This window comes from Alternaria hordeiaustralica, assembly GCF_023758085.1.
Source record: "Alternaria hordeiaustralica strain BMP 2776 chromosome Unknown scaffold_31, whole genome shotgun sequence".
In the NCBI taxonomy this organism is placed as follows: Eukaryota; Fungi; Ascomycota; class Dothideomycetes; order Pleosporales; family Pleosporaceae; genus Alternaria; species Alternaria hordeiaustralica.
In genome coordinates, this window is record NW_026056803.1 from 3,054 (window position 1) to 269,977 (window position 266,924).

General features: G+C 52.8%; 97 protein-coding genes and 2 non-coding genes across 99 annotated transcripts; 49 read left to right on the forward strand and 50 right to left on the reverse strand.

Moving 5' to 3' along the window:
- Positions 1-6,082: 6,082 nt before the first annotated feature.
- On the reverse strand, positions 6,083-6,745 carry J4E84_009644 (uncharacterized protein; the record flags this gene model as incomplete). The annotated part of the gene is made up of 1 exon (XM_049392206.1): positions 6,083-6,745. The coding sequence occupies one exon, from the start codon at positions 6,743-6,745 to the stop codon at positions 6,083-6,085; it is 663 nt and encodes a 220-aa protein (XP_049239968.1).
- Positions 6,746-8,108: 1,363 nt separating this feature from the next.
- J4E84_009645 (uncharacterized protein) lies at positions 8,109-8,549 on the reverse strand (the record flags this gene model as incomplete). The annotated part of the gene is made up of 1 exon (XM_049392207.1): positions 8,109-8,549. The coding sequence occupies one exon, from the start codon at positions 8,547-8,549 to the stop codon at positions 8,109-8,111; it is 441 nt and encodes a 146-aa protein (XP_049239969.1).
- Positions 8,550-8,941: 392 nt separating this feature from the next.
- On the reverse strand, positions 8,942-9,410 carry J4E84_009646 (uncharacterized protein; the record flags this gene model as incomplete). Its single annotated transcript, XM_049392208.1, has 2 exons — positions 8,942-9,124; positions 9,321-9,410. The coding sequence occupies 2 exons, from the start codon at positions 9,408-9,410 to the stop codon at positions 8,942-8,944; spliced, it is 273 nt and encodes a 90-aa protein (XP_049239970.1).
- Positions 9,411-11,600: 2,190 nt separating this feature from the next.
- On the reverse strand, positions 11,601-12,263 carry J4E84_009647 (uncharacterized protein; the record flags this gene model as incomplete). The annotated part of the gene is made up of 1 exon (XM_049392209.1): positions 11,601-12,263. One exon carries the CDS (start codon positions 12,261-12,263, stop codon positions 11,601-11,603), a length of 663 nt encoding a protein of 220 aa, XP_049239971.1.
- A 757-nt stretch (positions 12,264-13,020) lies between these two features.
- On the reverse strand, positions 13,021-14,162 carry J4E84_009648 (uncharacterized protein; the record flags this gene model as incomplete). Its single annotated transcript, XM_049392210.1, has 2 exons — positions 13,021-14,101; positions 14,155-14,162. The coding sequence occupies 2 exons, from the start codon at positions 14,160-14,162 to the stop codon at positions 13,021-13,023; spliced, it is 1,089 nt and encodes a 362-aa protein (XP_049239972.1).
- Positions 14,163-14,776: 614 nt separating this feature from the next.
- J4E84_009649 (uncharacterized protein) lies at positions 14,777-15,532 on the forward strand (the record flags this gene model as incomplete). The annotated part of the gene is made up of 2 exons (XM_049392211.1): positions 14,777-15,357; positions 15,409-15,532. The coding sequence occupies 2 exons, from the start codon at positions 14,777-14,779 to the stop codon at positions 15,530-15,532; spliced, it is 705 nt and encodes a 234-aa protein (XP_049239973.1).
- Positions 15,533-16,069: 537 nt separating this feature from the next.
- On the forward strand, positions 16,070-18,970 carry J4E84_009650 (uncharacterized protein; the record flags this gene model as incomplete). The annotated part of the gene is made up of 2 exons (XM_049392212.1): positions 16,070-16,434; positions 16,546-18,970. The coding sequence occupies 2 exons, from the start codon at positions 16,070-16,072 to the stop codon at positions 18,968-18,970; spliced, it is 2,790 nt and encodes a 929-aa protein (XP_049239974.1).
- Positions 18,971-19,452: 482 nt separating this feature from the next.
- J4E84_009651 (uncharacterized protein) lies at positions 19,453-21,644 on the reverse strand (the record flags this gene model as incomplete). Its single annotated transcript, XM_049392213.1, has 5 exons — positions 19,453-20,238; positions 20,298-20,529; positions 20,585-20,882; positions 20,937-21,141; positions 21,198-21,644. The coding sequence occupies 5 exons, from the start codon at positions 21,642-21,644 to the stop codon at positions 19,453-19,455; spliced, it is 1,968 nt and encodes a 655-aa protein (XP_049239975.1).
- A 916-nt stretch (positions 21,645-22,560) lies between these two features.
- Positions 22,561-23,638, reverse strand: J4E84_009652 (uncharacterized protein; the record flags this gene model as incomplete). The annotated part of the gene is made up of 2 exons (XM_049392214.1): positions 22,561-23,461; positions 23,514-23,638. The coding sequence occupies 2 exons, from the start codon at positions 23,636-23,638 to the stop codon at positions 22,561-22,563; spliced, it is 1,026 nt and encodes a 341-aa protein (XP_049239976.1).
- A 593-nt stretch (positions 23,639-24,231) lies between these two features.
- J4E84_009653 (uncharacterized protein) lies at positions 24,232-24,750 on the forward strand (the record flags this gene model as incomplete). The annotated part of the gene is made up of 1 exon (XM_049392215.1): positions 24,232-24,750. One exon carries the CDS (start codon positions 24,232-24,234, stop codon positions 24,748-24,750), a length of 519 nt encoding a protein of 172 aa, XP_049239977.1.
- A 1,974-nt stretch (positions 24,751-26,724) lies between these two features.
- J4E84_009654 (uncharacterized protein) lies at positions 26,725-28,267 on the forward strand (the record flags this gene model as incomplete). Its single annotated transcript, XM_049392216.1, has 2 exons — positions 26,725-27,948; positions 28,034-28,267. The coding sequence occupies 2 exons, from the start codon at positions 26,725-26,727 to the stop codon at positions 28,265-28,267; spliced, it is 1,458 nt and encodes a 485-aa protein (XP_049239978.1).
- Positions 28,268-28,791: 524 nt separating this feature from the next.
- On the reverse strand, positions 28,792-30,514 carry J4E84_009655 (uncharacterized protein; the record flags this gene model as incomplete). Its single annotated transcript, XM_049392217.1, has 4 exons — positions 28,792-30,136; positions 30,185-30,259; positions 30,309-30,338; positions 30,384-30,514. The coding sequence occupies 4 exons, from the start codon at positions 30,512-30,514 to the stop codon at positions 28,792-28,794; spliced, it is 1,581 nt and encodes a 526-aa protein (XP_049239979.1).
- Positions 30,515-30,994: 480 nt separating this feature from the next.
- On the forward strand, positions 30,995-34,199 carry J4E84_009656 (uncharacterized protein; the record flags this gene model as incomplete). Its single annotated transcript, XM_049392218.1, has 7 exons — positions 30,995-31,225; positions 31,279-31,446; positions 31,512-32,196; positions 32,246-32,805; positions 32,853-33,355; positions 33,403-33,482; positions 33,535-34,199. The coding sequence occupies 7 exons, from the start codon at positions 30,995-30,997 to the stop codon at positions 34,197-34,199; spliced, it is 2,892 nt and encodes a 963-aa protein (XP_049239980.1).
- Positions 34,200-34,334: 135 nt separating this feature from the next.
- J4E84_009657 (uncharacterized protein) lies at positions 34,335-35,165 on the reverse strand (the record flags this gene model as incomplete). The annotated part of the gene is made up of 1 exon (XM_049392219.1): positions 34,335-35,165. The coding sequence occupies one exon, from the start codon at positions 35,163-35,165 to the stop codon at positions 34,335-34,337; it is 831 nt and encodes a 276-aa protein (XP_049239981.1).
- Positions 35,166-35,440: 275 nt separating this feature from the next.
- Positions 35,441-36,883, forward strand: J4E84_009658 (uncharacterized protein; the record flags this gene model as incomplete). The annotated part of the gene is made up of 2 exons (XM_049392220.1): positions 35,441-36,646; positions 36,722-36,883. 2 exons carry the CDS (start codon positions 35,441-35,443, stop codon positions 36,881-36,883), a joined length of 1,368 nt encoding a protein of 455 aa, XP_049239982.1.
- Positions 36,884-37,232: 349 nt separating this feature from the next.
- Positions 37,233-39,009, reverse strand: J4E84_009659 (uncharacterized protein; the record flags this gene model as incomplete). The annotated part of the gene is made up of 3 exons (XM_049392221.1): positions 37,233-37,322; positions 37,381-38,820; positions 38,887-39,009. 3 exons carry the CDS (start codon positions 39,007-39,009, stop codon positions 37,233-37,235), a joined length of 1,653 nt encoding a protein of 550 aa, XP_049239983.1.
- A 220-nt stretch (positions 39,010-39,229) lies between these two features.
- Positions 39,230-40,026, forward strand: IMP3 (Small subunit (SSU) processome component; the record flags this gene model as incomplete). Its single annotated transcript, XM_049392222.1, has 3 exons — positions 39,230-39,274; positions 39,424-39,792; positions 39,871-40,026. The coding sequence occupies 3 exons, from the start codon at positions 39,230-39,232 to the stop codon at positions 40,024-40,026; spliced, it is 570 nt and encodes a 189-aa protein (XP_049239984.1).
- A 710-nt stretch (positions 40,027-40,736) lies between these two features.
- J4E84_009661 (uncharacterized protein) lies at positions 40,737-42,634 on the forward strand (the record flags this gene model as incomplete). Its single annotated transcript, XM_049392223.1, has 3 exons — positions 40,737-40,896; positions 40,952-41,801; positions 41,848-42,634. 3 exons carry the CDS (start codon positions 40,737-40,739, stop codon positions 42,632-42,634), a joined length of 1,797 nt encoding a protein of 598 aa, XP_049239985.1.
- Positions 42,635-42,753: 119 nt separating this feature from the next.
- J4E84_009662 (uncharacterized protein) lies at positions 42,754-43,756 on the reverse strand (the record flags this gene model as incomplete). Its single annotated transcript, XM_049392224.1, has 3 exons — positions 42,754-42,924; positions 43,175-43,367; positions 43,563-43,756. The coding sequence occupies 3 exons, from the start codon at positions 43,754-43,756 to the stop codon at positions 42,754-42,756; spliced, it is 558 nt and encodes a 185-aa protein (XP_049239986.1).
- A 1,089-nt stretch (positions 43,757-44,845) lies between these two features.
- On the reverse strand, positions 44,846-46,354 carry J4E84_009663 (uncharacterized protein; the record flags this gene model as incomplete). Its single annotated transcript, XM_049392225.1, has 1 exon — positions 44,846-46,354. One exon carries the CDS (start codon positions 46,352-46,354, stop codon positions 44,846-44,848), a length of 1,509 nt encoding a protein of 502 aa, XP_049239987.1.
- A 424-nt stretch (positions 46,355-46,778) lies between these two features.
- On the reverse strand, positions 46,779-47,120 carry J4E84_009664 (uncharacterized protein; the record flags this gene model as incomplete). The annotated part of the gene is made up of 1 exon (XM_049392226.1): positions 46,779-47,120. The coding sequence occupies one exon, from the start codon at positions 47,118-47,120 to the stop codon at positions 46,779-46,781; it is 342 nt and encodes a 113-aa protein (XP_049239988.1).
- Positions 47,121-47,539: 419 nt separating this feature from the next.
- Positions 47,540-47,831, reverse strand: J4E84_009665 (uncharacterized protein; the record flags this gene model as incomplete). The annotated part of the gene is made up of 2 exons (XM_049392227.1): positions 47,540-47,634; positions 47,699-47,831. 2 exons carry the CDS (start codon positions 47,829-47,831, stop codon positions 47,540-47,542), a joined length of 228 nt encoding a protein of 75 aa, XP_049239989.1.
- Positions 47,832-48,995: 1,164 nt separating this feature from the next.
- Positions 48,996-53,730, reverse strand: J4E84_009666 (uncharacterized protein; the record flags this gene model as incomplete). The annotated part of the gene is made up of 5 exons (XM_049392228.1): positions 48,996-51,941; positions 51,993-52,253; positions 52,303-53,134; positions 53,182-53,535; positions 53,585-53,730. The coding sequence occupies 5 exons, from the start codon at positions 53,728-53,730 to the stop codon at positions 48,996-48,998; spliced, it is 4,539 nt and encodes a 1,512-aa protein (XP_049239990.1).
- Positions 53,731-54,529: 799 nt separating this feature from the next.
- J4E84_009667 (uncharacterized protein) lies at positions 54,530-56,248 on the forward strand (the record flags this gene model as incomplete). The annotated part of the gene is made up of 3 exons (XM_049392229.1): positions 54,530-54,843; positions 54,892-55,416; positions 55,465-56,248. The coding sequence occupies 3 exons, from the start codon at positions 54,530-54,532 to the stop codon at positions 56,246-56,248; spliced, it is 1,623 nt and encodes a 540-aa protein (XP_049239991.1).
- Positions 56,249-56,358: 110 nt separating this feature from the next.
- Positions 56,359-57,860, forward strand: J4E84_009668 (uncharacterized protein; the record flags this gene model as incomplete). The annotated part of the gene is given in 2 exon segments (XM_049392230.1): positions 56,359-56,367; positions 56,379-57,860. 2 exon segments carry the CDS (start codon positions 56,359-56,361, stop codon positions 57,858-57,860), a joined length of 1,491 nt encoding a protein of 496 aa, XP_049239992.1.
- An 898-nt stretch (positions 57,861-58,758) lies between these two features.
- On the forward strand, positions 58,759-64,432 carry J4E84_009669 (uncharacterized protein; the record flags this gene model as incomplete). Its single annotated transcript, XM_049392231.1, has 4 exons — positions 58,759-62,497; positions 63,019-63,176; positions 63,345-63,536; positions 63,641-64,432. 4 exons carry the CDS (start codon positions 58,759-58,761, stop codon positions 64,430-64,432), a joined length of 4,881 nt encoding a protein of 1,626 aa, XP_049239993.1.
- Positions 64,433-65,436: 1,004 nt separating this feature from the next.
- On the forward strand, positions 65,437-66,270 carry J4E84_009670 (uncharacterized protein; the record flags this gene model as incomplete). Its single annotated transcript, XM_049392232.1, has 1 exon — positions 65,437-66,270. One exon carries the CDS (start codon positions 65,437-65,439, stop codon positions 66,268-66,270), a length of 834 nt encoding a protein of 277 aa, XP_049239994.1.
- A 433-nt stretch (positions 66,271-66,703) lies between these two features.
- On the reverse strand, positions 66,704-69,532 carry J4E84_009671 (uncharacterized protein; the record flags this gene model as incomplete). Its single annotated transcript, XM_049392233.1, has 8 exons — positions 66,704-66,745; positions 66,789-66,821; positions 66,872-67,619; positions 67,687-68,090; positions 68,152-68,189; positions 68,690-68,910; positions 68,970-69,350; positions 69,408-69,532. 8 exons carry the CDS (start codon positions 69,530-69,532, stop codon positions 66,704-66,706), a joined length of 1,992 nt encoding a protein of 663 aa, XP_049239995.1.
- A 698-nt stretch (positions 69,533-70,230) lies between these two features.
- GND1 (phosphogluconate dehydrogenase (decarboxylating) gnd1) lies at positions 70,231-72,109 on the reverse strand (the record flags this gene model as incomplete). Its single annotated transcript, XM_049392234.1, has 7 exons — positions 70,231-70,245; positions 70,295-71,149; positions 71,199-71,333; positions 71,381-71,741; positions 71,792-71,830; positions 71,883-71,911; positions 72,065-72,109. The coding sequence occupies 7 exons, from the start codon at positions 72,107-72,109 to the stop codon at positions 70,231-70,233; spliced, it is 1,479 nt and encodes a 492-aa protein (XP_049239996.1).
- A 1,345-nt stretch (positions 72,110-73,454) lies between these two features.
- J4E84_009673 (uncharacterized protein) lies at positions 73,455-74,414 on the forward strand (the record flags this gene model as incomplete). The annotated part of the gene is made up of 1 exon (XM_049392235.1): positions 73,455-74,414. The coding sequence occupies one exon, from the start codon at positions 73,455-73,457 to the stop codon at positions 74,412-74,414; it is 960 nt and encodes a 319-aa protein (XP_049239997.1).
- Positions 74,415-75,174: 760 nt separating this feature from the next.
- Positions 75,175-75,708, reverse strand: J4E84_009674 (uncharacterized protein; the record flags this gene model as incomplete). Its single annotated transcript, XM_049392236.1, has 1 exon — positions 75,175-75,708. One exon carries the CDS (start codon positions 75,706-75,708, stop codon positions 75,175-75,177), a length of 534 nt encoding a protein of 177 aa, XP_049239998.1.
- Positions 75,709-76,876: 1,168 nt separating this feature from the next.
- On the forward strand, positions 76,877-77,911 carry J4E84_009675 (uncharacterized protein; the record flags this gene model as incomplete). Its single annotated transcript, XM_049392237.1, has 1 exon — positions 76,877-77,911. The coding sequence occupies one exon, from the start codon at positions 76,877-76,879 to the stop codon at positions 77,909-77,911; it is 1,035 nt and encodes a 344-aa protein (XP_049239999.1).
- Positions 77,912-77,937: 26 nt separating this feature from the next.
- On the forward strand, positions 77,938-78,896 carry J4E84_009676 (uncharacterized protein; the record flags this gene model as incomplete). Its single annotated transcript, XM_049392238.1, has 2 exons — positions 77,938-77,946; positions 78,453-78,896. 2 exons carry the CDS (start codon positions 77,938-77,940, stop codon positions 78,894-78,896), a joined length of 453 nt encoding a protein of 150 aa, XP_049240000.1.
- A 329-nt stretch (positions 78,897-79,225) lies between these two features.
- Positions 79,226-79,546, forward strand: J4E84_009677 (uncharacterized protein; the record flags this gene model as incomplete). The annotated part of the gene is made up of 2 exons (XM_049392239.1): positions 79,226-79,232; positions 79,269-79,546. The coding sequence occupies 2 exons, from the start codon at positions 79,226-79,228 to the stop codon at positions 79,544-79,546; spliced, it is 285 nt and encodes a 94-aa protein (XP_049240001.1).
- Positions 79,547-79,891: 345 nt separating this feature from the next.
- Positions 79,892-80,715, forward strand: J4E84_009678 (uncharacterized protein; the record flags this gene model as incomplete). Its single annotated transcript, XM_049392240.1, has 2 exons — positions 79,892-80,249; positions 80,366-80,715. 2 exons carry the CDS (start codon positions 79,892-79,894, stop codon positions 80,713-80,715), a joined length of 708 nt encoding a protein of 235 aa, XP_049240002.1.
- A 904-nt stretch (positions 80,716-81,619) lies between these two features.
- Positions 81,620-83,559, forward strand: J4E84_009679 (uncharacterized protein; the record flags this gene model as incomplete). The annotated part of the gene is made up of 3 exons (XM_049392241.1): positions 81,620-82,813; positions 82,864-83,093; positions 83,145-83,559. The coding sequence occupies 3 exons, from the start codon at positions 81,620-81,622 to the stop codon at positions 83,557-83,559; spliced, it is 1,839 nt and encodes a 612-aa protein (XP_049240003.1).
- A 924-nt stretch (positions 83,560-84,483) lies between these two features.
- J4E84_009680 (uncharacterized protein) lies at positions 84,484-86,867 on the forward strand (the record flags this gene model as incomplete). Its single annotated transcript, XM_049392242.1, has 2 exons — positions 84,484-84,491; positions 84,602-86,867. 2 exons carry the CDS (start codon positions 84,484-84,486, stop codon positions 86,865-86,867), a joined length of 2,274 nt encoding a protein of 757 aa, XP_049240004.1.
- Positions 86,868-91,715: 4,848 nt separating this feature from the next.
- RPL28 (60S ribosomal protein L28) lies at positions 91,716-92,267 on the reverse strand (the record flags this gene model as incomplete). The annotated part of the gene is made up of 3 exons (XM_049392243.1): positions 91,716-91,996; positions 92,051-92,165; positions 92,217-92,267. 3 exons carry the CDS (start codon positions 92,265-92,267, stop codon positions 91,716-91,718), a joined length of 447 nt encoding a protein of 148 aa, XP_049240005.1.
- A 333-nt stretch (positions 92,268-92,600) lies between these two features.
- J4E84_009682 (uncharacterized protein) lies at positions 92,601-95,719 on the reverse strand (the record flags this gene model as incomplete). The annotated part of the gene is made up of 2 exons (XM_049392244.1): positions 92,601-92,684; positions 92,738-95,719. 2 exons carry the CDS (start codon positions 95,717-95,719, stop codon positions 92,601-92,603), a joined length of 3,066 nt encoding a protein of 1,021 aa, XP_049240006.1.
- A 604-nt stretch (positions 95,720-96,323) lies between these two features.
- Positions 96,324-96,991, reverse strand: APS2 (AP-2 complex subunit sigma; the record flags this gene model as incomplete). The annotated part of the gene is made up of 4 exons (XM_049392245.1): positions 96,324-96,656; positions 96,761-96,790; positions 96,848-96,887; positions 96,957-96,991. The coding sequence occupies 4 exons, from the start codon at positions 96,989-96,991 to the stop codon at positions 96,324-96,326; spliced, it is 438 nt and encodes a 145-aa protein (XP_049240007.1).
- A 2,906-nt stretch (positions 96,992-99,897) lies between these two features.
- Positions 99,898-101,645, reverse strand: J4E84_009684 (uncharacterized protein; the record flags this gene model as incomplete). Its single annotated transcript, XM_049392246.1, has 4 exons — positions 99,898-100,466; positions 100,519-101,110; positions 101,161-101,489; positions 101,576-101,645. 4 exons carry the CDS (start codon positions 101,643-101,645, stop codon positions 99,898-99,900), a joined length of 1,560 nt encoding a protein of 519 aa, XP_049240008.1.
- A 2,731-nt stretch (positions 101,646-104,376) lies between these two features.
- J4E84_009685 (uncharacterized protein) lies at positions 104,377-106,821 on the reverse strand (the record flags this gene model as incomplete). The annotated part of the gene is made up of 4 exons (XM_049392247.1): positions 104,377-105,045; positions 105,267-105,369; positions 105,884-106,087; positions 106,139-106,821. 4 exons carry the CDS (start codon positions 106,819-106,821, stop codon positions 104,377-104,379), a joined length of 1,659 nt encoding a protein of 552 aa, XP_049240009.1.
- A 1,478-nt stretch (positions 106,822-108,299) lies between these two features.
- Positions 108,300-109,505, forward strand: J4E84_009686 (uncharacterized protein; the record flags this gene model as incomplete). The annotated part of the gene is made up of 1 exon (XM_049392248.1): positions 108,300-109,505. The coding sequence occupies one exon, from the start codon at positions 108,300-108,302 to the stop codon at positions 109,503-109,505; it is 1,206 nt and encodes a 401-aa protein (XP_049240010.1).
- A 5,326-nt stretch (positions 109,506-114,831) lies between these two features.
- J4E84_009687 (uncharacterized protein) lies at positions 114,832-116,885 on the reverse strand (the record flags this gene model as incomplete). The annotated part of the gene is made up of 2 exons (XM_049392249.1): positions 114,832-115,422; positions 115,473-116,885. The coding sequence occupies 2 exons, from the start codon at positions 116,883-116,885 to the stop codon at positions 114,832-114,834; spliced, it is 2,004 nt and encodes a 667-aa protein (XP_049240011.1).
- A 1,774-nt stretch (positions 116,886-118,659) lies between these two features.
- Positions 118,660-118,743, reverse strand: J4E84_009688. Its single transcript has one exon. It is a non-coding gene; the product is annotated as a tRNA-Thr (tRNA).
- Positions 118,744-119,686: 943 nt separating this feature from the next.
- J4E84_009689 (uncharacterized protein) lies at positions 119,687-121,264 on the forward strand (the record flags this gene model as incomplete). The annotated part of the gene is made up of 1 exon (XM_049392250.1): positions 119,687-121,264. One exon carries the CDS (start codon positions 119,687-119,689, stop codon positions 121,262-121,264), a length of 1,578 nt encoding a protein of 525 aa, XP_049240012.1.
- Positions 121,265-124,761: 3,497 nt separating this feature from the next.
- Positions 124,762-127,365, reverse strand: J4E84_009690 (uncharacterized protein; the record flags this gene model as incomplete). Its single annotated transcript, XM_049392251.1, has 4 exons — positions 124,762-125,586; positions 125,634-127,091; positions 127,141-127,256; positions 127,347-127,365. 4 exons carry the CDS (start codon positions 127,363-127,365, stop codon positions 124,762-124,764), a joined length of 2,418 nt encoding a protein of 805 aa, XP_049240013.1.
- A 552-nt stretch (positions 127,366-127,917) lies between these two features.
- J4E84_009691 (uncharacterized protein) lies at positions 127,918-130,340 on the reverse strand (the record flags this gene model as incomplete). Its single annotated transcript, XM_049392252.1, has 3 exons — positions 127,918-129,756; positions 129,805-130,026; positions 130,221-130,340. 3 exons carry the CDS (start codon positions 130,338-130,340, stop codon positions 127,918-127,920), a joined length of 2,181 nt encoding a protein of 726 aa, XP_049240014.1.
- A 570-nt stretch (positions 130,341-130,910) lies between these two features.
- J4E84_009692 (uncharacterized protein) lies at positions 130,911-132,611 on the reverse strand (the record flags this gene model as incomplete). The annotated part of the gene is made up of 1 exon (XM_049392253.1): positions 130,911-132,611. The coding sequence occupies one exon, from the start codon at positions 132,609-132,611 to the stop codon at positions 130,911-130,913; it is 1,701 nt and encodes a 566-aa protein (XP_049240015.1).
- A 1,225-nt stretch (positions 132,612-133,836) lies between these two features.
- Positions 133,837-135,882, reverse strand: J4E84_009693 (uncharacterized protein; the record flags this gene model as incomplete). The annotated part of the gene is made up of 3 exons (XM_049392254.1): positions 133,837-133,904; positions 133,961-134,734; positions 134,787-135,882. The coding sequence occupies 3 exons, from the start codon at positions 135,880-135,882 to the stop codon at positions 133,837-133,839; spliced, it is 1,938 nt and encodes a 645-aa protein (XP_049240016.1).
- Positions 135,883-136,515: 633 nt separating this feature from the next.
- On the reverse strand, positions 136,516-137,475 carry NCS1 (Neuronal calcium sensor 1; the record flags this gene model as incomplete). Its single annotated transcript, XM_049392255.1, has 3 exons — positions 136,516-136,695; positions 136,742-137,037; positions 137,088-137,475. 3 exons carry the CDS (start codon positions 137,473-137,475, stop codon positions 136,516-136,518), a joined length of 864 nt encoding a protein of 287 aa, XP_049240017.1.
- An 879-nt stretch (positions 137,476-138,354) lies between these two features.
- J4E84_009695 (uncharacterized protein) lies at positions 138,355-139,360 on the forward strand (the record flags this gene model as incomplete). Its single annotated transcript, XM_049392256.1, has 3 exons — positions 138,355-138,502; positions 138,551-139,071; positions 139,133-139,360. The coding sequence occupies 3 exons, from the start codon at positions 138,355-138,357 to the stop codon at positions 139,358-139,360; spliced, it is 897 nt and encodes a 298-aa protein (XP_049240018.1).
- Positions 139,361-139,902: 542 nt separating this feature from the next.
- On the forward strand, positions 139,903-143,089 carry J4E84_009696 (uncharacterized protein; the record flags this gene model as incomplete). Its single annotated transcript, XM_049392257.1, has 3 exons — positions 139,903-140,325; positions 140,371-141,819; positions 141,872-143,089. The coding sequence occupies 3 exons, from the start codon at positions 139,903-139,905 to the stop codon at positions 143,087-143,089; spliced, it is 3,090 nt and encodes a 1,029-aa protein (XP_049240019.1).
- A 429-nt stretch (positions 143,090-143,518) lies between these two features.
- J4E84_009697 (uncharacterized protein) lies at positions 143,519-146,027 on the forward strand (the record flags this gene model as incomplete). Its single annotated transcript, XM_049392258.1, has 3 exons — positions 143,519-143,525; positions 143,602-145,828; positions 145,883-146,027. The coding sequence occupies 3 exons, from the start codon at positions 143,519-143,521 to the stop codon at positions 146,025-146,027; spliced, it is 2,379 nt and encodes a 792-aa protein (XP_049240020.1).
- A 754-nt stretch (positions 146,028-146,781) lies between these two features.
- ISU1 (iron-binding protein) lies at positions 146,782-147,246 on the forward strand (the record flags this gene model as incomplete). The annotated part of the gene is made up of 2 exons (XM_049392259.1): positions 146,782-147,037; positions 147,095-147,246. The coding sequence occupies 2 exons, from the start codon at positions 146,782-146,784 to the stop codon at positions 147,244-147,246; spliced, it is 408 nt and encodes a 135-aa protein (XP_049240021.1).
- Positions 147,247-147,893: 647 nt separating this feature from the next.
- J4E84_009699 (uncharacterized protein) lies at positions 147,894-149,073 on the forward strand (the record flags this gene model as incomplete). The annotated part of the gene is made up of 3 exons (XM_049392260.1): positions 147,894-148,264; positions 148,338-148,756; positions 148,817-149,073. 3 exons carry the CDS (start codon positions 147,894-147,896, stop codon positions 149,071-149,073), a joined length of 1,047 nt encoding a protein of 348 aa, XP_049240022.1.
- Positions 149,074-149,598: 525 nt separating this feature from the next.
- On the reverse strand, positions 149,599-151,928 carry J4E84_009700 (uncharacterized protein; the record flags this gene model as incomplete). The annotated part of the gene is made up of 2 exons (XM_049392261.1): positions 149,599-151,588; positions 151,639-151,928. 2 exons carry the CDS (start codon positions 151,926-151,928, stop codon positions 149,599-149,601), a joined length of 2,280 nt encoding a protein of 759 aa, XP_049240023.1.
- Positions 151,929-152,420: 492 nt separating this feature from the next.
- Positions 152,421-153,132, forward strand: J4E84_009701 (uncharacterized protein; the record flags this gene model as incomplete). The annotated part of the gene is made up of 2 exons (XM_049392262.1): positions 152,421-152,647; positions 152,814-153,132. The coding sequence occupies 2 exons, from the start codon at positions 152,421-152,423 to the stop codon at positions 153,130-153,132; spliced, it is 546 nt and encodes a 181-aa protein (XP_049240024.1).
- Positions 153,133-153,652: 520 nt separating this feature from the next.
- Positions 153,653-154,563, forward strand: J4E84_009702 (uncharacterized protein; the record flags this gene model as incomplete). The annotated part of the gene is made up of 2 exons (XM_049392263.1): positions 153,653-153,797; positions 153,866-154,563. The coding sequence occupies 2 exons, from the start codon at positions 153,653-153,655 to the stop codon at positions 154,561-154,563; spliced, it is 843 nt and encodes a 280-aa protein (XP_049240025.1).
- A 1,049-nt stretch (positions 154,564-155,612) lies between these two features.
- On the forward strand, positions 155,613-157,218 carry J4E84_009703 (uncharacterized protein; the record flags this gene model as incomplete). The annotated part of the gene is made up of 3 exons (XM_049392264.1): positions 155,613-155,842; positions 155,894-156,530; positions 156,580-157,218. 3 exons carry the CDS (start codon positions 155,613-155,615, stop codon positions 157,216-157,218), a joined length of 1,506 nt encoding a protein of 501 aa, XP_049240026.1.
- Positions 157,219-157,901: 683 nt separating this feature from the next.
- On the forward strand, positions 157,902-160,524 carry J4E84_009704 (uncharacterized protein; the record flags this gene model as incomplete). Its single annotated transcript, XM_049392265.1, has 3 exons — positions 157,902-160,150; positions 160,201-160,356; positions 160,407-160,524. 3 exons carry the CDS (start codon positions 157,902-157,904, stop codon positions 160,522-160,524), a joined length of 2,523 nt encoding a protein of 840 aa, XP_049240027.1.
- A 1,903-nt stretch (positions 160,525-162,427) lies between these two features.
- Positions 162,428-164,909, forward strand: J4E84_009705 (uncharacterized protein; the record flags this gene model as incomplete). Its single annotated transcript, XM_049392266.1, has 3 exons — positions 162,428-164,357; positions 164,408-164,784; positions 164,901-164,909. The coding sequence occupies 3 exons, from the start codon at positions 162,428-162,430 to the stop codon at positions 164,907-164,909; spliced, it is 2,316 nt and encodes a 771-aa protein (XP_049240028.1).
- Positions 164,910-165,792: 883 nt separating this feature from the next.
- On the forward strand, positions 165,793-167,009 carry J4E84_009706 (uncharacterized protein; the record flags this gene model as incomplete). Its single annotated transcript, XM_049392267.1, has 5 exons — positions 165,793-165,893; positions 165,945-166,201; positions 166,259-166,664; positions 166,714-166,822; positions 166,875-167,009. 5 exons carry the CDS (start codon positions 165,793-165,795, stop codon positions 167,007-167,009), a joined length of 1,008 nt encoding a protein of 335 aa, XP_049240029.1.
- A 181-nt stretch (positions 167,010-167,190) lies between these two features.
- Positions 167,191-168,725, reverse strand: J4E84_009707 (uncharacterized protein; the record flags this gene model as incomplete). The annotated part of the gene is made up of 2 exons (XM_049392268.1): positions 167,191-167,829; positions 167,886-168,725. The coding sequence occupies 2 exons, from the start codon at positions 168,723-168,725 to the stop codon at positions 167,191-167,193; spliced, it is 1,479 nt and encodes a 492-aa protein (XP_049240030.1).
- A 1,245-nt stretch (positions 168,726-169,970) lies between these two features.
- Positions 169,971-170,961, forward strand: J4E84_009708 (uncharacterized protein; the record flags this gene model as incomplete). Its single annotated transcript, XM_049392269.1, has 3 exons — positions 169,971-170,099; positions 170,150-170,440; positions 170,491-170,961. 3 exons carry the CDS (start codon positions 169,971-169,973, stop codon positions 170,959-170,961), a joined length of 891 nt encoding a protein of 296 aa, XP_049240031.1.
- A 1,398-nt stretch (positions 170,962-172,359) lies between these two features.
- On the reverse strand, positions 172,360-173,700 carry J4E84_009709 (uncharacterized protein; the record flags this gene model as incomplete). Its single annotated transcript, XM_049392270.1, has 3 exons — positions 172,360-173,004; positions 173,254-173,571; positions 173,626-173,700. The coding sequence occupies 3 exons, from the start codon at positions 173,698-173,700 to the stop codon at positions 172,360-172,362; spliced, it is 1,038 nt and encodes a 345-aa protein (XP_049240032.1).
- A 961-nt stretch (positions 173,701-174,661) lies between these two features.
- Positions 174,662-176,201, forward strand: J4E84_009710 (uncharacterized protein; the record flags this gene model as incomplete). Its single annotated transcript, XM_049392271.1, has 3 exons — positions 174,662-174,688; positions 175,369-175,875; positions 175,920-176,201. The coding sequence occupies 3 exons, from the start codon at positions 174,662-174,664 to the stop codon at positions 176,199-176,201; spliced, it is 816 nt and encodes a 271-aa protein (XP_049240033.1).
- Positions 176,202-177,120: 919 nt separating this feature from the next.
- On the forward strand, positions 177,121-178,292 carry J4E84_009711 (uncharacterized protein; the record flags this gene model as incomplete). The annotated part of the gene is made up of 3 exons (XM_049392272.1): positions 177,121-177,319; positions 177,412-177,907; positions 177,953-178,292. 3 exons carry the CDS (start codon positions 177,121-177,123, stop codon positions 178,290-178,292), a joined length of 1,035 nt encoding a protein of 344 aa, XP_049240034.1.
- An 850-nt stretch (positions 178,293-179,142) lies between these two features.
- On the forward strand, positions 179,143-180,210 carry J4E84_009712 (uncharacterized protein; the record flags this gene model as incomplete). The annotated part of the gene is made up of 1 exon (XM_049392273.1): positions 179,143-180,210. One exon carries the CDS (start codon positions 179,143-179,145, stop codon positions 180,208-180,210), a length of 1,068 nt encoding a protein of 355 aa, XP_049240035.1.
- A 557-nt stretch (positions 180,211-180,767) lies between these two features.
- J4E84_009713 (uncharacterized protein) lies at positions 180,768-182,274 on the reverse strand (the record flags this gene model as incomplete). Its single annotated transcript, XM_049392274.1, has 2 exons — positions 180,768-181,135; positions 181,191-182,274. 2 exons carry the CDS (start codon positions 182,272-182,274, stop codon positions 180,768-180,770), a joined length of 1,452 nt encoding a protein of 483 aa, XP_049240036.1.
- Positions 182,275-187,111: 4,837 nt separating this feature from the next.
- On the reverse strand, positions 187,112-188,674 carry J4E84_009714 (uncharacterized protein; the record flags this gene model as incomplete). Its single annotated transcript, XM_049392275.1, has 1 exon — positions 187,112-188,674. The coding sequence occupies one exon, from the start codon at positions 188,672-188,674 to the stop codon at positions 187,112-187,114; it is 1,563 nt and encodes a 520-aa protein (XP_049240037.1).
- Positions 188,675-188,863: 189 nt separating this feature from the next.
- On the reverse strand, positions 188,864-189,628 carry J4E84_009715 (uncharacterized protein; the record flags this gene model as incomplete). The annotated part of the gene is made up of 1 exon (XM_049392276.1): positions 188,864-189,628. One exon carries the CDS (start codon positions 189,626-189,628, stop codon positions 188,864-188,866), a length of 765 nt encoding a protein of 254 aa, XP_049240038.1.
- Positions 189,629-189,852: 224 nt separating this feature from the next.
- J4E84_009716 (uncharacterized protein) lies at positions 189,853-192,741 on the reverse strand (the record flags this gene model as incomplete). The annotated part of the gene is made up of 1 exon (XM_049392277.1): positions 189,853-192,741. One exon carries the CDS (start codon positions 192,739-192,741, stop codon positions 189,853-189,855), a length of 2,889 nt encoding a protein of 962 aa, XP_049240039.1.
- Positions 192,742-195,411: 2,670 nt separating this feature from the next.
- Positions 195,412-196,776, forward strand: J4E84_009717 (uncharacterized protein; the record flags this gene model as incomplete). The annotated part of the gene is made up of 1 exon (XM_049392278.1): positions 195,412-196,776. One exon carries the CDS (start codon positions 195,412-195,414, stop codon positions 196,774-196,776), a length of 1,365 nt encoding a protein of 454 aa, XP_049240040.1.
- Positions 196,777-198,070: 1,294 nt separating this feature from the next.
- On the reverse strand, positions 198,071-199,672 carry J4E84_009718 (uncharacterized protein; the record flags this gene model as incomplete). The annotated part of the gene is made up of 1 exon (XM_049392279.1): positions 198,071-199,672. The coding sequence occupies one exon, from the start codon at positions 199,670-199,672 to the stop codon at positions 198,071-198,073; it is 1,602 nt and encodes a 533-aa protein (XP_049240041.1).
- A 207-nt stretch (positions 199,673-199,879) lies between these two features.
- On the reverse strand, positions 199,880-202,677 carry J4E84_009719 (uncharacterized protein; the record flags this gene model as incomplete). Its single annotated transcript, XM_049392280.1, has 6 exons — positions 199,880-200,612; positions 200,662-200,990; positions 201,040-201,228; positions 201,636-202,210; positions 202,371-202,554; positions 202,660-202,677. The coding sequence occupies 6 exons, from the start codon at positions 202,675-202,677 to the stop codon at positions 199,880-199,882; spliced, it is 2,028 nt and encodes a 675-aa protein (XP_049240042.1).
- A 996-nt stretch (positions 202,678-203,673) lies between these two features.
- J4E84_009720 (uncharacterized protein) lies at positions 203,674-204,479 on the forward strand (the record flags this gene model as incomplete). The annotated part of the gene is made up of 2 exons (XM_049392281.1): positions 203,674-204,230; positions 204,287-204,479. The coding sequence occupies 2 exons, from the start codon at positions 203,674-203,676 to the stop codon at positions 204,477-204,479; spliced, it is 750 nt and encodes a 249-aa protein (XP_049240043.1).
- Positions 204,480-207,162: 2,683 nt separating this feature from the next.
- Positions 207,163-207,688, reverse strand: J4E84_009721 (uncharacterized protein; the record flags this gene model as incomplete). The annotated part of the gene is made up of 2 exons (XM_049392282.1): positions 207,163-207,589; positions 207,636-207,688. 2 exons carry the CDS (start codon positions 207,686-207,688, stop codon positions 207,163-207,165), a joined length of 480 nt encoding a protein of 159 aa, XP_049240044.1.
- Positions 207,689-209,564: 1,876 nt separating this feature from the next.
- Positions 209,565-211,950, reverse strand: J4E84_009722 (uncharacterized protein; the record flags this gene model as incomplete). Its single annotated transcript, XM_049392283.1, has 2 exons — positions 209,565-211,829; positions 211,903-211,950. The coding sequence occupies 2 exons, from the start codon at positions 211,948-211,950 to the stop codon at positions 209,565-209,567; spliced, it is 2,313 nt and encodes a 770-aa protein (XP_049240045.1).
- Positions 211,951-214,001: 2,051 nt separating this feature from the next.
- J4E84_009723 (uncharacterized protein) lies at positions 214,002-215,392 on the forward strand (the record flags this gene model as incomplete). The annotated part of the gene is made up of 4 exons (XM_049392284.1): positions 214,002-214,042; positions 214,088-214,281; positions 214,333-214,702; positions 215,119-215,392. 4 exons carry the CDS (start codon positions 214,002-214,004, stop codon positions 215,390-215,392), a joined length of 879 nt encoding a protein of 292 aa, XP_049240046.1.
- Positions 215,393-217,484: 2,092 nt separating this feature from the next.
- Positions 217,485-220,375, forward strand: J4E84_009724 (uncharacterized protein; the record flags this gene model as incomplete). The annotated part of the gene is made up of 4 exons (XM_049392285.1): positions 217,485-217,821; positions 218,095-218,447; positions 219,204-219,359; positions 219,410-220,375. The coding sequence occupies 4 exons, from the start codon at positions 217,485-217,487 to the stop codon at positions 220,373-220,375; spliced, it is 1,812 nt and encodes a 603-aa protein (XP_049240047.1).
- A 1,409-nt stretch (positions 220,376-221,784) lies between these two features.
- On the reverse strand, positions 221,785-223,605 carry J4E84_009725 (uncharacterized protein; the record flags this gene model as incomplete). The annotated part of the gene is made up of 1 exon (XM_049392286.1): positions 221,785-223,605. The coding sequence occupies one exon, from the start codon at positions 223,603-223,605 to the stop codon at positions 221,785-221,787; it is 1,821 nt and encodes a 606-aa protein (XP_049240048.1).
- Positions 223,606-223,853: 248 nt separating this feature from the next.
- Positions 223,854-224,257, reverse strand: J4E84_009726 (uncharacterized protein; the record flags this gene model as incomplete). The annotated part of the gene is made up of 2 exons (XM_049392287.1): positions 223,854-223,955; positions 224,006-224,257. The coding sequence occupies 2 exons, from the start codon at positions 224,255-224,257 to the stop codon at positions 223,854-223,856; spliced, it is 354 nt and encodes a 117-aa protein (XP_049240049.1).
- A 1,426-nt stretch (positions 224,258-225,683) lies between these two features.
- On the reverse strand, positions 225,684-227,949 carry J4E84_009727 (uncharacterized protein; the record flags this gene model as incomplete). The annotated part of the gene is made up of 2 exons (XM_049392288.1): positions 225,684-227,156; positions 227,212-227,949. The coding sequence occupies 2 exons, from the start codon at positions 227,947-227,949 to the stop codon at positions 225,684-225,686; spliced, it is 2,211 nt and encodes a 736-aa protein (XP_049240050.1).
- A 919-nt stretch (positions 227,950-228,868) lies between these two features.
- J4E84_009728 (uncharacterized protein) lies at positions 228,869-230,993 on the forward strand (the record flags this gene model as incomplete). The annotated part of the gene is made up of 3 exons (XM_049392289.1): positions 228,869-228,902; positions 228,955-230,683; positions 230,762-230,993. 3 exons carry the CDS (start codon positions 228,869-228,871, stop codon positions 230,991-230,993), a joined length of 1,995 nt encoding a protein of 664 aa, XP_049240051.1.
- A 4,814-nt stretch (positions 230,994-235,807) lies between these two features.
- Positions 235,808-236,491, forward strand: J4E84_009729 (uncharacterized protein; the record flags this gene model as incomplete). The annotated part of the gene is made up of 1 exon (XM_049392290.1): positions 235,808-236,491. One exon carries the CDS (start codon positions 235,808-235,810, stop codon positions 236,489-236,491), a length of 684 nt encoding a protein of 227 aa, XP_049240052.1.
- Positions 236,492-238,506: 2,015 nt separating this feature from the next.
- Positions 238,507-239,112, forward strand: J4E84_009730 (uncharacterized protein; the record flags this gene model as incomplete). The annotated part of the gene is made up of 2 exons (XM_049392291.1): positions 238,507-238,646; positions 238,704-239,112. 2 exons carry the CDS (start codon positions 238,507-238,509, stop codon positions 239,110-239,112), a joined length of 549 nt encoding a protein of 182 aa, XP_049240053.1.
- A 74-nt stretch (positions 239,113-239,186) lies between these two features.
- On the reverse strand, positions 239,187-240,617 carry J4E84_009731 (uncharacterized protein; the record flags this gene model as incomplete). The annotated part of the gene is made up of 2 exons (XM_049392292.1): positions 239,187-240,324; positions 240,613-240,617. The coding sequence occupies 2 exons, from the start codon at positions 240,615-240,617 to the stop codon at positions 239,187-239,189; spliced, it is 1,143 nt and encodes a 380-aa protein (XP_049240054.1).
- Positions 240,618-240,883: 266 nt separating this feature from the next.
- On the reverse strand, positions 240,884-242,080 carry J4E84_009732 (uncharacterized protein; the record flags this gene model as incomplete). Its single annotated transcript, XM_049392293.1, has 1 exon — positions 240,884-242,080. One exon carries the CDS (start codon positions 242,078-242,080, stop codon positions 240,884-240,886), a length of 1,197 nt encoding a protein of 398 aa, XP_049240055.1.
- Positions 242,081-242,449: 369 nt separating this feature from the next.
- Positions 242,450-244,215, reverse strand: J4E84_009733 (uncharacterized protein; the record flags this gene model as incomplete). The annotated part of the gene is made up of 2 exons (XM_049392294.1): positions 242,450-244,064; positions 244,133-244,215. The coding sequence occupies 2 exons, from the start codon at positions 244,213-244,215 to the stop codon at positions 242,450-242,452; spliced, it is 1,698 nt and encodes a 565-aa protein (XP_049240056.1).
- Positions 244,216-244,641: 426 nt separating this feature from the next.
- J4E84_009734 (uncharacterized protein) lies at positions 244,642-245,888 on the reverse strand (the record flags this gene model as incomplete). The annotated part of the gene is made up of 4 exons (XM_049392295.1): positions 244,642-245,000; positions 245,048-245,521; positions 245,573-245,681; positions 245,742-245,888. 4 exons carry the CDS (start codon positions 245,886-245,888, stop codon positions 244,642-244,644), a joined length of 1,089 nt encoding a protein of 362 aa, XP_049240057.1.
- Positions 245,889-246,442: 554 nt separating this feature from the next.
- On the forward strand, positions 246,443-247,512 carry J4E84_009735 (uncharacterized protein; the record flags this gene model as incomplete). Its single annotated transcript, XM_049392296.1, has 3 exons — positions 246,443-246,729; positions 246,782-247,149; positions 247,199-247,512. 3 exons carry the CDS (start codon positions 246,443-246,445, stop codon positions 247,510-247,512), a joined length of 969 nt encoding a protein of 322 aa, XP_049240058.1.
- A 355-nt stretch (positions 247,513-247,867) lies between these two features.
- On the forward strand, positions 247,868-248,455 carry J4E84_009736 (uncharacterized protein; the record flags this gene model as incomplete). Its single annotated transcript, XM_049392297.1, has 1 exon — positions 247,868-248,455. The coding sequence occupies one exon, from the start codon at positions 247,868-247,870 to the stop codon at positions 248,453-248,455; it is 588 nt and encodes a 195-aa protein (XP_049240059.1).
- Positions 248,456-248,683: 228 nt separating this feature from the next.
- Positions 248,684-250,044, forward strand: J4E84_009737 (uncharacterized protein; the record flags this gene model as incomplete). The annotated part of the gene is made up of 2 exons (XM_049392298.1): positions 248,684-249,280; positions 249,352-250,044. The coding sequence occupies 2 exons, from the start codon at positions 248,684-248,686 to the stop codon at positions 250,042-250,044; spliced, it is 1,290 nt and encodes a 429-aa protein (XP_049240060.1).
- Positions 250,045-250,258: 214 nt separating this feature from the next.
- J4E84_009738 (uncharacterized protein) lies at positions 250,259-253,472 on the reverse strand (the record flags this gene model as incomplete). Its single annotated transcript, XM_049392299.1, has 2 exons — positions 250,259-252,931; positions 253,095-253,472. 2 exons carry the CDS (start codon positions 253,470-253,472, stop codon positions 250,259-250,261), a joined length of 3,051 nt encoding a protein of 1,016 aa, XP_049240061.1.
- Positions 253,473-254,235: 763 nt separating this feature from the next.
- J4E84_009739 (uncharacterized protein) lies at positions 254,236-256,194 on the forward strand (the record flags this gene model as incomplete). The annotated part of the gene is made up of 5 exons (XM_049392300.1): positions 254,236-254,514; positions 254,564-254,941; positions 254,997-255,039; positions 255,087-255,808; positions 255,859-256,194. The coding sequence occupies 5 exons, from the start codon at positions 254,236-254,238 to the stop codon at positions 256,192-256,194; spliced, it is 1,758 nt and encodes a 585-aa protein (XP_049240062.1).
- Positions 256,195-256,597: 403 nt separating this feature from the next.
- J4E84_009740 lies at positions 256,598-256,699 on the forward strand. Its single transcript has one exon. It is a non-coding gene; the product is annotated as a tRNA-Val (tRNA).
- Positions 256,700-258,337: 1,638 nt separating this feature from the next.
- On the reverse strand, positions 258,338-262,298 carry J4E84_009741 (uncharacterized protein; the record flags this gene model as incomplete). The annotated part of the gene is made up of 2 exons (XM_049392301.1): positions 258,338-259,203; positions 259,253-262,298. 2 exons carry the CDS (start codon positions 262,296-262,298, stop codon positions 258,338-258,340), a joined length of 3,912 nt encoding a protein of 1,303 aa, XP_049240063.1.
- Positions 262,299-265,118: 2,820 nt separating this feature from the next.
- Positions 265,119-266,376, forward strand: J4E84_009742 (uncharacterized protein; the record flags this gene model as incomplete). Its single annotated transcript, XM_049392302.1, has 2 exons — positions 265,119-265,575; positions 265,658-266,376. 2 exons carry the CDS (start codon positions 265,119-265,121, stop codon positions 266,374-266,376), a joined length of 1,176 nt encoding a protein of 391 aa, XP_049240064.1.
- Positions 266,377-266,924: the final 548 nt, after the last annotated feature.

The following is a 266,924-nucleotide window of genomic DNA, read 5'->3' on the forward strand; positions in this document are numbered from 1 at the left end:
ACTAATAAGATAGTACTAACTAGAACTAATAGTAACTATTATATTTTGTATATCTTTTCTAAGTATTAAAAGTAAGTAAAACTTACTTTTGCTTTTTACTTTAACTCTAAATTTAAAAACCTTATTAATAGAATAAAGATATTATTTTATAAGCTAGATATTAATAATATAAAGTTTTTTAGTAGTTAAAGGTTTATACATTAGTAAAGTTTTAAAAAAGCTTACTTTATATATATTAATAATTACGTTTATTTTTTAAAGTAGACATTTGTTTATATTTTTTATAATAGATATATTATTTAAATAGAAGAAAAGCTCTTCTTAAGTAGTATAGTAAAGAGCTATATATACTAGTAGTAGACTAAATTAAAAGAAAGTTTAAAAAAGAGTAATTTAAATCTAAATAAAGATTAAAAAGTACTTCTAAGCTATCTTTAGTAAATAGACATACACTATTATATAAATAGAAGTAGTATTAAAGTCTAACTAAAGCTAGTAAAAGTATAATTATAGAATAGTTAGAATCTAATATAATTCTAGATAGAGTTAAGCTACTTTATAATTCTAGCTAGCGCTAGAAAGTAGAGTAAATAAAAGTATTACTCTAGAAACTCTAAAGGTTTATACTACTTATATATTATTATAATATTACTCTTAGTATCTTCTTACTCTCTACTAGTACTAGTACTTTTTAAAGTAGTAATAGCTTTAAAATTTATACTAGCTATATACTATTTTTTAGAACTAAACAAAACTCTTATTAAGACTAGAAGAGTAATACTTAAAAATATAATATTATAGATAGATAAATATAGTAGAAGATAACTCTAATAGTAATTAATTAATAAAGCTACTTTTAAGTACTTATATACTAAAATATTATAAATATATACTATTACTATATTTAAAATTATATTAGAGAATTATTAAATATATTAAAGCTATAAGTTACTTAGATCTAATTCTAAATACTATTTTTATATATACTTTAGAGTATTAACAAAGAATTTAAGTAACTATTAGTAAAAAACTAATTTTATTATAGTTATATTACTTTATCTACTAAAGCTTTACTTAGTTATATAATATTTATTTTACTTTTTTTCTTAAAATTAGACTAGTATTAATACTTTTATAAGTTCTTTTAGAATTTTTATAAAAGATAGTATTATTATAGATTTTATAACTCTTTTTATTAGTTTTATTAACTATCTTACCTACTATATAGCTTTATCTACCTTATAGCTTTATTTTAAGACTAGCTTTAAATACTTAAGTTCTTAAGTATTTATTATCTTTTCTCTATAGTTATAGCTTTTTCTACTTTCTACTTTTATATAAAGCTTCTAAAAAGTAATAAAATATATATATAACTTCTAAATACTTTTCTAGAAGTATATAGAATATATAAAATACTTATATTCTCTCTTTTTCTATAAAATTTAAACTAAATTCTAGCTTATTACTTTTATACTTTTATATAAGGTCTAAGAGTATTAAATAGACTTTATAGCGTAGTTTTAATTTCTAGAACTTTTAAAAGAATATATATACTACTATATACTATAAAATAAAGTGTTTAAAAAATATACCTATATTATAATTATATACTATATTACTTAACTATATTATACCTATATTTCTATACTAGCATATTTAATAAAGAAATTAGTTTTATTAACTACTATATATATATAAAAAATATAATAGTAGATTATATTTAGAAAATAAATTCTAGCACTAGAATAGCATTGTACGAAGTAGCGTAACGTCTAGACACGCGTAGAGCGGTGCGATAGAAGCTACAATTAGCCGCTGTCCTAGTCCGAACACCTTGCATATCGTTCCCGAATGTAACGCGCAAGGACTAGGTGCCTCTTATGCTTATCTTGCTACAAAGTCTACTTCGCCTCAGCGCAGGACCTCTCCCAGAAAAGCTGATCCGTGCCACTTGTGGCAATGAATTCTCCCTGCTCTAGCGAATTCATAAGATACGCGCAATTTCCAAGCTTTGGGTTGAACAGATAACTCTTGCATTCTGCTTCGGCCAAACATAGCGTCGCACAAGTCGAAACATCGGTCGCATCGATCAAGTTGAACGAAGAAGCGTAGTATGCCTCAACATTGGCGAAGCCTTCGACGCCACACGTGTTGCTTGGAGTCGGGCTGGGGGAAGGAACATCGCACTTTCCGAATCCAGCTTGGCAGCCTGTTGCACAGAATGCGGCGGTGCTTCCACTGCGAGTCGATGTCAGTATGAGAGAGAGGGGGAGAGGACATTGAGAGCTTACCACCACCCGTAGGCGCTGCAACAATCGCCGAATGAAGAGCCTAGGCATGTCACTCCGCTGCCACAACTTCCGTCGACGGAGATCTTCTGAGTGGGTGCTGGTGTAGCTGCCGAGGTCGCAGTTGGAACTGTAGTCGTGGACAAGGTCGATGAAGATGCCGCCGCTCCGCAGTTTCCAAAGGCTGCATTGCAGCTAGTGCCGCAATGGGCGGTGGACGTTCCACACCATCCATACGCGCTACAGCAATTGCCAAATGGAGAGCCGACGCAGGTGAAGCCAGAAGTTCCGCCGCAAGTTCCATCAGTGGAGATCTTTCCGCCCGTAACCGGGGCCGCTGATGCTGCGGGTACTTTCGATGATACTGCGGGTGCTGCTGATGAGACTGCGGGTACTGCCGATGACACTACGACTATCGTCGATGATACTGCAAGTGTTTTCGATGTTGCCGCAGGTGCTGAGGAAACGATGACCGCGGGTGCTGAAGGTACTGGCGACTTGCAATCTCCAAATTTACCCTGGCATCCAGTTCCGCAGTGTTGTGGCGTGGAACCACAACGTCCATTCTTCGAGCAACAGTTTCCCCAAGACGAATTCTTGCAAGTAAGCGTGTTCCAGGACTGTTTACCGCAAACACTCGAGGTGCTGACGCGCAACGCATTGACATTAAGGAATAGAAGGGCCGGAACGGCTAATAACATTGAAGAACGCATCGTGTAAAAGAACCGTCGGAACGAGTGACTTGGGTTAAGAAACGGTCGGCGAATGAGGACGCATTACCAGACTAATGAGAGGGAGCGACCAGAATATATTACATCGTGGATAGGAGACTTCCAAGCATGGCCTGACTCGTGAAGCGAAAGTGGTGTTAGAGTTCTCTTGGGCTAGACCCGATGAGCCGAAAGCTAGGCTATAATTAAACCTGCCAAGGTTATTGCTTCCCCACAAGGCTGAAGATGGCGTTCATCTTGATGCGCACTAGGAGCTCAACACTCGTCGCTTTGCATCTGTCAATTGCGGAGTTGCCGTAATGATGCACTTCGCGGGGACACACGATGCTATTGGAGCATTGAACTATGTTTAGCGACTACCTAACATACAACTTGTTTTTTATCTTTTGCTTATTGCTCAAGTGAAACTCGACAGCTAATCTGTGAGAGTGTATATTTGCAGGGATTGACATTAGTTATATAGCCTTTACTAGTGTTAAGCTAGCCTTAACCTAGAGCCTCTTTTCTCTAGAGCAACACTTGCTGTCCTTGCTTTCGCTTTCATATCTGCTATCCCCTAAGGTCTTTTGTTTAGCTTGACCTCGCAGAAGAGAGCAGCAAGGAACGAGCTTTTCCAAAGCCGATCGCGCTGAGTGTCGCGGTCCTTAATCGCAACTAACAAAAGGAAAACACCGCTGAGAGTAATTATAACAGCAGGATAGGCAATCTAAGACTACTGTACGTACGCACATGTTGTGTTGAACTACATTTGCCTGTCTGCGGGAGAAGATGACGACTGAAGAGGGACTTGGAGGGGTACGGGGCTACTGTGAGTGCGAATGACAGAAGTTATTAAAGTCGCGAGGTTCTCTATACGTCTTTTAACGCTGTCGAATGTGATGTTGTCTTCCTTGAATAGTACACGCAAGTGAACTGAGCCTACTGTTCCCTTGTGAAAGCCTATTAAGAGGTATTTCTGGTCAAACGTAGCTGTGAGGCTTTCGCTTATCGTGGTCTCCGAAAATTTGTTGAGAAGCTACACGCAATTCGGTGGAAAGTACGACCACTTCTACCCCGCGCTTGGATTCGTATGACCGCTGCCGTTGATGTAAGTGGACTCGTCGCTATGTTTTATGAACCCGAACAGCCTAGTACTGGGGCGGTCGGAGCCCTCGCATGACTCTCTTATGCCGTTCCGTATAGTGTACTTGGTTGTTATCGCATGGGTCCATGTGAACACCGTGTTTGAGAAGTCAACATCTCTTACAGGCGGCTTATTGAACTGGGCTGATATGCTTTCAAGATACGTAATGTCAACCAATTGCTCTTCTAGAATCGCGTCGGTGATTCTAGCTTTATACGTGTTGATGGTTGGGAACATTGAACAATTGACAGCTCTCCAATCTTGCTTAAAATTGGAAGACCTGAAAAGAAAGTATATGGTGGTCAGGCCCGATGGAGTGAACGAGGTCCAGGAGCGAACGACAGGTTCTCCACCATTCTCTCGTGAGAACTCCAAGGTATGGCCGTCTTCATAATCCAGTGCCAAGTATGCCCTAGTCAAGTTGTCTCTCATCGAATAGGTTTCATTCACTTTGCGAATGTTTGAGGTGACGTTGGTACAGAAGTGACCGAAAGACAGGGTCGAAAATGATGCACTGCCCTCAGCTGAGAAAGTGCAGTTGCCGCTACTACAGCCGGAAGAGAGTGTATTGGTCAAATCTCCGACGGGTTGAAGTACGCCGACGCTGATCGCTGCTGCCATTGGGGCATACTCCGCGGGTACGTTGGACTGCATTGTACCTCCAATACGGTTGTAGGAGTTGGTTCTCGATATGGTGACCGAAGCGGCTGTGTCTTGCTGGAGGCAATCCTGAAATTGCACGAGCTGTTGCGAAAAGAAGCCGAGCAAAGACGACATTATCGTAATAGCGGCGCCCAGTACAGCAAGATAACTGCATGAAGTTAGTCTTGTCTAAGGCAGGGCGGATCGCAGGGCGGGTACTATATTTGCGATGGTCTCAAATGGTACAGCAGATTGATGGAGCCCCAAGAACCACGGCTCGCTGAATCAAGTCGTTCAATGTGATCCAATTTCCTGGCTTTTCGATACCAGTTCCACTTGCACTGGCTGATGCCTGTCGCTCAAGTCAGCTTGTATGCTCTTTGACGTTTAGATCTTAAGTTACCTTCTGTCAATATAACGCCCACGCATGCCCTCATGAGCAGGGAAAATAGCGATATGATAGAGTTTATCGTGACCAGCTGAGGCCATTGGGGAAGCGGTTTATTCTCATGGACCAAGAGTGTCGAAACAAGTCCGGCAAGAGTAAGGATGGAGGCGATAAGACTCGATGTCTCTAACGTCCAGCTCTTGCTCCAAGCACGGCTCACGGCCTCGACACAACGCTTCCATGCGAGGCACACGCGACCTAGCGCTGTTCGGAACATGTTCTTCGCCTGCGCGGCGACATGCCTATTCTTCTGACTCCCAGCCTTTTGAAGCTTCGGCGCTGTATTTGGTGGCGCATTGCTAGCACTCCCTGAACCATTCTGAACGGTGAAACTGGGCTTGTCGATTTTTTCGCTGACTTTGGACTCGAGAAGTGGCCGTGCCGATAGTTCGGCCAACTCGACTGACTGAGAGGTTGAAGCCATGCTGACTATGTACACACGAGTGAGACAGATGCCTTATGTACTATCACCGTTGTAAGCTGACCTCACAATGTCAGACGTGTGCGACTGGGGGCAAGGCTGACTTTGCTCGCAAATACCCTATTGGTCGCTGCAGCGCGCGATCAGAATGTAATTAATGCTGGGTAACCTCAGAGCAAGGCTGTGGTTGGTTTTCGCAGGCTCAATATATCGACTTGGAAGCACAGCCTTCGCAATGAACGCAAGCAGCATCAGTCGTGAACCCAGAATCTGCCCGTTAGCTTCTTCTCGCCCTTGTGATTGGTTGCAACTTTATCAACTCTATGGTCCCCATAGTCGAGATAGGTTTATTATACTACTACATCTGGATCACGAAAACATAACATCACGAGCACATATCCATCGCTTGGTGTCCAGGACTGGTTTCTTTCACCAGGTGGACCATCCAAGCCTGATCGCCTCCTCCCACGGTTCATTCGTGACATTGTTTGTTGCGAGAAAGGACTTGAAGTACATGTCCTCGCCAATCGACTTGACATTGTGATTTTCCAAATGGCGTATTGTTAGTGGAAAGATGGCGATAGCCGGAAGAATGTCAGGTTCATCTGCCCCGTGGTCGAGCGAACTATACACATTCTGTGGAATAGGATCGAAGGAGATGCGACGTACAAACTGTTTGTCTATAGTCCAATCAGGTCCTCGGTAGATGTAGATAAGACCATGGTAATACTCGGTGTCCGGGTCTTCGATGTAACTTGGTACCAAGCCGGGTAGACTACCGGCACCGTTCTCACTGTCCATAGTGGACGACAACCCTAGTGTTTCGACCTGACGTGTATATTCTCCCCGGCTGCGCTTTTCCTCACGATAGTGGGCGATGCAGGCCTCGTCGGAATCCTCTGCATTTGGGACATGTAGGAAAAATAGCTCGAGGCGGAAGTGACAGAAGTTCTCCAGTAGGGAGCCTTCTCTGATCGCCTTGAAGAGCTCATATGGCTGAACATTGTCCGGGTTGACGTCCGGATGGGTGAAGTATATGGTGAAATTGTAAAGCGGTGGAAGAGGACACGAATCCAGGCCCTGGAACACCATGAGCGCGTTGTGCCTGAAAGGAAGAACATGAGTTATCCTGCGTGGGTGGCGAGCCACTCTGCGGCCTCCACGGGTTACGGGCATGGAGGGATCGGGTTGGGTAGAGCTGATGGTCGTAGTCTGATGAGGGTTATACGAGGTAGTGTTGGCGTGCACATGGACAGGTCACATGTCGGCTGGTTGAGCTACGTGCGCCAAGCGCAAATGAAATTGGACTCCTTCGTCCGGACCTTCTTGATTGCAACGCCCTCTGAATTCCATCACAAATTGTGTCTAGATAACTGCTCTGTGTGATCATGTACGATCCAAGCAGGCTGTATATGGGTTGTTGCCTAGATGATGGGTGACAGGCTGCCACTGGCGGGCAATTCGGGAGTAGCATGGTCGGCGCGCACGTCCGGCTTGTCGCCCAAGGCCTCTGAACCAAGACAGAGCTTCCGCTCCCGCAGCGACTACCGCCCGGATCAATCACGAAGTCCTTCCAAACTTATGTACCATGTTTTGACATCAGCAGATTGACCGTACTGCGCTAATTATGTGGTCCACTCCGAACCAATGCGATAGGAATACCCCCCGACAGCCGCTTCCAATGAGCTACACGACCAGTCGACATTCACACTTCCTCAGCGGTCACGTCCACATGAGCACCCGTGTAGGCATCTCTGCAATCGTATCGCAGCACATTTCCACACCCAGCGCATCTACGGACAAGCTCGTGAGAACCGCTCGACCGCGCGTCGCAATCCCGTCTATCGCCATGGGACTGCCTGGATCACAACTAGGGGCGGAGACACATTATATTGATACTTGGTCGACATGATCAAGTCCACCGAGTAGGTCCCTGCGAGAGCGACGCTGCCGAATCGAGACCGCGACTTGCTTTGAGGTGCGCTCAGTACCCTGCGCCTTGGGATGAGGCTGGAAGCGAAGCTGGTCGCGGCGAGGCGCGCATACAGCACATGCACGAGCGCCTATGGCATCAGCTCATCGCAGCGGTACGCAATCGTAGGCATGAAGCTCGGTCATGTCAAGGTTGCGAGTTCCCTGGATATACATAGTTCTGGTGGCTGGCCGCACGCATAAATCGACACGAGCACTGCGCTTCTGTCACAGAGACTGAAAGTACAAGGTTTCGAGACTCATTCGACGTCGATGCGTTGTCTGAAATGGCACTCGGAAGCATTGCTCATGTCATGACTTCGAAGGCTATTGACAGCTCTAGGACTTTGAGCGAAAGTACTCTGCTTCACTTTTCGCCGACCTTCCCAGTCATCGAATATGTCGCCATATACCCTCGTGTTGGCTTTCGGCATGGGCTCTCAAGACCATACTTAATGATTGATATATACTACGCCTTGTTGAGCTACCTAGAAGAATCCTCCTTCATGATCCACTCCTCACTAGTCGCATCATTGGTGACAACACCCGGCGAATCATAACCATCGCGCAGCTTCTCATCTCTGTTCACTGAGATACCAGACCCAGACACGGTGCCGATGCTAGCTTGTGGCACCTCTTTTCCGCCTGCAGCCCAAGCGCGGGCACCTCCCGCATGTTCCGCATCCGTGAACTCGTAATCTTCACCACGATCCGACGGCTTACCCGCGCCTAGCTTGAATAGTTTGGAGTCTCCAAACTGAAAGGGAGACTTGCGCCAGGATGCTCCGCCGGAATTCGCTGCGTTGCCGCCGTGTGCCGCCGATGGTCCAGCAAAGATTCCAGGAGCCATCATCGCTAGAAATGGACGGAGACAAGGTAGACAGCCGCTCATGATACCAACGTTGAACTCGATGCACAATGCCATAGTGACGCGAGACGCAACCCCTGCGAGAAGGCTATGTTAGCACGATGACACTCTATTGTGGAACGGTACTGCTCACATGTCGTATCCCATGTCTTGAAGTAATCCTGCGACCAAACGACCTTCAAGATGCCGCCGACGCATGTCAGGACGCCGAAAGAAAAAACCGCGACCAGATGCACGCGTTGTGATAGCGGCAACTTGACCTGCCACAGTGGCGCGACTGGCCAAAGGAACACCACAAAGTCCGACACTACATTGCAGATGCCGCTCGCGGTGAGCAATTGATGCGAGTCCAAACATACTTTGTCGATAATCGTGAAATCCCAGAGTGACTGGATTGGACTGGGACAGGAAAGTCAGTCAAGATCAAACATCAGCCCTGGGGTTATGACCTACACGCATTGCAGAATGTAGAGTGCCGACGAAATGACACCCCACAGAAGCTGGTACCCAATCATGGTCCAACAGAACAATTTGTTCGTGCGCGAGGGGAAGAGCTTCAGGTACGTCATACAGACGGAAAGCTTTGTGAGTGTCATAGAAGCATTGTACATTGTGACACTCGCAACGTTGTACTAGAAGCCATCAGTATGAATATTGAAACCAATGGTAATTGCTTACTTTTGCAGAGCTCACAAACGTCATCGGGTTCACATCATAGAGATGACGCCCAAGAGAGTTGGTGGTTGTAACTAATAAGCACACAGAAATCGCTAAGGCGAAGACCTATACATGTTAGATACATAACATGAGAGCGATGGGCAAACGTACGGCCGCGCCAACCATGATCCAGTCATCGGCTCCTACACCTGACTTCTGATTCGCTCGAACGTAGATTCTGCCAGCGACAAAAAGTACCATTGGGATGGTTGTCGCGTATATTGCAGCTTCGACACTGCCCCTTTGCGAGACTGGGTCAACATAGTTGGGTATTGGCCATGTTGCGATGATGGCTGGCGTGAGCGCGGTTCCAGAAGCCATGGTTATGCCAGGATCAAGGTTCGTGATATGGGTATGTTTGGACTTGTAGTGCCAGAATGTTTGGTTTGTGTCACAAAGTCAGAGGCCACGCGCACGGCACGTACACAGGAGTGTCGAGATTCCAAGACAACCCCCGGACTGAAGAGACAGTGAAGACTAAGTATCCCGGTGCAAGGTAGGGCTGACCTTGATTTCAGAACGCTTGCGGGTTCGGGTGTGTGGCTCAACCTTGCTCGACACGTCGTGACTGACACCGGATCTGACTCCGCCGTTAGACAGCGTGCTACGAACGCCATTTCATTAGTGCACGCCATCGTGCCCAGTACGCGAAAGTAACCTTCGAGTCGCCAATCAGTTTACCGTGATAGACGATCAGGCCTCCTCTTTGCACCGATTTCAAGTTCACGGGCTTTTGCATGATTGCCATCTAACCACGTTATTAGTAGATCAGTGCGTCAGCGATCGGCTTGTGGGTAGTGTATTCACTTGCAGCAACTACTGCAACTAGTGTCCCCTTTTCAAGAACTGTTCGGAGCATTTAGTCTGTGGGGGGATGTACCTGGCAATACACGATACATTTTCATTTGTGAGAGTCGAGTCGTCGTCATATCATACGTATGCAGCAGTACAAACAACGAAGAATAGAGCGCACCAATCTCTATAACGTGACAGGTCTCATCGACAATCACAAAACAGTATAGTCAAAACATATGCATATCCCTAGGCATGCTTGCAGCCGGTTGCCCTCATCTCTCGCGCCATCTTGTACAGATATCATCGAGTTGCGGCCTCGCCAATCGGACTCGGGCCCGTGAGCGTGTGGATATGCGTGAAATCTCCGTTCCACGGTCCGGTGCACCTTAATAGCCCGCTGTCTAGGCTGGTACCTGACGCTAACTCACCTGAAACACATGCGGGTCATCTAAGCCGCCACAAGTCGAAGCACACAAACGAGCTGTATGACATGCTCTTGGGACTGTCCATCATGTTTGTCGCGTGCGAAGGAGCTCTCCGTAGTCGCATGGTTACTAAGTTCGTGCCCGTGATGGAGCACTGCGATAGGAACCTAGGTGTTATTGGCCCCTGGGTGAATTCGACTGCTCGCATTCCCTACCCAGGTGATCAAACCTAGCAACTTACAACCCACTCGCAACATCCGTCTGCGAGTCAAGAAGCGCGCGATTTCGGTATGAAAACCTGGTAACGCGCAGAATGCTTATCGCGCATAACAGCTACCTAGTGGCTAGGTGCAACGCCCCCGCTCCCGCAATCCCCGCGGCGCTCTTTCCGATTAGGTCGCATACAAGTTTGCGGTTTCCCCGATCTATACTTTTCTTTAGTCGCCGACATGCTGGATGATAATATCCCTTTGCAACCCCCGCAATCACGATATTAGGCAATGAGGTGCTGGTATGGGGGGCCTTGGGCCGTCAACTCTGCTTAGGCTATGCTGTGTGGTTGCCTCCCAAAGTTGGACCCTCGAACTGTCACTGGACACTGAGACGGGCTGATGTCCTTCCCTGACAAACACCTTGGACCTACCGTTGAGCCCGTGTAGGTCTTTTGAGAGATTTTCATACCGAGTGGCACATGGGAGGACACTAAGACGACAAAAGAACACGATGCGTTCAAGGCCGTCGAACAGCAAGCCACCGCTAGCACGACTCAACACTGCGATAGGTCGCTTGCGATCTACATACACCTTGGGTATCACCGCATGAGCAGCCGAACTTAGGACCTGCTGAGCACTCTCGCCGCAAGATACTCATTCAGGGCTACAGTAGTCTCAGGCGATCTCTGGTACACCTGATATGCACCAAGCGCAGTGTAACACTTCACCAGCTGGACTGACCATTTGCCGCTGCGGTTCACTGGAATCGATCCTTGATTTATAGTGTGTAGCAAAGTAGACTTCCAACGTACGAGCAATAGCTTCGAAGCGGTCAACCCAGATTTGAGCTACGTGAACCATGCTGCGCAGTTGAAGCTACCTGCTTGTACTTCTTCCTAGCTGCTCTTTCCTATACCATCCAAGGAAACCCTCCTATCTCCATGCCGTACATCCACCGTTCAACGAGCATCGTCATGCTCGCTTGAAACTCTCACCTTCCGTTCAAAAGCGTCCCCATTACTGATATCCTGGCCCTTCTGTTCCATCTCTTCCGCATCCTCCAGTTCCACACCCTTGAAGACATACGACCCCATACAAACAATAAAACCTGCCAATTCAAGACACACTCCCTGCACCGTGCGAAAGTGAACGTGTAGCATCGTATCCCAATCCGCAGGACCAAAATGCGCCCAATGCAGGCGCAGTGAATGTGTAAGAATGAAGATGTCGAAAACGACGAGAAACAGACCAGGTATATACGCGTAGCGCCACGGAATGAGCTTAGCGATACCTCGGAGGACTTTGTTTGTGCGCTTTGCAGAATCGGTCATGACTATGTGCTTCCCTCTCACATCTGGGAACTGCAGGTCCCTGAAGGTAAGCCAGATCACACAGAGATGGGCGCCGGCTTGAGACACCCAGAACCCAAATACGAGGACGAGCCAGATCAAGAACTTGTAGTATCCGCCTGGGTCCTGGTGCGTGAACACCGTGTGCAATGCGTGGCCGAAAGTGAAGAAACCGAGCAGCAGGATGTACAGGCCGGGTATGTAGAGGTAGCGGAAGGGAATGCGATAGAGGACTTGGAACGTTACGCTGTTTGTTGTTGAGGTGTCGTCCATCTTCTAATGCGTGTAGATGTGTTGTAGATGCGTGGTGGCCGTGTCGTGTATTCTGGTAGATAGATGGTCGCCACTCCGGATGTGACGGCACAGTGATCCGAGGAAGTCATGCGAGCTGTGCCGCATAGCCTCGTCGAAGACGATAATTAGTATGGCAAACGGCGGCCGAAGGCACGTCTTGCAAGCTAACCGGTAAGACGCTATCAATTGGTTTATTCCGCACCCGATTGTAACTGCCACCTGACAGAGTCAGTGCGACTCAGCTCACTGAACGATGTGGCGACCAGTCTCACGAACGCAAGATTGTCGGCCAGCCTGAGGTCCCTGCAGTCATCAGCAAGCAGTCTATATGAGGATTCAGAACCTGTCTCATGCGATCTTAACACCACCGCTATGCGTTGATTAACAACGGTACAAAGATGGCTGAAGTCAAGATGATGTAGCGACACTGCGCACTTGCTCTTCCTATCCAGCACAACGCGTTTGGGACTGTAGAGACAGGGGTACAATCGCGCAGCCTTGCTTCTCGAACTGGTCAGCGAATGTTCGAATTAGGAATGGATAATGGAAAGTCCAAGTTTGGTAGCGATGAAGTGCAAGATGCTCAACTAGGATGGAAATTCGATTGTTTAGAGGCCGAGCTCATTTCTGACGACACTCTCATAATCGTAGTATGTTGAGCCTAATGAATGGTAATAGGACACCAAACGAGTTGCCCGTAATGATCTGCACTCGTATGTAGTGCAGTGACTCGCTTCTAGATGAAAGCCTTCTGGAGCTCCTCGTTCCGCCGATCACGGTGTCTGTGGCGGTCTCCATCGCGTTCCCTACTCTTACTATGAGCTCGTCGCTTGTCGCTGCGATGCGAAGACCTATGCTCGTGCCTTTCACGGCTACGACTCGGGCTCCTATGGCGATGCTTCTGGCGCGAGGATGAGCAGGCCTCCTTCTTGGGCGTCTGATGCTCGTCTTCGTCCACTTCCCGCCTCTTCCTTTTAAGATGCCGACTCCTCCTCTCCTCTCGCTCCTGGGCTGACCGAAGCTCCATTAGCTCACGGTCGCGTTCTGCAGCCCATTGCTTCCTATCCTGCTTCGACTTCTTCAGCTGTGTCTGTGCTTTCTGCATGAATGCGAAGGGGTCGTTCGTGGATATGCGCGCCTGCTCCCGTTCTTTGCGACGCGGGTCCTCGTTACCCCAGACGTCTTTATTGGCGAAACCTTCATAGAGTGCCAAGTCCTGTTTGTCTCCAGTGGCGGGTGCAGGCTTTTGTACGGCAGCGTACCAGGGTCGGTCGATGCCACCCCTTCCCGCGGCATTGGAGAAGCGCATTGTGAATTGGTCTTCGATGGCCTTTTCTTTCTTGCGTTTCTCCTTCTCAGCGTCCGCATACTTCTCACGTTTGATAGCCTCCTTCATGTCCACCGGGAACAAGTCAATGTGACCGGTATGGTCCTCCAGCGGCGCATCGGATGCGGTGCTCCGTAGCTTCAGCACTTTCGCGTCTTTTGCCTCATCCTCAGGCCGAGCCGTGATAGACTTGGCCATGCGTATATCTGCATCGGTATGATCCTCACCCGCAAGCCTCCTCCTCTTTCTGTCATGGCCGCGTTCATCTGTCTTGCCTGAGCGCCTTGATGCTGGCGCCTTGTTGGGTTCTTCTGTTGGCAGTGGTGGGGGCGTCCGGCCTCGAAGGATGGCGGCACGTCGCTCAGCGTCGAGCTCTTGCTTGCGCTGGTCATCAGCGGCTTCGCGGGCGGCAGCAGCGGCTTCGTCGGCCTTGACCCGCGCGATGTTGTCCGAGTTGTAGACGTTCCATGACTTCTTGCCTAGCAGATGCCTATGAGATTGTAAGCGATTGTGGTGCAAAAAGCGTGGTGATGGGATATTTACAGAGGCATGGCGACGAATCTCAAGGATACGAAATCAGAGAGTGAAGTGCGCCGCACATGGTCGGACTCGCAGGCTTCTTAACTGTGGGCAGCGAGGTCGGGCGCGGAAACATCGCGGTACCCGTCGACGCGAACGGGAGCTGCCTTGCATTAGCGTCAAGCGGGGAGGGCAAGCGCAAACCATGGTGCCTGCCTTCATCCCAGCTCCCCCACACTGCTATTGGCATAGACCAAACAGGTAACTGGGGCTTTTTCCAGATTCATCGCGTTCACCGTGTCGATCTGGTCTCGTTCTCCTGAGCCAACGCTTGCAGCAATTGTGTCGTTGCTTCTTCCTAGCGTGCGCCCACTCGCGGAAGGTTCTCCCAACCTCTCTGGGCGCGTCGTCTAGACCTCTGCATGAGCTCCCAAGACGCGATCCCTGCCTACATAACAGGACGTGTAAGACCATGTACTACTTGCAACTAAAACTTTGCTGAAGACGCCGTCATCCACACCAATGCTTGCATCCTCGTTCGGTACATCCTAACTAATCGTTGATCGTTGCTTTTTGGCTCGACTTGATCCTACGGCACTCCTCTTCCGAAACGGAGACTTTAGACGAAAAGCACTTCACCTTCACCATGCCAACCTGGCTCGTTCACGGCTTTCGGTGGCCCCGCGCCCAAATTCGGATCCATGTCATTCTGCAGAATCTCGACGATGCTGCACCAGAATGGCTGATGGCTCCTGCCACCACGGCTTGCTTGATGCAGAACTTCAAGACTCAATGGCCCCAAGAGATGGCTGCGCTACCTGACTTACGCTTCATCGAACAGTACGATCCCGATGATGTTACCGTAAAGGATCAACCATACGCATATGTGTGCGATGTTGTGCATGAGATCAGACTCGGAGCAGATGTGGAGGAGATGAGGGGAGCGGGGCTGGGAGATGACCAGTGGGCGGCCATTGCAGACCTCCGGGACAAGGTGGCGCCAGGAGAGAAATTGGGGTGGTTCGTAGTAGTCAATGGCGATGTCGAGAGATGGGCTCCGCCGCTGGAAGAAGAAGACGACGACATAACCCCAGAAGCCAGCCATGTATCAAGTCACAGGAGCAGCATGGCACAGTCGGATTCAACCCGCAACAAGGAACAAGAACGCCCTTCTTCCAGTCGGAGTTTCAAGAAGTGGTTTGGAGGGAAGTTGAGGAAAACGAAGAGGTAAGATGAGCCATAACAAGATTGGTGCAGACGTATGCTGACCTGTTGTAGCGGAAGGAACCTGAGAGGCGATACACCAGAGGAGCCGGTTCCACCATTACCGCCAATGTCACCCCGCTATGCCCTTCAAGCTTCAAACGGAAAGGCGCCCGCACAGAAGAAGACGGCATCGTAATTGCTGATGATAGACGAGTTGATGAGCATGGTGTATCACGTGGTAACCAATAGATACGCGTGTGGTTGCTGGAATACCTAGGTACTATTTCGCGCAGCAGTTTGTAGTCAGAATACAGATAGTTCTTTTATTCTGTCTCCAACCGACGGCCTGGGCACGCAGCTAGCTGTAGCAAGGCTTACTCATAGCCATTGTGCGTGTCTCTTACTGTGTGTGCCCGTCGCAAACTCACCTTTTGGGTTAGCGTTGGCTGAGCTTCCGCGCACGTGACATGCGATTGCCTAGCTCAAATTATTATCCAAGTCGCGACCAACGACTCAGACACGCCGCCTCGGCACCACTGCCACACAATTTACTGCTGATTTTACCAGGGAATTTCTCGCTCGCGACCACCGAGTCTCCCCCTGTACCACCGCCATAGTTTCCGTTCGACCGCTGCTCCGTCCCACGTCGTAAACCTTGCGCAACTTGCGCCGCGCTCCAGCCAGAGCCTGCAACCACCGCTTCTGGTCAACACCCCCCAAAACCACCGCCAAGATGAGTCGACGCGACTTCCTGTCGATGCCCGCGCCCGAGAACTATGTGGCTGGTCTCGGAAGAGGAGCCACTGGCTTCACAACGCGAAGCGATCTCGGTCCCGCGCGGGAGGGTCCCTCGGAGGAGCAGATGAAGGAGATGCTAGCAAAGCGTGCAGCATCGCTAGGCCAGGCAGCTCCCTCGGCGTATGGTGTCACCGAAAAGAAGGAGGAAGAGAGGGATGAAGAGGAGGATCGATTTCAAGATCCCGACAATGAAGTCGGTCTCTTCTCAAGCGGCATGAACTACGACAAGGACGATGACGAGGCAGACCGCATATACCAGGAGGTGGACGAGAAGATGGACAAGCGACGCAGAGCTAGAAGGTTAGTACCCCCACTTTCATTTACCCTATGCCCCTTCCCCTCCCCTCTATCGTTATTATCGAAGTATTCATCGTGTGTTTTTCCACGAACAGATACCGATGTCCGCCCTAGGGAAGCTCGCGAGCAACAAGAACGAGACGAATACGAACGAAACAACCCCAAGATCCAGCTCCAGTTTGCCGATCTAAAACGAGCCCTCGGCGGCGTATCCGAAGAAGAATGGGCAGCGCTGCCTGAGGTGGGAGATATGACGGGTAAAGCGAAGCGTGCACGTGAAGCTCGACTGGCGAATTCGAGGTCGTACGCTGTTCCGGACAGTGTTCTTGCTGCGGCATCGAAGAGCGGAGAGCTTGATACCACGATATCGTCTGACGCTGACGGCATGACGACGAATCTCGCAAGTATCGGAGCTGCCCAACTGTCTGCCTTGACTGTACGGCTCGACACAGCAGCAAGCGCCCCTGGCACACAAACCACAACGACCTCTGGAACCTCGACGTCTGTGGACCCCAAGGGATACATGACGGCGCTCAACAAAAAGGAAGCTATGGGCGAGGAAGTTCCAGTTGAGGACATCAACCGCGCGCGCGTACTGCTAGAATCGGCTGTCAAGACTAACGTACACAATGGTCCGGGATACGTTGCGTTGGCGCGACTCGAAGAAGTGGCCGGGAAAGTTCACACAGCCAAAAAGGTCATCGCTCGCGGGTGCGAACTTTGTCCCAAATCGATAGTCGTTTGGGAGGAAGCGATCAGGCTGAACAAGGACAATCTCCACAACGCCAAGATCATTGCTGCCAATGGCATCAAACAGAATCCCAAGGCCGTGAAGTTGTGGCAAGCCGCAATCGATCTAGAACAGACTCCGGCGTCTAGGAAAAAGGTTACTCGTCAAGCTCTAGACCACAACCCTCAAAGTGTTGAGCTGTGGAAGACCCTTATCAACGACACGGAAGAGCTGGACGCGGTCCGCTTACTGTTCGCCAAAGCTACAGATACTGTACCTCTTTCTGAGGAATTGTGGATTTCATATGCCAGGGTCTCTGAGCCGGAAGATGCGCAGCAGATTCTCAACAAGGCTCGCAAAGCTATTCCCACCAGCTGGGCAATCTGGATCCATGCCTGTAGACTGCAAGAAGAGCTAGGCAAAGTGGACATGCTGGACATGATCATGACGCGAGCTGTCAAGTCCCTGATCAAGGAGAACGCTATGATCAAGCGTGAAGAGTGGCTCTCTCAAGCTGAGATATGTGAGGAACAAGGAAACACTGGCACAGCTGCTGCTATCATCAAAGCGACTGTGGGCTGGGGTCTTGACGAAGACGACGAGCGTCGAGACGTCTGGCTCGAAGATGCCAGGAGTGTCCTCAACAGGAACAAGCCGGAAACAGCCAGAGCCATTCTCGGTTTTGCTGTCGCTATCTTCCCATACAGTACGACGGTTTGGCACGCGTCCACCGATCTCGAAAAGCATCATGGTACAACAGATACCCTCCTCAGTGTCCTAGAGCGAGCAGTTAATGCCTGTCCCAACTCGGAGTCGCTGTGGCTGCAATATGCTCGAGAGATGTGGCAGTCAGGGAACCCTGAAGGTGCTCGCCAAGTTCTGGGTAGAAGTTTCGAAGCTCTACCAGGCAACGAAATGCTGTACACTCGCGCTGTTGACTTCGAGGTCGACGCTGGTAACTACGAGCAGGCACGGAGCTTCCTGCAGATCGCCCGTGAATCAGCTGCTACCGACCGCATTTACATGAAGTCCGCCGTCCTAGAACGACAACTGGAGAACTACGAGACGGCAATCGACATCTGCAATCAAGGTCTGCAGAACTGGCCCGGTAGCTGGAAACTACACGCCATAAAGGGGCAAGTCTATGAGCAGCTGTCGAAGCTTCCGGAAGCTCATGAGGCATTCAACATTGGCACACGTGCCGCACCAAAGGCACCCGTCTTGTATATCCTCCTTTCCCGGTTACAAGTAAAGCAAGGTGCAGTCGTCAAGGCCAGATCAACACTAGACCGTGGTCGCCAACAGAACCCCAAGAGCGCAGAAATTCTCCTAGAGCAAGTCCGTCTCGAGCGCCGTGCGAACAACACAAGCGCCGCCCAACAGCTCATGGCTGGCGCTTTGCAGCAATGCCCCAACTCAGGCCTCTTATGGGCCGAAAAGATCATGCACCTCGAAGGCCGCACCCAGCGTAAACCCCGCGCCCTCGAAGCCATCAAGAAGGTCGAAAAAGACCCTCTCCTCTTCGTAGTCGTCGCCCGCATCTTCTGGGGCGAGCGCCGTCTCGACAAGGCCGCAACGTGGTTCGTCAAAGCCGTCACTCTTGACAGCGACTACGGCGATGCTTGGGTCTGGTACTACAAGTTCCTGGAACAACACGGCACGGAGGAGAAGAAGGAGGAGGCGTTGAGTAAGGCTGCTATGGCGGAACCGAAGCATGGTGAGATCTGGCAGAGCGTGGCGAAGGATCCGAAGAATGCGAGGAAGAGTGTCGAGGAGATTTTGAAGATTGCGGCGGCGAAGGCGGAGTAGAATGTCGCGGTTGAGGGAATATTTTATGAGTAGGTCTGTTTTTGGAAGATTTAACGACTCAGCAATTCTGAAACTATTGAGATATTTAGCAAAAACCCCCCATTTTGCTAGGGTAGGATCGCGAGGTGTCTTGACACATGGTCCCCATCGTGGGATTCTCTCTTCTGTAGGCCTTTTGAACGCATTTGGTTCTAGTCAGCTAGTGAATTAATACAGGCAGACCCAAATCACGCATATGTCCTAATGCATTAACAAGTGCAAGCTCAGGAATTCCAATGATGAAAACGCTTACGTAGTCAAAGCAAACAAGGATATCTCATTCTTCTTATTGATACTATCATCAACACGGGTATAACGAAGTCGCGGATAAGCGCAAAAGCAAACTCATCAAAACTCAACTCAAAACCACACTACCGCACGACGACGGCAATGCGCAAAGGCAAGGCACGCGACACCTTGCCAGGCTCATATTAAGATACCACTCACGTCCTCATCACCTCATCCTTCTCCACAATCTTCTTATCCTCTACACCAGCAGCACCACCCCCACCACCAAGCGGCTCATCAACATAATCCGCATGCCCACCCTGCTCATGAAGTTCAAACAGCGGTTCCATGGGCGCGACATCCTGACGCAAGACACGCTTCTTGAGGTACCACGGCAACTTCTTCGTGTAGTAAGCCGCGAACTGGCGATTACCAACATCGAAAACAGTATCCAATTCCTCCAGCGTGAGCGCCTTAGTCTCAGGCAAGAGGAAGTAAGCGTAGAAGAAGCCGAAGAAGTTCCAAGCTGCATACCAACAGAACGCACCCGTTGGTGTGAAAGCGGCCTCAAGAGCCGGCCACGTAAGGGAGAGGATAAAGTTGAAGCCCCAGCAGGTAGCTGTAGCGAAGGACATGCCGACGTCGCGGAGGTGGAGTGGAAATGCTTCTGCGGAGTATGTAAAGGGCACGGGGCCTTCACCGGGGGAGTAGACGGCCATGAAGACGTAGATTGCGGCGGCGATGGATCCAAGACGTTGCTGGGATGGCGTGCCATCGGGGTTCTCGGGTAGGTAGAAGGATAATCCGCACCAGAGAAGACACAGACCCATAAGAGGGAAGGTCGTAAGCAAAAGGTTCCTGCGGCCGAATGTATCGATGGTGTAGATTGCTGGGATCGCGAAGAGGAAGTTCGTTACGCCCGTGCCCATGGATACGAGCAAGGCGTTCGTCTCGGAAAAACCGGCTGATTCGAAGATGGATGTACTGTAGTATGCGATGACCTGGGACTACTGTTAGCGACTGAGATGGCAAGTGGGACCGAGGGATCTGAGGTGCGTACGTTGACTCCACAGAATTGCTGCATGAACATGACGAAGAAGGCGCTCTGTGCGGCGCGACGGTTGCGGCGGACGATGAAGAACTCTTTGAACGGGTTTCGGCCCTCGCGTTCCGCGTTTTCAATCTCAAGGAGCTTATACGCGTAGTACATATCGCGTGCAGCTTGGATCTTGTGCGCGCGTAGTCGACAAAGTGAGTTGAACGCCTTGTCGTATTTGCCTTTCTCCATGTACCTTTGGTTCGAATTAGCTTGGGACAACGCCATTAAGCTGTGGGTTGAAGACTTACCAGCGCGGCGATTCTGGGCAAAAGTATACTTGGACGCAGACAATCATCGGGGGAATACTGGTGGAGGCCAGCATCCACCTCCATGGCGAGTTCGGGCCGCCAATAATTGTAACATCCTGGAATGCGACGGAGACGATGAAACCCAGCATAATTCCGAAAGCGGTCCACATTTGCCACATCATGGTGAGGGCTCCACGGATGGTCTTTGGCGCAGATTCGGCAGCGTAGACAGGCGTAGTCGAGGACTTTGCGCCGACAGCAAATCCGAGCATGAAGCGCGCGACAAGAAGGTTTGGCCCTATCGTAATCGTCAGCTCTCAGTTCATACGTCTATTGGCGAGTCTTTACTCACAGCTTTCAGCGGCCGCCATCCAGATACCGGTGATGAAAGAGATGATGCAAGAGATGAAGATGGTTCCACGGCGGCCAAAGAACTTGTTCAGAGGTGCGTTGGACCAGCATCCAATGAGACAAGAGCAAAGGTAAGGAGCCCCGTTAAGCAGACCTCGAAGCCACACCTGGTCTTCTGTGATTCCGAATTCTCTGAAGTAGAATCCCTGGACAAGATGTTAGTGGCGGGACGTGATGAGATGGGAACGGTAAAGCAACTGACCTGAGCACCGTTGACTGCCGTCTGGTCCATTCCTTGCACAATGGCAGATCCAGCGCAGAGCACAACCAAGAAATACAGCATTTTAGGTTGAGACCACCGATGGGTAACCTCGTGTCGCAGCCAGTCTTTCTCTTCCGTGGAAAGTTGATTGACGTATTCAAAACCATCGTCTCGTTGGCCTACACGAGCAATGAGGGCGCCCTTGCGGAACTCGTCCTGGTACTCCTGTAGGCCCTTCTCAACACACCATGCGTCGACATCGGCTAGGACATGTTCTTCGCTATAACCGGCTAAGGGGTTCCTGAGCTTTGCGGCGACCGAAGCCTTTCGCTGTGGAGCAGCGCCGGCATGTTCATGATGCTGTCCGGCACCAAAGTCGGACTTGTCACTACCCGATGATGAGAAGTTGGGCTCGGTAGCCTCGATGTCTGGCTTTCGACGAGACATGGTGACGACTGATCTCAAGTATCGCGTCTAGATGGGATCTCCTGGGGGAGTGGAGATGCTGATCGCAAAGTGGAGGAGTAGAAAGACACACGACCAGATGCCTGGGAACCATGACAGGTCCTGTTATATAGGGTATCCGGGGCACAGTTCACACCCACATTTTCTCCATCAAAGAGCGGGTCAAATCCTGCACCAGGGTGACAATCCCCATGTTTTCTCCACACCATCCTTCTCCGTTGCACTGGTTGGCGTATGTAACTATACATCGAGATCAGACACGGGGCGGCCGCGCCCAGACATGGAGTTGTATGTTTACCCAAGATTATCCAAGAAGACATGTCTGGGACGATGTCATTGTGGGCACACGCGCTTGTTGGTTTCTCGGCGGAAGCTAAATCTATACTTGGCAGTGGTGCGCGGCAGGGCGTTCTGGGTAGCCAAGAGAGCACGTGAAGTCTCGTCGTAGCTCGCCTGAACACTGTTGAGCATTCCGACCAATTGGGAATTCGTCGGTAAACTTTGGGGAAACAACGTTGTGGTGAACGATTACGACGCCACATGACGAGCTTGGCGTCAAGCGGAATCCGCACTTGGCGCAGACCATCTTTACCAGAAATGGCATCCCGTCTTATCGACTATCGGCACCCAGTTCCGGCCTCGACTCAAGGCTGTCAGCGCTTTGCATGTTCAGAAATAGTGAGCATGAGAAAGCAGCGTGGAAAAAGTTTCGGTGGGTGATGGAAAGGATACTATTCATTGCTGGCTCGTAGGAAAATGCGGTTGTTACACTTGAAACCTGAAAGCCTGGAAAGTGAACAAGAGGTGGTCTTGGATGGACGTGGACGAGCCGTGCGAACCGCTGAAAAGCCTGCAGAGCTTGAGCTTAGTAGAACACTTCTTTCGATAGTATGAGGCTTCAGTCCACTTGGGCGTGGGTCCACGCGCCGCGCAGCAACAGATTATCCATTTCCTTGGAAACCGTCTCGTTCGAGGCCTTGAGCTTCAAATAGTGCTGGCTGGTCCTGCGTTCGTCCTCCACCCAGACATTAGTGCCATTCGGGAACAGAAAGTTGTACCCATTTTCGTTTCCATATTCAAACCAACTGCCCAGGCCCCTGCCTGCATACACCATGGTCAAAAAGTCCCATGAGTATTCGGAGTGATTGTAAGATCCCCAGTACTCCCAAGCCGATTTAACTGGGTCGTTCGGGGGTCCGCACACAGTAAACCGTGCGCCCGACAAGACTTCGACGCCCACCTCTGCGCCAAGGAAGGTCATCGGAACACAATCGGGCCATGTGTTGATGACGTGTGGTGCGTTCTGAATCGCGAAATTGTACTCCGCATCGATGGCTGGCTCTTGCGAGTAACCCCCACCCATAACGACCAGTTCCTTGACCTTTGTCTTGACAAGCTCATATCCATTCAACACGGAGTATTCATCACTGGTCGTATTGAGGAGACCAGACAACGATCCCATGAAACCAATCGACACGACAGTCACACTATTGTTCTTCGCTTCTGCCAGCGTCTTGCGATAGAGCTCTACCGGATCCCAAGTCTTGTTAACTTGCCCATTAGGCACCGAGCCGCCGGACCATCCAGCAGCGACCTTGCTTGCATATTCTCCTCCGAATGGTTCAGGCGATGTGATGTTCGTGTAGGGTCTCGGCAGCCCAATCGGGACGGAAGAGTAGCCGTAGTGGTTCACGATTGCCGACGCAGCGAAGGCAGAGTACGTCGAATTGACGTTGATGTTTACCGCGAGGAGGTTTGTATTCGGTAAAGTGCACGCGAGGAGTAGGGCTGCGGTATCACTGTAGCACTGTCAGCTATGCGTTCAGATTTTACGTGGTACAGGACACTTACTCAATAGCTTCAAAAAGATCAGCATCCACAAACAAGTTCTTCGTCTCTGGTGTTACACTCGACGCGACTGAGATCGCAAACGACAGGACTGCCAGCCAACAGGGCAGCGCAAATCGTGGAAACATGCCGTCGCAGACTCAAGGCGATGGAATACAGAAAAAGAGCCGGAGAATACACAAAGGCTAGCAAGAGACGTAGGGTTGCGAATGTGGCGGGATCCACGGTGTACAAGGAGGAAATACTTAACCTTTTAGTCTACTTGAGTACTGCAGTGCGACGCCCCGCCATCGGATCTCCACAGTGAACGACTTCGGCGATTAACGGCGGCTTCCAATTCTTCATTGTACAGTAGTGCGCAGATCAGATCGAATGAAATGCCGCGATCGTGGTGTACAACATACGGCGTGCGATAAGGGCGCGTGTAAGGGTTTGTCGCGTTTGGGCATTTCGGTGTCGTCCTGGACGCGCAATTAAGGGAACCTGGGATGTCCTTTCCTCGTTCTCTGCATTGCGCTCTTGCTGTGGTACTGTGATGCCGTGGAGCTAATGTGGTGGTCGAGTTCAGATGACGTGACGAGATCTGTGACGATCGTATCCGCCAGCTCGGAAGCTCCGAAGGCATCAGTAATAAGCATCAGCATTCGCCGGTTCCTTCGACAAAGGACACTTTGCAGGCCATACTCCAATTGTGCGACACAACTGCAAGAAAGCTACAGATATGCACAAACTCGCAATCTACTTGGCCGCATCGCTGCTAGGGTTGACTGCCGCTTATCGCGAATGTACCGACGCGAAAGACGTCATCGCCAAGCTCCACCTCGAGCCAAACCTAGAGAAGGGCTACTTTCGACAAACCTTTCAAGATACCGGTACCATCGGCAACCGCTCATACTCAACCGCCATCTACTACCTGCTCGAAGGCCAATCTGGTCCATCTTACTGGCATCGCGTTACCGATGCTGTCGAGATATGGCACTTTTACGCTGGCGCCCCTCTGAAGCTTGAGCTATCGTGGAACAACGGCACTGCGACTCAAAAGCAGATTCTAGGTAGCGACATCTTCAGGGACCAGGCTCCGCAAGTCATCATCGCAGAAAACCAGTGGCAGCGGGCGACCAGTTTAGGCAACTGGACGCTGGTAGGCACGACGGTCGCACCTGGCTTTTCGTTCGATGGTTACGAGTTGCCGGGACCAGAGTTCACGCCAGACGACGGCCATGGATCCCACAGTCTGTAGCGAAGCAGGGACACAGATACACCCTCGAACCTACAGAGGTTTCATGACCCCTAAGCTTGCCACATTATCGACGCAAGACTACCGGTGATGCCGGAGTCCGCTAGGCTCACCGACTTATTCACCACGACTCAGTTCGACAATCGCTCGCAAGCCCAACCTCCGTAGACATTCGCAAGAAAACATCAAAACCAGTGTGAGAACGTGCATGACTGCGCACGTGGCACTTAGCTTTGAAGCCCTTTCTGGTTCGCTCCGTGTGCAACATTAATAACGTCGGACCCGAATTCCCCAGTACAACTACATTACGGCTAGTATGCTTTACGAAAACAAGAGAAGGTGTAAATGTTTCGGTTATTACTTCGTCAAGAGACAGCGGGCTGATCGGAACGCGCAGAATGTCCGTTAGATTGCCCGCTGCCGGACTTCGCTTTCTGGCGGCATCCAGACCTTGCATCACGCGACAAAATTTCCGAACACACCACTCCAGGCCCTTGCTATGTTCATGGAAGAGGAGGCTTATTCTCAAGTCTTCAGATGCATCAGCTGTGGCGCGCCTACTCACGGTCTATCTCCGATTAAGCCATGCGAGCGAGAAAGACATCGGACATAGGCACGCTGATACACCGAAACCCACCTCAATAGTATCAGATGATAGTATACAGACCACTGGTATTTCCTCGTGATGATGCAGTCTTCCCCTTACGTTCCGGTGGCACCCCCGAGGGTCGGCCGCTTTGCTCTGCTCGCGAACGCAGTCATTCTTGCTACCGATCAATCTACCATAACTCACAGACTTGATGCTACGCCCATTGGAATGTTCGTGGCGTCAGAAGCTGCTACCTGTCACCGCAACACTACCTTCTGGTATCTCTAGTCGTATGTACGATTTAAACAACATGCTTCCTAGCATGAGCGTTCACAACTCGTCATTTCCGCGCCACTTCAGCTCTTTGCAAAGCTCCTACTACAATGCGATGGTGGCTCACGGCTGAGTAAGCTATAAAGTACGGACAAGAGCAGCGGATTGGCTGCGGACTTTCCGCAAGCCACGACGTGTGATCTAAGCGTAACTCCTCGAAATCCTCTGCTGTCCAGTTGACAGTTCGAGCACTGGGTTGCCGCATCCTTCCCGCCGCCTGATGCAGATACGGTGTGCCCTAGTCAGGAGTGAGCGATCAATACCCATGCTGACTGTGTTCGTGTATGACTACGAGGTCATCCATCTCCATCACCGTTTGCCCACATTCACATTCGAGCGAGGCGTTCCAAACAATACGACATCCGAATGTCAAATCTCCGTTCTTCGCAGCTCAAAATCATACTATCAATATTCTCATTCGTGGACATGGCGAAAGGGTGGGTCCGTATTCCGCTGTGGCGTTTGCTGGAGCAGTCGAATGAGCAGAAGGGCTATTGATCATCTGTGCTGGAGCATGATGGCCATCTATCATGGAATCAGATATAAGAGCTCAAACGCTCTGCTCCATTGCTCTACAGCAGCATCTTCGGCAGCGTTCTCGCTTCGCACTGTTGTCTTCTTTTCTGTCAATCTTTATCACTCAACACTCGTTACTTCCATCGTATTAAGCTGAGATGAAGTCTTTTGCCATCCTCGGGACGGCTCTCTTGGGCCTTCTCGTTCCAGTAACTACCGCGATAGCGATTCCGTCTGAGACCACTGAGCTCGCGCCTTTTACGCCAAAACGAGATGGCCTCGAGGAACGTCAGTCATCGGCGTGTGTCAATGGTCCCACTACGAGGAATTGCTGGACCAGTGGATTCAACTCTTCTACGGACATGTACACCTCATGGCCTAATACCGGTGTGGTTCGCTCCTACAATCTACGCATCGAGAATACAACTTGCAACCCTGACGGTGCTGGGTCAAGGGTTTGCATGTTGATCAATGGAAGAACTCCGGGTCCCACCATCGTTGCCAACTGGGGTGACACCATCAGAATCACTGTTCGCAACATGCTTCAATCCAATGGCACTTCCATCCACTGGCACGGCTTCCGCATGCTCAACAAGAACATCCAGGATGGTGTCAACGGGGTCACCGAATGTGCGGTAGCACCAGGCGACCTCAAGACGTACGAGTTCCAGGCAACCGAATACGGCACGACATGGTACCACTCGCATTTCTCGCATCAGTACGGAGATGGAGTTGTCGGAACATTCATTGTCAACGGTCCTGCTACCGCAAACTATGACGAGGACCTTGGAGTTATGCCAATCACAGACTGGTTTTACAAGACCGCCTTCCAAGCAGCCTCCATAGCATTCCAGAATGGGCAAGCTGGATTGGGTCCCCCTGTGCCCGACAACATCCTGATCAACGGCACTTCTAAGAACGCAGCCGGAGGTGGTGCTTATAACCGAGTCACGATGCAAGCGGGCAAGCGCTATCGTCTGCGCCTTGTGAACACCGCAGTCGACACCAGCATGACTGTGAACCTCGACGGCCATCCCTTCCAAGTCATTGCAAACGACTTCGTCCCCGTCGTCCCATACAACACCACCCACCTCCAACTTGGTATCGGCCAACGCTACGACGTCATCATCACTGCCAACCAGACAGCTGGAAACTACTGGTTCCGTGCTGACGCGAACGGCCTTTGCCAGTCACGCTCCATTCTTCCAGGACGCGCCATCTTCACGTACCAAGGCCAGACAGTGGCCGATCCCACCACAACTGCCCCAGCCAACCCCTTCACGATCTGCGCTGATCCGATCACCACCCCAAAAGTCGCAAAGAACGTGCCCAGCACCACATTCGCCGCCCAAGCCAAGAACCTCCCCGTCGCGTTCGGCCCAGTAGCAGCAAACGGCAACACCGTCCTCTGGACCATCAACGGCACGTCCATCATCATCGACCCCGGAAAGCCGACCGTTCAATACGTCGCAGAGAACAACAACAGCATCCCGCAGTCTTACAACGTTGTGCAGGTACCATCGACCTCAGCATCCACTTGGACCTACTGGGTCATACAACAAGCTGTAGGCGCACCGCCCATCGCCCACCCCATCCATCTCCACGGCCACGACAGCTATGTCCTCGGCGGAGGTGACGGTCAATTCAGCATGGCAACGCATTTCAGCTCGCTTCGCTTCACCAACCCACCCCGTCGCGACGTTGTTCAGCTCAGGGGTAGCGGGTGGCTCGTTCTCGCATACCCGACTGATAACCCTGGTGCTGTAAGTAGACACTCTTATCTCTATCATCCCAACCATCCCTCAACATCGTTTCTGAAATAACGAAATACTAACTCCTTCTCCCCAGTGGCTCATGCACTGCCACATCGCCTTCCACGTCGGCATGGGCCTCGGCATCCAGTTCCTGGAGCGCAAATCCGAAATCAATCTTCCGGCTGCTGGCTCTGAGTGGAAGCAGAATTGCGCTAATTGGGCTGCTTATAAGGCTGGTACGACGGATGTTTGGCCTCAGGATGATTCTGGGCTTAAGAAGCGTTGGCCTCCTCTTGTTGAGGGGACATCGTCGTTTAGGATGGACTAGGCTGAGGATTGATGCGTTGACACTCGCGACGTTTTGCTGGTAGTGGCTCAGCGCTTTCTGCTTTTTTTGTTCGATTCTTACACTCCTTTGACAACACTTTGGGTTTATGCTTTCTTTCTTATCCATATCTTGTCATCGCTGCTTCTCAGCTTTTTGGAGGAGGTAGCATGTAAATATTTGGTGCGCTACTTCTTTCTTGCTTGTACATATTACAATGACATACCTTTCGCGAACATCCTCCAACTTGGTGCGCTGGTTGAAAAGGCCAGCAGAAACGACGCTTTGACCGGGTCCTTCCGTGCCATGTTCTTCGGGATCAGAGCGACGAAACAAAGTAGGGTGCGAAGCTCAAGACAGGCGGATATCTCATGTGCTCATTAATTGTTCAATAGGCGTTCATATTATTCAGCAATTCTTTAGTCGCTATATCTCATGGTATCTTGCAAATTACAATCTCCACCTCGAACCTCCCACACGTTCCCACGTCACATTCCATCACTCCTTTCACCCCACCCACTCCCATCTCACCCACCACCAGCAGAAGAAGCAACAGGCGTATTAAGCATCCCCGCACTGGCCTCATTCTCCAAACTAATCTTCATCTCCAACCAACTATAAAAACTCGCGCTCTTACAAAAACTCTCATACAACCCATCCCTTGCCCTATGTCTCTGCAGCGGGTTCGATCCGCGAAACTTGACACTCGTCCCATACTTGCTCACACTGCTCATCAGATCCGGGACATGGAAACTGGCATACCGGTTTGCGCCACCGGGCGTAACGACGTTGGAGGTAGCGAGATAACGGTTGATGGGCGCGATGAACTGGGCGGTGAGCTCCGCAAAGTGACGCCGGATTATGGGGCCTAGTTCGCGGGTTTGGTCGCCGAGCTTGAGGAGGGATTCGATTTGCGATACGACTGCAGGATCGGATTTGAGGAAGCGTTTCGAGGGCGTGTGGACTTCTATGCCGCCGCCGGGGAGGTCGAGGAGGGCGTTGCGGCTGGATTTGTGGTGGAGGGAGTGGTGACGGCGTGTTGGGACGGGGCCGTCGAAATTTTGCAGATACAAAATGTGTGGGCGCGCTTTGTGACTGGCTTCTGCGGCTGCGACGATGCGTTTTAGCAAGAAGGGATTGGTGACGCCGATGATGAAGGAGGTTGGGGTGCCGCCATCGATGCCGATGCTTTTGAAGTTTGCTTGCATGGTCATGTAAGGTTTCACTACGCCGGCATAGGGGACGGGGCAGATGAGGTCGACGAGGGAGGAGACGGCTTCGCTAGCCAATTGGGGTGACTTCGCGATGACGATGACGCTTTCGCAGAGGATGAGCTTCTCATACAAGACGTAGAGGTCTGTGATGCAGGGCATGTAGTGCATGATGTTGTCCCAGGAGCCGACGGGTTCATAGGCGTAGATGGAGAGGGGGATGTCGGAGATTAATGGCGTGGGCCCTGGGAGTCCTTGGAGAGGGAAGGCGCGATGTGGTGCGATGTCTAGGGTTAACATGCTGCCCATGAAGGGAAGGTCGTGGCGTCCCAGTGCTGGGGGCGCCCATGTGTTCATCTGTGAGAATGCAGCTTCTAGAGTCGTCGGGTCGCTGAGGGGTCCGGACTCTGTCATCTTCTGTAAGATGCGATGATGGAAGGAAGTGAAGTTGTGGTGGGAGATCATGACCAGTGTTCTTTGATTGAAGCTCCTCTTCATGGTATCGTCGAACTCTTGGCGGAAGATACATGATCCGTAGAAGGTATCTGCGCTACCATGAGGGGCATTTGGCGAAGTCAGTTTGATGTCAGGCGAGTTGTTGGTGATGGCGAAGTCGTAACAGAGGTCTTCCGCGGTCTCTGTGTTCTGTTGTTCGGGGAAACTAGATGCGACTTAGATTGCACCACTCGGAACTGGCGGACTAAGGTACCTGTTGAAGCATATAGCACTCAGGTCGGCCGTCGTAAAGGGCACATCTGGGGGGTATAGAATCTCGATTTCTGGGCTACAAACTCAACACATTAATCGAAATACATGGAGTCCGGACGACCTACCCGATATCAACATTGAAATTACAGACTATGCTGCTGATGTAAGTACTCGTCACTCGGGAGACAAACAAGACTTACAAAGCCACGGCCCAGTGCTTGAACCCGCCTGTCGCGATGGGCGAGACCTTGGGCTCCCTCAGTTTCTCCATGTCATCCTCTCGCCGCGAGCGACGGTGGGGGTTCAGGAATTTATTCTTGAACTTTTCCATCTCGACGCTGGTCGCACCTGACAGGGGCAGGTGAACCCAGGGTGATGTGAGGCGGCGACGACGGCAAAGGGTGTTGGTCAGAGCGAGCGAGTGACTTGGGAAGACTAAGCGCCTAGCGGCAAGGGGAGCTGCCAATCGCCATGACGCTGAGGGTCGTGAGAATGGGCAGAGGGCAGTCGGCGAGACATGCCTTGGGCATCTGCTCGGGGTTGCTTTTGGAAATGTCTCGTTTATCGGCGGGTGCTAGCGACAAGGATAGGCGGTTGTGTAGGAAGGCACGATGACGTGTGTGCCTTCCGTTAAAAGCGCAGATCCCTGTCGTGACCCCGTCGGCTCGAGCATCGTGGGAAACACCGTGAAGGGCTGCACGTTCCTCCTCGCTCTGCTTCACGACGCTCCCAGTACCCCGCACGCCGTTAGTTGAAGATGCGATAGGCCGGCGGCAGCACCATGTAGACTTGTCCAGCCCGCGACCTCACCATGGACGTCAATATCACTAAAGCCCTCAACGACAAGCTCTACGACAAGCGCAAGAGCGGCGCGCTCGAGCTCGAAGGCCTCATCCGCGACGCCCTCGCCGCCCAGGACCACGACAGGATAGCCCGCATCGTGCGCCAGCTGTGCCAGGAGTACGCCTATGCCGTCCACCAGCCCCACGCCCGCAACGGCGGCCTGATAGGGCTGGCTGCCGCCTCGATAGCCCTGGGCCCGGTGCGTAGACATATCTGATACACAGCTTGATGTACCTACTGACATCTCCCCAGGAAGTCGCCCGCTATCTCGAAGAAATCGTCCCCCCCGTCCTCGCGTGCTTCAGCGACCAAGATGCCCGCGTCAGGTACTATGCGTGCGAGAGCATGTACAACATCGCAAAGGTCGCCAAGGGCGAGATACTCGTCTACTTTAACCAGGTCTTCGATGCCCTGTGCAAGGTGAGAAGACCCACAATGCCTCCTGCACCTCGTGAGACAAGGCTAACACGGCCCGGACCGTCCAGATGGCGGCAGATTCGGAGCTCTCAGTCAAGAACGGCGCAGAACTGCTCGATCGCCTGATCAAGGACATCGTCTCCGAGTCGGCTGCCAGCTACGTATCCGTCCTACACGACACGCCCGACCAAGAAGACCCCGAAGACGAGCCCCACCCATTCGCTTTCAACCTCGAACGCTTCCTGCCCCTCCTCGAAGAACGCATCTATGTTCTTAACCCGTTCACACGTTCCTTCCTGGTGGCATGGATCACGCTGCTCGACTCCATACCCGATCTCGAGCTCATCGCCCACCTCCCGCGGTTCCTCGGCGGTCTCTTCAGATTCCTGAGCGACACCAACCAAGATGTATACACCATGACGCAGGCGGCATTGGACAGATTCTTAAGTGAGATTAAGAAGATCGCGCGCATCAAGAAGGGCATAGCAGAAAGCAAGAGGAGCAACAGCAAGGACGATCGCAGGAACTCTACGGGTAGTATCCATAGTGGTAGCGAAGCGACAGATAGTACCCCTCTCGAGCTGGACGATTCGATCAACGACAAGGGCGAGGCAAGCGGAGAGAGCGGCTCCATCTCTGGCGACAGCGGAAAGTCTGTCAACGGCGACGGAAACTGGATACCTGGCCAGGATGTGCACGTTGACCATCCCAAGATTCTTGAGATCCTAGTCGATTTCCTTGTGCCCCCATCAGGTATGTTTCGGGATAAATTGGGAAGAGGGACCAGAGCTAATTTGTGTAGGCACAGAAGAAGAGCAAACCGAGATACTGCTCACGGCACTCCGTTGGATAGACAACTTTTTCGACATTTGCCCAGAAGACATCATGCCGTTTGTCCCTAGTCTTCTGTCGCACGTCCTGCCGCGAATGTCGCACGACGTCGATACCGTTCGCAAAGCTGCAGTCAAGGTCAACGCCTCGTTGATGGACTACATACTGTCATTATCTGACGATAACCGCCCCCGCGATGGCGCTGCAGGTGGACAGATTCAGCTACCGCCTTCCCTATCTGAGCTAGGTAAAGAGCTCACCGGCACGCAGCGGCGCGATTCTAATCTATCTGGCCGATTGCTCAAGGCAGTCATCCGCGATCAAGCAAACAAGGCTGAATCGCCAGATGGCAAGGGTACACGATCGCCCACACCAGCAGAGGAGCGAGGCCCATCCCCGCGTCCAATACCAGAGCTGGACTACCAAGCGGCTGTCAGCGCTTTGACACTGCAGTTCTTGAATGAACACGAAGCCACTCGCGTTGCGGCCATAGCATGGCTGATAATGCTCCATAGAATGGCACCTGGCAGAGTGAGTGTGAACATGATGGCATTGAAGCAATTGCTAACAACCTCAAGATACTGACAGTGGACGACGGCACATTCCCTGCACTGCTAAAGACGCTTTCAGACCCTTCAGATGCGGTCGTTACGCGCGACTTGCTTCTTCTCTCACAGATCTCACTGCACAGCGATGATACCTACTTCACTTCATTCATGGTTAATCTCCTGAAGCTGTTCTGTACAGACCGCCGACTCCTCGAAACTCGTGGCAACCTCATCATCAGACAGCTCTGCATAACATTGAGTGCTGAGCGCATATACCGAACCATGGCCGATTGCCTTGCGAAGGACGAGGATGTCGAATTCGCCAGTATTATGGTCCAAAACCTCAACAACAATCTCATTACTGCACCAGAGCTTGCTGATCTACGAAGACGGCTCAGGAACCTCGACAACAAGGATGGCCAATCGTTCTTTGTCATTCTGTTCAAGGCGTGGTGCAACAACGCTGTCGCTACATTCTCGTTGTGTCTTCTTGCCCAAGCGTATGAGCAAGCATACCATCTGCTTCAAGTTTTGTATGTTCCTGAGCGTGGTATTGAACGGGCATTACTGACTACATTAGTGCGGACCTTGAGATGACCGTCAACATGCTCATCCAAATCGACAAGCTTGTCCAGCTACTCGAATCTCCTGTCTTCACCTGTAAGATCCTCTCCTCCTCAAACCGTGGCACCCTACTAACTGTAGTGACTAGACCTGCGCATGCAGCTCCTGGAACCAGAGCGATACCCGCACCTCTACAAGTGCATGTACGGTCTGCTCATGCTACTGCCTCAATCGTCGGCGTTTGCAGCGCTTAAAAACCGTCTCAACAGCGTCTCCGCGATTGGCTACCTGCATATTGCGCCGCAACGCAGCAGCTCGACGTATGTGCACCCTTCCTCCTCCTCCCCTACCCTAAACCACTTGCGGCAAAAAAGCTCAGAAGTTGGCTCGAACAGCAGTGCTAGCAGCGGCATTCCATCCTCTGCAGGATCCAATGTGTCGACGTTCGAACGTCCTGGCCGCTTGAAGCCCAGGGATGGTTTGGGTGGCCCCGAGGCTGGTGGAACCGTTAAGTGGTCAGAGCTGCTCGACAGGTTTAAGCAGACGCAGGAGAAGGCGAGACGCACTCAGCGGATGGCCAGCATGGGTGAAGAGGAAGAGATGCAGGAGAAGATGGGACCCAGGGCACCTACGCCAAGTGCACCTCCCAAGAGCGTTGCTGGGCTGAGACCCGGTAGTCCTGCGAACGCGATGCGACCCCCACCCCAACCTGCGCCACCGGGTCCAGTGCAGGGCCATAAGCCAAGGTCCAGTCTGAGCAACCTGGGGCGGTTTGCTGGGGGTGTAGCCGGACGAAGGAAGGACAAGAAGTAAAACTTGAGACTTATTTCTAGCTTGTAATTTGTGCTTTGGCGCGGGGGGACTTCAACCGCATTGCAGGCGTTGTTTGGGGAGCAGTAATGATGGGTATTCTTCCAAGCATGAACTGGCGTAATCTGAACCATATCTTCAACGATGCTTGCCCTTTCTGAACCTAACTCCATCCACGTCTTTCTCTTTCCACCCTGTCGTGTCACCCTCCTTGTCATCGTCCTCGCCCAACACCCATGTCTTGACTATCTCCTTGATCTCCGGTTTCTTCTTTTCTAGGCGTTTTGCTTCCCGTACTTTCCTCACGTAGCCGCTGTATACAGCTACCTCGGCAACTGCAATACCCAATGATCCTCCCATGCTCAGTCCTAGTCTACTGCCCACACTCCAGTGTCGCGCTGCTACCCATATGAACACCGCCACACAGACAACCGAGACCAAGATGTTTATAATCAAAATGATCTGCCGATGAACTTCCTCGTATGATAACTCGTCTTCCTCGCTAGTGGTTTGTGTTGCGCCTATGGAGAAAGGTTCTGGGGCGCGGGGGAAGCGCTGAGAGAAAGATTCGCGTGTTGGCGGCGGGTGTAGCATGCGTTCGTAGGAAAGGGCTTCTTGCTCGGCGCGGAGACGTCTCATTAGGGCGTGGTATTCGGGGGTTTGGGTGGGTTTGGGTGGAGGCGGTGGGATGTATATTGTTGTGTTGTGCAGGAGGGCGGCGAGGGTCGTTGGTGTGGGAGATGGGGTGTCTTCTGTGGTCTCTGAAGTGTCTTTGGTGTCTTTGTCGACATGCTTCTTCAGCAGCTTTGACAGGTCGATCAACTGGCTGTGGGAGATGGGATTCCCGACTTCTGGTTCCGCAAGCGAGGGCTCGTCGGCGTGCTGGAGTTTCTCGTAATCGTCGGCGGATAGGTCTTTGGCTTTTGCGACAGCCCGGACGATACCGGGAGTCATAGTAAGCAGGACCATGGCTCTGTGGAGTGTGTAGTGTAGACGGTAAGAAACAGCGTCACAGGCACGCGGCATAGACGACGCGACAGGGATGTGCGGCGACCGAGGGGAGCTAGCGTTCGGAACGTCATGGATATTTTGACTTCGACAAATCTAGCCGATAGCTGCGGGCGAACATATCACTAGCCCACTTCACCACCACCACCCACTCTGTGTGTTTCGAGACGCTGCTCCAACCCCTCAATTGCACCGTCTCTGCCCGTTTCAGACAAAGTTTCGAGGCCCAACCCCCCATGACGAGCCGCACACCCCGGCTCGCGACGTCCATCGCGCGACAGCAAACTTCGTCACTACCGCACATGTCAACATGTCCATACCGTAACGCCGCCGCCCTCGCCCGCTCAATACACACGCAGAAAAATGCGACACCAAGCCTCCACCACCCCTCGCGGCGGCGAAACCAGTCCTCCTGGGCCGCCGCCGCCCACGTAGCGCAAAACGTCATGTCGTCGCCGCCACCCGATGCGCCCATCAAGATGGACCCCTTCCAAACCGTCGCCCGCGAGATGAAGTTCCTCACCGGAAACATACGATCCCTCCTCGGATCCGGGCACCCGACCCTCGACACCGTCGCAAAGTACTATACCCAAAGCGAAGGAAAATACGTGCGCCCCATGCTCGTCCTGCTCATGAGCCGAGCCACAGCCCTCACACCGCGGAGTTCAAGACGAGACTTGGGAATCGGGAGCCAGAGCGCGGATATCTCGATTACGAATCCAAGGATCCTTGCAGACGAAAACCCGGATCAAAGTCCTATTAGCAGTATACGACATGACTCTGCGTATACGGCTGAAGACAGCGATATCCTCCCTTCCCAACGCCGGCTCGCGGAAATCACAGAGTTGATTCACACGGCCAGTCTACTCCACGACGATGTAATCGACCACTCCGTGTCCCGCCGCGCCGCACCCAGCGCAAACATTGAATTCGGCAATAAAATGGCCGTCCTGGCTGGCGATTTCCTGCTTGGCCGTGCCTCCGTCGCACTCGCCCGTCTACGCGACCCAGAAGTCACAGAACTCCTCGCCACCGTCATCGCAAACCTCGTCGAGGGCGAGTTCATGCAGCTCAAAAACACCGCCAGGGACGAGAAGAACCCCAGTTGGACAGAAGACACAGTGGCGTACTACCTACAAAAAACATACCTCAAATCCGCGTCCCTCATCTCGAAGAGCTGTCGCGCCGCCGCTATCCTGGGTGGCTCGAGTCCTGAGGTCGTGGAGGCGGCGTATCTGTATGGGAAGAATCTGGGTCTTGCATTCCAGCTTGTAGACGATATGCTGGATTACACGGTTAGCGAAGCGGAGCTCGGGAAGCCGGCGGGTGCGGATTTGGAATTGGGACTTGCGACTGCGCCGTTGTTGTTTGCGTGGAAGGAGGAGAGTAGTTTGGGGAAATTGGTGGGGAGGAAGTTTTCTAAGGAGGGGGATGTTCAGAGGGTGAGTCTTGAAGATGTCCATTGCCAGAGAATGTATGGGGACGAGTTTGAGTGTTATGCTAACGATATGACGCAGGCCCGCGAAATCGTCTCCCAAAGTTCTGGACTCGAACAAACCCGTGCTCTGGCACAGGATTACGTCGACAAAGCCATCGAGGCTATCTCCTTTTTCCCTGAGAGCGAAGCTAAGACCGGACTGGTGGACATGTGCACCAAGGTCATGAAGAGGAGGAAGTGAATGATACCATCATCGGACTCAAGCAAGAATATTCACTCAAAAGCAACCTTCGCGATTTAGATTTCAGAGCACCTGTACGAATACCATTTGCGGATGAATATACGGCATGGCGCTGCATTTCGCGATAAGAGGGCAACGCGTCCAGAACCTCACGTGCGATGGTTGTCATGTTTCATGTATCGGTGGGATTGGAGTGCTGCGCAACGATGCGGCAACTCACTTACACGCGTCCACTGGTTCACGATCTACACCTGACGGAGAGAAACTCTACTTCTGTATATATACATGTTTACGAAATACTAGAGCGACCCGGCCTTCCTGGTCGGGCAGACAGTCTAGATGCTAGGGCTTATATATCATCTTCGAAGGGCCGTACGATCTGTCCCTTTTCTTGCAGGTAGTCTTTAACTTGTTTGACTGTGTATTCGCCTCTGTGGAACTGCAACATGTTAGTCACTATATCCATGTTCGGAATGAAAGTAAGAATGGATACTCACCATCCCAGCACCCAACGCAGCATCCGTCTTCGTCTTGGCAAACACCTCTTCGAAATGCCCTGGGTGTCCAGCGCCACTACTCGCGATAACAGGGATCTTGATCGCGTCTTTGACGTCGTTGATGAGCTCTGTGTCGAATCCACTGTTGCTTCCGTCTTTGTCGATGCAGTTTAACAGAATCTCTCCTGCGCCCATGGCTTCGACTGCGGTGACGAGTTGGCGGACGTCGAAGTCGCGGCCCTCGCGTCCGCCCTTGATGGTGCATTGGTACCAGCAGTACTCTTCGCCGTTGGGACCTGGAGTTGTGGTCTTGATTGTGTGGTGGGGTGTTGCGTCGGGAGAAGAGACGTATACGCGCTTGGGGTCTACGCTGATGACGACGGCTTGTCTGCCGTAGGCAGATGAGATGGTTTCTATGGCTGTGGTGCCGGAGAGTTTACTGTCTCGCGCGTAGTATTCTTCCGCTGCGGTCACGGCGTCGGAGCCTATGCTTACTTTGTCTGCGCCGGACTTGAAGTACATGGTTGCGATGTCGAGGGCGGAGATCTTGCTTCCGTCTGTATCTACCGTGTCGCGTATGCCTCCGCCGATCGTCAGAGGCACGAAAACGGTTTCGCTGGTTCGGCGCAGGATCTCGAGCATGGGTGTGTCGGCTACGGGGCAGTTGCGGAAGGATGTGATGTTCAGGAAGGTGACTTCGTCGGCGCCTTGTTCGTAGTATTTCTTTGCCATTTCGACGGGCTTGCCTAGGTTGCGCACTCCGCCGCCGGCTCCTTCTTTTTCGCGGACATCGTACTGGTCGCCTTTTGTTACTACGAGGTCGCCTTGGTCGTTGGTGCGTACGTCGAGGCAGGCGATGACGCGTCTTGTTAGGCCTTCTTTTGTTTCGGCGGCAGATGGCTTTTCCGGTAGCTTCTGTGACATGTTGCCATCCAACCAAGCCTTTAGGACGCGAAGTCCTGCTGCGCCGCTCTTCTCAGGGTGGAATTGTGTGGCGAAGATGTTTCCCTTTGCGACTGCGCCGATGAACTCCTCGTCGCCGTACCGTGCTGTAGCGACTGCCCAGCCATCCTTCTCCAGCAGACCCTCCTCATATATCGCGGCGTAGGAGTGGACGTAGTAGTATTTCGACGTCGGTCGCAGCCCGTACAATGAGTCATCCGTGACTTCTCCGGTGCGCGATGTGTTTGCGCTGTTCCATCCGATGTGCGGTACGCTCTTGTCTGCGTCCTGGAACTTCCGTAGTCGCATAGGAATGACGCCCAGTCCCTTGACATCAGGACTCTCCTCCGAGCCTTCGAACAATGCCTGAACACCGACGCATATTCCCATGAAAGGTTTCCCCGCCCTGATGTGTTCGCGGATGGGTTCGACGTAGCCGGCTTTCTCTAGCTGGGACATGCAGTGGCCGAAGTGGCCGACGCCGGGAATGATGAGTTTCTAGGGGCGATGCTGCATCAGCACTTGTCAATTGTTGCGCGCGTCTTGGTGAGAGGGCGGTGGTACCTCGGCAGAGGGCACGTCCGCGGGCGTCTTGACCCATTCGACCGTGTAGCCAACCTTCTCGATGGCATTGACGAGGGAGCGGACGTTGCCGGCGACGTAGTCGAGCAAGTGAACTGTCGGCATATTCGTGGATGCGTTCAGAGGAATGATAGTAGGATGTTTGACTCGAAGAGTGAAAAGCAATTTGGATGCACCCCACGCGTCATTGGAGGGGCAGGAACGCTACCGCTAGCGCCCGCTGCACCCCTGTCAAATAATTCTTTGGATCTTCATCGTCGTCGCGAAGCCATCGCAAGCACTCACGACCCACCACCCACCACAACCTCATCACCGCCTCCTCAACATGGTGCGCAAACTTAAGCATCATGAGCAGAAGCTCTTGAAGAAGGTATGCACTCCCTGTTCCGCTCCACCACCGTTGCGCATCGCCGTCTGGATCGCCGCGCGAACAGCCGCTATTCTCGCCATGCCCAGCGGCGCTCTCTCCAGTACATGGGGAGACAAAGAGTTATTGAGAGTTACTAACGCCTTTCGCAGGTCGACTTCAACACCTACAAAAGCGACAATGACCACCGGGAAGCCGCAGTCATGCGTCGCTACGCAATCCAAGGACGCGACGACTACCGAAAATACAACCAGCTCGCCGGCTCATTGCGACAACTCGCCCACAGAATCGCCAACCTCGACCCATCGGATCCCTTCCGCGCCAAGCAAGAGGATCTGATACTGGAGAAGCTGTTCTCGATGGGCTTGCTGGGAACTGGTGGTGGCGGCCGTGGAAAACTATCCGATGTCGAGCACAAGCTTACAGTGAGCGCATTCGCACGGAGGAGATTGCCAGTCGTCATGACCCGGCTACGCATGGCAGATCACGTACAATCTGCTGTCACACTTGTGGAACAAGGGGTAAGTACACTGGATTCCTGACATAATTTCTTTAGTGGTCATCTCCCTAGATGCAGCTAGGAGCTAACAAACACACAGCACGTAAGAGTTGGAACCGATGTCATCACAGACCCAGCCTACCTGGTCTCGAGGAATATGGAAGACTTCGTCACATGGGTCGACTCCTCCAAGATTAAGCGCAATATCATGAAGTACCGCGACAAGCTGGACGACTTCGAACTCGAGGCCCTATGAGATTTCCGTTTCTTCTTTTGGGCGGCGTTTGTGGATACAGCATTTGATGGCGTTACGACATACTCGCGATATCCGGCTATGGCATAAATTGATCTTTGTTCTTCCACTCATACCTACCATCGCAGTTCAAGTACGCAGCGTATCAGACGATACCACGTCTCATCCTACAAGAACGAGCGAATGCGATCACATATCTTTTCTCAAGGGCGTTCGAATACGAGACCAGAGATCGGAAGAGATGTATTGGGTGGATGGCACACCACGTTATATAGGGACACTAAAGCTCCGACAGCGACCTCCAGGGCGTAGCCTCTGCTGACTGTTGCGCATACAGGACAACGATAGCCTACACCGGGTATGCTAAATCGGCATTGGCTATGTTTTTCCGACCGCAGGAGCCGTGACCAATCACATTTCCTGACTGACGCCACACAAAATGCAGTTCTTTACCCAAACCGGCAATGACGGTGCTTATGCTCATATCAGTACAACACCCAAGCGTACTAGAATTTTGAGTCGCTTGCATGTGCATAAGTGCCATGTCGCTATCTCCACACATGGGTGGGGATGTTCGGGGTGAATTCTGGGGTAGCTGACGGATCATACTAGGAACAGCGGGACGGTATTTATGACAGTGCTGATCCTCCAGCTTTGGATTCGGATATTTTAGGTACTTCGTAGTACTCTTCTATATCGTCGCTTGCTACGCTATGGCTGCGAAAGGAGACCGCGAGCCCTCGGTGGCACACATCGAAGCGCTCGAGCATAGCACGAATACATCGGATCACGACAACTACTTCTCCATCAATGACGCCAACGAAGAGATCGTCCGCCATCTACAAACCACCGGTGAAGATGTTGGCATGACCTGTGCGTAATGCCCAACATCCAGACTGGCCACCCAGTCATATCTAACTTATCCCAGTTCGCACATTGATGGCCGCCGTGTCCATGGCTATGTGCTACAACGCCTACCTATTCACTCTCCTCATTCCACCGGCGATCCTCACGTACATCAACGCCGATCTTGGCCCAGACCCTAGATACACATGGATCACGATATCGTGGAATCTTGGTGGCGCCATGTTTGTCACTGTTGGTGGACGACTTTCAGACATATTCGGAAGACGATGGTTCTTCATCGCTGGAGCAATCATCCTCATCATCGGCAGTATCGTTTCAGCAACCGGACAAAGCATCAACCAAATGATCGCCGGTGGTGCCTTGTTCGGCTGCGGTTCCGGATTCCTGGAGATGGCATTTGGTGCTGTCCAAGAGATCGTGCCGAGCAAATATCGTCATGTCACCATTGGATTATTTGATGCCGCCTCGATCATAGCGCAGATCATGCCGTTGGTCAGTTGGGTCATCATCAAGCAAACGGGCAACTGGCGCATTTGCTACTATGTCATGATAGGCTTCCAGGCTATCAACCTTGTCCTTCTGTTCTTCTTCTACCACCCGCCATCCTGGAAGGATAAGAAGGCTGAACATGGCAAGACTGCTGGACAACTGTTACGCGAATTCGACTGGTTGGGACTATTCCTATTCTTGGCTGGGTGTACACTTTTCATTGTTGGTGTCAGCTGGGGTGGATCTCAGGCTCCTTGGGTTTCTGCGACAGTTCTCGCACCTATCATCATCGGACTGGTGACCTTGATCGGTCTGGGATTCTACGAGGCCTACTATAATATAACAGCACCACTGTTCCCGCCACGTCTCTTCAGAGCATTACGCCACTTCACTGTTCCTATGCTGGTCATGGCCATAGGCGGGTATGTTGATCCACTCGATTATATGGCTTATGCTAATAGATTACAGAATGCAATACTACTCGAACGCAACCTTGTGGCCACGCCTATCCCAACTCATTTACGCTACCGACGAGATATCCAAAGGTTTATACGCCGAAGTTCTGCCGCTCGGAACCATCATTGGTGGCATCATCGTGGCTTTTAGCAAAGTCATCGGTCACCAACGTTGGGTCATCATGTTCGCCGTCGCGTTGCAGACAGCCTGTGTCGGTGCCATGTCTACTTCTACAATGGACAATCCGGTCAAGTCAATCATCCTGACAGTCATCATCTCGACATGTACCTCTGTCAACCTTTTGAACGGCATGGTCTTGGTAGGCTTCGGGATCGTTTACCAGGAAGATATAGGCACTGCAGCTGGTCTTGCGGGAACCTCTCGTCTTCTGGCTGGCGCTGTCGCTACCGCCATCTTTGGAAACGTTACGAACAACAAGTACGGAGACGCCTTACCTGCGCGCGTTCGTGCCAATCTTGCTCCTTTCAACCTTTCGTCGGACATTGTTACTCGGTTGATCACCGCGGCGAGAGCAAACACAGCTGCCGGGTACCAAGCTATCCCAGGTATAACTCCTGCTATTCGAGCTGCAGCCAGTTTAGGGAATAAGCAAGCATACTTGGAGGGTGCGCATTTGTCGTATCTAGTAGCCTTGGCGTTCGGTCTGCTGGGAGTGGTCGCCGCGTTCTTCATTCCGTCGGTAGACAAGAGAAAGTACACCAGTAAGACCGTTGCTGTACAGAGACGCGACAGGAAAGAGTTGCAGGAAAAGAAGGTCGCGGGGACTGTAGGACCATGAGTTCGTTTGCTCGTCGAGCTGCGTCCTTGTGAAACGTTTTACATCAGCAATTACATGCGAAGTATTACCGCACCATCTACATAACATCAGTGTCGCTTTCAAAAGACACGATCCCATGCTCAATCTTTCTTCTCGCTTGCATTCGCACCAATCTCGACATCTGTCTTCGCCCAGTATTTGCTAAGATCTCCAACAGGCGGACATACAGACCAGCGCATCTCTGCAGCCATGATGACGAAGAGCATGTACCAGCCCAGAAGGCCTACTATGAACAAGAGCGCTCCACCAGCCTGTGCGCATCAGTAATGGCACCTAAAAACTGCCAGTGTAACTCACCTTCTGCAACCTCCCCGCCCTCTCAAAATCCCCCCTACTCAACGCCCAATAAGCCCCACTCAACACCCACGCCCCGACCGTCACAAACCCGAAGATACCCGCAAAGACCATGTTGATCCGGATAGTAAACAGCCAGAACGTCGCTAGCGCAAACCCCCAAACAAGCAAATACAACGCAATCACCGCGTTCATCTCTTGGCTCACCATGCCGGCTGCGGCGTCGCCGGAAGGAGAGTAGGAGGCGGCCAGATTGAGCGTGGGCAGTTGCAACATGCCGAAGGAGAGCCAGAAGACGGCGAAGAGGCCGCAGACCATCATGGGGAAGAATTGGGATTGGATCCAGAGGAAGATTGTGGAGAGGGTTAGGAGGAGGGGGCCTGTGAAGAAGAATATGCCGCTGTGAGGGAGGTTAGCAGGGGGAGTAGGGGGGTCTGGGAGGGGTGGAGGGAGGGAAGGTGGAAAGACGTACACGACTGCTTGCATTCCGGCGGCACCGCCCCAACCCATTAGTACCATGGAGAATGTAAAGGTTGAGATTACGAATCTGCGGTCTTCAGTATCGACACCGTCCATATTGTAAAGAGTGTCTCACCCCAAGAAGCCCAAAGGTGTCGCATTAGCATATTTTCCGACATTCTCATTTGCATGTGGTGTCTTGGGCGCGAGATACAGTTTCTCGAAGAGCTCTGGGCTGATTGAGATGTTGGTAGATGTGTGTGCGAGATGGGGCTCCTTGTCGATGCGATCGGAGTCTGTGCTGTGCGAGGTCACTGTTGTTGTCGCCATGATTGGCTGTAGTAGCTGTGTCTATGGGATGACTGGTGGAGTGGAGGTAGGTAGTGTAGTCGTGTATCAATATCAACCTTGCACCTCAACCCCAGGGTACACTGTGCTTATCAACTCGACAGCTTCCCTGTCCGCCATCGCTCACCACCTCTCCTCCACATGCACATGCACGGCGGGGTACACGACCTCGAACGCCCTCTTCTTGGTCGCCCACTCATCCATCTAACTCCCCGTCTCCCAAGCCGCCCGTCTCGGTCTCCGTGTCCACAATCCTCTTCTCCCATTCGTCAATTCCCCATATCCTGTCGCCACGGCTCGGCCAATACCTCCCAACTGGCTGGATATATATCACGATTACGCCGAAAAGCCTCCTTCGCTACAGCTTGCCTTTGAGAACATAAAAACGATGGTCAGCATTTCGAGTGTAGTGGTGGAGTCTGTGGAGGTCGGGTGTTCCCCGCTCGCTACCCTTGTGCTGGGCTTACCCGGCAATTTCAGAGACGATGGTGATTGGCTGGGATGGGACGGGAGGGTCTTGGGTGTGGTCAGCGGGGACTGGGGTGTTGTGCGATGGCCGGATGGAGATTGGTGGGGTGGACTGGGGGTGGGGATCGAGTTGGGATGGGACGCGTTGTGATGCGATGGGAGGAGGATTTGGGGTTGCGATGAGCGCAGTGATGGCTACTCTACCTAGGCATACATGTGTATAGAGGTGCAGCAACAGCAGCTTGATCAGTCTTTTTTCTCTAATTCCCAAAAAACGCACCAAAACATTATCCACAAGTGTGGCCTGCGTAGCAAAAGCAAGACACAAGATGCATCCCCCCGACAATTATTGCCTTCGAGTGAGCGTAGCTGCTCGTCTTCATCCATGTAAGCCTTGTATCCTTCCAGAAATGGGTATCGACCAAAATTACTCTCTCTCAGGTACAGTGGAAAAATTTGACACTACCTAGGTAATATGCAGTGTATGTACATCTCTTGATGTCGCAAATGAAGTAACAGCCTGATTCCCCAACGCGAAGAACGAGGACCAACCGCAATCTTCGGCCTGCGATTAAGTAACACCTTGACTTATAAGTCCATAACCTATTGCGTCTGCTCTCGCGACACCATCTCCGTAAGGATGTCATCCCGCCGCCGACACATATGTTCTGTATTCGCCACATGTTTCTCCCATCCTGTCATGTAATTCCAAAATCTGTTGTTTTTCATGAGTGCCCCGGCTTGCGAGTTTGTGAGGACTGCCGACAGTCTCATGCGCTGCAGAGTAATCACGTCGTCCTTCATGACGGACCCCTTCTTCTGGAACCTTGAGTCGTAGGGCACCATAACCGCGTTCAGCATATCGACGTAACTGCCTGCGAGTGGATGGAATTCACCACCGAGGTTCGCGACCCGAACTGTTTGCCTGGGAAAAAGATCGCTGCCCCATCCCTCCTCCACGGCAAAGACTGGAAACTGGTCGACGACGGGAACGCTTCGATCCCTGACAGAATCGCCTTTCAGACGCAACCCATTTCCATGCGACGTGGAGATGATCAGACCCAACATGCAGTCGTCCAGCTTTTCCACAATGATCAGTGGATAGGACTTGGCGCAAATGTAACCGAATTCAGTATGGATGTCCTTGGAAGATGAAGACCAGGACGGACGTAGAACGGGGAACCAGCCAATGTCGCCAAGGTTGAACTGTTGCTGATGAACTGGCTTGACATCTGCATATTGTTCCAGGCGGGGAGATAGTGTGAGACTTGATAGTCTTTCGTCCAACTTGACGATAGCGGTCTTCGTTCTGGGCCTAGAGGTTACAGCACCAGAAACTGTACCCATCTGGACACCTCCGGCGGAAGCTTCAACCTGGGAATGTATATCTGAGACTCTGACTTGCGCAGCTGTGACTGTGACAGCCGTCTGTGCGGTGGCGGTAGAGACTGTGTTGCTTGCAGGGTCAGGTGTAATAGTGACTGCGACGGGCGCATGCACAGGGGCCCATCTGCCAAGCCCTGGCACTGTGAGATGACTCTTTGCTGCACGATTCGCCGCCATCATCGTATCACACACTCTTGTTACAAGATGCTCATAATCGGAAGTGATACTTTGAATCCTTTTTTTGTAGTGTAGGATGTCTTCTTGAATGTCCTCGATGTCCTGCATATCCATCGCCGCATCGCGGCTTGCGTAAGATCGGAGCTGCAAACGTCGTTTCATCGATTGCAGCTTCTCTTGAAGCTCCTGCTCGAAACCGTTTCGTTTCTTTCCGATACGTTCCAACGTCCGCATGTTGGCGAGTAGATCATCCCGAGCGTCTGCCTCTTCAGAGACGACTCGCGTCAGTTCTGCGATCGAGATTGTTGGTACATGAGGATCTTCGTGAAGACGCTGAGTATGTTGCCTCGCCGTAATACTGGTATACTGTGCTTCCAAAGCCTGTAGGCTTGTCTTGAGCCCAAGGATTACGGTGTTGAGGAATGACTTCCACTCCTCTCCAGCCGTGTCGCCTAGTCGCGCAGCCGCCTGCTCGTACAATGCCAGCGAGAACTGTTTATTTTTGATCCCCCGCTCCAGATCCAACAGTGTCGTCGATCCTGGTGACATTGCGGGATAATCTGACAAGTCGCTGTCGAAGATGGAACGCGTCGCGGAAATCGTATCGTGTAGAGGGGTTCGCTGTCGAACCGGTAAGGGAGATCTCCTGCGATGAAACAGGCGTAACACAATGGTCGACGGAAAGTTTTGCAATAGTCTGCTCAGTGTGCGAGAGTGCGTGCGCAAACGGCTGTTCGCTTGTAGAAGCCGCCTTCACTTACGTGACAGGGTACCGCAACTTGACCGCTTTTTAATGAGCATATGTAGACAACGAATCGAACATCGATAAGACGAAGGAGTTCCCTCATACCATGAACCATATCCCTTAGACATCTGGACCGACATCGCCAGCCCCTTCTCTCATCGCCGCCAGCCTCGCCTCTCACCCCACCTCCACCACTCCCCTCACTCCCCCTCTCACCACCACCCCCTCCTACAAACACCCCTCAATAGCCCTCCTAACCTCCCTCGGCCTCGCCCCGGTAACCCCCTCCATAATATCCCCATCCTTAAACACACTAAAACTCGGCATACTCCTAACCCCCAGCTCCTGCGCAATATCCTCACACTCCTCCACATCATACGTGTAAAACTTGACATTTGGGTACTCCGCCACCATCTTTGCGACTTCAGGGGCGACGATGTGGCAGTTCTTGCACCAGGTGGCTGTGCCTTGGAGGATGGTGACGCCTTCGTACATGACGGCTTTGAGGTACTCGGCTTTGGTGTGGAGGGTTGGTATGGAGGGGGTGGTGGAGGGGGTTGAGGATGTCATGATTGGGGAGTGTGAGGTGGTACCTGGGGAGGTATGAGATGGGAGGTCGAGTCAAGATGGGTGTTTCGTGTTGTTGATGGATGTTTGGTGAGGCTGCAGGGCTGGGGTGGAGATGTGTGGGGAAGGAGACGATGATGCTGATGACGTCATCGCTTTCCGCGTGGAAAGAACGCCGACGCGATGGTCCATCGTCTCGTTCTCATGCCGCTTTTCACGCATGCGATAGCCGACTATGAGCTTCGATTCCTTAGTTGCGCCTGAAAGCATACTTGTACAGCACGATGGAGCATGGGAATAAGCTGTACATCACTCATGCAGCATTCAGGCGCGCGCATCATTGACGTTGAAAGACATTATATTCTCATCTCAATATGGTATCATAACTTCATTCCCCCTTCATCAGGCAAGGATAGAATCCCCTACTCGCCCTTACCCTGCTTTCCATAGAAGGCGTCCTCACCACCAAGTGCCTTGAGTGCCTCAGCAGACTTCTTCTTGGACTCTTCGCTGGTGTCTGCATCACGCGTTAGTCTCTCATCTCATCAAACACGCAGCTAGGTATCTCAGGGAATGCGTACTGGGGTTGCTCAAGTTTGCCTTGTGACCCGAAGCCTTGTTGCTGATGTCCTCGGTGGTGTTGTTGATGTTCTGGTCCGCCTCGCTGAGACCGGGGGCGGTGATGCCCTGGTGGGAAACTCCTTGGCCAGACATGTTTGATGGGGGTGTGATGTGTAGTTTGGCTGGGTAAGTGTACAGGGAGTTGTGCTTGAGATAGATGCGAGTTGTTTTGTGATGAATGGTTGATGATGTATAGCCTTTCATAGACACCAGCACCCAGCCTTATATACCCCCCAATGACATACACACAGCCAGCCTGTTGCAGTACCTCCACATTACGTCTTCAGCGTCATCTGTCCGCTGGACCACCTATGTCATACCTGTCTTGGCACGAACCTATCTTCTCCACCCAACCCAGGTACAGCCGTGCCGGCGTAGCCACCGGTATACGCTAAGGGAGCCGAGACCCGATCGTGTGTGGTAACTGTCTCATCTCACCAACGTACCCATAGTTTCCGATATTGGATAGAGCGAAAACCTGTTATCGGTGTTTGCACTCGCTGTGCAGATGTGGGAGTGTAATGACCGCATCGCGTGGTGGTTGTCGATCATCGTAAAGGGTGGTCGGGAGAAACGGCTCTATCGGCCCTTCTCGATGGCAAGGCGCAGGTGCGTCACGATGCCACTCGGAACATCAACCATTGCCATTGCTGATTTCAAGCATGAGTTTTGGGTAGGGTATTCCTGTCGTTATTACATGCGGTACATAAGTCCGTGTTCCTATCGTCAACCTTGTCAACGTCTGGTCTCCGTTCTATTCATCTACATCAAACCTATCGCAATCATACCGTATACCAAAGTACCATCTCAATGACCTGCCCGAAGGACAAGACCGCAGTCTGGGTCGAAGGCGCACCCTATTCATTATGTCCATCTACCGGGGAAGAACAACGATTACCTAGGTATGAAGGAGCAGGGATTGCGACTTGTGCCCGACTAGCAAACATTTTACGAGGTTCATTCTGACGCCCCTTTAAAGAAAGAGATTAGGTAGAAGATGTAGCTAACAGGGTGTCGCAAACATTTTACGCAACGCAGGCTTCCAATGCCCATACCTACTCGTAACCGAATCACCTTGTCACACAGCCCCCCTCAAGGGGCTTCAATCCCGACTAGAAGAGCATCACTCAGCCTTAGCAAGTACAGAGGAACATGCGGTGAAATTTCGTGCGATTGCGGCACCTCTAATATCGTAACTTATCTCGCATCCCTCTCACACCAAGCCATTCTTCTTCTTGCGACCATCTATCCTCCATCTTACAACTCACCATGCCCCTCCCTCTCAGCATCCTTCACCACCTTCTCCCTCCTCTGCTCCTCCTCCTGCACATCCACCACCCCTCCCACCTTCCCACCCCTCTCCTCCCCCTTCACACGTCTAGCCAACCCCGCAATCTCCGCATCATAAACATTCCACTCCGGAACCTGCCTCCTTGCCCTCTCCAACTTCGGCTCCTTAGTCTGCGGATTATTACAAAGATCAATCGTCTTCGCCTTGTGCAAATCCTCATCAGCGCACCAAGTCTCGCACCACAGCCACTCCTGGGGTAAACTGTGGATGGGGAGGTTGAACTGCATGTTATTGGGTAGGTCTTGGTCGAGGTTAGAGAGGGAATTGGGGTCCGCGGAGAGGGCGTGGTATTGCTGGCGGAGGCGGTCGCCGGCGGCGAGTTGGCGGAAGCGGGTTAGGTCTACGACGTACAGCGCGGAAATATGGTAGGGCCGGCCACGCAGGAAGTTAGCCCAGTACCCTGTTTTCCAGAAACGGAAGCCTTCCATTTCGGTGCGCGAGTCGCCCATGGGTGTGAAGCCGTAGGGTGCGCCTTCTAGGTCGTGTTGCACGAGTTCGTACATGTCTGTTCGCACGATCTGGTCGGCGTCGACGAATATGACTTTTTCGAGGTCGAGGGGGAAGAGGACGTCTAGGAAGAGGATCTTGTAGCCCCAGATCTCGCGCTGCTTTTCGGTTTGGCCGCGCAGCCAGTGTGGCCATTTGTAGGTGACCATTTCGTATTCGAAACCGTACTCGGCGGCGATGTGCGGGAGGAAGGATTTGAAGCTGGGAGAGAGGAATTGCTCGATGAACCAGAATTTGACGGTGTGTTTGGTGTGCTTCATGACAGATACCATCATAATGTTCAGCATGCGCTCGTACAAGTGGCCTGAAGCGACGGAGAAGATGTTGATGTCTGCTTGCGTGCCCTTCTTCGCCGCTTTGCTTCCGGAGAATAGATCAGCGCCCTTTTGCAAGACTTTCTCGGAGTCGAAGTTGAGACCAATCTTGCCGAGGAATTTGTTGACTTTCTGTGCGCTCTTGCCAACCAGCTCAGAGGCGAGCGACTCTGCGGGAGCGAGCACATCAGTCTCTTCCTGACCTGGCTTGCGCGATAGTCGAGGGAATATTGTCGCTCCTTGGAAGCTCATGAGAGCGATCTCGGAAGTCTCGTCACCAGGCACAGGTGCCCAGCTGATAGGACCCGCACTATCAAGGCTGAAAACTTCCTGAGAGCGACCGCTCTTGAGCTGAATGTTGTAAAAGCCAGGAGTGGCCTTGAACTGGAAGTAGCCGAGATTAGCCATGATGATAGTATCCGCGAAATGAGGATCCCGCTCAGTGGCAAGAACGACTTCAGCACCACGCGGCGGCTGACCACCATTCGTAGTGTCACGAGAGTGGCCCTCGATAAGGATGTTCTCCAATTCATAGACAGCGGTGATATCGGCACCAGCAGGAATGGTACTAAGCTTGATGTTGTCGAGATCATATACAGACTCTTTCGGAGCAACTAGCCAAGAGGGTGGCACATCCATGCCAAGGTTCAGCAAAGCCTCCTTGGGGATGCCATAAAAGTGGGTTCCAAGGCTTCCGATGGATCCATCGGCGACAAAGGATGGTCGAGCTTCGAGGACGTATCTGTAGAAACGCTTGACAGGAAGCTCTTGGAGCATCTGCTTGGGGTTGAGGAAAAGCTTGAGGTGTGTGCCCTCCATGTCGCTAAGTACTTTCAGGATTGGTACCCACTTCTGTGCGAGCTCTGTCGCGGGGTCAATTGAGGCCACGATCCGGAAGACAGCGTTGTCTTCGTCACCCCGGAAGATAGCGGTGTGCTTGGCAGTCCAGTTGTTGTAAGTGCTCATCCTCAGGGTTGATGCAGTCTCGAAAATGCCTTCTGGAACGTCCGACACGGTGGAAAGTGCGACCAGCGACTGGATCTTCGCAACATCTATAGGAGATTTGATCTTTTCCATGAGTTCAAGATCGGCAAGCGCTTTGTTCAACGGCTCAACGCGTTTGACCTGCTCATAAGTGACGAACGTTTCGACGTCATCGTATGAGAATCCGTAGTCTTCTGGGATGGGTCCTACGAAGCGTCCGTTAACAAGCATGCCGTTCTGTCCCGGCTTCAGACCGAACGCGTCGTAGATCGGCTCAGCAACCTTCCAGAACAGAGTGGAGTCGGCGGGAGTTGCTCTGTAGTTGGCATCCCGGTTCATGATCTCGGAGAGGGCTCCGCTTGTAAGCTTACGGTCAGATTTGATGTAAGTCTCTAGAATGTCTTCTGAGGCGTTCGACTGCTCCGCACCGGCTTTCGGATTGTGTATAAGAACGGCCTCTACGTTGGGGTTTGCCTCACGGAAATCTGCCAGTGCTTTCAGAAGAGCAAAACCAGCCTCCGAGTTGAAATCCGCCACGAGCGTGACGTGAATCCAGTCGCTCTTGCTAGCAGACTCTGATGCATGAATACGCGGCATCTTGTTATAAGCCTCGCCATGGGTCTCTTCAAATTCAGCCATATTGATGAGCGTGATGTTCTTCTCGTTCTCCGGGATGACAAGAGGATTGCGCTTAGCAGCAGCTGAGGCCAAGAAATGTTGTGGAACCCAGCTATCGCTGTTGAAATTACCATTGAAGACTGCTTGTTGAATCTGACGAAGATCCATGCCGACTCTTTGGCTGAGTGTTCCGAGCCATTCTTCGGTCGCTGGAATGGGTACGCCGTTGACAAAGACGGGGGCTTTGGGGCCTTCTGCTGCTAGACGCTTCAGGTACTGTTTGGCACCTGTGATGCGCTGATCCAGCGTCTCTGACTTCAGTACGTCATCAAAGGCCAAAGCCTCCTTTCCTTCGAGGAGCGCGGTTTTCTTGACTGTCGCGTCGAAGGTGGCTTGATCTGCGTGTGCCAACTTCTTGCCATCCGCCAACTGTTTCGCGTCAGCGCAACGTACGACTTCGTAAGAGGTTTCAACACTTACTACTTGAAGGTATTCAATCACAGCGGGTAGTCCGTACGCGTCATGTAGATAGTAGACTACCTTGGCCTGCTCAAGAGCACCAGTTGTAGCGGTCTGAGGAACGATACCCCAGCGCAGTGGAATACCACGCCTAATGAGACTGAGTATAGTCTCAAGCATGGTCGTAACATCTTCGGACGAAGTCAAGTCGACAGCGACGATGGCGTTGTGAATGTCTCTGCGGCAAGATGGCAGTTGACCAGGGTATGTTCTTTGCAGTAACTGTGATTATGATTAGCTCACGATCAACGACATGAATGATCGTACCCACAGCCCTGAGTTCACTTGGCCACCCTTCGTACATTGGATCGTTTTCGATGTCGTTCAGCCACAAAATGACGTTGCCGCCTTCGGTAGCATCTCTGAAGTCATAACGTTGAGGTTCAGCGTCCGCCTGAGTCTGGGCGATCGAATCATGCGACAACAATGAAATGACCTCAGAACCGCTGAGACCCTGGCTGCGTATCCCATTGATCAATTTACGTTCACGGCGCAAGTGTGCCAGCAGCGAGAACGGGTTCACATCGCGGGCCGGGATCTGTACACCGTTGATCCAGATGACATTGTACCCCGTAGGGAGGAGTTGCTCGCGGTTTTTCAGATGTTCTTCCAGGAAGTCTTCCGACGCGTTGTGAGCTGCGATGATGGACGAGTACTTCGGAAAGTCTTGCACGAGCTTCATGAGGGTATCCATGGGCTGTTCGCTTTGGGTTACAAAGCTGGCAGCCTTCAGCCCTAAATCGGATACCTCGTCCTTGGACAAGGGCTTGAGGTCTGCGACATCTTCATCGTCGTCTAGGCCGGTGCCCATTGGCTTTTGAGAAGCACTCTTCTCTCCCTGTTCAGCCTGTCTGTCGTCTATGACAATGTAGTCGGTCCGCTTCAGCTGCAGCTCGACACCGTATCCGTTCACTACCAGCGGCGTTGTTGGTGCCTTTAACGAAGGCTTGTGCCGGACACGGTACGAAGTCTTTCCTTGTTTGGCTGTATCGCTCAACGTCTTGTGCCATTTCTTGAATCGAGGAGCAGTGATATCGGCGTATAGAATCGCAGGTAGAGCCGAGCTGTTTCCAAGTATGCGGTCGAAGGGTAGTTTGTATGTCCTGTTTGAGTCTCAGTGTCTGCCATAGGCCAGGCCATTTGTACGTACCGCTCGCTCTCAATGTCTCCGAACGGCTCGTCTAGGTGTACGGAGCAGTATTGTTTCCCATGAAACGATGCCCAAATCTCGCATTTCTCGTTCTGCTCCGCCTTCAGTGAAGGCTCCACCGATGTATTGTAGAACTGGTAATGTGCTTCTATCCGCGGCGCAGCCGACCGGATGGAGAGAGCGAGATCGAAGGAAGCGAGGGCTTCAGGCTGGGTGATGTGTCCATCGCTTTTCAGGAGGTCCACAAAGGCTGTATACAGCGCCTGCTCTGTGGTTTTCTCGTCGAAGTACCCCTCGGATACGCGGTCGAGGATGGGGTAGTATGCCGTCGCATTCTCTTCTGCAGCAGTTTCTCTGGGAGGAGTTAGTTGTAGCTCTTGCGTTTGGCACACCCGAAGCTTACAACAACTCTACTAGGTATGGAGCTGGATTGAAAGAAGCCAGAAGCGCGACACTGACACCTGGACGAGCCGCATGCGAGCCAACGTGCCTGAAAGCGCTGAGCACTAAGAGAGCTTTCGCGCTCAGCATAGAGGCTGAAGCTCGCATCGTGTAAACCCGCCCTAAGCCCGGCAGGAATCGTGGTGGCGTGTAGCAATGACGAGCGATAGTCGTGGTGTTTCGAAAGTTCAACTCCCGATCTCAAGAAGTTGCAACGTGTAGCATAACGTCGGATTGAAGTGGCCGGAGAACGAGGCTTGAGTTTAGCCACGTGATATGAAACAGTTCAGCGCATCGGAAATCTGCAGTGAAAACAGAAATGGCAGTTGCGTATGGTACAAAACAATTGCTCCTCTACCGCGTCCCCTCCAGCATCTCGAGCTCCAAGTGTCAGGTACCAGATCCCTGCAGCCATGACGGCGCTAACGCGATAAGGCCGCGGCTCCCTTATCGCGTCAGTCCCGCCGCCGAACCTCCGTCTGCCATCACACCCGACGGAAAGCTTCCGCTCTTCACTTGCCCGGCTGAATCTAGACGCGGCTCTTGCGCTGTGGAAGAACCATTAGCAGGAGTTTCCCAATCCATTCACCAAATCATGACATGGCTACCGCCGCATTGCTGCCTACTTACGGAGTTGCCGTGGGCTGCGCCAAACTATCTAGGTACTGAACATGTACTAATCAGCCGCTCACGCCCTACAAGGATGCAAGGCGTAGCCAAGAGCTGCAGTCAGACTCTACATCGAGGAATATGATGTCGCAGGTACTATTGTCTTCCCGGCATCGGTCTGCCCTTATATAGGAGGGGTTGCCGCATAGTATTTCCTTGCTCAAGGGATATGTAGTGCAAATCTCGACTCATCTTCCACCACCTTTTTTCCAACGACTCATTATCCCTCTTCTCCAACATGTCACAAATTGCAACATCGATTGAACTTGTGAGCTATCCTGAGACATCGATTCCAGCCCTCACAGCCAAACCATTGGGCAATGGGGGAAGCAAAGATACGCCTTCGATAGCTGAGGATTTGCGTCCTATCAATGTGGCCCAGGACTCCTTCGCTGCTGAACAACGGGATGGTCCTGGCAAGGGAACGACTGCTATCGTCTTGGTGACGGTCGTGTGTGTTACCATGGTCAGCTCTATGCTGTCGGGTGTCATGACTGTGACTCTGCCTACAGTTGCACGCGAACTAGAGCTCGCACCTAGTGTGCTCTTATGGTTTGTAGACAGATCCCATATTCCATACTCACATACTGACGACACTAGGCCAATCTCCATCTACGCTTTGACTTGCGGCTGCACTCTTCTCCTCCTCGGTTCCGTCGCCGATGTCGTCGGCTCCCGACCTATGTATTTGGTAGGATGTCTTCTCCAATCCGCCTTCACACTGGCATGTGGATTGGCGCAGACCGGAACACAGCTTATTGTTTTCCGTGCCTTCGCCGGCGTAGCAATCTCCTTCTGCCTCCCCTCGGCTGTCAGTATCATCACCAGCACCTTTCCAGAAGGCAAGAGCAGAAACATTGCATTTGCATCCATGGGCGGTGGCCAACCCATAGGTTTCTCCTTTGGACTCGTGCTCGGGGGTATCTTCGCTGATACCATTGGATGGCGGTGGGGTTTCCACCTCAGTGCGATCACTAACACGATCGTCTTCGTTCTCGGGCTGTTCGGTCTGCCAAAAGTCGACAACAAGCAGCCACACGTGTGGTCTCGCTTGAAGAGCGACATTGACTGGGTCGGCATCCTCTTTGGAAGCGCATCATTGGCGCTCCTCTCATACTGTTTCGCGTGAGTGTTGATCTCACATATCTGATGGCTCGATGCTAATGTCTTCAGTTTGATCTCCGAAGAGACTGCTAGAATCCGAGAGCCCACGACACTCGGTCTGCTCATTACTGCGATTGCTCTCATCCCGGCATTCATTTTCTGGGTTGGCAGGCAGGAACGACTGGGCCGGCCCGCTATCATCCCGAATTCACTCTGGCGCAACCGCATCTTCAGCATCATCTGCATCGGGGTCTTCATCACATGGGGAACTTTCAATGCGGTGGAGTCGTACCACACGCTCTTCTTCCAGAACGTGCAGAAGCTATCAGCAATCCAGACGTCGATCCGATTCCTGCCCGGACCAGTAGCCGGGGCTCTCGCCAATCTGGTAATGGGCCTGATTGCTCACAGGGTTCGAGCTGACTGGGCGGTAACCGTCGGATTGTTTTGCACGACTCTTGGCGGGCTGCTTATGTGCATCATACAGCCGGAATGGTCGTACTGGAGCTGCGCGTTCCTTTCTGTGTTCTTCAATCCTATTGGTGCGGATGCGTTGTTCACAGTCTCGAACCTTGTCATCACCTCTGTGTTTCCAGCGCGGACGCAGGGACTCGCAGGCGGCGTCTTCAACACGGTAGCGCAAATCGGCAAAAGTGTAGGGCTGGCAACCAGTGCTGTCATTGCGTCTAGTGTTACGGAGCATTCGGGTTATATCGAGAAGGAAAGTCCTGCAGCACTCATGGAGGGGTTCCGTGCGGCGTTCTGGTATCTGTTTGCGTTGAGCTGCGCTACGGGGCTGCTGTTGGGGTGGGGGTTGAGGGGAATTGGGCGAGTGGGCATGAAGAGGGAGTGAAAGTCAAATGAGACAGGAATAGAGTCTACTGAAATAATTCAAAGTAATGTTGCCCTGCCAAGCGTTACACCCGGGCGGGTATGGTGAAGTGTGGAAGGTAGATGTGCAGCATGTTTCACGTTGGGTCCAGGGCTGGCACATGCAGATCCCGCCTAGTGACATCTGGACGCGCAACCAGGCCCAGGTACGGGAAGATCCACCTTTGCGTCGAGGGCGAGCTGACGACAACGAGGCCGAACGCACCCCCGGCGCCGCCTGCATCCCGCGCCATGATCATCACGTAGGTCCTGGTCTCGAACACCTCTCCACAACCATCAATGAGCCCTCGCTACTAGCCGTTCCGTCACCCACCATGCTCAGCGGACCCCCGAGGGCCATCCCGCTCGTCTTCGTCTTCCTCGCCGCCGGCCTCGTGTGGTGGTATCTCCACCAAATCCCGTCAATTCCAGCATGGAACTCCGGGAGCAGCGCTGCCCACGGCTACCGGCCCTCGCTGCGCGGTGACCCACTCGACTTTGGCCTGCCGCTGCGCTTCTCCGAGGCGCAGACGAAGCCGCTGGGCAGCAACTACACGTACAAGATCATCGTGCCCAAGACGCAGAAGGAGGACATTAGCTGGATGGACAAGGAGATTCCCGATGCGCCGCTGGTAGTATACGAAGTCGACAACCCCAATGCCGAGCACAAGATCCCCAAGAACAAAGGTCGCGAGGCCATGGTACGTATGGCATATCTGTCATTGAGCCCCCAGCTAACCTCCCAGGTCTACCTCTCGTACATCATCGACCACTACGACGACCTCCCCGACACGTCCATCTTCATGCACGCCCACCGCCACGCCTGGCACAACAACCAGCTCCTCGGCCTCGACGCCGCGCAGATGATCCAGCGCCTCAACCACGAGCGCGTCGCCCGCATGGGCTACATGAACGTGCGCTGCCACCACGACCCCGGCTGCCCGGACTGGATCCACATGGACCGCCCCGGCGGCGACTTCGACTTCTTCCACAAGCCCGAGGAGATCTACTGGCGGCGCAACATCTGGGAGGAGATCCACCCGGGCGCCCCGATCCCGCCTTCCATCTCGGGAATCTGCTGCGCGCAATTCGCCGTGTCGCGCCAGCGCATCCAGGAAGTGCCTATCGAGCGCTTTATCCACTACCGCAAGTGGCTGCTTACAACGGGCATGGACGACCAGTTCTCCGGCCGCATCTTCGAATATATCTGGCACTACATCTTCACCGGCCATGAAGTCCACTGCCCGGCTATGAACACGTGTTACTGCGACGGCTACGGCATCTGCTTCGGCGGCCAGAAGAAGTACGACGAGTACTTCAAGAAGCAGGATGCGCGCAACGAGAAGTTTACCCAGCTGGATAAGTTCAACAAGCGCGAGGAGGAGGCTAAGAAGGACGGCAAGGACCCCAATTTCTCCAAGGAAGAGATTGAGACTATTAATAAACTGAGAACGGAGATTAGTGGTATGGATCGCGAGTTGGATGTGTTGAGAGAGGATGCGAAGAAGAGGGGGGATGATCCTAAGGCGAGGAAGGAGGAGACGGAGAGTTGGGATTCGTCGCATATCTGGGACTATGCTCCGAAGAACGGTTAGAAGAATATGTATTCTGGTGGTATATGTTGATGGATATCTTTGGGAATGGGTCTATATCACTGTTCGCGGAAACTGCATGCACAGGGTAGGCGTTCATGGAGGCGTTTTCGCGTAGGGCGTACGTCGGTTCGGTCCGTGTGAGCTTGCATTAGATTTCACGTCATGTTTATAGTATTTAACGATGTGTTGTTCTTCTCTGTTGAGTATGGGAATCATGATCCTGATGAGGGGTTCTCTCACCTCTTGTCAGGGCCCGTTCGTACGACCAGCACGTGCTAGGCCCATCCGCCATCCTCAGCAACCCATCCCGCCCCCATTGCTTTCTACATCTTTCCATCGCAAGCAATCATCCGTCTCCATCACAAAGCTTCTTATGTCAACAGCTCAAACAGGCAATCCTCTAACCCTCCAAACCATGTCGCACCTGCCTCTCCAAATGCCGGTGGCTGGTGCGCTTGCCCCCGGGTGAGGCTCTGCTGCTGCCTTCCCTAATCGAACGTCGCTACCACTTGGGCACAGTCCGAGCGCGATAATCTCCGTGTGCCGTCAACGGTGTCTCTCTCTTTACCGAAATGTTTGACTGCTGTCTGAGACTGCATGTTTGATTCTGGTGTTCTAGTGTCTTGTTATTGTCTTTGTGGCTGGGTGTTTGACACGCGACGCGTTGGCGGCCACTGTTGGTTGCAGTCGCTCAAAGAGGCGGAATTCACAGGCGCAAAGACTCACCCTCACCCCCGCATTCACTGCTTTTCAAACAGTCACGAATGCTGCCTAGGGAGAAAGAGAGAGATAGCAGGTTCGATCGTTTCGCGGTTTTCTGACTTCTGTACGACGCGCGCGACACTTCACGCATACACCGAAATCTCGCCGAGGATCACACCCACATTGCGAGCGCACGATGGATGCGACAATCGGTGACAACATCACGCTAGAAACGCCAGAGCCAAAGAAGAGGAGGCAAAGCGCACAGAGCACCACACCAAGACGACGAAGCGAACCGAAAATCACCTTACCGGCGTCAAGCGATTTTGCCAGATCACACGTCGCCAACTGGTCTCCGCCCGTACCAGTAACGCCCGAATCGGAAGCACTACGAAGCTTGAAGAGTGAATGGAGACGGCAATCCCGCGAAGAACCCGTGTACGATGGGCCAAGGTCCGAGAAGCAACTTCTGATTGTAGACCTGCAAGATTACGAGATCTATCGAACACCAGAGAGCGAGTGCAGGGCCTACGAGCTGACGAGTCTACACTACTTGGAGGTTTCGATCGCAAAGAAACTGTGCTTTGATGGCTTCATCTGCGTGGGATCGACCAAACACTACGTGCATGCAGTACCAATTCAGGATAGCTCTGTCGAGGGCTACGGAGACGATGAGAACTCGGGTGTTACTACATACATACAGTCTACGTTCGCGAGTAAGGACAAGCACTACGATATTTGGTACAGACTTGCCAAGCCGGCCCCAGGCTACAAAGACTTTCAAAAATCCTTCCTCTGGGTAGCGCAGCTAGGGAAGCATATTATCGACTATGTGGACAGCAAGCCCGTGGGAGCAGTCGGGCTCACCGCATTTCGCGAAGACTTCTATGTCTGGCTCTCGCCCCGTTTTGGTCATTGCTCCGACTTTCAGCAATGGCATACTGCGTTCAGGCACCAAACTGACTTTCGCGTCGCCGTACATGCCTACGTCGAATACTTCTACAACCAGGCCTTCAACCTTCCCAACTCGAAACAGCTGCTTGCTCATCCCCTCTGGAGCGAGTGCATGGCTAAAGGATTAACGGCTGTAAAGGCGCAGAAGCAGATCATCGAGCACACCATTGCTACGCCAGAGGTCTACGATTGCTTTAAGCACATGTACTTTGGTGAGCAAATACAGGCGAAACGGCCTACCGACACGGTCAGGATTATACAGGAGCGCAGAAAACGGAGGCTTGGGTTTGCGCAGAGCTTCTGGGTACGGCAACCGACTACTCCGCGACGGAACATATGCCAACCCTATGGTAACTCACCAGTGAAGGTTGGCGACGTCGTTGCCTTAATTCCTGATGAGGCTGACGCAACCGTATGGCGCAATACGACCTGGGAATGGCTCGCATACGTCCAGGGTACAGAGCTCTTGACGGACGGAACGCAGAGGTTGTTCGTGTTATGGATCTATCGCCATCACGAGACCAACATTTTCAAGGCCGAATATCCCTACGCGAACGAAGTCTTCTTATCCGACAACTGCAACTGCTCGGAGGGAGAGCTTTTATCCACGGATATCAAGGGAAGATACGATATAGACTGGTCACCTTCCACCATCGACGCTGAGCGCTTTTTCGTTCGTCAGACCTATGTCACCCAAGACAGTGCATTTGTCAGCCTTCGGTCTTCACACAAGACTTGCACGTGTCGGAAGGAAAAGCGCACACCCGTCGATGATTACGGTCGAGGCGACACGGTATATCTATCAAGGACCCGAAACGGAGACAAGTTTCTGGATCCTGTCGTCTTTCAACACATTGACCGCGCCAAGGGGATTGTTAGAGTACGTAGGCTGTTACGACTGGAACGCGACTGCAGAGAACTAGCAGCCAAAGCTCGGCGCTTGAATCTCTTGGCCAATGAGCTTGTTCTCACGGACGAATACGAAGACGTGTCCATGTCCCGCATCCAGAGGCGCTGCTATGTCAAGTTCGTGAGTAAGTCTGACATCCAGGACGGACAGATACCTTTCACGTACAATCGTGGCGGTGCTGGTGATCTCTGGTTTTTGTCTATGGGATTGACTGGCGTGGAAGGCGATCAGAAACTCATCTTTCTGCGGAATCTTCCGAAGACATTCAATGAGGGCCCTGACATGGCTTCTGCTAAATCATTGAGAGGAATGAGTATCTTCAGTGGCGGTGGTTCGCTTGATCGAGGCCTTGAAGAGGGTGGAGCAGTTATCTTCCACTCCGCTGTCGATTTCAGTCCCCATGCCATCCACACTCAGCGAGCTAACTCGAAGAGCCCGGAGACGATGCATCTGTTCTGTGGCTCCGTCGATGATCACTTTGACGCAGCTCTCAAGGGTAGTAAACCTGCCCTTGTCCCTCGGGTCGGAGAAGTCGACTTCCTTGCTGCTGGATCGCCATGTCCTGGGTTCTCAGCTCTTCAGCATAATATTCTCAGTCCGCAGTCCTTGAAGAATGCGTCACATATTAGCACTTTCTGCTCGTATGTAGATCTATACCGCCCTTTGTACGGTATACTCGAAAACGTCGTCAACATGGCTTCAACACGGACTGGATTCGAAGATCAGAACGTGTTATCTCAGGTGGTTGCTTCTCTAGTCTCGATGGGATACCAATGTAATCAGTACATCATGGACGCTTGGAGTTACGGCAGCGCGCAACAGCGTTCACGCCTGATCCTCACCATAGCTGCACCCGGACTTGAGCCAATTGCCCAACCTTGGCACACCCACGCACGACCTTACGAGGAGACGGCGGGACGAAGCTTAGGTTATTTACCCAACGGACAGAAATTTGGTGAACGCGAGCACTACCCAACGCCTTTTCCGTATGTACCCGCGGTGTCCGTCGATGCGGGATTGCCCGACATTGGCAACGGTATTGTCCAGACCTGCATTCCGTTCCCAGACCACCGCTTACCGCAAGTCCCAACGCGTAAGCAGCGAGCATTGGTCAGATGCATTCCACGACAGCCTCCAGGTTGCGACTACAAAGAAGCAGATAGACGTGGTCTTATCCCGACCTCACTACGAGACCCCAGGACAGACATTGGAAAGGCGTACCGACGGATCAAAGCAGCTGGACTGGTACCTACTATTACGACAAACATAGTCATCCGCGATTCCCGGAACGGCGCCACACTGCATTGGGATCAGCATCGGTCTATCAGTGTACTGGAAGCACGTCGGACCCAGGGCTACATGGATGAGGAGCCCATCATTGGCTCCCTCCCGGAGCAGTACAAAATTGTCGGCAATGGCGTGGACCGTAAGGTTGCTTTCGCCATGGGCCTTTCTCTACTCCAGGCCGTGCAGAAGAATGAGTTAGGGTTTACTGCGAACGGAACGACGCAGAACTCAGCTGAGGTGGTGGACGCAACTAGCGACGCTGAAACGTCGGAGATCGAGCAGAGTGTTAAGAAGCCCAGACCCCAGTCTAAAGTACAGGATATGTCGCCTTCTCAGAAGGAACATCGCCGCAGGAGTTCTGGACCGGTGGTGGTGATACCTGGACGACGGCAAACTGATGGTACTACTTCGACTGTGAACAGTACGCCGGGGCCATTTAGAAAGAATGCGAGCACGCCTAATGGCGCAACTAGCGAAACTTTACAGACTCCACTCATATCACAGCCTAGTGCCTCCGTTCCCCAGTCCACCGGCTTCTTCTCTCGACTCTCAAAAACTCTCGCCGCTGGCGTCGGTCGACTCTCCTTATCGAGCATGTCAACTTCCTCCTCTACCCCGACTTCCGCACCAACCCCCGTAAAACGCAGTCGCGAAGAGGACGAAGACCCTTTCGCCCCAGAAAGCCAGAGCCGCACATCTCGAGAGCGACCCAGGAAACAGCCCCGAGTCAGCACAACGCCATCGGCACAAGACGGGATCAAACTTGAAACAGAACCTCGTAGGAGTAAGTCTGTTTTCTCGCATCGAAGTGGCAGTGTGAGTTCAACGAGCTCGAGTAAGACTCGTTATACTCGTCATTCGGGGTTGTCGGTGGAGTATGTGCCGAAGAATTGGAATAAGAGGGTAGAGGTTGAGACAAGAGGGGTGGTGTTTGAAGAGGGGTTTGTGCAGGCTGATTAGTTGATCTGATATGTTAAGGGGGGAGTTGAAGGGCGACTTTGGCGATGTGAGTATCTTTCTTGTGGTGGGCCAAGTAGTTGGACCATGCGTTGCGGATACCCAATATTCTGGCAGCAGATCCATATGTGAAAGGCTTGATTTGTTTCTCTGTAACTTCAATCAAGATATCAAAAACATAATAGTCCCCAAGTTTAGCATGTCCAAATCCACCTATACATATGTAACAAGGTGAGGCTTTCCACATCCGGCCTAGTGCGGCTCTATTTGCGCCCGCCGCCGATCTCGCCAAAAAACGCGGGACAACTTCTTTGGGGTAACAACAACGACCAACTCCAAGATCCATAGCCCTGGAGTTATCGAAACCAGAGATGAAGTTTACCGAACTGACGGAAATTGAGCTGCCAGCGGCATATGACGCTCATGTCCATCTTCGGGATGGCGAGATGTCGCAGCTTGTTACGCCTACGATTCGTAAGGGTGGTGTGAATCAGGTGTATGTTATGGTGAGTTTAATAACCATCGTTTCTCATCCAAGATTTCGGTCATTTCATTTATGCTACCATCGTCAATCTTGCTCCTCTTCGTTCTCTCTTTCTGTTCATGTGCTGTTGCCATACTCATCTCGCAACATATCGGTCACGTTTCTCTAACCCTTCATATCACTATTACAGCCGAACCTGGTCCCGCCCATCACTTCCGTGAAGCAATGTCTCGAGTACCGCGATAGACTTCGTGCTATTGAGCCGGATGTGGATTACGTCATGTCGTTGTATCTTCACGAGGATATCACGCCGGAGGTTATTCGGGAGGCGAAGAAAGCGGGGATTACGGGTGTCAAGTCGTATCCCGCTGGTGTTACTACGGTACGTACAGATCCAGACAATCTTCCCCAAAGATATGCCAAAAAAGAGGATAAGAGAGGAAGAAATTGGCAACTCATGTGACAGGCGGACTAACTCCCCCACAGAACTCCTCATCCGGCGTCCTCTCCTACGAACCCTTCTACCCCGTCTTCGCCGAAATGGAGAAACAAAACATGGTCCTAAACCTCCACGGCGAAGTCCCCTCCACACCCCCAAACACCCACGTAACAACAACCAAAGACACAGAAACAGGCGCCATAACCATCCTCAACGCCGAACCCGCCTTCCTCCCCACCTTCCTGCTCCTACACGCCAAATTCCCCACCCTCCGCATAATCCTCGAGCACTGCAGCACATCCGCCGCCCTCTCCGCCGTCCGCTCCTGCGGCCCATCCGTCAGCGGCACAATCACCGCGCACCATCTCAGTCTGATCATCGATGACTGGGCAGGCGACCCCTTTTGTTTCTGCAAGCCTGTTGCTAAGACGCCTGAAGATCGTGATGCGTTGCTCCGCGCGGTGGTGGGGGGGAATGGGAAGTTTTTCCTCGGAACGGATTCTGCGCCGCATCCGAGGGGGAAGAAGAGGGGGGAGGATAAGGTTGCTGCGGGGGTTTTTACGCAGCCTTATGCGGTGGGGTATGTGCTTGATGCTTTGGAGGTGGGGGTCAGGAGGGGGGTTGTTGGGGAGGAGGAGGTGACGAAGGAGGTGCTGGAGGGGTTCTTTGGGGGGTGGGGGAGGGGGTTTTATCAGATTGTGGATGAGAGGAAGGAGAGGGTTGTGTTGAGGAAGGGGAAGGAGAAGGTTGTGGATGTGTTGAGGAAGGAGGGTGGGGGCGAGTGTGAGGTTGTGCCGTTTAGGAAGGGGGAGGTTACTTGGGGAGTTGAGTGGAAGTGAGCGTTTTTCTGTATCATGGCTAGGAGATGACAGAAAATCTTCCGTGTAGTCTGGCTCGACGTCTGTCACAGACATAGTACTACCAGTGACAAACTCCACATCTTCAGACTTTCCCATTCGCAAATTGCAACCCTGCCTAGTATGCTGAGTTCGCTGCTAGGTCAAGCGGAAAAGGGCGGTGAAAAGTGAAAGGGCAGTATATATCTGCGGTTTGAAATGCTTCTGCAGACGGAGACTTCGTTCTTCTGTATGCTGCTGTAGTATACAGAACCAGAGAGTCATGCTTACGACATCAAGTTCTGTAGCAGATATCTCCAACATTTTAATGCCATACTATGCCTACGTCAATGTCATACCACTAGTATCCATCGCGCCTTAATGCCACAATACGCCTACATCACGCACTGCTCTTACTCTATACATATCCCATTTCCCACATAGCTGTCAACCTCATTCCTTGCATATCCCATACGAATTCCAACTCCGATATTGCCGTCACGCTCACTTCCGCTCTCACATCCAGCTCCTCGCTCCTCTCTCTCTGCTGAACTCGCGGTGAACGTGAGCAGTGAGCCGCACTTTTCACCGCCAAGACAGCAACGAGCGTTTGCACCCAGGACGCCCATAACAAAAGTTTTTCATGCCGCTGATTTCTGAGCTTCTTTAGCAACACACACTGACTACACTCGTAAGTATCTTCTCTTTTTGTTACGGTAGCGATGGCTTCGCGGATTACATGGGCTGCGGCAGCCCAATTCCCTTTCCGCATCCTGCTCCCTACCGTCTACATCACCCCAGCATCTCACTGCCCTTGTGGCATCCTGCCCTCTACCGTCTACATCACCCCCAGCATCCCTCTTCCCTTCCCTTATCTCACCCTCTACATCCTACATCCCCCCCAACCCCTCCTCTCCCTTCCCGTAACTAACCACATAGTCACCATGACCACCCACACCACCACCACACTCCTCGCCTTCACGGCAACGTCGCCGGCATGGCCCGCCATGCCCTCCCTCACCACCATCAACCTCGGGCGCGACATCGCCATGGAAGTCCTCGCCATAGAGGCACATCAGAACCGCCTTTGGGCACTACAAGGAGAAGAGGCTACGGCCGACGAGGAGACGATTTCCAGTGAGTTGTTGCTTTGCGTGCAGCGATTTGAAGCGTTTTTGGCGAGATGGGATGGCGAGGTTTTGGGGTTGGAGGAGGAGAAGGGAGAAGAGGGGGGAGAAGAGATGGAGGAGGGTGAGGTGAAGGAAGATGAGATGGAGGTCGACAAAGATTCGCCTTCACCACCACCACCACACGGGCCCGAGCGCCCCCAGCGCCTCGACACCGCCGCCATCGCCGCCATCAGCGTAGGCGACATCGGATGGGCGCCCCTCCCGCGCATGGCAGCCACCTCGCGGGACTGGTTCGTCCCGTCGCAGTACGGCCAGATCTGCATCAAGGTCTATCCGTTCATCATCGTCAAGAAGATGGACGACTGCATGATCGGCGCCGTCATCTCGAGCGGCAACGGCAATGGCCTCCGCCACAAGCAGCCTTCGCTCCGTGCGCGCAGCACGTACGTCGTTGGAGCCACTTTCCGCGGCTTCGATAATGTCTCTTACGGATGGGGCATGGGGCCCGAGAAGATGAATCTGGAGGTGGATCAGACGGCGGGGGCGTATGAGCCTAGGGCTGGTGCGTTCGTGGATGTACTGGATACGTACCAGATCCCGTACAACACGAGGTGGAAGAAAGAGGGGCGCCTGACGTACACCAGCCGGGTGGACTTGCTTCGGATGAGGCATGCGGTGCTGGAGAAGGATGCGCTTGGGTGGAGGGGTTGAGAGGGGTGAGGTTGGGGGGAGGGGGGCTTGGGGACTACGGGCATGTGTTGAGGCGTTTTGTATATTAGTATGAGGCAGCGTGATGGGCTTCGCGTACTTTTCACCCTGCGAATTGAACCCGTATCCTGCCATGTATGCTTCATCTACCTTTTTGCCGTGTCTGTGGACACACCTGTGACTCGTTGTAGGTCCCAGCCCTATTGTCCACACATCCTATATAACTCTGCCGCTTCTTGTAGTTCCCTAAAGCTCTTGCAATCCGCTATAATCTTCTGCTCAGATTCGGGCCAGCCATTCTCGTTCACCATCTTTATAATCTCTTTGGACCGTTCACGTCCTTCCAAACCGGCGAGACGAGAAAGAGGACAAGCACAATGTGCTAAAAGCGTATCGACCTGTTCGCGGATCTCGTCACTCAGCATGATGGTATCGACTAGCATTTGTCCTTCTGTTGATGCGTTGTGACACCGTGAGTCTATGTCGTTTGACCCAGCGTGATGGTCCGAGTTCCTACATACTCTGACGTGCCATATGAAGTTATGGTATACTCGCTGAAATGGTTAGCCCAATGTCATAGGTACAGATTTTTCACGTCACTTACATCGAATTCCACTCGATCTCCCTCTTCATAGCGCAACCAATACTCGCCAACGGCTTCGGTGCCCATGCTCCTACCGGTGTATGCAGGTTTCCACTCGTTAAGTCTGTAAACGGGGTAAAAGTCTCGACGAAGGATTATACCACTCTTTTCAGGCACGTTCTCTGACGGTTCAGTAGTGCCGTACCACCACGCCGCATCTACCTTCCGTAGATTCTGTATCCGGTCGTGGGGCTTGTAACTCAGCTTTCCGGGTTCTTGAGTAGGATAGCTTTCGGTACAAATACCCGTTACGCCTGCAACGTTGAGATCTCTGCTCGCCCTATGAACAGGATCACAGATATGAACAGTTATAGGCCTTGTAGTAGCTGTGTCTTCTTCTGTATTTGATGGGTCGGTAATGAAGTCCGGGTCGCCAATCTCTGCAGTTGTAGAATGACTAGTCCTCATGCTTGCATTGTCGGAATCGGTATTCAGCCGCTGGCTCATAGTGGCGTTGGAAGCTTTTTTGTATACTCTGGAGTTTGAGAGGACAGATTCGAAGTGTTGTTCGGAAGAGCCGTCAGTAGGATCGACAAGGGTGGAGAGATTGCTCAAGAGACTACTAGGGGAATCTTCGGTTTTGAATGTAGACTCCGCCACTGTGAGGGCATAAGCCTTTCGCATGTGTTGGGTGTGTTCGTTCATTGTTGTCATCGTCTTGCTTTGTTCCTTTTCCTGAAGGGGTTTCTTTCTCTCGGTCGAAGAATCCCTGCTAAATTCAGTCCGCCATTCGTGGCTGTAGCTGTACGCTATGTGGAGACTTTATCTTCACTCACCTGTTCAGCGGGCCGATCAACATGTTGATCGCAGTATGGTTTTGATGCAGTCGTTCCAATAAGTCCTTGGCTTCATCCTCATTCCACAGAGTCCAAAATTTGGCTTTCGAGCTCATGCTACCATCACCGTGGACGCCCTTCATGATCTTCGACACGTACTTCCCCAGGCATACCCCCAGCACGAGAGAGCCTATCAGAGTCGTATCGAGCGTATCGACCAAGTCTGGGTCCGCGTGCACAGCATTCGTTTCGTCAAGAAGTAGTGCCTGCAGCCGCGAAAGTAAGGTCCCATTGAGTTTGAGCTGGGAACAGAGGAATCGCGCGGTAACGGGCGCGTGCTTCCATTTGCTCCGTATGTCGTTGAGGCCTTTGGCAGCTCCGAGGAAAGTCGTAATGATCCGGAGCTAGAAGAGTGGTTAGCTTAGCAATACGGCTCTGACTAAGGTCCCGGAGTAGAGAACTTACCACATTCGTCGCAATGATTAAGGGATCCATCTCGCTCGCTGCGGCACATGCGAGTTGAACAGGTGCGTCGGAACAAGACTGGTGTTATAACCTAGCGATGAGGTACAAGGGCGTCCCAATTGTCAACAGAATGAGAAAGAGGCTTTCAGCTGCAGCCTGCTGTTTGATGTGTGGTTCCATTATCTGCAAACTTCCGTAGTCATCATTATGCTTATTCTCCTGCTCGTGCGATCGTCGGGATCCTGTCGTAGACGTGAAGCTAAGTTATCGCACTTACATCACACGGCGCAAAAAGCCGTGGCTTTTGAACATTTTGTGAATTTCTGAAATGCCTACTATGCCATGCGGAATAGCATGTTTACCTTCCAGCACCCTTCCATAGAATGCATGACTGCTACCATCATTGCATAATCCTTCCGTGATTCATACCTCACATCACCAACGAGACCAAACCCTCCAGCCAGCGACATGGAGCTCTGCGGATAAGGCTAACATCAAGTAGTCCGTCGCCAAAGCCCTGGGCTGGCCGAGTTCTAACCTCCCTTCCGAGGGGCATTGGGCACAGCGACCGGAGCGCGAGCCGCCCCACCCGCAGAAGCGCCCTTCTTACGCTGGTAGAAGGCTTCGACGACCTTGCGAACGTGAGCCTTAGCCTGATGCTTGTCGGCGGGTGCTTTGATGCTGTCGAGCGTGTACGGAGCCTGGATGAGGACGGAGTCGTTGACGACGATCTGCGTATCTGCCCACCGAGTTGGTAGACTGTGGTTCGTATGTTAGCCCTGATATCCTGTCTCTGCGCCAGATCTGATATGACTCACGTCCTCGAGATAGCATCGAACAACTCCTGTGCTTCGGCACTAACACCCTTGCCCTTCTGCATATCCTTCTTTTTCATCTCGCGGATGGTTTGGTCTTCGCGGGCTTGTAGCGCGGCCAGATCCACCTTGGAGATGCTGGGGAGTGCGCCATCGAAACCCGCTGCGGACTCTGCTACGCGCTCTCCTGTGCCGATGATCTCGAAGGACTCAATGTGTGCGAATGGGATGATGTGGTAGTCGCCGGGCTGGCTGAATAAGGAGGTAGGGGAGGGGTTCGGTGGAGCGGGCGCGGTGTTGATGGCTATGGCGTGGGTGAGGTTGCAGGCCGTGAAGAGGGTGCCCTCGAGGACGTTCTTGCCAGGGGCACATGTGACTTTGATGCTGGGAACTGTGAGCTACCATCCCAGCTGTGATACCATTTCGACGAGCGGAACGTACCGTGACCCAACAGCCTTGTACAGATCGGAATCCGCGCCAATGACATCTTTGTTCGATCCAGGGCCGGCTTTTAGGTTCGGAGTCGCAACCTTGCCCGCAACGCTATTGCGCTTGTTGTCCGCCATGACGGTCCTGCTCTTATGTGCCTCTGTCTAGGCGACTTGGGTATTACGGGCGGCGGAGGCTAACGTGTTGCTCCGCTACAATTGGGTCTCGTCAGCACCTAGTCCCTGCCCAGATTCTACGACGGAGGACCTAACGCCAGAGACTCATACAAGCAGTGAATATACAATCCAAAGGAATGAAAGAAATGAAAACGCGACGACGCACGCGCAACCGGGTCGTGGGGCAGCGCTGGCGTGGCGGAGCTGGCGGAGCGCGAGGCGGGTGGGTTGATGTTGTCGTGATGCGCTGCAACTTTCCGTGGTCGCGATGCCAAGCCTTTACGCAGGGCGCTTGCCGCTGGGCCAATTGTAGCAGGTATATGGTGTAGGCCTTGGAGACGCTTCCGTCCCGAGTGTATCCTGATTGCTGGGAAGCCGATGCGCGTGCGACCTCGTAACAATGTTCAATTCATAGTGGGGTGGCTCGTCAAGGGTCTACCTGGAGGTACGCGACGATCAACGCTAACTGCAGCTAGCGTACGAGTAACAACACAGCGGTCAAGCTGAGCTTCATACATTCACCGGCACATGCAAACATTGGACATGCGAATCGTTATATTCATTCTAGATTCGAGGTATCTCAGTTTTCACGTTCTTCATAAAACATGAACTCGGGGCAGCCCTCTGCTCCCGTCTAACAAGCAATGGATATCCCCTTTTTAAGCGTTGTAGGTCTGGCAAGTTGTTAGTGTCTTCTAAATGATCAATGTGCGCGAAACTTACAGAAGCAGAGATGTTACCACCCCTTCCAGTCCAGTTGACGTGGATGTCCTGGCCCTCCTTGTAGGTCTCGTTGGCGTACTCGGGCTTGATCCTGAAGGTGTGGGCACCGAAGTAGTCACGCTGTGCCTGCAACAGGTTGGCGGGCAGGTCCTTGGCGCGGTATCCGTCGTAGAAGCTGAGGGCGGTGCTGAAAGCAGGGGTGGGGATACCCCAGAGAGCACCCTTGGAAACGACGTCTCTCCATCCGGACTGGGCCTTGTGGATAGCCTTGCTGAAGAAGTCGTCGAACAGCAAGTTCTCGAGCTCGGGGTTCTGGCGGTAAGCCTTGGTGATCTCCTTCAAGAAGACGGAGCGGATAATGCATCCACCGCGCCACATGAGGGCAATCTCGGGCTTGTTCAGCTTCCACTTGTACTCCTTGGCGGCGTTCTGGATCAGCATAAAGCCCTGGGCGTACGAGATGATCTTGGATGCGTAAAGAGCCTGCTCGAGGTTGTCGATGAAGGCCTGGCGGTCGCCAGAGAAGCTGGGGGTGGGGCCGTCCAAAAGACCGGCGGCACGGCCACGCTCCTGCTTGAGCGAACTCAGGCAACGGGCGAAGACGGCCTCTCCGATCAGGGTAACGGGCATACCGAGGTCGAGCGCGTTGATGGCGGTCCACTTTCCGGTACCCTTCTGACCAGCAGAGTCCATGATCTTCTCAACGATGGCAACACCATCGTCGTCGTTCTTGTACATGATGTCACGGGTAATCTCGATCAGGAATGAGTCGAGAACGCCCTTGTTCCATTGTGTGAAAACGTCGCCAATCTCCTTGTTGCTCATGCCGAGACCGCGCTTCATGATGTCGTAGGCCTGTTTCTGTCAGTCGCCTCTTTCTTTCTGTATGATCGTCTCGTCTCACCTCGCAGATCAACTGCATGTCACCGTACTCAATACCGTTGTGGACCATCTTGACGTAGTGACCGGCACCCTCGTCACCAACCCATTGGCAGCAGGCCTCGCCGTCGGACTTTGCGGAGATGGACTGGAGGACATCCTGATTATTGTTAGTTTTGCCCTGTTCATCTCTACGCGCATTCCTACCTTGATGTATGGCCAGGCCTCCTCGTTACCACCGGGCATGATGGAAGGACCGTAGCGGGCACCCTCCTCTCCTCCAGAGACACCAGTTCCGACGAATCGGATACCCTTGGACTTGAGGTAGTTTGTGCGGCGGTTGGTGTCGGGGTAGTGGGAGTTACCACCGTCGATGATGATGTCGCCCTCCTCGGCACCTCCCTCGAGGAGGAGCTCGATGAAGTCGTCAACGGGCTTACCAGCCATGACGAGCATCATCATGCGGCGGGGCTTCTTGAGCTTGGAGACGAACTCCTTGATGGAGTGAGCGCCGACAATGGACTTGCCCTTGGCCTCATCGTTCAAGAAACGGTCGACCTTGGCAACGCTATCTGCCTGTCAGTGTGTGTTGGCGGCGCGGTGTATCGAGGCGCTTACGTTCGGTTGAAAGCAACAACGGTGAAGCCGTGGTCAGCACTGGTTGGTGTTAGTACTGGTTTGGTGGGTTATGACGTTGGTCGTGACTTACGCGTTGAGGATCAAGTTCTGGCCCATGACCTACGTGAATAGTCAGCATGGCTGGCCTTGATGCGTTGGAAGTGAATGTCTCCGGATAATTCGTGCTTTGGTCTCAATGGCTGGCAGGAAGGCACGACGACGCGCACTTTCTGCTGCACTCGCCATGGACGCGATCGAATATGGAGTACTTACGGCCAGGCCGATGAGGCCGAAATCTCCGACGGGCTCAGAAGACATGATTGCTGTTCTCGTGTAGGGGTAGGTGGGTGGATGAGAAAGTGTTGGCGGGGTAGAATTGCAGCGACCGGGCGTGCAATACGAGGCAATTGAGGCTTATAAAGCGGGAGATGGTCAAGAGAAGGAAGAAGAAGTCTGGTGGGGGTCGTCAAGATATGTACGCGGAAAGTCTTTGGAACAAGCGGGGCACACTACTATTGCATCAATGGCACGTCCCACCACCATATCCCAGCATCACGCTGTTGACGGAGAATAGCTTCGGCCGCGGCGGTAAGGTATGTCATACAAGCCACTGTTGCCAATTCCGTCTTGTAAAACGTTTGCACCGCTGCCGACATGATTGCTGAACATCACAGCGCATGATTAGAAAGCCGCCGTCTAATGAGCGGGCTAGACACGGGTGGGTTGCGCATGTGGTTGCAGATGCTATGGCTATCACGACTCGGTGTACATTCACTATTGACATCAATTTCATCCTAGCAGACTAGCGACGCAAGCAACAGTCCCAACGGCGTCGCGGTCAAATGCGGCTGCTTGTGAAGCCCCTCCGTCTCAGCCTTAACACAGCATTACGCAGTACGGATGGAGGGGCAGCGTGCAGGGATCACCGGATACGCTAGGACAGGTCGCCGGAGAAGTCTTGCAATGTTTCCAAGGCTACCTGGATGGACTGTGAGGGCTGACGCGATGAGAGAAAACTCATCACCGGTGACGCCTGTGCATCGCGCTGCAGCTCTTTCCTGGCTGTTCAAGGTTGAGCCTTGCGGTGCAGCGTGGTGTGCAGCGGCTGCCGATATGCCGGCAACACGTGATTTCGGGGCCGGAGGAGCCGCTTGGCTCACTTTCTGCGACAGAAACCAACAACGGACGTCGACGCCCCCATCTGCCTGACGCATCCCCACGGTAATTGTAATTTGCACCGGCCCGCCATCCCACTCTGCCCTCTTCAAACGCCGACCTAGTCCTCGCCCACCTGCAGCCTCGCTTGCTAGACACTTCGGGAAAGTCTTGTTGCCTTCTGCCATCTTCGACGTGTAGTCAGCATCAGCTCCAGACATTCACGCGCACGGCACTGCCCGGGCGGTTATTCACTCACACGGACGCGCTTCATTGAGAGGCATTTTCCCCAGCCATACAGAAACTGCGCCTCACCTCATCGGTGCAACCACACCCGCGCGCACCCTCAAAATCTGCGAACCGTAGATTACTACGCATCCTTAGCCACCCGGCCGTCCTATCACCAGTCTACCCACTCCGCAACATCAGAGCGCGTCTCGACCAGTAGCTGGTTAAGTCATCACCTCGCTAAGGTTAAGCTGAACTGACCCGCAGCTCCTACTCCAACATGCAGCCCCATCACTCCCTGCCAGCGCGCCCGCCGCCCACGACATACTCGGCACCGCCCTCAAGGACCAACAACGCCGGCGCACGAGGCCAGGGCAACTCGCCCATGTTTGCTGGCTTCACACCGGCGTCTGCTGCGCCGGCAAACTACGCGCAAGCCCCAGTGAGCGCCCCCTATCAAGCACCCGCATACCCGACCAGCAATGCTTACAACAACTACTCGTACCCAGCCTACGCGACGGGCGCACCTGCTGCGGCCTCATACCCAGCTGCTCCGACCGTGAACCGCGGATTTGGTGGCACCTATGATCCCGAAGAAGAAGCCCGCATCGCCGAGTGGAACAGCGCATACAATGCTGGCGACGCGAACGCGAAGAAGGGCACCGGTGCGAACATGACCGCTCGACCGGAAGCGGCAACCACCCAGGATACTGAAGCAGGACCAGCAGCCGACGGCAAGCGCAAGACTGTTGTTCGCGAGGGAGGTGGAAAACAGTGGGAGGACGAGACACTACTCGAGTGGAACCCCTTGCACCCGCGACTCTTCATCGGTAACCTGGCGGGTGAAGTCACCGACGATTCACTCCTCAAAGCTTTCGCCAAGTACCCCTCTTTGTCCAAAGCCCGCGTCGTACGAGATAAGAAGTCCACCAAGAGCAGAAGTTACGGTTTCGTGAGCTTCTCAGACACCGACGACTACTTCCGTGCCGCCAAGGAGATGAATGGCAAATACATCGGCAGCCACCCGGTCCTCATCAAGCGAGCCACATCTGAGGTCAAGGCCGTCGTAAAGAAGGACGACAAACACAAGCAGGGGAAGAACAGGAACAACAAAAACAACAAGGAGAAGTCTGGAAATGGCAACAACAGCACGCCCGCGGTAGTCGCATCTCCCGCCATGTTCATACCTCGTGGTGTTCAGAAGAAGGGCAAGTCGAACGGTCCGAGAGTCTTGGGTTGAGCGACCCCTGTGTGGTTGCAAACGATTTCAGCAACACGGCACGACGCAATGCTCAGGCATGTACAACTACGTACCCATGTGTACTTTAAACACCCCCAAGGTTAGTGGAGTCACTTTTACTTTGCACTTTCGTGATTGTTTATTTGGGTTTTGTCTTTTGGTTTATGTTCAAGCGTTAAATGGATTCTCAGCAGTGTCAAGTATGACGAATGCGGTGGATGGGAGATGCCACGAATCACGACGCACATCTGCGCGATGAGCGTACTTATGCAGTTGGCAACGTGGTGAGAATGAAGGGCCAAAGGGTCCTCGATGTGTCTAGTTTCAAGGAACAGACGCTTGGCGGAAGAGGATCAATCGAACCAAACTTAGACAGGACACATCATGATGCAAATGTGAACACCGCCGTGAACCCCCATCCCCTCACCACACACACCCCACCTCCCCCTAAATCCCCCTACCCACCCAACCTCCTCACACTCTCCACAACCCCCTCCCCCTCCCCCTCCACGTCCAAACAATCCAAAAAATCATAACTCGCATACTCCCTCCTGGGCACCCTCGCCCTCCAACAAAGCCTCGTAGTACAATACCTCATCTTCTCCTTCCACACCCCATCCTCACTCGTCCCCCACCTCGCATGCCCACTCCCCTTCCACGTATACTTCACCGCACTGCTATCATCCCTCTCCAACACACTCCCATCCCTCTTCTTTAGTTCCAACACTCTACACGCCTCAATCTGGTCCTCCAGCCCCGGCTACTCCGGCAACAAATCTTCTCGAGTCTCGAATTCCAGATTAACTTCTTGGCAGGAAGATGGGAGTGTGAGGGATGCTAGTGTTTCAACGAGGCGCTGGCGTTCTTTTAGTTCGGCGAGCAGGGGAGGGAGGAGGTATGCGCATATCGTCCAGGTTATCCTGCGCCAGTGCAGATGGCTGAGTAGGAATTTAGTGAAATTGGAGGGTTTCAGGGCGACGAGGTTGTCGTGGAGGTGGTAGAGGCAGGCGCCGCGCTGAGAGGTGGTGTGGTGTAGCCAGATGTCGCCGTTGTACAACCACGACGTACTACCCAGATATCTGAAATGATGCGTCGCACTCCGTAATGGTATCTGATGGGCTTCCACGTAGATGAGGCGGCATGTGAGTAATAAGGATGTGTCGATCTTGGTGAGATAGGTGTGGAGGGGGCGGTAGAGGGGCGAGATGGAGTGGATGTCGATGGGACGGGTGTGGTCGTGCTGTTGGGAGAGGACGTGTTGGTAGATTGTGAAGCGGATTTCCGCTGGAAGCATGGAGAAAAATAAGGACTGGGGTTGGGGATGCGATGTTGAGGGTGTAAGGGACGCGAGGTGTCTACGCGTAGCACGGGCGGCGCGCTGGCGGGTGTAGCAGTCTTTTGGAAGGGATTTCGGTTGTGGCATCTCTGATTTCTCTTTATGGTTTTGATGGTGAGGTTTGGGATGGGTGTGTTAGGTGGTTGGTTTGGGTGATGTGTATGACGTCGTTTGGCGAGGCGATTGATTGAGATTTTACTGCCTTTCTTCACCAAAGTCCAATGCAAATGTCCTCAATTCGCCAATACTAGCTCTTGTACGAGTGACCAGCACATTGGTAACTTGAAGACGTTGAGTGTAGTGTAGCCGGAAGCATCGTGGTGCAGCATGTGAGCTCTGGTCATGGCCCGTGCGTCAGCATGGAGCCTTCCTTTTCGCCTGCACCCTTGCCTCACACCCATCACTCAAGTAGCGCAGGTGCTATTTTCTCTCACCCAGCGCACGAATTTGACGAAGAAATCCTGTTTCTGACTTGCAGCGATAACGTGAGTATGAAAGCCCCAGGGCTCCTCTGGGCTCTGAGGAGCAACGGAACGGACCCGTTGACACATGCCTCGGATGTGCTCATGATCGACTCCCAGCCCTTTACCTAGTGTAACGTTCGACTCCTCTCAGCTCGGACGTACCCGGAGAAACGATAGAAGTCATATACCTTTTGCCTACTTCTTATCATAATCTTCGATGCCGAAGCTGTTGCTCACGGTTGCCTACCGCAATGGATTGCCTCAGGTGTCTAGATAAGAATGGTCCGCAATTGGCCCCAGCTTACGAGGTCTAGTAATTGGTCACCAAGACCCATTGTATCTTTCAACAAAACGATACCATGCCACTTGTGAGGCCGCATCACCTGGCAACAATCTCGAATAATTCCAAGTTGTGGACTACTTTCACACCGAGTTACCGGGGCCTTGGACTGTGTAATTACACACAACGTCTAGAAGCACACTCACCGTACAGGGCAAACGTTCATTCAACAGCACTTCGAAATCGCACCCAAACCGGAAAGCACATAAAACAAAAGCTCTCGAGTTCTTCCAGGCTCAACGGCAACCTCCAGTCTCACTCCAACTCACTACTCACAAACTCCTCAAGTCGTTCCTTCAGTAGTCTCATCAATTCTACCAAAATGGCATCTCAACAAACAGACTCATCCGAGTCGTCCAGCCCCGCATCATCCATTGAAACAACAACACCACTTGTACCGGCTAGTTCTGCGTCAGACTCATCAGCTGCCTTCGACTTCGATGCCGTCCTATCCAAGCACAACGTCACCAGGAGTTGTCTCAACAGTGTCCGTAGTGTACTGATTGACATTGCGAAGGATGCAGGAAAGATCATGGTCGCAGCCGAGGATTGCATCATCACGACTGTCCACAAGAACAATACATCTGACGTAGTCACCAAATTCGACAAGCAAATCGAAGCCATGGCCGAACGACGCCTCGCTGAGGCCTTCCCCGAATGTGCCTTCCTCGGCGAAGAGACGTTCAAGCATGGCACCAAGCTCGCGGACACGCCGACATTCATCGTGGATCCAATCGATGGCACACTGAACTTCTCCCTCGGCGTGCCTAACTGCGCCATCTCACTGGCTCTGACAATCGACAAGAAGCCAGTCGTTGGAGTTGTGTTCAACCCTTTCCGCGGAGACATGTACCATGCGATCAAGGGCCAAGGCGCATACCTGACGAAGACCTTCACGAACCGCAAGATTAAGCTACCCATCAACCCCATTCCTAAACCGATGCCATCGCTTAACTCTTGTCTCATGGCCGTTGAGTGGGGTAATCAGCGCTCTGGTCCCAACTGGGCACTGCGCACCTCGATTCACAACGCTCTCCTCACCTCCAAAGTCGAGGGCGGCGCCATGTGCAAGTCAGTCCGCTCGAACGGGTCCGCAGCGTTGGACTTCTGCTACGTCGCACACGGCATGCTCGATGCCTTCTGGGAAGGAGGCGTGTACTCCTGGGATGTTGCGGCTGGGTGGTGTATTCTGGAAGAGGCTGGCGGTGTTGTTGTGAGCGCTAACCCCGGTGATTGGGACCCAGAGCTTGAGGGTCGTCTTTACTTTGCTGTGCGCAATGCTAAGCGCGAGGATCAGCGTGCTGTTATTCAGGAACTTTGGGGGATGATGGGGGATCGGAAGTTTGTGTTTCCTTGAATGCGGTTTTTCCGAGTTTACACGGCATGGGGATAGTATGGTGGAGTTTCATGCAGCACACGGCCGGGATCTGGTTTGTTTGGTCAGACAGTATGTCTTTGACTGAACTAATTGACGGTAGTATATATGTATATGAGAATCCCCTCGATATGCTTTCGCTGCTTCGACCAAACAAGAGTGAGCACCAGTGGTGTTGCACGTTAATTGCAATTGGAATGCCATTTCCCTAATGGACAGATAGCAGTGATGGCTCCGTCCTGTTTTGTGCGACTGATGCCTTCCATAGCACCCACAGGCCCTCATGTTCAAGGTAGTCACGACAGATGCTAGCTTCTTATCTGTCGCAAGACCCAAACAAACTTCCTCCATTACACTCTCACCCCAACACACCTCACTGCATGACCACCCATCCACACCGAAGCATCGTTTGCTGTGACAACGTTATTGTATAGCACATCCCTATCATCAACTCACCATACTCTTGATCAGCATCACACTCACCACCTCAACCAAGCTGTCTCGCAGCTCAGCATCAACCTAGCTACATCCTGTGCAATACCTGCACACCTCCCCTACCACGCTCGACCTCCAGTCCTTCGTAACCTACATCACCCTCACCAGCGCCTTCAACGACACCTGCAGTCCATGCAGCACCAAACCCACTGAGTACATGCCCTTTGACACCCGACGGTCCAAAACAACCCAACCCAAACGCCACACGCGCACATACTGCCCAAGGATCACCCACAGACGCCGCACCATCTTCGACCAGGGCCACGACCCCCGAACAACTCACTTCACCGGCAGGCCTCTCACCGCAACCGAGAGACTACACGTAGCCCGCCAACGCCTCCGCAAGTTCGAGAAGACACAGTCCCGCAAAGCACAGCGGAAGACTTGGGTCCGTAACGGAAGAATCAATACGCCGAGCAAACTCGACAGGATACACCTCAAGCTGAAGAAGATCTTCAACGGAAACTTCTGAGCACCTCCACGCCTACACTCTGACGTCTTGAGTGTGTTTATGAGCACGACTGCTACTTGTGTAACAAGCTCTGTAGCCTCTGGTGTACTCCAAGCCCCCGTCCAGGGACAAGGCCGAACACTTTCGAATCACCGACCGAGAGCCACCAATCCACTCGAACCACGCGAGAGGAGAAGGATCATCGAAGAGCGACGACTACGCAAACTCAGACGCCGAGAAGCTAGAGCGGAGAGATCAGCGAACCGTACGTTGAAGAAAGGACTCCGTGCTAAGATAGCCGACTTCTTTGGTATCTTCCGTCTTTGGTAGACGACTACGACCGACCTTTTATGACCTGTGCAGCCACATCTAGAGGTTGTGGAGCTAGTACAGCGTGCGCACCGTCGGCGCCAGCAATCGCGAGCACACCTGGTGTTATCTCGTCTGCAAGCACACCCATCTGGGCCCCTAGCTCTCCCAGTCGTCATCTCACAGCCGAGAAGGAAGAACTGCAGAAGAAGAAAGAGGAGCGCGCAGAGAAGAAGCAACAACGGAAGGAGGTCCGAAACGAGGCTAAAGCAGACACCAAGGCCAAGCTCCCGGATACGACTAGCAAGAAGGCTAAGCTTCGGCTGTACATCACCTTGTTCAAGCTCAGGTTTCATCTCTAGACTTGAGATCGGTTTCTCGTTCTGGAATACTACGTCCGACCTTACATGTCACACGGGGATTGTGGAACTAGTACACACTGCGCAACCAGCACACATCACGCATCGAGCACACCATTCTCCACATCTTACAATACCAGTACCAATTTCACCACCAAGAACGGAACGGTAGGGCAGAGACTGAAGATCAAGCGTGCGCGAAAGAGGCGACAGCGGAAGGTAGTTCGAGACAAGGCCAAAGCAGACACCAAGGCCAAGGTCCCACACGCGGGTAACAAGAAGACCAAATTTTGGCTCCACGTCAACTTGCTCCGGCTCAAGCTTCACCTCGGAACTTAAGATCAGTATATGGCAGACGGCGGTGATTGTGGTAGCGCAAGCTATAGTTCTGGTGACTGTGGCGGCGGCGACTCCGGCGGTTGCAGCACATCCCATACCGCAGGTGACGGAGGTGACGGCGGCAGCTACTCAGGCGGAGATTCAGGAACCGATTACATCCCACAAGGCTCCTCCTCGTCCAGCCGACCATTGACAGCCGAGGAGCAAGCGGCAGCGGACCGCAAACGCAAAGAACAAGAAGAACAGTGGGAGCGTGAGAGAGCGGAACGCAAAGAGAAGAAGCGACAACGAAGGGCAGTCCGAGCCGAGACCGCTACTGCAGTCAAAGCGAAGCGCCACGAGGCGGCTAAGCTGAAGGAGAAGATTCGTCTGACTGCCACGCTTCTTACACTCAAGCTCCATCTTTGAGCGACGCCAAACACACATCAAGGCTTTGAATGGAGTCTTCGTTCGTCGCCGCCGACTCTGGGACGACATCTTCAGGCGATTGCGGAACGACATCTGGAGATCGCGGAGCCGATTCAAAAGGCGATACTGGAGGTGACTGTGGTGCTGATTCAGGGAAAGACTGTGCCAACAAAGAACCTGATCCGACTGAACGAGAATACAAGTACACCGACTTCGCCGCTACACCCCAGACAGACACTGCCGGTCCTTCCACCTCGTCGCAGTCGAAGACACAACCCGATACTAGCACACCAGAAGAACGACAGCAACGAGAAGAGCGTATACAAGCAAGGACACAGAAGAAGGAGAAGAGAAAGGAACAGACGAAGAAGTTCCTGAACAGCGCCAAAGCTGTTGCTGAGAACATCATCAAGGGTAAGTTTTGAGGCTTCGATTGTTCGGTCAAGACTCGCGTACGTCTCAGCAAGCTCGAGCCCGGAACATTCACCCCATTTGCGCGGATGGGGACCAGTGTACGCAGCAGTCGGAGTTATCGGAGCGTGCGATTCTCCCAAGGCTCCAACGCTGGATCAGAGGCGAACTTCTCTCGCTGGCCGGGGGTGTATGTTCATCCAGGGAACTTCGTACACGCCGCCGACAGACCGAAAGACGAAGAAGCGTGGCAGAGGTGCCGCAACAGTTTCAGAAGACTGAAGGCTCGTGTCCGCAAGAGGAGGGCTGAACGAACCGACTCGCATGGCAAACGTCGGTAGTTTCGACATTCCTCGCCCTAACGCGGGTGAGCATACCTTTTATCAGAACGTTACCTGTTATGTTCACGTCTACGCGCCGACTACTGTACACCAAAACACCCCGAGCGCGGCGCCGGAGACTCATGCCGCGGTGGGAAGCTCATGCGAATCGGATCCGACCCTGTCAGTGCCCGAGAATCTAGGCGGAGTCGCTGCCAACCTCCGTCTTATCGACCTCGAGAGGGTGAAACGAAGGCGACTTGGAAAGAGACAAGCCCTTGTTGAGTGGGCAATCAGGAAACTCCAGAGGTTACTCCACAAGGTGACCTAAAACGGACGGTCGTTGTGAATGCGTTGGCATCGAGACCATGGCGGTAGGGCTCGTCGAGCTCGTCGGCCGTTCGGTCGACGTCGAAACGTGTTCAAGTGGAACAAGCGACGCGAGAGGTTCTGGCGTTGGCGTCGGCTTCATTTCCTGGCGTTGAAGTATTGGGTGGTTGGCGTCGCGTGTCGCTGGTCCAAGGTGGCTCGGAAGTGAGCACAGACCGCCCGCAACTGTGCATTGGCACCAGAACTGCTGCTCGCCATACTTCACGTCATGTTCGCCCGCACCACGCGCAACTCTCTTGCTACAGCCTCGAAGCAACCCTACATATGTCATTCATGTCTGCGCCGGACTAGACAGTCTCAATTGGGCGCTGCCAAACTTCCCACGCGTCACACAGCACGATCTCTCCACACTGAGACCCAGCCACCACCGACCCAGGATGGCACAGCGTTCCGAAAGCAGCTGAAAGATGCTGCGAAGCAACAAAAGAAAGAGAAGAGCGCCTCCTCTGGCGCCTCGAAGTCCTCGAAAAAGGGCAAAGATGTGCGACTAGAGAAGTGGGAGCTGACGGTTGGAATCGAAGTCCATGCCGAACTCAACACCGCGCGGAAGCTTTTCTCTGGTGCTGCGACCTCAGTCAGCGAGGCACCCAATACCCATGTCTCCTTATTCGACGTCGCATTTCCCGGTACTCAGCCTCACTTCCAGAAGGAAACCCTCCTACCCGCCCTCCGCGCCGCTATAGCCTTCCAGTGCGAGATACAGCCCAAGAGCAGCTTCGACCGCAAGCACTACTTCTACCAAGATCAGCCCGCCGGCTACCAGATCACGCAGTACTACGAGCCCTTCGCGACGAACGGCAAGATTACCCTATACCCTCATGACTTCCCGCCTGGCGCTGCCCCGCAACCAGGGCCTGTCGAGATTGGCATCAAGCAGATACAGATGGAGCAGGATACCGCAAAGACCGTGCAGCAACCCCCTTCGACCCACCTACTCGACTTCAACCGCGTTTCGCATCCTCTAATCGAAATCATCACCCTCCCTCAGATCCACGATCCCACGGTCGCTGCTGTCGTCGTTCGCAAAATACAAAACATACTCAAGGCTGTCAATGCCTGCACAACGGGCATGGAGTTGGGCGGACTGCGTGCCGATGTCAACGTATCGGTTCGTCAACGTGCAGGAGAGTCCTCGGAGGCTAGCCACTCATACCACGGTGTTACCGGTCTAGGACAGCGAACTGAGATCAAGAACCTGGCAAGCGTCAAGGCTGTGGAAGATGCCATCATCGCGGAGCGTGATCGACAGATCGACTTGCTCGAGGGTGGAGGTGTCGTTGAGGGCGAGACTCGCGGATGGACTCTTGGAAGCAAGACTACCAAACGTCTCAGAGGCAAAGAGGGCGAGATCGACTACCGCTACATGCCGGACCCAGATATTGCTCCGGTCATCATCGGAAATGTAAGCACGAATTTTACTTCTGGCATGAAGAGTATGCTAACCATTGCTAGGATCTCGTTGAACACCTCCGGAACACCCTTCCCAAGCTGCCCGATGTGAATGTGGACATGCTTGCCAACACATACGGACTCACTACCAAGGATGCCATCACACTTCTCTCCATGGACGATGGTGAACGACTGGAGTATTATCTGGACGTCATCCGCTGCCTGGTGCGCCAAACCGAGCAGCACGAGAACGACGTTCCGCTTGAAACCTTGGGCAAGATCACCGGGAACTGGTATGTTCATCTGCTATGCTACGCGTCGTAATTAAACTAACGCGTGACCAGGGTGTTGATGGAACTCGGCTCTCTCTTCCAAGACGAACCTTGGGACCCTAACCGCGTCCCGGCCGACTATCTCGCCGGTGTCATCTCGCACATACGTCGCAAAGAGGTCACATCGCCTTCCGCAAAACGCCTACTCGCTATCAAATTTGAGGGAGACGAGCGCAGCGTATCCGAAGTCCTTCACCAAGAGAACCTTCTCCTGCAACCACTCAGCCAGGAAGAGTACATCAAGCTAGCACAGACTCTACTAGAAGAGAAACCCGACATGGTTCGAGACATCACCGAAAAGGGTCAAGTCAAGAAGGTCGGCTGGTTTGTGGGGCAGATGGTGATTAGAGCCCCAGACGGAAGCGTCGAGCCAGACAAGGCGAAGGAAGTACTGCTGAACTTGCTGGCTGTAGGAGAGAAGGTGTAGTTGTGGCGTGGATACCCTAATGAAACTTATCTTTAAGATTGGTGCGTATTGCTTTTGTGCCGTGCCTTATGTGCTGATAACTATATGGTTATGGGTATAAGGGTCCAATGTACGGGTAAGGATGTCAAAACCACTGACGTTTGACAGCCCAACAACACTCAACCCACCAACTTAGCCAGTCTACAAGCAGTGCGGACCTCGTGTCTCGCTTCCAGGATATGAGTGCCCACAGCACACAGTAGTTGTAATAGAATCCAGGAGTCGGTTCAGGTCCCAGTCCCAGCGGCCGCGGGTACAACACCTGCTCGTCAACATCCCATGAACCAGCGCGAACGTCCACAATGTCCCCCGAACAAACCGCCGCATACCTCGCCCGCTTCCGCGACCGCATCGCCACAATCCGCCAGAACGTAACTGTCGTCTCCCTCAAAGGCAAGTTCACCAACTCCATCCCCAACTCCCTCCGCCGCAGAGAAGACCTGGGACGCCGGGGCGACAATGCACGAACGGCACTGTCTGCGAGCCTGGGTTTGTACTATACCGGCGTGGATAAGTCAGAAGAGGACTTACGGGATCTGAGTCCCGTGGACTGGGACCTTGAATCGGGCAACGAAGGAGATGGGGATGGGGATGTTGACTGTGATGGAAGGTCTGATAGCATGGAACCCCTCCGCCATCGAGATCGAGATTTAAGCGGAGAGGATATCAACGACGGGACGTGGGGTGGAGAATGGGAGTTGGATATGGATAGGGAGGAAGAGAGGTTGATGCGTATGGAACATCGTATCGCGGAGGAGAGAGTGTCCGGTGGGGATGGAGAGGGAGAGCGAGAGATGTACGTGGCGTATCATAGTTTGAATAGTGGGGCGGCGAGGAGGAGGGGGTTGGATGAGGTACAGAGGATGTATGAGGGTGGGGGGAGGTATGCTACGGTATGTGATTGACTTTTGGGGTGAGGAAGGGGATGAGTGGTTGCTGACGGAGATGTGCAGGTTGGAAGGAAGAAAGGGCGTGAGCTGCAGAGTATGCTGCAGAATATGAGTCCGGAGGAGTGGAACGGGGAGGTGCCAGACGCAGAAGCGCAAGATGAAGAAGCGCAAGACAGTGAGGCGCGAAACCAAGAAGCGCCAGATGAGGAAGCGCCAGATGCAGAGGCGCCAGACGAAGAAGCACCTCATACTTCTATCCAAGACGAAGAAAACGAAGACGAAGAACCACCCTATCCCGCCAGCCCAGGAAACGAAGACTCCATCTCCCTCCCCTCAAACCCCTACCCCGAAGACGACTTCCTCCTCCCCCTAACCCGACAACCCGCACGAACCACACCTCCCCCGCCCTTCCCCTCCCCTCCTAACCTAATCATCCACCCAAACTCCTCACCGGGACTATCGATTCCATCCCCCGGACTATCGATACCATCAAACCCCTACCCGGAAGACGCACCGTCCTCACCAACCTCCTCTTCCCAGCCCCCTCCACCACCACCACCACCCCGACCCACACAATCCCCCTCCCCATACTACCGCGCCGTAACACCGCCTACGCCGCACGCCCGCTTCCCGATATATCCTGTTGATAGAACGATTTCGCCTATTAGTCCGTTTAATGCGAGTCGGCATTTGATTTCTGCGGAGGGCACGGCGTCGAGCCTGAGTTACCGGATTGATCACAGACAGGAAGGAAATGGTGGATACAACAATGATGGTTATGGTGTAGAAGGGGGGTATACGTATGCGCCTAATCATCCTTATCACGGTATGAGTGCTCAAGAGACGAGCGAGTATTGGCTTGGGCTTGAGGGGTATCATACGGAGAGTGAGCGGAATCTGAGGAGGAGGGGTGAAGGGAGGGGGAGGAGACGGACGGTTTCTTCGCCTGTGCAGTATGATGTCGAGAGGGTGTTTGGGTCTGTGGGGGAGAGCTATGAGGGTGGTGGTGTAGATGGTGACAGGGAGCGTGAGGATGAGGTTAGGCGGCGGTATTTGGACGCTTTGACTGGTGAAGAGAGAAGGATGGCGGAGCAGGAAGAAGACGAGGAGTTCGCCATGAGGACTTCCTCTGGGGAAACCAATGCAGGGAGAAAGAACATGATGAACCGGCTCCTAAGCACCTTTGCATGTCGACCCGGAACCGTCACACCACTACACACCACCACCACCCCCAATCCAACCAACACAAACACACCCACCACCCCCGCCGTACCCACAACCCCAAAGAAATACACCATAGCCTACCTCTCCCACAAAATACACCGAACCCAAAAACACGAAGAAGAAGCCAGACTCCGAGAACGCCTCATGGCCCTCCGCCTAGCGGAACCATCTGCGCCGCAAACCCACCACATCGAAGACATCAACATCAACAACCCCACAGAAATCCCCGTTCTCGTCCCTAAACCCAAAGCGAAGAGGAGAAAAGACAGCACACAGCCTAACCCTAACCCGCCTTCTCTTGTCCCAAACCTAGAAAGTCGGACGCAGAGTGTGATTGGTCCGCCGGTTGGTCTTTCGCAGATGATTCAGAGGGCGCCGGGGAGTGTTAGGGTGATGACTCCTTTGCCGGTTTCTGTAGCTGTGTCAGATACCGGATCTTCGGGTGGAGAGAGAGGGGAAGAGGTTCAGCGTGGGCCTAGACAAGAGCACTCAGGTTCGAGTCTCAGCGACCGGTTACGGCAAACGCAACTTGAAGATTTACCTCTGCAACAGGATGCAGCAAAGGAGATACGGGATTTGATGATGGCGCTTGAACGGGATCAAGGGGAGGTGGCTAGCACGCCTGTTCGGTATACAGGTGGTCATGGACCACCGAACGGTGTCGACACGAGTACTACTCCGATTGAACGCGTGGATGAGCTGCCCGCTGGTTTTTCCCGTCCCGAAACGACCCCCTCATCGGGCCACACACAGCCCAGTTTGTCTGCGCACGAAACTCTCGAACGACACTTCCGTACTCAACGCCAAGTCAATGAGCGTTTCATCCGTCCTGTTCGTGCGATAACTTCGCAGTCGAGTAGTCGGACGCTGCCGAGGAGTTATCGGGTACCGGAGGGGCATGGTGGTGGAAGGGGTGTGCTAAGGGTTACTAATGTGGTTGTGCAGGGGGAGGAATTGGAGGGAAGTAACGAGGTTGGGGTTGGGGTTGATGGTGGTGAGGATGGTAAGGGTGGTGGTAGTGCGAATAATGTTGTTGAGAATCAGCAAGACGACACTGAGGAGTTAGCGGCGGATGGAGAAGAGCAGAAGGGTGAGTCTCTGCTCCGATATAATGGTGACGAGGAAGGTGGGAGAGATGTGACAGAGACTGGATGAGCGATACCCAGGTCGCTGCTATGAGTCTAGTCACATCGACTCTACCAAGTCGTTGGTATCACGTCTATTACTACTGCTGCGACTACCAAATTATCAGGTCAGAAGAAAGGCTAAAGTGAAGCAGTGTCTCGCAGAATATCTCTAGTGCTCACATGTTGTAGATGGCCGCCAATAGAGCGTTGGTGTCGAAATAGTAACAAGGGACAACGTCAACTCCCTCATTACACCCCACAAACATCCCCATACCCATGAACATGATCAAAAGCCCTCAGCAGCCCAAACAAATGCGCAACACCAGCACAAACAACCAAGCAATGCATAATCTGGTGACTAGAACCCCAGACATCAAACCGGTACGGATACCATTTCTCAGGAATCTACATGTAGTCAGTCCCCCATTTCCTTTTCTTGCGGACGCAGTAGTGGTAGTAGTAATAGGCTCAACCAACTTACTCTCATAGCGTACAACGCGCCACCCGTAAGATTAAACGTCGTCATCAACGCCATCCAGTCCAAACTCATCCTCCACATCTGCGTTTCCCAACCAAATTTCAGCAAGCCGTGCACGATGGGAATGATGAAGGAGAGACCGAGACCGGCATACATGGCCGCGCGGTAGGGTCGATACTTTGGGCGACGGAAAGCTGGGTGCAGTGTTGCGTAGACACAGGCTCCTGCTAAGACGGACACGAGCGTATAATATGTTGTTTGTAGTTGCGGTGTGCAGTAGAAGCCGTAGTATACGCATGGGATGGTGGAACCCCACATTAGTATCACTATGCCGAGCTAAAGTACTCAGTGGCTGTGTGGAGTGGTTGGGGGGGTTGTTTGCTTACGTAGTCGAGCTGGTTACCGAAGACGTGGACGCTTTCGCTGTGGTTGTTGACGACGTGGAAACTGTTTTGTGTGTCACTTCCTGGGTACCAGTGGAAGAAGGTGTGACAAGACTTACGTTGCGGATAGTGCAAAGCAGATAGCGACTCCAAAGAAGAAGGTTGAGAATACGACTACGTCCGCTGTGGTTGCTGTGTCGTATCTTGGCTGCAAGGAATAGTATACGGGGATAGGAAGCGCGAAGAATAGTGCTGATCCTATAAGGTGCGAGAAGATGTTTACTAAAGAAAAGTCAGTTCGCCTCCTGCAGGCATTGTGTATAATCTTACCGGTTTCATTGTGGATGCCGAGGATACTTTTCAAGGACTGTTTGTAAGATTTTGAGATTGCCCTGGATGTCGCCCTTAGAGAACTTCTATAAAGAGGATACCAATATTATTACCTATAGCCTGACAGAATGTACTCATTGTCTCTAACCCTAGTGAGCGGATGTCGATGATAAGTAATCTAATGATGAATATACTGGTACCAACTCGCTACAACATCGGTCAGCTATAGAAACACCATGCAACCAACTATCTTACGTATCTCATCCCACGTCAACAACGAGCCTCGTTGCCTTTTTCCCATTTGATCGCGAGGCTCAGCCTTGCAACCATTAGCCTTGGCATGCACATACGCGGTAGACGCATGCGTACCTGGGTTTTCGCTGTTGAACCGACCTGTTCTGCAGGTCGTCGAGGACGAACACTCATCTTAAAAATGGTAATTCTCTGGGCGTGAAAACATGAGGTGGGATGCAAAGTCGAAGTACAAGCGGCACAGCCCATGTGCATGTGATTTAGCGCAGGAACAGGAAAGCCGATGCACGAATCAATTCGACGCAACCTTGGAAGACGCCTGATCTCCACAACGATCCTTTCGTTCCACAATCCTCGAATATCTGCTCCGTCTCCAATCAATTGCGCATAGTGGCATGTTAGTGCGTTTTTGGTGAGTGTTATCAGCCGCCTGACAGCGGCTGCATCTGGTATCGACGTAACCTTGGAAGTACAGGGTGGGGGCCGGTTGAGAAGGGACGGCACGCGCCCGTCTCACCTTCTTGCGGCGCAGCGTAGGTACTCATCAAGAGGACCGTCCGCCCGCTCCTATTCGTTACACTGTCCATGGATACGCATTCCTACATGCAGGATACCATGTTCTCGAGACTTTTCGGTACACAACTCCATATCTGAATCGGCCCCCATTCGACTTGCCGCTCAACCATGCGAGCCTGCAGTCGGACGGCGCAGCATGGACACTCATCGGGCTTTAGTATAAGCGGCGCGCCCCGTAGTCTTTCACCCTACCTTCTCCGATCAGGCCTGCGCTTGTTGTCTTGAACCATGGTGTTAGTTCCGTGCAGCTTTGCGTTCATCTCCCTCTCCGCCCACAGTGTTTCCGGCATCAGCACCGGCAACGTCAACACTACAGATACCGTAGGCTTCGTAAAAGAGGACAACCAACGAGATACCATCTCCCTGCTCATAAGCTGCTTCGCCACACTCGGCTTATGCGTGTATTCAGCTGTGCACTTGAACGTACCGCGCAAGACCGAAGGCAATTGCCGGGTCCTACTAAGAGAGCTTCAATGGTGCATTCTGGGCCTCTTCGCACCAGAGCTGATGGTGTACACAGCCTGGCGACAACTAGCGTCTGCACGGAAGCTGTGTTTGGAGATAGAAGAGGCAAAGAGGGAGAAAGAAGATGGGGCGGAAGCTCGCGAAAAAGTACATAGCCAAACCATGCTTGCTTTGGCTCCCGAACTGACAGCTCCCAGACAGCAGTAGTATCTGAAGACCATAACCACCACCGTCCTACTCCATGGACTATTCCACACGGTTTCTACGGCACAATGGGCGGTTTCGCACTCGACATCGACGACACCGACACTCGCAGCGCGGTCTTGTTCAATGGTGCGAAACGCCTCACCCTAACAGCCAAAGGAGCTGCATTACTCGCGCAGTGCGGACACATTCCATACGTTTCCCTCGACGATATAAAAGACAAGAACAAAGCAGACGGCCTTGCCAAGCTACTCGTGTGCATCCAGGCCGGGTGGATGATTGTCCAGGTCATCAGTCGGACTGCGTCTGGGCTGCCGACTACTTTACTCGAGGTACACGTTGTCGCGCACGTCGTTTGCGCGCTCATCATGTATGTTCTCTGGTGGCACAAACCGAGGCAGGTGACGTCTCCCACGCTACTCAAAGGGGACTGGCTGCCTTTGGCTGCGTACATGTATCTAGCGAGTCGGATGAGTGGCAAGGTGCCACAGGGCGTGTTTGCGATATTTCGGGTCCGGACGCCAGAACTAGAGAAATTGGCTTACTATGGTGGAGAAGAGACAAGATCTGAAGATCATGATCTTGTTGGTTGCAGCAGTACAGCGCAACCTCGTGCATCCGGTCATCTCGGGACTCGTCCTAACATTCAGCATTTGGAGCGGGATCCTGAGACGGAAGCCGGTTCTGAAATGAGACGTCTTGCCGAAGAAGCTTTGCTGCTGTATCCAATTCTACGGACTCGCTTCACCCCAGCTCGCGAAAGTGCCATCTCGGGTTCTACATACAGCATACCCCACGTCACCGAACTCGTACAATCTCACGCTCTAGACTGGCCAAACGATGGTCTAATCCGCCGCACCCAATCCTTAATCATGGGCATGGTACTATGGGGAGCTTCATGCGCATATGGTGCGATACACGTTGCAGCGTGGAACTACTTTTTTCCTAGTGAGATAGAGCAGCTCTTCTGGCGATTGAGTTCTGTATGGGTAACCTTTTGTGCGGCGTTTTGGCTGGTCACCAATCTCTTGGCTTATGTCTTTCCGTTCATTGACACGATCTGGGTGGCTTACAATAAGCGGTCGCTTGGCTGGCTTAGTACTGCGGTCATTACGCTTTTGTGTATACTTTGTGGCGCAAGTTATATCGTGAGTCGGGCGTACATTGTGGTTGAGGCTTTTGTGAGCATTAGGAATGTGCCGAAAGGCGTGTATGACACGCCGGCGTGGTCGCAGGTTTTCCCTCATCTGTAGAATTGAGTGGCCTTCGTCAATGTGCAGACGCATTGTATATCGGCCAATCCATGCACGCCTGATGACAGTGATGGTCTATATTATGAGACGAAGAAGTGAGTTTCCGTTACCAAAGGGTAGAACCGGCAGCTTAGCCAGAGTTTTCAGGAACGCGTTTCAATTCTCATGCAGCGCGCTGACGATGGTAAGGTGATGTAAGTGCAGATCGAAGCGGTTGATGAGCTTTGGTTTGCGGAGGAGGGTGTACGCAAATACTTTGTTGGCGTTATTATTGCAGCGCAGCGTCAAATGCTCTAGGTGAGCGGATTCAGACACGGAATGAGTAAGATGTTCAGAATTTGGATGAGTAACATCTGGTTTCTGATTGATACAGACTAATGAGCACGCCTAACTGAAGGCTAGGCCATTGTGATGAGTTCGCGGCTGGAGTAATAGCCAAAGGTCACGATCGCAGGCGCATATCTGATGCGATAGAACTTTCTACTCGATGTAATTGCATCGATGCCAGTGCTTCAAGCGCAAATTGCGTTGTTTGGACGACAGGCTGTCAGGCCAAAAAGTACGCGGTATACTGGACTCATCAAGTTAGTACCACAGAATTTTCACCTCACAGCACGTAGCGCCATAACATCACGACATCACGGAGGCAGCTATGCGATAGCACAGCGATGCCGAGCCACACCCACGCATGGCATGGACGGGATAGCCAAAGGCCAAAGGTTTGTTCAGGAACGGTCATATTGTCTATGAAACATTCCTCAGCCACCACGCTGACGCAAGTCAAACGCAGACCCGTTAGGGTAACTGCGGACTTGAAGATCCATCCCAATCATTGCCGTTATGGTATCCTTTTGTATCATTCCGAGACGCCGTTTCATGCACAATCGTGTTGTGTGAGTGATGGTTGATCGTATCGTATCGTATCGTTCTGGCGCTTATGCGACGAGCTGAACGACACCACCAGCCTCCTTGATCTTCTTCTCAGCCTCAGCGGAGACGTAGCGGGCGCGAACGACGATGGGGACGGCGGGGAGACGACCCTTTCCGAGGACCTTGGAGTAGCCGTAGTCGAGGAGGTTGAGGACGGGGGCGTTGCCGGACTTGTTGGCGAGGTACTCGGCGCGCTTCTCGGCGGGGATGAGCGACCAGAGCTTGTCGAGGTTGATGACGGGCTTCCAGAAGAGGTTCTGCATCTTGTGGAAGTACCTCATTCCGACTGCAGACGAAGTCAGTGTTTGTCTCACATGCACTTCGTACACTCATAACTTACCCTTTCCGAAGTAACCAGGATGGTACTTGTCAATGTTGGTCTGGTGGTGATGTTGACCACCGGCCATACCACGACCACCGGGATGCTTCCTGTGCTTTCCGACACGTCCGTGACCCTAGAACAACGATTAGTACAGTACAGAAGCCATCGCGGCGTGACAACATACGGCGGAGACGTGACCGCGGTGCTTGCGGGTCTTGGTTAGGCGGGTAGGCATCTTTGCGTCGTGATGCTGTGGGTTAGTTGTCGAGCGAAAGTTCGATGGAAGGCTGGCGCTGGCGATTTTCTTCGTTGAGCGGAAAAGCTAAGCGAGGTGCGCTAGTGGGGTCACGTGTCAGATCCTTGTCGTATCGTCAACGCGAGCGGTGCGTCCTCGCATGATGTAGTGGTGGGGAACATCAACATACGCAGGATAAAGACGTGATGGGAGAAATGTTGGGTTCAATTGAATACGTGGGTCTCGTCTTTCAGTAGTAATACTTCGCCGGTTCCCCGCTATCGCTATGCAATATAACCTCCATCATCGACATCGCTGCCTTCTCGTACTACCCTACCCCCAATACGGTGTCCGCAGGCCAACAAAAGTCGACCCAACACCATCACCCGAATCTTCCTTCTTGCGCTGTCCAGCAAGCTATTCAGAGTCAGCAATCGCGTTCCGAACACACACTATCAGAGTCCAAGTACCTCTAACTGAATATGCCTATGCACATGCACAAGCCAATCCACATAACTCTGCGCCTCATTATTCCGATCCTCATACAACAACCTCGCGAACTCGTATTCCGCGCCATCCAGACCCTGTCGTGCAAGCTGGATAGTAAGCGCCTTGGACGCCCTCGTACCTTCAAGGTACTGCAAGATATTCCTGACTTGAGCATTGAGGTGGGTTTCGAGGACGGGGAGGGTAGATTGGAAGGGATCGAGTGCTTTTAGACTGTTGTTGCCTTCGCCGAAGAGGTCTTCGAGGAGGTTGGGTGAGACTTGTGTGTGCAGCCATAGGAGGCAGACTTGGCCGTTGTCGACGATGTAGGCGCCGCCTTCTTCGACTTTGGAGAAGGAGGCACGAATGTTTTCTGGCATTACGAGGTGGCCCTTTTCGTTTGCGAAACCGTCGCGCGCGTCGAGGTTGTGGATTGCGATGATGCGGGGGTAGAGGTATAGCGACATCTCCAGTGGGCCCATCGACTTGATCATGCGCATGTCGTGGACTCTCCGGTCTGTGGGCTCTTTACCGCCCTTGAAGGCTCTTGACTTGATCAGTCCGAGAATGTACATGCCGAACTCCTTGAGGTTCTCCGGTAGTACAAGCTGACCAGGAGGATTGTTGCCAGTGAAGTTTTTCCTGTAGCCAGCAAGAATGTCGACAGTCTTCTCCGTCAAGGCTCCCCTAATCTCCTTGAGGTTCTTCTCTGTCATGCGAGCAGCAGCTTCCTTGGCGATGATGTTTACGACGGCATCCTGATCGACAAACTTCATGCATTCACCAGTATTCGGGCTAACGCTGGCCACGATGTTCGTGCACCGCACTCGCCGCTCACCGTTAGCAGCCGTGTATAGTAGCGCACTCTGGAAGTGAGCATCAAGCTTCGGATCCAGTTTACCATCGTAGCTGAACATGACACCAATAGCCTTGTCGGCGTCAATGACTCCGAACTCTAGATCGGCGCCAAAAGTGTGGTGGTAGAAGTTTCCGTGGTAGGCAGAGACCTGCAGGCCATTTGAGCAGCGAACCTTCATCAGCGCTTGATATCCGGTTTCTCGCGTGACTGTGTGCTGGATCTCCTTGGACAATTTCAGGATATCCCTTGGCGCATGGAAGTTGGGGTAGTAGAAGACTTCTCCACCTGTTACAGCGGAAACGTGGCCGATGGTCGCAATGTCGAGGTACCCTCCACTGGGTGCAGCAAGGAAAAAGTCCACACCAATACCATTCTGCACCATCTTCTCAGCAACCTTCTTGAACCCAGGATGCTCAGTCTGAAGAAGCTTCTTCTCAGCATCGGTGTTGTGTACATTGTTGTCCTCGCGTAGCATCAGCCGACCAGGACCCCAAGTCGGAAGCGCAGCCAAAGAGCACACAATCTTTCCGCCTGTAGCCGACAATGCTGCCACGGCAGAGTTCAAGCAAGGTAATAACGCTGGCTCTGGATTCTTGACTTCAGAGAACATGGTCGGTAGCTGTGCGAGAAGTGATGTGATGACGCTCTTGCACTCCACGGGGTCGACGAACAAGCCTTCGCTGAAGGGTAGGAAGGGATCTTCAAGGTCAGACATGACGAGCATTTGAGCGCTCGTCAAGCTGGCGTTGAGGTTGTAGAAGTGCATCTCCTTGTCGTATGTGACGATGCCTACTTTAGCACCCTTTGGTATCCGAGTTGTAGTCTCGGCGCCCTGTGTCTCTGCTTCTTCGCCATAGAGCGCTTTCATGATGCCTTCACAGAAGCCATGGAGGAAACCACGGTTTACAGCCTCGGCGGTCACATCGACAAGGAACAACCACCGTAGACCGACAGGCTCTTTCGACCAGTATTCCTTGGGTACGAGGAAGTCGACAGTGCCCAAAGTGAGCTCCGGCCGTTGTAGTCTATCTATTCGGACGCCAGACTGATCGGTAGGCGCAAAGTATTCACCGGGAACGTCGCCCGGGTATGTACACAGGTTGCACACGACCTTGTTTCCACCAGCCTTGAACTGCATAAACGGATTGATGTACGCGCGACACCTTGCACATCGTGGTGGACCGGACTCGCCAAAGTCCAATACGGGTATAGCTTGCTCGCCTTCTTGTTGAGCAGCCAGCGGCTGCAAGACCATACCAAGCGGTAACGAAGTCGCAGCAAGGGCTTGCGCAGTGAGTGGAATGTTGTTCATGGTCAAACGTGCGAACTTAGGTGATGAGTTGCCCTGGTCAAAGGCTACGAAGGGGACCGTGGCGGGAGGCGGTAGGTGGTGCTCCATAGTCGGGTATACGTTCTCTAGGTAGTACTTCGCCGGCGCATCGCGCGACTTCGGTATGCTGGGAATCTGCTCGGGATCTACACGTCCTTGAGCTGATCCAACCGCCGCTCCTCCACTCTGATGTGGTGCTGCTGGTGTTCTGGCAGCGTACTGCATAGGTGAAGCCTGCGATCCAGGACTGAAGATAGGGTTTACAGGTGCGGGAAACTGGCTCATAGCGGGAGTGATCTGGGGCTCCATCCATTGCGCTCCTCCGACTTGAGGCGAGTTTTGGTATTGGGCAGGTGTGCCATTCTGCGGCGCTCCATTGAACGCCGGTGAACTCCCTCCAGGTCCCTCGATATTATGATATGCATGTCTGTTCTTCTTCTTGTGCTTGGGTTGTGCCGCCTGATCCATACCCAGCCCAACTGCTCCCATTTGCCCCGTGAGGTTGTTCACGTCTTGATCGCCCTGGTATTGAGGTTGACCCTGCAGCGCCGACTGGTCGGGGAAATAACCTTCTTGCTGGACTGGCGTGCCATATTGCGCTGGTGTGCCGGCGTACTGATTCGGAGGCTGGGCCATGGCCGGGCTGCCCGTCTGTTGGTAGCCAGGAGGGCCCGCAGCGACTGGTGGGCGCCATTTGTTGGGCTCGTCTGGCCTGCCGGTTCCATTCGGGTTTGGAGAGCCCGTGCCGAGGGCGTGGTATGCGGCGAACTCAGACATGGTCGCGGCGCGGGGATGTTGCGGTGGATTCGATGGACGGGACGATTCGAGGCGAGTCAGGCGTGTGGCGGAGGAACAACGGGGCGCGGAATGGTGTTAGAGATGTTCATATCATGGGGCGAGCATGCTGGGGGATTTTGGGCACAGGCGAAGGGACAGATCGCGAAGAACCAAGGTTGATGATGTGGCTATTTTCTAGACCTCTGCTTCCATCATAAGAGCGCGTCCGTGCGCTCACTCACATGCAAGAACGACAGGGTACATTCACTCGCGTGTCACCGAATGTAGAAGCAGGACAGATATGCGTGAACGCTGTGTTTGCAGAAGTTGCTAGGATTTGCAGGAAATTCTCCGTGCTGTCCTTCCGCCCAAATCTTGGTACCGAACCAGCCTCGAAGTATGTCAACCCACCATGGGGTTACTGGCGCACCATATACTCGCGCAAGCCCTCTCAGCGCGGCTATATACGTAACTCTGTTGTATGCCCTTAGCGGCTCATAGCTACTGGCCTCATTCCTCTCATCCGAGTCCGAGGTGCCCGTCGAAGCAGCCCCGCGGCATGCTGCGACCATGTAATTCATATAGTATATTCTTCTCGCCCTCCCTACTCCAGCTTATCCAAATGCGCCAACCTCGTCAGCACAACCTGTTTACTCGTCTCCTCAATCTCACCCGCCAAAAACACCTCATCCAGTATCGCGTACACCTTGTAGAAATTAAACACCAGATCCAGCTCACACACGTTCCCGAAGAAGGCATCTAGCACCTCGACGAAGAAGTGAATGGCTTCGAGGTACGCGAGCTCGTTGTCGTTTGTGTCGACGCAAGCGCAGAAGAAGAGTCCGGCGTAGCGGCGGTACACAATCTTGGACATGTTGCGGAACTCGACGAAGTTGGACTGGTGTTTTTGGTCGCGCGGGGCGATGAGGCGGTGGACCTGAATTCGTTCTTAGTCTCGTTTCGGGACTCGCTATGCGAAGGGTTCGAGGGCGGCTTGAGGAGGCGTGGTGGATGGGTGGGGGGAAGGAGGGTATCGCGTACCTCGCCCTTTAACTTGACTTTCTCTTCATCCTGCATACTTGTTAGCTACTGCCACGTCTCTCAATGTGTTTCCGTATCTCAACTCACACTATACGGCGCATACCACTTCGCCAATCTTGTCTTCCCTCTACAACTCATTAGCCCTCTATACTACATGACCTCCCCAACCCTCCTCTGCACGAACATGCCAACTTACTGCCTGTTCTGGATGAGAATAAACGAGAGCACCATATTGACAATGTGCCTCGGGGTGTCAGGCTCAGCGCGCTGTGAGAGAGAAGTGAAGAAGTAGCAATGACGGCGCGGCGGCGTTCAGGGCGCGACTTCCCGTGAAGGGAGTTGGCTCGTGCGTCGACGGTCAGGCACAGGCGCATCCCTGCAGGAACATGGGCGCTGGCGGACCTGGGACGGAAGTGCCACTTTTAGCCGCAGGAAAGCCTCACATTCGCGTTCTGCATCTACGACAATTGTATATAATTTTAAATTAAAGAAGGCCGACTAACCAGCAAAAAATTCCATCTCACACAGAACACCCCCTACTCCTCACCCGACACAACGGCGCAAACCCCTCCACCACCATATCCTCATCATCCAACCTAACCTGATCCTCCAACCTCTCTTCCAAATTCCCCATTACCACATGACCCGTCTCAGCATATCTCTTATCAACCGAGCCATTCATTCTAGACCTCGATTTCACGCGTCGATACCGCCTTCTGCTCACCAACGCCTTGAGCGAGTCCACCGCTGACGAAGAGGAAGACGATGATTCCGACTGCGAATGCGATGACGAAGGTGAGGGCGGAACACCCGCATCATCCAAAAGCCCAGGATCAACACTCCCCATAACAACATCCCCATCCCCATCTCTCCTCACTCCCCGCACATCCCCATCTCTCATCACCATCCCCGCATCCACATTCCCAACCCCCGAAAGCGGACTCCCACCCCTTTCTCCAGCACCCTTCCTCCTCTCCGCACTAGCCCTTAACGCAGTCCAAAGATTCGTCTTGACATCTTTCTTCCTCGCAATAGTCTCATTAGTCTCACTACAGTCCCCTGGTTTGAGGATACCCTCAGGCAACGTGTTGATGGAGTTGATAATAATAGGAGCAGTCAGTGTGGGCATACTGCTGTTGCTTTCGGTACTGGGGAAGGCTGAGGGGAAGACAGAGTCGACGGGTGTGTGAATCCCGAACTTCTTGCCCCAGCGGCATTCGGAGGGGTAGTCGCATGTGTTCCAGCAGTCTTGCTGTTTCTCTGCTACTGCCACTTTATTCGAGCCGTTGATGGTTGTTCCTGTATACGTCCTGCCACTGTGTTTCGGTCCGCCCCTCCTCCACCGCCCAATCGTTTTCCAGCCTTCGTAGTCAAACTCACTCGGACAAGCACGATGCTGCCGCGCTTTCCGTGAGTTGCTTGATTTCCGCCAGGACTTGAGGGTAGTGCTGCCGCTGCAGAAATGGTGCCCGTCTTCGAGACAACGGCGCGTCACGCCTAGACGGTAGTTGTGGTGGCATTGGTGGCATTTCCACATCCATGGTAAGGGACTTGATGGTGCGTCATCTTTGGGTGTGGGATAAGCTGGAGAGGTTTGTGGAGTTGGTCTGTGGGCTTGCTGGCGGAAGGGGAGGGGAGGTGTGAGGGGCGTTCGTGGTGAGAATGGAGAGGGTGGGATGGAGAGGAATGAGGATTTGAAGGGTGTTGCGAAGATCTGGAGAGAATCTTTTGCTTTTCTTCCGGGCATGCTGGAAACTCTTGATTCAATTTTTGTGCACCAAAAGGGAGAGTTGGTTGCAATCTCTACAACTCGACTTTGCGATCTCACCGTCAACAAAAACTTACCCTTTCTACAGACATCGCTAATATCAGCCTCTGTCGCATCCTGAGCTGCACTACTTCTTTGAGCATTCTCCACGAGGCGTTGTTACGAGCGTTGACATAAGCTGCGTTCAACAGCGGCCTTTGTCATGATGGCGCAAGAGTGCGCGGGAGTGGTCTTGTGCAAGATCCCGAGCCAGATCCTTTGTCCAACATTTTCGCCTCCGACGTCTGATGTCTCGATCACGAACACACCTTCGTGAGGTCTCTTTGTCCTTATGTGCTTGCGGGCGGGCAACCTTCCATCCCGTCTTAGCGTGTTCCATCTCCTTAACCCCCATCCAATGACATCACACCTCATGTCTAATTCCGTCGCACACCATCACGATGCGAGATCAACTTCCAACTATCGATCGAAGCTTTGCACGTGAGTAGTGGTAGTAGTCCCGGGGCCACTGCACAGCCTCCCCCACACGCACCCGCCTCACCGGTACACCCAGAGATAAGGTCCTCCAACGGCGCCAGCAGCCAGCGCGTTTGCCAGATCGGCGAGGTATGGTAGTTCCCGCTTTCCATCCCAACACTCTTGTTCGCGATCGAGATCACCAGAATGCATCTCAGGAGATTGACGCCGATAATCTTGGCCTCAGGTGAAAATGGGCTGCGCGTAGATTGACCAGTCGTTTTGCATTCACAGATAACTGGACATAGCGTAACCAACGCGAAGTTGAGATAAGCCATCGTCACCGCATCGAAGCACATCGATATCATACTGCGCGGTACAGATACACATGTCTGCATCGTGCAGACGTCAGGCTCACTTCAGTGGTAGCGTTGGTGAACTGACATCATATCGCTGCGTCAATCCGGGGTTCAGTCGATCGACGGGTCCTCTAGGAGCGGGAAAAGATAAGAAAGTGAGGAGAGTAGGCTTGGCATGGATGTGTGGTGGACGCCATTCGCTGAACGGACTAAGTTGGCCTTGCTTAGCATGATAAGAAAGGCTGGGCGCGTGTCGGTATTATGGAAGGATTCGATATGGGATTGAATGAGTTTGACGTGATTTGGAATGCACGTGGGTTATTAGCAAATGGTGGAGATAGTGATGTTTGATGTATCCATTCTCGAATTATGTACAATACATGAGGTGTAAGAAAAAACTGTAATACAAGAGTCTAAATGTATATGTCAAAAAGCACAGCTCAAAGACGGAGAGCAGGAGCGCAAGGTGGTATCTCGAAACGGGTAATTGACTCAAAAAAGTCGCAAGCAACAAATCCAAATCAGCAATGCGCAGGCAGCAAAGAGAAAAAGCCTTAGGTTTGAACCTGCTTCTCGTGCTCGGAGCCCATGGCCACCGCGTGCCTGTCGCCCGCAATGCCCGTGTGCTCGTGGCCTGAGCTGTGTTCCGATGGTGCCTTGCCCTCGAGCATCTGGCTGTGCTGGGGGATGCCGTGGCGCTCGCCTTGGGGTACAGAGTGCTCGCCGTCGATGGGCTCGCCCTTAGCAGGAGTCCATGCAAGGTAGTCACGGCGGACCTCGACATAGTCGTAGGCGAACTCGCCGAGCTGGTCGTCGTCCATACCGAGGAGTTCTGCCTCCTCAGATGCGCGCAGCTTGAGGCCGGGGATCTTGTCGATGACGAAGGCGAGGATGGCGCTGACGACGAAGGAGTACGCGGTTACGGCGACGATGTAGGCGATTTGCTTGTAGATTGCGGCGGGCTCGCCGGTGATGGCACCAGCGGTAAGGCCGTTGTTGACTCCGTCGAGTCCGATGATGTAGTCGGCACCGAAGATTCCGTTGAAGAAGAGACCCCACATTCCAGCGACGCCGTGCTCAGCGAACACATCGAGAGAATCGTCGATCTTGATCCAGAACTTGACTAGATGGATGTTAGCGAGCTGTTCGCGGGAAGGTTTTGACAATGTACATACTCTTGGTGGCAAAGTTAGCAACGATACCGGTGGTAATACCGAGGATGACGCTGGCCCATGGAGGCAAGAAACCAGAAGCGGGAGTAGCAGCGACAAGTCCGGAGATGACACCTGAGCACCATCCGACCATGGACCACTTGCGAGCAAGACGCCAATCGAGGAGAACCCAAGTCATGGCGGCGAACATGGCGGTAAGGTTGCTGTTCCAGCATGCCATAACAGCGCGGAGGTTGGCACCGAAAGCGGAACCACCGTTGAAGCCCAACCAGCCGAACCACAGGAAGACGGTTCCGAGGGTGATCAAGGAGACGTTGTGAGGGCGGAAGTTGAGCATCATCTTCTCCTGGCGACGTCCGAGAATCATGGAGTAGGCGAGGGCGGTGCAACCGGAGACAATCTCGACGGGACCACCACCGGCGTAGTCAAGTCCACCCCATGCGAAGAACCAGCCGTTTGCGTTCCAGGCCCAGTATGCGACGGGGCAGTATACGATCGTGGCCCAAAGCCAGATGAAGACCATCATGGGGATTAAGCGACCGCGCTCAGCAACGCAACCGACGACGATGGCAGCAGTGACAGCGCAGAATTGCATCTGGATTGTGTTAGTTCGTCGAAACCGGTTCATAGTAATGGTTTTCGTACCTGGTAGAAGGAGTACAGCAACTCTGGGATCAAAGGACTACCGGGGCTGGGATGAGCCAGAACGCCCTTGAGACCGAACTTGTCGAGGTTTCCGATGAAACCGTTCGTTGAGGGTCCGAAAGCGAGCGAGTATCCCCAGAAGTACCATTGGAAGGTAATGACGGAGGCGGAGAACATGCAGGCCCAGATGAGGGAGAGGGCGGACTTTCTGCGAGCAAGACCGGAGTAGAGGAATGCGAGACCAGGAACCATGATCATCACCATGGCCGAAGCCACGAGGATGTAGGCCTGGTCACCCGCAGAGAACCATTGGTTCAAGTTCTCGGTGACTGATGTTCATGTTAGCCTTGTGTCGCACACGATGCGGATGTTGCGCTCGGCACGTGCGCAATGGTACATGGGGACTTGTACTCACCAGAGTCACCACCAGTGATATCATCGGTGCCATTGAACTGCGCCGGAGGGCCGACCCACGAGTACGACATGGTGAGGGAAGTCCTAGGGGATTGTCGGGGTACTAAGGAGATCTGGGGTCCTTAAGTACTATGGGGAAAGGGAGGACGGTTCCACGGTAGGGCCTGTGGAAGAAAAGAGAAGGGATCAAAAGCTGGATCGGTGCCAGTAATATAAGCTGCTACAGGGAGATTCCGGAAGCCCTACTGTAGATTACGGTAGATGCGCCGGGACCTTTATGGGTGGAACTTGCTGTACTACTCTTATCTATCCTGGTCCACGGGCCATCACTCGAGGCAAAATAGACGAGGGTACATCACCCACAGCCGCGACCGTCGTGGGGTTCGCGTTAGATCCAGCCATGGAGCTTTGTTCTTTTTCTGCCGCGATTGATCGGAGCTGCGTCATTGCTGTCTCTAACGATCTAACGCCTTATCTCGCCGGCTCGCTGCTCTGCAAACATGTGACGACGAAGCAGACGTGATAAGGCGCATCGCCCACCCACACCGGCGGCCACGTCGCGTCAGCTTGTAGGGACAGGCCTCGCGCGGCGCCTCTCACCACGGGCTCAACACGAATTCGCATAACGATTACAGGCAACGCCAGTTTCATCCGGGGCGGAAGGCTTGGCGAGTGGGTGGTCCAGGTTGCGTGTGTCAATTGCATTTCTGGCCAGAGATAAGAGAACCGCGTCGCCCAATCAGCTGCTGCCTCGGAGATCGAGCGCGCTAGCTGCTTTGGGTGCCGCATCTTCGCCGGCCGTCGCGACGCGTTCTCACTAGACACCAGCCAACGCCACCCCGTCCCTGGCCATCTGTTTATGCGATTCACATACGTTGTGTGCGATAAGACGACCACGGCGGTTTGCTCGCATCCTCCTCGTGCCTAGTGCATCTCACCCCAGGTCTCGCGACATCGCGGCACCGCAGTCGGGCGAACATCGGGCGCCCAACGACGATTCGACACCCAATCTTTTGGGTTTTTTGGTCTTGCCGTTGCGACACGGCGCTACTGAGCGCACGCCCTGCAGAAGGCCCGCGGCGTGCAAAATCCGGCTGTGGTTGAGCAGATCGAGACACCCGTCCGACCGGCCATCGTCTGTGGTTCTTCAACTGACCGCGGCCACTGTCGTACCGTATCTTACCGCATCCAGTAACGAGTCTCCACAAGGGCAGCAGCTAACCTCGTCAAACGCCCAAACTGGGACTATTTTCGAACCAGCTCAGAGTTATTTCCAACGAGCCAGGCAACATGCCGGAGCGCGAAGACTGTGAGACCCTGGTTCCCGATGCCCGTGTCCGCATACTCTGAGGCGAGCTCGACCTGGATACGCCTGCCAGCAGCTTACTTTGAGAGTGGGAGGCATCTCAGAAGCAATCAAACCTTCGTCTTTCTTTGCATCTACGCGCTGACACGAAACAACATCAACTGGCCTGACCAGCTGAAGCCGTTGTGTTCTTTTGCACCACGACCCGTGCGGCGTGGCATGCAGTAGGGCTCAGCTGCATGTCAGCCTCCCGTACCCGTCCGGCAACCCTTGGCGGCAAACTGTCGCGAAAGCATGTGAGTGTCCCCAGAAGCGAGGCGGTGGGTCTCAAGGCCGCCGTGGTGGGCTCGTGGAGAGGTCGATACTGTGGCACACGTCTGGCGTGGGGAAACTGGAATTGGACACAGCAGCATCGTTGGCTCGCACGCGACCAGCCACTTTCCACATATTTCGCATCCTTGATTGGCATTCCACGCCAGCTTTATTGACGGGTGGGATCGTACTTGTTTATCTCGACGTATCGCATGTTGTGCAATTCAAGCACGTTTCGTAGGATGCGAAAACCCGCCGGGTCAATGGCTGCGCTCCGAAGCCGGAGCCCTGACTACGCGTTTGGAGTAACCTGGGAGCGGATCATTGGTGCATCGCGCCCTATCAATTCTCCGACGGGCTTGTCTTGCTGACTCTAGAGTGGATGTCTTGTACAGATAGCTTGGTGTAAGAGCGAGTCAGCTTGGCTACTCTTTCTGTTCCTTCATTGACGTGTGCCTCTTCACTACCGTGCTGGGCAATACTGTTGGCGGGACGGGAGCTCGACTAGAGACGGCGACCTGTGGCAGCCGACGCAGCGAGTGCGCCACCGATGCTGTCACTGTTTATTCATTCGAGATACACGAATCGGCTGATCTGCTTGGTACCTGCGCGTGGCTGGGAACAGTCGCCATCTTACATGGCTCAAAAATATTTTCAGAGCATACCTCACGCCCTATTCAGCGTCGTCCACAGACCTGTGCAACGGAAGTAAGCCCGTGGTTGCTCAAACCTCATCCGTCAGGCTAGCGACAGCAAACACGCCGAAAATATACACAGTGCACAACGTATACGTCGCACAAAAGTCAAATGAGTCTTGATGTAGCACAAGCTGCATTAGAGTCTCACGATCGTTCCACCGGTCCTTGCCAGACCGTTTCTATGGAATACTATAGAGATGAGCACGTCAAGAATAGAAAGTTGTGGTTCTGACAGACCATGCATATAGTTTCCATAGTGAAGCTCTATGCGGTCAGCTTACAATACCGCCGGAATTGACAATCCCAAGCCTGAAACTCTAGGCACCTGTAATACCGAGAACGCATGTTCCTTCACGACTAAGACGTTCTCCTCAGTTACATTAGACCCTCTGCTACTTCTCAGCGCAACGCACCATCCCCCGTTTAAACATGCCCAGTCCAACCCTGCTCAACCACCCCCTCCTTCCTAACTAACCACACCCTCCCCTACACAGAAGACCCCCCATCAATCGAAATATTCTGCCCAGTAATACTCCTACTAAGCGCCAGCACCCTAACCTGCTCCGCACAATCCTCCACAGTAGCCAACCTCTTCAACTTAGTATTCTGTATCGCCGCCTCCCTTTTCTTCTCCGGAAACTTCATGCCCCATTCCGTAAGCAACATACCAGGACTAATACTATTCACCCTAATCCGCGGCGCGAGAATAACAGCCAAGCTCTTCGCGAGATGGATCTGCGCCGCTTTCGTAACAGCATACGGCACGCTGCTCCCACTAGGCTTAACTCCCGCTACACTTGCTGTGGAGATGAACGTGCCTTCGGTGGAGGCTAAGGCGTCTTTCGCGGCGTAGGCGAGCCACATGTGCGTTTTTACGTTCATGGTGAAGCACTTGTCCCAGTCTTCGTCGTTTATCTGTTGCTCGATGTCGGTGAAGGTGGTCATGCGCGTCCAGCCGGCGTTTGAGACGACGACGTCGAGGCGGCCCATTGTTGAGATGGTTTCTTGGACGAGGTTTTGGACGGAGGGTTTCGAGGACATGTCGGCTTGGATGAGGTGGAAACGGGGGGTGCATGAGGAGGAGGGGCCGGGGATGGAGGAGAGCTCTTTCATGAGGGTGGCGGCTCGGTCGGAGTTTGAGGAATAGTTTATCACCTGGGTCTGTTAGCTGGTCTTGTTGGTGCTCATGCGCTGATAACATGAGTGTGAGGGCTATGAAATGACTGGAATTTAAACAGCATGCATGAGTGCCAGCAGCAAGGATTTGTATGAAACCAAGTAAGGCTCAACACATGTCGAATGTTTAAGCGATCTGAGGTGAGTAGATATCTAGGTAGTGTATAGGTAGACATGTGATTGTAGAAGTGTATACATACCACGCGGAAGTCTGGTGCAAATACGCGTGCAATCTGCGCGCCCAGACCTGCTGAGCTCGCGGTAATGAGAGCTACCTTTGTAGTCGCCATACTCTGTACTTCTCTGGATAAAAGGAATACTGCAAGATTGTGATGTTGAAGAGAGTATCAGAGTGCAATTGCTCCATATGTAGCATCGCGGGGTGGACGCGGGGTTCCGCCATTGGATGCGGGTGCGGAACCATTCCGACGTGGACCCTCGTATCTCTCTTTGTTCTCCACAAGCTTCCGCTTCACCTCTATCAACCTCAGCGGATTCATGCGTGACACCCCTTCGTTACGTATGCTACGCATCTTACATCGTCAACGTTGTTACTTCCATTAGTTGCCACTGCAGCCTTTTCATAGAAATCCAAGCGCCTTACACGCATGAACGAAGCCCAGTCCATCAGTGAGAGAACGCACACCCCATTCTTTTCGCTCTCAACTCATCTCTCGTATTCCGCATCTCGGCATCACCCTTCCCCACAAGCTCTGAAGGACCAAGTTCGTGAATCCGATATCCTCCTGGGTGATATCGTTGGTCACCTGGCACGACACCCCCAACTAGTCGCAGTAATAACGCGTTTGGACCCCACCTCTTCATAAACGACGGCTTGACGTACCACGGTCTGTCAATATATTGACCAGCATTGGCGCGGCCAGTGCGCTCATCGATCTCTGTAAACCAGTCCGGGCGTAGGAAGTACGGACGTGGGAGGAAGAAGTTTCGGAGCAAGAACTTGCGAATCTCGACCAATGTTTCTAGACATCGGTAGTAGACGGCAGGGGGTTTCGGTATGCTGATAGTGGTCAGCAACGTGGGTCAAGTGAGAGCTCCATCTTCCACTCACTTCATCGCTTTCCGCAAGCGCGGCTCGAGTAACATGTATGCCACGGTAAAGCTGAAAGGCCTGAGAGCGGAGGGTACGTTGAATAAGGCGACATCGAAAGTACCACGACCAAGCGTCGCGTTTGTCTCAGCAGGTACCATATTCTGAGCTTCGTATGCCAAACTCCATGCTTCTACCTCTTCGAGCCAGTGGAAACCGTCGCGCCATCCTTGGCTTGCTGAAGGTAGAGTATCGTACGATATCTTCATCGCCTCGCCCATATCCTTCCAGTAAACACCCATGGCGCATCTCTCAAAGTCCGTCACAGTTCGCCACTCGTACCTGGCAGTCCATCTGATAGGTTCAAGAACGAAGAGACTGAGCGTATACAACATATCGTCGTTCGATATCTTCCCCGCTTTGATATACCGACTATGGAGATAGTTCATTCGTGCTATGCCGCTGATGGCGCGTTCGGAATCAGGTTTGTTAATAATCGCCTCGGTCATGATGGTAGCAGTATCAGCAGCTCGTTTCGATGCTGTTTCCGGGCAGGACAGCTGTCCTGTTGCGACAAGCAGCTTCGAAATACTGGGAATGCCATAAGTTTTGAAAAGGGCGAAGAATGTGGAAGTTTGGAATACGACTGGGAATTCGAGTTCAGCAAGGGAAACGTGTACTGAGTGCGCATCTTTAACAGTCATGCGACTCCATGAAGAGCGGTCGGGGTACTGGGTTGCTTGTCAGCCGTGCGGGATTGGAAGTGTTGATAGTATTGCTTTTACATTCAAGCGGTGAGTGAGGCCATCGCGACGCCTGTACCGGAGAGTGCGAACGAGAAGCCAGTAGGCACTGACGACGCTGAGTATCCAGAAACTAAGACTTGTTGGAAGATGCAGCGTATTTGTGTGACTTGACGACGTCGAGTTCGTGGTTTGAACTGTGTATATTTCCGACATTGCAGCTTGATTCTATGGATTAATACCAGACGCGGCTGACATTGAGGAAGCTGAGGTCAACATTGCAAATGATGTTCAGCCGTACTTAACTAAGTACGGTAGCGTTTGGTGCACTTGTGGGCGGAGGCTGAGGCACAGTCGCGCTATGCCATTCTAGGTAAAGTGGCACGCCGTACGTTCCCACTGTGCGTCCTCAGGGTCCGTCCGCGGACTGCGATTGCATCATGTACGACGGCAATTGTCTCCCGTAGAACACAAAACCTTCGAACATCCACGCTCGGCCGCTGCGATTAGAGGTGTTGACTCATTCCTATCCTGGGACTCAATTCACCCTCCGTTTCGTCAATCATATCTAGAACGCGACATACCATGTCTAGATCTCGATTATCTTTCATAGTAATGCCTTCCGTACCCTAAATCTCCATCCTAGTCGTTGCCAAGATATCTTCTTTTGTCTCCGCGCCTCACACGTGGTGAAGGTGAGATGTGGCGGCTGACTACAACCTCGCAAGGGTCGACATTTCGTTCCTTCCAATGAGTCGATCTTCCGGGAAGGATAATGAGACTTCAACCGACATCTCTTGTCCTCGACTATGTCCTCTATCTCGACATCCGCATAGTACCCTGCTCCGATCACAATATTATTCGGAGAAGAGTTCCCGGTCCACGAGGAACGCTGAGTTCCGCGGCGAACGACGAACAGTCTAGATCGCAGGCTACCAGCGATAGCGCGCCCATCCAGCCATCGGGTCTGAGCGCATAAACCAAAGATAATTCCAGATAAATCTACGCCCCATCTCACCGGTTTTGCTCAGCTCATCGATCCGTCTTTGTCAATTGGACGCAGCATTCGCGGGGTGCAGTGAAGGACGATCAGGCTGACCAACGGGATCATCGAAGCCACAAGGCTGAGAATGCCATCGAACTGACAACTCATGAGTGCATACAGACCCCGCGTCTTGTAATATGTGACAGCGCATGTGTTTTGAGCCTCATCTTGGGAGAAGTTGTCGCGATGGGTTAAAGGGACGTGTTTCGTCTGGAATCTGGCGGGTATCAGCAGGCGTCCTTTGGTGTTAGTACAACATGTCTATTAGCGATAACTCTACCTTGGACGTATCGCACGACAATGACGGTTTGGGTGGATACGCGTATGGCACGGGGGATCTAGCAGTCAGCCCTGAAGAGGTCTCGTAAGTTACATATCACCACCGATTTTCAGTATGGCGCTGATAGTCTCTTGCAGCCCCTATGCAACCACACAGATGGTATCGCTGGAAGTTGGACCAGAAGCAACACGCTTCCTCGTTCATGACAGTGTCTTGAGCCGTAGCGAGGTTCTTGCCGCAAAGTCCTATCCATTGGCCTTCGTCAAGCAATCCGTACTTCTCCCGGAGCTGGATCTGAATACAGCGCACACTCTTGTACACTACCTGTATACCGGTAAATACCAGAGTCTCAACACACTGGCATCATCCGACAAAGTCATCCCGGAAGTCTACAAGCTGGGCGCAGGTGTATACTGTGCTGCCGCTCGCTACAAGCTACCCGGTCTTGCTGAGCTTGCCCAGAACAAGATGAAGTCTCTCGACGAAGAGATGAGCATCTTCGATATCCTTACCGTAGCGAGGGACCACGCATTCCCTCTGCTGCCGGAAGATGATCTATGGTATCCGAGCTATGTTGAACAGTCGCTCAACAATGCCATGGCCGACGATCCAGAGCCGTTCCGAAAGCCGGACTTCATTACGACGGTGGAGGGTAATAGCAGGCTTCTACAGCTCGTCTGGAAGACTGTGATGAGTAACTACGCTCGAGCGCCGGCGACACCGGTGGTCAATAATGAAGAAGCGTCCACTCCAACAGCTGAGATCGTGCCGGAGCTACATGAGCCGACCGGTGTTGAAGACGCTGTTTCTGCGACTGCGCCGACTAAGAAGGAAGAGGTAGAAGAACCCGCAACGAAACCGGTCTCGGCGCCTGCACCAAAGGATGTCGTAGATGAAGCACCAATCATAAAAGACGCAATAGTATCGAAGCTCACTGAAGAAGTCGCTCCGAAGCTTGAAGAACCTCAGGTAGAGCAAAAGCCAGCAACGCTCGAGCCCTTCACAGACGAGCTGGACTTCAAGTCCTCAAAGACGTACCAGCAGATGGGGAACAGGAAGCCGGAACCAGTCAGTACAAGTGACAAAGTCCCAGAGACGAACGAAGCACCGCTTCACGTGCGCTCAGACTCGGTGATGCAGGTCGAGCAGCCCTCGATAACTCCTGTCGATGCGGAGACGAAGACCGATGGTGTTGCGCAAGCAGAAGAAGGGACTGAGCGAGCATTGGCCGAGCTAGGAGATCTGAAAGCACCTGTAGCGCCAGAAAGTAAGAAGAGCAAGAAGAAGGCTAAGAAGGCAAAGTTGGCTGCTATGGAGTAGGATCGTGAGGCGTGGATGTTGATGGTTGTGAAGCAAATATAGCTGGAGTTAGCAAGCTTGAACACCTACCCCCTTGAAGTGTATGTTGCCTTAAAACTCGGCCCATTTTTGGTCTTTTGTTAACGTAGCTGGTAGCGTATTTGTTGACTCTGCTCTTTATATGAGGCGATGCAATTGGCAAAGACTTGTCCTGCGTCATCGAATTAGCCAGAACGCACGGTCCTAAGCGCGCTAACACAGCCCCAGCCTCCTCCCCCGCCTTCTGTCGTGCCGCGCAGTCAACTTTCTCACCCAAACATGCGACCATCAACAAGGTCGAACCCCTTCAACCAGCGAGTCTAATGACAGCAGAGACTTTGCGTCTGGAAGAAAGCTATCATTTTATACATATCTTATCAAGCATTCCAATCGTACATTTCGATAGATCTAACGATTCTAGGGTTACTTCCATACAAAAGTTAAAAGCATCAATGTTCCGGCCTGCCTTCTTCTCCGACTCTTGACGAGGAGAGATCATATCTGCCGGGCACAACTACCTAAGGAAACTTTCGCAAGAACTTCAAATTCCATGCGGGTAGTCCGCAAGCCAACGTCAACAGTTTACCCATGCTGCTTGCCAGACGCCATCCAATTCGCGCAACAAGCCAACATTTAGTACTTGTAGTCCTCAAATCACCATCTCTTATGCCAATCAACAGCTCGAAACGACCCGAGTCTCTACCACCGCCCTCCGTATACTCGACTAGAAGACCGTGACATTCTGGGCCCCCGTCTCAACCGGAGAATTGATGTGTATTCGTCTTGCTGGTACCGTCGAACGTCTGCGATGTCAACCCAGCCAGGATTGCTTGAATTCATTCGGATTCTTACTGACTCTTCGTCTGTACAGCATCAGCTAGGGTTGTCAAGTGAATAGACAGTGTATCGCATACCATGCATGAGCGTTCTGGCCCCTTGGCAACATTTCCAGAGCATGTGCATCTTGGAGCGATGCTTGTAAGCCATACCTATACTTGAGAACAGCACCATAACGAAGATGGTGATCAGGGCGAATATCGCCTCTCTAGACCAGGACTGTTTGGGCTCGGCGGTATTGAAGGGTCGCGTGACTAGAAAGGTCAGTATACTAGAAGCTGTCAGGAATTTTGGGCCTTCTTATGTGCATTATCCCATGCGAAAACGTGAAGAGACAAAACCATGGTGTGAAAGCCGACATACTATTCATAGCTGTCTATGAGACGGAAGCCGGGTTACCGTAGAGTTCTTCTGGACGATTTAAACAGCAACAGGTGATAAGTAGAAGAAAAGAATTGCGGTGTGCTCTTTGCAAGAGCAGAAGGGCACTGTGCTGTTGGGGCTGATTTAGTCAGATGTTCAAACAGCCAGAGGGTATATTGCGGCGAGTATATGATGGAGGGTTATGCAAAGCGTCGTGTTTGATCTTCTAAGTCCAGTGGCCTGTAGATATAGGATCTGAAGATGAATCAACGACCGCGCCGAGGACAGAGATGGAGACTGTAGCATTCTGTGCGCTCATTGGCCCAAAAGCTTGACAACAAACTGCCCAGGTGTGCTAACCAACTTTGGCTCAGGCCATACCTCGTCCGGACGTCGACGAAGTGTTCGAAAGCGCCTCACCGTTCAGGATATACCGACTCATAAGAGGGCATGGGCTCTGATTTGACACTGACTTCTCGCGCTTAACGCTTTCTAGAGTTGGCCCGCCACATCACCTGCACCCTACTACCGGTGTATTTTCGATGGCGTCTTGCATCATGCTCGGATGTACATCAGGCTGGTATACCCGTACACCAAAAATAAGGTCATCGAGGCCTTGCGAACGGCTGACTTCATTAGGGCAGTGCAGAAGGTGATGTGCTCAGACCTGCACCCAACAGCATCCCGTCAGCACGAGGCTCGAATTACGTAGTGTCCAACCCTCATTGATGATTTCACAAGACTTTCGAGAAGTCGTCTCTCTGGATCTCGGTCAAGCTGTGAGGCCTCAGGCAGCGACATGTGACATGACGCGCCACAACGGTAAAGCCCGACATTACCTAGGTACCCGCAAACTAATCCCATCATGGTCTCACATATGAGCAGGTAAGACGTACGATACCCAGCGTTATGCTTGTTTGTAAACCATACACTTTACAGTTAACGTTTAGAAATGTCTGGGAAGAAAAGAACATGGTCATCATGCATCGCAAGCGTGGCTCAAATATTGTGAAGGCAGAGAAGAACTTGGGTGAGGCGGTGCGACAATTTTTCTCGCTTTGGTGGCAGAAAGGTACTCGGGTGAGGCTGTGCAAAACCTTTACTCGCTTCGGTGGCATAAAAGAGCTGCAGTGACGCCACCGCTGACGCCTTGTGTGACCCGACTGGCATGGCCTCGCGCTTCCTTCCTCTCCAACTCAAAGCGACCCGTTGCATAAGCTGGAGCCAATTAGGTCGTACAGTCTGCCACATCCGACCGTCTGGCCTGCTCCAGCTCAGATGTTCTGCATCATCACACACCCCTGTCATTTACTCGGCTCGACGCTCGCAATGACCGTGGTCCGCGCCTCGTCCGGAGTATTGAGGTATAAGTATCCTGCTGATACCGCCGAACGGCCTCGATGCCAACCCAACCGGAAGCCATCGACCTAGCGCGGAGCGTTGCAAGTTCTTCCTCTACAAAGTATCAGCATTACTGAACGAGCCAAGTAGTGGTTTGATGCATACCATCCACGTCTCTCCTTTGCGATCTGTACCGCATCCACAAGTTTGAAGTCCTCAAGCGGTTCTTGAATACTATACCGAGACCAGACAGTATCACCATGACGATTAAGGTGACTACGGCGACGATGGATTCTTTGGACCATGCATTATCCTTTTCGACAACGATATCGGTGGGAGGATGTGCCACTGTACGAGGTCAGCGTATCCCACAAGGCCGTCACGAGCCACCTCGAACCCTACGTGACATTGAGCCATAACCTCCTTGCAAAAGATTTTGGACTCAGGAAGATGCTGCAATGGTACTTACTGTTCGTAACCATGGCTTTGGACCAGATGTAAAGGTATGAATTGTAGCTGCTGCAGAGCGAGATGGTACAGATTGAGTGTTCCAGGCACGAAATATTAAGCGCGAAACAGAACAGGGTTGTCGACAAACAGTAAGTACCAATTCCTGATAGATGCCAAATCTGTTATGGTAGTCGGCCCAACGATGATGTGCAGTACTGCTCGCGAACAAAGAAGTGTGTAGACCGAAGTATGAAGGAATGGGCAACTCGACCACGGTGAAAATGAACCCTAATGAAGGCTGGGGCAGCCCGAGCCGACCCAATCTTTACTCTACCAACTCCAGTGTGATTGGCTTAGCCAAGGCTTCGGCTCGTGCGTCGCCGCTTGCATGGGGAAGTAAGCTTCGGCTCAGTGCATGAGACCTTACACCCTAGCGCAATTCACCAATCCTACGCTAGTGATGCTAAAATCGTTTGACCAACCTTGATTCTGACAGCTTTGTGTAGTATTGACGCTAGATTATTTGGCCCGAATTGATCTGCGGAGCAATGGTAGTATGTGTTAAAGCGAAGGGATCAAGACAAAAGGTTGCTTCGAGCAAATGCGCGCGGGACCGTAGAAGTAGTAGAGTCGGTATAGATAGGTACCTCGTTCTATCCTAAGGCATTTGTGTTGAGAGTACCCTGCATTTTGATAGGACCATTCGCTTGGCTACTTAGCTAAATTCTGCCGCGCTTAGACTGGAGAAGGGCGAAACAATTCAGAGGTCTTCGCAAGCCAGGCTGCCGAATGCGGAGCGCTACTGCACGATCCCAGCTGATGAGAAGCTGTATGACCACGACCGCGATGACAACGAAAGCCGATGCTCACACTTTTCAAGAAACTCGCTAATGAGAGCCTTTGGGGGAATTGGAAGGGAAGAAGAAATGAGAACTAAATTTCCCACACAGGTCGGATGACAGTTTTCCAAAGAGCCGGCCAATCGAAGGTCGGCGGGATAGTTGGAAGTGAGGAAAGAAGGCGAACATGCAGAAAAAGGGAGACCTAGATTCCTCACACAGATCGGATGACAGATTCCCAAAACCCCGCCAACTTAATGTCTACAGGCGGCTTGGAAGTGAAGAAAGAAGGCGAACTCGCAGAAGAAGTGCAATAACCCTGCCACCGCGCGGATCGGTCTGTCAATTGTGTGGCACTCGGCTGACGAATTCCATCCACACAGAGTCTTCCGCAGTATTTGGGTAGACAGTCGAGGCTGTACCCATTAGACACCCAGACGAACATACCTACCTAGATAGTGCTTGCCCGAAGCTGACGCTACAAGGATTTTCACCAAAGCTTGGCAACTGCCTGACAACACCTGCGTATCTAGTCGACACAACCTTTGAAAGTGATGATGCGCCCTAGCAGACCATTGTACTATCGATACGGACATCGCCGGAACGGGAAGGCTTCCCAAGGCCATAGGTTCTTTGATAAAACTCGCAAGAACCTGGACGGGCAGAGCCTAGACAGCGAGGCTTGCAGATGGATTCTTGTAGATGGTGGAAGACGCATATGACCGATGGCTATCATGTCGGGGTTGAGGAACGATACCTGGTCTTTTAGATAGGGCACAGCAGATCAAAGTATCGACTGTGACCTTTCCACGGAGTTATCAGAGGCAGAAGAGCGCTGATGGGGATTTTGCAAGCGACGAAAAACTGAACGTGTGCGACGGAAACTCAAGGAAATGAAACGACGGTTTGTATACTCATTTCATTCCCTACCCAAATATTCATTCTCAAAGAATCCCATACCTCTCCCTACCCTCAGCGACCCAGCACTTGCAGCAGTAGAGTAAACTCATATTGCACCAGGCGCTCAAGAGGCCAATGGAAAGAAGGTATATCCCATGGCTCAAACCAGCCCATCCGAAACCTTCCCAGCGGACAGGTAACATTCAACTTCCATATATATAAAAAATATCCTCAAGACATTATCGACTAAAGTATCTCGCCTCGCCTGCTCCGATTACCAGCCTCGATAAGTGAGATTGGGGACGGTTGATGCGAGGCTACAGGGGGTATAAGCATCGAAAAGCAAAGAGGTCTAGTAGTGACTGGCCTTTCCACTGCATATCTGCAGTGGAAGGAGCCACTACAAAGAATCGAAGCCAAGCGAAGGGAACAGGGTAAACGACGAATTCACAAGGAACCGCGTACCGCTAGTTGGAAAGTTCACAAAAGGAAATAGCGAAATAACGATAAATATCAAAGATCAAGAAACCGCTCAAACGTTCCTCATAAAAGCACCAGTCTAGAATCAAACATATTGTTTACATAGCCATACCAGGGACCGGCTTCCGGGCGGGAATAGGAACGGGTCCGTTGGGGGTAATGGCGTTGGGGTTCATGGGACTGGGACCGGGTGCTAGACCTCGTCGTGGGTTGCCGGCCTGGCTCGCGGAGTTGGATCGTGGACGCCCGCCCATTTGGGGTGGGGGTGCCATCTGGGGTCCGCCGCCGTAGGGGCCGGGGGACATGGAGCGGGGTGGGCCGGCGTAGGGCGCGTTGCTGTTGGAGCGGCCGCGGGGAGGTCCTTGTTGGGGAGCGTTGCTGTTGGATCGCATGCGTGGGCCTTGTTGCATTTGCGGGGAGGGCATTTGCTGGGGCGACATCTGGCGAGGGGACATTTGACGGGGACCGGGGCTGCCTTGAGGCATGTTGGGAGAGTTCATGCCAGGTGATTGAGGACGCTGCTGAGGACCGCCCGGACCCATGGCTGGGCGGATGGGTGGGCCGCGCATGTTGCCTGGTGGCGGAGGACCGTTGCGAGGAGGGCCGTTACGGGGCTTGACAGGGTGCTTGGAGAGACATGTGCGGGGAACAACACCTTGCTGAGAGCGGTCCATGCGGATGCAGAGAGCCTGAGAAGAATTAGTCATGTTATTAAATTAGAGAGAACAGTAAAACTTACCCATCCATCATCGTACTCGTGGAGCATGCGAACCAGCTGACCAGCGTGTAGATCGAGTTCATCTTGCATAGAAGGCTTGAAGTCAAGTTGAACACGGTGAACGTTGTTAGGACCAGGACCCATGGCAGGGCTCTGGGGACGACCACCAGCCATAGCGCCAGCAACAGGAAGAGGACCAGCAGGAGCTGGGCCAGGGGACGCAGGGATGTCTTCAGTCCAGGCCGGGCTCGGGGGAACGCTTCCGTTGTTGGCGGCGACAGTTGGCGGTAGAGGAAGCTCAGAAGTAGGAGGAGGGACCGTAGACATGGCAACAGCATTAGAATCAGCGGTAGCGATAGCTGGAGCTGGGTTGGCGAAGTTAGAGCTGGGCTTTGAAGAGTGCATTGCGGAGGCCATGGGAGAAGCATTGGGAGGCGAGTCAGGGATAGAGGCTTGCTGAGTATCGACCGCAGCGTTGTTGCCGAAGGGGTTCGCTGAGGGAGGACCAGATTGCGCCTCAGGATCCCTGAATGGGTCGGCAGCGGGCGCGTTGGCGGCACCACGTCGCTCCCAGGCGCTGGTAGGACGTTCGGCTGAGGCTGAAGGCGAGAGATTGCGGTTCTGGGATTGAGCAGCAGCACCACCAGCGGCAGCAGCGACGTTTAGCAAGTTTCCTCCACTCTTTCGTTGCTCGTTGAATGCTGGGTCGAATTGGGTGACTGGGCGCAGACTGAGGCGAGGGGCGGTTGAGGCGGTACGAGCAGAGCGGATGCTGCCTGCAGGAGCAGCGCCAGCGATGATTTGAGGAGGCGGTGGTGCGGGTGCGTTGTACATCTCAGTCTTCTCGTTCTGAGCAGCAGCAGCGGCCATTTGCTTCTTCTTGCGACGGTACAGGAGCAAGATACCAGTGAGGATGGCACACAAGACCAGGAGTATACCCAGAGCAAGACCTGCCTTCGCACCGGTGGACATGCCTTCCTCAGAGTCTGCTGCGGCGGCTGAAGAAGAAGAAGCGGTAGCCGAGATGGTCGCGGCTGTGGCAGATGCGAGACCTGCGATGGACGAGGCGGGGCTGGGCGTTGGGGACTTGGTCGCTACCATAAGGGTGGAGGCAGGCTTGAGTGGGCTCTTCGCAGTCGAGGTCTCCTCCACAATTAGATCATCGTCGTCCTGGGTAGATGACGGCTTCCTGGCGGTTGTGGTGGGCTTTTCGGGCTTGGCAGTCTCCTCCGGCTCGTCCTCTTCCTCAGTAGTCGTCTCGCGAGCGCGTGTAGCAGGCGCGGGCAGAGCAATTCCTGGATTCTTAGTCGGCTCTGGTTGTCCATCCTCTCCTACAGTCACGGCGACGACCGCCGTGACAATCTCGACGGGGCCGTCGTCGCGTTGCCGTCGCACAAGATGCGCTCCGGCGTGTTGGTGCGCCATGGCGTGCATTGTGGCGTATCAAAAGGTCGATTCGGGGATTGGTAGATTATGTTTATGGTGTTTATGGCTCTCGGAAGAACTCCGCCGTTAACTTTACAGTAACCAGCTCGTGCGTTCGAGATTCCGTATGGTGCGTGGTTACGTATTACGCGCAGTCTAGGGTTTCTCGAATCTACTCGGCTCGTTGTAAGGAATGTGGTGCTCGGTGGGCGCACGGGGGTGGATGTCGTGTATTGGGTGAACTAGGCACTAGACAGAAAAGAGTGTAACTATGGTTATGTGGTAAAGAGTGAAATGCGACAGGTAGCGCTTGATGAAAGAAGGACAAGACGACAACCTGGCCGCAGGAGTACGTGATGTCGTGAGAGGAATTAGAGAGGCGGCGTGGAGGTGAAGGAGCGTCGGCGCAGGACGCGGCAGAGACCAGGAAACAAACGGCAGAGCGCCAACCAAGCTCGAAACGCCCGCGTGCCTGGCAAGGCCGAACCGTGAGAGCTGATCCGTGCAGCCGTACATCTTGCCGTGATGCGCGTTAGCCTGAGGTTAGGTCCAGGTACCCGTGAATGGTGATTGGGCCTCCCATCTAATTTCCTGGGGGCGTTAGGCGCTCGAGCTATTTTCTGCCTCAGCCTCGCGTTGGTTCGCAGATGGCGGTGCACTCCCCCTTATCGAGGGTGATTATCGGCGCGTTTGATATGGCGACACGGGCTTGGGGAGCTAGATGTCATCATAGTTATTGAGTGGTGGCCGATGCGCATTGTTCGCATGTGCTCTCGCGGCGTACGACCGCTCCATCCAATATAGCTCATCGACACGCCCAGTCAGCGTAAGCAGATCGAGAGAGCAGCGATATAGCGACCCAAGGAATATCCTGCACATCCGGTAATTACCTGCAGATGGCAGATGCAAGCCTGGGTGCCTCGTGCATGGAGGTTGCTTTCCTCGGCCGGTACCCGTCGAGTCGTAATTTCGCTGCTCATCAAAGCTGCATAACAACACGGCAGAGCCCGGTCGATGACAGCATGCCTGCGCTAGGCGGTTGTATGTTTGCGACGATTATCTCAGGTCGCGTGCCCTTCGCATCGTGTCGAAGCGTCTTTGGAATCTCAGGGCGAAGGAGTACAGTGGCAAAAGTAATTCGCAGTGGAAATTGTCAGGTGTGGCATTAACAACAATGAAAGACCGGTGGTGCAATGTCGGCTGTTGAGGGCACGGCATGTCCATCTTTGTGTTAATCGTGGAATCCACGGTTATCATCAGATGTGTTTTGTATATATGTTTCCTCGCGCATCATTTAGCCGTGGTTTCCAGCTGGACGCATTGTATGATCGTGCAAAATAATCCATTGGATTGCCGCCTTCAAGCGGAGTGATTTCTGCGAACCGTTGCCAAATAATGTCATGTACTATAATGATCAGGCCAAAGTCTCCATCTCTTTCCACAGTCGTGGCAATGGGGGCCAGTCCTCCAGTGGTAGGCCCCCAAAAAGCATATGTGACGGGCATGGTACCCGATGTTACCCCTGGAAAGACAAAATGGAAGAAAAAGCCCTGCTGCGAGCATGAACTGCATCAACGTCTATGGCGCACTGTGAGCACCTTGTTAACGAAAAGAAACGCCTGGTAGCGAATTGAACTTTCGCGGGATTTGGCCTGCGCCCATCAGTTCAACTTTCCTTCACAACCACATCGACGCGAGCAAAAAAAGGATGCTACCTCGTCGACGACGACGGTAATAGGTGTGCCTGCTACCAGAATTGAACCTTCACGGCACGTCAGCGCCCTGTCCTCGGTGCGGTTCGAATGGGTGTACTTACTGGCGACCTCGTCATTACTAGTGACGCGCTCTACCACTGAGCTAAGCAGGCGGGTGTTGGTGTTGATTAATGATGACTAAGACAAACATGCTGTATATGTAGTCAAAAAGAATGTCTGGGACGACAGGTTGATGTGATGTAAAGCGAGAGTGCAATTGTTGGAGTAATTAGTCGTGTTCTCCACATAGGTCGGCTCGTGGATACGGGGTTTCGATGCGGCGGTCGAACTAGCGCGAGGGCTGCCGAAATAGCTCCAGAGGGATACCACGGTGGTGGAAAGGTGCCATGTGAAGTATAGGCCATGCGTAATGCTGAGTTAAGAAGACGGTGCAAACGTACGTAAGACGTTCTGGTGAGGCGTTTGGCATGTGAAGCCTGCAGCTGGTGGGGACAGAGCCTCCAGAGAACCGGAGCTTGGGCGCAGATAAGTGGGGCGCGCTAAACGATGCGCTATCGGCGTGCAGTCACCGATTCCATAGCTTCTTCGCATTCTGTCTTTTCAGAATCCCGCATCATGCAATCGACGTCGATAACGCCATTTCAGGACCATTGAAGAACCTCCATCGCAATCGCGACTTCAGCTTGTGTTGTCGTGGACCCAAAACCTGCTGCACCGCGCCTTCCTCGAACTGTTACTCAAGCTTTCACTCAGGGTCCGAGCACATTTGGTCGATCAAATCTTCTTTTGATGGCCAGCGCTGCTCCCATTCAGAACAGGCCATACCGCTCACACAAAGTACCGGCCTGTACTCGATGTCGTTCGCGCAAAATTCGTTGTCACATCGACATACCCGGAGAGCCATGTTTGTCATGCCGAGAGAGACGCCTCAAGTGCCAGTATGTCGAAAGTTCAACGACCAGCTCCCCTACAGAAGAGGGCCCAGACCGACGGCCCTCCAAGCGGCGACGGCACAGCGAGCCTGAGGAAGGTCCTTCTCGGCCTCGCTCAGCACCCATCTTGCATAAAACCAACAACAATCCTTCCGCATCCATCATGCTGGCGCCGCATTTCGCTGAAGATATAGATATCTTCAACCGACATATCTCGCAGCATCGGAAAGCGGAGGGTGAGGTGGAGTCTTCCAACTACCAGACGCTTCTCCATGATGCGAAAGATCCAGTGGTGTACCTCACAGTCCCAAGGTTTCGTACCGGTCTACCACCCAACAGTGGCTGCGGAAGAGAGCAACTGGAGATTGTTGAGCAGATTATGGGGCCTTTCAAACGAGAAGTGGTCGAGCTGTATTTCAACCACATCCACTACCATTTCCCCATCCTGGATGAGGAGATGTGTGAGATGCTGCGAACAGGGCAATACGGCAGAGTACCAAACAATTTGATGTGTGTCATCTACGCACTTGCATCGCCGCATTGGGCCAAATCAGATACCCTAAAGATGCACCCCAAACCAAACTCATACTACGTCTGGAACAAGGCTATCTCAGCTACTCTGGAGGATTTCCTTAGCCCCGGGATGTCCACTATACAAGCGGCTGTCCTGGATCAGATTGGACGGCCTTCAGTCTCCATTATCGGCAATATTACTCTTTGCGGCCGGACAGTATCTTTGGCCCAAACCTTTGGGCTGCATAGAGATCCATCGAAGTGGAACATTACGGAAAATGAGAAGTCCGTCCGGATGCGACTGTGGTGGTGCGTTCTCATCACGGACCAGTGGTCTAGTGTCGCGTATGGCGCACCGCCCTACGTCTCAAAAGGCTACTACGACGTACCGCGACCGACTGTCAGCTCACTCATTGGCACCAAGGCAACCTCGCAGCAGAAGCAGACTACAACCTGCTTTATACATCTATGTTCTCTGACGGAGCTGCTAGCCGAAATCTTACCTTTCGTTTACCAGATCAGTCCGGATCGAATACAACTCGCCCGGGAGATCGATCGCTTCAAGCACGAGCTAGACGATCTGGAGTCACAGCTTCCGGAATGGCTCCCTCTTCCAAATCGTCCGGGTACACCTATGCTATGGCTCTCTTTCCTCTCGATCAGGCTCGTGCTCGCCCGTCTCATCTTCCGCGCTGCTGTTCTTGATGGAGATGGTAGTATAGGGCGAAGTCGGATGAATCAGTTGCGCATCGCATCATCGGCAGTCCTCGACTTCATCTTGACCATGGGCGAAACCCAGTTTCTAGACTTTTGGCTACCCTATGCGACTCATCTCCTGGTGCATGCAATCACCGTGTCGCTTCGCTGCACTGTCGAGACCCAAGATCCTGAAGTACGGAACACATGCGTCGCGCGCCTGGAACGCGTCATTGCGCATATTCAACATGCGCGAGATAATTACGATTGGGATCTCGCAAACTACTGTTTGGAGCGCTGCGCTGATCCTGTGTCGAAGATCGCATCGCTGAACGCACGAGAAGCGCCGCAGCCATCGGAGACGGAGCTTACCAGTGTTGCGCCTAATGGCAATGGGATCGACGTACCAGTGATGCCTAATTTTGATGATGCGACATTCCTGTTGTCTGATATATTGGATCCAAACGCATTCGATTTCTCCTGGGATGCGCTGTGGGATACGCCGTCCGGGATGACCAATTTCTCGTTGTAGAATTTTCGTGTTTCGTCATTACTACTGCTTTGAGCGAATCAAGATCGTTATACGTGGTAACAAGTATGAAGAACACCTCCCATGCACCTGCATAAACCTGCATACAGTACCCCGCCTTGAATACCTCGCCTCACGGGCGATGCTGTGCCTCACTCTCGCGAACTGCACGCACTCACTCCGCGCTCTCGCAATCCGGCCATCGGTCCCATACACGAAAAAACCGCGATTACCTGTGTACAAACGTTGAAGATAAGAACCAGAATGGTCCCTGTCGCAGAAGTCGAGAAAGTCAATCCCGAACGTGGAGCGTACCAATCATCTGACGGACGACCCGACTGTCAAATCTGTAGCACGATACTCCTGTTCGCCTACGAGACCGACACCCGCAAGGAACTTACCTTGGGCACAGCAAAAGATCTCCTTCAAAGCCAATGTTCCCACGTGGCACTATTCAAAGATTGGTTGCACAGGCTTCTTACCGATATTCCAGCTCGTGAAACGTCTCTCCTGACGATCGATGCGAGCTACGGACGTGGCTGGTTTTCTTTCTTGTTGTCAAGTTCGCAAGGGGAAGACCTTGGGTTACTCTGCGATCTCACGGTACCTGATCATCCAGGATCAATGCGAGTGGTAGATCCTCAATGGGTCGACGTGGGCTTACTGAAGCAGTGGACAAAAGCATGCACCGTAACTCACGGAGTTCGATGCAGGCGGTCATCTTGGCTTAGTCACCTAGGGACTGTAAGGCCCAAATACCTTGTCGATACATTTGAAATGTGTATTGTTGAGGGTGAGAGTATGGGGGCAGGATACATTGCATTGAGTTACCAATGGGGCCAGACTAAGACGATTCGAAACACGACTGCGATTCGCGAAAGACTCTTCAAGCCGTCTTCCCTTTCAGACTGGGATCTAGCTCGTCACATTCCACAAACAATTGAGGATGCTTTCGCCGTTGTTAAATTGCTTGGCTATAGGTACCTCTGGGTGGATGCTCTGTGTGTGGTGAGCACCTACATTTACTGCTTGGTTCGAAGCGAACAGCATTTGACATGACATTAGATACAAGACGATCACGTCGAGCTTGCCGGTGAAGTGTCTAGAATGCACCGCATCTATCACTCTGCCGACTTCACCATCGTCGCTGCAGACGGATTTGACGCGAACTATGGGCTACGCGGACTCAAAGGCCTGACAGCCTCACGGAATCATTCTCAGGTGCCTACGCAGCTTTCCGAGTCCGAGTGGGCGGCAATACCCCATCCTTCGAGAGGGTATTGGCAATCTCAAGTCCCGAACACATATCACACCAGAGCATGGACATTTCAAGAGTATGCCTTCTCAATGCGGAAACTAGTCTTCGTAGATGATGCTGTTCAGTGGAGTTGTGACCATGGTCAGATGCGCGAAGATCGGATGAAACAGCTACCACCGAACGAAAACTCCCGAACTCTTACAATTCATCGACTGCTTGCAACTGAGATGCCAACGCTCTGTGCACTCGGCAATCTAGTCAGTGCCTATAATTCCCGTCACCTGACGTTCCCAGAAGACGCACTGTCTGCGTTTGCTGGCACGCAGAGCCTGCTCGAGCAGTTCTACCAGCCTGGTCTTCTCTACGGACTTCCCGAATTTTGGTTCGATCTTGCATTGTCTTGGATACCTAAGGGCAATTTGGTACGTCGCAAAATTCCACGCTCAAGATGCTCTACTGGAACATCTTTGCACTTACCGAGTTGGTCCTGGATCGGCTGGACCGGCAGGATACGCTTTCCTGATGATGAAATCTACGAAAAGGGCTACTGGCATGAACGCTTTACGGAACCCGTCACCAAGTGGTGCACTCTTGCCCACCCTGCCTCTCCTGAGCGGAGACCGATCAATTCATCATGGCATGAATATCGCTCAATGGCATTACAAGGCCGTTTATCCACTTTACCTCAAGGATGGGATCAACAATCCGACGCAAAACGAGGGCTGGTGTTTAGCCATACTCGTTGTCCACGGAAAAAATACTCATATCCATTCCCTGTACCGGAGCCCTGCTCTACAAGTACCAGTATATCCGTCCCACAAACCGCATATCTCTTCGCCCAAACAAACCGAGCGTTTTTATGTGGTCAATTCGTGCACAACGTGAAATACCGCTTGATGGGGGCACCCCACATGTGGCTAAAATCGTCGCAAGATCAATACGTTGGCTTTATTTACCTCAATAGCTCAGAACAAGAATCTCTGTTAAGAGAGACGGGCAGAAACTCTTCATTCCACAACCCATTAGAGCTTGTAGCAATGAGTAAAGGAACGTCCTGGGCTCTGCGTTCACCAGAACTAGATTGGGAAGTCGAGCTCAAACGAAGTGCCGAGGCGAGTGAAAGGGAAGAACGCCGGGCTTTCGACTGCATATTTGTGCTGTGGATTGAGTGGGAAGACGGCGTTGCGTACCGGCGGGCTTGCGGGGTAGTGCATGCTGACGTTTGGGAGCGAGAAAGAGAGAAAGAGCTTGTCAATCTGATTCTTGGGTAGTGGACATGTTAGCTACGTAAGGCCGAGCATCCAAGACCAGAAATCCTTTCCATAGATGTATCGCCATACTCATACCCATGTCCCCTGGTCGGCGTGATGGTAAATGCGTGACTCTATGGATGCTTTTCGCGAATCCGACAGCACTTCAGCAGCTTTCCAGCTACCAAAGCCATATCCCATGCCAGGACGTCATCTATCCTTAGTTTGTCCAAACTGTGCGAAGGAAGACGTTTTAGTAGATAACCTTGCCGCTGACAACAACATAGTTAAGTCTCTTAGAGAATACAACATTAAGAAGGTAGACAAAGATAAGGTAGCAAAGATAGTTGCATTAACAGATAAAAAAAGTTCTCTATAAATTGCTACTAACACTGCATCTTCTTCTATTATAAATAATAATACAAGTACTTCTGCTATTACATTAACAAATAAAACAAATTCTCGATTAATTGCTACTAATACTGTATCTCCTTTTATCGCAAATAACAATACAACTGCTATCGCCATCGTAGTTAATTCAAACTTCGTACAGAACAACGTTATACCCTGCGACATGAAAACCTTTACAAGATAATCATGCAACGCAGGGCAAAGTGCGTAGCCTCGGTTCAAGGCTTTCGACACGACAAACAGCCCATGTGAAAACTTAGAAGTCGTAGGCGGCCGGATCCCTCTCTAAAGTGAATACAACGAGATAACAACTTCAACCACATCACCAACAACGCAAATTACAATAAACCCATGTGCCATTTCCAGTCTCGATCTAAAAAAGGGGAATCATATAGGAAACCAGCTACTCGCATCCCATCGTCACAGCATCCGTAGCTCGTCGAAGAAGAAGAAGAACAAGATAAAGAAAGATTAACACAACGCCGACACCGCGCAAGATGATCATCGCAACCACCACCAGACCAGACCACACACCCATACCACACTGAAAAAGGCGCCAAAGCGTGAGGCGATTCACAACCCTAGTACGGGCTATTCACAATCTCATTCCTACCAAGATAGCTCCCTCTAACCCCACTCTTCCTGCCCGCCCCAACCCGACTCGGCATAGCGATACTCTCGCGGGTCGGCCGCTGCAACGCGCGCTTAGCCACCATATCGACTTCATTCGGCAGCGCAACAATAAGGTTCTTGTCAGAGCCAAACTTGAAGTTATCAGCTTTAACCTCCTCAGAGTAGCGCTTGATATTGTAAGGATCCTTGCGGTTAGCCAGCACCTTCTTCATGCTCCAAGTAACGATGAAAGGACCAGTAGCACTAATAATAGTGGTTTCCTTGTCGTCGAGACCCGTGTTGAAGCGGGCGGTGGTGAAGGAGATGGGTGCTTTGGTTTCGTGTTGGAATTGGGCGACGTGGGCGGGTGTGAGGGCGAGACGGCGGGGTTGGGGCTTGTCGTCTTTGGCAAAGGACTTTTCGAAACCGAGTTTGCCGTCGTTTTTGCCGCCTTTTTGGAGGGCGTCGATGAGGAGGAGGTAGGTTCGCGTTGTGGCGAGGACCCAGCGACCGTCGGCTGAGACGTCCATGCCGATGATTGGGTCACCGAGCGCGGGAATGAGGGTTTTGGCGTTGATTCCGAGTCTGTCAAATAGGCGGATGTCTCCCTTCTCGGAGGCGACAGCAATGTGTCCCTTTTCGGTAGTCGCAGCGGCGGAGAACGCGTTCTTGGTAGCATACTGCTTGAGCTGGTCGTCGACTAGCTTGTTGCCGGCCAAACGTGGATCGACGCGGTAGAGCGCGTTGTCGGAGAGACCCAGGAAGGTCTGTTCGCCGCTCATTTGCGCGAATTTCTTCAACATGTTAGCTTTCAATCATATATTAGGGGATGTTTACATACGTTCTCCGGTGCAAAGACCTTGACGGGAATGTCGTCGTGCACCTTCCACTCATCTACAACGGTACCAGTCTCAAGATCCATTCGGTAGAGATTGTTCGGGTTCTCCAAGTTCTGAAGAATCATGTCGCGATCCTGCTGGTGCAGCATGACCTTGTTCGGGTTGAAAGCCTTGCCTCCCGGTGTCTTGATGTTGGAGATGGTTGTGGAGAACTGCAGCTGGTTCTCCGGGGTATGCTTGAAGACACCGATCTTGTTTCCACGCACAACGAACGACCTGTCGTGTTTGTAGCCAACCGCCAGTTGTGAGTTTTGGTCTCCATCGGTGGGACCAGTCTCGACGTCATCCTCGGACTCATCAGAGTCGTAGTGTTCGCTCCGCTGCTCGTTGGTGCTCTCGTATTCTTCCTCGTCCTCTTCTTCTTCCTCTTCTGGCTCCTCGTCTGGCGCATCCTCCATAGTCAAGTCCTGGAAGGCCTCTAGAACGTACTCTCGATCGGTGTCCTTTGCCTTGCCCCATTTGACCTTGTTCAAGTGCTCCCAGAGGGCTTGCATCACACCTTGCTGAATGTTCTCGAGCTCGTCCTGATCCTTGAACTTCAACAGCCATGAGTACGCCGAACCGTCGTCTAGATAGTGGTTGAAGATGAAGGACTTGTATTCGTAGTTGAAGACGGGGTTGATGTCTTCGACAATGGGCTGTCCTAGCCACTCGCGCTCTTCGCCAGCAATGTGCAGCCAGTAGTTCCAGTCGCCAATCTCGGTAACCGTGACACTGACTTTGTCGTCTTGCTTCATGAAGGTGCCAGAGGGGAAGTCGAAGAGATGAAGCTCGGCGTCTCCTTCGACCAGGGTCTCAAGAGCCTGGGGCTGGGCGGCAGAGGGCGGCGCGGCCGTAGCATCCTCCTGCTCCGGGACGGTGCCCTTTCCTGCAACCTTCTTGGCCATCTTTTCCTTCGTGGTGTTCGGGAACAGTTCTTCGGTAGTGGGAGGTTCGACGGGTAGGGCGCGGGCGTTCGAGAGGGTCGGGCTGGCGATGGGGCTCGCGTCGGGGATGGGCTCCTCGTAGTAGGCTAGGGCAGCGAGGTCGTCCTCGGTCGCGTGCTCGTGGCTTCTCCGGAACTTTCTCTCGTACTGGCACTGCAGAGCCACGCGCTCAAACAAAGACGCGGTTTCAGGCTTGACTGACGGGTCGCACACAAACTCCCAGAGGTCGTCGACGTCGCCGCTGAGGTCGCGCCACGCAAAGATCTTCTCGCCAGTGGAGCGGACGTCGTCACGGAACTGGAGGTCTTCGTCGAGCAGGAATGTCTTTTCGTCCTTGTCGCCTGCGAGCGCGTCAAGTGCGGCGTCTTCGTTTTCTTCTGCTAGCAAATCTTCCTCGCCTTCTTCGTATGCGCGCTGGATGACGAGCTGGTACTGGAACTCCTGCCCGGTGCGGCGGATGGTAGCTGCAGCGTCCTACTAGGCTGTTAATGCACATGCAATCCAGGATCACGGGCCTGCGTACCTTGAATATAAGCTCCGAGTATCCCTTGACAGAGCGGGGTCGGACGAGGTAAAGCTGGCCCTGGGCGATTTCGACGATGGTTTCCTTGGAGCTGTCGCCAAAGACAAATTTACTGACTGGTGGTACGGATTAGTGTCGTCGCAGCAACGGAGGGGGAGGGGCAGCGGCTCGGGAAGGAGAAACATGGCAAACAAAGCTCGACTTACGGTTTCGGAGCATGAACATGGCGGCGACTGCTGAGTGGCGGGGCGACGCAAGAGCTAAGCCTTCATTTAAGCTCAGAGGAAAGGCGCTCGCTCAAGTCCATCTAGGTGACGGCTGGCGTCGTTTGCACGGGTTCTGGTGATGATGCAGGGTCTAGGCAAACACTCGCAGCCGCCTCGCTTAGCGACGTCATGGGTAGGGCTGACAGCAAGCTTTCACTCGACGCGGACAAGGTGCCCAGGTGGGTACTAAGAGAACCTCAGCGCATTACATTCAGTTGAAACTACTACTTAGCGGCCGCTGGACTACGGGCCAAATCATCACTCGCGATATGAAACTTGTTCTCAGAAACACATGGCCCAATAATCGCCTCCCTCCTAACGGCATTAATATCTGTCATACTGCGCCATTAGGCAGCAGGTTGGAAGGCAGTCAAACTGCTTGGTCTTTGAATGATGATGGCAGCCTGATTGTTGTTTCGACTTTTTCATTTGACAGCGCTACGTCGCTCTCACATCTGGGTATCATTACTTTTGTTTCGCTTTTCGACTACTCTCTACGCTCCTCATCTTCTCATGGTGATTTCTGCGCACCCCACACGATGCTCTCCATAAGCGCATACGGCGAAGAGTCAAGGTCAAGGCCAAGCAATGGCGACTGCGAAAACATGTTCTCGGCATCTCCGTTGAGGGCATTGTTGATGTCCTGTGCGGTGAAGACGTGCATCGTAGGAGACGCTTGTGAGCCTGCTTCACTTGGCTTGCGGTTGTGCGTCGTGGTGATTCTCAGCAGACGCTCCAGAGCTGAGACAGATCGCGTGATGGGCGTGGCGAGCTCGGCGGGATCAACATCTTTTGTGACATCTGTGAGGACTTGGATTACGTTCTGCAATAGACTACGCGCCCGTTCGTTGCGGTTGTGTTCGCCGAGGATACCAAGCAGGAGGGCAGAGCTTAAGGAGCGATGCACAGCGGACCAGGAACGGGTAGCAAACGGTGTCATGTTTTGCAGACCGAGGAATGCTTCGACCGTGTTGGTGAGACTGTCGATGCATGTCTTGCGCAGCGTCTTGGAAAGATCGAGATTGGCGGTGGCGGGGCTGATGGCTGGTCGACAGAGCTCAGATGTGACGTACGATATGTGCAGATATAGCGCCCAGTGTTCGAGCTGATCGCGCATGGACCGACATCTTCTCGAGTCTTTGAGATAGTCTGCGGCATCTATCATGATTTCCTGGAGTTCGTTGCGGTGTTCCGTTATTCGTATCAGGGCATCGTGTGAGTTTTGTGGCCGTTGACGCTCACGCACTATGTCCAGGCCCACTTTGCACAGACGATACATACTCTCGACGTATGTTCTCGTCCCCGGCGCTGTGTGCTGGCTCATGGGTACAGTATGGTCAATGGTAGTGGTCGACGACGCTCTGTCATAGGAGACAGACAGCAGCGAGTCCTGCCAAAGAAGCGCCCACCATGTCTTGCTCCGAATGACCCTTTGCTGCACTGGCGTTGACGGAGGACACTGTCGGTGCAGTCCTAGGGTCTGCGAGAGGCGGACTGTCAGCCCCATCAGACTCCAGGCAACTCCGGCGTTCATGTTATTTGATATGACATTTCCAAGGATAAGAAGGGTCTGTATGTTTTCGATGGTCGCGTGCGATAAGAAATTGGTGAACCGGAGGCACTCGAAGCTGCAGCAGACGTAGACCTGCGATGTCAACTCCCTCTCTTTTCGTGACAGGCTCGAGCATTGACATCCTGAAGCTAGTATAGCAAAGACCATGCCTATCCAGTGAAAGTCTTTCCCATATATTTGCTGATCCGTGATGCCGTTCGTACCCTGTGAGCTGGCGCGGTTAATCAGGAAGAGCAGAAGATCAGATTCGATAGCCTCGATGTCGGCAACGGCGGGGTATACGGCGTGCGCGGTTTCGCGATAGCTGCGGAAGAAACTCAGGCATTCGGAATCGCTCGGTAACGCGTTGGCAAGCTCGTGGGCGCGCGCTATTGATCCGTGTGGTAGGCCCCACAGGTCGACGAAGGGGTATGTAGCGCTCTCGTTGTCCAGGCCAAATATCGGCAGCATGCTCTTCTTGCCCAGGAGATCTTGCACGCCCGGCGCCCATTGTGTATCCCCCCTCCCTAACGCCATGACGAGTGCTGGCACTGAGCTGGGTCCGATGTGTATCGTCTGGCCGGTGATGTCGTTGCGCGTGTGTATTCCCTGGGTTCTGACGTGGCTCTGTTCGCCGTCCATGGGGGCCGCTGCGGCCAAAGGCGTATTTCCAGATCCATCAGCAGGAGAGAAGCCGTTCATGGGTGGTGGTATCTCTGCAACGCTACCGACGGCATTCTTCAAATCACTGAGCGACTTCTCAGCCTGCTGCAGCTTCCCGCAGATGCGTTCCCAGTCCTGCTACGGTCAGTATACAGCCATCCTCCCTGTCATATGTGTGCGCACCTCTCGAGGCAGCGTGACTGTGCCGCCATGTATGTGAACCAGGCCATTGGAGAAGTCATGGCCGTTGTTCTGCCCGAGTCCGAGGTTGATTCGTTTCGCGGGCGGGTGCGACTCGCTGGGCGGGTGGTAGGTACATAGTTCGGGGTGTTCGCGGACGACGCATGTCTTGCAGGGGACGTTCTGGTCGCACTTGACCTTGCGCTGTCGACACGGATAGCAGGCCTGTAGGGGAGTAGAGCGTCAGCGCATGTTCGTGGGGCAGTAGCTCCTGCCGTGCTGGATGCGCCGGGTCCTGTAGCCCAATTCGGCAATGCAGAGAGGCCTCTCTTCACACCTGCCCATACTAATGCCCCTCGACCCCAAAAGCCTCCTCTTTTCCATCGCTGCATCGATAGCGCATCATCTCAACGGCGTACCTTGTACTCTCGCGCCTTCCGCTTCCGTCTCAGGATCTCATCGACGTCGGCTCTTGGCGGCGTGTCTTGCATAAACCCATTTGGCGCGTTGGAGTTGTGCGTGTCCTTGAGCTCGTCCATGGTCGAAGCTCGGGGGAAAGTCGTCAGAGGTCTGTCTGGGCCGGATAGTCGCGCTGGTGGAGTGTCGACTTCGGTCGGCCTTTCCGCTCGCTGGAGCCCCACTCCTGGGCAAGGATGCCGATCGCCTCTGACCCCGGCTAGTCACGCGTCTAGGAAGCTTGACATTCCCGGCCAACGGTGGAAATAATTTCCTCTGTCCATCGCATCCACTTCTTTTCGACCCAGCCAGGGCCTGCAATCATGCCATGACATCACTGTTGAGAGGTCTCGCCTTCATGTCATTGTCAACGAGCTCGCTCACTCGGAATTAGCTGTGTAACCGCTGGCAGGATTGCACGCAACGGGATCTGGGTACACGTTGGAAGTGGGAAGTTGATAATGATTATAAAATACTGACATACGCTATGGATGCCGAAAGAAACCCTTCGATTCCAAGACCCCTCCCACGGCCTTTTCCCGGTGAAACACCAAGCTCTCCAAACGCCCACAATGCCGCATAACAAGAAAAGTCGAAGAAAGCGTGACGATAGATCCACAAAACAGAAAACAATCAGATTATCCTTCCCCTGACTAAGCTCCCAGCTTCTCCTCCTTGTTCCTATCCTCCTCACTATAGGCATAGTGAGAACGCTCACGGATCTTCGCACCGTAGAAATAGAAGAAGAAAGGAATCGCGCAGCACGCCAGCCCGATGAAAGCGATGAGAGAACTGGCCCACTGATCACCCAAACGCTCGTACATCTGATTTGTGAACAACACCACAGCCGCTCCCCAGAAGCTGCGCAGGAACGTCTTCGCCGCCAGCGCTGACGCAGCCTGGTGCTGGTACGAATCGACGAGATAGTTGTTGGCTGAGTTGTACAGGAAGATGAAGCCGAAGCCCACAGAGCCACCGCCGAATGCGGGACCTGCCCAGTGGGTCTCGGGCTGACTTGTCCATGCGAAAATAAAAACTCCAATAGGGATGAACCAGCATGAGCACATCATGGGGATCAGACGCGCTTCCGCTGGCGGGTGGCCGTTATGCTTTTCCACGAGCTTCATGTAATGTTTGTTGACGAGCGGTGCGCATGCAGCGGAGAGCAGTACACCGCAGATGAGCGGAATGAACATGAGACCTGTTGGTCCTGCGCTCCAGCCCTTGCCCTTCTGGTAGACAATCGGGTATGCTACAAAGAACATGTACAGAAGACCATACAGAACCGACATGTAGAGCGTGATCAGGAAGACGATGAGCTCACGGAAGAGCAGCTGGAAGGGTCGAAGGAGGAAGAGCTGGAGGCGTTGGCTGAAAGGTCGCATGTCGAGATCCTGTTCTGTGACAAACTTGTCATCGCCCGTCTCCTTGCGCATTTTCTTCGCTCTCCTGTCCAGAATCTTGGGCGCGTACGTCTCCGGTACGGTAAAGGTGATGAGGATCCAGACGACAAAGCTGAGAATAAGTTGGATCCAGTATAACCAGCGCCATCCACCAGCTTGACTGAGGTAGCCGCCGACCAAAGGTCCAACACCAGGGCCGATGAACGGCGCCGCACTGAAAGCTGCCATGGGAACACCTCTCTCCTCGGATCTCCACATATCCGCCAGTGTTCCACCAACAAGCGTCATAGGCGCCGAGAACGCCACACCAGCAATGAAGCGCGTTACCAGTAACGTCCCGATGTTCTGCGCGACAGCTCCAGGAATAGTGAAGATGACAGCCAAAGCAAGCGTAACACCATACACCGGTCTCCTCCCCCAGATCTCAGACGCCGGTGCAAAAGCCATGGGTCCAACACCGAACCCAACAACGAAAAGCGTAATAGTCAACAGCGCCACCTCCTCGCTGACTCCAAACTCCGCGCTCACACCTTCCAGATCCGCCGTGATAACCGCCGAGTTGAACGCAACAACAAAGCAAGTCGCCGCCACACACATCGTACACCACCACTTGTACGCCTTGCTCCAATTCTTCGGATTCTCCTTGTCGTCAATGGTGAACGTGACCAAGTCGTACTTCTCGACCTTGCCCGCGTTGGACCGAACTTCGCGCATCATCTGCCCCGAGATGGTTTCTTGTGTGTATTCTTCGAGGTTGGCATCGTTGGAGAGGGTGCGGGTGGGTAGGTTGACTATGTCTTCGGCTGTGGGCGCGCGGTGGAGGGGAGCGGGCTTTTCGGCATCGAGGGTTGTGGTATCTGAGGATGAAGAGGGTCGGCCGGGGTGTGGTGCGTCTGTGGAGGGACTGGCGAAGTCCCGCGTCATGGGAAATTGTATGCCTTCTGTTGCCATGGTAGGTTCGATCAGGCCTCGAGGTCTGCAATGTGAAATCGATGATCGGGGTGACGAAGATGTCCGGTAGTTGGGCGTATGCGGCGCAAAAGAGCTTGATATATAGGAAGTAGTCTCTCAATGACTTCAACAAAAATAAAAGATCATCAACTTTCGTAAGACTGATTCAAAAGCCCAGTGGCCTGATGATCAACAAGTTAAAACACCAAAGATATATCGCAACAGTGATGCAATCCAAAAAAGCTGATCATCAACACTTCCAAACCTCAAACCGGGCAACGGCACACCCATATATATATATATACATACACACACGCACGCGCCTCCATTTCCCTAATAAGACCTTCTGAAATCTTATCTTCGTACGACCAACCTCTGCAAAAAAGTCTCATCACTCATGACAATCTTCACCCGGAAAACTCTCGGGTCTTGGGTTTCAACGGGTCCATGGAATAGTTCGACGGGAAGGGTCTCGATAGCGCCCGCATGCTAAGCTGTATTTGGAAACGCGTCGTGCTGATGGCTGCAGGGGCCATGCATAGACATTGTAATCCGAGAGATGCCCGACGAAAACAGTGTGGTACACCGGTGGACTCGAGAACGAGTCCCAGTCTTTTGCGAACGTGCATGGGCGGGTAGGATGTAGAATAGGCGGGTCTCCGTTGTTTCGCTACTTTTGTAGACGCTGGATACGCGTTGGATGGTGAAGAGGTGGGAACGGGGGGTGTGTTTTCTTATCGGGGGAGGTGAGGCGTTGACGTCATTATGGAAGACGAGGGAAGGAATAGGTGGTTGTAGGCATGGGAGACAGACAGAGAGGAAGTTGCTGAGAACATGCCAGGGAAGATGAGAACGGAATTGGAAATTCAGTTAGGGTGGTCGGGCATCAAGATAGTTAGGGACAATCAGACTGGTAGAAGATAAGCCGACGACAACTCAGTGAGTACCTCTTTTATAAATTTAGTGGGTTTCGTGAAATACGGCGTATTTTGAGTTTCCCAATATTGGCCATGACATGCGCGCTTGCTCCAGCTTGCTTTATCGTAGCACTGAGTCTAGATTCGCCGTCATATGTAGTTAAGTAGTCTAAGATATACGGGTAGTCTTTCTTCGCAAAAAATGCCTTTTTAATGTCTATATTGGCAATGATCGCACGCTACTTGACGGGTTGAGATTCCAAGGAAAAGAAAAGGTATACTGGCAGATCTCCACTACTACCCCACGCTCAGTCCACCTTGATGGATCTATAGATCTTAAGGGTGAACAGCCAGCTGGCGAAGAAACCGATGGTGCCTGTTCATTTCGTTAATACGCGGTTTACGAGCCAGGGGGGTTAGATTACAACATACCAGTCAGAATGAACACCAGCGAACTCAGCAAAGCCGAGTATCCCAGGTACACGACACCACTTGTCCAACTAGTCCAGCTCACATCCTTGATCCAGTAGAGTAAGCAACTAGCAAACACGTACGCGGCACTCGCACCAGCAGTGAAGAAAGACCGCCATTGCCAGTGATAGTTCTCTGCGCAAAGCAAAAAGTACATCATGAGTACTGTGACCGCCGCCGAGGTAATGATCATAAGCCCGAAGCAGATGAAGAGGAAACCGAACATGTAGTAGACCTTTGAGAACCAGATCGAGTTCATGATGAAGTAGAGTTCGACGAAGATGGCGCCAAAGGGAAGTACACCGGCCAGGGCCATGGAAGGAAGAGGGCGCAGGTAGCCTCCCACAGGTGGAATCTGGCGTGGGATCTGGTTTGTACGAACAGGCGGCTCAATGGCGGCCTGCTTAAATCCGAGCCAGGAACCAGCGACGCTCAACGGGACGGAGATGACGAACCAGATGATGACGACTACGAGCATGGTGGTGAAGGGCACAGCACCGGATGCGCCGCGGCCCCAGACGAACAGGTTCATGAGGAAGAAGACGCCAAAGACGATGGCGGGTAGAGCTACCGGGGTATAGAAGAAACACAGTTTCCACGACTCGCCGTGGAAGAACTTGTAGGTACGTGCCGCGGCGTAGCCTCCGAAGAAACCGAAGAGCGTGTAGAAGATGATGATGACGGTTCCGAGAGCACCGCGGTTGCTAGGAGAGAGGAAGCCGAGAAGCGCGAATACTGTCATTGATGTTAGCAGGGACCTGACATGGGATATGTTCTGGCGACGTACCTATAGTCAACGCTGTCATGGCGAAGAGCTGAGCTCCGTTACCAATCAAAACCGACAGAAGCAGCGGGTTCTTCGGTGGCCTGAACACATCGCCGTGTACGAGTTTCCAGCCAGAGTCATCCGCTGTATCATCGCCGTCGCCGCTTTCCCCAAAGTCCTCGAGCGCAAACTGGTCCAGACGGTTGTAGCGCGCGATATCCTTCTTGAGGGTGCGCACGAGGATGGTGCTGACCATTATGACGAGGAAGACGACGATGACGGCCGAGTTGATAAGAGAGAACCAGTGAATCTTGGGATCGTATACGTGGAGGTACTTGTCCCATCGGGTCGCAAACGGAGTCGGACTTGGTCGCCAGTAAACGCCGTACGTGAAGACGACCAGGTTATCATCAGCCTCGCCCTCTTTCAGAATAACCGGTGTCTGTCCATTGCACGTCGCTCCATCGTCGCCCTGCCTCTTCGATTCTGCCACGGAGTATGGGTCTACCAACACACCAACGACACGGAAATTCCCCGGCGATGCTTCGTGGTAGTCGATGACAATGTCGTAGTGGTTGTTGAGCATGGGCTGGTCCTCGTCTACAAGACCCAGCGCGAAGCCTGGTTGATAGAAGGTCTGGTCTGAGCCCGGCTCCCTAAGTGATTGTGCTGCAGGCAGCCCATCGATCAGCCAGTTGAGGTCGTAGCCCTGGTATATCCTGCTGTTCACAAACGCCGCGTCCTTGCCAGGGTATGGCGCCTCACAAAGCAGTTTACACGACTCGTTCATGCCCATCTTCAGCTCGAACGGACTCGTCTGTATCCGGTCGCCAAACAGTATGCTTCCCAAGCTCTCGCGAATTTCTTTGGGGCCATCTTTTGGGCGGCAAAAGTGGAAGGGCGGGTGGTAGTAGTCGAAGGAGAAGACGGATCGTAGCTTGGGGTCGTTCTGCGAATCGGCGGGTGTCAGGCGATTGACGTATAACGGGACGGCGTCTCCGGTCTTGTACGAAGTTGGCGCGGTGCCTGGGAAGTAAAAGGCCGACGCTGGTGAGGGTGCAATGGCTAGCAGGGCTGCCAGCGCGGCGCTGCATGTTGATATCGCGGATCGCGGCATTGTGTGGGTGTGTCTGCCTATATAAACGAGGCGCGTGAAAGTGGCTTTAATACGTGGTGGAGCCCACGGGCCGGCGTCAGCTTGAGATGCTGGGCGGAATGCCGAAACGTAGCGTCGCAGCGCAAACGTCGCCAGAAGTCGACAGCGGAGGAGAAAATGATGGCGTATTATCAGACAGGTAATCTGTCCATAGCGTGCAGCCGGCGATGGTACGACAGCAAGGCGGCACGGTGCTAGCAATGTGTTGTTCTCAAGCTACCTGTCCAAAGCTCCCTGAAGGCCGCCTAAGAAAGCGTCCCGCAAGGTTGCGTCACGTCAGAACACAGACCCGACATGCCATGCAGACGCCCAATTACAAGTTTGTACCAAAGAGACCCAAAAATAGGCTTTCCTGGGTGAGGCTTGCAGTCAGACCAACGTGCAGAATCAAGCAAGTTTGAAATTGTTATTGCATTCTTGACCGCGGAAACGAAATGCGCACTTTGTATACATCTTTCATGATGTCCGGTACGCCAAGGCGAGGTCATCCACCCTAACAGCAAGGGAATAATGGTATGCCAATCCCACAAATGCGCTGTGATATCGACTATAACGAAACAAGCAGAAAATGACACTGGGTATCGACCCTCTTCCTCACACAAGACCATCGTACAGAGACAAGGCGGAAACGATAGTCTCGTCGCGCTTCGAGCCCTCCTTGAACTCAGCCATGTCTAAGCTCCCGTTCTCGTCCTTGTCCATCATGCGGAAGATCTTCTTAACGCGCTTCTCGGGGGTGTCTTCGTCTTCCGGGAGCTTAACCATGGAGCCGACCTGCACATGTCAGTATGGGGGCGCTTCCTAGGGCGTGACTACGTACCATCTTGTAGATGGCTTCTACGATTGCCAGCATCTCCTCGTAGCTGATCTTGCCGTCTCCGTCAATGTCGTACAGCTGGAACGCCCAGTCTAGCTTGTCCTCCATCTTGCCGCGACTCGTGACGCTCAATGCGCAGATGAACTCCTTGAAGTCGATTGTGCCGGACTTGTCTGCATCGAAGACATTGAAAACGTAATCTGCGAATGACGACGGATCCCCGAACGGAAAGAACTGCTTATAGATCTTTTGGAACTCCTCTTTGGTGAGCATGCCCGAGGGACAGTCCTTCAGGAAGCCTGTATGTACTCAGTCACGGTCCGGCCCAGTTGCTCCACTGCGTGCGCACCTTTGTACCATTGCTGTAGCTCTTTCTTGTCGAAGTGTGTCGCTTTCTGGAGGTCGGCCAGCTCTTGCTGTGATAGTTTACTCTGGCTATAGCGATGTACAATCAGCTGTTGGCTCTGCAATTCCAAGCACTTGATTCCGCAGCGCGACCCCAAGTCGTCTTCCAACTCGCGTATAGCATTCGCCAAGGCGATTTCCCGCATATCCTTGTAGTGCGCATGGCCGGAATCGTCATGACGGGGTACGTCGCTGTGATGGCGGCGCGCGAACCGCAGAGGCGGGTGGTCGTGCTCCAGCAGCGGGATTCCGTGCGCCTGTGACGGGATGGGAGGCAGCGGTGCTATATGCGCGGGCTTCTTGCGGTCGCGGATGTCGAGCTCTTGGAACATGCTTGTGCCGCGGGCGATCGAGTGTGCGGGCGGGCGGGGAATATCTGCGCCTGAGTGAAGGGTCCATGACGAGGTCCGGTCCAACGTGTGGCCTTCACTCGACGACGCGCGTGTCCGAGGTGAAGGGCAGGAATCTCCAAACGTCGGGATGGTAGGCGCGATGGCCCCGCATTACAAAGCAGCAAGGAAAGAGAACTTACGATTTACCCATGGCTGCTAGATGTGCGGAATATCGTGCGTCGAGGCTTTCGGGGTGCACCGGATTATGTAGGAAGGAAAGGCAGGCAGTCGGGGGAATTGGTAGGCGTTGGAGGGCGGAGCAGCAATCAGAGTGGTAGCTGGGTGCAAGTGGCGGGCCAATCGACGGCGGGGTGCTCTTCTGGGAGACGGAGGCGCAGCACGCTGGGAGACCCGTGGATGGCGGATATGGAGGGCGATAGGAGCGAGACTAGGACTATGGTGTAGACAGGCAGAGGCAGGGGAGGGGAGGATATATGCTGCAGGCTGGTCGTCGTGACAGCTCGGCTTCCAGCCCGTCGACGCAAATAGCGGCCACGCCGAGAGGGCCCTGGCAGCCCTGGCCGCTTCGTCATGTCCCGCTTTCGCATGCATCGAAGGCGGGCAACCCCGCGAGTCTAGCAAAAGCGCCCGTGGATGATTCGCGCTTGAAGGCCCGGTTTCACGACTGTAATGTGAATACCGCGCTGCACTCGCTGGCCATTCAGCTCCGCCCGACTGGCGCGCAACCTGCATACGACCCCATCGCCCACCGCGCATGCCTCTTCACGTCACGTGTATGCGCGTGCTCCACCCGATCCACGTTCGCTGACCCTGCGCTGTTCCATTGTCGACGGCACAGCTGGTCCCCACCACGCAACCATGGAAGACGTCCTGAACGAACAATTCGAACGCGTCGAGAAGGCCTTGACAACCTTGGTCGACTCAATCGCTGCCTACAACCCGGCCACGCAAGCTGCCGTCGATCTGCTAGCTGCTGACGACGAGCTCAGTCAAGGCCTGGACCAACGTACACGAACACCCACGTCTGCTGACATTGACGACTGACGCACTGCAGTCGCCAAACACCAGGCAAATCACATTCGCATCCAGAACCTCCGCGCAGAAGCCGATGCGCTCGAAGACCAGCTCAAGACGTCCGTCAAGAAGCTCGCAGAACTGCGCCATGAGCTCTTTGACACGACCGTGACCACATTCCCCGAAGACTCGCGCGCCGTTCCATTCGACGAACTCCTCCAATACGCGACCAACATTTCCCGACACACCGTCCCGCCAACCTACCGTGAACCCGTACCTGCCGCAGACAACGAGAAGGAGGATGATGAGGTCGGCTCAAGCGGCATTCCTACAAATGGCCTCAACACACCTGCTCTCGCACCGGAGACAGTAGCACCAGCAAGTGAAGCTGCGCAAGGGCAGAAGGAAGGCGAAGATGCTGCTGGCCCTGCGCTCGAAATCACCCCAGAGGAAGAAGAATGGTTGAAGAAGCTCAAGGCGAGCAACCTGCCGTGGTACCCGTGGCCCAGCAACGAGAAGATCCGCGCGGGCGCTCTATTCAGCCTCCAGTATTGGCGAGAGGTATGTTTGACACGTCCAAGATTCATACGAGACACACACTAACTCCCATCTCCTTGTGTAGAAGGGCAAAAACCTGGACGAGTTCAATATACCTGCACATTTGGACGCGGCTAGGGAGAAGGCGTTGCAAGAGCAGGGACAGAGCGAGGCGGCTGCACAAGACGCGTCTGCACAAGATGTGGCTGCACAGTCTCCGAGCAGACCAGCTCAAGAACAGGCTCCACCTCCAACGACATACCGTCCAAAGCCAATCGGAGTCTTCGAAGGCTTGGATGAGGATGATGACTGATCATTTTCAAGGGATGGACTTGATGTGTACACCTTGAACATACGTAGAGCAGACCAGGCCAATTTGATACCAAGGTCGTCACTTTTGACGGTAATGGCTATGATATCTTCTCTGTTGCACGCCAACCTAGGAAAAAACTGAACAGCCTGGAGCCTACATTGGCGCTGGGTCACCGCCTTTGCAAGATTTTGGCTTAATGTAGCCTGCAGACCTGTTCAGTTTTTTTCTTGTGTGAGGTGGTTGTGTGATACTGTACAGCGCATGATGGCATGATTGAAATTTCGTATCCGATTTCTAGGTGACTCAAGTGGAATCATTCGCATCATAGAAATGATGCAGACTCCGCGAAATGCAATGTTGAATTTCCCATGAGTACGCAGATGGAGCTCGCATGCTTCCGACGTCATGCAGTTCAAGTGGATTTCGCGTTGCAACTAGTCCATCTTCGGTTAGCATCCAAATTTTCCTAGAGCCGTGCTCGACTTTTCGCGGAAGTCGCGTTGCGACAACATCCAATACACTCTCCAGGAAATCAGTAAAAGATGGGTAGCAAGTTGCCCAAGAGGGAGCGCGAGGTGGATCAGAGCGAGAGGGTTGACGAAGCTCCGGCGAAGCGGCGCAGAGAAAGTAATTCGGACAAGGTGAAGCTCTCTAAGCTTTACGCAGACCTGGCAGCCGAAGAAGACGATGTCCGTCTTGAAGCCGCCAAACAGATCATCGTCAAATTTTCGCCCGAAAACAAGCCAGAGCCCAAAGATGTGGAGGACGCGTTAGTACGCCTGGTCAAAGGTCTTTGCAGTCAGCGCAAAGCAGCCAGGGTCGGATTCTCGCTCACGCTCACCGAATTATTGCGACAACTATTTGCAGTAAAGCAGGAGTCTATCGAAGGTTCGCAGCTTGATGTGGCGGCTGTCATCAAGATGGTAAAAGAGAAGACCAAAGCCAAGGGCAACGTGCCAGGAAAGGTAGGAACATGGACGCGCTGGATGTCGCAATGCTAACAAGTACAGGAAAAACGGGATCATACCATCGGAAAGCTCTTTGGGTTCAAGGCCATCATGCAATCATCGATACTGATCGAACCGGAACTTTCGCTGGATGCCTGGAACAAGCTCTTGGACAATGTCTATCGAATGGCACGCGACATTCCCTGGCTCCGAGAAGAATGCGGCATGGTCCTCGTCGAAGCAGTGAGGAGCTTGAAAGGCCAATCGCAGTACCAAAAATGTGTCGAGGAGGTACTCGAACGTCTCAACACATTCAAGCTCGTCTCTACGCCTGAAGGCGTAGCTGTGTGGCTTACCGTCCAAGCAACTTATCCAGCAGCATTGCCTGAAAGCGTTTGGCACGACAAGGATCCTCTGGCAAGGAAGGAACGCTCGCGACTTGCTAAGATTCTGAAGGAGGACTTCAACAAGAACGAATCGGAAGATGGCAAAGAAAAATCCATTAAGACCGGAACCACGAGCTCGAACCCGTCTTTCGCCTGGGACTTGGTCTTTGCCGAGATCTTGCGAAGAGATGAACACAGTAAGAGTAGTTCCAAGGACAAGACAGAATTCCCGCAGTTCTGGATCGATACTGTGGACAGCAGTCTGTTCTCCTCCTCGGCATCCCATGAACGTAAAGCCTGGGGATTCAAGCTGTTGAGCAGCATGATCACACGTGTGCCGGAATGGGCTGTCTCTGCCTTGTGCAGCCCCAATCTGATGCGCACCCTAATCAATCAAAGCAAGAAAGAAGACCGGTTTCTTCATTCCGCCGCGTTGGCTGCGTTGAGTTCCGTTCAACTCAGGGTTGAGCAAGAAGATGGAACAGCACTTCCCATCTTCGTCGCGTTGACCTCAAAGCACGGTAGCGTCGAGTTTGATCGGATCACCAGGACGAAAACGCTGGAGCAGATTCTCGCGTCTGCAGATGATAAGAGTTTGATGAAGATTATACGCCATCTCAAGTCGTTGATCCTGCGTCCTGAAAGCGAGGAACAGACCGTTGCAGACAGCCGCCGCCAGGCCATTGCAGACCTGCTTCTGAACACGATTAAACAGTACAAGCGATACGAGAAGTTCAACGAGAAGACCTTCAAGAAGGACATCGCTCACCTACGGGAAGGTGGCGCTGCAGAAGACCGAAAGTCCAACTGGCTGCGGGAGATCTTGGAGACACTGGTGGAGTGCGCCTATTTCGTTCCCTCAAAGAAGGCGGATACGAAGAAAATGCCTCTTCCTCCAATCAGTGATCGTAGCCGTACAACGTTTCAAGAGCGATTATCATCCTGTTTGACGAAGCTATTGGACGTAAAGTTGGGTGCTCGGTCAGATGTTGCCTTCATGGTGTTGGACATGATAAGAGCCAGGAATGGCAAGTCTGCAAAACTGGATCTTGCTTTCAAAGCGGATGAATTGGTCTTGGATACTATGGAAAAGGCGCTTAGCACCATTGATGCCATCTCTGCAACAGTACGTATACCTCCTGTTATTTTTCTTCGATTGACTAACGCAGTGTCACCAGGGATCAATAGCTGGCAATGAGATGGCAGCACAGGGCTTCCTGCTTCTATACTCTCTAACCCTCTTGCAAGCCTACAACGGCGAGGGCGATGCCGTCATGATGCTCGATGACCTCGATGCTTCCTACAAAGCCTTCGAGGCATCACGAAAGGCGTCATCGAAGAAGAAGAGCAAAGCTTCAACGTCCGATGGCCAGAATGCTTTCGTCGAGATCGTACTCTCTTTCTCAGGAAACGAACGAACGTTGTTCCGACGAATCGGAGAAGAAGCTTTCTCTATATTCGCATCCGAGATCAGTGCCGAGGGGTTGCGCTCATTGACTGAGATCCTGGATACCGAAGAGAACCTTGAAGGACAGAAAGAATTGTTCAATCAGGGCGATGAAGACGCGGAGGAGGAAGGCTCAAGCGATGACGATGAAGACGACTCGGACGTTGAGATGGTTGATGGAGAAGAGCCGGACAGCGACGATGCCTCCGAGTCAGGCTCTGATGATGACGATAGCGACGCAAGCGAGGAGGAAGACGCAGAGCTAACTCAGTTCGACAACATGCTCGCGATGACCCTCCAGACCTCGAAGCCGACCATCGACGGAGAGGCGGCAGAAGAGACATCTGACGAGTCAGACATGGATGACGACCAGATGATGGCGCTTGATCCACATCTCAGCAAGATCTTCAAGGAGCGCAGCAAGACAACCAGCAAGAAGAAGGAGCGAACGGACGCAAAGCAGAATGTCGTACAGTTCAAGTCAAGAGTCCTGGATCTACTTGCTGTGTATATGGAGAAGCAATACTCCAACGCCCTCACTCTGGATATCCTCCTCCCAGTACTCCGTCGCACCCGAGCAAACGCAAACAAGCAGACGGCAGACAAAGCGGCCAAGATGCTAAAGTCGTTCTTCGACACCCGCACGAAGCGCAAAGCACCTCTCCCGAAGCCAGAGAATGTCGAGGATGTATGGGAGCTGCTGAAGGGTATTCACGAGGAGGCGAAGCTAGGTAACGGCTCAAAAGTCCATGCAGATGCATGTGGTTCCGCCAGTCTCCATGTCGTCAAGGTCCTTGTTGGTCTCGACAAAGGAAACTATGCTGGTGTGGTGGACGTTTATGCTGAGACGCAGAAGCAGTGGTTTGCGGACAAGAAGTCTCCGCTACAGCCTGTGCTGTTTACTCAGTTCCAGAACTGGTCTGTCAACGCACGACAGCAGGGGAAATAGGTGATCATGCATAAGTACAGGCGCGTAGTTCTAATAGCATACCTTGTGGTAAGCCTCGATCTATGAAATTGTTGAGACTCTTTCAAGTCTGGTATCCTCTCCATGGAATTAAGCCAAAGGAATGTTGATACAATTTTCCAACTTGTTTGAACTCAGACGTGACTTCTGAGCCAGAGTGGAGCTGTCGCGTGGTGACTACCTTTCTTTCGGTATTGGTGGCAGGTATCCACTTTTGTTTGCCCCGCCGCGGGGAGGAGCTCTAGAAGCCTAGCCTATGTCATAACAACCGAATTTACGTGCAAACCGTCGCGACTTTCTACACCGTACCTTGCCCACATCAACTTTGACCAAACATGGCCTGTACGCACGTAAACGCGCCCGGTAAGTACCATATTTGTCCCCCGACTTCATTCTCATGCAGCAAAAGAAATGAAGGGTGGCAAACATGCTTCAGACGCCTTGATTTGCTCTATGGCTACATCCTCACCCTAGACAGTACTAACACGCCTCAGAGCTTCACCCACCCGGGCCAACGCAGTCCGTGTACCGGGAGGACTGCACCCAGTGCTTCGACTCGATCGACGACCCCACCGGCCTCGACGTGTGCCTTTACTGTTTCAATGGTGGATGCACGAGCGATCGCAATCATTCCCTCCTCCACGTGTCGTCCACGAACCACCCCCTCGTCCTCAATATCAAGCGCACGCGAAAGAGGGTCAAGCGCGATGAGCCTCCTCAGAAGATGACCAAGCTTGCCGTGGCAGCTGAGACCGAGGCAGACCGCTACGATACCACGACACAAGTCAAGTGCTACGAGTGCGGGGTCGACGATGTAGACAAGAGCTCGGGGAAGCTACCCAACATTGTGGACGCAGTTCTCAAGGCAAACACGTTCGCGAAGCAGCAGGAGGTCAAGGCGTGGGAACAGGAGTTGACTGCTTGCGAACACACCCTCTGTCTGGAACAACAAGCGGCGCGACAGATCGAGTCGCAGAACCTGGGACACTGCTCAGAGTGCGAGCTCAACGAAAACCTCTGGCTGTGCTTGACCTGCGGCAATCTGGGTTGTGGTCGTCAGCAGTTCGGTGGCGTTGGTGGCAACTCACACGGTGTAGGGCACACCAAGTCGACTGGCCATCCTGTCGCGGTCAAGCTCGGATCTCTCACTGCGGATGGCACGGCTGATATCTACTGCTACGCCTGTGACGAAGAGCGCATCGATCCAGAACTACCGGACCACCTAGCACACTGGGGCATCAACATTAAGGACAGGGTGAAGACTGAGAAGAGTCTTACGGAGATGCAGGTAGAGCAAAACTTGCGCTGGGACTTTGCTATGGTGACCGAAGACGGCAAGGAACTGCAGCCATTGTTCGGAGCAGACTTCACGGGCCTTAAGAACCTGGGCAACAGCTGCTATCTGAACAGCACCCTGCAGGCCCTGTTCTCCATTCCAGAGTTCAAAGACCGTTACTACCTTCCCAACGAAGCTCCGCCGGAGGCGCCACTCCCTGCAGAGGACTTGGAAACTCAGATGCGCAAAATTGCAGACGGCCTGATTTCAGGTCGATACTCAAAGCCGGATAGCGACGTCATCACCAACGAGCACAACCCAGAGGTTCCACACCAGCGCGGCCTCGCGCCTGCCATGCTCAAGCACCTGATCGGACGAGGTCACGCCGAGTTCTCAACTATGCGACAACAGGACGCGTTCGAACTGCTTCTACACGTACTCCAGCTTGTTTCACGCAGCAAGCACGTTGAGCCCCATAAGGACCCGGTCGGTGCTTTCCGCTTTGCTATGGAACAGCGATTACAATGTGTCAGTTGCAAGCGCGTTCGATACAAGACAGACGAGCAAGAGAACATTTCCATCCCAGTCCCCATCCGGCGGATACCAAAAGACTCGCAGATGGACGTCACCAACAACGACGGCAAGAAGGAAGAAAAGGAAGAGTTCGAGCCAGTCACGCTGAAGGAGTGTCTTGACATCTTCACAGCCGAAGAACTAGTTGAGCTTACTTGCGGTGCATGTGGCAGCAAGGATGGCTTCACGAAGAGGAGCATGTTCAAGACCTTCCCCTCAGTGTTGGCCGTAAACGCTAGGCGCTTTGAACTGGTCAACTGGGTGCCTACCAAGCAGGATGTTCCTGTCATTGTTAACGATGAACCTTTCTCCTTCGATGCCTACAAGTCAAATGGTTTGGTAGAAGGAGAGGAGCTTCTCCCAGAAGATGTAGACACAGGAGCGTCGGGCAGTTCGAAGTGGTCACCCAACGAGGCGGCACTTTCGATGCTTGAGGCTATGGGATTCCCTAGAGTTCGATGTGAAAAGGCTCTACATGCTACTGGTAACGAAGATGCCGAAGCAGCGATGAACTGGCTGATTGGACATATGGAGGATCCAGATATCGACGACCCCGTCGACTTCAACGCTGGTTCTGGTGGAGGCGCAGCCGCTGCATCCGTTCTCGACCCTGAAAAAATCGAGAACCTAGGAGCTATGGGCTTCAACGCTCCACAGGCACGCCAGGCTCTGAAGGAGACGGGTGGTGACATGGAGCGCGCTGTCGACTGGCTGTTCAGCCACCCCGATGCACCGGGCGATTTCGACGAAGGTGGGAGCTCCGAGGCACCTGCGGAGCCAACAGAGAAGAAGTTGGCTGGTAGTGAGACGCTGCCTGCAAACTTCCAGCTCCAGTCGATAGTATGCCACAAGGGTAGTTCGATACACGCCGGGTAAGTTTTCCGTATTTGGGCCTTTGTGGAAGGAGATTCGCTAACACGCCATAGACACTACGTTGCGTTTGTGCGCAAGCAGTTGCCAGGCGAGCAGGCTGCGTCATGGGTCCTCTTCAATGACGAGAAGGTGGCCAAGGCGGCGGACATTGAAGAGATGAAGAAGTTTGCCTACGTGTATTTCTTCCGACGTTTGTAAGACAGCGGGTCTAGGTCCCTCGCCACGGACTAGCATAGCGAAAGCGGAGTTGTGTCGGGTTAGCATTAGCATTGATGAAACGGCGAAACGAGAGCGGATTGGGAGCATTGCGGCGCAAGCTGCTAGATAGCATCAGCATGGCTGTAGGCGATATGAATGGAGCTGAAGTTCCATCTGATAGCAGGACGAACGGAGATAGCACTCGTTCGCCGGTGATCTGGAGCGGTTCTCCGAGATGATTCCATGATAAGTGTGGGGTATGTGTGCGCACGGACATTACGTCGCCGGCGGCCGGGCGTGGCTTTTCATCATTACTTCAATTGTCCGTCGCCATCCACCTCCGCTACACCTACACCAACATCCAACCGCTACCCGAACTATTGCCAAAACTCACCAAAGACACCACCAAACCTCAAAACACCACACACATCGATCGCCACCATGTTCAGGAGAGTCGCAGCAGCAGTGCCCGCTCAGGCAGGAAGAGTGCTCGCAACCGCCGCCAGGCCCAGCATCGTTTCGCCCATTCGCACAGCAGCACCCGCAGTCGCAGCAGTCGGTCGGCGGCAGTACCACGAGAAAGATAAGTCGCCCTCCCCTCTTGTTCGGAAAATCGATGTGGTGGCGACACGGGAGTCCGATCGGAATCACCTCGTCATCGCACCACCATCTCCGACTAACTATATCTGAGAACGCTCAGCTAACATTCGCAGCACTGCTCGACCACTACAACAAGCCTCGCAATGTCGGATCCATGTCCAAGACAGACAACGACGTCGGTACTGGACTAGTCGGCGCACCCGCATGTGGCGACGTCATGAAGCTCCAGATCCGTGTCGACCCCAACAGCAACACCATTAGCGACGTCAAGTTCAAGACCTTCGGCTGCGGCAGCGCGATTGCGAGTTCGAGTTACCTGACCGAATTGGTTCGGGGCATGACACTGGAGGATGCGTCGAGGATCAAGAACACAGAGATTGCAAAGGAGCTCTGCCTACCACCTGTCAAGCGTGAGTATCCCACAATACGAAAGCGAGAATCAGGACCAGATTACTAACTGCTTGCAGTGCATTGCTCCATGCTTGCTGAAGACGCCATCAAATCCGCCATCTCCAACTACTACACCAAGAACCCCAACGCACGGCAAACAGACCTTGGCGGCAAGTCGGCGCCGCTGCCAAAGGTGGAGATTGAGACTGTTTCCTCGGCGACGGCTTAGGAAGGACGATGACAATGATGTAAATTGATACCAAGGGGATGAGAAGGATGGTTGGAAAGGGAAGTTTCCTGATATTACCTGCATTCAGTCTTTCGCTACTCAATGTACCGGGTATGACTTGGGCGTTTGAGCGTTACGGCGGCTGGCTTCCTGTATAGTAGGTTGAGAGTATATATGTTTTATCGCAATGAACAAAATTCTTAATGCGAAGCCATGGGGTTGGATTGTGATGTGATGTATAACGAATGGACAGTCGAGGCAAGTGCTGTAGAGGGTGGACTTAGGCCTATCTAAATTGTAGTACGCAATAGCGGAAGTCGGCTATGTGATCGTCTTATGAGCTGAGTGTCACGCCATGCAGGTGCTCTACATCTGATTATCCTCTGCATCAGATGATGCATGTATCAACGCGTTATGCAGCCTTGTAGCGTCTTAGTAGATCAGGATCGCACCTAAATCCAGTCTCACGTAGATCATGCTCTAATTGTGCGAACCATGTTTAGCCTCCGTCATGAAGTTTAGGCAAGAGTGAAAGGGCTTATGACGCTTTGGACCCTTGCGTGGTTCACGCCTCGGCCTAGATCGTCCTCCGAAACTCTACCTCTCCGACCCACGCTTCACTCCCGACTCTCCCGTAACTGCCCAGCATGTCGACGGCCCAAGAAGACGAGGCAGTCCCCGCTATACGATTCAAGCGCCGCAAGATCGCGCACCCGAAGCGCGTCTATACCGAAGACGATGCGCCTACTGTTTCCGCCTCGCATACGCCCGTTGCTGCGACTCCCAACGACGCGCCTGTCTCGCCGACCGAAGCCAACGATGAAGAAGAGTCGGTGCCGAACCTGAAAGAGATATTGCGCAACCGAAAGCGGCCCCGCGACCGACTGAAGGAAACTACGCGCAAAGCAGAGCCGCCGCGGACAGAGGTGGTGCAAGTAGAAGCGCCCCGGCCAGACCAGTATACCAGCCGCTTCGTCGCGCAGACGGGACAGGTGGTAGACCGCGATGACAAGCAGATGTGAGTGGGCTCTTTGGGAGATTACAACAGGCTCAGATAAGGGCACCGTTAAGCATGGAGGCTAATGTGCCAGGTCGGAATATGTAGAAGCCCGCATGGCTGAAAAGAACTATCGCCAGTACGGCTGGCCCATACCAAACCACCTCCAGGCTTCTGTGGCCGCCATCGCACCGGATCTGCGACATACCTTCGCCACTAGCTCATCGACACAGGGCGCGACCAGTAGCACCGAGAGTCCCGCTGATAACGAACATAGCAACCGGTTGGCGGCAGGCCAGGGCAAGCTTCAGGAAGTAGACCTAGGCCCTGACGCTGCGGCGCGCACCGAACAAGCCTGGAAACGATGGGACAAGGGCGAGCCAGAGCCGCCAGCCAGCAAAGCGCGACGAGACAAGTACGGCTACGCGTGGCGCAAGCCTAAAGCCAACGGCAAGACGGAAGAAGACAAACGTCGCGACCAGATGGTCGAAGCTGTACTCAAAGAAGCTAAACGTACGTTCCCTTCCCCATCTCCCTTTCCCCCTGCCACAACCTCCTTACTAACATCTCCAGTCGACTTCTTCGACTCCCCAACCCCCGCAAACCCCCACGCCAACACCTCCACCAACACCGACGACGCCCTCGTCGAGCAGTTCCGCAACGAATACTTCGAGTCCATGGAAGCGAAACAACAAGCGAGGAAACCACCTGCTCCTCCTGTCAAGGGCGCGCCACCACCCATCACAGGACCCAAATTGGGTGGCAGCAAGAGCGCTAGAGCTAAGATGCACAAGTTACAGCAGGAGGAGGCTGCGAGGAAGAAGAGGTAATGTTTGTTGTACATGGATTTTTTTTGTGTTGTTGTTGCGGTTTGCCCGCTGCGAGGGTTTGTGGGTTGTTATTATATGGGATTTGATGCACAATGTTGGATGGTTGTTTTGGATCTGCATTCTTCGTCTTGTTTGACCCTCACTTTGAAAGAGGAATTGAGGTATTAACACCATTTTTGTTTAGTGGCGCAAGGACGAACGACGGACGAGTACTTGAACGATCCGAATGGATGGATACGCAAGTCAAGAAAACGACTTGGTATAGCGGTTAGTGAGATGTGTGTCTGAGGTTATGGGTTCTTTCAGTGTGACGACTGAGACTGGGGGCTCAAGTAACACTGTATCAGTGCATGGGATAGGCTATTTTGCTTCAAATCCAATAATGGCATACTGATATCTTACATACAACCAAACTAAAATACCCAAGACCTTGTCATGTATACTAGCTCAACGCCAAACAAATACCGCGATTATACTATACCCACACAAAAAAAAACTTATTCCCTTACCCTCACAACAGCCGTCTCAAAGCTTCCTCGGAGCCACAGCAGCCGGTTTCTTCACCGCCCCATTCCCAACACTCCCTTTCTTCGCCATCCCATACGCCGCACCCCCTATCTTAGCAGGCACCTTCTTCCCCTCCATCTTCTTCCCCGTCGACAAATCCCCCATCTTCCCCGCCAACTCCCCCGTCTTCTTCACAGCCGCCGCTTGCCCCTTGTTGCTCACTTTCTCAGGCACTTGCACAGCCCCGCTAGGCGTCACTTTGATGGGCACTCCGCCTGCTGTCATGAACGTAGTCCCCTTCTTCTCTTGTGCCTTCTCAATCTCCTCTTTGCCCACTTTGATCTTTACGCCATTCGCCATGGTCAGCGTGCCTGTTTTCTTGGCCTGTTCGACTTCGGTTTGAGGGACTTTGATCATGACGCCTGAGGCTGTCATTACTTCTTTCATGGGGCCTGTGGGTGGAGATGGTGTGGGCTTTTTGGTTGTGGTTGCTGTCGCGGGGTTCGCTCGGGCGTGTGCGGCGGTGCCTGGTTTAGGTGCAGTGGGTGTGGGTTTCTTCGCTGAGGATGTAGGGAGGTTTACCGCGCTTTGAGCTCGCCTTACTGCTGGGGTCGCGGCAGTGGGCGTTTGCAGCGTCTTAGTCATTGGTGGTGGCAATGCTGTACTTGCTCTTCTCATTCCATTGGGCATCACAGCGCCGCTTGCAATAGCTGTTTCTTTGACTAGTTTGGCGAGATTTTCTTGCGTAAGCCGTTGTACTTCTGGTACTTCTTTTGGTCCTGCGGCTTGTGCGGCGCCCATTTGAGCGGCACCTTCTATCATCTTTTCTAGCTGCTCGGGGCTTGGGAGGCCTTTGATATCGCCGCCTTGGCCTAGCAGTGTTTTCATGTGCGTTTGGAAGAATTCTTTGGCGCCGGGTATGGGTAGGTCTTCGGGTGAGGCACCGTAGGCTACGGTTAGAGCCATCATGACGGAGGTTATTGGAGCGAAAATCTTGACGAACTCGTTCCAGTTGCCGCTCTTGACTTCGGTTTCGATTTGGACGGCTGGGCGGGGGACGGTTCGGATGGTCTTGTTTCCGCCTCTGCTGCTCTCGCTCTTGGTGTCCATGTCCAGGTGGTTCTTCCAGAAATCTTCTGCGGGGAAGCGGTTGTGGCGACTGAAGTATTCTAGCATGTAGTCTTTCTCCCTCCAGCGGTTCCTCAGCCAGACCTCAAAAGCGTGTGTGTTCTCATATGGGATATCGTCGAGGTGGAACCGTCGCCAATGCATGTTCACTGACTTCGGCGGCCGGCCTTCGAAGAAAGAAGAGCGGAGGGTGAAAATATCTTGACCAAATTGTCCTTCTGGCACACCTTCGTATGCGATAGTACAGTCGTACAGCCAATCTGTCGTTTCCCTCAGTTCATTTAGGCAGAACTTGAGGCCAGTGCTGCGTGGAAGCAGTTGGTGCTTCATGTCCTGCAACCCATTCTTCTTCGCCCATTGCTGGCTCTTTTCGCGTGTAGTCTTGGACAGATTCGTGCCCTCAGGAAAGATGATCAGCCACATGGGATCTCCCTTCTTGTTCAGCTTGCTTAGATGTTTCTTGAATGTGCGCTGGTCTTCCTCCCATTTTCTAGATAGAAAGATGAAGTTGTAGAACTGGGCGCCCCATCCAATGATCGGAATGTTCTTCAGCGACTCTTTCAGAATGATGTAGATGAAGCCGTGCATGTTGTTCGTATATGCGATCCACCAGATGTATAGCCAGTCAGTGTAGAGTTGATGGTTTGCCATGAGCACCATGCGGTCAGCAAAGTTGCATTGTAATGATCCGTCTTTGCGTTTGATAAGTTGGCCGACCATGCTAGAGTCTCCAGATACACGAACGACAGTCGGAGCCCACCATTGGGTGAGACATGTGATCAGGATGGCGAAGCATTCTTTGGTGTAGGCCATGTACCCATCGTAGAATTGCGGATCAATCAGCTTTAGTGGTGCGCCTAGGAATTGGGATGCGCTTATACTGTCGGGTGTTAGTTGGGTGTATCTGGAGGTGGACACGGACGTGCTTACGCCAGAACGCCGGACAAGAACGTCGAGGCTAACGTGAAGGCCCGTTCTGCCTGTGTCAACTCGCCAAAGCGCGGTGGTCCAGCCGGATGCGCTTCGACATTGTCTTTCGAGATCCGCAATCCAGCACCGAGGTCATCTTTCTTCTTCCTCTTAACAGCAGCTGGTACCGGCGGCTTGGATGCTGATTGGCTCGCTGGGGTTAGCTTTGGAGCCGTCGCCTTCTTCACTGGGGGTTTGGCAGCCGGCGATTTGGTAACGACGGGCTTCTTCGTAGCAGTAGCAGGCGACATCTTCCACAGTTGGCACACGAGCGAACATCGAAGTCCAAAACGTCAAACACGACTATCAGCACCAGTGACGGGCTACCCGCGACGTCAGTGCAGGCTAACGGTTCCAGGTTCGAGATCAAGATGGATGCTCCACTTGCGCGTCGTCAACCCCTGTCAGCGTGCCGTGGCATGACGTTATGTGTGGCGGCGTACAACCAAGTCAAGCAAGCAAGATATTCGAGACACACCGTTACCCCTTCCTTAGTCTCTTGGTTTACTCAATAACACTATACTCGCTCCGCAGTAGATACCGATTCTCGAGAACGTCTCCATTACATCCCTCTTCCAACAATCCCATCATATCTACATCACAACTACGGTACGTTCAATTATGACAGCTGTCGGCCCTGGCGCATGCTCGAGTGGTGCACGCGAGCACCTTCATACACATTTGGGCTCGAGACTGACACATATCACAGAATTAATCCGACAACACACATCGCATCCTCCATCATGCCCGCAGCCTCAGTAGCATCAGCGCCGGCAAAGCGCACCACCAACAAGGCCACCGCTTCGAGGGCTCCCAAGAAGGCTACCCAGGGCGCAAAGAAGCCCCAGACGAACGGCGCAACCAACGGAGCGTCACAACCTCAGATGTCACCATACACTATCATGGCTTCGAGAATCGCAAACCGCGTCGCTGAAATGGCAGAGAACATGACATTTGTCGAGCGCGAGAAGTGAGTCCCTCCAAACTTCCTTGAATTTTCCCCTGGCATACTTTCTCTGGTTCCGGTTGCGACGGCGTGGAAAATCAGGGACACACTACACAACTGCCGACCGGAATCTGGACCCCTATCGCGTAGTCACTGGTCTAGAAGTACATTTGCTAACAATCTGCGGTAGGCCCCAACAGCAAGCGCAACAGCAGCAACAACAGCAGTCTGCCCCGTCAAACTCGGGAAAGAAGCCACCCAGGAAACTCGAGATGCGCATGCCCAACAACGGCGCCTCGCCGACCAACATCACCTTCAGCGCACCTTTCCTCGACAACACACTCGCCAAGCTCCTCACGCTCCAGAACCGCATGCTGACAGTCAGCAACGACATCGCAGCGTGCGAAGACGTGGACGACAAGACCAAGCAGGAGCAATTTGCGCAGAGCGCTGAGTTGAGCCGCATCATCGCCCTGATCTGCGCTGAGAAGGCCAGACAGGGTGCGTAGTTTGTTACTTTTGTCCAAAGCAACGAGTAATCACGAGCGTTTCTTTTTCGATGGCGTTGAGGACATGTAATCAAAAGGGTTTGACCGTAGTAGCGCGCTTTGTACGAATAGTATGATTGACGATAAACATAATGAACTGCCATATGACCATACCTCATCGTGATACTCAGCCTCAACGCCGTACCGCTTAGCGTACTGGCGACATGCCACGGCAGAAAGCTACAACACAAGCTAAAAACCTGCATCAAAAAGATCGCCAGCCAGGACTTTGGTTCAGGTCCACATCGCTGTGCCACAATAACGTCATTTGACGCGGGGCGGCAGCGACCCCCCTGCATGCGACGGGTAGCGAAACAGGTTCAAGCTGCGGTGGCGCCAAAGGCCATGCATCATCGGGAGAACATGATCTGGGGTCCAACAGTCTAGAATCATAGAGCTCTTCTGATACTACCATAGCTCCTCCGTCGAACCTAGCTCTCGACATCAATTGCAGTCGCGAGATCACTACACATACTATACAATGACGAGCTTCATCTCAAACATCATCTGGAACTCGGTGGAGGGCTTCGTAGATGCCGGGAAGAAGACGGCGGGTGAATATGGTGGAAATGCCTTGATCAAGGCTGGGGATATGATTGAGAATAGTGGAAGGAGTGTGGGAAATGGTAAGCTCCTCTCTACCTAACTCCCATCATCAACAATACCTCTCAAGTACTCACTAACAAGCGCCCAGGTCTCGAGAAGAAAGCAACAAGCTACGGCACCGCAATCACCGGCCAAACCTACAAATCCACAGGCAAAGCTCTCCCCTCCACAGCACGAAAGCCCGTAGTCAAGCGTTCGAACTCCACCCCCGCGAGCAACAAGCCAACTACCAGCGGAACGCCCCTAGGTGCGAAGAAGTACCCAGGCAGTAACCAAGTCAACGGCGCTGTGGGAGGAGCGAAGAAGACCGTGGGGGGAACCGTCGGAGGAGTAACAGGCAACGCATCCAAAGTCACCGGGGGCGTCATAGGCCGCGCAAACAGCACCGTCGGCACCGTAACAAACACCACCACAAAAGCCACCTCCGGCCTCGTAGGCAGCGGCCAAAGAGCCATCGGCGGAGCCACGAAATCCATCCCTCCCTTCAAGGGCCCCGGCGCAATTCCCTCAGCCAACAAAGCCCTCCCAAAGCCTTTCCCAGATACCAACGGCCTCCCGAAACCCGCGTACCCGACTACCAAGAAGGCGGCAGTCAAACCTGGCCAACCGAAGCCGTTTACGCCGCCTACGGAGCAGAAGAAACCCGATCCGAAGAAAGCTTACCCCGGGACGAATACGTTGCCCGGAACGAGTCGGACGCCGGTGCAACAGCAGAGGTTGAAGCCGTTGCCGAAGGCGGCGCCGCAGATTGGGCAGGGGCAGACTATTTCGCATCTTGCTATTTAGGAAGACAAGAGAAGTGGTACTTAACTTGATATGGCTTTTGTGTGGCGTTGAGGTAATCGGAGCTATAGGTGTAAGATTATGTTGAGATGTGTCGAAATTCAATACAGGCAGATGCACGAATGGAATCTGATCTCTGCCTTGCTCAATCTAGCATGCTGACTACGACCATACATGTGAGGATCTACTCATGCGCTACTTAATTTATCTGTAAACGTAGGATGCCCAATCCATTTCTTCGATCTTTGCTCTTGGGTATTCGCTGCTGTCTTGCAAACAATGTGGAGAATATGCTTACTAGAGATAGCTTCGTAGCATGCAGCGAAAATACAGACGACACAAGTCTAAATAGATATCGAGACTAGAAAGTACAGAAGGGTCCGAGGGATATCAGGATGGGCTTTAGGTCCTGGTGGTACTGGGTTGGATGAGATTGTGTTGCGATTTTCGTTGTCGTGATATCCAACTACTTCTTTTCATCATGCTTCCGTCATCATTTGATGGAGGGTTTAGGCATCGTTTGTGTCGTTGGTATGACGGGAGCTGTGAGTTTCTTTCCTTCATTGGTCGCAGCAGTACCGTCGGATGGGTAAAAGAGTATTATGGCGTGAGTTGATTGTTGATGGCGTCGACGACGATGATGTATACCTACCGATATGGATACGTACAGGGGTACTTTATGAACCTCGCATGGCGGCACAAAGTTCAGCCTCAAAGACAAACGCAAGAGTTAAGGTGTCAGCCTGAACTCTACTTCGTTGAGAATTTCGGCCGGTCTGCGGTGAGCGGGCCTAATTCCGTTCCGTCCACGATGTGCATCCCCCAATGTCGATCTCCCCGCCCCAGCCCCACTCCATCACACTTTATCCCCAACACAGCGCACCAGACCGCCTATCATGAAGCTTCGGGGTGGAGTCGTACCGATCTCGGCATTTGGTTAAGCTTCGGCATGAGTCTTGGAGTGCTTAATATGCTCGCTCCCCTGCTGCGCTCCCGCGCATTGCCGTTCTTGCTTTACTTTCACACGATTTTGAGACTGTGCGTAGACGAAGATGCGTTTCTTTACTTCGAAAGACCCAGAGAGCGTGGACCAGAATGAGGAGAAGAAGGTCGAGATGATGAAAGAAGGAGATGGAGACGCAGAAGCCGGGCCAGCTGCACGGGTGGAAGACGAGATTGACCCGGTGATCGAGAAGCGCGTGCGACGGAAATTGGACACCCATATCGTTCCTTTGCTATCGGCGCTGTATCTGCTGGCATTCCTCGACCGGTCAAATATTGGGTATGACGAAACATCTTTACAATGGAGAAAGCATGGCTAATGTGGCATTAGCAACGCGCGAATCGCCGGCATGGAAGAAGATCTCGACCTGAGTAGTTCGCAGTACCAGTGGCTACTTACCATATTCTACATCTCGTACATTGTCTTCGGGTTCCTCGCAATCATGTGGAAAGTCGTGCCACCGCATATTTGGGCCGCGGGCTGCGTCTTCGTCTGGGGCCTCGTTTCGACCGTACAAGCTGCGACAACTTCATGGGGAGGGATGATGGCACTGCGGTTTCTTATGGGAGCTGCAGAGATAGCATATGGGCCAGGCGTGCCATTTCTGCTTTCATTCTTCTACCTGAGGCATGAACTTGGGCTTAGGTGTGGATTGTTCCTATCGGCTGCACCGCTAGCCAACACGTTCGCAGGAGCTCTGGCCTATGGAATTACGAGCGGTGATCCTGGAATGGCGAAATGGCGCGTATTGTTCTTGGTAGAAGGTTTGCCTACAGTCGTTATGGCTGCAGTTGCGTTCTTTTTCCTACCAGACAGTCCGGAAAAAGCGAAGTTTCTGAATGAAGAGGAAAAGGCGGTTGCGAGAGCTCGTGGTGTGGCACAGGCTGGCGCTGGAACAAGAATTGGAGCTATCAACTGGAAAGAGATGTTGGAGGGATTGATGGATCTAAAAGGCTGGATACTCGGTGTAAGTCTGACAACGTGATGTGGTGGTTCTTAACTGACCTAAATAATAGCTCATGTACTTCTCTGGGAACGTTGCATTCTCGTCGCTACCGGTGTTCCTCCCGACAATCCTCAACGAAATGGGGTTCTCGAAGGTTAATGCGCAGGGCCTCACAGCACCGCCATTCTTCTTGTCCTTTCTCACAGTAATCGCCACATGCTACATCGCAGATCGGACGCAACAGCGAGGTATCATGATCGCTATCCTCACGGCCATTGGAGGAATTGGCTACGTCATCCTGGCAACTACTAAGAGCGTAGGAGCGAGGTATTTCGGAGTCTTTCTGGCTGCCGCGGGAATCTTCCCAGCTATTGGCAATGTGCTGCCTTGGGTCACGAACAACCAAGGCAGCGATACTCGTAGAGGTACAGGTATAGTCATCCTGAACTTGATCGGTCAATGCGGACCTCTGCTGGGGACCCGATTGTATCCCACATCAGAAGGGCCATTGTACGTCAAGGGCCAGTCTGTATGTGCTGGGTTCATGTTTCTGTTCTGCCTGTTGTCTCTTTTGCTGAGAACAATTCTCGCGTGGGAGAACAAGAAGCTGGATCGCAAGTACGGGACATTGGCGCAGCAAAGGGAAACCGGTGGGAGCAAGAGGGAACTAGGCGAAAACTATGGCCCGAGATTCCGCTACGTTTTGTAGGTGTAGAGCTGCCAATGACAAACCAAGCTGTTATCGCACTGCAGTGCCACTCGATATGCAGCTTGAGGCGGGGTATGCTAAGGCCAGAGAGATACCCAAGTATGGAATTGTTTGATCGGCTTGTCGAGAAGTGTCCCTTGCTCTTTCTAATCTATTGATGACTAGTGACGCACGGAATTACCATTAGAGGTCGGGGTAGTGAAAACAAGCGTAATAGCGCCAAATCAAGTGCTAGGGCGAAGCAATGGCGCATGCAGGATTGCCATGTTCCCGAATCGGCAATTGACCACGCGACAGCCGTTGCTCAGAACAGCCACCAACGTGTACAAACCAGTCGTCGCACTGGCATGCAGACAGCAGGGCATTATTGCGGAGATGGCGACAGAGATGGGGTTGCTGGCAGCAGTGAGCGCGAGATCCACCGGATGGTTCACACATGCGAACTGCAAAGCTGGAGAGGCTAGACCCCCCGGGCGGGCCCACACTTCCAGGGCACGGACACCGAGTAACGTCACTGGTAGATTCAGGACGAGATTCGCAGCAAATCCACACTCAGCACTTCCAACGCGCTTTTTCACCCACTCTCCTGCGTGTCTACTTATCAGTGGCCCATCATTGCTGCACACCCCCGTCACACAGCATTAACACTGCAATTGTTATCTTGATCCACGCGCGTTCCCGTAATGGCCTCAAATCCGTCTGGCCCTGCTGGCCCCAACGCCGGCACTGCTGCCACCTCCAGCGGCCCTTCGTATGCGGCAGCTGCAGCCGCTCCACCTAAGAAGAAGAAGACGCATCGCGGTGGTAAGAAGCGCAAAAACAGGAGACAGAGTTTTGCAGCTGGAGCCGATCTCGCGCAAGGCGACTCCATGATGGAGGAGCGCCCGAGCCTGGCCAACGTCGCCAGTCATGGGCAGTCGCGAGGGAGCAACGGCTTCTACCGCACCCACAGCAACCTCAGCAACACAAGCCTCGAGAGCGAGGCTCTGCTGGATCACCGCGAGCAGCCCACCATCCGGACGCGTCGTCCCAGTGTACCTGTAACGTCCATGTACCAGCCGAGGGCAAGCCAGCCCAGCGTCAGCACACCCCAGCGGCTTCAAGCCGCAAACTCCTACGGACGCTCACGCCTGTCGCATACTCCCGAGGAGAACTACAGTGATGGCGAAGACGATGCGGATGATAGAACGCCACTCATGGGTTCGTCTCAACGCGACATCAGGACATCCACCAGCTATGGCTCCAACAACGGCAAGCCTCGCCGAGGAAGCAAGAACTCCGCAAAGAGCTTCAAGCACATGCCCATGCCAGAACACAGGCCGGACCTGTTCACTCAACACCACCACTCTACAACCAACCTCGACGACTACGACGTGAACAACCCCCCGTCCGTGCCTACGAGCCCAGCTTTCGAGGCTAGCAGCGGTTTAGACGATGTTATGCTTCCGACAGACTTGGATCACATGTCCGACCCAGGAAGGTCCAACAGTGCATCCCGAGATGCACTCATCAACATCGATGAGGACGCCCATTCAGGCACTCCACCTACTCCGGGCGACTTCGCACGCCGCATGACCGGTTCTGCGCTTGAAGATGTCTGCTTCCCCCACGAGGACATGTCTGAGATGGGACACGAAGATTACATGAACGCCCCCACGACCGGTGAGCCTACCACTCGCCGAAGACGCCGCCGCTGGCCCGATCTCGACGTTCTACAAGCTTGGGCACACGAGGAGAAGGAACAACGGACAATTGAAGGCATGCGCATGCGCAAGGTTAGCGAACCGCTCATGGTTGAAGGACGCCTCCGTCCGAAACGACGCGTCTGGCATCGCGAGGACAGCGACGCTCCCTATCGTTTCACGTACTTCAACGAGACGTTTGACAACACCATTCACAGCCAGAGCATCAGCGAACTCTTGCAACCTGGGCAGAGCTTCAGGAATCTCTTCGTTCCTGATCCACCGATCCTGGACGACGACAGCGATTCTTCCGACACAGAAGATGACATGCTGCATGCTGGCCCCAACGGCGGCTACTCCTCACGCACAACAACGCGTTCGACTTCGAAGGCCGAGGGCAAGTACTCTTCTGGAGAACAGACGCGCTCAACAACCCCGCGTCCAACGGATGCAGGAAAACCCGACAAGCCCAATGGCGAAAAGCCGAAGCGATTTGGCCCACGGCCTGCCTGGTGGTTGGATGTCATGTCCCCCACGGAGACTGAGATGAAGGTCATTTCTAAGACGTTTGGCATACATCCATTGACCTCGGAAGATATTCTCATGCAAGAGCAACGCGAAAAGGTCGAGCTGTTCAAGCACTACTACTTCATCAACTACCGTACTTTTGAGCAAGATGAGAACAGCGAGGACTACCTGGAGCCCGTCAACCTGTATGTTGTTGTGTTCAGAGAAGGCGTAATAAGCTTCCACTTCTCTATGACACCACATCCGGCCAACGTCCGCCGCCGTATTCGCCAACTCTCCGACTACCTTGTCCTCTCACCTGACTGGATCTCGTATGCCATCATTGACGATGTCACGGATGCGTACGCGCCCATGATCCAGAAGATTGAAGAAGAGGTTGATGATATCGATGAGGCTATATTGCGACTTCATTCGAGCGAAGAAGAGCAGGAAGCAGAGAAGGAGAAGTCGTACAGCTACAACAACCCGCACTACAAAGAGCCTCCCGAGATCAAGTCGCAGCAAGAAACCGGTAGAGACATGTTGCGACGTGTGGGTGAATGCAGAAAGAAGGTTATGAGCCTCTACCGCCTGTTGGGTAACAAGGCCGATGTCATCAAGGGTTTCGCCAAGCGATGCAACGAGCAGTGGGATATTGCACCTCGCAACGAGATTGGTATGTATCTTGGAGATATCCAGGATCATATCGTCACCATGACAGGCAACCTGAGTCATTACGAGAAGTAAGTTGATCCCGGCACTACTATAGAGCACGAACTAATCAGTCTCCCAGTCTCCTGTCCCGTGCTCATAGCAACTACCTTGCCCAGATCAACATCAGGATGAACGAACGTCAAGAGAAGACGTCTGATATTCTTGGCAAGCTTACTGTGCTCGGAACGATCGTCCTGCCAATGAACGTTGTGACCGGTATCTGGGGTATGAACTGGTGAGTCAAGACTTCCGACCCTGAGCGAACGATAAGCTAACGAAACTCAGTCTTGTCCCTGGCCAAGATATCGAGAACCTCAACTGGTTCTGGTGCATTACTGGAGGCCTCATTACCTTCGGCCTTATGTGCTACTTCATTGCGAAGAGGGTGTACGGCATCGTTTGATCACGTTCAAGAGAAAAGCATAGACTGCCATTTGGTTGAGAGAGCACATCGTATCGCGTGGCGTTGGTGGTCGGGTTTCGCTCGCGTTGAGTCGTCCCTGGTTTGAGTTGGACCAAGACAGTACACACGTTTGCTTTTGTACCACTACTACATATCGGAGTCAGGCTTGTTGTTCGACTAATTAATGACAGCTGTTTGATTCGGAACCGTCAGTGTGCTTTGCTGACCCGCTTTCGTATGTTATTTCCTCACAGTGATACCGATGTTTGCGCAGTCATCTGGCCCCCAGTGTCGCCCCTCTTTGAAACACAGACGGGAGGCCACGTACAGTCAGTGTTATCGCCCAGCCGTGTTTACCGGCACCTATGCGTCTCCGGTGAGCGAGAGAGAAAAGTGGGTATCTGCCTGGAGGTGGCTTCGTTTCACACAGTCACTCCAGGTGGTGAGTCGTCAGGACGCTGAGACATGTCCAATAGCAAGAATGTGGCTTGTTTCGGCAGTGATGTGGTCGCTACGGGAGGACAGATCTACTGGACTAAGAGGCAGAGTCTCACGGTGCGGGTCGTGGGAAGGATGCAGATGGTGGTGAGGGTGTGCACTGGGTTCTTAAGGCAGTGCTTTGGACGTCTGCATGGTGCAGCCTGTTGGATACTATCCCGATCTTCACGGTACTCTGATGTACGCCTCAATCGATCGAAGTAGGTCAGACACAGTGCGCTTCCTTGCAGCGAGGGTCTGGCTTGTAGCATGCACGCCCGCGATGTGTTCAGTACGTTGGGTAGGTGCTGCTCCGTCACGATGCAAAGGATCCGGCGAGTTCACGGTCGTGGAAAAACTCTTCAACGGTCTCATCGATGTAGTTTTCTGTCGATCGCGTCAAGAACATGCTTCTTGCGAGGCGTTCTATGCGAGGTGGGCAGGGTGACCCTGGGAGTATTGGGTTGCTTCACTTTTGGGCTTTGCGTGCGGTGACGCAGGAAGGTTCTTGTCTTGCAGCTTGGTGCCAGGTTGGGCCCAAGTCCTATCTTCGATGCCGCTGTCCCGTTGATGGAGTCACCAGGCAGCCGGCAGCGATGGGGAAGGGGCAGTCAGCGGCGTGAGTCGTTGTCAGCCGCAGAAGCACCGTCCACATGCTCGAGCGCTCACCGCATGCGGGGCTATGCGCATAGGTGATGGCGCAATGTCCGGTGAGTTCTTGGTGCCCACAAAAAGAAACTTCTAGCGAATGTGACAGCTTGCAGGTAATGGTTCGCATAATGTGCGATGCGCGCGCTCCCGTCGTGGCTCGATGTAGGGCTGCGACGGCGCGGTGTGCCCATCTTGTCTGCGAAGAGGGTACCTAGGTAAGGCAGACAGACTGCGCGCAGACAGGCACTGCCCGACGGCGCCCGTATGTATTTAGTCACTGGAGACGCGGTGTTGAAACACATGGTCCAGCGTGCGGTCGGTTGAGGTGGTGCGATTGGTTTGACGTCATCGGCCTCAGGGTACCTCTTGCCTTCTGGGCAGGCCAGAATCAAGTCTTCTGACGGGGTCCGCTATTCCTGACACTTGACGTCGTCTGCCCTACTCGCGTTCACCCTCTTATTACCCCACCTCGTTTGCTATCGCAGTCCGCCAGTATTGCGCATCCCCAACGATAGTGAGCGTGTTGATCAACACTCTCGCCAATCACCCAGCCCCGCCCGCTCGCGATCGACGCCTGCGAGTACCCGCCCTCGCTCAGCCGTTCACAGTCACGCCTAGCAGCGAGTCACCACGACTGGCTACGTAGGCGAGCACCCGCCGCCAGAGTCTACAAACATCCCCTATCCTCTGCTCCCCTCCTGCATTGCATTGCGCGCACTTCCGAGCCACTGCAACTTGCCCCTCCACTTCTCTTTCCACGACTCCACGCCGCACCATGTCGGTCATCTACAAGAGGAGCGAGCGCGACCGCGAGTGGGACACCACGTCGACGCGCACCGGTGCCACTGGCTACACCACGGTGCGGCGCTACAAAGTGCCTGATCACAGCCTCGAGGAAGACACGTACGAGACCGAGATGCGCATGGTCCACCGTGGGCGCGACGACTTCGACGACCGTCGCTCCGTCAAGGACTACCATATCGAGCGCCATGAAGCGCCCGCTCCCCAACGAGAAGTGAGACACTACCACTACGCCGAGCTTGAGCGCGAAGTTTCGCCCGTTCGTTCCGAGTATCGCATCCAGCGCGAATACGAGCGCTCCCCCTCACCAGCGCGCACCGAGATCCGCATCTCCCGGGACTACGACCGCGAGCGCGAGATCTTCCCACGGGAGCAGCCCTATGAGTTGGAGAAGTACTCGAGGTCTACTGAGTATTTCCGCCCCGAGCCGCTGCCCCAACCCCCACCACCCCAGCCCCAGTCCATCTACATCCGCAATGAGGCCCCCCAGCCCCAGCAGATGCCACCCATGCAGATGCAGATGCAGCCTATTATTATCCGGGAGGAAGCCCCTCAACCCATCATCATCCGCGAGCGCGTCCAAGAGCCCTCCTACGAGCTTGTTGAACGTACTGAAGAAGACAGACAGGTCGCTCGTCCGCAGCGCCACGAGGAAGATTACTACTACGAGCGCAGAGTGAAGGAGATCGATCGCGGCGGTCGCTACGATGAGCGATACGCCGACGAGCGTGAATATGACCACCGGTGGGGAGATAAGAACTACTACAGCGACGACGACATCTACATCCACAAGGAGAAGGATACCTGGGGCGGAAGTGAGACCCGCACCAAACGTGATGTTGCTGCAGGTGCTCTTGCCGGAGTCGCTGCAGGACAAATCATCAGGCATCACCGCAAGAGAAAGGGTGAAGCCGCTGGAGGCAACATAGGAAATGCCCTTGGCTACGGCACGCTCGGTGCTGTGAGTGCTGTGGCTCTCGATAGATTTAACAACCGTGACAGATCCCGGTCTGTTTCTTCTGATCGTGGCAGAGGCAGCCGCCGTGCCAAATCTCGCCACCGCAGCAAGTCGAGGGTGAAGGAGCTGGGCACGCTTGCCGCACTCGCCGGTGTTGGAGCTCTCGCCTATGCTGCCGGACAGAGGAACAAGAACAAGGTGGTCAAAGAGGAGACGGTTACGGTCATAGAAGATCGGCACCGAAGCAGGTCACGTCATGGAGGCAGATCGCGTTCTAGGAAGAGCCGAAGAAGATCCAGGTCCGCCTCAGTGGCTGATGACAGGGGTAGGTCTCGTAGCACGAGCAAACACCTAGACCCTGAGCATCGCAACAACAGAGCAGCGCAAGTTGGCCTTGCCTCTGCTGCTGTAGCCGGTCTTGCGGCACGCAGCCGTAGCAAGTCTCGAAAGCGCAAGGGCAAGCGCTCACCTAGCCGGATCCGACAGGGTGTTCCGATTGCTGCCGCTGGCGTTGCCGGCGCAGCTGTCACTGGACTTTATGAGAAACGCAAGGCTAAGAAGGAGGCTAGGGCGGCATCGCGGTCCAAGTCGAGGTCGCGCTCAAGGTCCAGGTCAGTCCTCTCCCGCCTTACCGGACGCAACCGCAGCAGACGTGGAAGTACAGTGAGTGAACCTGTTTTAGTAGAGTACGGCGATGATCCGGTGTACACCGATCGTGCCAGTAGTCGCAGTCGAAGCCGGGACCGCAGCCGCGCGCACCGTAGACGGCGAGGAAGCTCGTCTTCCTCTGGTGGTCGACGTGGAAGCCGGAGCCGGAGCCGCAGTAAGAGTCGATCACGAAAGGTCGCGGAGACGGCGGCGGTTGCCGGTGTAGCTGGTCTGGCTGCCCATGAAGCAGCGAAGCGGCGCGACCGTAAGAAGGCCGAAAAGGAAGCCGAACGACGACGTGAGTCCACCCCACGCCCACACCGCAATTAGCATACTCAACATCACCAGGCGAGGAGGATTCAGCCTACTCCACAGGCACCTACAGCCCCTACGATAGTCCCACTCCCACCACTGTGTCCACTGCCTCCACTGCTCATCCTAACGACTCTCGCTACTTCCCTGAGACGAACTACTTTCCCCCTCCCCCTAGTGCTCCGGTAGACCCCAACCCCAACCTCAACTTCAATCCCAACACCAACAATCCTTATCCTCCGTATAACCCAGCAGACTTCCCTCCGCCTCCCCAGAGCGCATACGAGCCAAACCATCCCTCACATTTCGTCAACCCGCCACACGACGACTTGCATCTCGGCAATCCATATGCACCCCAGCACCAGCAACAACACGAACCCTATTACGGCCAGCCACGACGTGGGGGTGACAATGTGAGTGCTCCAGTCCCTGATGGCGGTAAAGAGCACCATAACTTTGCGTCTTCACGTGGTGGGTGGAGGCCGCTGCCTGCCCATGAATCTGAACAATTTTGCTAATACCAAAACAGGGCCCGTAGACGAACCGCCTAGCCCGAGTCCGTCCCCGGAAGAAGACAAGAGCGTCCATTTCGACCCGATCCCACAAGAACGAGAGATACCCTCCCGATCGGCCTCACGATCACGGGAGTCTTCATCCGATTCCGATTCCGAAAGGCAACACAGACATCGAGATGATCACGATCACGGTCACAAGCGACACAGGCGACGCAGGGATGACGAACGATCGGATGCTACAAGAGAGTCTGGTAGGGCCCGGAAAAGGCGCCACCGCTCTGAGAGCCCCGGGTCAGATACCTCGGATGCTACCATCGAACTACCACCGCGCTTCGACGAGCGCGGGAGGCAGCAGCCTGAGGATCCATTGGCGGAGAAGTTGGAGAGTATTCTGCAAAACATCTTTCGATAGCGTCTCTTGCTTTGGTAGTTCTCTCTTTCCTTTCGCATGTATCTTTTTGTTTTACAGAGGCACTTAATACATGTTTCTTGGAGTTTCTTTACTGTGTTTGGGCGTTTCGAGATGGGTTGGTTCATGAGAACGAAGTTACGATATCACTGCATTGAGTTGTATTCCTGTAATTATGCGTAATACTTTTTCCTTCGTACACTCTATTATGGATGTTATGTTTTTAATGTTTGCAAGACTGCCTCGACTACCTGTGTTCCATCGTGACTTCCTGTCTTGGAAGAGTACGAAAACAGAGGTGAAGGTGGCCATGGGTCGCACCTTCCTTGTTACACCTCAGGGTCGCCGCGGCTGCTCCTTCTGTAGACGTCCCAGCTTGGCACTTCGATAAACTTCACCATCACCCTCACTCCCTCCTCTCTTTAACCACACCTTCCCCCGCTGCCGCATCGATCCCTCACATCCCTTCGCACCTGTTTCGCTCAATTCTCAACAACATGATTGCGCCACGCTGCTTCTCGGTCTATGCCGCGCTACTGACGGTTCTCGCAACAGCAGCACTTTCTGCTACTGCGGACTCGCCCTTTCCGTGCACTGGGTAGGCTTGGAGATTTACCTTCAGCAAGACCAATGAAGCTAATGCGCATAGTGGTTCTATCTACTTCACCGGCCATACAGTCGATGGCCTGCTCTTCCAGAACCCAGATCTCTACCACGACCTCTATGTCTTCAAATGCGTCACTACGGTCGTCTTCACAGCGGATAGCGGCGGCGAAGCAGCCAACAACACTCGAGTGCAGGAGTTGGAGCGCGGCCTCGAAGATGCCTACAGTTTCATGTCCGACGTGGCCTCCGTTAGGCCGGATGGCACGCAGTCCATCTCTTCTTCGAACGAGGAAGCGCCACGTAAGGTTCCATAAAAGATCCTCATACTGCACAACGAGACTAACCAGTATACCACAGTGGCCAATGAGACCACAGTCCAGATTGGCAAACACACCATCGTCTCTTCTTCACTGCTCGGCCTATCGAATGCACAGATCCTCTACCTTCGTCTCCCGGACAGTACATACTTCGGAGAAGGCTACAAAGCGTACAGCGAGGAGTCGCTCAAGAAACTGTACAGCGCAGACATATCGGAGATTACCACTACCGACGGCAAGGCCACGTACACGATCGACGATCTGAAGGACATCATCGCGACCATTCTTCGCGATCGCCGAGCCAACCAAATTCGCGTGATGAATTACCAGTCGGCTCTTTCTACGGACAATGACGATGATCAGCTCGATCATGCTGACCGAATCGTCTCTGCTAAGCTTGTGATGGATGTTGTGGAAGAGGAGGAGATTGGAGGAAATGTCACGGCGTAAGTTTGGTTTCACGGTTCCTTGAGATATGCGTGCTAACGATGTCAGATATGCATGCGACTCAATGCGTATACTGGGGACAAACAACCTCGAAACTCCGGACTATATCAAGAAGGTGGATGCATTCTTTGAGTATGCTAAGCGTGATCCCGACATGGTGAGTTGAAGTCCTATGTACATGATAGTAGTTCACTGCTAACTAAATTCAGTGCCAGAGTCTCGATGAGTGTGGTCAGAGGCGCCAGAACATCAAAGATCCCTCCAAGGTCAAGTATAATGAGGTAGATCACGTCGCCAACTTCCTGAAGCGGGAGTACTACATCCGGATAGACACCGATGCCTGATACAGTATCATGTACTAGTACGGAATTTAGCCAGGGACGATATGAGAAACTTTCCTCCATGATGGAAAGAACATTGTGGTGGATTGTGAGATACTACATAAGATAGATACCACAAAAGGAATGAAGTCATATTCCCACTCACTGCGCCCTCAACACCTTCAATGCAAAACAAAAAAAAAGCTCACGCCTCGTCCTTCTTCCAGCCCGTCTTACGTTTAGTATCAAATTCAGACGGACTCAGCCTTCGTGCGTTAGGCTCTTGCCCAGGAGACCTCGGCGGCGAGACATCCTTCTTCTCCTCCTCTTCTGGTTCCCAAGCCCTCCTCTTCTCCAACTTTGCCTTCAAAACAGGATCCATGCCCTCCATGCCTGATGATGGCTTGCGCTGCGGCACGGGCGGCGGCGGCCTCCTCGTTTCGCTCGTCCGCCTGAATCCTGCCCTCGAGTCCATAGCGACGGGCATGACAGGCGGGATCTGGCCCCTAACCTCCCTCACGACGGGGACATCAGAAGCCGCGATGGCGCCACCGAGACGTGCGAATGGTGCCGGGCTCGTGGGTGACATGGGGATGCCTGAGGTTGTTGGCGTTCCGGGGATCTCTTGCGAGGGGTGCATGGGGGCACGACGGTTGCCTAGCATCATGTGACCATATGTTTGGTCGCCAACAGCGGGGAGAGAGTAGTTGATTTCTTTTGGTGCGGGCTTGGGTGCTGGAGGGGGGCGGGGTGCTGATTTGTTGACGGCGGGTTTGGGGGCGGGGGCTGGGGGCGCGGGTGGTGTGGCGGGTGGTGATGGTGGTGCGGCGGTCCTTGATCGGAGCTGTGGGAGGGTGAGGTTAGTAACTGATGTTGAGATGATATAAGACTTGGACTTACTAGTTCCTCTCGGTACTTCCTCTCCTGCTCCCATCTCTCCTGTTCCCTCAGAGCTCGCTGCGCCTCTTCCTCCTCCTCTCTCTTCTTCCTATCTGCTTCTTCTCTGGACTTTTGGATCATCAAATCCAGATCGCGTTGTTCTTTGGCTAGTCGGTCGAGCTCCGCCTTGCGCTGTCTCTCGATTTCTTCCTCTTCTGCTATTCTCTTCTCATATGCCCTCTTGCGTCGCTCAAGAGCTTCCTCATCCTCTGCCATCTTTCTTAGCAACTCCTGCTCATCTTCAGCCATCTTTCTCTCGTGGTCCCGTCGTCTTCTCGCAATGGCTTCTTCATCGGCTTCTTTCTTGGCCTGCCGCCGCCTTTCTTCCGCCTCCCTGAGGTCTCTCTCCATAGCTTCCTCCTTGTCCCGTCGCCTTTGCTCCACTTCCCGGCGGCGCTTCTCCATGGCCTCTTCTTCGTCTCGCTGCTTTCTGTCCGCTTCCCGGCGGGCTTTGTCCCTGGCTTCTTCGTCGGCTTTTTGTTTCGCCCGACGTCGTTGTTCTTCTTCCCGGCGGCGTTTCTCCGTAGCTTCTTCTTCGGCTCTCTGATCCGCTCGGCGTTTTTCTTCGACTTCCCTGCGACTTCTTTCCCTGGCTTCTTCCTCAGCTCGCTGCTTCCTGTCCGCTTCCCGGCGGGCTCTGTCTCTGGCTTCTTCGTCGGCTTTTTGCTGAGCCCGTCGTCTTTCTTCCGCCTCCCGGCGGTTCTTCTCTTTAAGTTCTTCCTGCCCACGTCGGAATGCTTCTGCGGCTTCTTCGTTTTCTCGGCGTTTGTGTTCTCTTTCTTTTTCCAAGTCACGGCGCATGGCGGCTTCTTCGTTGTCGCGGAGACATCTATTGCAAATTCCGTTTTGGTCTCTGGTTTTTACGGTGCAGCGATCTTTGTGCCTCGGGTTGTCACGGTCACACTGTACGGTGGTCCTTTGGTAGTAGGGGCAATCGCGAGATTCGACATAATCATCGATTTTGTGACCGCATTCAAGTATCGTGATTGTGTACTTGCACATGGTGGGCGAATATGTGGGTGAGCCACGAGACGAACGCGAGTGCAGGTCGGCAGCGTAGTAGTGGGGTAAAGGGTAGGGCCGTTGAAGGAGATCAGGAAATGCTATGATAGTAGCAACTGATACTTATATGGCGCAGATGTTGACCGCCCCCATATACTAGTGAAGTGCTGCATGAGTGATGTACACGTACACGTAGTGGTATCATATGACTCTGAAACATGGCTGGAAGAAGCGGCCGGTGTTGTAAGCCTGTGAAGATACCGAATTGACAGTGCAAACATTAGTACAACTCATCAAACGGCAAGCCAGCCTGCGTCCGCGCAGAGCGCCGTCAATGAGGCGAACAGCGGCCGATTGGTCAGACACCATGGCTAGGGTATCTTTCCACCTACGACGGCACAGAGGGAAGAATCCTATGCGTCTCTCAGTCCACCGACTGCTACTCCTAAGGATGCAATGTCGCGAGGTGCCCCCAGCGTGTGTGTTAGCAGACCCACAGTTCCATCAGACGTGGTTGACCGCCGTAGGCGCATTCCACGAGCATCGATGCGGCTCTGTACCGAGCCATTTTTTGCGCAGAAACTAATACGGGACGTTGCCAACAAAGGAATCCGCAGGCTAGACTGCCGCGGATGCCAGAGAAAAATGAAGCTTCCGCAGTGCGCAGCAGCGACGAAACGCACGAGGACGGTGTCGGTGGGGATAGCTACGTGGCGTCCTCGACTGCACTGGGCATGGCTCGCTGCAGCAAAGGCGGTAATGTGTTTCAAGCAGCGAAGTCGTGGATCCATGTAGCTACGGGAGAACGGCGATCAGGTAATGCCATCGATCACGCACAATATGAAGCGATGTTAGGATGACCTGAACCATGCGGAGAAGGAGTGAGGAAGCGTCGAAGGTACAACGGAGTGGAGATGTTGGGCGCGACCAATCAGAGGCGGCTGATTGCAACGACCCCTGCACATTTACTTGGCGCTTCGGATGAGCTTCATCGTTGACATCTTCAATCGACGCCATCGCCTCCAGCCCGCAGCACAACCCACCATGGCCTCAAGACTCGTCCCCCTCGCATGCAGGATTGCCCCACGGGCCTCGCGACAGTTCCAGAGGGCTCAATGGCGGGCTTTCAGCGTTTCGCGACCGTCGTGGAACGAGAGCGGCTCGCTCAACGTCGTATGTAATTCATTCATCTTGCCCTGGAAGCCGAGCTAATACGCCTGTAGCACCGCGACACGCCTCAAAATAACCTCAAAATTCCCTTCAAATTCACACCACAAAATGAGGAACTCATCCAAGAGATCGTCTCTCGATACCCCTCCCAATACAAGAAGGCTGCCGTAATGCCGCTTCTCGACCTCGGACAACGCCAGCACGGATTCTGCAGCATCAGCGTCATGAACGAGGTTGCGCGGATACTGGAGATGCCACCAATGCGTGTATACGAGGTTGCGACTTTCTACACCATGTACAACCGGGACCCCGTGGGCAAGTTCCACGTCCAGGTCTGCACAACTGTGAGTAGAAACCATGTTTGGCATCGAGGGCAGCAGCTGACAGAACCAAGACCCCATGCATGCTTTGCGACAGTGACTCCGTCATGAAGGCTTGCGAAGACGTATTGGGCGTACACCACGGCGAGACCACGGCAGACGGCCTCTTCACATTCTCCGAGGTCGAATGCCTTGGTGCATGTGCGAACGCGCCCATGGTCCAGATCAACGACGACTACTACGAGGACCTCACATACGACTCGACAGTCAACCTGCTCAAGGCCCTCAAGGCCGCCGAACAATCCACTGGTGCGCAGCCCGGAGGCAAGGGTCTGGCATCTGGCAAGGGATCGCTGAACGTAGAGGCGGGCGCCGGTGAGGCTCTTGCCAACGAGCAGGGACGCCAATACGCGGCTGGTGGCCTCAAGCTGCCATCGCCAGGACCATTGAGTGGAAGGAAGAGCTGCGAGCCAGCTGCTGGATTGACTTGCTTGACAAGCGAGCCCTGGGGTAACGAGACTCTGCGGAAGGACGGCGAGCTATAGAGGGTCTTTGTAAATACTGTAACATTTTCCCTTGCATTCGGAGTAAAGGTCGTGGGGTTGATCTCCCTGTAGACCATCTCAAATGTCACACTAGTTCAACTATTTACGTGTGCAGGTTTTACATGTGACACCCTGCTAATCACTTCGACGCGCAATTCACATTCAGGCATCAAACACTTCTAGGCCAGTGACTCACTGCTCAGTTTGTATGACGATTGCCAGACACGTAGAATACTAAACATCTATTTACATATCCCGCTTCGATCTTGGACACTCCATCACTCCACTGCTTCCACAGAAATTCAATTATCACCAAACCCAACATCATGCACTTTCCTATCCAACCCATCGCTATACTGGCCTGCCTCCTCGTTCTAGTCGCGGCCACTACAGCCTTCACACCCACAACACGATCAACCCGCTCTTCCCGCTCCATCACCAACACAGACCGAAACCCCACACCAGCACACGTCACCACAGCCGCCAAAAAACGGTGCAACATCTGCATCGACAAGCTCAATACATGTCACAACGTACGCACTCCAACACCCCCCTCTCCTACGTACAAAGACTCACACAAGCATGAATACTAGAAAGGAAAAAAGAGCTGGGACTACTGTCGCGACGAGCAGTGTGAGCACTCTTATTGCTTCTGTCATGGGTGCAAGGGCATGTAAGTATCTGTATTCCAATTTGAAGGGATAGTGTAGAGCGGTACTGACGGAGAACAGTACATGTGCTGAACGTGACAGAGGTTGCGGTGAAGCGCTTGAATGACGGGCTTTGAAAGGGGATGAGTAGTTGTGCGGTGGAAGGGAGAGGGTCAGTGACGACATGTACCTCTGTTCTACTCATGCATGAGGGATGAGGATAGAAAATGACGTGCTGGACTAGGCGGAATACTCGCTGCTCTATACATCACGGACAGGTATTGATGTAAAGCAGTTCCATTATCCCCAGTTTCCCAGGTCCACCATGAAACTATCTATATTGTACAAGCCATGCCAAATCATGTCCGCTTGGCAGACTCGAATATGCTTCTATGTATGATGCATGACCGCTCGTTCTTTTCCGGCTCTAGAGAAAGAGGAAGAAGGAAAAGTTGCATGTGAATGCTGTGCAACCTTGCAAGGACTAAAACCCAGTCAAACGCCTTCGCTGTTATCCATGGGAGGTCGTTCCCAAATCAGACCCCCCAGGCCGTGCTGATCCTTCCCAAATGCAATGCTCGTGTTTTGTATCAATCGCTTTCGTTGACGTTATACAATGCCACCTGTTGTCGGTGAACGGTTTCGTGTATCTTTCTTCCCGTCGGAAGAGCGCTCGTAATGTGAAGTGTCTCGTCGATTTCTTCTGCCGTAGTTCGTTTCGACGATGGTGAAGGTGGGACTGTCTGTCCTACAAGAAGCCCGAGTTCCCCTTGCCCATGAGCAGGTCTCGTGTCATCTCGAAGCTGAGCCAACTGCTAGCCATGCTAGGCGCGACCTTGAGAAGGTTGGGCACAATACCCTTGTAAAGACCCCGGAAGCCTTCTGTCTTGATGATCTGCTTGATAGCGTCGCCGATTCCTGCGTACTGATATCCCATACCGCTCATGGTGTTGATCTGGAATCTCCGCCGCAGGACATCGAATGGGTATGTGATGGTCTGCGCAACAGCACCGGAGACGGCACCCGCTCCTAATTTGCCGATGGCACCCGGGTCCTTCTGACCCTCGCGTGTAAACTTGGTACGGGCGATCTCGTACACCATGAAGTTAAGGCCGACATACGGTGCGACACCAGCCACTGTGGGAAGGATGCCACGGTATAGCGCCGGGAAACCGCCCTCGGTCTTGTACATAGTTGTAAGCAGTGCCCACATGCCCGGTAGCTTCTGGCCAGCCTCCTTCTTGAGATCGGAGAACGATGCGGACTGGATGGATAGGCGTGTTCGGACGATATCGAGTGGGTAGGTGAACGTGACGGAGGTGATACCAGCAAGACCACCACAGAGTAGTCGCTGGTAGGCATCGAGAGGGGCACCTGGTTCGCTCTCGAAGAACTAAGGCAAGTTAGCTATGAAACTTTGGGACATACCATGGCCATCGTCGTCTTTGCGGAAACCTCCGTGTCCTTGTATGTCTCCTCCCGGCTCACTTTGAACATTCCATCGGCGAAGCTTCGGATCCTTCCCAACTTACCGCCCTCTCTCTTTCGTCCGCCCTTACCTTGTCCCATCCAACCCAATGTTTGAAAAGCAAGTCGCTCGCTGAAATCAAGAACACGCTGAACAGAAGAGAAATAGACGTACCCGCTTGTAGACGTTGTATGCGCTGAACTGTACGGCCGAGTATGGTACAATCCGTATGCAGTTGGTACCGTTTCCGGCCATGAACCCTCTCCATCCCTCTTCCCTCCACATCTTAGCCAGAGCCTTGGGTACTGACATCTTGTATTCCTCGCGACCAACGCTCTGGACTTGGAATAGAATCTTGAGGCGTTCGAGGGGCGATACGACGGTTCGTGAAACCGCGCCAGCTACGCCGCCGGCGACGAAGGAAGCCAGAACTGGCTGCGCAAAGACCTGGCGGACGCGCTGGAGGCTGGTTATGTCGGGCGTGCCGAGGGGCTGCAATGAGGGGTCAATTGATGTCCTGCGACTAGGAATGTTACCTCAACTCACTTTTATGCCCTTGCCCGGTTCGTCGCTCATGATGGCGGGCGGTTGCGACTGCGGCTTCTCGGATGGTTTCGACATGACGCTGTTTGGCGTTGCTCTAAACGCGGCGCTGTTGCTCTAAACGCGGCGCTGTTGCTCTAAAAAGCAGGATATTGTTGTCCGGGCGGGGACAAGTTCTATCGACGGAAAGAAAAGGTCGCGCGACGTAGTGTCGAGGTCATCGGAAAATGGTGTTGCGGAGGTGAAGACAGATTTCCGGCCGCACGAGGTGAGCAGGACTTGTCGATGAGCGGTGAATTCGATCTTCCATGCAAGGCAGCTTTCAAGTGAGTGTTTGTGTGTGTAGTCGCGCGTGTGTCATGGGCGTCGCTCCTCGGTAGGGTTGTCGTGTTTGGATCGTCTCTGGTAGCGGAGATTTGAGGATACCGCGGGAGGAAGGAGCGAATTTTAGTCTAGCGCCACGAATCGACGAATGCCATCAGCCATGCTTATAACAACCACGGTCCTCGCTGACGGCCCGGGTACTCGCGATCTGATACTTGGCTCTGGTTGACACCTGTCGTCTCCCTCCGGCATCAGCCCCTTGACGGGGCTGACTGCGAGCCGCCATGATTCGACGCGCATCATGGCAACACGTCAGGGGAACACCAGGGCAGATGCACGCAAACTGGCGTTGCGCCTCAGTCACCCCTTACTAGACGACGCAGTCAGCTGCGCACTGTCACTCCTTCTGCGTCAGCCGTTGTTGGAAACACTATAGGATGCTGTTTTAGAGTTTTGCTGCTCATGATCTTGATAGACTGTATCTGACTTGGATGGGTGTCGTCACATGCGGAATGGTACCGCCCGGGCTCTCCATCACCAGATAGCGAATGCATCCAAAACGTACGCACCGATGAGCACACGACCCCACACCCAACTGAGATCGCGTGCTCACTAGACTCTGGAGAACAGCGGGGTACAAACGTCGGCCGTGGACGTTGACACATCGTAATGGTCGATTCGGCGTTCCGAGGTCGAAGACGATAATATCTCGGAGATGACCTCGCATCTCCAGTCCGAGATGGTGAGCTATCGCGAGCACAGTGACTGTTCTTCAAGTCAAGCCTAGGTCGCTTGCAGTATGTAGTTTCCCTAGCCATCGTCCTTTCTATCGCGAGTGTTTGTGAAGGTCGTGAGCCTAGGGCGACATGTCGAAATCGTTGACGTACGTTATCGATAAGAGTATATAAGTTCTGCGAAGGCGAAGGCGACGCACAACAGTTGCACCTTCCCTATGCTATCACGTCGTGTATTTCGGCAGCTCACAGATAGCTTGCTACTGGAGTCTACCCATCATCCAGTAGCGCCAGCGTGTTTTGCCTTGAGACACGCGACTTGTGACTCTCACCAATCCAGTCACAGGCTCTCAGATCGGCGTGCATCCTCATCTTCAACGAGATGGAAGTCACGCCAAGGCAGGGACTTCTTCGCCAAAGAAGCCAAAGTGCAAGGCTTGAAGAGTCGCGCTGCATTCAAGCTGCTTGAAGTAATTGCGCCTCGGTCTGTGACTGCGCACTGACTAACGTGCCACAGCTTAACACCAAGCACAAGCTTTTCCAACCCGGGCAGACTGTCGTCGATCTCGTATGTTTGTCGCCTTCACTGAAAACACGATGCTAAAGGACCCCAGGGTTTTGCACCAGGATCATGGTCCCAGGTTTGCCAGATCCATCTACACAAACTACAGCATCTTAATGTCTCCAGGTTGCTGCAGACCGTACTGCTCCAGAGGGTCGTGTCATAGGTATTGACTTGATACCCGCACAACCCCCGCGAGGTGTCTCCACCATACAAGGCGACTTTCTATCACCTGTAATTCAAGACGAGGTTCGAGCCTATGTGCGAGATCCGGACCTGGGCAGACCCAGAAGACAGGTTTCTGCTAAAGCCAGCGAGGGACTTACTGAAGAAGAGCTGGACGACATGGAACGAGGATACATTGACATCGAACGACATGCTCATCTGGAGGGCGTAGAACTCGAACCGATTGGACGATCAGCAGAGGACAGTGGCAGCGAACAAGCTGCTCCAACTAGGCTCTCGTTGAAGGAGAGAGATATGCAGCAGGGCAGAGCAGTAGACGTGGTGCTCAGCGACATGTCAGAACCCTGGGACCAAACGGCCGGCTTCTACAAGAAGAGCCTTAGTGACCCATATTTTAGGATGATGAACACCAGCGGAAATGCTTTCAGAGACCACGCAGGCAGCATGGTGGGTAGTCCGCCGATCACTCTTGATTTTACTAAATTTCGTAGGACTTGTGCATGGCCGCCCTGACATTCGCTTTCGATACGCTCAAGACTGGCGGCCACTTCCTCTGCAAGTACTACAAAGGATCGGAGGAAAAGGCATTCGAGACAAAGCTGAAGCGTCTCTTCGCCAAGGTGTACAGGGAGAAGCCGGAATCTTCTCGCGCTGTAGGTTTTTCCGCACAGTTGATGTTCCACGCTGACTGGCTCCAGGAATCTAAAGAGGCGTACTTTGTGGCACTGCGCCGCAAAGAGAAACCGACGAAGGAGGAGGTCTTTGGAGAATAATCAGGGAGACACCGCCTTACGAAGTGCTTATTACTACTGTATCTCTGCATCTTACTTCGGCCCGAGAGGTGCAGATCCCAAGGAGCTCTTGAGCACGTTTTGCTATTGAGACAAGGACTATACTCATCGGCGCCCACATTCCGACGTCATGCAGCCACATGGATGTATCACACACACCGAAGGAGCGTTGAGAGGTTAGATCCCGGTTAAGAAACCCATCCACACACCGCGTGATGAGCTAGAGCTCGCTTAGAAGTGGCAGCATGGGAGCCTATGATGTAGTTACACTCGATTGCCAAGCTCAACTTGAATACAACGTGGCGTTTTCAGAAGTGCATGAGAGAAACAGGTAACAAGTGCGTGCGTCGGTCCTGGAGGATGAGGGCGCGTGCTGCCTCGAGATGCCTCGATGCCAACATGGCCGAGTCTTCCCAAGAGTCAGTCACATGGCATATGCAGGTGGCGGCGGTTCATCTAGTTGGCGGATAAGAGCCTCAGACCCGGTATTAATGGCAGGCCGTGGTACCTGGTGACGGATCTGGAAGCGTCTCGTCCCATGTTCGGGAGATATGTCAAGCATTTTTGTGGGCCCATGTGACAGGGATGCTGGAGGTGTGAGGTTGCTAAAGGCACTGCATTAGGACATGCTTGCACGCTGGTCCAGTAGGGCGCCATGCGGGATTTGATGTATTCTGGAATTCCTTTGACGATGTTGGGTGCGCTCGAGGGAAGTGGCCGCGCTGGAACAAAGAGGGCGAGGACGGCCAACTTGACTCGCTCGGCTGGCCTGAGCTGGGGTTGCAAAGCTTCTAGAGCCGAAACCCAAGCTTATCACGAACCGCACGTTTTCTCCCATCAACGGATCAACCCACCGATCAATCTAAACCGAGTTGTGCGACGTGGCCAATGAGTGCCGATAATGGATTTCAATAACCCTAATGCGTATGGCGGCCAGTTCGCCAATTCCCCGCAACACGCCCAATTCGATGCACAGGCGCGGCTCCAGCAGCAAGCCAACCCACATGGGCAGTACGGACAGTCCCCGTCGTTCCCGGGCATGGGTGGCGCCATGGGGAGTAATGGCATTCAGCCAGGAGCCCCGTATCTCCAGCAGCGAGGTAAGCCAGTGACGTGCGCGTTTCTTGTCCTGCCCTATCGCCGCCCGTGGGCGCGTTCCTCGCAGCCTGGCTGACATGACACCATGGAGCAGCCGCCATGCAGCAGGCGCAACAGCAGCAACAGCAGGCGCAGCAACAACAACACCAGCTGTCGTCGCCGAGCCCCTACTCGAACGCGCCCTATGCGCAGACGATGCCCTCGCCTGCCCACCACCAGTTTGCCCAGAACCGCCAGACGGCCTCCCCTGCCAGCACCACTGGCCAGGCACCCTATCCGACACCGCAGCCACAGCCCTCGCCCAGCAGCATGCAGACCAACGGCCAGCAGACCCCCATGAACCTCCAGCTGCCCGTCAAGGCGGAGCCGCCCCAGGTCCAGACGCCCGTGAAGCAGGTGCCCCCGTCGCCAGTGTCGCCCGCCAACCCGGCGCGTAATGCAGATCGAGTCGCAACCCTCCTCGACATCAACAGCATCCTCATCAAAGAAGTTTGCGAGCTCCAGACGCAGGGCAAGGCAGGCCAAGTAGGGCCTACACCAGAAGGGAAGCCCGAAGGCGACAAACCGCAGCCATCCAAGGAATACGTAGAGTGAGTGCTGCGCATCCCTTGCGCGACGTCAGCTAACAAGCCCAGCTACATGCGCCGCCTCCAGGCAAACCTCGCCTACCTCGCTCAGAATGCTGAGAAGGTGCCCAAGCCTGGCCAACAAATACAACCGGGGCCCGCCATCATGTCGATACCCGCCTCACCCGCCGAGCTCGTCAAGCTATATACCAAGCTGCAGGAGCTATTCCCAGGATGGAAGGGGCAAACTCCTCAAATGAAGCAGTCGCCCGGGCCGCAACGGATGAACTCGAATGCGTCACAACCACCGAATAGTGCAGGCCTGCAGCAAAATTGGGGGCAGAATGCGATGCAACAAGGCATGCAGCAATCACAACAGCAACAACAAACCAAGCAGGAGAACCAATAAGGGCGGGCTAGCAACCTCCATCGCAGGCGTATGGACGGCGTTACTGTACTTTTATACCTCGTGTAAGATTGGCGTAGGCAACATGTGCTTGCCATGGGTGTTTAAAGAGAATGCGCAGAATAACTGGACATCCGGTACTTGTGGAAATCATCATCGTTAGGCGCAAGCAGTCCAGTCGAAGGAGCGTTATCGATAGGCGATTGGCACTGGATACATTTCTATAATTCGGAATTCAAGATTGGTCGATACAGGCAGCTGCGGTCGCAAGAAAATATGGCTAACGAGACACTGGCAGATCGGAAGTCGCCAGAGAACCTGCATGGCGTCATGACGATTGATTTGGTACAGCACACGTGGGATGGCAAAGCACGCTTCCAAGACTTTGTCATAGGATGCTCTCAGTCGCGCCTTCCTCATGACACCTCCTATCTGCATCTTTCCGAACGGCAACGCACGGCAAGTGTACCTCTGATATCCATGGATTTACTACAGTGTTAACGCTAGGCTAACACCCGGTCGGCTGCGTTGACGAGTGGAGTCGTTGTACGAGACGGGTCCAATCAACCGCAGTCGTGTGCTGAATAACGCTTCATGGCGATGTGTAAGGTCTTTAGTTCAACGCCAATCTACAAAGGTGGAGGGACATGAACTGTGCACAGTTAAAGCATGCTGACATACCTATCACTAAAGGCATCAAGATGATCACTAACTAGGTACGAGATGCCCATCATGACGATGCATCCAACAGTTTCCAAGGACATATATTTACATGGCAGTTGAAAGTGCCCCCATGCAACTCGCTAATTACACCACAAGAGACGACTACCAGGCCATTTCATAGCACAGCGCAATGTCTCCTAGGAGAATGGCTTCCCTACTGTCTTTCGCCCTCTTAGGTCTCGGCACATTATCCTCACCTCTCCCTGGTCCTGCCCTTCCTCTTTCAGCCAGAACAGTAGCTCAACTTTCAACAGTCCCAACCTGGCTGGAAAACATTGCCGTCCGGCCAAATGGCGATTTACTCGTCACCCAACTAGCTCCAATCCCCATACTTTATACCATCCAGAATCCGGCCTCAGGCAACGCAACCCTAGAACCCATCCACGAATTCCGTGCCACCAACGTCACCGATCTCCTTGGAATCACAGAAACAGTCCCAGACACATACGCCATCATCGCTGGAAACGCTACAACCAACTCGACTGGTTACGCCGGTACCTGGTCCGTTTGGCAAGCCACCTTCGTCTCTCCGATTATCTCCACGCCCACAGTCCACAAAATCGCCAACGTACCTCAGGCAAAACTACTGAACGGCGCCGCCGCACTGCCGTCCGATCCTTCGATTGTCATAATAGTAGATTCTCAATACGGCCTTCTCTTCCGTCTCGACACGAAGACTGGGACAAGCGATATCATCGCCGATGGACCAGAATTCAAGCCTTACCCGGACCTGCACAATGCCACGGTGGGATTCGGTGCCAATGGTATCAAGATACGCGATGGGTGGGTGTACTTCAGTAATTCGGATCTCATTGCCATATACCGCGTTCCCATCACTTCAAGAGGGTACATACCGCGTAGCCCCAAGGGGAGTGTGGAACTATACGCCAATCTAACTGCGGTGGCCGACTTTGTAGATGACTTCACGTTTGGTCCGGATGGCACGTTGTGGGCCGTGAGTAACTACGAGAACACAGTTATTGCTGTGAGTCCAGGTGGGAAGAAGATGGAGGTGGTGGCAGGTGCAAAAGGGTTAGTGACGTTCGCAGGGGACACCGCGGCAGCGTTTGGGAGAACAGACAGGGATTGGGATGTGCTATACGTGAGCACTGCTGGAGGTTTGGCGATGCCTGTCAATGGGAGTGTTGTGGTGCCAGGGAGCATCGTCGCGGTTGATACCAAGGGGTACGCGTGTTAGGAAGGACATGGTTGGCCTTGCAAGACTCCGCATGTGTACGTCAATGTGGTAGTCTCAAGCTGACTGCATAATCTCTACGTAATTAGAACAAGACGTGAGATTAAAATTGATGCATCAGTGCTTCGTTGGGTAGTACAAAGAAGAAGGAATATGGCAACAGCATCATTGGGGCTTACGTCAGTGACTGCTTCTCTCTGACCAAACATCTCCGCGTCAGCTTTCAGCAAGTCACAGAATGCAAGGGACAAGAATTGAAATCAACAGTCTTCTATTCATCACATATATCGCTACACCAATCCACCACACCCCCTCAAACACAACTGTAACTAGAAGTTAAACAAAAAAGCAATATGCTGAAGCGATCGTTTTGCATCAGAGTGCGCATACGCTCGTTCTATGCCATGAAGCTCCCCAGAGAACAAAGCCTGATCCCAAGGATATACCCAAAAAATATACACACACACAACAAACAGAGAAGAAGTCTTTTAACCACACACAAAAACGCCTAACCCATCCGTCTTACTTAAAAAGAGACGAGAGAGAGGAAGTTAGGTGCTTTAAGCGGCACCAGCGTAGACCTTGCCAACAGCCGAGAGGCCGCTGCCAGAGTTAAGCTGGTTCTCACCGTCACCGACCATGAACCAGGAGTAACCCTGGACCTTGTCGGAGCCGTCGAGGTACGCCATGGCGTCCTTGAGGAAGCTGGCGGCTTGCTCCTCGGAGGCGCTGCCGGGGTTGAGACCGAACTCTGTGATCCAGACCTTCTTGCCGCCCATGTCGGCGGCCTTCTCGACCTGGGCTTGGAAGCGGTCGATGGTCTGCTCGTCGTAGATGTCGTAGAAGTGGATGTTGGTTGCGTCGACGTGGGCGTCGGGGCAGCAGTCGTTGAAGCGGCTGAGCCAGTCCAATCCCATCGGGGCAGGGCCTTTTAAGTCAAGTCAGTATGTGTTTCACGTGCAATTCGTATAGCCAAAACTTACCGTTGGTAACGGAGGGTCCGACAATGGTGACCTCGGGGTGGGCGGCCTTGACGGGGTTCATGTATTCCTTCCAGGCGGTGCAGGCGGCTTCGGGGCTGAGGTTGCACTGCGAAGTGTGGTCGCACTCGTTGAATCCCATGACGGCGGTGGAACCCTTCTTGACGGCCGTGTCGACGTTGGCGAGCCACTCGTCGGCGGAAGACTTGCTAGGACCGTGCATCATGGGGACGAAGGAGGTGCCGATGTCGTTGCTCTCAACTTGTCCCCAGTTGTAACCGAAGCCGAACTTGCTGCCGAAGGTGGTGCAGAGGTGAGCCTCGTTGTAGGCGAGACCGCGCTTGACGCCGCTGTAGCTGTTGCCAGCAGTGGGGGAAGGAGCAGCGGAAGAAGCGACGGAGGTGGCCGACTCGACGGGCTTCTGGGGAGCGGATGCGGTGATCTCGGGGGTCTTGGAGGTGGGGGCCTCAGGAACGGCAGGGTACTCGGCCTTGGAAGACGAAGCAGCAGGAGGAGCGGCAGGGTACTCGGCAGCGGGAGAGGTTGTGGCCTCAGCTACGGGAGTCTCGACGGTGCTCTGAGCAGCGGAGGAAGTGGGCTTGTCGGCAGGAGGAGCGGCAGGGTACTCAGCGGCCGTGGAGCTTGACTCAGCGACGGGCATGACTGAAGAAGGGACTCCGTATCCAGTACCAGCGGCAGATGAGGTGGGGACAGCAGCACCGCCTCCGGGAGTGACGGTGACAGTGACCTTCTCGGAAGCAGTCACAGTGACGGTGGCGCCACAGACACCAGTCGAGGCATCAGCGGCCTCGACCTGCTTGTTGCCTCCCGCAAGACCGGAAGGCTTCTGGTAGACGGTCTCGTACTGAGTGTAGGTCGAGGTCGAAGTGGTGTCGATGGTGGTAGTCTGTTCACCGGGGTAGGCACCAGTACCGGTAGCCTGAGCCATGGCAGTGGTGTTTGAGTTACCCCATCCGTTGACAGGGTAAGCAGCCCTGTGGTGGAACTTCTCGTGCTGGTAGTGGGGAACAGCCGCAACAGCGGAGGCGAGGGCCAAAAGGCCGGTAAACTTGACAGAGGCAGACATGTCGATGTTCGGTGTAGATTGCAGGTTAAGGATGTGCGTTACGCTTTGCTTGTAGGGTATCGATGAGTAAAAGCAGATGCGGCTAACCTGAGCGCGAAATCGTTGGACAGTCGAACAATGAACGTGGTAGTCAGAGAGCGACAAGAGAATGTACCGAGCAGAAATGCTCAAAGGAGTGGACAGGCAACGACCGTGTTTGGTGTGAGTCTGAGGATCAGGATGTGACAAAAAGAACGGGGAGGGCGGGTGATTTTCAACTTGATATATTTTTCGCGGGGAATCCGGGCGCTCGATCCTTTCGCACATGCGCCTGGCTAGAACCTTTCACACCTTCAGGCTCTGCGCAAGCGGGTAAGCCAGGGGTTCAGGTGGAAATAACCTACTTGGCCATTCACAGCTCAGAAGAGGCCTGAGCCGCTAAGGTCGTGGTCCGTCTTGATTAGCTACCGCATGGCGCCGTGCGTTTCACGTAGCCGCCACATTCAGGTACACCCGCTCACCGACGCATGCCAGCAGGGGCCGTATACCGTTTGCGTCGGTTTCGGTGTCAGATCTGCTTTTTGCGTCTGCAAGCTGCTCTATCGATAGACGTGAAAGTCATCCTGTCAGACATGTCGCCCACGTGAATGTTATCAACGTTCGCTGTGTGGTGTGCGTTGGTCCCACATAGCGACAGGACCACAGATCCTTCACAAGTCTTGGTACTCGCGGCATCGTAAGGGGTGGGGCCGAGCGCAAAGACCGCGCGGGTTGATCGAGTATTCTAGACGCAGACGCTCTCATTTCCGAAAGTGTGATCGCCTCTGCGGGAGTCTGACCAGTTCTATCGAGCGATGACGAGGCCCTCATCCCGGCGACCATCGTCCTGTTTGTTGAGCGTTACCGTGTTCGGGCTCGCAACCCAAAGGGGCTGAGGACTGGAGGTAAGCCGAGAGGGCGTATGCGATGCTGACGAGGCTTTCTCGTATCGACGAGTCAACACTGAGGCGGTCCGATGCAAAAATACCAACCGATGTGGCACGGCAGGCCCTCCGCGCGCGACCTCGTACTCAGCCGGCTCCCTTGCTCACGCACTTCAGCTCAGCTTAGCACACCAGTGTTATCCATTGTTATGTTCCCAGCGTTATGGGGCGTCGACAGAATTACAAGTCACGATAAGATTATTCCCGATGTTCATGGACAAGGTGTCGTGTCGCATCAACGGTGACCTTACACCCACGTCAAACCACAACGACAACGTGGTACGCACGCGAAAGCGCTCCGCCAGGCTGGTCCTTGTCATAATTACCGACATATCCCGCCCTCTATCGGGCTCCGAACGTCTTTGTTTTCTTCTGTCTGCCGATGAACAGATAACGCAGCTGTGACGCTTCCACCGACGTCACACCATCACAACGAGAACTCCCATCGTATGCGCCTGAAGACATTGCGCTCGAGATCTGCCTCCCCGATTTTGTGCCAGCAACAAGAGAACTGATTCTCCACGGTGAGGCACCTCATTCGCTGGCACACTAACACGCATCCAATACGAGTCGAGGCGACTCGACTGTCAACCAGCCCTGCGCTATCGATATAGCCTATCGATAGGAAGGAGGTTCCTGCATAAGCGCTGCTGGGCTTGCACAGCCTAACGCATGCGCTCTGCGCCCGGTGTGTCAAACTTCATCTCCCAACAACTAGGTATAACATGTGTCCCCCAGTGTCTAGTATTATTTTAGAGGTATTAGGCATTAAGATACACTAATTAATTTATTTAGTCTCTATAGCATAATCTACTAAATCTTTCTCTATATATTCTAACTATTTATTTATAAATTTTTCTATCTATCTTACTACTTCTTTAGCTTATAAGTTAAGTAGTTAGTAATCTTAGTAGCTTAAACTATTATTAATATTTAGCAACTATAGTTATTAACTAATAATAATAGTTATAGCTTTAGTATTAAGAGCTTTAATAGTATATTAAAAGAGCGTCTTAAGCGCTATTATTTCTTTCTCTATAAATAAAGTAATATTACTTAAGAAATATAAAATAGTGTCTCTTATAGCGTATATAAGCACTAGCTTAATAGTAATTACTTTAATACTTAATTAGTATTAGCTATACTACGCTCTTAACTAGAAAATTATACTTAATATAGATTAGTAATATAAGCTAAGATTATTCTTAACTATAACTATGTTACTAAACTTATTATAGCTAAAATAAGCTAAAAAGGTAAAAGGTATTTAATTTATAGTAAATAGCAAATATAATAATATTAGTAGAAATTTATAGTAATAAAAAGAAGTTAAGCGTAGCGCGCGCAAAATTTCTACTTCTAGAAATAAGTAACTATAGTATTACAGGACTTGTACTTATAGTTTAGCTGCCTTTGCTCTCTTATAGAACACATATTAAACATTACTACTTAAAACCTTAACAGACACCTAGTATGACATGTGTCTACGTTTGCCATTCTTTGTCGTTCTGAAAACCTTAGGGCTGGGAATAACGACGAGGTTGCGATATTATAGCTCGTCGCGATGTCGCGAGTACACGTAATGATCTCCACTCCCTCCGACAGTTCTGGATCGTGGGCACGGTTCGGCATCGGAAGCAACGACCCGGGCGTGGTGCGTGGGTGGCCTGGAATCGTCGGTCCAGATTCTGACAGTGCCTAGGTGCGCACGTGACGTCGGTAGATCGCAGAGCACACGGTCTTTGGCACAAACCTACGAGATGGACAAGCCGTGATGCAGGGCCTCTCTCCAGATGCACCGTGGTAAGCCCCGAAGTGTTGTGAAACTGCGTGTCCCAGATCATCCAAGGTTGCTGGTCGGCTAGGATGCACTGCCCTGCAGGTGACGTACAGTGTCGATCGTCAGGCACCTTTACCGGTATGGTAACTTAGCCTCTTTGGAATTCCAAGGACTGGGACCGATCGCATCATGTCCCTCCGAGATGGCAATCGAACATGTGGTTCACTACAATAAGGTGTTTCAAGACAAACAGCGGTTCGCCGAAAGCCAGTGAGTTCCGAAACGCTGGTGGCAACAGTTCATTGCGCACACTGATAAGTCGGTTGACTTTGGGGTTTTCGGGTTGATGTTGTCGTGGTGAAACGTCGGCGTGAAGACCCTGGAAGCTTGACGATGGGTGGCAAACTTTCACGCAGTCGTGTGGAAGGGACGTATGGATGTAGACACGTGCAAGACTTTGGCTGCTTCCGAAGAAGTAAGGACATGGTTGTTACAATACAATACAGCATTATATCTACGGATACCCTCATCGTACGCAATGATTCCCTTCTTTGCGTATAATCCCCTCTTTGCATACCATATCACAGCCCATTTTCAACGTCACAGCACACCCATCCGTACACCACGTATACTTTCCGCCAGGCAAGCAAGTAACCTCACCCTCTTGATCACATGCCAAGCATTGTTCCATCACACGTGCAAGAGGGTCCGCAACAGCGAAGAACCGAGTCCAGTAATTTATCCGCCTTTTCGTCGCCTTGCTCTCTTCGTCTCGTCCCGCAGGAGGTGTTGCGTTATCCATACCTCTGAACAGTGATGCGTCGATGATGTCCCTGGTCTTCAGAGTGAGGATGGAAGAATTGGTAGTGCTGATGTCGCTCATCTTTGTTCCTGTGTCTCGAGCCTCCACAGGGGCTTTAGCATCGGAAGCCTGCGTAGATTTTGCCTTGCAACGTGAGTGAGTTGATGTGGCAGAAGATATAGAGGGAACTGCAGTGGCGGTGGCAGTAGCACTTACGTTGGGTGAGGCGATTGATGCCGTTGACTCCTCGCCGATGCTCGTGATAGACGAAGTAGCTGAGCTACTGGGATCCAAGCTGCTCCTTGTGGGCCAGTAGAATTCGGAAGTCTCTGACCCAGAGGTAACCGGTATTGCCAATGGTGTCGCTGGTATCTCAGACGCGGTGCTGCTCAATACCGAGAAAGTAGGGAGGCTTCCTGACGATATGCTCAAGGTTTCCCAGCGCGTTATCCAAGGTAATACAGGTGTCCAAGGCAGATCGGTGCTGGAATTGCCAGGTACAATATGCGACATAGTATGGGAGCAAGTGGTACTTTTACCCATCGGACTGGTTGGGCTGGCAGACGTAGCAAGTGTATCAGTCATCATCGTACTGCCCGCGCTTGGAAGAGAACCAGAAGCCATGGAGGTCGGCAAAGGATCATATGTAAAGGACGGTAAGACGAGAGAAGTGGTACCAGAAGGCCATATTGGAATACCGTCGATAATGCATGGTTCAGTCGGATGGGGGCATATCAGAGTAACGGCTGTGCTAGTGGGTTTACTGTAGTCAGGTCCATCGGACGGTGCAGTCACTGAGCCTGGTGGTGGAGGGATGGCGAACCCGGAGGTATAGTTACCAGTCTCATGAGGTGGCATGTAAGGTGGAGTGGTTGTGGTCGTGGTCGTTGCAGTAACCTTAACATGCGTAGTAGAACTGCCTGTTGGGGGCAGCTGGTCGGTCGCCGTAGATGTTTGATTGCTGGTCTCGTCGTTGGGAGCTCCTAGAGTGCAGCTGGCTAATAGTGCAACAAGGCCGAGATACGTATTGCGAGTGGACATGATAGCGGCGCTAATATACTTGCAAAATAGTAAGAGGATCGATGTATGTCGCAAAGGAGAGGTGTCGGAGTGTCGTTTTATCGCGAACAGATATCCACACTCGCTAAATGCATCACTGAGTTGTTCATCGACGTGTCAAATTTGTGTTGTATGATCGAAAATTGGCATCCAGCAATCAGCAGGCGAGCGTGAAGGCTGTGTAAATGGAAGTATTCTCGTTCAGTCGAAGTGCGCGCCATGTGCATCCTCCATTCATATCCTGATCTCTGCCGCTTTTCTAAGTCGGTTCATGACCGCGGCGGCAATGTCGTCACCTGTCTTATCGTCGATACCCTCCACATATATGACCTCAACGCCTTTCTTATCGAGCTCTCTTAGTGCTGAGAATAGGCCTCTGGCAACATCCTCGGTCTTCGCACCAAGGTTGATCTCCCAAACTTGGACTGCCTCGGGCTTCACAATGTAGTGGTCGGCGTGGGGTATCTGGTGCTGGATGACAGATCGCAGAAGGTTCGAAAGGCGCGACGGCGAGTCGTTGGCGTCTAAAGAAGCGGCCGTGTCCGGTGAAGCGCAAATTCCTGGTCCATTCGCATCCGATGTCTTCACCTTCTCGGCGCCCAAACCCAACACTTTATCCCAACCCTTGGTCCGAATGATGCCAATGCGCCTCTTGCTCTTGAGCTCGTCCGATGTAGGTTGGCTCGCGCCTGCCTCAAATAGAAGGACCGACGCCTTCGGACTATAGTGTCTGTACTTCATTCCAGGGGCGCGCGGTTTGCTCGAGTCTTCCGCTTGCTTATCCTTGTATCCGACCACTACGTTCTCCCATCCTAGACATTGCCGTAGTTGTTCCACAGTGACGCCACCCGGCCGCAGTATCGCAGGTGGGCTCGATAGTCCGTCTATGACTGTGCTTTCAACTCCCACTTCGCATGGCCCGCCATCGATTATCAGATTTAGCTTGCCGTTCAAGTCGTCGTAAACGTGTTCCGCAGCGGTGGGCGAAGGTCGTGTGGACGCATTTGCGGATGGTGCGGCGAGTGGGCGACCGCATAGCCGTAACAAGGACAAGGCGATGATAGAACGCGGCATTCGTGCGCCAAAAGTCTGAAGACCCGCTGTCACCTCTGGTGCGAGGATCGAATTCTCAGGGGCCGGTAGAATGATAGTAAGCGGTCCAGGCCAGAAGCGCTCAATCACCGGCCGGTAGATATCCGGTATGGGGTCCTTTCCAGCATCCTTCCCGTCTCCTACGACGTCTAGTTTGCCCAAAAGCAGCGCTCGAAGCTGAGGTAAAGAGTGTATATGGACGATCAAAGGGTTGTCGGCTGGTCGTCCTTTGCTCGCGAAGATCTCCCTCACCGCCGCGCTTCTTGTCGCATCCGCACCAAGTCCGTATACGGTCTCTGTTGGAAAGGCTACAGGGATGTTCGTATTCACAAGCTCCTCCGCTGCTTGCTTCAGTGTTCCGGCATTAGCCTCGCCCTCTGTATCGTCGTATTCTATGTCCCATTCGTCGATTAAGTCCTCTGACTTCTTGAACGTGATTTTCCCCAGTTTCTGGGGGTCCACGCGCCGAACGCTAGTTTCAGGCATCTTTGCGATAGTATCGTGTTTAGTTGCGGTGTTCACAGTAATCGGCTCGTAGAGTTTGGAGGCGGCGGGCGTGAAGAAGGTATTCGGTCTTCTCAGCGTGGTAATCGGGACGCGGTGGGGCTTTGATGCAGCGACTTGCACCAAAGGTCGTATTGGAGCGATATGGGGCGAGTGTTTCGTGAATTTGACATTTGGTATGCGGGGATGGCGAGTGGGCATTAGAGTGATGACTGGTGAAAGCCAAAATTTCTCGGAACGTTGTGGGGCTCAGTTCCGATGCCACGCGACGTCATGCCGGGAACGAACGCACCTGACGCGCTCGAGACTTTCACAACGACAACACCAACCCAGTTGTGCTCAAATGGCAATATTTGACAAACGACGCATGTCCTATCGTTCTTTCCCTCCTTATCTACCAAAGGTGTTCGTCATCGAACCATAATTCTGACCTAGTTGCAGCCCTTTGTTCTCACCAGAACCAGAGAACGTAGTGGTATTTTGATGTGTCGCAGCGATAGCCTTTTGCAATGCGCCTTGCATCTGTTCGTCATCCCCGCCCAAGGCGTCCTTCAGCAGAGTTGAGAGCTCCGGTTCGTTCGCAACAATCTCCTCTACGTCTTCGTTGCACAATCGCTCCCTATTCTTCTTGATACCATCTGGAAAAGCGGATATAAGATCGTTGACTAGACTGGAAATCGACCCAACGAGGTCGATGAAACCTTGCCGAGAGAACAGCGCCCATTTCGTCTTCGCGTACAGACCGTCTTTCGTCTGGGATGCTTTATTGGTTCTCCCCAGAGCCAGCTTGTTCATCTTATCACACAACCTCCTCATGCGATCGCTGAGTTCAGGTTCTGATGATCTTCTCTCCAGATTTTTGGCCTTCTCCTCCGTTACCTGAAACAGCTTGATGATATGCTCAAGCGTCCGTTGCGCAACTTCTTGCTCGTCCGGAGAGAAATGGAGAGGGATTTCAGCGTCCGTGTCTGTAACACCCACGGCACTGCCCCAATGAGAGAGCCGAATCTCGGATAGATGGAGCCTGATGCGGTATGTCTCGAAGTCTTGGCCGAAATCTTTGGCTACACGAACGTACTGAAAGCATTCAAGGGCGTTGTTGAAGAGTGCAGCAATTCCAAGAGCACCAAGTGTAAGCCCAGCTGCTTCTGCCATCTTGGGATGTGCTAAAGCGATTGATAACGCAGGACGACAAAGTTGTGACGCTTCTAGTTATAGATCTCAGCGCAGACCATCACATGGTTCTAGCAAACTGTATCATCATCACATGTTCACCGTTGGTAGATGGTTTCCCCATTCAATTAATACGCCTAGAAGAAGGGAATCATATCAGAACATACATTTGGGGTGTTTTGATCGAAAGCTACACGGCCGATGTGTTACTTCTTCATCTTGAGAGCCCAGTCATCGATGACCTGAACCACATCTGCATGGCCTCCTGCTTCAGCTCTCATGCGTGCATTCTTGCCCCCCTTATCCTTGGTCTTAGGCCTGGCTCCGTTTTTGAGAAGCAGCTCCACGATCTCTGCAAAGCCGTTCTCAGCCGCGATAATGAGTGGTGTCTTCTTTTGTCCATTAGTACCATTGATCGCTACTCCTTTTGCGACAAGCAACCTCGCAGCCTGAAGGGAACCGTGTTTGGCCGCAACATGAAGAGACATGCTCATATCAACGTCTCGTTGCAGGAGGAGTTCGAGAAGGCTTGCGTCGTCTGTCTCGGTAGCGGTGAGAAGCATGCTATTCGTCGGTGTTGCGCCTCTCTTCAGCAGCATCTGCATAGTCTCGTGGTCCTTGAAAAGGTCTGCAAATTCGGTCATTCTCCAAGAACCATACTTGTCAAAGCGAACCACCAAGTCCACATTCGAGCCGAAGAAATCCAGTAAGAGCTCGAGAATAGAGAAAGATACTCCATAAAACGAAGCCACAAACAGGAACTTCTTTTCTCTCTCGCTTTCGTGACCAACCGTCTTGATTTTTGGTAGGAGAAATCGGATCACATCTTCATGGCCGCCGCTAATCGCTGCTAACAAGCCGTAGTCCAGGTAGAGATGCAGTGCTTTGGTTCTGGAGAACAAAATTTCTACAAGATGCTTACTGCCTCCGAAGCAGGCTGCGACGAAGGCGGGTGTAGGGATTCCGAAGTACTCTGACAAATCTGATGCCGGACTGAGCTCATCTGGGTCGGCGCCAGCGTCGAGTAGTACCTGCACAATGTCTTCGAGACCTTGGCGGCACGCATCCCAGAGTGCCGTTTCATTCTCGCATTGTCCAGTCGAAGGATTGTATTGTCTGATGTTTGGACTACCCCCACGACCAAGAAGATACTTCAGAACGCTGACATGACGCCCAGTGATAGCGTCAAATACTGATCTATCGTCTACGGTTGCGCCCTGATCACACAACCAAATGACCACGTTTTCGTGACCTCCGAGGGCAGCGTAATTCAGTGAAGATTGCCCTATTGGATCCAAGAAGAGGTTTATGACATCGGAACGCGGTATATCGGGAAAGGTAGAGAAGTAAACGATCCACGGAAGCACGCCTAGAGCTGCCGAAAGATGCGTTGGGTGGATGGTCTGCCTCTCCTTGAGGGAAGGACCCGTTTCGGGATCACCGAACTGAGGAGGCAATTCCCATTGAAATACAGGATACATTGCCGCTCGGGAAGACCACCACCAGCCGGCGTATGCCATGCCACCTTGTTTGAAGAAAGTGCCGACTCTGCTTTCTAACAGATCCATAGCCAGGCCTTCTGACTCTGCTTTGATGAGCCTGACATGGGTTGGCCAATAGATCGTGGCGTATGATAATAGAGGAAGCCGCGTATTTGTATCTTCATCATCACAGAACCAGTACTTTTTATCCGAGAGATTATTGTAGAGATAATCCAAGCACGTGTGCGCAATTTGGTGGTGTACTGCATCTGCTTGACAGAAAAACGGCCGAATGTCGGAGTCATCCGCCACGCTCGACTCAAATAGATGTTCCTTCAACGAGTAATGGACCAGGTCGACCGTAGGCGCGTGAGTAGGATCGGGGTTATGTCTGATGATGAGCAAAGACCTACACCATGTGATACGATCACTGAGTCTCTGCTCCACTGATATGGTTTCTGACCCACGGATTTCCAACACCGCTGCTAGCTCCGCTAGGTTCATGGGTCTCATCGCTTGTGCCACCCAGTGCAGCAATCTGATACATTCCGAGCGATATTGCGGATTTGGATGTACTTGGTGAAAAAGTCGGTTATAGAGAGGGACAAGTCCGGTAGGGAACTCGGCCAACGAACTCTCGATCTCTGTAGGCGTCTCTTTGACTGACAATTCGTCCATTACGCAACCAATCCAAAGGAACGAGTTGCCCGAGCGTGACTGTAGGATTTGTTTGACTTGGTCCTGTAGCGCTCGTGTGCAACCGGGCACTTGATCTGCCATTCCAGCTACTCGCGCATCGATGAATCTCGTGATACTCTCGTTGTAGCCTGGGTCTTGTATGGTGTCTAGGTCGATCTTAGACGCAAAGTCCATGCTTGTAATATTCCGACTCGCAACGAGAATCCTCACGTTTCTCATATCTTTGTCGGAGCTATCGGTATGGAGCTTGGACAGCTTCTGTGCCAACCAACGAGCTGTTCCATCGTCGCACTCATCAAGCCCGTCGATCAGATACACCAGACCTTCAAGCCCCTGCTCGTGCAGTAGCTCGGTAACGATTCGCCAAAGGGCATCGCGCGACTGCATCGTAGCCTCAGCTCTTCGGTCCTCCCGAACGTAGGGGTAGACCTTGCTGTGTAGACCTCGTTTTTGGTCGATGATTTGATGTATCAAGGTACGAAGTATTGCACATACCGAATTGCGATTCGCATCCCGATGGTCGCAGAAGAAGTAAGCGAAGACATGATTGCGATCATTGCATTGTTTCTCGAGCAAGCCGGTGACATGAACTGAAATCATTGTTTTGCCTTTTCCAGGTCCACCTGCGATCCATAGTGTTCTGGATGATGACCCATCCAACCAATCCGAGAAAGTGCGGTCTTGCCAAATCCAGTCGCATGTGCCAGAAACGGGGCTACCCTTAGTGTTCACGACATAATCGCGGTCGATATCAGGGTCTGTCACCCAGAGCGCTTTGGTACACTTGTCGAATCGCTGCTCATCGGTATGGCATCCGGACTCGTGGTTGATATTTCCGAAGTTCTGGCCTACCATGATACCATTATTGATATTGGCGATTAGGTTCGCAGTGTTTCGTACCGTCATGTCTGCCATGGTGGTGGGGCGACGGGCACGATCTCCTCAGTGACGAGTCATCTTATCTTAAGGTCGCAGAGGACAGCAAACACAAGACCTTACACAAACCTCCTGTCCGTTTGCTAATTTAGAACCACGTATGTCAACATGTAGACATGTTGAATCATCTTAAGAGTGACTTTGCATGCTGCACTGAGCGGCCCAGACCGTAATTATCCTAAAGCCGTGTGACCTATGAAGTTAAACGAAGGCCAGGACGTGAACATGTTTGTGTAGTTTCAAGCAGCAGTATACTGCTACATAATGTGAACAATAGTGTGTGGGAAATACACTTGCATTGCGATTGTTTACCGTCTTACTCAGTCGCGTGGTGCCTGCGTTCTAAGACCAGCACATTCAACAAGCGAGAGTAGTTGCAAGTGGCGCATCAAAGGATGAGAGTCTACACCGATCGTGTCACACTCGCTCTTTCTGCTTGTTCTTTGCTGCCCAACGAACGGGCAGCAAGCCGCCTTCATCACTGATGCAGGTGGACCTACATGAGCACCTAGCTAGTCAGCCATCTCCCCGTCAGACACCACTAAATTGAGTACATCAAGACCAGGAAGCTGCCAACTAATATCACTGAGTAAATCCCAAAGACGTTTCCCAAAGGCTCGCATCACGAAAAGCCTTTCCGTGTCCTGTAAACATAGGAGAAGATTCGGCGAAGTTCCCGAGGTTCTTGCCGTAGTAGTACTGAGAAGATATGCGGGGATGGCTCCATAGCCTCGGGAGTCTTACGGACGTACAGGCAACGGCGATAGACCGCATACACTGCCGAACGCTTGGTGCTGATGTCTTTTTGAGTGACTGTTATTAGGGACCGAACATCTTGCCAAGACTTAGTGCCGTTTACACTTTGTAGTATTTGAGATTGGTGGAGAATGCGTGGGTAGTGACGATTAAGTCTTTCAAGAGTAGGAGGCCTGTATGGTGGCGAGGCTGACGGCACTTGCAGGCCTTGCGTGCATCAAATTGCCCAGACTGTGGGTGTGGACGAACCTTCTCATCGCATAGTTTGAGCCTCGTGTTCTTGCCGGATGTTGCCACGTTCGTCGTCCTATGGATAGACGAGGTTGAGAAAAATGCTCCTCTACCTATGGAACTCGGTCGTATGGGAATGCCAAAATGACTGCACTGCGACGCGACAAACTTCCCCAAATGGACTGGTTATCGAGTGGTCGATGCAAGACAGCTCACTGATGAACTCATGGCTACTGGTGAGCAGTAAGCAAGACTACTGATTGGTGAGATCTTCTTCGGTAGTTGTTCGGCAACTGAGGGTTATCCGGTACACTTTCCCCTGAAAACTACCTAGGTAGATTACTAATTACTCATTATCTGGAGAAGACGGCGACGCCATGTAAGGGTCGCCGGCGCAGGGCGCTGTTGCTGGGACTATTAGCCAATAGCATGGTTCTCGTATGTCAGAAGTGCCAGTCGTGGATCTTCCCAAGCACCAGCCGGGCAATTTGATGGTCGATCTGAACCACGGAATGAACGAGACCCGGGGTAGTTTCCGCTAGCGTCGCGCTAAACAACGATTTCGTCGAGCTTATCTCTACACTTGCGCTGGACGCCACGCCGCTCCGTCATCTTGATCAGATTCACACGGTGCCTTCCGTCTATAGCGCATGTTGCCAGTGGGTCAAACGGACTTGCGTCTTGGAGTCTATTCACATCTTGACAGGCAGTTTGCGGAGTTCCACGGGGTCTGTCCGCCAAGTGCCACTTTTGGCGTGCCAACAATGAATATTTTTTCATCAAAAAAAGAACTAAAGTCATCTCCAGGCTCCGGACAAGCGGACGGTAATAACAAAAAAGAAGTTGGCTAGGGGTGTATCGTGGATGACATCCATCATTGCTGGGCTGCACCGCGCGGGAACTACCCGACGTAGCACACTGAATTGTTTCCCATCGGATGATACATCCTCCAGTCCATTTCGCGTCAAGAAGACTTCTGTAATCCACGTCAAAAGAAATTGAAAGCTGTGTAGGAGACTACTAGAGGATCTTCGCAACTTCACTTACACTCCCCGCAACAGTCATGACTCGCCGTGGTGCTACTCTAACTTGGATCTATCCCCAGTCGCCTCTTAAGAGAACACTGCGAATTCCCAGCACCTCCTTGTCTAAGGCCTTTTCACTGCTACATCGGCATGACTAGGCAAACAAGAGGGTCTCGAAGGGCACTCTGTCATTCCTGGACTTCTTTCGCAGCCAACTCAGGGTCTGACTATACTGCTGATCACGGAATGGCATCCGTTGTCCTTCAATAGCGCATTGCCGCTCGTAGCTCCAGTCTTGGCGACTATACCCCAGCCATGTGAGCCTTGCAGATCGACGTGGGCGATTACTGTCTTGGGACGGTTGTTCGACTACCCCAGACAATGGATTATGGTCGCCACCGAGACTGTTGGCTGCACACTGACAAAGTAGTCCATGTACTAGCGGATCAACCATGAAAAGATACTCGAATTCGTTCGAGACCAAAGACACCGGCTATGAGGAGCGTTGGGAGTGACCCTTAACTCCACAGTGGGGAACTTACGCTAGTCTGCAGCCGTGGATGCAAAGAAATATAAGATAGACGAGATCTGCTCACTATCGTCAGCATCTCTTCACCCTCCATCACTGCACTACACAATGTTTGCGAAGACGTCCCTCGTGCTCCTTACCGGGCCAGCTCTGCTGGTCTCAGCTTTCCCCGAGATAGCTCGTATGGTCGCTGAGAAGCGCATCCAAGAGCGTCAAACAACGCCACAAATTATCGAATTCCCAGAATACCCAGGCACACCCAACCACGCTCTCTTCAACCAATTCGACCCTGCCCTCCAACTCGTCAACACATCTGGCGAGCACGAGTGGCGAGCCCCAGGCAAAGGAGACATCCGCGGTCCTTGTGCCGGCCTCAACGCCGCCGCAAACCACGGCTACATCCAGCGCGACGGTGTTGTCGATGCAGCAAGCATCAACACCGGTCTTTGGCAAGCTTTCGGCCTCGACAAGACAGCCACCATCTTCCTCGAGACCGCAACGGCCTTCTTCAACGGCGACCCCATCTCCGGCCGCTGGAGCATCGGTCCCCATTCAGACAAGACCAGCTCTCTTCCTCCACTGGTTGGTGACCTCCTTGGCAACGAAACAGGAATCTGCGCATACGGCCATCTAAGAAGTGAGGGCGATGCCAGTATCACCCGTGGCGATTGGCTCGCACCTGAGATGAACTCCAACTGCCGCTCCTACCCGCAATACATGCAAGAGCTCTTTGACCTTTCCAACCAGCGCGCAGGAGGTCTGATCACGCCCCGCGTTCTCGCAGAGCACTCCAACAACCGCAAAAAGCACAGTATCGCTACCAACCCATTCTACTTCAGTCCCGCGTACGCTGGTGTTGCATTCACCTTTGGCGCACACATGTTCGCGTACCACTTGCTTGCGAACCACAGCGCTGAGGCTCCCCGCGGATTCCTGACGCAAGATGTATTCATGGACTTCTTCAGCTACAAGCGTGACGCCAGCGGTGCGTTGACGTACAAGTACGGCTATGAGCGTATCCCAGACAACTGGTACAAGCGCCACCCGCTCGACCCATGGACGCTTGCAGACATTGGTGTCTCGACCGCACAGCAATGTGCCGCGTACCCGTTGAACTGCCAGGTCGGTGGCAACACGGGCGCCGTCAACAGTTTCTCGGGCGTCAACCTGGGTGACATTACTGGCGGCTTCATCAACTTCGCAGAGGACTTGAACGACCCCAAGAAGATGGGCTGCTTCATCGCGCAGGCTGTGCAGGCGGATACCCCGTCTTTCTTGAGCAAGCTTCTAGGAGGTGCTGCTCTGACTGCTGCTCTGGCGGCTGTTGACAGTCGTCTTGGGCCGGCGCTGCAGCCGCTTAAGGATCTAGGCGGCGGATGCCAGGGCGTGCCGGCGGGCAGGAGCATGTTCGACTATGGCATAAACTTCCCCGGTGCCACTCTCGAGACCGAAGGCCCCAGGTCTGGACAATAGAGTTGGTCTGTAGGGTCAGGTGTAGATAGCTCATAGATAAGAGCATTAGTTGTATCAAATTACAAATTCTTTAGTTCAATACCTCCTCTGATATTTACGGTGAATGAAAACTGTGAGGCGCATTAGCAAGACTGCGGGTAGCACGGGAGCGAGCAGCATCTGCTTCCACGCTTTTTTGTTTGTTGAGCACACTCGTCTCGCAAAGCGGTAGAAGTGTTGACAGAGTACATCGTGAAATCACCCAAAAGTAAAATGCGGTCCTGTCTCAACAATGATCCAGATCAGACCCGCCATACGTGCGCAATGGACAGAAGATGTGAGCAGAAAGGAGGTATCGCGGCCGCCAGAACTCGAGATTCCAGACCCACACTCTCCCCATTCCCATTGGCCCTCCGCGGCTCCTTGGACGGCCTAGCCCCGCACTAGTTGGGGCTAGTGCGGCGGCATCGCTGAACCCTGAATCCCCATCCCAACTTCCTCAAAACTCCCCTTCCGAGTCGTCCCACCCCTGCTATCGCCCTCCCATATCCAGCGATAGCAAAAGCTTTCCCCAATCATGCCTTCTGCAGCCGATATCCTCAGCGATCCTGAAATCGCGCAAGCATACGAAGACGTGCGCTCTGACAAATCCGAGACCACGTGGCTTATCTTGAAGGTACATCCGATAATGCGCCCGAAGAGTTTTGCTCACCGAGACGTGATCGAAGGCGTCAAGTAAAAAAAACGTGAGGGATCTGACGGCTGACCATCCTTAGTATGCATCCGCGACTTCAGATAACCTCAAACTCGCCGGCACAGGAAGCGGCGACATTGCCGAGATGACGGAGAGTCTTGGCGACGACGAAGCAGCATACGCCTACGTGCGCATGAAGCTAGGAAACGACGAGTACAGCGAGCGCGTCAAGTTTGCTTTTGTTGTTTGGCAAGGTCTGTCATGTCCCCTGCCTCGATGTCGACATTGCTGAGACGTCCATAGGACCCCAAACAAAGGTGATGCGCAAAGCCAAGATGAGCTTCCAGAGTGGGCAGGTCAAGCAGGTCATCCGTACCTATGCTGTGGAGATCCAGACAGGGGATAAGAAGGATTTGGAGGAAGAGGCTGTGACGATGAAGCTTAGGAAAGCTATGGGTGCGAATTGTGAGTATACGTTTTGCTATTTATGTTGATGGAGGGGCGTGCGATATTTGGTACAAGGCCAGCACATGATGAAAGAAGGATGTGTGTACTAATCTTTTGAACAGATGATCGCCAGAAAACAAACTACTAGAGTGTTTTATGCCATACGTTAACGAATTAATCCGACTCCACGAGTCGACCAAAGGAGTCATATTGTGGTACCACATCGCCTTCGATGCCTTGCGTCTTGCACAATCCCAAAAGTCGCTCTCTAGGCTCGTCCCCAAGCCAGTACCCCGTAAACAACTGGGTTCCCACGTCATATGTCAATTTCCTTAGCCGCGGTGTTGCGGCCTTCCACTCCGGCTCTCGATCTTGTACCCATTTGCAAGAGTCACCCTCGTGAGAGATAACTACACTCGAGGCTAGTATTTGACCCGCAAGGTATTGTCGGAAGATGGCCATGGCGTTGAGATCCTCAAAGCGCATTCCGAGTGCCTGATACGCAGAAAGGTCGTTCGTGATTGTCAACGTTTCGAGCGTCGGAGGGAGATGTTTCGCTAGATTTGGCGTATTATTCATACCAAACAGCACTGGGAATGACGTAGTCAAAGTGGTAAGAACGGGGAAATCGTGTAGTGGGCCCAGGCCCTCTCTTAGAGGTTCCGCAGCGTCGGTTGGGGGGTCATCGCTACCATCGTTGTTATAGTGCTTGTAACGCACAGTCAGATCGGTAAGCGTGTCGCGAATATGCCGTAGTGTATCCCTCAAGATCGACAAACGGAGAGGTGGGTGTGCTGGATGCAAACAGCAATCGTACTGGAAGACCTTGACGTTGGGCGTCTGCCTGAGCAGGTACTGGATAGTAAGGGGGTCCATCGAAGAGGGAGTAAGGCGGAGAGTCGTCAGTGTTTGCGATAGAGGAGGTGTCTTTAGTGGCCACTCGAATGAGCCGTCCACTCCGTCTGCCTCGTCCCATAGTCCGCCATAGTCATCATAGTTGCCCCCTCTTAATGAGCACGTAACAATATCGAGCGACTCTATCGCCGGCAGATAGAAAAAGTGAAGTAAAGCCTCTTGCCGGATCCAGAAACTACGCTCCCACGTTGCGGCCGCCCCCTCCGTCTCTTCCAAGGTAACGCATACAGTTTTCAAATTGGCAAACCATAACGGTTGTCCGTCATCTGCTTCTGACGCTGCAGCATTCTTCACGATGGCATGCCTCATCATAGTAGGAAACCACGGGTTACCCAAAAAGAATCCCCACTCCATAGTCAAAGATTCCAAATGCGCTTGACATGTGCCGACGAGAAGTGCGATCAATACGCGCTGGGCCCATCCACGGTCCCCGGGCTGCATCCCTCTATCCCTCACAAGGACCTTGAACATCTCGTTCTCCCACTCTTTATCATACCCATCGCACTCAATGTCTGGGAAAATAGTGTCGGCAAGGTCTAAGTAGCCGTACTCAACACATCCCTTGGCGCAGAACTCCAGTCTCTTGATCAGCAGGATGTATTCGGGCTTCTTGGTGAGCGTGCGGATCAGAGACTGTATTCTAGGCGCTTTCTCAGTTCTTCTTTGCATGCCGCGCTGCGGTCCTCTGGTTTCTTTTGAATAGGTGTTGTCCCACGTGAGAGTGACGGTGTGGTACGCTGCCGGTATGGCGACGGCGTGGAGGGCCTTGCATGTTTGAGCTAGGTTGATGATGGCGCGGCTACCAAGATCGGCGAGTATGAAATCGAGTAGTTCAGCAGGAAGCTCGGTGATTGATGCCATCCTGATTTCTTCGAGAAAGAGTGAGGGCGAGGTATAGGCGTGAAGGAAGACGGAAGGTGCAGACTCGGATATAAGGGAATTAGGCAGCCGTGTCAGTGCGCGACTTCCAAAACGGGTCGCCTTGTTGACTCGCATAGTACGCTATCGTCATTCATGATCGTGAGACCGTGTATCTATATCCATATATCCAAGCATATTATGCAGCATCTATAGCGAAGGCTTGTTCATGTGCGGAAACACATGTCCTAGCCCACCGCCGGGGTCCGTTTTCGTCTCGCTAGGACTCGCCCTTGACGCCGCATCGACTGTTGGCTGCAACTCGGTCGGAGAGTCGTCTTTGTCCTTATCATCCTCCTGCTTCCTTGCTAGCTTGTTATCGACGTGGTTCTCCAGCCATTTGTGTTCCGCTTGGTTCAACCTCAAACTCTCTTCCACGTCGCGCGTGAGCTTGTCGACCTCGTCTTCCAGCAACTCGTCATGGCTCTTCTTGACTGTCTCCTTGGGTGCCACGGGTTCCTCAGCAGGCGCGGTCGTTGCCCAGAGCGCTTCCAGCTCGTCCGTCCAACCGCATGCCTCTGCCAACTTTCTCACACCACTATCGCAATCCTCCAGCAGCAGAACATCATCTGGCCGTGTTCCCATATCGCCGACCCTCTCTGAGTTTATGAGCAGACGCGGGGTCTCGTCTTCGCAAAGTTGCGGTAGCGAAGAGAAAGGAGCTACGCTGAGCGACGTGCCCATGACTATGCACAGGTCGGCTTGCGCTGGGAGGCCTCGGTTGTCGAAGAATGCGGACGGTAGTTGCTCTCCGAAGAAGACGATTTCGGGCTTGACGAGTCCGTCACATAACGAGTCGACGCAGCGAGGCACCGATTTGTTCTGGATGGCTTCGTTCATGCGCTCCTTTGGGTATGACTTCTTGCAGTCGATGCAGCATTGCCTGTCTCGAATCAGTATTGATTGGAGCCTGTAGAAGAAAGCCTACTTACGTCGCAAAACTGCCATGAGCCTCTATTATCTTATCGCCGGGGACTCCAGCCTCGCGCTCCAGGCAGTCAATGTTCTGTGTGAACAGCTTCAGTAGCAGCCCTTTCTGGTAGAGCAAGCCTATGAAGGAATGTGTTATCGTCGGCCTGAACTTCCCAGGGTATAGTTCTTGGGCGAGAGAGTAGAACGGCTCGGGCGTTTTGCGGAAGAAATCGATGTCGAAGACGGCTTCGGGGTACGGCAGATTCAGGCGAGCGAGATTGGCGTATAGACCGGTTTCTGGTGATCTGAAGTCTGGTATGCCTGCGGAAGTACTTATGCCCGCACCTGTCTTCCGAATGTCAGCACGCGTCTGGCCATGCTGACGCGCTGGAACTCACCATGACGACAATCTTCTTCGCACGCCCATCCTTGATGTATTGCGCCAGAGCCTCCAAGGTACGCGCCGATAAGGTCTGAGGTGGCGCATTTGGGTCTACAACCCGTGACTCGTCCTGTCCCATCCTGCCTCTTTTGCCTTTGCCCTTTCGACCTTTTTCAGTGTTGCGCCACGGCTTGTTCTGTTGCGCCTGTTGGCGGTGCGCTTTATGTTTGCGTCCTATTTTGAAGGATGTGAATGCGCGATTGTAATAAAAAAGACGAGAAGAACGTGTGACTGTGATGGATAAGGCTGTGGGACGTATGACAGGCGCGTATTGCATGCCGTGGTGGGCGCCAGTGCCCCACGGAAATTATATCTCGGGAGTCCGGCGGAGGTGCTGCGTCATGGTCATGCAACGCCAGCGACGCCTCCTCACCAAATGCTCCCACCGACACCACACACCTCACGACTCACGGTGCGACGCAAATAGTTGAAACATTGCTAGTCGATATGTAATACCTCAATATATGTAAGCTACTTGAAACACGGCCCCAACTGATACAAGCACTCTTCATTGGGACAAGTCCCCGTAACCTCCTCTCCCGAGCAACTCACGTTCGCCACGACTTCCTTCCCATCAATCGCGTCTTTCACATCCTTCAACCGGTTATCTCGAGCGCTTCTCTCGACAGTCTCTCGAATCGCCATGCAATCAAATTTCCCCTGATCTGTCGTACCCGTGAACTTGAGCACGACCTTCATATGTGCGACTTCTTTCCCTTCTCCGTCCTTGACGCTCACTCGAACATACTCCGGCGCGTTACACCACCTCAGTATCTTCTTCCTCGCCTTGAATGAAAGGCAAAAGTTTGGGTTGCAGCCGGGGCAGATCGTAGACTCCTGGTCAAACTTGTAACAATTCTTCTCATCCTCGCCACTCTTCTGGAAGGTATCTGCGATCTGAGCGATGAAGGCGTTCTGTAGCGATTTTCCGTCGTACTTGACCCCTCCTTCGTTTTTACCCGGGATGTAGTCACTCTCAACGTTGACTTCAACGAATTTCGTTTTCTTTTCCACGAAACCATTTTTGTCAGGGTACTCTATGTTGTCAAATTTGTCCTTCTTGGTTTTGCAGGTATTAGCGCCAGTTTTGTCGTCGTCGCAGCGGTTCTTGAGCGTATCGGTCAGGCCTTCGGATATGTAGCGACCGTACCATTGGCCGACGTGTTGGCGTTGGTTACTTATCTCGATTGAGAAGGTATTCGGTTGAGGACCTGAAGTGGGACTTGAGGTGGGAGAGGGTAAGGTCGCCAAGGTAGTACTAGGAAAAGATGTCGATGTGCTGACTACATTGGACATAGAGATGAGGGTCGAGGAGGTAGTGGAAGTACTGTTTGACCAGGCTGATGAAGAGCTGGTAAGGACAGTCGGGGAAGTTGGAGTCGGCTCTTGCGTTGGAGTCGTAGAAGATGAGGTCGCTGTGGCGATACTTGATACTGGTGGTGGGCTGTATGTTACCCAGGTTGGTGGTTTGCTCGCTGGTAAGTCAGTTCAGCATTACGCATTGGTCTACTGAATGGCACTAACTTGCGCCCTTATTTCCTCCCGCGCTTCCGACGAGCAACGAAAAGAATGCTACGCCAGCGTAGTACTTCATCTTTGCAGTAGTCGAAATTCGCATCATGGATCACTCATTTTCGAGGGTTGCGAAGATGCTGTGATGTGTCTTGAGAAGATATAGCGACCTGTCAGTTCAATGTCGCAACCCGTCAAGTTCGTTACGTGAAGTTGGTGGTCAGGAATGTATCGCTTGCTGCTCATCCATTCCATCATCGCGAAATTGTTGATCAATGCCTCAGCGTCACGGACTTCACGCTGTAGAATCTGCATGGATGGATGGTTACGTCAATCTTCATTATAGGGTGGAACTACCCCATTATCGCAAAAGCTAGAACGAGTCTATCTGATAGACTTATTCGTGTTCGAACGCCTCTGAAGCCTTCCGAGGTTGTCGTCACCCAGCTCAACCTGTGGCATGACGAAGATACGATGAAGAGATATACTCAAGTGCCCTTTCCCCCCTTGCTTAGGTACACTCGCAGAAACAAATCCAGCTAGGATGAGATCCGAAGGGTCAGAAGGGAACGGCCCTTCCGAGATCGCCGCGCGTCGAGTCATGGACACTACGCCCCGCCACTAGCTACACCACCGACCAAACTCTCGCACAAGTACAACAGCTATAACAAAACACCGCATCTTATAACGTCGGAACGTACTACAACAATGCGGTACAGTCAATATTTCTCCAAGCTGGAAGTTCCTGTGGCCATCGCTGCTTGAATATTGGTAAGGGTTATGATTTATGACCTCCGCGCCTCACCGCTAGGTACATAAGCGCCCTAAAGCTATACCGGAAAAGGACTTCCTTTCTCCATCGTGGGAACGGTCCGAAGCACTGCGAGGTGGTTCCAATAGGCTCGGAGGTTTGGCACGTCGGCTGTCCCACTGAAACCGCGTACTAGTCGGCAGTTATGCTGGTCACTTCAATTCCTTTCGTTTGTGGTTGCGTTGCTCAAGGAGCATTGAACACGCACGACCTATTAATTTACTACGACACTTCATCCTACCAGCAAGTACTCACAAATCAGCTACCATGTCTCTCAAGGACAAAGTCATCGTCATCACCGGAGCTGCGTCAGGCATGGGCCTCGAAACCGCCCGCCTGTTCGCCAGCAAAGGCGCCAAACTCTCGCTCGCCGACGTACAAGAGAAGCCATTGAAAGAGCTCGAGTGCGAGCTTCAGAAATCGGGTTCACAAGTTATGACCCAGGTCGTTGACGTGAGCAAGCGTGGCGACGTCGAAAGCTGGATCGCAGCCACAGTCAAAAAGTTCGGGAAGCTGGATGGTGCAGCGAACCTCGCAGGTGTAACTGGCCGACAAGGCGCCGTCGCTGGTATTGAGGAGGTTGAAGATGACGACTGGGACTTCGTCATGGCTGTGAATGTTACTGGGTTGAGAAACTGTTTGCGCGCTCAGGTGCCGCACATGAATGAGGGTAGCTCGATTGTCAACGCGGCCAGTATCCTGGGCATCATTGGTGCTCCAAAACAGTTGGCGTATTGTGCCTCCAAGCATGCCGTCGTCGGGATGACAAGAAGCGCAGCGAAGGAGCTGGGGCCGAAGAATATTAGGGTCAACTGCTTCTGCCCGTAAGTTAACATGTTGAAACACAATTGGTAGGTATCAACGCGCTAAATCCGTCCAGAGGACCAGTCGATACTCCCATGTTGAGGAAGGCGTATGAGATTCGAGGCGCACCAGTCGACTACTCTTTCCTTCCGCTCGGAAGGGAAGCACATCAAACGGAGATTCCGCCGCTTATCGAGTTCCTCATTTCGGATGCGTCATCGTTCATGACTGGAACTGCCACGCCGATTGATGGTGGGTGGTATTGCTAGATTCAGAGCGAAGTTTTACACATGCAGCCAGGCTTTTGATGCGACCAGGTCGAGGCTAGTATGATATGAGTAGATTGAAGAAGACGGAGAGGAAACGGATTATAGCATTGGTTCATGCATTGTAGCATTCAGAATTCCAGCTGCAGAACTATCAGTGATGTCTTCCCCCCGAAACCTGTACCCATGTCGCTCATGATTTATTGATCTCCAACATGTAGCCCGTCCAAGTATCTAACAACCCGCATCACGTACGGGTCGCAATCGTGAGACCAGGCTCCTTGGGGCCACCATGGGCTCACATCTCCGTCGCTCCAGAAAACCTGAATAACGAACCATGTCGCGGCCTCTTCTGCCCAGACATCGACGTGTGACCAAAATGCTGGATAAGGATCACCTCGAGAGTCTGAGCAAACCAACTCAATGGTCTTGAGTCGTGTGTTGAACTGACCTTGATAGCGCAATTGCTCGAGCCAGTCGACCACCGAGACATAAGGCGCCGTAATTGTGAGATATTCGAGCGAGCGAGGGAGCAACTGGTGTATAGGGACGGATTGATGCTGCTGCCCCAGGACACCAAAGTCAGCGCCGAGAAGTAGCATTTGCGGAAGAGATAGCAGGGTCAGCGCTTGGAAAGCACAGAAGCTAGAGAATGGGTCGACGTAGTGCAGAAAGCTCGAGTCAAGGTCTTTATATACATCAATCCACAACCCGGTCAGAGTTCGTGATAGTGAGGTCATCCGCTTCAGTACCACGTCTGCGTGGCCTTCTCCCGGTGTTCCGATTATGTCAATATTCTCGTGGTAGCGATCCGACTCCTCGTCATCTTCTGCAAAGCTGTAGTCTGGGTTGTACCACTGGTTGTTAAGGTATAGCTTGACTTCGCGCAAGCTGGGATATAGATTGGAGGAAACAAAGCAGTCTTCGAGTGCCCGACACGAATCGATAGTATTCGGGCTTAGCAATAAAGTAGAGACTTCCAATACAATGTTCTGCACATTAATACCGGGCGATGGTATTTCGTTCTGGGTCTGCGCTCGTTTGAGATCAGGACGGCGGCACTCGTGTGCTATCTTGAGGGTCTGCAGTCTCGGTAAAGAAATCCAGCTCGATGCTATATCGTAACCGAGATAATGAAGCGTCTGTAAGCGACACAATCCAGGAATGATGGTGAGATCGAGTGGTAGAAGAGCCGCCGAGTCGGACGACTCCTCAAGGTATCCGAAGAGCCCTTCCAGGGGTTGGCAACGGTAGCGATAGTAGCTATCATAAGTGGAAGCGGTAGTGAAGCCAGCGTTAGACAGGAGTTCAATAGTCAGGTTTCGCAACTTAGGGACGATTGTGAGTATGAGTCCTGCCCACGCTATGCCATCGCCTGCTTTCAACCGGCGCATCCAGTCCCCAACGCGATTGGCCCATGGAGCACTATGGAGCCCAATCTCTCGAAGACAGCCGGCAGCATAACTCATAGCGTCAGGATGAACGATGAATTCAGCACCGCCCTTGGATGCTGACACTGAGAACAGACGGACTTTCGAAGCCAACCGAGGGTGATGAAGCAGTGTTTGAGCAAATGTGAAAACGCGATTTCTCATGGCGATGGGGTTTTGATACTCGTTGCTGTAGGGCCTTCCTATCACGGGTGCCTCGTACAGTATGTCTTCTGCGGTGCTCAAGAGCTTTCGGCATGTCGATGCTAGACTGTAAAGATCGGACTGGGGAAGGTAACGGGCAACGGAAAGCAGGAGCTCGGATGGTAGATCCTCGAGGTTCGGCATCATTCGCGAGGTCTTGTTGCCAGGGTTTGGTGTTTTGGTATCGAATGGCGAAGCGAATATGGTTGATGAGAGGTATTTTGTGTCACTTCAGATTTGTTTTATCTCGCCCGGGCGAGAGCCCTTTTGTTAGCGCAGGAGCCTGGGTGCTCCTCATCTGTGCACGGACCGATGATTGTGCGACCAGCGTTGCCTTCCATTACTTACACTTGGTGAGTGACGTGCGGACGTTTAGTTAGCCGCTGCTTCTTTAGTTGACCCCCTTCGTGTCAACTGATCGTGTACCTCCGCTCTCATCCACCAAATCTCACACTGCAAACTCTCCACACCATGTATCCTCCAGGCCTTTCGCGCTTCGAGATTTTACCCAACGAGCTCAAGCTTCTTATCATCAATCGCATCGACACCAGCAGCCAAGCTTCTTTAGCGCGTGTATCGAAGACCATCCACCCTGTCGTCGAAGAAGTGCTCTACAAATTGGTCTGGATCGAGAAGCCAAACACCACGATGATCGTGTTCCCTATTGCGAGCTTCGTAAGAACAATCCTATCGCGCCCTGACTTAGCGCATAAAGTAAAGCAGGTTACCGTAGGGGTCAGTGGATTACAAGTCTATGCCGATCTGGACATTGAAGACCTTATAGGCTTCAACATATAATCTATCTTCACGACCCCGCACGTTGAGATGAATAGGATGACAACGCCAACACACCACATTCCTCACGCGTTCGGGACTAGTTGTTCGGAAGACCTTGCTAAGTGACGAGAAGGCGGTTATGGGCAGTGATAGACGGCCATGTGGCTGGGAGAGTGCTTTCAGGATCTGTTTATTCTTGCTCTTTTCCATCATTATCGTACAATACTATCTCCTAACCCCAGCCATCTTCTTCACCAACGACTCAGACATGGACCTCACGCCCTAGGTTCCTTCCCACCAATCTGATCACTCTCCCTGACAAAACCCCCCTTACCCTGCCCAGGCCGAATAACCTGTCCCTGATTCTCCTGTTCCGCCGCCCACTTCTTCAGCGTATCCAACCCCACACTCTTCAACGCGCTCTCATGCGTCGACTCCAACTTGACTTTCGGCACCTCACCAATACCCTTATCCGCAGCGCTCTTCCACGACGAAGCTTCGAGGCAATATCTTTGTCCTGGCCCCACACCGGCTTTTCGCAGATCGGTACCGTTTGAGGTGGAGAAGTCGAGGAAGCTGTTGGTGAGGATGGCGGCGATGGGGTTGCTGCTTGTGCACATTCCGGCGTTGATGGTGGAGGGGAGGTTGGAGGGGGTTTTGGACTCGGCGGAGTGCTTGTGGAGGGGTGCGTTGAAGACTGTGCTGTGTTAGCTAGTTGGTTATGATGGGAGTGTAGAGATGAGTTGACGTGCCGTTCTTTTGTGTGACGTCCATCTTTCCTTGTTGGTTCTTGCCTGACATCTTGAGGGAGTGTTGATTGAGGTTCGTGAGATTTCAAGAGTTTAGTATGTGGTTGTAATCTGGAAGAAATGCTTCCTGCTGTGGTATAGTTGGAGATTTGGTGAACGCTGGAATTGGTATATAGTCCCTAGATGTAAGTATCAATGCGATCAAAACTGACGTCAATTGAACCCTTTTGTTCCTGCATTTCTACGCTTTACTCGCTTCGCTCAAGGCACGATCCAACAATGATGCCTCCATTACCTCCTCCGATGAATGTCTTGACGTCAGCGATATCTAAGCGTCAGAGCGTATTTCGACGTCGTAGCATACTTCCATTCGAAGTGTAGACGCATATGTAAAGGCAGACTTCCTTTTTGGAGCTCGGCGCCTGGACAGATGTAGTCGCATACTGTGGTTGGAGATTCCTTCCTCAGACACCCTTCCAACACAACCCATGAGTTTGCGCTAGTACCAATCAATACTAGCGTCATCTTCACATCCCCGACCGTGCGCATGCATACACACCCACCTTGCACTGCATTTCGAACCACCACACCACCCGTGGTAGTACTGCATACGCATTTATTCACCCACCTCCCCATGGTCACACCGCTCCTCCAAACTCTGGGTCCTTCTCCCTCGTCACTTCGGCCGCGCAACACAATACTTGGCAAGCATCACACTGTTACAAGTCGGCCTTTCACAAACACCGACATGCCGACAGCAGCCTGTGCACTCGCCCAAACGCTCACTCCCTCACTGAACCATGACCATCGGCCAAATGCAGAACTAGCACACAGCCTCGCACACGTGTTCAAATGCCATGGCGTCCGTCACCGAATGCGAAAGTGACGGAGACCCAAGTCAGCCAGTCCTGTTCTCTTTTGACCGAGGACAGGCCGCATGATGGCAAGTGCCACGCCGTCATTTGCCTCATGAACTTAACAGATTAGCCACGGCTAGATGAATCGATTATGAGTGGGGACGACGGCTCCATCTGAGTCGTTTGGGAGATGACGTCGACCTCGTCATCTCATCGTGCCGCGTTCTATTGCCAATTCCTCATCTCACGACGAGCGTTTGGCGAACACATACAGTAGTAGTCCGCCGGCAGTTTAGCGAAGAGGATCAATAACGGTGTGGAAAGGTACAGGGCACATGCCTGCCTGAGCACTTCAAACCCCTCAAGGGAAGGAAGAACGCATAGCCAGTTCAATGCAGCTGCAGGTCGATCGCAAACGTAGTGCATGGTCTTTTTGAAAGAAGAATGCAAAAAACAAAACCTATAACGGCGGTCACGAACGACGATCTTGCGGCATTGATGCCGATGTAGTGTATGTGCGGAAAACGCAAATGTTCGCATGGTCGCAATTGCTGAAATGTCAATTGCGGGGAAATTCACTGCAAAAACTAAATTGACTTGCATGGAGTAGAAGGAAGAAACGCAGGTTGACGTCGCGGATGGCTGCATGCTAATCTAGGCCCTTAGGCACGACGATCCGGGGAAATGCGCGGGTACGATGGTGTTGGAGTGCATTGGACCCACGCGTGATTGAACGTGCTTATATGAATTATCTGTCTATCAATGCATTTGAACTTGCTAGGCTGATATCGGTGTCCAATCATGCCTTGTATGCGCAAGAATCGAGCCTCAAAGCCTCTTCTTCCTCTGCCACTTCTTGTCAAGAAACGCTAATCCTCCATGTGTCATGTACCTTGGTTCAGCGCATCGGAAGGTTGATCTGTTGTCCGGCCACGTCGACCAAGAAAGAAACCGAACAGGCCAGCAGCCTAAATTAACATAGAAATCTACAAGATAGGTAACCTAGCGTCGATGTAGGCCCTAGACCTGTTTGGCTTATTATCATAGATAGGGTGCAGCCACTGCAGCCATCTAGCCTTGCAGCCTCTGCCGAATCTCAGCGACGACGTTCCGTATGCGCGGTTCCTTGACCTTTTGCTCGGCGCGGGTGATGGCATCGCCTATCTGTAGAATGTCCCTACCAGCCTCGCAGAAGTCTGGACCTAAGCACAGCAAAGTGCCTGTAGCCACGAGCGCGCGATATACAGCCTCGGAATCGGTAGCTGTAGTGAGAATCTTGGATAGATCGTCGAGCAAAGAAAGCGCACGGTCCGCGTTGTTCTCGGAGTTTAGCAGTACCGAGTAGTTGATATAGAGTGTAGTGAGCGCGATGATCAAGTTTCGGTTCGTCGATGCTAAGAAGGGCGAGACCAGTGGGTGGATGTTATCAAACTCTGTGCTGGCAAGTAATCGTCCCTTTTCTGTTTGGAGCAGATTGCTGAGACACCGTATAGCCATCATTGTGTTGTTGGGCGGTGAGGATTCCGTGAAAACCCCTGATTCAATAAGGTTTGGTAACAGACTTTGCTCAGGCGACACTAGGAAGGCTGCCGGTTCCTCGAAAGCAAGGACAAGCCGTAGCAAATCTAAGGCGGGCAGACGCTTCTCTGCCGGCCACTGTGTTGCGGCTTTGACAAGGAGCTCCACGCCTGTAATGTCAATGCCCTTGCCATTTCCCTGCTCCAATGCCGTGACGGTCGCATTCAGCTGCTCCACGTCGGGCGGATTCAGCGAGATGCCCTTCTGTCCATCGGCCACAAGGGCCTCGTTGAACTCGGTAAGTTTCTTGAAAATGATCTTGTGGTTTCCTGTCGTGATGGGCAGGTAGTCCTTTTGCGGGAGTATCTTAGCGGCCGGAGGTGCGGGTGGAGGTTGGGTCGCGACTTGATTGGCGTCGCCGGGCCGATACCGTGCTTCTGAGCCCCACGGGTCCGTTCCCTGCGCACTACTCTGACCTAGTGTAGCACCCTGTGTGTTCTGAATAATGAAGTTGGCGACCTGGTCGAGGTACGTGAGCGGCAGCTCGTTGTCTTCGATGAACTTGCGCGCAGCTTCGTAGTGGTTCTGATTGAGGTTGTAGGGTAGCTTCAGGGGAGGCTTGCCATCTTCGATATCGACATCGAAAACATAGTCGTACTCTTTGCCAGCGTGCGAGATCTTGCGTCCGCCGCTGCCCGCCGAGTCGACAACAGTGCCAACGTTTACCCACTGATTGGCGGCTGCAGACCACTGGTATGCGGACACGTTGCCGTTCATCTCCTTGATCATCTGGACCTGGCCCTCCTTGGTGCCGGAACGTTGTGTAAGGAACTCAGGACCGGGCAGTTGCTCCTTGTTGATGTCTCCCACCGTTTGCTGTGGTATCGAAGAGCCCTTGACGTCGTCGTTGAATTGCTGGATCTCGGTTTCAGCAGCGTAGCGGGACTGGTCACGGGTAAAGACGCGCGCAAGCTTATCGCTCGCGCCAGTGACAATATCGCCGTTCTCGCCGCATACAGCTACTGTCCATACGGAGATAGCTGGGTGGGTGATGGTCTGGATGCACTGGTTGTTTTCCCATATGCGCACCGTCCGGTCTTCGCCGGCACTCACCAGGCCACCATTGGGAAGAACGGCAAGCGAATAGATGAAGTTCTCGTGGCCGTGCAGCTCAGCCACCTGTTGTCCGTTGAGTGTCCATAACCGAATGACGGCGTCGTTGCCAGCGGAAGCGAACTGGGCACCTGAGGGATGATCCGGAGGCAATCGGCAGAGAGCGCGCACGACTTCAGGTGCTTGTATTGACCGCACCGGGGACGTGGAGCCTGAGGTGTGGAATATGCGGATCTGGTTGTCTGCGCAGCCGGTGATGATGGTGTTGCTGTCGTAGGCGAGGACGGCCCATACAGAGGCAGAGTGTCCCTGCAGCACTGTAGATTCGCCCCACTTGCCTACTTCCCACAGCCGTGCCTCCATGTCCCAGCTGCCGCTGACAATGTATTTGCCGTCCTCGCTGACATCCAGCGCGCACACATTGTTGCCATGTCCGATCAGAAGAGCGTCGGCGTCGTCGTCGAGGTTCTTGCTGGGCCGCCGTACGTCGATGATTTGGTCTTTGCCGCCTGATACGACCAGGCCTTCGGGGAAAGAGGACGAGGGTGGAACGATAGCGAGAGAGTTGACGAACTCTTTGCCGTGTGTCTTGATGGTGCTGTCCCATATCGGTGGGCTTTGTGACTGCTGTGCCCAGACCCGTACTGTGAAGTCTCGCGACGCAGAGACAATGGAGGAGGGAGATGGGAATGCTACGCTGCGGACCTGTTGGTGGTGTTAGTCGTTGCTCTGCACAGTCTAGTAGTTTGCCTGTAGTTATAGAGAAAGCTGCACGTACATCGTCTTCGTGGCCGCGCAGAGTGGCTGATAACTTGAAGTCGGCCATAGTTGGGCCAGGGCGGGGTTGCTGGCTGGTGGTGGTGGTTGGCTTAGCAATAGAGGGGAGAAGGAAATAAAGTCTATGTCGCAGTGAGAGACGCGTACATCAAGCTCAAGGTGAGTGAACTCGTCGAAATTGCGACTGTCTGACGTTGTGCGTGTTTACAGCGAGTTGCCTGTCCCAGAGCTCGGTGATTGTCGACGTCAGCCTTTCGCGAGACAACCGAAGCACCCATGTCACTTTCGCATTATGTCAGCCTCGCGTGCTCCATTGCTCCTGCCATGCTCATTGTGACTTCTTCACTTTCCAACACAACACCACGTCTACGCTTGACGATGTTCTCTAGGGCTTTCTTTCCTTTTTACACACGGACAGTCATCGGCATCTCACGTGTCGCTTGGCCTCAGGTACTCGTACGAGTGGCTTGCGGCTGAGCACCTGCCCAGGTGCTCTACGAGGCCAATAGCGCCAGCTTCAGCTTCCGCATGTCTGGTCATACGCATCTAGCTTAACGTTCATCTCATCACGATCTCAGATTCTCTTCCATCGGTCTGGTACGTGGTCGCGGCCAATGTCGCTTCCGTGTTGCTGTCACGGAAGGCTGAGTCTCAGCTTTCGGCGTCCGCGTAGCGTCTGGCTAGACGGCTCGTTCCACACCACCAGCCTTCTCGTATGCGCTTCCATACACTCTGGCCTTGATGATTCCCAATTGTTCGTTCCAGTACGGAATCGTGGGGTCGCAGCAACGCATTAACTGTCATCTGTCTTTCTACGCATGCAAAGATCTCCCATCGGAGACATGTCGGCTTTTGAAACCGGGGTAGGACATCTTGACCGAACATACTTTTCTAAAGGCATGTTGAGACGAGGACATATAGCAACATTTACAGTTTCCTAGGAGAAGCACAACATTCGTTCGTGATCCCGCATCGCACTCTCTGGTACGCGTCGTGGCGTCCCAAAGAAGCACGGATCGCCGGTGGTGGGCCCAGAACCTCCCCCACCAGATTTCCTGCCAAACGTCAAAGTCTTGGTCGTTCGGTCGTGGTGCAACACCGGCTTGAGGTTTCCCATGCCATCGCAGCCTGCTCCCCACACATCCTGGACGGAATCCTCCGCCCCGCCTCTTGGCCGCCCGTCCCCATAACGGAGAGCGGCCTTCGCGTTTCGCCGACCGTCTGGAGTCCGTCAGTACCAACGGTAGCCTTTCATGCGCAGGGCAAATGATTTCCCTGGTCTCCCGGACTTCCCTGGTCATTTGACTCTAGCTGCTCTGCTTTGCCGCTTAGTTGACATGCCCTGCGCCTCGCATCCACCATGGCTCGCGTTCGGCATTGTGCTGCAGCCACTAGAGCCTTAGCTCTTCGCGTGACATTGCTTACCCTGCCTTTCCACGATGCGCTTGCAGAAGACCGCCCTGTTTGTTCTAGCCCAGCCCGCGCTACACTTGCGCCAAGCCACTGAGTCCTCTGGACGAAGCGATGCGTGTCAGCTCAAATCTTGCGCTGCCTGCGAGCGATGGGAGACCCTGTGACTTGCCTAGATGCGGTCCATGCAACCGCCCATGTCACTGAATTTGAATGCGCCGTCCAGGACTGACGCCAGCGTGCCATGGCTGGAGACGGCTGCATGCCTACAAGAGCGCCAGTAGCCCTCCCTTCTTGCCTTACACTCCGCTTTCACCTCGATCTGCAATACCCAACTACACTCTATACCAGCATTGAGCAATCAGCAATTTCGCCATATATACAATCATCTGAATCGCCAACAGCATAAAATTGCCTGTTTCCGGCGATCTCGGTACCCTTGACTCAGCCTATCCAGTCTCTCGGATTCGCGCGGCGCCTCCGTGATCAGCGCCCGAACCCTACGTACCCCTACGCGTTCTTGCGTAAGGTCAAAATCGTCACACCTGTGGCCGTTGTCCTTTTGTTTTTAACGGCAGGGTCCTACGAGCATCTGCCTCAAGAAGCCTTCCTCCGCCCGCCAAACCTTTCGAGTATCAGCAAGAACCTCCTCACACTCCTACCTTGACTCTCACACAACACTTTCACACAATGGACGCACCAATGATCGAGCTCAAGTCGGCTCTGGCCTCGTAAGTTACACCCTTCTGTTCCTCCAACCCAGCTAAGTCTGTTAGACTGTTTGCATGCGGACAATACTCAGATCTGACCATCGTTTGTGGTGCCAAAAGATACCCAGTACACCGCATACTCCTCGCAACAAGATCCACCTTCTTCGAGGGAGCCTGCCGCAATGGCTTCAGGGAAGCAGAAACCGGAGTAGTTGACCTCACCGAAGATGACGCAGAAGCTGTTGAACACATGGTGCACTGTACGTATTGCATGAGGCGATGGTACCCTAGACTGTGCTAAATCTTTCTAGACTTCTACCACATGGACTACCTCACCAAGAAGTCACTCTCGCGCCGATCCTCACAACGATCGAACCGACCTACCTCTCTACGATCATCGATTACCAAGAGGAGAAGCCCCCCAAAGAAGCTGAACCTGGTCCAAGTCGAAGACCCGCTCCTTGCACTTATGGCAGCAACCAACAACTCAATGCCGCTGACTCCTCCCGCCGACGAGCCAATGTTCCAAAGCATCGATGCATCCTCCAAGCTGCCCGACACGCCGATGGCCGATCAGTTCTTCGAGGATGATGATCTGGAAAGCGAGCAATCAGAGACTGAGTTCGACATTGAGACGACACATCTCATCACACATGCCAAGGTCTACGCCATCGCTGAGAAGTAAGTAGTACCATTCTCTCGTCATTGTTTACTTTTCTACGTTTTGCCTGAATGCGCGCCGCGATTTGCGGGGTTGCTTCATCTGCGCCTGCAGCTCTACCTCCCATGACTGGGGTGTACAGCGCGTGGCACGGCGGTTGAAACGCCGACAACTTCCGCCATATGCGTCACCGGCACTCTACCTCGCCAATCGCACCCCGCGCTGCACACCCCACTGTACCTTTGCATACACAGCCCTTTCGTCTGTTTTTCTTGTGTACGATTTCAAGATGCGCCAATTACCTACTATGGTCCTTGGGCCTTCATGGCTGCATCTTCGAAACAGTCCGCGTCAGCGTGCTACTACTATCTCTCCAATCATGCGCCCATCTTTCATCACACCTACTTTGAACTAGCTTGCTAACGGTTTATGGCAGGTATGGCATTGCAGGCTTGAAAGCGCTTGCGCGTAGCAAATTTGCAGAGGACGTTGACCTGCACCTCAGCAGTGCCGACTTCCCAGAGGCCTGCCAAGAGGCGTACGAGTCTACCTACCACACTGACCGTGGTCTGCGAGACGTCATCATCCAGACCTTCCGTGCCAACCCCAGCCTGTCGCTGCGACCCGATGTCGAAATGGCCGTGCGAGAAACACCAGGCCTTGCTTTCGAACTCTTCCGTATGGCGAGCGGACTTCCTGTCTCTTCCTGAAGGGAATTCCGTCACAGTCGTTCCCGCATCGAGCCAATCATCGCTGCCCCGCAGTGTGCACCAGTATCTGCATCGCCGCTGCAAGCATACGACTCAACTCCATGTTGAATCTCGTCATCTATCTGTGTAGAATCCTACGCGCGTCCAAGACCGGGATTATCCTGCGGGTGGTACGCAGCCGCCACACAAAACGTCTGTCTTGGCTAAGACAACGTGTTTCACGACAGTGCTGCAGTCAACCGTCGACGTGATGCGGGGTCAGCATGTCTTACCAAGCTTATCGAGCCGCGCATCCGCGCAGTTCAACGTCACACCCGGTGTGCTTGAGCCAATGGCCCATTGACTCTGCTCATCGGCAATTTCTCGTTTTCTTTCTTAGGGACCTTGCAGTACTTTTAGCGATACCAATGAGCGATTTTGCGTTCTTCTCTTCATAGTTTCATCATCATAGATACATCCACTATAACATTTACCCTACGCACCCAACCCCGAGCTCAAGATCAGCTATATCACTGTGCACCAATACCCAATGTCTAAGCGCCAATGTCCCCGAGGGGCATACACCAGAAAGATACGTCATCTTATCTTATCTTATGACTTTTGCCATGTCAACAGCGTTTGCTATACTACTATTTTCATCTACACGGAGTTGCCAACCGCCGCGCACGTGCTTTACATCATAATGATAGAATTGCCAAAGAATAGCCTTTACTACGGCCCGCAACGTGGTCTACATAAGAGCCGAAGATCGCGCATTAGCCACCACGTGAGGTGTTGCCCACTTTCTTCCCTTTCCCGCGATGTATACAAGCCATTACCAAGAGATCTACAAAACGTTTTCGGTCCGTTCCTTCCTCCCATGTTGCCTGCACCTGCACAGGGTGGGGACGATCTAAACTGCTTACTGATCTGTGCCATGTGGCTTTGAAATCAGACGCGCGATAGAGTTTTATAGTGTTTGTGCGAGCTGTTTGTCCGGATCATGGTGGTGAGAAGACGGGGTGTCAGTGCATGAAGTTGGTCGGTTTTGCGAGGATGTTGAGGTTGGGCATGGGTGTCTTGTTTACGCTTTAGACTTGAGTTCCTTCTCGAATGTTCTGCGCATACATCACGAATGCTTGCGAGCTGGAAGATCTTGTGGTGCGTAAGATCTCCACATATCAACTATGACACGCAGATATCGCATTTTGCTAGGATAAGAGACCGTATAATGGTTCATGGCATGTGTGAGTTCATTGTGTCTTGTTTCTGCTGACTTATGTACACGCTTGCCGATGATAGTGATACAGGGAAGGATGGGTTACTACAACTATCGTTGTCGTTAGGCGACTGTCGTTAGGAGCTCGCTAGCCATCCTGGAAATCGAAGTGACACTGGAATGTTGGGGTGGCAAATTCCATGACATGCGGTCATTTCAATGATGACGAGCGCAGTAAGGAGGCGCGCTGCTTTCAAGGAACAGGAGAGGATGAAAGCAATGGTATCTTTGCCTGGATATCACAGGGATATGGGAAGAGCTGGAAAAGGTAGTCGGGGTGAGCGTCGTAAGGAATGCATCGATTGAGTATCGTCATATCCCATCATCGTTGCCCTTTTCTGCCATTCGACGTAATGTTGTGGAGTGACGATGTATTTGATCGGTAAGCCTCGAGTATTAGACCACGTGTGTATCGAGAGTGGCATGCGACGATGGCCGTGTTGGCAGCGAGGTGTGGTTTGCGGTATCGGAGTCGTCGCGCCGTTTGCGTGCAATCTCACTCATCGTTCATACCTCATCGCGCCCTTTCACTTTGCGAACTTTTGTATCCGATGCTGCAAACTCTTCACAGGCACGATACCATCTCCATCTCTTGTGAGAACCTTGCTTGCGTGACCAACCTCAGCCAAGACCGATAACCTCAACCCACCGTCAATAGAAATGAATGCTCCAAAGGGGACTCCGATGCTAACAGATTTGTGTGTAGATGAACCGGCCGTCGCTGACTCGTTTCCGTTGAAGAGGCTCCCCGACGAGCTCCTCCTCCAGGTCGTCGCCCAAGTCCACGAAGTCGATCTTCATAACCTCAGCTTGGCTGCCAGACATATCGGCTCCATGGCGCAGGAGGCACTCCATCGATACCCCACGATCTCTTACACCGACAATGCCATGCCGCGACAAATTGCCCGACTGGCTCGCACCCTCTTCAGTCGTCCTGACCTAGCACGCGCAGTAGCCCAACTCGCGCTGCGGCCCATCATCCACCTTGTCGAGATCCCATTCACCACATTGTCCGCGGCTGGCAATCCAGTACTCCAGGGCTTCTTCCAGCACACACGCGTGTACATGGGCGAGACACAGATTGCGGCACTCCTCCTTGCTTCTCTCCCGAACTTGAAAGAGCTCGATCTGCAAATCATCTCCAACGGTAGCCTGCATGAGCTCGACAGCGGTCGTTATGGCCATGCATGTAGCGTACAGTGCAGGCTTCCAGTCAAGGCTGGGTCACACCCCCTCGATATCGCCATGAACCCAGATTGAAGGCGCTCCGGAAGCTGCATCTGCATGCTCGTCATATCAGCTGGGATTGGCTGGCGTTGTCTTGCCTGAGGGCTGTCACCCTTGGCCTTCACTGTAGCGTCGATTGGGATACTGCATCAGCAGGTGTCTCCAGGGTCGAAGAACTGGTGCTGAATCTGACCACCGAGGTCTTTCTTTAACGAAGACCGGAGATACAAAGATCTACCCAAACTCTTTCAGCGAATGCCCTGCCTGCGATCGCTCACCATCAACATAAGCAACAAGTGCTTAGCTCCAGGGCCAAATCAGATCGAGGCTGATATTCTTGGGAATGATGCGCGGGGAAGCATGGAAACCCTCATCGAAACTATGGCTGCAGTATCGCAGACACTAGAAGTGCTGTGCATCAAGAAAGCCGGCACAGATCCGCATTGCTTCAAGTACCTGGAGCCGGTAACAAGCCTGGCCCACTTCAACCAAATGAAGCACCTTCAAATACCCATTGAAGGAGTTTTGGAGCGGGGCCTGGTGTCGAGGAAGAGAATTAGGGAGATACTGGTAGATAGGCTTGAACAGTTGCGCCTCTAAGCCCATCTGTAGAAACCATGAAGAGGTTGGAAGATGTGTCTTTAGAAGATGCTAGTCTGGCGTTCCCGGCCTTGTCGGGATGATAGAAAAGGGACCGACCGGCGATAGATACATAGAAGACATGAGGACTGATAGATCAGTACACTAGATGGCTGGGAGGTTGTCAGAGTCGAGATGTTGATCATGCGCATCTGTGATAATGGGCTGGGGTCGTCCAGGCTCCGGTTTTGTCGACGGCGTCATCGTGCGGAAAGGTCGTGAATGCCTCTTGGGTAGGCTGGGAGTTTCTGTCGGGAACGCAGAAAAGATTCGGTATCTGACCGGCGGGGGAGAGTATGATATAAGACGGTGTTGGTCTTGGGGACCCGACGACGCCCTAGCGCTAGCGTGGTTCGCGCTGACACCTGCATGAGTTAATTCTCCGGACCCGAATAGCTTCACGTTGCGTCATTAGTAATGCAGCATTTCGCTCCCTGCGCAGCACTGCTGCATGTGGTAAAGTCTGGAGAGCACATCTGTCGCTTATCTGCTCAAGAAGGGGCTCATGGCGAGCCACATTCGTGCCCATGCGTCGCGTCGGCGTAATCTCACGATGGGCGCGTCCAACGCGTCGCTCCTCCCTCAAGAACCTCGAATCCAGGCTCGCCAATGTGTAAAATGCCCTTCAGCTGTCCGCCACATGTTCTCAGGTAAATTTTCCGCGCTGCACTAACGCGCCTGTGGCAGTACTCGTGTCTGGCTCTGACATGGTTTAGGGCATACAAGAATGGCGACTTCACCGACTTGGTTATCAGCTGCGGCAATTCGACATTCGATGTGCACTCGGTCGTCGTTGGCTCAGCATGCGAGTTCTTCGCGAACAACATCAAATTCGGTGGAAAGGTGAACTAGTAGCCTTTTTGAGCCGATCTCCTGTGCTGACAGCAAAACAGGAAGCCGATGAGCGACGCATCGATCTGCCAGACGACGACCCAGAGATGATCCGACGTTTAATCGCTTACCTGTATCTGGGCGACTACGATCCCACCGACGACATTGGCATCGCCGCGTTCGAACAACTCAAGCAATATGACCTCAACACAGCAGCGGCGCCCGCTCACCACCCCCGCCGATACGCATTTGGAAGCTCTCAGCGTCATGATCAATGCGCTTGCCTCGCGTTGAACCTCAAGAATATCGAGCAGTCGGAAATGAAAATAGAGCAGCAGAAGAAAGCGTCCCAATACGTCAGCCACCGAAAGCCCGACAACAGCATCGAAATCACCAGTCCGCTTACAATACACGCGAGCATGTATGCGCTCGCTGATAAATATCAGGTGAAGGGGCTTAGCCGACTTGCAAAGACCAAGTTTCGCGAGAGCCTGGATCACCACGTTGATTCGGAAGACTTCATCGCTGCCGTGCAACTCACGTATAGCAATACCCCAGAGACCAACCGCGGTCTTCGAGACGAGATAGTGCAGGCCTTCCGGACATATTTCAAGGTGGACATCACCGAGTTGCCCGGGCTGGAATCCAAGCTGGACACCATTGATGAGTTAGCTTTTCTGCTCCTCAAATCCTGGCCCAGGAAGATGGAATCCACAAGCCCTCAGAAGTTCGCCTCGTCTGCAGGTGCCGCTCACACGGCTTCTCATCTGGTTATTACCGCTGGTCCGCCCACCTCCGGTACCAACGCGACTTCCGCTTCTTCCAACGCTCCTGTGACGACCACTGGGTTTGCCTCTTATGCTCGTACATCGGCGGCCACTACCTCTAGTACTCCAGCCACCGGAAGCTCGTTCGGAAGCCTCCCCCCACGTGCTTCGGGTGGATTCGCAGGCTTCTCGTTAACACCCAGTGGTACTGGTAACGCTGGATCAAGTCAACCAACTCGTCCTTTCGGATCTCCAGCGTAATGGGTAATCCTGCTATGATACTAATTCAATCCTGTTCATCCTGTCTTACTATGTGGCATACAGCCTCTTCCTTTAGTTTGCCGACTTCATTTAGTGACGTTCGTTCGCGGCTTCCTCTTCGTCGTTCGAGCACGTGCGATACCCGAACCTCCTACTACTCGCGGAAATCGCTCCTGCCGATACCTTATAAAACCCTATGGAGATCACCGAGTGCACCTTCTTGCCGGATGCAGTGGCTGTGCGAAGCTAGCAAATCTATGGCATTCTTGTCGTCTTTCTCTTGTAATTCTTCCCGTCATCCACCCGCGCGAAAACCCGAAAAATTGCCATTGGCACCGCTGCATCCATCGATTTTGGTCTCTTTTTTGGAATCACGCATAATATATACGCATCTCTTGCATCGCATTCACCATGTGGAACGTGACCACATTGTCGACCTCGAACACAGACGCCGATGTCGCCTTGCCGCATGCCTCGTTGTTCGCATACTTCCGTGGCCCTGCAGCTGTTCATAAAGCGACAGATACCGGTATCTTATCCAGTGAGAACAGCCGTGGTACTAACGCGCATCAACTGCTACGTCCGCCCACCGATGACGACGACGACGAAGAGTCAAGACTAGGCTTCTGGGGCGAAGTGGATGGACCTAGAAGCTCGTCTGGATCATACTCATTCGACGAAAGCAGATCAGCTTGGCGAGGAGCAGCCGCCTTCTGCTGTCTTTGGTGTGCCTTCTCGGTCATTATACTCGGCGCGTTTGGCCTATATCTCACTGTCGACCTTGCCTTCAGCCACTATGGACTGGGTATCGGGATGGCGGAGTGGGTCATGTACAGACAACAGCTCCCACCGAGCAACACCCGTGGGGTGAGTCGCTCGCAAGAGGATAGTGGTATCGATGAATAGCGCACTGATGTTTAGCGTGCCTTAGATTAGGTTCTGCCTCGAGACTCCGAACCGCGAGGCACCTAGCCCACAGGCCTGGCACTACCTGAAAGCAGGCACCGGCGATCGTTGTACGACCGTTACCATCGACTTCATTCTCAACTCAAAGGAAGCATGGAAGGTTCAGCCAGATGCGATTCTGCTCCTGAGGGACGATGCGTCATACCTAGATCAGCATGAACAGATTCGGGCACCCATTATCTCCCGAGAACAACCACAAGCTCTTAAGCTGGGTGACGATGTTGCAGAAGAGGGTCACTTGGGCCGAACAGTTTGAGAGGTTACATATGAAGCTATCACAAGCACTTGGTGAATGACACTGGCATTCATTTTCTAGTATGCTTCATTTGCCGCATTGTTTGTTTGGCATCTTGTAATAAATCTTTTGCTTGTCCTCCGCCTAGCAGTGCCCACTGATGATAGTAACATCGCCGCTGCAAGAACGCGCACTATTGGTGAAGTCCTCAAACGGTCAAGTCATTATCTACTTGTTTGGAGGTCCTCGGAGTCGCGACCTGTATCTTTTGATACCATTCCTTTGCGCATGAGGCGTATGAGATGCGGAAAGTGTGGCTAGCTTGCCGTCTATGGGTCGCCTCTGAGTCATTGGTCAATGGCACAAGTGTTGGAAAGGCTTCTTCATCGTCGAAAGATGGTACTACCCGCTCATCAGCGCGTGCCCATATTCGATAGGCTCGTGGGTTTTCCTCTTCCGGTACTGTGTCGCATATCGCGCGCTCGGCAGGAGGACATTGCAGGATCACTTCGTAGTGCATCTTGCGACCCGCGATCCAATCGCTGTATTTTTCGTACATCGCGACGCACTGGTCATCTTGGGCGTTTTCAAAGATCAAATACACAGCTTTCAGGTCCTGGAAGAAGTGGTGAGCTTTGTTGAGCGCGTCGAGCCAAGCAAAGGCCTTGACGCTTGGGTGAAGAAGCTCAATCACCTGTATACTAGCAGGAAGAAGCTTGCAAGGATTCGGAAAACCATCGCCAAGAAGAAGATCTTGTGGTATAGTAAGGGTTTCCAGCTGCTTGAAGGAAGTAAAGGTGGGGACCGGCCCCATCCACTTCAAGAACTCTTGGTCGAAGCTATCGTACGCGCTCACTGAGAGGGTTTTGAGGCTAGGCGCAACCCGAGAAAGGCAATAAACCATCCTATTACTCTTTGCACGCTTGGAGTCTTTAAGGATAGGTTTGACAATAGAGAAGCCGCCAGACGAGTGGAAGTTGGTGAGCTGGATGGAGAGATGTTCCAACCGTGGGAACGATGTGGCCGAAAGAAACCCGGCATGGAGCGCCCCGTTGTGATCAACTTCCTTTGCGACACAGCTAGCAAGCTCAAGTTGAAGGGTATCAACAGCAGGAGCGACGAATGAAGCGGGGACCCTGCATTCTCGCGCGACCTCTAAGCACTGCAGCTTCGGCAGAGTACACCATTGCTTGTCAAGACGGCTGCCGAAGAACCGCAAAGTTTCGAGTTTCTTGAGGCCACAGATCTGGGATAAATCCAAAGCTGGTCTGTTGACAAGGTTCCTGATTCTTGCGTTGAGGAATCCTTTCATCCGAGAGGACATGATCGGATCGGTGCGTTTGGGTTTTAGAAATTCCAAGAGATAGTACCCAGGCTTTCCAAAGAGTTTGTCGAGAGGATCCTCTGCGTAACGCTGATGGGACCATACAATGCGTTCGTTATACTCAACATCGTCGTCCGCTACACGAAAGTCAGGCATAGTGGCAAGGATCTCTATCTCCAACTCGACCAGATTTGGAAGTAAAGCGAGAATGAGACCACCACAAGCTTTGCCGTCGCCAGAAAGTAAACGCGCTTTCCAGTCTGGCACACGGATGGCCCAACCAGTGCCTTTGGTACCCATGTCGTCGATCACTCGTAGTGCTTTAGCGATGTCGTCAGATGACCATTTGGGAGGCGAGGTTGGCTGCCCTCTTATAAGACTCATCGAGAGCTTGCGAACGCTAGATGCTAGTTCAGGCCGGTGAAGGAGCGCGAGCGCAAAGGAGAAGACTTGTTCGACCGCGCAGTGGTAGCTTCCGGAGTAACGCTCGTTGAGGGTAAGGTTGGTGTAGAGCTTTTCGTTCGCGATACGTCGCAGCTGGTGCGTCGCGAGGCAAATATGAGCGAGGTCGCGTTGTTTCATATATCCCGTGATATCATCGAGCAGCTCCTCTGGTAAACAGGACAATGCTGCCATGTTCGTCGAAGGAGACATATCCGCGTCCGAAGGTGAAGTAAGCTTTGCTTCGGTTTCGTGGTGCTGCATCTTGGTCGGGTTGAAATTTGGATCAATTTGAGGGAGTGCAATGGATGAGAGGTATTGGGGAATGGGCAATGAGCCCGCAAATTTATATGACTGAGCAATGGCCACGCAGATGCGCAACCTTGTGGCGTGAGTCAATTCACCTATCTGCGAACGCCCAGGCTTCCATCGCTTTCATTGTTGTCGCCACTTTCATCGCCACTGTCTCAAGACCCTCTTCCCCGGCTGTACCTCATATTCTAAGGCTACCGCTAGGCTGCGCGTTGTGCAGCAGCTTCCTTGATAGCCTTCTCTAACTGGATGCGCTCCGAGCTCTTTCGACCACCAGGATAGACGTAATTGTCAATAGTAGACTACTTTGACGTGAGTAAAATATTGACCAGCTACAACGAACTGTATTTACCTGAGCATATGCTTCGGCGGCGATCTCGACTTGCCAAGTGACGTCTTCATCCTCGTGACGGATCCAGCCCGCTCCCCCAGGGGGGTACCGGCCCTTGTCAGTCAAGTAATCAAGCTCCTTAGAAATGACTTTCGTGGTTGACCCATTCTTCTTCAGATGAGTGTAGGTTGGCAGTATGACCTCTAGGAAATTGAGGTTGATGCGATCCTTGTCAAGTTCTTTCGCATCCCATCGGCCAAATGGTGTAACCATGAGCAATGTAACTTCCGGAGGTCTGGCAAATACAAGACGCTGGATGAAAGCGATGTCGCGACGAAAGTTGCTGTATACACCGTGTTCCCTCCATTTGAAGTCCGGGCCTGGTTCATGGGGCGTATCGGGGCACGAACGGACATCCCAACCAGCTCTCTCGAGGAAGTCTTCAAATCGTATATAGATCACGATATTCCGGACGTGATCTCTGGGAACAGACCCGCACGGGAAAGGTGTGTTCATAAATCCGTTCATAAATCGTGCATCGCGGAAGTGGAGTACGTTCATCTCGAGGAAGGCCTCTGTGACTTCCTGAGCCATCTGAGAACCAAATAGCCTGGGATCAAATATGTAACGTTCTCTGATAGCTGCCAGCCGACGATTTACGATCGCTTTCTTCTCGTCTTGATCTGGTATATCAGGCCAGGATGTCTCCTCTATAGCGACCAGATTCACCACGTCTGCTGTATCGTGTTCATGAAAGAAGTCGTGGGTGAAATCTGGTATGTGAACACCGTCTTTCTCTACGCATAGAAACTCGTAGATTGAGAGGCGCAACTCGGCAACGCCACCTAGAGCATTCAGCAAATTCTTTGCGAGTTTTCTGAATCCATCAGCTTCATGTTTCATGATTCGAGAATCTATCTCTCTGTCTTTAGTCAGTGACTACCGCTTCTTGAAGCTATGATGCTTACTTGTCGAGCCGCCTGATCTCAGCCCTTATCTCATCTATTACGTCGTCTGGATACTCGACATCCTTTTCACCCGAATCGATTTGTTCACATTCATTTTCCTTCGCTTCTATCTGCTTGTATAGCCTGAACGCGATGAGCACTGGTGGAGTTTATCGAGTGTTCATTAGCGACTTACTTCGAAACCTCTGGCCATGCCGCATGGGTAGCTGAGGAACGGCAATTTACCGGTCCTTCCTGCGAGCTCGTCATTGCAATGCTCTTTTGATGGAGGTCCGACTCAAATGTAATCTTGACGCCGCGAGACGGGTGTCTTCAGCTGGAGTTCCCGTGTTTCTGGTCCGAGCTTTTGCATTACGTAATTGACGTAAGTGGGGTTATGTGGGGTGGCTTGCTTCCTCGCCCATTCTATCATCCCAACAACGCGTCGAGCTCACACCAGCCCAGAATCGCAGCAATCATCGCAGCAACCATTGAAGTTACAGTACAGCTAAAATAAGGGATTGTAAGTCAAATTTTAATTGTTAAAATTAAATCGCATCCAGGTAACACAAAGGGGCCCGCCTTAAATATTCGAACACTACTTCGAATTGTATCTTAGATGATAGCCGAAAGTCCTTGGAACCTAACCAGCTCTAAGAAGATCGAAATCTGCCACCATGAGTCGCAATTATGCCCAGCTTTCAGGCAAGTAGTCGCTTCAGTCTGTATCAAAAGCCAATAAAAGGTATGAGCTACAGGTACGCTTTCCCGATCACGACCCTCCCCCCATGCTCCTGCTGTCCATCCACGACACACAATTCCAGATGTTGGTCGCCTGTCTCCTGGATCTTGACCAAACTCCTCCATGTATCGGCGCGCTCCACACCCGCACTCGTGCCGTACAGCTTCTCGCTCGGCGCCGAATTCATTGCCAACGCGATGAGCTCCCCTACATCCTCCCAGCACTCGCCACCATAGTACCGTCCCCTAGCGACAGAATAGCCTACAAATGCTACATGCACAATCAACATCAGCGCAAAGAGCAGCAGGACAATCATGGCTGCCCAGACGGCTGTGTTCTGGAGTCCGTATCCGTATCCGTAGGAATCTAGTGCGATGCGAACGGAGTAGAAACCGGGAACGTAGCTGTCTGGATTCCACTTGAAAAGCCTTTCACCTGAGGGAAGGAAGGTTTCAAGTCTTGTTACCACGTCAGCAGTGGCATTAGTTTTGACGAGAGAGGATAATCTAGACGTGCTTCGCGCTATGCCGTCCACAAGCACGGTTCCCACCAGCATCGCTATTGCCTCTTCGAATGCGCCGCCCGTGTCTGGGGTCGTCATATTAGGCGCATAGAATGCCGTTATCCGGTTCTCTTCTTGTTTAGGGCGGATGATGGCAGTATTGAGGAACCGGGCCATGCCACTGACACTGGAGGAAGAGTTGTCGGCTAGCCACTCGCTTTGCTGTCGGTTCAGAAAATACGCCCAGTCGCGCCGCAAGTCGAGCGGGTTTTCTGATATGCCCAACTTGGTGAGGAGTGCTTTTTCGGGTTTCCATTCGGTCTCGGAGAGTGCATCAGAAACGTTGCTCGAGACAGTGGTCGAGTTCTTGGGCTGGTAATATGCATCGCTAGAGACCCACCTTGCATCAGTTGAGCATGCCACAGTGGCAGTGGATGGGTATCTGTCTTTTGTGGAGTTTTTGGCTGAGACAGGGATGATTGCCAACGCAAGTAGCGATGATGACAAATCCCCGTTATCGTTTTTGTACCATTTGAACCTCGCGTTCTTACTCGGTAGCCGATCAAAGATGGTATCGTTGGACTTGGCGTATTGTGTCTCAGCTTCGGGATGCAATGCTTCCTGCCCCCATGCCTGTGACCTAACGATGTTCGGAAATGGGACACGTAGTCGATCCGGGACTTGGTCCCACATAGAGAGGCTACACTTCACATAGACGATGGGCTGGTGTATTGGAGTGTCCGCTGTGATGCGCAATCGAGGATATGCCATGTCTCTAGTACCGCCGGCATTATTGTGTCTTGCATAGTTATAAAATGTACCGAGTGTTCTCGAGCTCAGCTCTGTGACGACGGTGGTGTAGGCCCAGCCGCCCTTTGGGTCATTGCCAGTCTTGATGGAGACCCTCCGTTGAACGCTGCTCGCACGTAGGTCTGTGAACAGCAAGTCATCGCGTGATCCAGTCTTCGTGAAACTGATAAACTGAATAGTTTTAGCATTGAATACATGTTATGTCCGAAAACCTGGAGATAAATACCCATTTATAGATATCGATGAACCCTGCCGACGGGCAGTGTAGGTTTAATGGTGACTTGAATGGATCTTGGAGGCAACGAGCAGTTTCATTTGTGTCCATTGAGTTATTGAAGACCGTCGGCCAGATTTCGGCTGCAGTTGCGTTGTAGAGGACGGTTGAGCCGTTGGCTGGAAAAGCGTTCTTCATCTCGTACCACTCAAGCGAAGGAATCATTGTGATCGCTGACGACGGCCCTAAAGTCAGCGAAAAGATACAGGTGAGAAACAACAAGCCTCCGAATGGGAGGTGACGCCTCCACCCCGCCCAGAATGACCACTTGAACAGCATGCTGGGCGAGCCTGTGACATGAAGTGCATTGACGAGTCCGAAGGGAATACCATTTCGCCCGACCAGCAGTCTTCGCATGTAGTGAAAGACAATTATGGATAGTGATGCGAGCATCAGCAACTCGTGAGCCTTGGACGCGACCTGAAATGCCTTAAGTTCCATGTTCTGCCGCTTCTGGTTCTTGATCTTGAAATCCCTCCAAAAGAGTCCGATGATGTGTATCCACAGAAGGACACCAGCAATGGCGAGTGCTGCAGCGTGAAACATGAGCTCAAGCCATGGAAAGTCACGCTTCAGCGCAATTTTGGCTCCTTCGATGGGATGCGTAGGTCCCAGACCGCGATCGTGAACATCACTCTCTTTGGTGGAGACCAACGATCGCTGATCGATCAAGAGCGCAGTATCCTCCATCACACTCCGCAGGATGTCAGAATGATGAGTAGCAAATCGAAGCGATCGAAGAACGAGAGGCCAGAAGAAAGAGGTTTCGAATAGAAGAGAGGCCAGAAGAACGGGATATCAGAACAACAGCGGGGCGCGGGGACCTGCCATGCTTAAGAAGGCTGAGGATGAGACCGGTGGCCATCAGATGACAAAGCCTCATTTGGGAAACCTATCAAGATATCGCAGAGTGAGCCAGCGCGACAGGTGTGGGGGCCAAATCATTAAGGAGGCAAATACTTGGGTAGGGGTGACAAGGCTGAATACCGATGCCAGCCTGGTGGCTGCGGACTCTTACGCCAAGATCAATACTCGTTCCAGGCATAAGCATTCCAGGAGACAGGACCGGAGCCATAGTAAGGATGATGAGGTCTCTCAATCAGGCTGGATAAGAAAGACATCAAAGGGAAACGAAGTAGACAACTGTCGAAGTTTACAGGTCTGTTTTTGCACGTTCTGTGTATCTCGCGAAGACTTTGCGAGGGTCCTGGATTGTAAAATCTCGGAAAAGGTCGCCTTGAACAAGGACGGACGTGTTGGCGAACGTTTATCGTGGGCATCGCTGCTGCGTGTGGCGACTACATCGTCCCACGCCCGGCTATGGCGAACCGTCAGCATCCAGAGAAGGAGACAAACCTGTACAATATCAGCCAATAAAAATGGGTCGGGGTTGTACGTTGCACAGGTGCTGGTCGGGGAGTTGGAGGCCATTTGGACCAGCTGGCTCCAGGACTGCTAGTCCCAAACGGGAATGGTGCCGTTCGGGAGAATGACGCGAGGCCGAGCGTCACCCATGTTCCCCAACGCGAACATCGGCGCATCCACTCGACGCGACGTAGCAGTGCATCCGCTGAGCACGTGCTAATTAGCTCATGCTCATGGAGACAGAATGAATGAGGAGGACGACTACGAGAATGGCGCCAGTAAATATCCCCACGACGCGCGGAGGAGCTGCCAACTAACCGCGCGCAACAGGCTCCGCCGAGGAGGAAGATGAGCAGGAGGAGAATGATGCCATGGATGTAGATGAGGAGGAAGAGGGCGACGATGCAGATGACGGCGATAATGACGACGACGATGCAGACGGAGACAACGACAACGACGATGAAGACCAGGATCAAGATCAGGACCAGGACGAGCCCGACAGCCCTTCGCAGCGACCGCGCAACAGCATATCCAATGGCGGTACAGCTGGACAAGCAGACGGCAATCCATCTGTCACCCTCACATCACCCAGCCCTCGAGCGGCGGCTTCGGGCGTGCTTGGAAACCTGCCCTTCCACCCCAGCGTGCGACAGGAGGCCTTGAATGCGCCTATATACGACATCATACCCACCATCGCCGCACCGCACAGCACCTCCATCAATGCCATCACCGCCACACCGGACATGCGATGGGTCTTCAGCGGGGGTGCAGACGGCTATATACGAAAGTTCAATTGGGTGGACACGGCCAACGGGAAGCTCGCCCTAACCGTGGCCCAGCGACACCCTTTCGTTGACTCGGTCACCAAGGCGGGCGTGCTTCTCTCATACTGGGAGAATGAGGACAGTGCCGCAGCCGAGAGCTTGTCCCCTGTGTACTCGCTCGCAGTACACCACCAAGCGCTATGGCTGTTGTCGGGTCTGGACTCGGGAGGCATAAACCTGCAGTCGGTGCGCCATCAGGAAGGAACGCGAATACACACACTCAAGAACCATACCTCAGCCGTGTCGGTCTTGACACTGTCGCAGGACGAGACGTCGGTATTGAGTGGTAGTTGGGACAAGACTATCAATGACTGGGACTTGAACACTGGCAGCGTTAAGAGGAAGTTCGAGACGAGTGGAGGACAGATATCCGCAATCGAGCAACGTCCCATGTCTACCTTGCCTATACCTCAGGATACCGAAACCCTTCCTACCTCGAACGGCACCTTCTCTTCCAACAACTCCGCCCGACCTCGAACCAACGGCGCCCTCGCGAACGGCGCCGATATAAAGCCCGTGATACCCAAGGAAGAAGGCACTGAGGATGCCCAGGGATCTCCAGACGACTCGCTGTTTGGAGACAAGGACCAGGACTCTTTGTTTGGCGACGGCCAGGAAAACAACCTCTCGGCCACTCTTCCTTCGTTCGGTGGTGACGACGACGAGGACGAATTCTCCAGAGCCATCGCGAACGGCATACAACAAGCGGACGACGACGCCAATGCTGACATGGACATGATGGACATGGGCGGTCCTGTACAAGCACCCGAGGAGCCAGCTGCGGAACAAGCGAAGGAACCCCCAGTAGATGCTGAGAACCAACCAGCAGCGAATGGAAGTACAGATGCGCAGCTCAATGGCACTTCCAACGGCCTGCCCTATGCAGAGGATCTCGAACAGTCTACGACTACTTCCGCAAACCAAACCGAGCAGCCTGCTTCATCTGAAACGACCTTTATGGACGCGTCAATGGACGGCACATTGCGTATCTGGGACCGCCGGCAACCGAACCCCGTCGCACGCATCACACCCCCGCGAAACACACCACCGTGGTGCATGAACGCATGCTGGTCACCAGACGGCAACTTCATCTACGCTGGTCGGCGAAACGGCACAGTGGACGAATACAGTCTACACAAGAGCCTACGAGAGCCGCGACGCACGTTCCGATTCCCCAGCGTCAGTGGTGCAGTGAGTGCAGTTCGGGCTATGCCCAATGGGCGACATCTCATTTGGTAAGTTCACCTCCCCTCACACGCGCACACATACATACATACGTGACGTGACGTGAGACAAGCACTAACATGTACCAGCGCATCATACGACATCCTCCGCCTCTACGACCTTGCCCACAACGACGCGGGACCGAAAGCCGGCGCGGCCGCTACACCCTTCTTTATTGTCCCCGGACACCGCACCGGCGTCATATCGCAGCTATACCTCGACCCGACGTGCAACTTCATGATCTCAACGGGCGGAAATCGGGGATGGGAGGGAGCATCAACAGAGGTGATGCTTGGATATGAGATTGGCATCGGATCTTAGCATCTGGCATGTACTATACCCATTGATCGCGGCGTTTGGAACGGCGTTTCTTGAACGAGGGGGTCTGCGTGCACTTTTGTGATTGGGTACGAAGAGCAAAGAATAAAGAGACAAGAGTTTTAACGCGACGATCGTGAGTGCAACGCGTGTGCCAGGTGACGTAGCTGGGGTAACGGACATGGGCATACGCAAGTGCTGATTCCGACATGTTGCGACGAAGCGTTTAGGACGAAGCTTATCCTTCTTTTGTTTTTCCTTCTCTCCTCTGGTTGTTGCAGCCCTCACGTTTGTTCTGCCATTGCAGCTGATTGACTACTTGCAGGCTCGGCATTCCCGCACCATGTCGATGGTGTCACGCGGAACACGCGTCCACCATAATTTTTTTCCGTGTGGGAGGAGCGGGGTAATTTTGATGAAGTCTTTCTCAGAAGCGCTTACTATCGCATTGACCCGCGGAGAAGAGTATACCCAAACATAGACGGTAAAGGAAGTGACGTAGTCGGTGAGAGCCTCGTTGTACCTAGGACATGCATTGGGCGCGAGGATAGGGGCAGGCAGTACGCGCGCGCATCTCAACTAGATTTTGGATCGAGAGGGGCGATTAGTCGGATCAGAGTCCGTGGTGTTGCAGAATTCGAAGAGACGGCGGGGCTCATCTCAACCATGCACCCCACAGACAGGATCCCTGGCACCGGCGTCGGCATCCAGTCAAGGCGACTGGAAATCTGTCAGCGCTGGTACAAATGCCGGCATTCAACACTATGTAAGTCGCTATCGGCACGGTGTGTCGGGCTTTGGTGCAGGAACACCAGCGGTGAGCGCCTCGTATGTACGAACGGAGACGGAATCGAAACGAGGCAGGCGGCCAATGATCATCTCGTTCGAACTTTTCGTCGCCTCGCCGAAACTCGAGCCCGTAACTGTAGGCGCACGTCATAAAAAGTCCGAGGTGGACCGACGGTGGACCGATATGTGTTTCAAGAAACCTGGAACAAAAGCGTCCGAGTTGTTGTAGACCCACAGGTATGGTGTTTCTTTCTTGGTACAAATGCAGGTTGGCATTTTGGGGAATCCCTGCTGGGAATTTGTAGGCTAGCGAGCGACTTTAGCTCCCGGGCGCTCGCGCCTCGTAGATCGTATCGCGGAAGGCATGGCGGAAAGGGCGGTGTAGGGCGGTGAATGGGTTTGGAGATGCATCGTGAAGGACGTTGAGGGACGGACTCTGCGAGAATGTAGACGTCGGTTGTGAAGAAATCTAGTCTTGCTGGGGTCGTCCCAGCGGTGAGTGGTAGATCACGGTACGCGTGCCACTGCATCGGTCGATTTGTGTATACTAATGACCCAATGATTGGAAAGAAAAAGCAAATTGTGTAGAGAGCGCTGCTAGGGCATGCTGCGTAGTCCACCAGATCTGGCAAGACGTGTGCAATCAAGGGAGAAAGCGCTGCGAATAACGGAGGCTAGGTCGCATGGAAGCCAGCATGCCAGGGAAGACTACACGCTTCGAAGGAAGACGATGAGCTTCTATTCGTGAACGTTGTTTGGTTCGCATTAGGAGAGACACTGTAGAAGCGTCCAATCCCGTGTCGAATGCAGTTCATTAATGGCGTAAGCGACTTGTAGTAGCATCTGGAAAGAGGAGCCGAGATTGTCACAGCTGCCCCTAGCCACCCAACAAGGTAGTGTTCTTGAATACCCAGCCGCGACAAACTCGTGCACGCCGAACATCATTTGGAACATGAACAGCCATGAGGCGCACAAAATTTCGTGTCGAGAGCTGAACGTGAGCTCCCAAGACTTCGCCTGCTAGCATTAGCGAGCGGGACGCATTGAAATTCAAGAATGCAGGCGACTCCGACTCGTCAGGCGGCATCAGGGTTCAGGTGACACTGCGGTGGGCGAGATAGAGTTCTTAGTCAGATATTGAGGCGCAAGCCCAAATTGGCGCCCGGGAACCGCGTTACCCACGTCTACAGTATCCGACTATCGTCGACGTTGACCGCAACGTCAGAAAACGGTGACTGTAACATTACAAAGCCCAACAGGAGGGTCGTGTGTATGCGAAACTACGTCATTCCATCTCTTGTAGAGCCCAAGCAAAGTCGGGCCGTATCGCGGTTGTAAGGAGGAATCTGGGAAAACAGTAGAAATCTCAAAATAATGGAGAACTGGATAGTGGAGCCGAGAGGTGATGCCGCGTTATCCCAGGCTGTCGAATGATACGGGTAAGACTCCGTGTAGGCAGACCACGGTGCCAGGCTTCAATAGTGGCAATTGTCACGGTGATCCAAAGTTAATGTAGTTTGTCAGTGTGGTGTATTGGAGCCGCATCAGCTGAATCATCCACGGAGCTGAAACCCTACCTATCCATGACCTTTTGATGAAACATTTCTGGAGAACGCCACCGGGTTCGGTGTAGTCGAGCGTCGGCTGCAGGCACAGAACAAAGGTTCACGCAAGCAGCCTCGTCATGCCCACGACGAGCGTGGCAGGGCGGATGTAGCGGGACTCTAAGCAGTTCAGTCGTGGCCTCTCAGCGACGCGAGCGAGCGGCGTGTGAGCAGAAGAGGGTGTATGATGGACCAAAAGAGGCAAGCCTGAAATGAGGCTGAGTGGGAACAGAGAGGTTGTGATGGTATGCTGGTGTGATCTGCCCCGCCGCTAGCGCTGTATCGTGACTGCGTAGTGTCTTCGGGCCTTTGGCTCCACCCTTCACGCCTAGTGTCGCCAGTCGTCTTTACGGCTCGCTGCAATTTGCACGATCGCGCTGTTCAGTCTCTAGCCATACAATAGTTACAGGCATAAGTATTATATAGTAGGGCGATTAGAGGTCCCCTAAAGCAGCTAATACACTATAAAATAGTTTAATACTTAGTATAGCTACCCTTAGCATTAATAACTACCTAACACCTTTCTTCTATACTATTTACTAAAGAGAAAAAGTATTTAGAAGTTATCTTATTCTAAGCCTTCTTTATAATACTATAAAGCTAATTATATAATTACTACTTTCTATTTAGAAGATCTAGGTACTAAATTTTAATCTAATTCTTTATCTTATTTTATATATTCTTAATAGAGTTAAGATCTAGAGAGAATACTAGCTAAGATATTATAAGTACCTCTCTTAATAGAATCTTATAAAAAGTATTCTTTAAAGTATACGCTAGAGTGTTATTTTATATAAATACTAGGCTAGAATATATTTTTATTTACTTCTTAACTAGAGAAAGTATTTTTTTATAGTAAGACTCTGTCTTAATTATTCTCTACTTCTTTTTCTAAAATAAATAAAAACCTTTCTTACTCTTATTAAAATAGCTCTAAAATATCTACCTCTTTTTTTACTAAATTCTTTCTACTAAATAAATACTTTTAAGCACCTTTTTAGGTAAATAAGTAACCTAAGTTCTCTTATAGTAACCTCTAGTTACTTAAGTTTTATTACTTTAGAAGATTATATTCTACTATTTAGGTATTTAATTCTTATACTTTTTAGCTTAAAGCTACTTTTTAGTATAATTTACCTCTAAAAGTAGTAGTTTAGAGAGAGTAATCTTTTTAGTATACTTAGTATTATAAAGAGTATAGTAAATATAATATTCTTCTATATACTAATTAAAGAAGTAGAGAGATAAGGCTAAGTAGCTTATCTAGTAAGTCTTTTTAGAAGATTAGATAAATTAAATAAGTTTTTCTACTTATTAAAAGTTAAGTAGTAAGAGTTTACTAGATCTTTTCTTTAGAGTAATAAGTCTAGATTTAATATATTTTACTTATCTATATAATAGGTTTAAATAAGTAGTAGTCTAGAATTATATATAGCTAGTGTTAAGAAGTATCTATACTATAAGTCTCTTATTTCTAGTTAGTTACTTTCTATACTTTAGAGTACTAGGCTTATTTATAATTATACTAGTAAGAAGAGAGAAGCCCTATAATCTATATAAAATATAGAAAATAAGAGCTTTTTAGATTAGATAAAAAACTATCTAAAGTAGCGCTAGATATAAGCTTAGCAGCTCTACTGTACAAAACTTATGCCTGTAACCGCTGTAGTTTAATATCTTAGCGGCACCCCATCGATCGTCAGTCCTGCATTAACGGCCGTCGAGTCCGCAACACCTAGTGGCCAATGCGCGCGTGCAACCTGCAGGTCATCCTACACCGAGATGGTGTGCCGCCAACCATCTCATGTGGCCCGCCCGCCATCACTCTGCCTGTCACCCATTCCTTTGCGCCCTGGGATCCTTACCTATTCTGCTCACGCTGCACTAAGCTTCTCATCCACACCGCACGCTAATGCGCATGCACTGCACATGCAGGGCACCTCTTCCGGCTGCTTCGCTCGCCTGTCAACATAAGTACCCAAGGAATCCTCCAGAATATGCATCCCGTACCAGACATCTCGCGGAGGATAAACCACGGTTCCGACTAACTGTCGCTTCTTGCATTGCCCTCTCCCAGGCAAACACTTCCCAGGCAGCACTCGCATTGTCTCATATTCGTCGCCTCTCCCACGCCGCCCACTCGTGACACTCCCAGACGCCTACCCCAAAGTCACGCATATATAGCTTGCGTGCGCCGCTCACCACTGGCGAACCTACTACCAAAATCTCCTACCAGCACCACTTGTGAACTCTCTTCACCGAGCGTTTGCGAGCTGCTGTTTCAGGAAGGACCGGCCAGGAGCCGGGGGAACGAACACCATTCTCGGTCACATCGCCTTTGTCAAGGTTGAATCAAGCGCTAAGCCATCACTACCTGTTCGACGTTCATCGCTCCTTCGAAAATTCAAGGACTTCCTCTTAATAATGCCTTCCTATCTACGAAGCACCCCTCGCGCCTACTCCTTCCCACCATGGGTCGAGAACGGCAGCGACGACACTAATGAAAACGATCTTCCGGACATCGACGAAGACCCCTTCTCGCACTTCATCTCACCACCCATCACCGAGGCTGACGACCCATACGAACTGTCCCTGAGCGCAGGCATCGACGTCCAGGAAGGACCACGCACCACCAAGTCTTCCAAGTTCAAGTCCAACCTCGCCAACAAGTGGACCCGCTATGTCAAGCACAACCACAGCCAGCTCCACACTCAGTACCACGCGCCTACCATCTACGAAGAGGACGAGGAGGAGTCATTCATGGGGCTGGACGACGATCGATTGAACGACACGCCACAAGTCGTATCTCAGCTCAGCCCTCCACGGATCAGAATCACTGAACCATCACGAGGCCGCGCCCAGGATCTCGCAACTCGCAAACAGCAAAACCGTCGCCGGTACTCGCGCACACTATCAGGTCATCGCCACTCATGGAGAGAACCCAGCCCAGACCTGTTCACTGTAGACGAATCTGAAGAGGAGGATGTTCCTGCGCTACGTCGCGCAAAGACTAGGAAGCCCAAAGACGGTGCGGAACGCCGGAGGTCATCGACCCGATCAAAATCAAGAGCACGAGTCGACTCGGTAACGGGAGAGTCGATCTTGTAGCACGGTAGCACGGCGGGATAGAGAAAAAGGTGCATCATGGGGGAGGGGTTGGATACACAGCATAGCACGGCGTTGGTGGCTTTTTGACTTTACACACAGCATTGGGAGGCGTTTTTTGGTATACCACGGGCTTGCATTTTTATGGTTTCACGCATTGGGCGGTGTTTTCTTGAGCATTTACACATACTGTACTGCATTACGTGCCGCGGCAGCATGATAGCGATCGAACAACAAACAAATTCCACTTCATAATATCTTCAAGCTTCATCCCCTCCTTCGCACTTGGCTCGGTGATATTGCTATGACGACCTCATCAAACGCAACGGGCCAACCCCTTCCATTGACAACCTCCGTCGGCGGTATACTGAGTCGGGCACACGCAACCATCCCCCACCCGAAAACGCGACTACTGCAGACTAAGAGACAAGCGTGCAGTACCGTGACCTCACGCCGCATAACCCACGATAGCGAAAAACCACCAACAGTGCCCAAATTACCCCTCCACACGCCAGCAGCGAACATCCCTCTTTCGCGCGCTTACCGCCCCTACCCTAAACCATCCGAAAAACCTCCGCGGCGACTGTCACAGCAAGAATAATCGGGTCTCCCGGCACCACCGCTACAGAGGCGAAGATAATCTTATCTTACCAGCCAACTCAATTTTTTTCTTCTCCTGTTTCCGTTCAGCCTCACGATTGCCTGCAGTAGACCAAGTCGTGATTTTCGTCTGCCATTACTTCAACCAGCACTAGCCATAACCGCTTTGTTCTGTATCTTGCATGCAGCCTCGTGCACTGCGCATGTTGCATGAGAAAGTGTGCCCAAGAAACATCTACCGGCATATATCCATCAGCTTCACCAACCACGTTTTCGGATTCTTTACCCCTCACTTCGTCCATTCACGAAGCGCAGCGTGCCGACATTATCGCAGGAAAAGGGTGTTTTGCACCGCGCATCTTTTTTTTTGGTGTACTTTACGCGAAGAGATCTACACATGTACACAGCTTACCTTTCCCAAAGTTGCTGTAACATGACCTGATATATCGTGACCACTTGTCATGTCCACGCTTTTCCATCCGCTTCGGATGGCAAGACCCTGCGTTTTGGACGATGTACCCTTTTGACCCTTACAGATAGGACGGCGATCTTACTATGGCGTGCGCAAAGGGTCACGCGGCGCGAGATAGGCGGCGGAGGGCTTTGATCCGGGGTCGGCATAGTTGACGATGGTACTGAATCATGAGGCTGCCTGTCGTGATTGTGATTGCGACAGGCGGGGTCTAAATCTTTTTTGGTGGTTTCCTCGTTACGACGGTGGGGTGGGGTGTGGGTTGGGCATGTGGCCTGTCTTCGGGAGGAGAGTGGCTTCCTGTGTAGAAGGGCCGACTCTGTGGGGTCGGCATTCGGAGACCCACGGCGCGGATTGGTGGCTGGATAAGATAAATGTGAGGTTGGGTGTGCTACGCCTGTTCGCGATCGAGATCGTGAAGGATGTGGTGTTCGCCGTGTGCATGGCATGATCCGCAAGAAGTCGTCATGTCGAAGGATCTGGATATGTCGTGCGCAGCGCTGCAGCCGCGTGGCTGTCTGCGACGCAGGGCAATGATAATAAGGAAAGCCGATCTATCTTGCGTCTCGCTAAGTGGACCACAGCCTGGGGAAGCTTACGCGTGGAGTAGACTGAGTTTCGGGAGGCGTTGGAGTGGAGATGGTCATTGAAGACGATCACATCGCCACGTTGAACAAAGGGTGAATGTTCATTGCAGTCAGTGTTGATACACACATCCGATAGCAATTGTATGCTTCCGACATGCAAATGTTACCTGTAGGTGTACTCGTGCAAGCAATCCCCTCATGCGCGTGATTAGTGCAGATCTTCCAAGGTTACGCGCACTACGCGTCGGCCGGAATGACGTCGTCACCTGAGACGCGACTCCAGCTTCCACCACCCATGCATCACATCCTTACACATCGTGACACCCTACCCTATCATCTCAACATCCTACAGTACCATCATGCCGCGCTTAGATGAAAACACACACCAAACCCTCCGCGATGCAGAACAGGGGATCCGAAGGCGAACCGCCAGTGCCTGGGACAGCTTCAGCAACTTCGCCCTACGCGACAATGTGCTCGAAGTAGCCGTTGGACTGATGTATGTGCACTTCTATAACAAAACACACGTAATAAACCATACTAACTCGCAACCCAGCCTCGCAGCCTCCTTCACCGCCGTCGCAAACTCCCTCGTCTCCTCCATCATCCTCCCCATAATCTCGCTCCTTCCCTTCCTCTCCCGCAACCTCGACGCCAAATTCGCCATCCTACAATCTGGACCCAACTATAACACCACCATATCCAATGGCTACAATACCCCTAAGCAGGCTGTTGACGATGGCGCCGTCGTACTAGCTTACGGCGAGTTCTTGGACAAGATTGTCAGGTTCCTGGTCGTTGCATTGGCGCTTTGGGTGGTGGCGCTGGCGTACTCGAGGGGCAGCGGGGATAACATCGTCAAGAAGCAGGTCAAGTGTCGGTTTTGCAGGAAGTATATTAGTGAAAAGGCTAAGAGGTGTGTGAATTGTACGAGCTGGTTAGATGGCAGGGAGGATAGAGGGTAGAACGTAGTTTGATGGTAAGTGCTCATATTACTACAGCAATGTTGATTTCATGGTCTACTGCGCGAGCTTCATGTTCATCTCGTCCTATCGAGTTCTAAAGCACAGCACCTCCATACCGCATCCTCGAGACGCTCCTCCCTCCACTTGAACTTCAGGTTGTCGCGTAGCGTGATCACACCCCGAATATGGCATGGACTATCTGGAAGACCCTGTCCTTCTTCTGAGTATTCCAAATGAAGACTCTCGATCGACCCATACTTTCGAATCATCGAGTGATTTCCCCAATCTAACTCGATACGGGTAGGCTCATCTTTCGATGGCACGACGTTACCATGGGCTTCGAAACGGAATCCGCCCTCGATTTCGCTCTCTTGGATGAGCTTGATCTTCGCACACGCAAGATCCTCCGTCTCGCTGTTAATGTAGGCGCCAAAGAAGTGATGGGGTATGCCCAGAAGTTTCTCTGCCCAATCTTCGTCTTGACCCTGTTCGTTGAGACGCATCGTTAAATAGATGTCCTGTCCACCGGATGAGCCATCGAAGCCAAGTGGCGCTATAGTAAGATATGTGGCTTTCTTTTCTGGGTTGTCGATAAACAGCCGCTCCAACCTGATGGGCATGCCGTGGAAGGATATGTGCACCGGGAATTGCGTCAATTCCTCTCGCTCAACCTCATCCAAATCACTGAAAATCGTTTCCTTGAATGCAGCTGCGTCGAGAGTGACATTAGACCTTCTTTGACCGCCACCGAACGTAGCATTTTCCGCTCTGTCCCAATCCGAAGGCCGGGGTCCAGACACATGAATGAACTGATCATACTTTGTCTCGTCGCACGATAAAAGCACTGCCTTATCTTCTTCCCACTGCTGGGAGTAGTAGTGTGAGCCGTGTCTCCATGTCCGCGTAAATCCTCGCTCTGTCATCTTCTGTCCGACGCAAAATAAATCCTGATAGAACGAGTCACCGAGCGAGCGAAAAGCCGTGATGAGGTCGACTTTACTTTTCAAGTCGAACTTCTCGCTCAAGATAAAGGTGAGTAGATACCTCTTGCCAGCATACTGTTGTGGCCCATAGTAGACAAGATCCTCAATTGTGGAGCCGCACCATGGGCCAAAGTTGAAGCGATACGGGGCTTTATTTTCCGGGACAATGCGCCTGTTCAGTTCCGTAGGGTGGAAGGTGTAGGCTTTCTGAAGAGAAGTAGAGGTGTTCCTCCGAAGTGACTGAGTTTGCCGGCGTGATTTGTGTGGAGACTTCACAACGCGAGCATCTTGAATGCGACTTGTCATCTCTCGTGATACTGGAAGAAACAGAACCGGGTATGTTGAAGAGATATTTTTTAGAGAGTAGTGGTCGTACAGTGAGGCAGCTGGGACACTGTTGCAGCCCGTCGATGTTGTAGAGCAAATACTTCCTGATAATGACCAGGCTTTATTCTATTGAAGAGGGACGTTTTCGTAAGAAGGTAGTGAGTACTTGATTGAAATCAAGGTTACTTACATCATGCCTAGGTAGGTGCGCAATCTGGACCCAAGAAGATAGCGTCAATAGCGTCACCCAAAACTCGACTACCAATCGATCGCGCCGATGAGGTCAATCAGGACTAGGAGATATCCAACCAACTCTTTAACGGGCTGAAAAGTCTTTTATGGTACTCTTGTTATCACTAGTCGCATTCCAGGCGATACATTGATGGTTTACCTGATGAGAAGAAACCTTGGTCTTGACACATCCTTGGAAAACACCGTGGAAAGCATGTGATGATGATAGTTTACTCGGTAATGCGATCAAACGCAAAAGCCTTCCAAACTCCATCCGGTAGCTTGCCGTGTTTCCAATCGAATGTAGGTCCCCACTTACTGCAACCAAAACCTGGCGGTGGAAGAATACCTTTAATCAGGTACTTTCCTCCGACCACTGGTGCTTCAACACCCTCCTGCAGAGTCATGTGCATGATTTCGCGATTCCCCTCATCCTCCAAAAGTCGCGGATCTAGCCAGTCTGGCTTGACGGATATCTTGCCTTCGTCAACTGCAGCGATAACGCCTCTCATCTCGAACCGAAGACCGGTCCTAATGACAGATTCGTCTTCGATCTTCTCGAAACGAGCATCGACTACGTCAACGTAGTACGTACTGCAAAGAGCGCCTGAGAAATGGAACGGAAGGCCCAGTATCTTTTCTGCCCAGCCCAGCGGTTTGCCCTCCTCATTCAACTCCATGGTGAGATGTAGGAACTCCGATGCCACATAATTTCCATTGATACCGGCGGGTAGAACAGTAAGATAGGTCTTCTTCTTCTCTGGGTCATCAATGTACAGGCGTTCAATTCGAATCGGCACCCCGAAGAAAGAGAGACGTATTGGATACGCCTCCCACCCCATCCCTTGTCCCGTATTTGCGCTTTCAGGTCGTAGCGCCGCGAGGGGCTCCGCATCGAAAGTTACTTCCGGCTTTCTATGGGTCCAAACGGTTGCCTTGTAGGGCGTTTCCATCTCTATGAAATGGTCGAACGGTGTTTTCTCGCACGACAAGTACCATTGTAGATGGGGGTTGAGATTCTTGGGATACTTGGCGCACTCATACACCGATCCTTCAATCTCAAATCTCTTGAATCCTCGTTTGGCGAGCCCCTTAGCGAAGGACGGGTAAAGGTGAGCTGTATACCACTCATTGTTAAGGGAGCGCAGGGCGCTGATCAGGTCAGGACGACTTGCTAAATCGAACTTTGGACCAGTTATGAAATCGAGGAAGTAGAGGCCGCGCGGTCGATGGTCGTAAGCCAACTCGTGAATAGTTTTGCCTTCCCATTGGGAGAAGTTGAACACATAACGTGTCTTGTTGTAAGGGCGTAAACGCCGGTTGTCCGCAGTAGGTTTGAAGAAGTATGGCTTAACAAGGGTGGGAAAAGGCTTTTTATCTGGAGAACTGTACTTGCCGATGCGGCCGTGTTGGATGCGGCCCGACATACTGGCTTCCACGACCTTGGGAACCTAGGTAGTACCTGTAATAGGACTTGTTGGTCACAGGCTGGAGATACTTGCGGAGTGAGGGTCTTACTGCTTTGGAAACAAGTGGAAGTGTCTTGAGAAAAGAACGCAGTGGCAGAAAGAGAGATGCGTAAATTGCGGATGATTGAGTCTGGGATATAAGTTTCATGTCTCGGTGATTCTAACAAGCTAGTTTGTTTACGGTTAGCCAGCCCCTGGGATCGTCATGAACTGAAGAAGTATAGATCGATACGCAAAGGCCACAGCTTACTCAGGCACTACTGTCTTCTGCATGTTATGGAGTAGATGAGCAGATCTCACATTCTTGAATCATCAAATAACACACCTCTAACCCTCCAAAAACCTCGCAACAAATTGCGCAACCTCCGCTGGCCTCTCCACCATGGGCAAATGACCCGCCCCCTCAACAACCTTAAGCTCAACCCCACTCCCCAACTTATCCGCCATGTTCTCCTTCATAGTCTTAGGCAGCACACCATCCCCCGCACCCACCAAGAATGCACCTTTGCCCTTATACCCCGCCATCTTCTCCCTAATATCATACTGATGCAATGCTTTGACCGAGTCTCTAAACCCAGCCAGTGAATTCGTCTTAACCATGTCCTTTACGCGCTGAATCTTCTTCGCCAGCTCCGCATCGTCGTAGGACTCTTTGACGAACCAGCGGCGCACCGTCACTTCTGCGAGTTCTTCGCCGACAATGGGCTCGCCGGAGGAGGCTGTTAGACCTTCTTTCTCAGCAACGGCGACTCGGTCGTTCCAGGCATTTGCGTTGGATGGGGGCGCGAAGGCGTTGGTGTCGCAGCCTATGAAGGCGGAGATGCGGTCCGGGTAGGAGAGGCCTGCGTTGAGTGCTGTTGCGCCGCCGAGGGAGACACCGACGATGGATGCTTTCTTCACTCGCAGGGCGTCGAGGAGAGCGATGACGTCGTCTGTAAGTGTATGCACTGTGATGGGCGATGTGGTATTCGATGGAAGTGTGTTGCGGCCTCGGGTGCTGTATCGGAGGATGCGGTACTTGTTGTTTGTGGCTTTTGTGAACTCGGCTACGAATTCGTCCCAGATACCGTAGTCGACAAGTATACTGTTTGAGAGGACGAGCAGAGACGCGTTGGGGTCGCTGGAGCCTTCGAGGCGGTACGGCAGTTGCACGCCGTCTTTTGTTGTGACGAAGCTCTCGATGACTGGTCGCTTCTCTGGTGTGGTGTGCGCAGGATGTGTCTTGACCATGCCTTCTGAACTCTCTGCTGGTACTGTGTCTTTGCTCGCCAGACTTTGGAGGTCGCGCTGTGCAGCACCAAAGGTGTAGTAGAGATCGTACACCCTCCTCTTCCTGTCTTTTACGACATCTTTGTAGATCTTGTCGCACCACTCTGTTGTAGTTGCAGCCTTGAACTCTGGTCCTCCGAGCCCATTCTGCGGCGCGTACTCATGCAGCGCGAGGTACTCTTTCTCGGTCTTGTGTCCGCTCTCCAGATCTAGGTATGATGTTACGAATCTCCTCGTTCTCCTCCAACCGGGCACCTTTTGCAGAAGAGGTACATGCTCCTCATCATACCACTTCTTCAGCTCCTCTTCCTTGTCTGCGCCCTCGTGCAGCGCAAAGCTCACAGCAATCATGACGTTCTTCTCTCCCTCGTTTTCAACTTTCTGCAGGTCCTTGAAGTCTCCACCCTTCCACTCCCCCAGCAGGTCGTAAGATCGCCTGTCGACGAATATCTGCCTCATAGTGTCGCGTTCTCGTTGCGATTGCACCGGTGCGCTTCGGAGTTTCGTGTACGGCTCTCTCGTCAACCACTCGAGCTCGTCGAAATCGTAGATGGCCATCCATTCCGGCTTATCTTTGGATCCAGACGCGCTCTCGAGATCCGTGGCGCGATAGCGGAAGCCATTGTTACAAAAGGGGAGGCGCAGGCGATTGGGGCCGTGTTCGTTCTGGTACCTTGGAGGGAAGAGTGTCAGGTGTGATCGTGAAGTGGCAAGGATGCGACTGCGGAGGGGTCAACTCACCAATCGTGGAACTGTGCTTCAGGCAAGCCCTCCTTGGGCTGCATCGTCACGTACAAGATGCCTGGTGTTGATTTGGCTGCCATTGTATCTGTTGTGTGGGGTAGCTGTGCACTTCAGTGTAAGTGTCGTAAGTAGCTGAGAGACGACTGGGTGGGAATGGAAGATTGGAAAACGATTAGATTCGATGGTTGCGACTATACTACTCCAATTATCTCGTGCAGGCCATGACGAAGTTGGGGAAAGAAGAGCTCCCCCGATGACATCTGCCGGCTGGCGTTAGTTCGGGCGACGGCGGTACCGTCCACGGGTTGCCCCTCATTCTTCCGAGGCTGAACACAGACCCGCCGCTACCACGCGTGTACGCGACGCTTCGGGACGTGGAGGACCATCAATGCATGCAGTACTCACCCACATCAAAGTTCATGCTAACATACTAAAATGCTGTGGCGTAATGCTGATTCTCTTGATTCTAACTAAGTGTCCTCTATGCCCAAGTATTGTGTATCGGTCTAGTCGTACCAGATAGCATTCATACCAAAGCCCTTCTCACCAATCTCCAACCTCGCAACTCTTGCTAGAAACTCGTGATGCCATCTATAGATCTCCACGCCGCCCTTCTCATCATCTGTAAGCGCTAACCACTCATCGGACCAAGGACACGGCGATACTGCATTCGAATGGCCACCAGAAGTCGGCGTGGGATTGAGGCAGATTTGTCGCTCAATGGCGCCTGAGGGGGCGATCTTGAATGCGGCAATGTAACCAGTAAGGGAGAAGGAATTGGATCGGGAGGTTGCGAAGAGGTAGTTTGAGGATTTAGTGAGGAAGCAAACGTCGGAACGGTACATCGTGGTTGCGTTAGGGATACCTGGAGACACTTAGCAAAGAACTAGAAGGTGTAGAAGGGTACTTTACCAGGTGGAATCAATGGGTACGTCTTGTGAGTGTAGACGGGAAGCTTCGTCTGCGGATCAATCACGTACTCGCACAACCGATTCCCTCCCTCCATCAAGGCATACAAATAGTTGCCTGACGGATGCATCTCTACCCATCTAGGATGGTCTTTCGGCGCGGGCGCCTCAGTGAAGCCTACTGTTTCAAGCCTTCCCTCGTCATCTATCTTCTTATGGCACCAGACCCGATTGGCCCACATGTCTGCGCTGTAGAGATAGGTCTCTGAGGGGTCGAAGACCATACCGTGAATGGCAGTCTTGTCGCAGTACTCGAAATTCTGGATGTTCTCTTTGATGTGACCTTCGGGGTTGACTGAGAAGATGTTGCCGTAGCCAGCATAGTCATAGAAAGGGTTGCAGTATACGGCATACGGAGGCTTCTGGGCGGGAAGAAGGAAGATCGCACGCGTCTTGGTATTGGCATCATTTGCTTTGGCTGTGGAACTTGTCAGTAACAGCAAACCTGCATTGATGTTCTGTCACTTACGATGTCCACCCATGGGTAAGCTGCCTGTATGCACAATCTCACTCGGGCTCTTGACCTCGTGCGAGCTCCATTTCTTCATAGAAGCACCGTAGATGTTCTTTCTCTTGTGCTGTCATCCTAGTCATCAGCAATCGTTGGTCGCATCGAGGTCCAGACATTGCGCGCATACGTCGAAAGCCATCCAGCTTATGGGCTCATCCTCCGGGATCTCCGTCTTCTTCACCAACTCCAGCTTCAATGTTTCATCATCGAATGCGACTGTGATGATCACACCTGGCGGCGTCCAAGTGCCGATCATGAGGTGATGTTTGACCATGTTGGTGGTTGCTTCCTTGCACGGAACGTGTCTTTCGTGTAAACAAACAGCTCGCAGCAAAAGCTGTCACTCTGGGATGTATGCCGAATCCTCCTTCCACTCTGCGATAATTCAGCCATCGCGTCGCGTCTCTAGACTTCCGGGGTCTGCGCCGAAGGCGGGGCATTAGTGCTGATGGCGCTAGATTGCGAGGGAAAAAGGCCGGGTAAGACTTCTTCCACATCGGCTCCCTTTTAATTCGCCAACCCGCCCAGCGCGAGGCGGGGCAGCCGTCGCGACCTGGCGCAGCCTTCGGCACTGTAGCTCCTCACGCTCATAGTACGCTTGAAAGCCGGTACAGCATGCCGCCAGACAGCTCTGACAAGGTCTCGCCTGATCCGCGGCTAGAGAGACGGCCATTGTTAACGGTATCGGTTCGGTTGGCTGCGGGCGGTAGAATTCAGTTACTATTTATTAAGCTCTTGCCTCCCAGGCATGATGTCTATTCCGTACTACTCCCCTTCACCAGCCCTTTGATACCCTTTGTACCTTGATTCCCTATATACACATACAAAATGGACCCAAACACACAGACAGCGCCCGAGGTTCAGGAAAATGGCTCGCACCGCTTCGACCCTAACTTCACCGACGCCGTCATCAACGCTATTGGACCAAATGTGCCAGACCGGACGCGTTTTGTCATGGGCAAGCTGATCAGACATCTTCACGACTTCATTCGCGAGGTCGAGCTTACCAACGAGGAGTGGTTTGAGGGCGTGCGATTTGTGAACTCCATTGGCAAGACCACAACAGCCACCAGGAACGAGGCGCATCGTATTTCAGATGTGCTAGGTGTAGAATCGTAAGTCGTCAAACCTTCAGCAAGACCAAACGTCATACTAACTTCTACCCAGATTGGTCGACGAGATCGCACACAAGCACATCAACGAGTCTGGCGAGACACCCACCTCCTCCACAATCCTCGGCCCCTTCTGGTCACCACACTCGCCATTCCGCGACCTCGGCGACACCATCATCCGAAACCCGCATCCCGATGGCCAAACCACTCTCATGCACGGTGTAGTCATGGACCTCGACACCAAGAAGGGCATCCCAAACGCCGTCATCGACATCTGGCAAGCGAGCGCAAACGGAAAGTACGACTTCCAAGATCCCGAGAACCAGGAGCCCAACAACCTGCGCGGAAAGTTCACCACGAACGAGAAGGGCGAGTACTGGTACTACTGCTACAAGCCAACAGCGTACTCGCTGCCTACCGATGGTATGTCAATTTCAGAAGATATCGTAGGAGCAAGACTAACACACAACAGGCGCCGCTGGCCAACTCTTCAAGACTCTCGACCGCCACCCCTTCCGTCCCGCACACATCCATCTCATGGTTTCAGCAGAGAACTACAAGCCGCTCATCACACAATTATACCCCCGCGACGACCAATGGGTCTCGAATGACACTGTCTTTGCCGTCAAGGACGACCTGCTGCTAGACTTTGAGCCTAGCAAGGACCCCAAGGCGAAGCTCGACTTGACATACAATGTCACACTTGCGCCAGCGGGTAAGAAGACAACTAGATTGGAAGGTATCCCTAGGTTACCGAATGTCTTTGATGAGCAGAGCAGGTTGTAAATGAGTTCGTCTTTTGTGGTGTTGAACATGTATATATTTTATATGGTGGGATCTACGGAAAACTACGCATGAATGAATCTTTGATCGAACGATATTCCAAAAACCTGATTTACTCACTCTTATCTGAACAACTAGCATTGCTCACCAGTGCCATGCTCGCTATTCCGTATACCGGAAAGTATATCCGTGATTGTCCCTGCATATGCACAAGAGTGATATATAATCTCCCTCTTTCCTTGCTTCCTCGCATCCAATGTTTCTCCGCCCACGGCTAGCCAAGTTCATCCGCTCCCAAACTCGACCCATCACATCCACCATCCACCTACGATTCCTCAGCACTACAACCCGCCCCAAGATGCGCGTCCCCTACGCCCCAAGCGAGCCCCCAAATGAAGAAGCCCGCCCAATCTACGAGCGCATCGCCGAGCGACGAAAGCCGCGCCCCCTCATCCCACTCGATCTGGCGCTCCTACACAACCCCGCCGTAGCAGACGGCTGGAACTCATTCATCGGCGCAATCCGCACGCAAACCAGTCTACCGGCCAATCTCAAAGAACTAGCCATAAGCCGCATCGCAGTGCTGAACCACGCAGTTCACGAGTGGGACGTGCATGCCGCTCTAGCCCTGAAAGCAGGCGTGTCCAAGGAAGTACTTCAGACTATCTTTGATTTACCTGTTACAAAACATGGGATGGTTGAGAGGGAGGGGCTGTTGGGGTTCAGCAAGGAGGAATATGCGGTTATGGTTTATACAGATCAGATGACTGTTGGTGTGCAGGTGGAAGATATGGTTGCGGAGATGGTCAAGGGCGTGTTGGAGGACACCATGGTTGTGGAGTTGACTGCGACGGTTGCGGCGTATAATGCTGTGAGCAGGTTTTTGGTCGCACTGGATGTGGGGGAGTGTAATGATAGGGCGATGAAGCGCGTCAAGGATCTTTGAGGGCTTGTTGGTGGTGTAGAGACTTGTTGATAGATGGGAAGGGAGAGCGGAATTACGCCGCTTCCCTCTTCCCCGGACCCTGGTCCTCCGCAATCCATGAGTTAGGAAGGTGCCTCGGTCCATCAGCCGTCGCAAACCGAACTCCCAAGACGGTATTGTCAAACATCTCACCACTTTCCTTGACGACTTTCTTTCGACCTTTCAATTCCAGTTTACATCATAATCAAAATGGCCTCCCTAGCCCCCCGCCTCTTCACACGCAGCATCCGGCAAACACGCGTCCCCCGCGCCGCCATCCTCTCCACCACCACAGCCCGCCACGCATCGACCAAGCACCCCAAAGCCTTCACACCCCCCTCGCAATCCGACCTCGACGAGCTCCGCGACTCGGTCCGCGACTTCGCCCAACGCGAGATCCCCGAAGACGTCGCCGCGCGCACCGACAAACAAAATGAGTTCCCCAACGAAATGTGGCAGAAGTTCGGCGAAGCGGGTTTCCTAGGCATAACCGCGGATGAGGAGTTCGGCGGGCTGGCAATGGGCTATCAAGCCCACTGTGTCGTTATGGAGGAGCTGTCGCGGGCGAGCGGTAGCATAGGACTGAGTTACGCGGCACACAGCCAGTTGTGCGTGAACCAGTTGATGTTGAACGGGAATGCGGAGCAGAAGAAGAAGTACCTGCCTGGTTTGATTAGTGGAGAGAAGATTGGTGGGTTGGCTATGAGCGAGCATAGTGCTGGGAGTGATGTTGTTAGTATGAAGAGTACGGCGAAGGAGGTGGATGGTGGGTATTTGCTTAACGGCACCAAGATGTGGATTACAAACGTACGTTCTCTTGCCGCGTCTACATACAAGGCTGCCAGAAGGAAGAAGGTGTACTAACAAGACATCTACAGGGCCCAGACGCACACGTAATAGTCGTCTACGCCAAAACCGAACCCAACGCCGCCTCCAAGGGCATCACAGCCTTCATCCTCGAGACCTCCACCCCCGGCTTCAGCGTCGCCAACAAACTAGACAAACTGGGTATGCGCGGCTCCAACACCGGCGAACTCGTTTTCGAAAACGTCTTCGTCCCCAAGGAAAACGTCCTCGGCGAGATCAACCGCGGCGTCCGCGTCTTGATGGAGGGCCTGGATCTCGAGCGCCTTGTGCTCTCAGCGGGACCGCTGGGTCTCATGCAGGCCTCGCTTGATAACGTCCTTCCTTATACACACCAGCGGAAGCAGTTCGGTACGCCGATTGCGCATAATCAGCTTGTGCAGGGGAAGCTGGCGGATATGTACACGAAATATCGTGCTAGTCAGGCGTTCACATATAGTGTTGCCCGCGCTGTGGATGAGTCGCACGCTAGTCCCGATATCAAGACACAGGATTGCGCGGGAGCGATTCTGTATGCGGCGGAGAGGGCGAGCGAGGTGGCTGCTGATGCCGTGCAATTAATGGGCGGTATGGGATACATGAATGAGGTTCCCGTGGGACGGATACTTAGGGATGCTAAGTTGTATGAGATTGGTGCTGGAACGAGTGAGGTGAGGAGAATGGTAATTGGACGGGCGTTCAACAAGGAGTGGAAGCAAGAGATGTAAATCTAAAAGAATGATGAGGTTATGTGCATAAGAAGTAAAAGTTGAATACCCGTTATGAAATGTATATAGAGATGCAAGACACGTTCGCCTTCGTAAGATAACATGGTATCCGCCAGATGTGACCACAAGTCAAACATGCTATCTAAGGTTGGCGTCGTTGAAATCCGTATATAACCCAAAGTCTCCGTCTTCCTTCTCCATCGTGCCAGACAACTCAAATCAGCCCTGATCCATCATACCGCTCCTCATCCTGCCCAACTTCATACTGAGGCTGATCCTCAGCCTTCAGCGATGTTGGGTCGATGTACCGACAAGTAAGCGCAAACCGCAGCTTACCCGAGTGCTCAACAGCGTGTTCATAATACTTCTGTACATCTGCGCCGTGCATGATAACAATATCGCCATGACCGAGCTGCATGGTCAACGCATCCCTCGCATTGCCTCGGTTGTTGAGCTTCAACTGCTTGGGTATCTGCTTCCTCCTCGCATTATATGCCTTGGAGTCGGATGTCTTGAGCGCATCGAGAGAAGGTTGAAGTGCGAGACGAGCTTCGTAATGTTCGCATCCGGGTACTGGGGCAGCGTCGTCGTAAAGACCTGCGACAGAAGACACGCCGTGGTAGTGACGCGCTTTCATGCGGATCCGCATTGTGCCTGGTGCGCCCAAACTTAACGTTGCGATAGTTGGACCGAGGCCGAATTCACCGTCATCGTGGTAGTTGATCTTTTGTTCTTCGAAGTATCCCAGTGCGAGGACTTCGTTAAACTCCTTCTCTTGCCATTCCTGATTGACTTCTTCCATGCTCTTCCCAGTCTCTTGAGTCAAGAGCAACTTGGCCGCCCAGTTCAGGCGACTGCGAGTGCTGGTTATTGGACGAGCGGCTCCATCAAAGGAGCGAGATGCTGTCGCTGCGATGAACTTGTATGGCATGCCATAGTTGACTGCGAAATGGCGGCAGTAGTTAGGTCCTTTGAGCTGACCGTTCGGCATGGAGCGTCGCTGCAGCCCAATGTCCGTCTGTTGAAGCTCCTCAAACATCGCGTCTGGTCCACCTTCTTCCTCAAGCACCGTCTTGTTGGCGATCATGTGTGTAATGAATCCGTTGACACCGGGTAACTCATAACGATTGATCCGGTATCCGTGTTCAAATGACACCTTCAACCCTAAGAGAGGTGTCATTGTATCTCTAGACAGCGTGTAGCTGCTAGTGACCGGCCATAATGGATCGCGAAGGGAGAGCGCGGGAATGAGCGTATGTAGAGGCGTCCTTGTGTATTGACATGATTCATTGGAACACTTCCAATTCGTCCAATTCAAACGGGATGTGCAGCGCCCGCAGCTAGGGCATACAATACCAGACCAGAAAGAGACCGATGTATTCTCCCCTGGAACGGAGTGCCCTGAAAGTTCGGCGGCATTGGAAACCAGAGGGTAATCGTGGTCGTCATTGTGCCAAGGAGTCTTCTGCTTGAGGAAGCGTGGGTCATAGACCAAAGATGCTTCCTTAGGCTCTTGAGCTGATATGCTCAATCCTGGTCCCGGTGTGGGCATGAGAATCTTCCAAAAGGCGGCGCAAGTCGGTTGTAGACACATCCACCCGTTCAGGTATATCTGTTGAGACTTCACGTTGCAGCTTCCGCATATCTTCTCAACTGGAGGTGGCAGCGAGCCGAGCTCTGCAACTTCCTGTGAATCCTTCTCCTTCCACCAGGACTCTTTCTTTGTGTTCAGCTTCTCAAAGCGGTATCGCACAATCTTGCTGTTACCACTCTTCTCAGCCCAGATATGGGTGGGCTTGAAATGATCCAAAACACAGTACTGATGCGGTGGCTTTGATGGGATGTTGGGGTTGTCGACTCCAGTGATGATGACGACTGGGTTGTAGTGAAGCATGCAGTTCCTCAAGCCTAGCGCAGCTGAGTCTTCAGATTGGTCCTTCCTTGACTTCATCTCACCGGAGTCAATGTCCTTCGCGAGACCACCACCTGCTCGTGAGATGACAACGTTAGTATCCATATAGTCGCGAGCATGCGCAACCTTGTCAAACATGAAGCCCCTCACAAAACCGCCAGTTGAGTAGCAGGCGCTTTGGTATGCGCGATAGTAATGTAGCGTCTCGCAGATCTCTTGCCGTCCATCGGCCCAGACTTCTGGTTGTCCGTGTGGTTCTGGCTTGTTCGAACCTCTATTCTGCTGGGCAATGAGTCGCTCGGTGATATCATAAAGGTGTTTGTTGTCGGCTAGGTCGAATCCTTCACCGACGGGAGAGCCCACGAATTCATCGCAATCCGTTGTTGCTTCTGATTCCGCATACAGACTGGGCACCGGCCCAACAAGGTCAGCACAGGGCGGCTTTGTCTGGTCGGCGGGATCGCCAGCTCGAAGCCAAGCCTCGACCTGCCCGCTGCGATCTCGATTTTCGGGGACAGAAAGAGCCACGGAACAGTCATGCTCTTCGTGCCCAGCTGCGCCACACCTTCCGCAGGTCGAACCCAAAGGCAGTATGGCCTGGGCTAGATATGAGTCTTGTTCAGGCGCCTGGTCGTTCCCAAGCTCAACGTTCGACTGTTCATGTACAGCACTCGGATCATAGTGGCTAGCTGATTCGGGCGTAAGGTATGCGAAGCGACTATCGGCCTTCTTTGGAGGCATCGATGGCGGTGTTTGCGCGTGATTGACGAAGTCTGGGACGTTGCGCATACTGTCCTCCGGCGTATTTGGTTCCCATGATTGCGATATGGGGGTCTGGCTTGAGAGAATTTCTTGCGAAGCAAATGGAGTTGCAAAATCTTGGCTCGATGCCGGTACGGGTTCCGGTATACGCTGAGCACATTGGCCTTGTCCGTCCAGCGGAAGAGAGGTCTGTGTGTTCTTGTAGGCGGAAATCTGTTTGCAAGTTAGCTTGATGACCGAGAAGTCCGACAGTTGTACTGACTGGAGTCGATGGCAAAGAAGCCGGCGGGGACGATAGCTCACTATCAGAGCTTTCGTTTTCGTGTTGTTGGCTTGGCTGGCATGTGGACGTGGTGAATGGGACTTTGAGACGGACTATCTTGGACTCTTTCTCTGGTGGTTGCGACGAGGTGTCGATGGCATTCGCAACTGTCTCCAAAGATACCGGAGCTTCAGTCTGAATCTGATGAGAAGCACCACTTGTTGAAGTTGAAGCTCTCTGTGCAGATGATTTGGCCTTGGTCGAGGTCGCTTTCCTTCTCTTAGAGACAGGCGGCTGAGGCGGTGCATTGATGTATCTTTCAGGAGGTCTCCTCACTCGTGTCGGGCGTTGGGAAGACGCGCTGCCATAGTTACCGAGATCTTTATGGAGTTCAGCAGGCCCTGATTCGGGCGTGAGTTTGGGTTGCTTCGCTCCGGGTGCACCTTCCCAGTCGGAATCGCTGTCGTCGGACTTGCGCTTGGGGGATGCCATTAGAGATGGGTGATTCGAGTAGTGGTTTGCTGTTAGATGCGTGTTGGGTATTCAGTGACGATAGCTGAAGCGACAAGAAAGACAATTGAAGTCTAGAAACAACAGAGTGAGGTCAGGAGTGGCAGGTGGTGGGATCGCGTCATGCGGACAATAGGAATTCAATTCAGGTTCGTGCGACAATAGGAAGACAGCTACGCAGAGATTAACTGAAAACTCTGCTGAGACGCTCTCACTTGAGCGACGCAGTGAGAGTGGGCAAACGTTGGAGATGGTGACAGTGAAGAAGGCCGCCAGCGCGGAGGCAGGGTCGAGGGTGGCTCTTGCTGTATTACGTCGCGATAAGAGCGACTTCCAAGAAAGCAGCCAAACCTGGAGAGATTGGTCATGCTTGCGACTCCTGATTATACTCGGTCACGAATTGCAATAATTTCTTTCTGCGTGTCTGGGTCGAGGAGGTGAGTCGCGTTTTGGTGGCTCCGAGCTAAGGCCGGCGTTAAGGAGAGGTTTGGCCGCTTCGAGGCGTGACCTCGGTACCCCAGCTTTCCCCACAGTTGGGGGCTGGCAGTAGCTGTCGGCTCCGACCAGACACGGCATCCGATGATGCTAACGTCATTCAGGAAGATGGGCGCATGCGTTAAAGCTGCAGTTTTGATTCCTCCTTTGCCTTCTCCCTGCATCGCCAATTGAGGCTTACTATAGGTGAGTTCCTGCATCCGTCCCAAGACTTCGCGCACAACTAACGCACGCGTAGATATCGCTCAACATGCCGTTCAATCCTCCTTCATGGGTGCCGCAGCTCCCCTTCGATCCGCCAGACTCGATTCCCATCTGCGACTTTATGCTCGATGAGCACTATGGCCGTCACCCGCTCGGCTATTCGAACGACCCCTTCACCTGCGGGTTGACCGGGAAGAGATACTCGTGTTTGGATATGCGAGACCGTGTCGAGGCTCTCGCCCGAGGCTTATCAAAGGAGCTTGGCTTCAAACCTAACGAGGCGACTGAATGGGACAAGGTCATCGCTGTCTTCTCTGTCAACACGGTAAGCATCTCCAGGCTGATGGGTTTACGAGGATACTGACGTTGGCTAGATTGACACGCTTCCATTGGCATGGGCTACCCATCGTCTGGGTGGCATCCAATCGCCCGCCAATGCTGCCTACAGTACCGCTGAACTCGAATACCAATTGAAGAACTCCGGCGCGAAAGCCCTCTTCACCTGCGTCCCCCTCTTAGACACCGCGCGACAGGCGGCGAAGAACTGCGGCATCCCCGAGAATCGCATATACATACTGGAGGTGCCCGAATCGTTTGCTGGCAAGAAAACACCAAAGGGGCTCAAGACGGTCGACGATCTCATCCGTGAGGGCGAGAAGCTTGACCGTCTGCCCAAGTTGGACTGGGAGAAAGGCGACGGAGCTCTGCGGACAGCGTTCCTTTGCTACTCTAGCGGTACTTCAGGACTACCGGTAAGGATTGAATGTATTGCACGTACGCGCATGTATATCCTAACGTATTGTACAGAAAGGTGTCATGATATCGCACAGGAACGTCATCGCCAACACCAGTAAGTTTGTCCTCATATCGCATCAAGCACTAGCTGACCACAAGCAGTGCAAATCACTACCTACGAGAAGCCGTACAGAGATACGATCATCAACGACGTACGGAATCAGTCCGACTACACCGAGATCGCCCTGGGCCTCTTGCCCATGTCGCATATCTATGGCCTGGTAGTCATCTGCCATGCGAATGTCTACCGTGGAGATGGTGTCGTAGTCCTCCCTAAGTTTGAGTTTGCGTCAACTCTGCAGGCCATCCAAGACTACAAGATCAACTCGTTGTTCTTGGTCCCACCGATCATTATCCTCATGACCAAAAACAAGCCCTTGCTCGACAAGTACGACCTCAGCTCCGTCTGGTCCATCTTCACCGGAGCTGCACCATTAGGACAAGAGACAGCAGAAGATCTATCCAAGATCTTCCCTTCATGGAAGATCCGACAAGGATATGGTCTCACGGAGACATGCACTGTCGTTTCCTCGTCTTCTCCCGATGACATCTGGTTCGGCTCCTCCGGTTCCCTGCTACCTAGCATCGAGTGCAAGATCGTTACTATTGAGGGCACCGAGATCACTGGCTACGATCAGCCTGGCGAGTTGCTAGTCAAGTCTCCTTCAGTCGTGTTGGGCTATCTGAACAACGACAAGGCCAACAAGGAAACGTTCCAAGATGGGTACATGCGCACCGGTGATGAGGCTGTATTCAAGAAGGGGGCGAATGGTCACGAACACGTCTTCATCGTTGATCGTATCAAGGAACTCATCAAGGTTCAGGTACGGTCTCTACTCCCTGTGAAAGATATTCGACACTAACAACATCCTAGGGCCACCAAGTCGCGCCTGCAGAACTCGAAGCACACCTCCTAACGCATCCTGCCGTAAACGACTGCGCCGTCATCCAAATCCCCAACGAGAAGACCGGAGAGGTACCGAAAGCTTTCGTCGTCAAATCACCGTCAGTCGGCCTCGAAGAGAACGACCGCGTCCTCGCTCGCGAGATTCAAAAGCACGTCGAAGAACACAAGGCGCGATACAAGTGGATCAGCGGTGGTATTGAGTTCATCGATGAGATTCCGAAGTCACCGTCTGGCAAGATTCTGCGGCGGTTGTTGAGGGACAAAGAGAAGGAGAAGAGGAGGTTAGCAGGCAGCAAGCTTTAGACACCTTTACTAGTGAGGGGCTGTTGTTGTTCTTGCGATGCCTGTTGTGAGTTGTTTCCGCGTCCCTGTTCGCGATATCAGATACCGTTATATGTCAACATATTCGAGTAACCACAACCACCTGTTCTACATCCTGTCAATATAACCTGCTGCAGTGAGGATGTATACTAGTGTAAGTTCCAATGAAGACTCGTTGCCCCCCGTACCAGGGTGCTTCTGTAGTAAGCTGATAGCTCCCCACCCTGCCAAGTGGGTATAGCTCCAGCGAGCTGCCCACATTCAACCCCCCCTTTTCGCCCTAGCGACCGCACAAGTTCAAGTCCTGTAACTCTCTCAGTTCTGCTGACAGCGGCCCCGGAACAACTACATAAGTCTTATAGTTTCTCTATTTGCTATAAAACAGGGCTCGTTGGTGTAGTTGGTTATCACGTCAGTCTAACAAGGGGTCTTCAAAAGCCACCAGTTAGGACACTGAAGGTCCGGAGTTCAAGCCTCCGATGAGTCAAGAGGAGCTACAGTTACTGTAGTGCATTCGTTTTTTGTTGCGGGGGAGGACAGTGAATAGGCGTGGGCGGATGTGGACTTTTTTTTTTGGTACTTTTCGAGTTGGCGAATGAAGACACACATTTCACTCCAAAATACCTGAATTGATGCTTGAGAGGGATATATCACGTTATTTCAGAATCCTGTCCATTCAATTTTGAAGGATGTGTTCGTTGGCAGGGGTGGGGACAAAAAGGCGAAACTTCGGCACACGAACTTCGGGAACGCGATGCAGCGAGCCTTATACAACGCAGCCGCTCGTGCAATTTAGAAGCTACAAAGTAAAGCTACCTACTGCAGGCTACAGCACACATTCAAAGGGATTGATAAAGTCTTCTATATGCATGTAGTAGGCAAGACAATCTTTTGTGATGGGAACGTTATACGAGCCACGTCTGTAGGATACTCAACCATCGCATTAACGTAACATATACCTCAGTCAATTAGAGGCACGTTTTCATCTTCAGTGCATTGCTGGATTCAGGTTGTAGTCTAACTTTCACGTTCAAAAAAAAAAGTTGGGTGTGTCTGACATACCCGAAACCAAAAAAGCTTCATTCTCCGCCAACACCCCACCACGCATACCACCACGTCTCCCTACACTACCCAGGGCCTCTACGGATCCAAAAAGAGAGGTCTTGCCCGGAATCGAACCGGGGTTGCCGGAAGACACTGATTTTGAGATCAGAATCCGGAGTGATAACCGCTACCTGGATGGTTATTAGCGGGGGCAAGTTGGTAAGTGAGGAAGAGGATCTACGCACACTACAAAACCGATTGTAAGCGAGTTGCTTGATTGATTGATGGTGCGATGGAAAATAATACCGTTTATATTGGTAGTTGAATGTGCGCGAAACGGACTTCGTGGTTTCGATGGTTTGGCCGTGGTGGGGCTTCGGTGAGAATTTGCTGGAAAGTGGTGCGAGGACGCCGAAGTATGCCGGGATCGGGGGGCACAGCTTTGCTCGCATTACAACATCACATGCAGACTGATCGAGTATCATAGATAGCGGTATTGATTGTAGGATTCTTCACAAACTACCAACTTGGATCATTGCCCCTGAGGCTAACCCCTACCCATCCCCCACCAAGTAGCGAGTGAATATCGCCTAGGCTACACCTCCAACCAAGACAAAGTGGATATAGAACGCTCGTGCAAAGGAAAAACAAGCAAGGGAATAAAGGTCGCTCAAAGACCACGAGGGAAAGGTAGCGAGAGGGGTATCAATGGTGCGCAGCAGCGAAAGCCGGCCGAGAGAAGAAACATTACAATAGGCGGTACGAGTGATAAGATGCGCGCGAGCACAACCGCTTTCTAGCCTTGCAGTCAGGCCCCTAGGGTTTGTTGAGCGAGTGGGAGAATACAAAAGGTGGGTCGAAGTAGAGTGACGGTAGGAAAGATGCAGACGAGGTACATGGGACCTCCGCACAATGACGTTGAGTCGTATGGGTCGTTGCCCTAGCAGTGAGAGAATAAGACAGTACAAGCGAAAGATGGAAGATGTTCGAAAGACAAATGGGCGACAGGCGGTGGAAGACATCCGAGCGACCGTAAAGCATGCCCGTCACACGTGAGCGAGTCGTAAGTGCAGTGCGTTGTTTAGAAACCACGGAAAGGATCGTTAGCGTCGAAGTCGAAGAGACCGCCGCCTCGGTTCGACTGGTCGCGCGTGCTCGCGCTCCACTGGCTGCTACCACGTCGGCGACGGTGTTGCATGTGCGGTGCTCGTCCGCCGTAGCTGCTCAGCTGCTTCGGGTCGCCGAGAGCGTTGTCGATGAAGGCTTCCATGCGGACTGTGCCCATGGTGTCGAAGAAATGCTGACGAGTCGATGTGCTGGCTTCGGATGTTCGCGAACTCATGGCCCCGCTGTTGGGGTTGTAGACTGACGAAGGTACTGATGGTGGTACGCCGGCACTGTACATATCAGATGATACGTTGGAGTAGACCGATGGTACATGCTGGTGCGAGAAACTGCGGAAGGGGACAGTTGGAGGAGGTGCGCTCGGTCCGGTAGAACTCCTCTTCCTGCCGTGTTGTGGCCCACGAGGAATAGTGGGAGGGCTGGCAGAGTCTGGCATAGCCGTTTCGAATCCAGCAAGAGATGGCAAGCTAGGCATTGGCTCATCCTGAGCTGCGTAGCGAGCCATGACTGGGTTCGTCCTTCCCTTGGCGAGACGCACAGAGTCCTGAACACGGCTACGGCGGAGTGTCGCACCTTGTTGACGTTGAAGTGTTTCGTCGACCGGCGGAGGTACCGGTGGCAGAGAAGTCAGGTCTGGCATGGGTGCGCTCGAATGGGCGAGGAAAGAAAGGGCCGTCAGCCAAAGGTAATGCCTTTCGCGAGACGATGTGGTGAATTTGAGGGCGCGAGCAGGAGTAAGGATGAGGATAGAGCGGTTGAAGAGTGTCTCGTTCTTCGGGGCAGGACAGGTGTCGGCGACATCGAGAACAGACTGGATGACGACTAGTGGTATGTTAGTAGATAGAAAATGACATGAACTCGAGAGACTTACGCTTGCGACCACTCTTACCCATCAACGCGGAACCAGTCGTTGGCTGTTTGCTACTCCACAAGATGGCTCTTTCATATGGAGAGATCCAGACCCAACGCTTGTGTCTCACACCATGGCTAGCCAAAGAAGCCTCCTCTGCTGCTCGACTGACATCCACCGGCGTGTCAGGGCCACCAAAGGTCTTTCTCTTGCGCACGTACTTCCACATGAACTCTCCAATCATGGCTGCAGCGATCGCATCGACGACACTAGTGTGCGAGACAGAAGTGTTGGTAGATCCGTTGGCTGTGTAGCTTGTCGCTGCGGTTGCATTTGATAGTTGGTGTCGGTGGCGGAAGCCACTTGCGCTAGCAATGTCGCTCGGTAGTGGAGGAATGGAAGATGTGTCTGCAATGCTAGGAGTCGCAGGCAGTGTGGGTGATCTGCTACGAGAGCGTGCGCCCTTGGAGACAGGAGCAGCAGATCGCACCTTGCGTAGGCTGTCTTTCCGCTGATGCTTTACGCCATATGGACGGCGACCAGCATACGATCCACTGTTGCGAGGTGTTGGGCTTTGCGAACCTTCGCTCTTGCTCACTGGCTTGTTGCGAGAGCTGGATCGAGTGGGAACCGGGAAGGGTGGCTTCGGTATGTTGTGCGCTGCGGTTCCGCTGTGGATCATAGCAGATCGTCGGATACTGGGCTGGCGGCCGATAGAGTTACGCTGTGTCTTGCCAACTCTAGAGGGCTTCTCCATTGAGCTTCGCTTAGACGCTATAGAAACACTGTTGACGGAATCCTCGGATGGCCTAGGCATCGGCGTGGATTCCTTGTCTTCAGGAACCGGGGTAGGTGGGTTTACTGGCCGTCCGCTCTTTGCATTGCGCGATGAAAGCATTGGAGTGGAGAACTGGTGGCTCCTGTAGTCGTCGTCGCTCAGCTCCGCATCGTCATCCTCTTCATCAGATGAGGGGCCATCAAAACCTGCGAAGAGGCTGCTTGTCCGGAAGGGTCGGTTGAGTACGTCCGCATGAAGCTGGCGCGACAAAGGTCCATTGTCGTTGTTCCCTGGGTAACGGTTCTCGATCTTCTTCTCAGCAGCCTTCTCAAGACGAGTAATGAAGTCTTGACGAGAAGTTGTCTTGAGAGTCGAGTTCTCGGCGTCACTAGAGTCCTTTTTGATTGTCTTGACGTGATCTGCCTCAGGCGTTCCAGGCTTGGAGGTTATAGCAGAAGGAAGGAGATGCGCAGGAAGCTTCACAGCTCTTTGGTCAATCCTAATTGGCTCAGTCTGCATGGCGGTGGAAGTCATTGGAGCTACCAGGTCGCCAGTTGTTTGAGTCGAGACAGTCTTGGTACCTGGAGGAAGGATAGGGGCCTTGGGCGACGAAGGAGCAGATGTAGGAGCATGGATAGCAATAGAAGGGATTGTTATCGGCGCTGGCGGTGGCGCTCTAGTAGGCTTTTCTGGTACTACTTCAGGCTCGATCGGCGAGTCTGTCTGCGTTGCCGTAGACACGAGCTGAGTTTGGTAGACTGGTGACAAGGGTGCTTTGTCTGATGGCTGAGGAATCCTAGGCGTAGGTGGCGGACTGAGAGGCTGTTCGATTGTCTGTACCGAGCTTGAGGTCGTTGTGCAAATTTCAGGGCTGGCTTGGACAGGCGGGCTGGAAGTCAAGGGTACTGAAACACGCTTCCGACTTTGGTTGGCCTCAACCTCAGCAGCAGTAGATGGGAAATCATTCGACTTGGTCTGGACAGATGGCTCAATAGTTTGCGACGTCGCTTCCACCATGACCAACTTGGCAGGTGATGGTGGAGGCGACGGTTGCACACCGGTGTCGACATAGATTGGTCGCGTTGGCGGGAAGACGAGAGTAATATCGCGAGGCGTCAATGTTACTGACGATTGAACCGTTTCATATGACGACTTCCGCGGCTCGGTATCATCGGCAGCCATGACAGGGCTATCCCATGTAACTTGCTGGGCATCGCTGCTTAATCCTAGGATGCGCTTTGCTTTTTCGTCAGGTAACATCGACTGTCGCGACTCGCGGACTCTCCGAGCCCGCATTTCATTCTCAGGGAAGTCATCCGAGTCAAGCTCCAGATCATCCAACTCTTCCTCTTCTTCATCGAATGTAAGCTCATCTGCAAGACTCAGACCGTTGCCTCTGCCATATCCGTCAGAGCTCATCAACGACATCCGGTAGTTGCGTCCGATGCTCCTGTAACTGCTGTTGCTTCTGTTCCTGGAATGACGGCCAAGACGTGTAGATGATCTTCGCTGGGGCGATGAACGTACGCTTCCTGCGTCGCTCTCCGGTATACCAGTGTCCTTGCTCGGGTCTTCAGCCTCACTTTCGACACCAGCCTCTTCATTGGCAGCTTCTTCCTGGATAGCGATCTCGTCCAAAAGCATCCTCAAGCGGGTCTCTGACACATGAACACGTCGCTCCAGAATTCGTTTTTCTCCTGCCCACTCTTCTTTTTCGCGAGCCCACATGTCGTGCACTTTGGTAGAGTCGTCATCTTGGCTTCTTGTCCTCTTTTCTGCTGCAGCTAGTTTCTCTCGCAAGTCGGCATTGGTCTCCTTGAACTTGTCTCTTTCACCTGCAATCTCCTCCAATGCAGCAAGTGTTTCGGTCTCGAAGTGCTGGAGCTGGCGTTTGACGGCTTTGCTTTCCTTGTTGGACGAGGAAAGCTGTTTAGCAAGGGCGTCGTTTTCGGATCGCGCTGTGTCTAGGTTTGTCTCCAGATCATCGATGAACCTGTGTTTCGAATCAAGTTCCCGGCGGAGATTCAAGATCTCCGAGACTAGATTGGCATGCAAGGTTGGAGTAAAGCGGCGCGGATCCAGGACTGAGATACTCTCGTCGTTGGCAGCATCGTCCCAACTGGAACTGTTGTCGTGTGGAAGTGGAGGTGGTGAACTGGGAACATCGCTTCCTGGTGTTTCGTGTGTTGAGGTTCTTCGGGATAAGGAGCTGTATGGAGTTCCAGCGGGGGTGGGAAGCGGGTGGTTGGTCAGGAAGGTTTCCTGGTCGGAAAAGTAGTCGGTAGCCATGTCGGGCGTATTGTCTAGGCCAGGAAAGTATATTATGTAGTAGGGTGTTCAGAACCACAACGAAGTGGTGCTGTAGGTACGTATAGCTTAACACATGCCTGCAGTAGAGTCAGAATATGTCAATTGCGTGTCTCCTGTTGCCGTAGCCAGGCGTGTCTTGGTGGAGTCTCTGTCGACGCGCTTCCACAACTGATTGTTGTAACGATAGCGATTGTATCGACCACCAATAGACGTGGCAATGGTTCACGTACCGGTCGAGTCGTTCGTACTGCGATCGGGTATTGAATGCTAGTTACGTGGGATAGCAGGAGTTGTCCTCAAGGATAGTGGATAGCGTCGGGTCGGATTACGTGGGGTAGATATATCGACGGCAGCGTTCGGATGGTCTGGATACTGCAGTAGAAGGTCAGTACCAAATGGCTTCCAAGCAAAGAGTCCTGTCGTAACGAACAGGTCCAGTCACGAATCAATGGCGCGTACTTACGGTTCAAAGGAATGACGTGACAATGGTGAAAGTCGATAGATAGAGAAACGTGCTCAACTCATTCCATACATACGATGCAAATGAGATGAAGAAAGCGACTAATGGCGCGTGCTAAAACACTTTTGATGGTAAGAAAAGAACTGTCAAGCAACGGGCAGCGGGCCCTACGAGAATGATACCCGTGTGTCGTCAACGGCACGGAGCGTAGGGAGGAGAAGGAGGGACAGGCACAACTTGAGCATGAAATCGCTGTGATCGCCCATGCATCAGCTAGGATCCCGGAACGCAGGCACAAGTCCGCACAGTCCAAGAGGAGGCGGGACTATGGCCAAAGGCACGAATAGGATTCCTGGGATCAATCAAACCCCATCTGTGCCTGCTCAAATTTGTTTCGATGTCCGAGTCCATCTGCTTATGCACATCTCCGCACTAGCGTGCACAAGTATCCCTGCATGCAGGCTGAGCCGAGGATCCCCTGGACTACAGGGACACTATTGGCTCAGGCCATCCGCTTTCCGCTTTTCAGCCAAGCGTCATTGGCTGCGCATTTAGGTCCAACGTTCCCTTAAATGCGTCCCGCGACGACGGCCAATACCTTAGCGAGGTGAAGGAAATGACCCGACAAGGGGTAGGTGGTAACGAATGCGGGTGGCAGTAACGGTGTTGACGAAGGGGGTGTGACAGCTGCGCGAGAGGAGCAGCATCAGCAGATGTGAGGCGCAAGTTCATACGACCCTGGGCGCAGCTGGCTTCAGACGAATGTTGCGTGGACGGTAATTTGCTAGATGGATATTATCGCCGTCCAAAGCTCCGCGTATGCCTTGCCCTATCAGTGATTCTGGACGCCTCCGGCGTAGTCTGGCGTTGTTGATGAGCTGTGATTCAGGGTTTCAGCCTCTGCCCACGCCGCAAACTTGGCCCACTGTGGAAAGCTTTGGACCAAGTGGCACGTTCGTGTCCCGGTCCGAGCTATCAAACTCTCGATGGCGCCCAACGCTCCGGTGCGCCAGTGCGGTACCGTTAGGTTATAGCCATCGCCTGTAATTAGAACATCGATCTTGAGACTTTGATCACGTTTCGGTCTGGCAATCCCATGCCTGTTGGAAGCCTCAAAAAGGAGGCATATATGGATTGCCATACTGGTAGGCAGTTGCATGAATGAGCAGCCTTATCCTGTACTGCCGAGTCAGGTGAGAGTCAAGCAGAGGTAGTCGACTTCCTACTTTGAGACGAAAGGATTCATCCGTGCGCTCTTGGCGGCGCAAAGGAGCCGAACTCGAGTCCAGATCGACGACGCAATTCTACAAGTTGAAGGTAATAGAAACCTCAGCCTCAGAGTTCTTTTTGCGAGATGCTTAGTTATCATGCCAGAGTGTATTTGTAGCAGTCCTCAGTCATGGTCAGTCGGGTAGTCGAGTAAGGAGTTCGGCACATGTGAAAGTTGAGGATCGCAGGCCGTCTTCCTACCCCAACAAATCGAGAGCAAGATCCACACTACCATGACGTTTGATCTCTGGCCAGGCTGAGCCTGTCAAATGGGCAATCCCCCGCGGACGGGAAGGATACAGTTTGAAGGCGTCGCGCGACGTGCAAGTGGCATCCTGGACGCGATCGATTGACGTTTCGTTGAACGCCTCCAAATAAACAGCCTTGCCGTGTGGTGGAACTGCTTGCAACCATCATTCTGAATCGATACTTCGCCGATGGGGTTCACGAATAATGGACCCCGAGTGTAACAAGGAGTACTTGGTCCACCAGCGGAGAGTGGGCCTGATGTGCGGACAGCTGAGGGCGCAATACGGCAGCCTGGCAATCAGCAGAACATTCCATGATTCCACCCGACACGCGACATAACAGCTCACGATCCAACTGTCGCACAATGTATGCCTCGTTAGGTGTCAGTCGGTATTGCTCGGCCCTACTGGACCTCGTGGTTGTCTCAGAAAAGCAAATAGGAGATTTGCGTCGTAATCGGCTACAGCGCCCTGAACCTTCGGCGTCGACGAGAAGCTTAGACGATATAGCATGACGCGGAAGCGCCGGTGCCGGCTTACCCTATTTTAGCGTGCCCCTCTCGTTGTCCTGCGCCATCCCTTCTTGCTTTGCTCTGCTAGCTGGTAGGCGGGTGGCTGGTGGTGGTGCCCTCTGACTGGGTTGTCTGCTCGACCGCAGGCAGCCAGTGATTGCAAGTTCAGACGTCAGGGTTCCCGAAGCCAGCAGCCCCGCCATCGCGTGACTAAGCGACTATCCGCCGAAAATTCGAGCAGACAGTCACAGCGAGCATATCGTGATATTTGCGACAACAGTTGTGAATTTCTCGAAACAACACAGGCGACATGGCGCAAACAGATCAAAATGGCCCACCGGCGGCGTCTGCAGATTTGCCTCCCGCAATGGCTGATGTCAAGTCGAAAAAAGTAGACGATTTGCTGAAAGAGATGAACCGTATGCCAATCTTCATGACCAGTCTAGATGAAACAGATGGCGAGGGAGGCGAGAACATGGCGCTCGAGGCGTTGAAAGCGATGGCGTACGAGGGAACCCGTGCCGAGATCGCTGAGAACTTCCGGCAACAAGGCAACGAATGCGCGCGGGCAAAGCAGTGGACAGACGCGAAAGAGTTCTACGACAAGGCAATAGCGGCGCTCAAAGGACCACAAACAAACCCTGATCCAGATGCGGAAGGTCCGGACGTTATTCCCGTGGAGCTTGACGAGAAGGAGGAGGCGGAGAAGGAAAGGGCGATTGCGGAGGCTGTCTATGTCAACCGAGCATTGTGCAATTTGGAGAAGAGTGAGTTTGCAAACACACCCTGAAGACAGGCATTGTGGCTTCTTCACCAAAGTTTCGACTATGGTCTGCTGACACACGGCAGAAAATTATCGCTCTTGCATTCAAGATTGCGTATCAACGCTCAAGATCAACCCCGCAAACGTCAAAGCCTTCTACAGATCAGCCACTGCTGGCCTAGCACTAGACAAGTTACAGGAGGCAGCCTGGGCTTGCGACAGAGGCTTGGCTTTAGATGCCAACAACGCCCCTCTCAAGGCCCTCAAAACCAAGATCGATGCTCGGAAGCAGTACATAGAATCCGTCGAAAAGGCGCGTCGCGAACGAGAAGAAAAGGTTGCATCAGAGCGGTTAACACTCAAACTCGCCTTGAGGAGCCGGAATATCCTCACGCGGAGCACGGAGAAGCCCCCAGATCTGGAAGACGCCACTGTGAAGCTGGAGAACAGTCTGGATCCTTCTTCAACACTCACGGTGCCAGTCATACTGCTGTATCCCATGCACTCGCAGTCTGACTTCATCAAGGCGTTCTCTGAGAAAGAGAAGCTAGACGAACATCTCGAATACATTTTCCCGCTGCCATGGGACGAGAAGCACGAGTACACCATCGACAACGTAGAGTCCTACATGGAAACTGCAGCCGGCGGCCTCATCAAAGTAGGAAAGAAGATGAGCCTAGGCAAAGTACTTGGAAGCGGAAAACCAGAGATCGTCGACGGCCTGGTAACGATAAGCGTGATACCAAAGGACAAGGCCGCCGGTTGGATAGAAGAGTTCAAGAAGCGGAAAGGAAAGACGGCATAAGTGGGTTCAACGCGCATGCTCGGCAATCCCGAGGAGCGCATCAAATAGAACCGCTCACCGGACCGAACGATGACGATGTCTAGACGAATCGACGATATGAATGAACAGACACATGCAAAAAGCTACGGGCACCAAGTGCCAACCCCTCACATCACCCTCCGCTCTAACCAATTCCACAAAATCTCCGTGGTCTCCGTACATGATCGCTGACGTACCTCCCGCACCGACCAGCCACAACGTGCATCGCGTACCGTATCCCCACTGAATCACTACCCTGACCCGTGCTGTCCTGTCCGAGGAGCTCATCGGGCAAACCGGCTATATCAAACCACTTTTATGAACTCGACGACCAACTTCGCCCAAATAGTATACAGAGGCTAAATAGGACTCTGACCACCTTCCAGATCGTGTTCCGCCCGTACCCTCCAGCCCGGTAACGGGATGCATGCACGAACGCATCGACGTGCATTCTTTTCTGCATGCGCAAGAACGACTGGCAGCGGCTACGTGCAGCAATGTTTCATATTGACAACGGCTTCCCGCTGCTT